Source organism: Nelumbo nucifera, chromosome 4 (assembly GCF_055504915.1).
Source record: "Nelumbo nucifera cultivar China Antique chromosome 4, China Antique-T2T, whole genome shotgun sequence".
Lineage (NCBI taxonomy): Eukaryota > Viridiplantae > Streptophyta > Magnoliopsida > Proteales > Nelumbonaceae > Nelumbo > Nelumbo nucifera.
The window spans coordinates 12,833,619-13,040,188 of record NC_142652.1 but is presented as its reverse complement, the minus strand read 5'-3'; the positions used below and the strand labels follow the sequence as shown (position 1 = coordinate 13,040,188).

The 206,570-nt window shown below is 37.3% G+C and overlaps 12 protein-coding genes, 1 long non-coding RNA gene and 1 pseudogene across 31 annotated transcripts; 8 read left to right on the top strand and 6 right to left on the bottom strand.

Annotated features, from left to right (window-relative positions):
* Positions 1-7,280: 7,280 nt before the first annotated feature.
* Positions 7,281-44,609, bottom strand: EMB3108 (DEA(D/H)-box RNA helicase family protein). 3 transcript variants are annotated; one of them, XM_019199539.2, is made up of 14 exons: positions 44,348-44,609; positions 44,104-44,255; positions 43,900-44,007; positions 43,749-43,805; positions 42,841-42,906; positions 42,638-42,698; positions 41,329-41,375; positions 25,529-25,816; positions 25,206-25,328; positions 24,677-25,101; positions 16,823-17,150; positions 9,798-9,950; positions 9,425-9,476; positions 7,281-7,487 (listed from the first exon to the last, which is right to left on the bottom strand). In XM_019199539.2, the coding sequence occupies exons 1-14, from the start codon at positions 44,481-44,483 to the stop codon at positions 7,435-7,437; spliced, it is 2,049 nt and encodes a 682-aa protein (XP_019055084.1). In that variant the 5' UTR covers positions 44,484-44,609; the 3' UTR covers positions 7,281-7,434. The 3 variants fall into 3 exon arrangements, with proteins under 3 accessions (XP_019055084.1, XP_019055085.1, XP_010272038.1); XM_019199540.2 differs by having other exon boundaries at positions 44,104-44,243; XM_010273736.3 differs by lacking the exons at positions 41,329-41,375; positions 42,638-42,698; positions 42,841-42,906; ... (2 more) ...; positions 44,104-44,255; positions 44,348-44,609 and adding an exon at positions 26,246-26,722.
* LOC104607944 (mitogen-activated protein kinase kinase kinase NPK1-like) lies at positions 26,939-33,210 on the top strand. The gene is made up of 17 exons (XM_010273737.3): positions 26,939-27,404; positions 27,492-27,533; positions 27,831-27,896; positions 28,034-28,144; positions 28,227-28,307; positions 28,400-28,477; positions 28,575-28,657; positions 30,495-30,576; positions 30,691-30,791; positions 31,172-31,211; positions 31,326-31,385; positions 31,477-31,526; positions 31,612-31,807; positions 31,902-32,156; positions 32,322-32,644; positions 32,734-32,801; positions 32,876-33,210. Exons 1-17 carry the CDS (start codon positions 27,108-27,110, stop codon positions 32,977-32,979), a joined length of 2,037 nt encoding a protein of 678 aa, XP_010272039.1. The 5' UTR covers positions 26,939-27,107; the 3' UTR covers positions 32,980-33,210.
* Positions 44,610-48,615: 4,006 nt separating the features above from the next.
* Positions 48,616-56,676, top strand: LOC104607942 (succinate dehydrogenase subunit 7A, mitochondrial-like). Its single transcript, XM_010273735.3, has 4 exons — positions 48,616-48,791; positions 48,896-48,964; positions 51,792-51,894; positions 56,182-56,676. The coding sequence occupies exons 1-4, from the start codon at positions 48,738-48,740 to the stop codon at positions 56,262-56,264; spliced, it is 309 nt and encodes a 102-aa protein (XP_010272037.1). The 5' UTR covers positions 48,616-48,737; the 3' UTR covers positions 56,265-56,676.
* A 2,457-nt stretch (positions 56,677-59,133) lies between these two features.
* LOC104607941 (LIM domain-containing protein WLIM1-like) lies at positions 59,134-67,190 on the top strand. Of its 2 annotated transcripts, XM_010273734.3 has the most exons (5): positions 59,134-59,475; positions 63,655-63,751; positions 63,853-63,893; positions 64,000-64,089; positions 66,522-67,190. In XM_010273734.3, exons 1-5 carry the CDS (start codon positions 59,338-59,340, stop codon positions 66,705-66,707), a joined length of 552 nt encoding a protein of 183 aa, XP_010272036.1. In that variant the 5' UTR covers positions 59,134-59,337; the 3' UTR covers positions 66,708-67,190. The 2 variants fall into 2 exon arrangements, with proteins under 2 accessions (XP_010272036.1, XP_088742500.1); XM_088886374.1 differs by lacking the exon at positions 64,000-64,089 and having other exon boundaries at positions 59,154-59,475.
* Positions 67,191-68,420: 1,230 nt separating this feature from the next.
* Positions 68,421-71,783, top strand: LOC104608066 (pentatricopeptide repeat-containing protein At5g66520 pseudogene; annotated as a pseudogene).
* A 1,187-nt stretch (positions 71,784-72,970) lies between these two features.
* On the top strand, positions 72,971-89,397 carry POL{LAMBDA} (DNA polymerase lambda (POLL)). Of its 7 annotated transcripts, none has more exons than XM_019199551.2 (15): positions 72,971-73,189; positions 73,752-73,889; positions 75,592-75,879; positions 76,116-76,209; positions 76,304-76,434; positions 81,311-81,373; positions 83,151-83,189; positions 83,778-83,957; positions 84,084-84,110; positions 85,206-85,294; positions 85,760-85,850; positions 87,028-87,108; positions 88,407-88,474; positions 89,039-89,099; positions 89,215-89,397. In XM_019199551.2, exons 1-15 carry the CDS (start codon positions 73,076-73,078, stop codon positions 89,311-89,313), a joined length of 1,563 nt encoding a protein of 520 aa, XP_019055096.1. In that variant the 5' UTR covers positions 72,971-73,075; the 3' UTR covers positions 89,314-89,397. The 7 variants fall into 7 exon arrangements, with proteins under 7 accessions (XP_019055096.1, XP_019055095.1, XP_088759775.1 ...); XM_019199550.2 differs by having other exon boundaries at positions 72,972-73,189; positions 84,057-84,110; XM_019199553.2 differs by having other exon boundaries at positions 73,045-73,189; positions 73,720-73,889; positions 84,057-84,110.
* Positions 89,398-89,548: 151 nt separating this feature from the next.
* PRIN2 (Serine/Threonine-kinase) lies at positions 89,549-92,845 on the top strand. The gene is made up of 3 exons (XM_010273731.2): positions 89,549-90,584; positions 90,833-90,928; positions 92,437-92,845. The coding sequence occupies exons 1-3, from the start codon at positions 90,270-90,272 to the stop codon at positions 92,626-92,628; spliced, it is 603 nt and encodes a 200-aa protein (XP_010272033.1). The 5' UTR covers positions 89,549-90,269; the 3' UTR covers positions 92,629-92,845.
* Positions 92,846-93,968: 1,123 nt separating this feature from the next.
* Positions 93,969-99,879, bottom strand: LOC104607938 (Putative thiol-disulfide oxidoreductase DCC). The gene is made up of 3 exons (XM_010273730.3): positions 99,121-99,879; positions 97,944-98,111; positions 93,969-94,547 (listed from the first exon to the last, which is right to left on the bottom strand). Exons 1-3 carry the CDS (start codon positions 99,389-99,391, stop codon positions 94,336-94,338), a joined length of 651 nt encoding a protein of 216 aa, XP_010272032.1. The 5' UTR covers positions 99,392-99,879; the 3' UTR covers positions 93,969-94,335.
* A 1,960-nt stretch (positions 99,880-101,839) lies between these two features.
* LOC104607937 (uncharacterized) lies at positions 101,840-106,307 on the bottom strand. The gene is made up of 5 exons (XM_010273729.3): positions 105,874-106,307; positions 104,677-104,730; positions 103,968-104,027; positions 102,601-102,748; positions 101,840-102,294 (listed from the first exon to the last, which is right to left on the bottom strand). The coding sequence occupies exons 1-4, from the start codon at positions 106,165-106,167 to the stop codon at positions 102,620-102,622; spliced, it is 537 nt and encodes a 178-aa protein (XP_010272031.1). The 5' UTR covers positions 106,168-106,307; the 3' UTR covers positions 101,840-102,294; positions 102,601-102,619.
* Positions 106,308-106,498: 191 nt separating this feature from the next.
* LOC104607936 (uncharacterized) lies at positions 106,499-107,799 on the top strand. The gene is made up of 3 exons (XR_737027.2): positions 106,499-106,697; positions 106,805-107,440; positions 107,522-107,799. It is a non-coding gene; the product is annotated as an uncharacterized LOC104607936 (long non-coding RNA).
* A 9,806-nt stretch (positions 107,800-117,605) lies between these two features.
* Positions 117,606-122,281, bottom strand: EMB506 (Ankyrin repeat family protein). 4 transcript variants are annotated; one of them, XM_010273725.3, is made up of 8 exons: positions 121,686-122,281; positions 120,113-120,192; positions 119,782-119,880; positions 119,578-119,688; positions 119,382-119,480; positions 119,185-119,283; positions 119,010-119,087; positions 117,606-118,366 (listed from the first exon to the last, which is right to left on the bottom strand). In XM_010273725.3, exons 1-8 carry the CDS (start codon positions 122,071-122,073, stop codon positions 118,262-118,264), a joined length of 1,059 nt encoding a protein of 352 aa, XP_010272027.1. In that variant the 5' UTR covers positions 122,074-122,281; the 3' UTR covers positions 117,606-118,261. The 4 variants fall into 4 exon arrangements, with proteins under 4 accessions (XP_010272027.1, XP_010272028.1, XP_010272029.1 ...); XM_010273726.3 differs by having other exon boundaries at positions 119,578-119,676; positions 121,686-122,206; XM_010273727.3 differs by lacking the exon at positions 119,010-119,087 and having other exon boundaries at positions 121,686-122,207.
* A 24,868-nt stretch (positions 122,282-147,149) lies between these two features.
* On the top strand, positions 147,150-150,860 carry LOC104607933 (cyclin-D1-1-like). 4 transcript variants are annotated; one of them, XM_010273724.2, is made up of 6 exons: positions 147,150-147,584; positions 148,023-148,109; positions 148,908-149,006; positions 149,102-149,303; positions 149,468-149,601; positions 149,695-150,860. In XM_010273724.2, the coding sequence occupies exons 1-6, from the start codon at positions 147,342-147,344 to the stop codon at positions 149,902-149,904; spliced, it is 975 nt and encodes a 324-aa protein (XP_010272026.1). In that variant the 5' UTR covers positions 147,150-147,341; the 3' UTR covers positions 149,905-150,860. The 4 variants fall into 4 exon arrangements, with proteins under 4 accessions (XP_010272026.1, XP_088742622.1, XP_010272024.1 ...); XM_088886496.1 differs by lacking the exon at positions 148,023-148,109 and having other exon boundaries at positions 147,152-147,584; XM_010273722.2 differs by having other exon boundaries at positions 147,152-147,584; positions 149,468-150,860.
* A 23,857-nt stretch (positions 150,861-174,717) lies between these two features.
* LOC104607932 (uncharacterized) lies at positions 174,718-176,764 on the bottom strand. 2 transcript variants are annotated; one of them, XM_010273721.3, is made up of 3 exons: positions 176,175-176,764; positions 175,860-176,014; positions 174,718-175,654 (listed from the first exon to the last, which is right to left on the bottom strand). In XM_010273721.3, the coding sequence occupies exons 1-3, from the start codon at positions 176,434-176,436 to the stop codon at positions 175,526-175,528; spliced, it is 546 nt and encodes a 181-aa protein (XP_010272023.1). In that variant the 5' UTR covers positions 176,437-176,764; the 3' UTR covers positions 174,718-175,525. The 2 variants fall into 2 exon arrangements, with proteins under 2 accessions (XP_010272023.1, XP_088758604.1); XM_088902478.1 differs by having other exon boundaries at positions 174,718-175,714; positions 176,175-176,679.
* A 12,994-nt stretch (positions 176,765-189,758) lies between these two features.
* Positions 189,759-195,411, bottom strand: LOC104607931 (nucleobase-ascorbate transporter 6). 3 transcript variants are annotated; one of them, XM_010273719.3, is made up of 15 exons: positions 195,108-195,411; positions 194,525-194,875; positions 193,853-193,950; positions 193,563-193,739; positions 193,368-193,468; positions 192,831-192,906; positions 192,474-192,533; positions 192,120-192,304; positions 191,729-191,825; positions 191,219-191,305; positions 191,062-191,120; positions 190,871-190,962; positions 190,695-190,772; positions 190,433-190,593; positions 189,759-190,325 (listed from the first exon to the last, which is right to left on the bottom strand). In XM_010273719.3, the coding sequence occupies exons 2-15, from the start codon at positions 194,640-194,642 to the stop codon at positions 190,107-190,109; spliced, it is 1,608 nt and encodes a 535-aa protein (XP_010272021.1). In that variant the 5' UTR covers positions 194,643-194,875; positions 195,108-195,411; the 3' UTR covers positions 189,759-190,106. The 3 variants fall into 3 exon arrangements, with proteins under 3 accessions (XP_010272021.1, XP_088758798.1, XP_010272020.1); XM_088902672.1 differs by having other exon boundaries at positions 194,525-194,669; positions 195,108-195,391; XM_010273718.3 differs by having other exon boundaries at positions 194,525-195,108.
* Between the last annotated feature and the right edge of the window lie 11,159 nt (positions 195,412-206,570).

Below are 206,570 nucleotides of genomic sequence, written 5' to 3'. Positions count from 1 at the left end.
GTTGGCTCACGAGCTTTGTACTCTCCGGTGACCTGGTTGACCATGAGCTGGGAGTCGTTGCAGATAACAATGTGCTTTGCTTTTACTTCTCTGACTAGGGCTAGTCTAGCTATCAATGCCTCGTACTCTGCTTCATTGTTAGATGCCGCGAACTCGAAGCGTAGCGCGTACTCCAGTTTCATGCCACTTGGGCTGTGTAGAACTATTCCGGCTCCGCTGCCCTGTTGGTTCGAGGAGCCATCTATGTGAAGGATCCAGGGCTCCTCATCCTAGCTCGCGATTGGCCGAGCTAGGAGAGATGCCACACTGGTTGCTACCTCACGGGGTTCGGACTCAACCGACCTGGGAGCTTCGGGCTCAACCGAGCTGGGAGCCTTGTGCTCAACCGGCCTGGGAACTTCGGAGCTGAAAGTGCATTCGACTATGAAATCTGCTAAGGCTTGGGCCTTGATGGCAGTTCGCGGCTTGTATTGGAGGTCGTACTCGCTGAGCTCAACGGCCCACTTCGTCAATCGACCAGAGACCTCGGGCTTAAGTAAGACTTGCCTCAGAGGCTTGTCGGTGAGAACGATAACAATGTGAGCCTGGAAGTACGGGCGGAGCTTCCGGGCTGCAATTACCAGTGCGTAAGTCAGCTTTTCTATCTCTAGGTATTTCATCTCTGCTCCCTGCAATACTTTACTAACATAATAGATGGGTCACTGAACCCGATCTACTTCTTTTATTAGTACCGAACTGACCACTTCGTCGCTTGTCGAGATGTACAGTTCTAAAATATCACCCTCCTCGGGCCGGGTTAAGATCAGCACACTAGCGAGATATTTCTTGAGCTCGTCAAACGCGAGCTGACAGTCTTGGGTCCATTCGAACCCTTTGCTTTTGATTGCCTTAAAGAACGGCTGACAACGGTCCACCGATTTGGACATGAAGTGACTTAGGGCGGCTATGCGACCATTCAACCTCTGAACCTCCTTCAACTTCTGGGGTGGTCTCATATCTATGATGGCCTTAATCTTGTCCGGGTTGGCCTCGATGCCGAGCCGGTTAACGATGTATCCTAGGAACTTGCCCGAGGTCACACCGAATACACACTTGTTTGGGTTCAGTCTCATATTAAACTTACGCAAAATTTCAAAAACAGAATGCAAGTCTTGTATTAATTCATGTGAAAATTGAGTTTTGACGACCATGTCGTCTACATAGCATTCTACTTTTCTGCCGATTAATGGCGCAAACAACTTATTTACAAGTCTTCGAAAGGTTTCCCCTGCGTTTTTCAACCCGAAGGGCATAACCTTGTAACAGTACAGACCGAACTCTGTGATGAAGGCGGTCTTTTTTCGTTCGCCGGGTCCATCTTGATTTGGTTATAGCCTGAATAGGCATCCAAGAAGCTTAGCAGCTCGTGCCCCGAGGTCGCGTCCACCAAGCGGTCAATTCTGGGGAGCGGGAAGCAGTCTTTTGGGCAGACCCGGTTTAGGTCGGTGTAGTCGACGCACGTGTGCCACTTGTCGTTGGCCTTTTTCACCAGGACGGGGTTGGCTACCCAGCTCGGGTAATGGACTTCTCTTATGAAGTCAGCTGCGAGGAGCTTCTCAACCTCCTCGTCGACCGCTTTCCACCGCTCTGGGGCTAGGTTGCGTTTCTTCTGTCTAACAGGCCTAACTACATGATCAGTATTCGGCTTGTGAGTTATAAGGTTGGGGTTTATACCGGGCATCTCTGCCGCAGACCATGTAAAAATATCCTTATTTTGAAGTAAGAAACTTACCAGTTCGGATCGTAGAGGTTACTGGACGAAAGCGCCGATTTGAAGCGTCCGAGCTGGGTCTGCTGCCGAGGTCGAGATTGTGACTGTCTCTTCCATGGGCACGGCTCGTTCTTCGCCTTGCTCCATAGGCCGCTCCAGTTTGAGGTCGTCGGCCATCTAACTATGCAGGGCCATGTGCCAACTTCCACAGGTACTGTTATTTTCCCAAGGGGCTGGACTTCTTCTCCGCTGAAGCCCACCAAAGGAGTGTCTGTAGGTTTCAAGTCGTTTTTTTGCAACTGAAGTTGGTTGAACGCAGCTTTGAAGAGGATATCTGTCGAGCTGCCCGAGTCAACGAGTACACGCCTGACCTCGAAGTCGTTGATCCTTAGCTTTATCACAAGTGCGTCATCGTGGGGGTAGTGGACCCCTTGTGTGTCATCTTCTGTGAAGAAAATAGGCTCTTCTGTCCTCGGCCGCTTCGGAGGATTCCGTCCTTCCTGGGCGGCTTTACGAACTGACGTCCGAGCTGCTGCTGAAGTGCAAGCCGCGATGATCGAACCTCTCACTATAACGTGGATGGTGCCCCAGACCAGCCTCTCTTCCGGAGGCTGCCTCTGTAACTGCTCAGCCGGCCTGCTGTTGGACTCAGGAGCATCCTTACCGTGCTCCCCTTGCCGACCTGCTTTATTATTATTATTGTTGTTTTGTACAAAGTTCCTTAAATATCCGCGATGGATGAGTTCTTCAATTTCGTTGCGGAGATTTTTACAATTTTCGGTACTATGACCGTGATCTTTGTGAAAGCTACAATATAGATTCTTATTTCTCTCATTGGGATTTCCCCTCAAACGGGGTGGCCATTTCACATACGGAGCGTCCTTGATCGCCATCAGGATTTTGTCCCGCTTCATGTTCAGTGGGGTGTAGTCAGTTCGGTCCGCTGCAGGAGTTCAGAACGACTGACCTGACTTTGCCTCCTAAGCGGCATCCTTTTTCTTTCGGCTGTCCCCTTGGCTGGAAGGCTCTCCTTCCCTCTTCCTCTTTTCGGGCGCGCTCTTGCCCTTCTGGTTGATCTCTTCTTCGGTGGCTATGAACTTGTCCGCGAGCTTAAGAAATTCAGTTATGGTCGCTGGTTGGTTGACGACCATGTGCCATTTGAACTCTTTGTGCGTCACGCCTTTCTTAGTTGCTGCGAGGCGCACGGCGGGGTCCAGGCATGGTATCTGCATGCAAGCACCGTTAAACCGCTTGATGTAGCTCCGGATGAACTCTCCCTCTCTTTGCACTATGCTAAGGATACTCTCTTCAGTTTGCGGACACCGCTTGCTGGTGATGAAGTGGGACGTGAAGGCTTGCGCAAACTGCGCCCAACTTCTTATCGACTCAGGGGCCAAGTTCCGGTACCACGTATGGGCTGCTCCTCTAAAAGTGGTGGAGAAGGCCACACACATGCACAACTCACTGGCTCTTTCTAGGTTCATCTGCGATTGGAAAGCATCTATGTGATCATTTGGGTCGAATGACCCGTCGTACTTATCAAGAGGGGGGAGCTTGAAATCTTTAGGCATTGGGACTGTTAGGAGATCGGGAGATAGGGGGGATTGAACTAAAAGGTTGGGTGCCTTGACCTTGCCCGAGCTTACCTCTTCTTTGCCTTCGAGCTTAGGTAGGTCGTGGGTGGCAGACCGGCGAGCTTGGTGGCGGCGTCTCTGCTTCTTGGCGGGCTCGACATTCGTGCTGCTTACTTCTGTACTGTCGGGGATGGTGTGTGCAGGTAGCAGCTCAGGCCGCTAGTGATGGCTACGAATAGAGGGCTCCTGCGGCCAGGATTTCGAATCGGTTTTCCAGGAATGGGGTACCAGGCCTTGAGGGTTGAGGCAACGTGGGCCTGACGAGTTGAGGTCCTCCCGACCTGGCTGCCCGTGGCGAGGTCGGAGCGACCGGTCTTTCTTGTCTGTCGCGGGAGGAGGCCTGGCTCCTTGGAGGGTTATGGGGGGCCTTTCCTTGGCGAGATGGGTGCTCTTCCTGACGGCGAGACCTAGCTCGCTGCGAGACTGGGTGCCGAGTTGGAAGCTGCTATTGCTGAAGCTGAGGTTGAGGTAATTGGGGAAACTGCTGCTGATACTGATACTGGGAGACCTGGTGCAGCACATGTTGTTGATAGAGCTGAAATTGTTGGAACCGTTGCATTTGGACTTGCATGGCCCGCATGCATTGCATCAAGTCCTCCAGTTGGTTCGGGCTGGCTGCTGGGGGCACAACCGAAGGTTCGGTGAAGGTCGCTCCGACTGTAGCAGGGAGCGACGCGACGATGGGTGCCATTGCAAGAGGCACATTCAAGCTAGGGATTCCGTCCACCGAGAGGGGGACAATGAACTGTCCAATGAGTAAAGAGGCGTGAAAGTTTGGAGAAAGGCTTTTCAAAGCGTTTCCCACAGACAACGCCAAATGATGGTGCACAATCCGGTCACTCCTAGCTAGCACTCACGTGGCTCCTGAGAGGTACCTGAGATGAGAAGAAAGAAGAAGAACTCCCGGGGGGTTTTCCTGGTGGGAACACTCCGATGATTAAGTCAGTATTCTGTGCGAGAAGCAAAGGGAAAACGAAGGCTAAGAGCGCAGATTGCGCAGGTGGTTCGAATATACCTTGTTCCTTGAAAATCAGCTTCTTATAACAGAATTCTGTTGCTTCAGGCCCTCTGGCTTCTGACAGGGCAGGTATAACCGCCACTGTCAGTTTGCCACAACCGTTACAAGCAAGGTTGAGGTGGCACGCGCGGGACCGTCGTTGCAGGGCACATGCCTGTCAGGTGTAAGGCACTTTCTAAAGGTAGCAGGCGTGACGCTGTCTGACAAGGGGCATGGTTGTTGTCCCCAGATTTTTCGGGTATGGTGGTCGGGCAGGAGACTGCCGAACTACCCTTTCGCGAGTTACCCTGTGCCGGGCTATCCCATAGGCGGCGAGCTGCCTGTGGCAAGCTATGCCGAGCTACCTGGCCCGAAGTGTTTTCACTCTAGGGTGTCTAAAGGTGGGTCGGTGAGCTCTCGTCGGGGAGTGGTCCGAAGTCCAGCGGGAGGAGCTCGGGTATAGAGAGAGGTCAGGGTCCCCCGACCTCGGGGTATCCCGAAGTGCCTTAACCTTGGGGAGGAGACACAGGCAAGACGGCTTCTGACGAGTAGTTTATCCGTCCAGTTGCCGAGCTCAACTCGATGGGACCCTCCCCTCGAGTCGTGGTCATGTCAGTTGCACTGTCACGCTGAGTCACTGTTTAAGCAAGGTCACACCCACGTGTACCCGTACTGCAAGTTCGGGCCAAATCACCCTCCATCATCATCCAACCCATATCCACCCTCTCAAAACTCTCCACCCAATTATGTAAATATACAGTATATTTATTAGGACAGGAATGTGGCCATGGGCATGATACAAATTAGGGTACAAGCCGCACAACAGCGACGGAAGCCTTTCTGGGGCTTTACTGGTAATGGTTGAAGTGGGTAAACTGAATGACGTTTTGCCGTGTTTTAGTGATAAAATATTTAAATAAATAAATAATTCAGTGGTGCAGTAAGCAATCCAACTTCAGCTTCAACCATTAAAAAACTAACAGCCTTATTCATAAAAAGACAACAGATGTTGCCTACTTCAGCTGTTTTGAAATGGCCCCTTGCTTCGGGGGGCACTGAATGCATGTAGATAAGTTGTCTACTTGTCAGAATATTGATGCCTACAGAATTTGGATTAATTGAACGCGATAGCTATGGAACCAATGATAATGCCCTCTGCCAGAGGGGCTTGACATGGAAAATTATCATTGATTCTACACCCTGCTGTTGCTTACAGAAATTTTGGTTGGAGGGCTCAAGTCTGAAAAAGGTGGACCTAGTCACCATAGGGGCCTGATGTAAGGAATGACAACCACCAGCCAGTTCGGATCTCACAACACATCCCGGCCTCATATCAAGAACATCTCCTGTATTTTGTATTATTATTCATGGGGAGATATTCCCAATACATGGTGGGATGGGACTGTGCAATGGGCTCTATGTGGAGCAAATCCCAATTTGCATTTACGGGACCTTAACTAACAAGAGAGCCTGAATCTCGAAAGCAAAAACTCTGCACAGAACATCCAGCCACAAATGGGGAATATCTCCCACATACATAAATATTGGATTGTATTTTGAGAAAATTAGTGGTCCACGTAGTTACTTGATACAAGAAAAGATATGTTTTCATGTCAATTGGCAAATCGAGTGAATTGCGGCATTGAAACAACTGGGGACATACAAATATTGATATGCACAAAGGGACAATACGTATAAATAGAAGTTGCTTTAGACTTTCAAGTTTCACGCTTGAACGAGGCTTCCCTGGGAAGGGTATTAACTGTCCTAGATCCTTGTATTTAACGCATATCGGTGACACTGAAAACCAATACGTATTGGTCAATTAAAATATGCTGCAATATTTTGAACCTTGATAATTACGTTCCTAGGTTGTTCAACCACAGTCATTCTAGATTCACAAGTATTATATAGTCCCAACTCCAAACTCCCAATGCAACCCATAACGTTATCATACCCACATCAGGGCGCTCTTGGCATATTCGCCAAGCAACTTAACAAAGGGACAAATCGACACTGATGCAATGGCGCAAACCCTGTTTTTTTTTTGACAGTGCATTACCTTAACATGGTTTCCTGAGCAAGTAGGAAAACGCTTGGTTGATAAAAAACGCAAGAGAATAGAAACTCAAATTCAATAAAGTAAAATTGAAAAATGTCCAAGACAGAAGGAAATTGAAAGAAATGAATGGATAAAAAATATCACCCAACTCCTGGATTCCATACAGGGTACGATTGAACTGATCATTCAAGTGCACGGAAGACCACCAAGTGGACCAATAAGGAGGATTTAATGCAAGGTGAAGATTTAAAAGCCCCAGGTCTTAGATACAACCAGCTAGAGGCTAGCTGGCACCTTCACTGACCCAACTAGCTAGGATAAGGCTTAATTGGGTTGAATTGTGCCCAGTTGCAGGCTATACATACCATGAAGGCATGAACAAAGAATGCAAGAACTCAGTTCCAGTATGCTTAAACAGTTCTAAGAATATTATTAGGCTGGCCATTCAGTAACTAACTGTAAATGCTTCCCTTAGTCAATTATATATATTCCCTTTGTCAATTATTGAGCATCTTATGCGACTGTGTTCCATTTGCTTCATGTGGTATTCAGGCAACTAATGCTATGGAGGTGATTCAGGAAATAAGAGTAACTATGACGATGGATAAGGGGATACTGAGAAGAGAACTATAGCTGTGAAAAAAGGAACTATTATGGTGAAAGATAAAGGCAAAGGATCAAGCAGAATGCCAGTAATGATTGGTGAACTACAGCCATTCTGCGCATGAAAAAATGGGATAGACGAAAACTTAACAGGCTTTTCTGTTTGTCAGGAGGTAAAGAGATGACATGTATTGCAGCCTTGGTGCCAATTTTCCCAACAATAAAGGGAATATCTGATGAAAAGACAAATTAATTTAATCATAGTGATAACAAATTATGAATATTTACAATATCATAAGGTTACAAGTTGATCATATTGGATTAACTATGTACCTCAGATTCCAGAACGTAATATTTTTACATCCAAGCTGCTTTGGTCATCATTGCATTATGCTAGGACACTGCCTTCAACATTTGATGCATTTCTTACTCCAACGGGACCTGCAGAAAATCAACAACAGAGAACTGAAACCTGAGTTTTCTGAGGACTTGCTACAGAACGGATCAAATGCAAGGTATCGGCAGCTGGACCTTCTAAGGAAAACATAGCAAAATTAAATAAATATGGCCACATAGGTTTATATGCACCTTTAACAGCCATTCAAATTACATCTGAACCTAATGAAAAGAGTAAATGAAGCCTAGGCATAAATAGAACCTTGATGGATAAAATAAGCTTTTTTTTTTACCAATTTGATGGATAAAATAATCTTTGGACAGTTACAAAACAGCATGTCCAAAGGAACCTAGGAGTAGCTCCAATAGGTGATAAAATGAGATAAAGTAGATTGAGATGGTTTTGGTCATGAGCATAGAAGACCATTTACAGCACCTGTAAGAAAAAGTAATATATTACAAGTTGAAGGGGCTAGAAGAGCTAGGAGCAAACTGAAAAGGACTTGGGTGGAAGAAATAAGAAATGATTTAAGCACCCATAATGGATATGACACTGAACAGAATGGAATGGTGAAACAGGATTCATGTAGCCAACCCCATATGGTTAGGACAAGGCTTGGATGATGAGGGTGATGATGGATAAAAGAATCTTAACAGCCTTACGTTAAATTCAATCACAGTGAAAGACATCTATTATTGTTCTCAATAGTGAACATGCCATATTAAATATCAGTAGTAGTAATACATCACTCTTCTATTATTCATCAAAAAAAATCATCAGTCTCCTATGGAAATCGGATACAATTTAGTAGGCTAGGATGTTGACATGTTGTAATCTTATCTCCATTTTGTAAGAAATATTAAGACTTTTATTTCAGATCAATGTTTTAAAACACAGAGGCGTGATATGAGGCATTCCACTACTTAGACACACGAGGCAAAATTCAAAACGTAAGAGGTGTAAGCCTCCCGAACACAAGGAGGCTTAAGAGGAGGGGGATGAGGAAGGAGGATATTTTTAATAAAGATGTTTTATATTAAGAAACTCTGCCAGTGTGAGCTTGTCTTACACTGCTGGTCCCAAGCCCGGATAAAGGAGGGTGTGTCAGGTTGGCAGCCGACACTAAAACTTTTGCCAAACTCTAATGACATGGTAGCCAACCCTAAATAGTTGGATAAGGCATGGAATGAATCAGTTGCTTGCCTCCACTTTGACAAGACCCCCCTGCACAAAAAAAAAAAGAGGTGCACTGGAAAGGGGTTGGGGGCAAAGCCCCCTTCCCGAACTTTCTTTCCCCTTCTCTTTCCTTCCCTTTCCTTTTCTTTTCTTTTTTTTCTTTTACTTTTACTTTTACTTTCCCTTTCCTCTCTTTTCTTTTTTTTTCTGTATTTTTGTGTGAGGCGCATGAGGCATACACCTCTAGAGCACCTCATGCAGAAGGTGTATGAGGTATATACCTCTTGCACCTGAGGTGTATGCCTCAGAGGCATCAACACCCCAGGGCATTCTGGGGGCACCTCGCCTGGAGGTGTGCGTCCAGGCATACACCTCCCACACCTTTTAAAACATTGTTTCAGATTAAATTGTTGAAAACCAATGCCTGTGTCTATACAGCAGGTAACATCACTTGGTGCAATTATAAAATCTCAGATTGAAAAGCATGAGAATGTAGGTTTGAGCCTTGAGATCAGCTCATCAGCCACTTCATGCAAGAAAATGCTGAAGGTATCCAGTCCACCCCACCCCACCAAAGGCCATGGATAGCTGGAACCAAAATTGGGCAATGGTCCCTTTTGTACGTCTATATGGTAAAACATATATTCAGATCTTAAAGCATTACGTCCATTTTTTATTAAAAAGAACCAACATTGGGCGATCACCATTTCAAATATTATCTTAGGGTATGCCTATATCTATTTAGAGAACCATATCAAGTATTCCAAAGTTAAAAAAAAAGAACAGAGAAATATAGAAGTTTTACCTCTTTTCTTAAGCTTATTGCGGAAGCTCCTTTTCCTACTGAATGCTTTCTCCTGCAGACATAAATGCAAATCAAATTCATCAGTGACTTCAGACTATACCATTTACTCAAGGATAAGAAGGGATTTAATTTATTCGGTGACTTTCTTTTGCAGAAACTCTGTGGACCAGTTTATTATCAGTGACAAGCAGCAAGTTGTTACATGATTACACATAGTAATGCACAGTTTCCATTATATCAATATGCCTTTTGAGGTTTGCCTGATTAAAAGGTTGAAAAGAAAAAACAACTTATACATGATTACAAAGAGAAATTCTGTAATCAGAAACTACAATAAAAACACAATGTCCTGAAAATAATTTTTGAGAATTACCACAGGTAAACCCAGATTTCCTGCTTGACGCACTGCTGCAACAAGATCCCGGTTGGACTCAGTATATAAACTTGTAACAAGTCCAAATTGACCAGCTCTTCCAGTACGGCCAATCCTATGCAAGAAATCTACAGCAGAAGTTGCAAATTCCGCCTTGTATTATGTAAAACACAAATAACATGAGTTAGAGTAGTACAATGCAATTGTAAAAAAGGAAACTAGATGATACTATCTCTTAAATCAATTTCACTGAAAGCAGATCATAGCCTAGGCTATAACAGAATCATATTCAGCCACATTGTCCATGGTCCCATGCTCTCTCATTAGACATGAAAAGTGTATCTGAATTTGATTGAGAAGTTATGCCTAGGTTACAATAATATAAGCCACCCTGAAACACAGTACAGGTAAGAAAGCCCTGACATGGGAGGTCTTAAGAGAGATGCAATATCAGAAAATACCAGAAAGTCTTAACGAAAACCATCAAGGACTTGTTAAAAATTATAAAAGAAAAACAGCAAGTTGCAGTCCCTGTTCTCCCTCATATTACCCATCAATCAGCTATCCTTCAACCATGGCTTCATTCCATATTGGGCCACACCAAGTACTCTACATTCTCTGGATAGAATTGGCATTTGATGTCCCGCTTGAACTCATCCCATGTGTCAATGTGACACTGCCCCTTCTCCATGTCTGCACAACACCACCTCCACCACAAGACAGCTATATCGGTTAAGTACCTAGTGGCAACACGTACCTTGGCCTACTCATCCCTTATGTGCATGGCTTCAAAGTACTGCTCCATGTGCCATAAGAAGTTGTCCAACGCCCGTGCATCCCTGGCACCATTGAAGTGAGGTGGCTCAGGTGCCCTTACCTTTGACATGTCCCGTAGAGTCCCCACCTCGTCCTGTGCTAGCAGCTTCTTGCAGAGCACCACATCTGCCTTCAGCTCGTCTACATTAGCATGGACCTTGGCCAGGCTTCCCATCAGCTTGGCTTCCAGCCCTTCTCGTTCTTTGTCTTCCCCATGCCAGGCAAGATCCATGACCTCTTCCATGGTTGCCTTGAGCTCCACCAGCCTGCCCTCCAGGCCGTCAACTTGGCTGCTCATGTCTGTGAACTTGTCTTGCATGTCTCCCATGGCAAGCTCCAACATCGCCATTCTGGCCTCCAAGGCATCAAGGACGTCTCTTGAACGCTTCCTTTGTCTTCTTTAAGTGGCCCTTCTCCCGCTCCTGTGTCTGGCTATTGTCGAGTCCATCTGTCATCCTGTCCATGCACAAGCTCCCACGCGCCCCTGGCAAAGTTGCTCTGATACCACTTGTCACGACCTGACTACTCCTGTTGGCTAAGCCGTGTGGTACTCACTTGGCCCTCCAAGAAAATCAACCAAACTGCACACTCAAGACCCTTCTTGCTAGGTTGCTTAAGTGATAAGGACACACACCAAGGCACACAAGAGCACACCAAGTATTATAGGAGGAAGAGATTGTATTGCACTAGAAGAAAGCTTACAACTCAAAGAATGCTCTTACAACTTGGATGCTTGTTGCAAATGAAGGAGGGGACCCCTATTTATACACTAGCCCCCTCAAGGAATCCTCTAGAACTATGTACACTTGGCATCATCTAGAAGCACCTCTAGAACATTCTACCTTCTACACTCTTCTAGGGGATGCCCATTCCATAAGATACAAGAACACTCTAGAGGAAGTCTAGATTACTCCTAACCCCTCTAGGGTGTTCCACACAAACCCAGATTGTTCCACAAGGTTCTAGAGAGTTCCACCAACATCTAGCCCCTTCTAAACACATGGAGAACACTCCAAAACACTCTAGAACAGCCCAGAACATGCAGAATTGGCTAGGAGCCTCAGGAAACACCTAGAAAACCTCTAGCCAAGCAACCTATTATGCCACCTCGTGATACTAGGGACACCCCACCAACTAAGGCCCCATACCGGATGACACCACCCAAGTTGGAAGAGTTGAGGAAATAATTGAAGGAATTGCTAGATGCAGGCTACATCCAACCCTCAAAAGCCCCATATGAAGCCTCTGTGTTGTTCCAACAGAAGAATGATGGATCCCTCAAGCTGTGCATAGTTGAAGGGGTACTACCATCGAGTACTGAACAAGGTGACAATTAAGAACAAGTATCCCATCCCACTCATTGTTGACCTATTCAACCAACTTGGGGGAGCCAAATACTTCTCCAAGTTGGACCTTTGTTCGAGGTACTACCAAGTCCACATAGTTGAAGGGGACAAGCCAAAGAGTACATGTCTAAGCAGGTATGGCTCCTATGAGTTCTTGGTAATGCCATTTGGCCTAACCAATGCTCTTGCCACATTTTGCACATTGATGAACAAGATATTCCACCCCTACTTGGATCAATTGGTGGTGGTCTATCTAGATGACATAGTGGTATATAGCAAGACTATGGAGGAGCACGTGGGCCACCTAAGAAAGGTTTTCCAATTGCTGAGGGAAAACCAACTCTATGTGAAGAGGAAGAAATATTCCTTCGCCCAGATGGATGTAGCATTCTTTAGCCACAAGATTAGCCAAGGGCAACTGAGCATGGACCAAGTAGTGATTTAAAAGGCGCGCCTAGGCGCACAGGTGAGGTGCATTTTAGGGTAGGCACCTCACCCAGGTCCTAGGTGCAGAGCCCTTTCAAAAGCACACGCCTGGTGTGCCTAGGTGTGCGCCTCAGCCCAGGCACGTGCCTTTTGAAAATTTGACGCTTTTTTACTTCAAGAACCCCCTCTTTGGTAATGTTGTTCATTCATTCATCCTAATAAAATATCTTCTTAAAAAGCAATTAAAACTATAAAATCATTATTTTTTGTATGAAACTAAGAATTTAAGACCCTAGCGTGGACTTGTTTGGGCTTGCCTCGAGGGGCGTGGCACAAAAGTGACTCGTAGAATCAGGAATGCAATATGTCACATTAGCTACATGAAGTAATGTACTTGAGAAAAAAAGAGATTGCGGGTTTTATATGCTTGAAAATGTTTTATATGTTTGATTTTATTTTTAAATTCTCATTTGAATATGCTTTACATAGTTATGTTTATGTATTCTAATTTTAGATAATAGGTTTTTTAAAACATCTATTTTAAAATTTAAGTTTATATTTTTATTAATATTATGTTTAATATTTTTTTTTTATTTTTTGCATTTTTTGGCTTTTTAATTTTTAATTTTTGATTTTTTTGGTTTTTTTTAATTTTTGCGCCTTGCACTTTTAAAACACCAGGACCAAGCCAAGGTCAAGGCCATCTTGGATTGGGAGCTAGACAGAGCTACAATCTTTCTTTTTTTCTTTTTTTTTCTTTTCTTTTTTTTTTTAAAGAGCTACAGTCTTTCCTTGGCTTAGCAAATTACTATAGGCGCTTTATCCAAGGATACTCAAGGATAGTCGCCCCATTCACTGACTTGCTGAAGAAGAATGCTAAGTTGCATTGGACTGAGTAGTGTCAACTTGCTTTTGAGAAACAGAAGAAGGTTGTGATAGAGGAGCCAGTGTTGCACTTGCCCGACCTTACCAAGATCTTTGAAGCAAGGTTCAAAAAATCTATACGATACGCCCCGTATCGGGCGTATTGTATCGTATCTTTTGGGTCTCTATATGCCTGTTTATAGGTATTTCGGAACCCCACTATTTTCTAATGAACAATATAGGTATTAAACTCCCCAAAAACCAAATTTTGAAAAAAAAAAATCATATTTTCGTGTGGTTCAAAGTACCGATATGCAGAGGCGTATCGATAATTTGAACCATGCTTTGGAGTACAAGCATATGCCTCAAACTATGCCATAGGTGGAGTACTTATCCAAGACAAGCATCCTATAGCATATTTGTGACGGAAGCTGAATGAGGCGGAACGACTGTACACAGTCTAGGAGAAAGATATGACAGTCATAGTCCATTGCCTTAGAACTTGGCGACACTACTTGCTTGGGGGTAGGTTCACAGTAAAGACAGACAACATTGCCACCAGCTACTTCCAAACCCAAAAGAAGCCAATTCCCAAGTAAGCCCGTTGGCAAGACTTCCTAGCCAAGTTTGACATAGAGTTTGCCTATAAGCCTGGGCAGACCAACCAAGTAGTTGATGCATTGAGTCAAAAGGCCAAGTTGGCCTCATTACAGGGATTAGCGACCATTAGTGGCCCTAAGAGCCCTCTCCTAGACCGCATACAGGAAGGGTTGGAGCAAGGTGTGCTAGCCAAAGAGCTACTCAAGGCAGCCCAAGAAGGCAAGACAAGGCGATTTTGAGTGCAAGATGGACTACTCTATACCAAGGGGAATAGGCCCTACGTGCCAAAATGGAAAACCTACAAAAAGAGATATTACGAGAGTGTCACGACACTCCATGGGTTGGACATCCCAGTCAGCGTCGCACCTTAGCCTTGGTCGAAGCAACTTACTATTGGCCTCACATGGCAGATGATGTAGAGGCTTATGTTTGAACATGCCTCGTATGCCAACAAGACAAGGTGGAACAGTAGGAACAAGGCGGATTATTGGAGCCTTTGCCCACGCCTGAGCGCCCATGAGAGAGTGAATCCATGAACTTTATCTCTATATTGCCCAAGTTAGAAGGGTGTGGGTCTGTCATGGTCGTGATGGACAAGTTTTCTAAGTATGCTACCTTTGTAGCTGTCTCGACCAATTGCATAGCAGAGGAGACTACCTGCCTATTCACGAGGAACATAATGAAGTATTGGGGTGTACCCAAGAGCATCATCAGTGACCGAGACCCCCCGATTCATAGGCAGGTTTTGGACGGAGTTGTTCAAACTCTTAGGTTCGGAGTTGCGCTTCTCCACCAACTTTCACCCTTAGATGGTCAGATTGAGTGGGTTAATGCCTTATTGGAGCTATACTTGGGACACTATGTAAGTGCCAACCAAAAGGATTGGGCTAAGAAGCTGGACGTTGAACAATTCTCTTACAACTTACAGAAGCACGGGTCGACCAACCAAAGCCCATTTGAGCTTGCTACAGGACAACAACTAATGACACCACAGGTGCTTGTGGTTGATTACACAGGAAGATGAAGTGGGCTGACTAAAAGAGGCGGTACGTGGAATTCAACATTGGGGACTTGGTGCTTGTCAAGCTACTCCCTCAACAATTCAAGTCCCCAAGGAAGGTGCACAAGGGGTTGATTAGAAGAAATGAAGGATCATTCCCCATTGTCAAGAAGGTGGGCAAGGTGTCATACCAAGTTCAACTACCCTTCAGGCTCAAGATACATTGTCTTCCATGTGAGCTACGCTACCTCAAGCCATATCATAGAGACATGGAGGATCCTAGCCGAAGTGTCTCTATGAGGGTGCCCACGGTCGTGGTTACATCCTTTAACAAAGAGGTTGAATGTATCCTAACAAATCGGACTGCGAGAAGACGTGGTGTGCCACCCTACAAGGAGTACTTCATCAAGTGGAAGGACTTGCCAATGCCGTCGACATCCATCTTCCTCATAATCTTTCTCAAGTAAATATTTCAAACCAGGTTTGTTTTCTCCATATTTGAAACCAAGTTTCAATCGTTTTTTTCTTTGCTTTTCAATCTGAGAATCGTTTCAATCATTCTTTGCCCACCAGTCCTCTCCAGCTGTCCAGAGCACCGTCGTCACTCTCACAACTCATAGGTATGGAACTCTTGATCCCAATAAATTTTAATGTTGCAAGTTGAAGGTGCATGGGCTGTTACAGATGTCATTTTTCTCTCTGTTTTATTCTTCTCCCCATTTTCTCTCTGTTTCGTTCTCTCTTGATCCCAATAACTTGATTGTTACTCATGAAGAGACCTTAGAATCATCACCAGAACCATGATACCAAAACCTCTAGAATGACGCCCAACAACCAATCCCTGTTTCGAATTTTCTGGCATGTTTTAGGGTAGAAAAAAATAAACCTGATAGAGTTTTCAATTAATTCATCTGCAACGATATCAAAGACCTTCAAATAATGCATACTCAAAATCAAGAATATCTTCCAAACGCAAAACCTCAAAAGCAAAAAAAAACTCCCAAAACACTCATGACAGATTCGTTCTTCTCCAAAAACAATAGCTTCCAAAAATCAACAAAAACCCAACAAAATCTATTGGGAAATAAATCTAGTGAGATATGCCACCCCATCATCAACCCAACTGAATTGACACTCACTTTTGTAGACTTTGTACAAGTTGTCCATATGCTTTCATAGGCTATGCCAAGTTTTCCACTCACCATGTTCTTAATCGTGTCCACATAATTTTAGAATATATAAGACAAGGGTATCTTTGGCACAACAATCTTGTCCACCACCATCTCAATGTTGTATCCAAATAATGGACAAACCTTACCGTGGGTGCTAGAGTTTCCTAATTAAATTCATAGGGAGGGTTTTGCAAAACAAATGCAATGACTATTTTATCTGATCCAGAGTTGAAGAAAGAAGGTAATTCACCTGTCACTCACAATGACTTTTCAGATGTTTGGATATATTCTGTTAAAACAAATGCAACTCGTCTCACAAGGGAGGTTTTGGATAAAACACTTGAGAGAGTTTCCGTGTGGACACAGGAACTGGTCTCTTTTCTTTTATATGTATTTGATAATGTTTTAAACAAATTAGAGTGCAATGTAATTTTATTTGAACTTATATTTATTAAAATAGAAATGGTTTTATCTATCAATAGGTCAGAGAATTGATTCCAAGAAATTGGTTGCTGCCAAACGTAATTCTATTTCTAAGAAATAGGAATCAAATGACTGTGCCAAACAAGACTGGTGATTCTCAGGATGAAAATTCTCAGAATCCATTCTTTTCTGAAAGGATTCTGAGAATGAGAATCCTCAGAATTGATGTCAAACAGGGCCTTATTTGCCTTTTTTTTATCAGTAACAAGAAACTTTATTAATGATATAGGGCCTTATTTGCCAATTGGCAAAGCATAGATAACAAAAGTACCAGAATGCAAGAAGGAACAATAATTTATTTTTGGAGAAAGCAAATACCTGAATGACATGTGAAACATTTGGAATATCAAGGCCACGTGCAGCAGCATCAGTGCAGACAAGTATGCCACCCCTTTCTCGGAAATCAATCAAATTTTTTGTGCGCTCCTCCAATGAGCTGTCACTGTGGTAACAGAAACATTTGATACCAACACTGAGCAATATCTTAGCCACTGATTCAACAGCATCAACAGTATTTGCAAAGACCATGGTCAGACTTACACCAGCATCAGAACTTGATACTTTAGACTTATGACCCCGTTTCACAGCATCTATAAGAACATCTACCTGTGTATCAACTGTAACCTCTATCCACCTCTGATCCAATCTGAAATAAAAACAGATGCAACCATGTCATCAACATGCATGAAGAAATAGATAAAATTCACAAAAAAATTGTACATGTCTACAAACAAAATCTGCACAAAGTCCAAGGATCACATGTCAAAAACAATACATTTGGAAGAAAATGACCAAGCTGTGTAGTTTTTTTTTTTTTTGATAAGTAGATCAAGTTGCAGAGTCACCCCATCTTTTGTGGTTTGCTTGTCCTTCTAGGTTCCAACTTGGGTAAGTTTTGCAGCATAGATTACAAAAATGCATGTTTTACAGCATAGCTTTCAAGGCACCGAGGTGAGGCTAAGTGAGGAACCTTGTTACCTAGGCACCTAGGCAACACCAAGCGATGGGATTTTTTTGAGTAAAAACCATGAATTCTAGGGTAACTCCCTAGGTTCCATGGCAAGCAGCAACCATCTTTCACTATTAATTGTCTATAATAAAATATATAGGCTTCATCTAAAACATAGAAAAGAAACATATTTTATTCATGAAAAAATGTAAGAAGAAAATAAACTTCAGAAAATAGAGAGATTGAGCCTGTATTTTTGTCTTAGGAAAATCAATATGTATTAATTTTTTTTATAATTGAATGAAATTTATTAATCAGCAAAGATAAATAGTACAAGGTCCCCAAGGAGAGACACAAGATGCAACCTCTCCAAGCTAATGAAGTACAGCTTTCCAATTTACTAGAACAAGTTACAATGTAGCACAAAAAAGACCTTCCATGGAAACCCCTTTTTTGGCCAAAGAGTGAGCATAGTATTAGCCAACCTGCTTACCCATTTAACCTCAACTCTCATATTACTAGTTAACCACTTTACTTTTTTGATGAGGTTTTTGTAGCCCCAAATGGCAGCATCCGGGTTTAGAAGCCACCATGTTACCACCTGAGAATCCCCTTCAACTAGGAGATGTTCCACCCCAAGCTGATTGGTAATCTGGATCCCTTGTACAGCAGCTAGTATTTCTGCCCTTGTTGAGTCCCCCACTCCCACCTGTCCTAAGAATAAAGAAATAACGTTGTTATCCTTATTCCTTAGAACACCCCCTATACCCGAAGGCCGAGGGTTACCGTGGCTGCTCCCATCAAAATTTAACTTGATGACACCTCTTGGAGGCGGATTCCATTCTAACAAACTTCTAATCTTCTTAGTGGAAGTATTAGCTATTACTGACCAATTCCTCCACAGGTCATCAAAAGAGAAATCAGCAAATATAGCCAAGGTTTTTAGCCAATGGATTGCTCTTGTTAAAATACGTCCTTCACTTCATCCAAGCTTCTTTCCTTCTCTAAGAAGACTCTTGCATTCCTTTCCTCCTAGAGAGTCCATAAGGTAGCTGCCCTACTACATTTCCACATGAACTTACCTCTTCTTGTGTGCCACACAACAATAGATGGGTTAAATAACAAACTCAAATCAGATGGCGGAGACCACCTACCTCCAAATAAACTAAGGCTCCAACTCCATAAGGCCATAGCAAAGGAACAGGAAATCAGCAAATGGAAACAGTCATCATTCTGGGCCTTACACAAGGAACACCAGTTTGGGGAAAGACAAAGAAAAGGTCCCTTTTTCTACAAGTTTTCTATTTCTCATAGTAAACCTCCCAGTAGAACACAACAATTTTTGGAGGAATAGGTCTCACCCAAACTTCTTTAACAGGGAACACTCGGGGACTAGGGTTGGAACTAAGGGATTTCAGAAAATAAGTAAAAGTAAAGGTACCTTTTGGAAGAAGAGTCCAAACTCTTCTATCAAAAGATGTGGGGTCCAAACAAACTAACTCAAGTAAATGAAGCAGCTTAGTGACATAAGTCAATTCACCATCCCTTAATCCCCTACGAAATTCAAAGTCCCAATTTAAAGACAAAGGAATAAATGGGTTCGAAAGAAACTTAGCAATTGACTCATTTTTGTAAAGGAAAAGAGAGTAAAGCAGAGGGGACCAATTGGGTTGATTACCCACCCAAAATCCTCCCAGAACCGAATAGAATCACCAGAGCAAGCATCATATCTGATAAACCTGAGGAAGCGAGGGAGAATGTACAAGCATCCAAGAGCACCATGTAGAAAAAAATCTTGACGATTAAGTGAGGCAATCCTCCATGAGTGCCTTATCACCAAGGCGTCACTCTAAATGTATTACCTGATTTTCATAGTAAGATAGTATATCCTAGAAGTAACCTCTATTCTATATGATAGCAGGTTGTCTTGCATCATTTCGTGTATGATTAGTAGACATTCCTTCATTGGCTTATTTGGTTTCTATTTGATTAATAGCAGCATGTTTGTGTTTTGTTGGATGGTCAGTTGTAAACATGGTTCAAAGTAATGATACACCCATGTGCATTGGCAGAGGTGTATCAGTACTTTAAGTGATGCACTTTTTTTTAATTTTTTTCAAAGATACAATATAATACACCCGATACAGGGATATCATATCGCTATTTTGAACCTTGGTTACAAGCATCCAAGGCGTCACCCAAGCATGTACTCACTAGGTGATTTGGTTTATCCTTTGACCTATAGCATTGTGTAAATTATTTTAGAGGCCAAAAGAAAGTGTAATGATTAGGTGAACTCACTCTACATGTTAGGCTATCGTTGTATTTCTTGATATTCCTAGTAAGGTATTGAATCCTAAAGGTAGTCTCCATTTTATCATATGTATCACTTGGGGTAGCAATAACATACATGCCTTAGTCCCTCACTGGGTAATTTCGTCTTTCATTAGATTGATAAGTTGTCTAGAAGGCTGCAAAAAAGATTGGATAGGCTGACTCTAGTAAACCACTTCAAATCTATTTTTAGAAAGCCTATGAATGGGAGAGTGTGGTTGGAGGGATTGGATAGGCCGACTCTAAGTGCAGAGAAGAGAGAGTGGTTAGAAAAAAGGTTTGATATGGAGGAGGTAAAGGAAGTAGTATTCTCAATGGATAGGACAAAAGCTTCGGGTCCAGATGGGTTCACAATGGCCTTTTACCAGGATTGTTGGGATATTTTGGAGAATGATCTTAGATCAGTTTTTGAGGAGTTCCACAAGAGGGGTGTAACAAACCCGAGCTTGAACTCAACTTTCATTGCTTTAGTCCCAAAGAAGAAAGATGGTTCTCAACCAAAGGATTTTAGACCTATTACTCTGGTGACTAGCTTGTACAAAATCATTGCAAAGGTGTTGTCTCTCAGGATAAAGAAGGTGTTCCCCTCTATTATTGCACTCAACCAAGGTGCTTTTGTGGAGGGAAGACAGATCACCGATCAGATTCTCATTGCAAATGAGAGCTTGGAGAGCTTTAGGAAGTCAAAGAAGAAGGGAGTGGTTTGCAAATTGGATTTGGAGAAGGCTTATGACTTGGTTGATTGGTCTTTCTTGATGGAGGTGTTGAGGAGTTTTGGTTTTGGAGATAGGTGGTGTAAGTGGATCTGGGGCTGTGTTAGGACTTGTCATTATTCTATCCTGGTGAACGAGACTATGGTTGACTTCTTTCTTGCGTTGAGAGGTCTAAGACAAGGAGATCCTCTTTCCCCATTTCTTTTCACCCTGATTGTTGATGTGCTTGGGAGATTGATCCATAGACCAGACTCAAGGAATTTGATAAGAGGGTGGAGAGTAGGAAGGGAGGAGGTTCCCTTAACACTTCTACAATTTGCAGATGATACTATCCTTTTCTGTGAAGGAGGGAACTTCAATTGGATCCGGAATCTAAAGTTGACAATACAACTCTTTGAGCAGATATCTAACCTCAAGGTAAACTTTGATAAGAGTTGTGTGGCGGGAGTGAATGTGAACGAAAAGGACCTAAGGGAATTTGCAGGTGAGCTAGATTGTGCAATTTCGGACTAGCCCCTGACATATTTGGGCCTCCCTTTAGGAGATAATCCTAAGAGTGTTAGCTTTTGGGCTCCGGTAGTAGAGAGGTTTGAGAAGAGGCTGGCGGCCTGGAAGAGAAATTATCTTTCTATAAGGTGGGAGAGTCACTCTCATTAGGTCTACCCTAGCTAACCTACCTGTCTACTATCTGTCAGTGTTTAAGATCCCCTCAAAGGTTTCAAATCTTTTGGAAAAATTAATAAGGAACTTTCTCTGGGAGCCTGGAGAGGAGAAGAGAGATCATAGGGTGAGTTGGGAGGTGGTCACTAGGTGTAAAAAACTAGGAGGTCTTGGGATTGGTAATTTCAAGAAAAGGAATATGGCTCTACTGGGGAAGTGGTTGTGGAGGTTTTCATTGGAAAGGGATAAATTGTGGACTAAGATTGTGGCTAGCATTCATGGGCTGGAAGACAATGGCTGAGATTCTGGAATCTTGGCAAGGGCTTCATCTGCTTCTCCTTGGAAATCCATTCACAATCTGCTTCTAGTTTTCTCCCCTTGGATCAGGTATGGTCTAAACTCTGGTAACCGAATAAAATTCTAGGAACAACTTTGGGTCGGGGATTCTCCTCTGAAGGACCAGTTTCCTTCCTTGTATGCTCTATCAGACTTGAAAAATGAACCCATATCTTCTTTCTTGATCCCTTCAGCCTCCACTTCTGACTTTGGATGGAACCTTGGCCTACGTAGGGCAATTAAGGATACAGACATGGATAGCTTAGTAACTTTGCTAGCCTCCCTTGAGATTGTCTTCCTAAACCCTGCTAAGGAAGACACCAGATTTTGGACCCTTTCTAGCCCTGGTACCTTTTCTTGTTCTTCTTTCTTTGAAACCTTAACTCAGCCTCCTATCCCCTTTGGGTTGTCCTTTCCAGTTAAGGAAATTTGGAGCAGGCCTATTCCTCCTCGGGTTGGTTTTTTTTGTTGGGAAGTATCTATGGCTGTTCCGAAAATGGTTGGGATGCAGGGGTATCCATATGGGCAACTCTTGCAACACCTTGGAAGGCAATTCATGGCATTTTCCCACAGTTCCTACGCTTTGTAAGATATGATGCTTGCTCTGGGACTCGTGTTCTTTTTTGGGAAGACACTTGGGTGGGAAATTTGCCCCTTAAGGATTTGTTCCCTTCTCTCTTCTCTATTTCCCTTTATAAAAAAGAACCTGTGTCTTCCTTTCTTTTGTCCTCGTATACACCTTTGTCGACAAATTGGGACCTTGGCTTCCGTAGACGGTTGAGGGATGATGAATCCTTATCAGTTTCCGAGCTCTTATTGTTACTTGATTCTGTTTGCTTGGACCCACTCATTTCTGATAGGAGGCTTTGGACTTTGACTCCGAAAGGGTCGTTTACTTGTGCATCTTTCTTTGTTTCCCTTTGCTCCCAGTTCCTCTCCTCGGGCTTTCCCAGTTAAGGAAGTTTGGTCTAGGCCTATTCCCCCAAAAATAGTTGTGTTTTGTCGGGAAGTTTACTATGGTAAAATCAATACGATAAATAACTTGCAGAAGAAAAGACCTTTCTTGTGTTTATCCCCTAATTGGTGTGTTTTGTGCAAAGCGTAGAATGAGGATTGTTACCACTTATTTCTTATCCTTTTGCTGCAGCCATTTGGAATTGGATATTTGATTTGTTTGAGTGAAGCTGGAACTTGCCAACTGAGGTAAATTTGCTGTTTTCCGCATCTACCTTTGTGTGGACCACAAGAAGAGGGAGAATCATGTTGAAGTGTATAAGAGCAGCTCTCTTTTGGACTATTTGGGAAGAGAGAAATTCCAGAGTTTTTCAGGATAAGGAAAGAAGCATTCTTGAGGTCAAAGAGTGTATTGTTACAAAGTCTATTTTGTGGCTGAAATCCTTAAAGCTCTTTGAAGATTATTCCTTTGAGGATTTAATGAGGAATTGGTCTGCAGTTGCCCTCACTTCCTCTAGGAAGCCTAGAGTTCAAGTAACTTGGACTCCGCTGATGGAGGGTTTTGTTTAGCTGAACTTTGACGGAAGTAGTCAGGGTAACCCAAGACCGTCTGGGATTGGTGGTGTATTGAGAGGTGAGAACAACAACATCATTGCCTTTTTTGCGGAACTGGTGGGAATAGGAGACTCTGTGAGGGCTGAACTCCTAGCTGCGGCACAGGGGGTACAGATTGCTTATCAACTTGGAGTGCAAAACTTAATAATTGAAGGAGACTCCAAGGTGGTAGTAGGATGGTTGGCGGACCCGGGTACTGTCACTTGGAACTTTAAGGATATTTTAAAAAAAGTCAAATGGCTATTGAGGGGCATGACAATTAGATTTCAGTGGTTGGGTAGATCGGCTAATGCCTTGGATGATTATCATGCTAAACAAGGGGCTACTCGGGTTTCCTTGTATTGGGCTTCTCTGTAATTTTCTTTATCCTTTGTTATGTTCTTTAACTAAAGGGTTGATGGTTTCTTCCATCTCGTGCCTCTCCCTAAATTGTACTATATTTGGCTTTAATTTAATAAATCTGACAATTCACTGATAAAAAAAACGTTTTATATGTTTGATTTTATTTTTAAATTTTCATTTGAATACGCTTTACATGTTATGTATGTTTATGTATTTTAATTTTAGATAATAGATTTTTTAAAACATTTATTTTAAAACTTAAGTTTATTTTTTTATTAATATAATGTTTAGTATTTTTTGCATTTTTTTTTTGAATTTTCTGACATTTTTATGATTTTTTAGCTTTTTTTTTGTATTTTTGCACCTTGCTTCAAAAAGGTGTGTGCCTCACCTTGCGCCTTGCGCTTTTAAAACACTGGCTTTGTCCTACAAGGGCCCACTACTCCAGACTTGAAAAACAAATAATAAAGTAGCAGATTAGGCTTATATTAAAGATAAGTTTGGGTTACTATCATGTTTACTCTCTTTCCTTGTAAGAATAATTTCACATTATGAAGCTTGGCTAAGCAACTGAATTAAGAATAGTTGAAGGGGAACATGGGGAAGGAAATAAAAAATCATTTAAACACGTGAAAAAATGAAGTAAACAAAGTTAATTATTTTCACTGGCAAACTAGACATTTTCACAGAAATGTTGACTCATTCTGTTATTTGCAAAATGAATAGTAGCTTGACACTGCCTCTTGATCAGCTAAGATTGAGTCAAGAATTGTTGAAGGGAACATGGAGAAGGAAATAAAGAATCAATTGTGTATATGTAAAGATAAAGTGACTAGAGTGTAATTTCACTGGAAAACTAGACACTTTCACATATTTGTAGACATATTGTGTTATTTGCAAAATAAGATAGCAGCTCCACACCCCCTCTGCAGGACAAAGTACTAAGCAAAAACAAAACAAACTACAACCCGGTACATTATGTCTGCAGACAAAACAGAAAGGACAGACACTCATTTAAACTCCTTTTATAACTGACACCCATGTAAAAATACTTCCTGTAACACATCTCAAAATCTCATCCTCAAAGGGAGCATAATATTTTTATTGACCACCTATTGTTTTTATACAATGAGGGCATTTCAGTTCAAGTATCATAAAATTATATCAAATAAAGAATATTAAAATTAGCATTAAGCAGCATCAAGCTACCAAATATTTTTATTGGAGCAAAGAACCAATAATCAAGAAAAAAGGAAGAAGGCATGGTACCTGGGGTTGTGACAATGGAGATAATTTCCATTGACCCATTTGGCATCTGGAAACATCCGTTTCAACACTCCACCTGCAGTTTTCTTGCCATTTACTGGAAGGGTGGCTGCAACAAAAACGTACTGCTTACTGCGCTCATAAACTTTCCTAACCCTCCTCCAGTACTTTCCCCTAGTAGGCTCAGCTTCAATCTCCTCTTTAAGGTCTTCAACATCAACACCATTCAAAGGTTCATCCTCTTCATGGATGAAGTTGGATTGCAGTTCCTCATCTTCTGGCACAAAATTAAGAGGGTCCACTTGACTCTCAAGCAGAGAACCTTTCATCTGTGACAGTTGCTTTTCTTCAAAGCGGAACATGTTTATAAGACGAATAACTTGATTCTGGAAACTTCCACAGAGCAGCATATCTGCTTCATCAAACACCTGCAATTGAATAAGGATATAAGTTCATAAAATTAATATCAAACGCAATAGGCTTGCAATTATCTGGAAGCTACAGCAAGCAAGATAGAACAAGTCAAAATTACCACATATTTTACACTGCGTAAGAAATCAGAACGGCGGCGCCTTTCTGGGTCAATAGCATAAAGATAATTCAGAAGAGCAGCTGGTGTTGAAACAATAATATCTGGATGAGAAACTGGCCACCCCTGAAGCCAAAACTTCTAAATGTAAGAACAGTATTATCACAAAAGTGGATCTCCAAAATAAGCAGTGTGTCATTCTTTCCAATCTCAATTAAGAAAACACAAAATCCACCTAAAGAAAACAGAAGACCTAACAAACTGGGTGAAATGCTGCATCGTAAATGTTAAAAATAATAAGAAGAATAAAGAAATAAGATCTCTACCTGCTGCCCACAGACAGCTGCAACTTTCAGAAGTTGTTGACCATTATTATCACGTATGCAATTAGCCATTCGAACCACTTGTTCACATAACATCACGTTAGGGCAAAGAACGAGAGAAAGTTTGTGAGGCTGGGTCAATCCATGGTCGCCATCAGTAGCTGCAGAAGTATCAGATGTAACAGATAACTTATCCATTAGAGGGACCAGGTAGCCATGTGTTTTACCACTACCAGTCTCTGCTGCCATTACCACATCATTTCCCGATAGTATAGATGGTATACAAGCAGCCTGCAAAGGCCAACAGATAAATCTTATATGCTACAGTAGATAATCCACTGAATTCCATTGCATTTTGGACTGAAATTTCCATAGTGTTTAAATAATAATTTTTTTAGAACAGGTGAAGTGTTTAAAGAATAATTTTACTTCCAATATTAGATGCATTAAGCAACTTCCAGTAACAATAATGGAATTTAACGGAAAATCCAAGGTTTTTTTATCAATAGGGAAAATCCAAGTTACTTATTGTATCCCTTTTGGGGTTACAAGCTTCAGCTGTTTATTTGGCCTTGTTTGTTAGAAATGATTTTCGCGTATTATATGTGCCCTAAGAACTAACTTCTGTAAACGTTCTTTTAGAGGACGAAAAAAACTAACCCTAGGTAGTGGGGCCTAAAGGTGTATCGATTCGAAAAACGGGAAGTTAAATTACAGCACCTGCACCAGAGAGGGTCTGTCAAGGCCGACATTAGAGAGAGCTCGAGAGAGCTGGTCTGAGACACCGAGTGACCTCCAAGAGACACCTTCATCGGCGAAGAAGGTATCACTTCCCTTTCCATCTTCCAGAGTCGCGGCAGCGGTTCCAAAAGCCCTGGCTCTCATTCGATGTTTTAATGATTTCTTAAGCCAAAACGAGATTCCTACTGCATTGTATGAAGAACAAGGAGGAGAAGAAGATAGTGGAGATGAATGAAAAGTTTTTAAGTGTAAAAAGGAAAGTCGATAAGGCGACGAAGATAGCCTGCAATAATGGAGTATTGAAGCGTGAAGGAACATTATCAACCTTATCTCTTTACTCTTTAGTCTAGGCTGACGATGATGATAACAGTGATGGTGTTTTATTCTGCTTTGTTCTTACGAGGTAGAGAAGGTGCACTTTAAAATGGCGCAAAACCCTCTGAAAACCCCTGTTGCAGCGCAAGGTGGAATTACTGATACCTCCTCCAGTCCTCCTGCTCCGGGTGAAATGGCCCAGGGCAGTGGCGCCATGATCGTTTCCTAGATCGGACCGTCGTTATTTTTTCGGGTTGGATTCGGTTCGGGTTAACCTAGTATCTTCGTTTCATTTTACCAAGGGCCCGACAGATCAACAACGGGTTAAGAACATAACATTACATTTTTAAATGGGTGGAAAGAGAGGGAAAAAAAAGAAGTTACGTTTCTTTGTTGGGGGTTGGGAGTTGGGACGGATGAACCGAAGAACCAAGCGGCAGAGAAGTGGCGAGTAAAAGAAGTATACGTTTTTAATTAATTAACACCATGCACCGAAACCGTGAGAGTTGAAGAACACTAACAGAAGATGTCGGACATTTTCGGATCAGTTCGTCGTTCTTTTGTTCTCCGACGCAGCACTAGCAACAGCAGTAGTTCCATCAAAGATGAAGGTGGAGAAGGAGGGATTGTTGAAAAGATCGGGTCCTACCTTAGGAAATCAAGGGAGGAGATCATCTCCAAATTGCAGAAGCCTCCAATGTTAGCAATGGAGAATGAGCCTCCGATCCGATGGCGGAAGGGCGAACTAATCGGGTGTGGCGCTTATGGTCGAGTTTACATGGGGATGAATCTGGATTCTGGGGAGCTGCTCGCTGTGAAACAGGTATACTCCTTGAATGCCAGATGCCATCTTCTATCTATTTTTGCCTTCCAACACTGTTTTTCATCTTCTCCGTACTGCTAATTGTAGGTCTCCATTATCAAAAGAAATACTCCAAGGGAGAAAACCCAAGTAAGGAATGGATTCTACTCATCATCTCCGATGTTCCTTTTTCTAGTTTTATTGCTTACTTTGATTAGATAAACTTCTTAGTCTGTTACATATCTTATTTTATTTGCATTATTCTGTTAATCTTCGCTATGTAATCAATAAGGAAGATATTGTCTGTAAATTTCAGAGTTACAACTTACAAGCACATCCAGAGGATTGACCCCCACCCCCCACCCCCTCAATAAAATTAAATAAAACGCCTAGTGGAATTAGATGAAACTAATGATAATATTTTTATTCTCGTTGTCCTTGGTGTAGGCTCATATTTTGGAGCTGGAGGAAGAAGTTAAGCTTCTTAAGAACCTCTCCCATCCCAATATAGTTGTAAGTATTCCCTGTTACACTCTCGAATTAGACACTAAGTGCTACCATTATTTCTGATGAAAGTGTCATGGTAAACTATCTTATCCAACATTCCAATTACTCTTTTCATTTTATTGTTCTCCCAATTTTATTTGCAGAGGTATTTAGGAACCGCAAGAGAGGAAGAAAGCTTAAATATTTTCTTGGAATTTGTCCCTGGTGGTTCAATTTCCTCATTGCTTGGGAAATTTGGTTCATTTCCGGAGCCTGTAAGTTTTTTTTTGTTCTCTGCATTTCACAAAGAATGTTCAAGCTCATTTTGGCTTTTGCATATTTTCTTACTTGAAAAAGGTCATAAGGATGTATACGAAGCAGCTGTTGAAGGGGCTAGAATATCTCCATAGGAACGGAATCATACATAGGGACATAAAGGCATGTAAACTTTATCTCTATTATCCTATCCATATCTCCTGGTTATTTTCTCAACCTAATCAAGAAAGGCCATTCAAATTTGCAAATGTTAGGGTGCAAACATCCTTGTTGATAACAAAGGCTGCATCAAGCTTGCCGACTTCGGTGCATCCAAGAAAGTTGTTGAGCTGGTAATATATTGTACTATTATATATACTTTACTTCTAAAGCAATTTTATAATCCATGCTAGAGTATCAAATGCTTAAACAACTAATGGACCATGATAGGCAAATATGTTGAGCACCAAGTCAATGAAGGGCACTCCATATTGGATGGCTCCAGAAGTCATTCTCCAAACAGGGCATACCTTGTAAGAGACAAATTTTGCTTCTGACCTTCTATATGCTACACATGGATATAGTTATTTGTCAACTTTGAATTTCTTAAACACAGCAAGTTTTGGATTTTTAGCACAGTTGCATTATTTCAAATACAGTGCTTTTGTTTGATCCATGCTCTCAATGAACAAAAGAACGTAGGCACATATGCTATTTTCACAATACAAGTTATCCTGTTATCGAGTCCTACCTAATGGTGCATAGAATTATTCGTTAGATGTATAGGATAAGAATCATGTTTAAGCTTCATTACCAGATTATAAATTTTCCTTAACTGATCATTTGGTTTTGTACACATAATCCTGATGATCAATTAAAGAAGAGAGGTTGATCTCTTGGTTGTCATTGCTGAGGGAGAGTTTTGCCATATCTTCCTGGTTCCTGTCCATTTTAAACTCTGAGCCTTTTCTGGCATATCAACATGACCAAGAAGGTATATAGTTTTGATAGGCAAGGAATAAATTGTATGTAAATTATATACATATGGAAGGTCCAGACCTCCCATACAAAAAGATACCAAGGTCGAATCAGATATATATATATATATTGAAAAAGGTAACGTATAATTGTATTAAAGTCAAAAAAAAAGTATACAAGGTCCTCTGTAGAAAGAGTTTCTGTACATTACACACATCCATTAAAAGCTCCCAGAAAAATCTATTTTCAAGAAAAATGATGAATAATCATCTCCTCTAAAACAACTAAGAATAGATAACCTACTGCGTCATCCTACCAGGCCCTTTAAGACCTCTTAGTATGCTGTTCAACTACTGCTATTAGTGATTCTCTAAAAATGTTTGATCATGCCAATGGAGTAATTTGTCTGCCCACACCAACCTTTCACTTCACAAAGGTGGCCTGCTTTTAGGCAAAGTTATAATGAATAGTTGAACAGAATAAGCCTCACTGTTGTGCTTAGTTGAAAGAAAAGACAAGCTGGTCTCTACTGCCTAGTAGGGGATGCATAAAATTTGTCAAGTGTATATCTTGCTTTGCATTTACTGAGCAATTTCCTCTTATACTTATAAGCTAAAGTTAATCACTATCATGGCTTTGAACAGTGCACTTATGGACTTTAAGGACATCATTAATCAGTAAAAATCTGACATAGAATTGTAGTATTTTCTTTCATTACCAAATTATGCCACTGGAAACAGCAATGAAGTGATTTGGGTTTGCATTCCATTTTTGTAATCTGCCTCAAAGTGATGTTCTCGCAATAGTATCTTCTATTGCACAATGTCGAGTCAATAAACCATCAGAGAGAGTTAATGGAGAAATTGTGTGGTAGTCTGAAATTTGACATTAAGAAGTCTTTTGACACATTACAAAACAGCACATAATCTTGTTAATTAACACTTCAGTTAATTTGGAGATTATGAATTTACAAATTCTTCACTCAGCATGCTGTTTTTTTCAATAATTTGTTGCAACTTTATGGTATAGTTTTCCTTACATTAGTTATCAGATATCTCACTGTGATCTATTTTATTAATACTTGTAAATTCAGTGTACGGGTTCTTGGTGTACACAGGCCTCCTGTATTTTCTTCCTGCTCTTTAATACAAATCTATAATTTATCCTTAACAGATGAATAAAAGTTAACACTTGTTTTCACACTTTGATAAACTGCCTTGTGATTGTTCAGAGAGTTCCCATCCCACAGAATCCTTTTTTTCATTATTTTTCCTATGAAAATAATGCTTTCTTTCTCCATGTCTTTCTAGTTTATATCCTCACAATCATCTTTTTCTTAATGGATGAGAAAGGGATTATTCCTGATTATTCCTAAATATACATTTCTTTTAGCTCTGCTGATATATGGAGTGTCGGGTGCACTGTCATAGAAATGGCCACTGGAAAACCTCCCTGGAGTGAACAGTACCAGGAGGTAGGCATAAATATCATACTTAGCTTTCTCAGTTTACTGCATTTCCTTTGGTGCTAGCATGCTGTGGCAATTTTTACCTTTGTTTTTAAATTAACATATTAGAATTGCTTTCAGGTTGCTGCCCTTTTCCATGTTGGGATGACAAAGTCACATCCACCCATCCCTGAGCATCTCTCTTTGGAGGCAAAGGATTTTCTTTTGAAATGTTTGCAGAAGTACACGATTCATTTTCCCCTTTCCCCCCTTTTCTCTGCCAAAGCATTTTTTTCCTGGAGGATTGCTCCTAGTGTAGATCAGCATATATCAACCCTAAGACCAAAGATTAAGTTCAAATGTAATATGCACTCGAACAATTTATTTACTTTCTACCGCTGTCTTCTCTGCTATTGGCTTTGAATACCAACCTATACTTCTAAATTTCAACTCCATTTTGCCAAAGGAAGGACACATATCCAAGCCTACACCATATATGAGTTAGTTTTCTTTTTTCTTTATTCTCATCTTTCTCAGGGAAAAGGTTTCATACTTTATCTGCTGCAGCTTTTGTCTTGTGCTCATTTCCTGGTCACATGGTACTGACTAAATATGTTGACAGGGAACCCGAGTTGAGGCTGTCTGCATCAGACTTGCTGCAGGTGATTCTAAACTTTGGATTTCTTTTTTTTTCCCACCTTGAGTTATAACTGAACTTCACATATTTGCAAAGTTGAGATTTTTATGAATAACTAATTTTTGGTAACTGAATGCAGCATTCCTTCATTAGAGAGGAATACAGGGATTCTCATTCAATATATGTCTCACCTTCTAAGGTTAGTTAATATTTTTTGGTTATTTCCATTGTGTTTGGTTATCCATTCCATCTGTTTCTCTAACTCATACTGATAAACTGACAACCATCAGGAACACTCTCAAGCCTTGATTTTTTCATCAGCAGTAGATTCAAAGAACTTGTAAGCTATTACTATTCACTTAGTTCTTTCTCTCAGTTATTACATTTTGACAATTTCCTTAACCAAAATGGGCATCCTCTTGCAGAACTCCTGGTGTAGTGGCCAAACCTAGGGCAACCTACCAAGGTTTTAGGGCAGGATGCAACATCCATAACGTGAGATGCCCAACTTCAGAAGCAAATAAAGATGAAAAAATGTGTCAGACCAGTACAGACAATGGTTTCAAGGCAGAAAAAAAGTTGAGAACTGATTCTTCCTTAACGCAAGATTCCTTTTACAAGGTAACGCTTTATGTACCTCTCAGATCTAATGATGGCTTGGAAGAATATGGAGCATTATATGCTAATTCGTGGCAGATTTATCTATTTACTTTAGACTTTTTACTCCATGTCTGAGTCCTTCAAGGATTGGAAATGCAAGTCCAAAGAATCTTCTGAGCCAAGAGGACTGAACTTGGAAGACTGTTGTGGATCAGATTATAGTACAGTCAGCAGTTATGAAGCACATGCAAAAAGGGAGGATGGTATCATATTTCCTTTGCAGATGCCTTTACATGGTGGTGGTGATGATGATGATGATGACGACGATGAAGTAACAGCATCGAAAATCAGAGCATGTCTGGATGATATGGTTGGGAGTTCCTCTTTAACTAAGCTCTGACATTTCTTTATCTTTATATGAATGATGAGTTGAACATAGTATTGGACTTTCAATTTGATAACTGAAAATATCAGGAGCTTCTTAATTTATCTGCAACATATAAATAAGAATGATGCATCATCTGTATGATGTCAGGCTTTGGATCTGAAGAAGTTGCAGACACCTCTATATGAAGAATTCTACAACTTGGAGTCTGGATGTAAGCACATAGTGGCGAATGACAAAGATGATAGAGAAGGTTCTAGGATATCTTCCACACCACTGAGCAAGTTAGCAAGTGGAACACTGTCTTCACTGGCAGATGCTGAGAGAACTGGCAGCCTTGGTAGTTGTGGAACGTGCATCTCAAGCAACAGGAGCAGCACTACTGATCAAGTCTTGAGAGAAATTCCTCCATCTCAGCTTAATGAATGGGAAGGGACTCTTCTGGAATCTCAGCTAGAGCCAAACAGCCCAAGGTTTGTAAAAGATTCATTTTGTATTAACTTGCATTTTCTAGTCTAAATCATTTTGCCTTCTTACTTGAACCGAACATAATCTGTCACAGTGGCAGCTGCTCAGAGAGGCAGAGGAAGTGGAAAGAAGAGTTGGACCAAGAGCTAGAGAGACACCGTGGTCAGTGATGTCAATCTATCTTGAGAATGTTCTTCCACCTTCACGGAATTCATTCCTGTAATTCTATTTTGCAGGGATGATGCGTCAGGTGGGCCTTAGCAGGAAGTCATCTTCCTCAAGAGATAGAGGTTTGAAGCGTAGAAGAGACCGATCATGGGATGTATCTCCATCCAAATGAAATTGTACACTGTAATTTCCACATATAATAAACTCATTTTCCCTCTTTCCCCCTCTAATTGAAGTATTAGAGTATCTGATTCTTCCTACAACCTCTCAGCCATTTTGCTGTGCCTCAACAAGGGCATCACGGGGTTTCATGTACATTGCTGTTTTATTGCATGGCTGTAAATCTAAACTTGATTCTGTATCTGTTTGTACAATTGTATGTGGAGAAATTTTGTTCAAGTGATACTTCTTTGCCCCGTTGCATTAAAACAACAATGTCAAAATTGAGCAACAAATGTTCCATAACTCATGTTAGAACAAGACTGAGACTTGTGGCATGCTATACCATGGCAAGCCTCTAGGATCTTGTGGCTATGTTCCTCTATACCCTTGTTGCAGAACAATTCAGCAACCCCCAGTGGATTGTGAACACATCACTGCTTCAAATAAAATAAAATAAAAACAAGTGATGTGATGTGTTGAATTTATTACAAACTGTGTTTTCATTTCACCTTTCACTGAAGGTAATGCGAGCTCTATTTAGTCGATAGAGTAATTCTTTCTTGGATGGGGCATTTCCCCAGACACTTCTAAAAAAATTTAAGACATTCTTTTAACTACCCCAACTAAAATTAAGTTGAAGTCCAGCAACGAAGATAGAGTGTCGGAAGATACACTGAACATGGGAAGGAAAATGGTATTTTCTGAAAATACAGGACAAATTTGAAATCTAATGGAATCAATTCCAACCTCCAATAGTTGGGAAAAGGTTGTCTGAATTGAAATAAAATCTTAAGTTTGACATTTTCCGGAGACAAATAATTATTCCTTAAACTTGGAGAGATGTTCAAGCAGATCTTTCAGAAAGGAGGGGGATATTTGGCATTTAAATAGGGCTTGAAACTTCTTAACTTTCATTCATTTAAAACTGATTGTCAGGTTTTCTTGTTGGGATTGTTGTTCGGTAGTAGTTGACATCTGTTTAGACTTCAGGTATACAATTAGCAAGAGTATGAAGAACATGGTCTTCTCATATGAACACATAAAGACAAGTCATTAATTTGCTCTTATTGTTCAAGAAACAAAGCCTTGTCACAAGCACATATTTTGATTATCAAAGTGCTTAAAATAAAATCACCAGATATCATAAAGTACAAACAAGAAAACCACCATTAATTTCCAAGTTTTATTTGAGTAGAATAGATTATTAACTTAAGAATATCAATTTTGAAATTCAAACTGATGAGCACCTCCTTTGACTTTTTTTTATCCGATATTGAGATGTTCATGGAGAACACCCAAGGTGCTCTGCATTTTCTTTGGATCTGATCTTTGTATCACTGTACAATACTCACAGATCTTGAATTCTGCCCAACCCTAGTTTTATATCCAACAAATGAAATGACAAATGGGCAATTTGTATATATCTACTTAATTAGTCAACTATTTGAAGACGTTCTACGAGAGCCATGTCTATCCAGAACATGTCATACTCAAGCATCTCTGTGCATGACATTCGAAATGGGAGATTACATTTTACAGGTCTTGCTATCATTGCATGTTACACCCTACATGTGAAATAAAAAACAACCATGTTAGCCCTATATTTTTTCATAATGTTAATATCAGGGCACCAATCAAATGGTTTATCTTGTCAAGAGAGGCTGCATAAGATATCATGCTTTGAATTGCTCATTACAGAAATAGTTCACAAGAAATGACACAGATAAGCAAGGAAAAGGATCTTCAGGGATGAGTTAAAGATTACTATGGCTTTATACATGAATTTTGTGATCACGAATCTAGTATTTATTACAAAAGTTCTTCCAAGAATAAAAGGGGCCCATGACTTGAAACTTCCAGGTAGTGGTAAGTTTCAATACCAAGTTTATCAGTTAGAACACCAACACTCTGGTACTATAGTTATCCTACAGTCCATTTAAGGGTCCAGGACAAGAGTCTATTGGAAGTCATAGGATCCCAAACCTCCAGTGTCAACTAGGAGTTCATTACTTGAGCCATGCTGAGGGACTGTTCTCCTTCCCCAATTGAGAGCTGACAAAAACAAGTTATGCAGTTGGACCCTTTTGCTTGTCATGCCAACTGTCAGTATGATTTAGAAATTTGGACATTGTACAAGTGATTGTTAAGCTGATCCTAGGCAAATGTGAAATGACCTTTTCATTACATTGTCTCCAGGAAAGCTCCCATACGTTAACTCTTATGCTCATTCTCCATTATGCCAGGTTACTGTTAGCATAGTAGAGTATGTGCTCATAATCTACCATGTGAGCAGTGTCTTAAACAATTATTTCTATGTATTTAACTTGGTATAAGGAAAATTTCTCAACTGGTCTTATGCTTTATTTGTGTTAGAGTTAGCCGAATAAGGGTAGATTAGTCAACTCACCTTGGTTAAGTTATGAGCTTATGTGGCAGTCTTATTAGAGGTTCTCTGTCCCATACTTAAGTAGGGGCAGTTTAGTCCTTGTACATTTAATTAGAAGCCTAATCACTATTAAGAGGTCGACTGATAGGGTTTAGCTATAAGGTTCGACAGTTCTTTCATCTTCTTCTTCTCCTGTAGCTACAGTAGAAACATGGTATCAAAGCGTGACAACTTCAGTTCGTGACCTGTTTCAGTTCGTGACAACTTCAGTTCGTGCTTCAGTTCTCTCCTTTTCTTCTCTGGGCTGTCAATGGAGAAAAGTGGTTCGTCCCAAGCCTGAAACATCACAACTCTTCTTTTTTCTGGTGCACAGAACCTCCTTTCCTAAGAAAACAACTTCAGCAGTGAATGGTTGGCTGAAGCTCTCAAACGAAGGTTGGTTATCTCTCCTCTGTGTGCTGTTGGTATTTCTGGGTTGAAAATCTTCAAGAACTTGAGAGGACTGATCAGAACCTAGAGAACTAGGTTGGTTGTTGCCCTGGTTCTTGGAAAAATTCCAAGAACAGGCTGTGTTTACAGTGACCAAATGGTGTAAGGGCTGCTATTGTAGGTGGCCGAATGGTGCAAGGTGTAATGCAATGGTACTAGTTGAGTTTTTGTTGGTCTTGTGGTGCCCTCTTAAATGCGTTAAAGCAGGTCTGTATTGTGTGTGACAGCTATGGCTGTGTGGTGGTGCTTGTGATGCACAAACTCTGTTGAGTAGTTGTAAGAGAGCTTGCATGTGGTTAGTAAGTGCTGAATTAATGTTGGTGTAGTCTGTGTTTGTTTTTGTGAAATCAGTAGTGATGTGGATAAGACCAAAGGCGTGTGTATCTATCATTGTGTTTAGGGACTGCTGTAGGTTCTGGAACATCAAACTCTTGACAGCAGCACTTAGTTGGTGATTGGGAATTCAGATTAGAGGCAGCATTGAAAGAGTATCATGGCAGCAATGGGAGATGGCTGTAGTGATCAGAAACCTAGTGTGGTGGTTTCCTCTGACTATCTAGGTGTACAGATGACCTCAATTAAACTGAATGGTGAGAACTATGTTCTATGGGCCAAGTCGGTGGAAGTTTTTCTCAAGGCAAAGAGAAAAGTGAAGCATGTGAAAGAAGATAAACCACCGGCTGACTCTCTAGAGTTTGATGATTGGGAACAGGAGGATGCTCAAATCATGACATGGCTATGGAACAGTATGGAACCCAAAATAAGTGCCAACTTCATGTTCTTAGATACAGCTAAGGACATATGGGAACATGCCAAGAAGCTATATTCTGGGCAAGATAATACTACAAGGGTATATCAGCTCTATCAGGAGTACTTTGGTCTGCAACAAGGAAATAAAACCCTAGAAGAGTACTATGCCAGTATGAAGAACCTCAGAAATGAACTCAATGTCTATCATCCTCTCACTCCAGATGTTAAGGTTCAGCAACAACAGAGGGAACAACTAGATGTCACAAGGTTCTTAGTGGGGTTGAAATCAGAGTATGAACCAGTTAGGGCCCAAATATTGGGGGGCTCTACCCTTCTTACACTTGAGGAAGTGTTTGCTCGGCTTCGCAGGATTTCTTTGGGATAGACAGAGAATCCCACACAGTCTGATAGATCAGCTTTTGTGACAGCCAGAGGAGGTGGACGTGGTACGAAAGGGGGAGGATATGCCTCCCGAGGAGGTCGTGGTGGTTCCATATTTGGCCGTGGTGGTGGTCGTGACTCAGGGGGAGGCCGTGGCAAAGAAAAAGGCAGCTCTACAAGGAAGTGTACCCACTGTGGCAGGGAAGGACATTCCGTAAATTTCTGTTATGATCTTCATGGCCGCCCTCCCTCTAAATGGGCCAATCATGCTGTTGCTGGTGGGGTTGATGTCAGTGATAATCAACAGGCAGACCTAACTCCTTCCACATCTACATCTGTTTCCGGAAGGGAGATGGTGAGTGTACCGCGTGATGAGTATGAGCGGTTCCTTCAGTCCACTTCACAGCACACTACTGCTACTCTTGCCCACTCAGGTATAGCTTGCCTGTCATCTAAAACCTCTCCTTGGATTATTGACTCTGGAGCCTCTGATCACATGACCGAGACTCCAGGTGTGTTCTCTTCTCTCTCTAAAACTTCCACATCTCAAACTGTTACCCTTGCCAATGGTTCCTCCTCTCCCATCTGTGGTGTTGGCAATGTTGACATGGCTTCTCTTTCTTTATCATTTGTTCTATATGTCCCTAAGTTTCCATTCAATCTTATGTCTGTTAGTAAATTAACCAAGACTCTTAACTGCTCTGTTACTTTTTTCCCTTCCTCTTGTGTTTTTCAAGATCTCAGGACGGGGAAGAAGATTGGTGGGGGGCATGAAGCTGATGGATTGTATTACCTTGACAGTGGTGGATCGTCAGTTGCACTTCAGACTTCACTCACTCCTCTACAGTGGCGTTGTCGAATGGGACATCCTTCTCTCAAGGCACTCAAGATACTAGTTCCGTCTTGAGTCATTTGTCAGTGTTACAGTGTGAGTCGTGTCAGTTTGGGAAACATCGTCGTGTTTCCTTTAGTCCTAGAGTTGAAAGTCGTATGTTGAGTCCTTTTGCTTTGGTTCATTCAGATGTTTGGGGCCCGATCAAAATAGAGTCTTATAATGGTTACAAGTATTTTGCCACTTTTATTGATGATTGTTCAAGAATGACATGGATTTATTTAATGAAAAAAATTATTTTCCATTTTTCAAAAATTCCATGCTGAAATACGTACACAATTTGGTGTTCCAATCAAAGTTCTTCGTTCAGATAATGGTCGTGAATATTTTCTAACTTCCTTTCAGCAGTATTTAGAACAGCATGGCATCATTCATCAAACTTCTTGTGCATCCACTCCTCAACAAAATGGGGTGGTTGAACGGAAGAACTGTCATCTCCTTGAAACAGCTCGGTCTATTCTTCATCATATGAGTGTTCCTAAACGGTTTTGGAGTGATGCTGTACTTATTGCGTGTTTCCTCATTAATCGGATGCCCTCCTTTATTCTTCATGGTTGGTCTCCCTTCTCTACCTTGTTCCCCACCTTGTCTCCATTTCCATTGACACCTCGTATCTTTGGTTGTGTGTGCTTTGTTCACAATCTGAGTCCTGGAATAGACAAGTTGGATGCACGCTCCATTAAGTGTGTCTTTCTTGGCTACTCTCGGACTCAAAAAGGGTACAAGTGTTACAATCCCATTACTTGGAAGTGCTATGTCAGTCCTGATGTCACCTTTTTTGAGTTTGTTCCCTTCTTCTCAGGAACTGAAGCATCTTCGTCTCCACCTTTACTTCCTCTTCCTCTTCCGATCAGTGATCCCGTTCCGGGTGTTCCTGTTGGAGTTGACTCGTCACCTCATCCAGTGCAGATCCCTACTGAACGACCACCAATTCGGCAAGTGTATACACGTCGAACGACACCGGCCCCTCCTCCAGCTTCTACCTTGTCCGCGGATCCTGTCGTTGCTCCTGTTGCTGGACCTTCAGGACTTGACCTACCCATTGCCTTACGGAAAGGTAAACGTAGTTCTACTCTCCATCCCATTTCCAATTTTATTTCAGTATCTCGCCTTTCCACCTCACATCGCCAATTTGTTTCACTATTGTCATCTATTTCCATACCTAACAATGTCCAAGAGGCTCTTAGTTCACCTGGGTGGAGGCAGGCAATGGAGGAGGAACTCTCTGCTCTTCAGCATACTCACACGTGGGAGCTCACTACTCTTCCTCCTAGTAAGCATGTTGTGGGTTGTAAATGGGTGTATATTGTTAAATACTTGCCAGATGGTAGTGTGGAGGGTCTAAAAGCCAGACTTGTTGCTAAAGGGTATTCACAGTTGTATGGAGTGGACTATATGGAGACCTTCTCTCCAGTGGCTAAGATTAGCTCTGTCCGTGTGTTAATTTCCCTGGCAGTTATGTATGTTTGGCCCTTATTTCAACTTGACATAAAAAATGCCTTCCTTCATGGTGACCTTATAGAGGAGGTATATATGGAGCAACCACCTGGGTTTGTTGCTCAGGGGGAGGCTGGTAAGGTGTGCAGACTGAAAAAGGCAATTTATGGGTTGAAACAATCGCCTTGTGCTTGGTTCGGGAAGTTTAGTGAAGTGGTGAAGAATTTTGGAATGAAACAATGCCAGGTTGATCACTCAGTGTTCAGCTATGACTCAGAAGCTAGAAAGATTTTATTAGTGGTCTATGTGGATGATATTGTCATAACTGGCAGTGACAAATTGGGGATCGACAAACTCAAGGTCTTTCTGCAAAATCATTTTCAAACAAAAGACCTTGGGACATTGAAGTATTTCTTGGGTATAGAAGTTGCTAGATCAACACAAGGTGTAAACCTGTGCCAAAGAAAATATGTTATCGATCTATTGGATGAAACAGGACTGTTAGGTGCAAAACTGGTTGAGACTCCTATGGAACCAAATGTTAAGTTGAGCAGTGATATAGGGGAAATATTTGATGATCCTGGAAGGTATAGACGACTAGTGGGGAAGCTGAACTATTTGACTATCACGAGACCAGACATCTCCTTTGCAGTCAATGTGGTGAGCCAATTTATGCAGAACCCTCGTATATCTCACTGGGATGCAGTTCTTAGAATTGTAAGATATTTGAAGGGAGCTCCGGGCTGTGAGCTATTGTATAAACCAGGAGGAAAACTTGAAGTAGTTGGGTACACGGATGCAGATTGGGCGGGCTCTGTGTCTGATAGAAGATCTACTACAGGTTACTGCACATTTCTTGGAGGAAATCTTGTGACGTGGAAGAGTAAAAAGCAGACGGTTGTGGCTAGAAGCAGTGCTGAAGCCGAGTACAAAGCCATGGCACACACTACATGTGAATTAGTGTGGTTGAGGAATCTCCTACAAGAAATCAGATTCCACATGGATAAACCTATGAAGTTGTACTGTGACAATCAAGCTGCGCTCCATATCTCATCCAACCCTGTTTTTCATGAGAGAACAAAGCACATAGAGATTGATTGCCACTTTGTGAGGGAGAAGGTTCTTACTGAAGAGATAAACACAGAACATGTAAGCTCAGGTGATCAGTGGGCAGATTTGTTTACAAAAGCCTTAAGCTCAGGGAGAGTGAACTATATATGTAACAAGCTGGGATTATATGACATATATTCTCCAGCTTGAGGGGGAGTGTTAGAGTTAGCCGAATAAGGGTAGATTAGTCAACTCACCTTGATTAAGTTATGAGCTTATGTGGCAGTCTTATTAGAGGTTCTCTATCCCATACTTAAGTAGGGGCAGTTTAGTCCTTGTACATTTAATTAGAAGCCTAATCACTATTAAGAGGTCGACTGATAGGGTTTAGCTATAAGGTTCGACAGTTCTTTCATCTTCTTCTTCTCTTCTTCTTCTTCTTCTCCTTCTCTTTCTTCTTCTCCTTACTGGTTCGGACTACTGTAGCTACAGTAGAAACAATTTGGAATAGCTGCTCCAATCACTATGGTATTAAAATAGACTCCAAAGTTTGGTCTAATTTATAGTATTCTTGTTGCTGAGTCCAAAGACCCAATGTTTCTATAGCGCAGGTTATCTGGTTTACTAATGTGGATTAGTTGGCATGTTCTATAACATGTTTTACATCAATGAATCTAAAATATGTATCAGCATTCAATTGTTTCCTTTCTAGTCCTGACTTTATGCATATCTCTAGAGACTTGTATTTTGTAATAAATAAATAACTTGATATTCTTCACCTGGTATCTTTGTTACGTATCCATATTACAAAATAGTGCATCAACAAAATAGTGACTGTAAGTTGTTTGATTTCTACCTTTTGTGTAGTGATACCTAAAATATGATGCTTGGTTAAACGCAGAAATGCAATTCAAGCACATTTATACATAAAATCTTCGGTCATTATATAATCATCTAGCCTAAATATTGCATACCTTGTTTTCCTTTCGTGCCTTCAAAATTTCTTCTAAAGCAGGCCGGCCTACAAACCAAGATGCTCATTGACATGAGAATCCATATAGGTTAGAGAAAGTGGTAAGTAATTGCAACATACATTGACTTTGAAAATCAAAATGGACGAGAAAAAGATTTACCACATGCTAGTGAACATATATCCTCATATATGGTTTGTAGATGTAGTATAGAAGGTGCATGGTTGGCTTAAGAATAATCAGGATCCTTTTCGTTACGTACCTTAGTAAAAAGTAAATATACTACAATTTACAAGGAAAATTATCTGAATGCAGAAAAATAAAAATTTAGACGTAAAAACATCATCGGTAGAAATATGATGCAATAATATGTTTCTTGCATGCATTTTTACTTATAAATGGCATCTTTTTATTTGGTTAAATCAGCTATGACAATTAGACCTTCCTAAATGAGAAGTCGAATCATTAATACTTAAAATCACATTAAAGGCCAAATTCTACAGATCAAATTGCATAATAGAATGCTTGAGAGTTGGTTTGTCGGTTTCATCATTTTCACTTATATACTGCTATTTCATTAAGAAAAAGGAAAAAAAGTGATATTCTGATTTATAAGCATACAAAACTCCAGGTTATAGGGAAATCTTCTACATTGGACCTCTTTTTTTTGAAAAAGAAGAAGAAGAAAAGGAACTTTCGTTTCAAAAGAAAAGGGGAAGGATGCAAATACACTGAACCCCAGGCCTTAAATAGAATTTATTCTTCAGTTTGATAGCCGCTGCAGGAGCCTCTCTGGCATCCTGGGTGCCACTGGTATTGGGGGTTTAATTCTCAAATACGATGATGATGATGATATGCTATGGGCTTTTAGTGGGCCAATGGAGAGGCTGATGCATCTGATGCTGAAGTTAGAGCTCTGTTAGTGGGCCCAAGGGTCTCTAAGTCCTTCCATAAGACATCGTTTCTGTTAAAGGAGACTCTAGAAATGCTATTGGGTGGGTGAATATTGCTGAGAATGGTTCCTTGGAGGTTTGCACATTTTCTTAATTAAATTAGAGAGATATCTGCGTCTTTGAATTGTGTTTTTCAGATGGACTCCAAGGGAACTGAATTATATGGATGATGATTTAGCTAAATCAGGTGTGAGAAGGAACTCTTTTGTATAGTGGAAATACTCTGCCTATATAAAACTCTTGGCTGGTTCCAGGATTTGTTTCTTTGTCCTGATAGTAATGTAAGACTTGACATTTATGCAAAGATATGTGAAATTACAACTTAAGCATTTTTCTCTAGAATGAAACACTGGACTCACCTGTAATTTGTAGACGATATTTTGCCCAAATTCCATAAATTGCATTTGCTAGGGTTGCAATCTGTGCATGATTGCTTTTTTTATTAACTATACAATACAAACAAGAACTATAACAATTTCCAGTTAAGACGAGTTACACATGGAGAAGAAAATACTGGAAGCACATTATTATTTGTTATGTTATCAGAAATGAAAGGACTTACAGGCTTGTATTTTGTGATTGCATAAACCCATCCAAGGCCAATTTCTTCATACAACCTTCTGAAAGCCTACAATACTTCTGATTAGGATAGAATCTTTATGCAATTTAGAAGGCAAGACAAAGTTGGAAGCCTATCATCAACCAAATGCAGACTGATCAACTTGAATTCAGATTATATTTTATATTTTGACAATGAGATTGTGCACAAAAAACTGCAGTTATCTTTTGCACATCCATTTGGTGAAGCTGAGGATTACCCGATGCAGGAGTTAGACCATGTCACTCATAAGGCAATAATGATTGAATACTTTATTTCATTTTTTTCTTTATTTTACATTTTCTATTCCTTGATTTATCTTTTAATTTTAGCATTTGTCTGCCTTTACAAGTCCTTACCTTGATATCATTTTGACACCTTAAAGAAGATTTAGGAACATGTGATGAATATAATACTAGACATGCTTTGAAATTCATGGTCTAGTAAAATCTTTGTTTATCTTGCTCCTGATTCATATAGGGCTTAATTTTGTTTTCTGATCAGACTCCTTGTACAGTCTTAAGGGTATTTGGAACGAACAAAAATTCAAGGTTTTAAATAGAACTTAAAAAAGGCCATTACCCAATGTTGGCTCCAGCTATTTGGGGTCTTGGGAGGTGTGGACTGGATACGGATATAAGAGGGCATGTTTTAAATAGAAGTCGCATCTTCTAATTGGATATGGTACATTGTAGTATAACAGGAGTACCTTAATTAAGAGAAGGCATGCACAGTACTTGGGTGGAAACGTGACAAAATTAAAAAAGAAAAACAGACGAGAATTAGCAATAGCTTTACACAGGACCTAGATTAGTAAGAAAGGTAAAAGTCATAGAAACAACTAAAATTACTAAGTTTTAAGAGAGCCATACTTCAACGTCTGTAACCACAGTTCCATCTGCCATGATTGCATGGATTCTCCCCATCACCTATAAATAAAATATAAAAAGATGGTCATGTTAGCAAAATATTTGAGTAATTTCACTTCCCTGAGCTTATGTCAAGAATGTCTTCACAGCATACAGTTTCGTAGTTGAGGCCTTGGTTCTCTTCCGGAGAGTAATCATCTGAACTTATGTCCACAAACTTGATAGCACCATACAGTTTATTCCTCTCTCTAAGCATGTTGACCTGTAAATACAGAAAATTCAATCATTTCATGAAAAGTTACTAAAATAAATCCAACCGTCAATATTAAAAAAAACAAATCAAAGATGCAGAACAGACCTCGCGCATGCAAAGCGGGCAATCTCCATCATAAAGCATTTTAATCTTCCAATTTTGAGATGACTGATTATCATCCTCTGTCGCAGAAGCCTTTGGTTCCGTTGCAACCTCTCGTATTGCATGAACCCGGTACTTGACAGCTGAAATTAGTCCTATGGCGTTGTGAAAACCGATGAATTGAGAGGAATGTGTGGATGAATTTCTATACAAAAATAATAGAACAGAGAAAGTGAGAACAAATTACCAATTTGTTTTCGGGAAGATGGAATTCTACGAAAGGAGGGAGCAACAGATGCAGGGTTGATTCTGAGTTGACGAGGAAGTGAAAGAAGAGCGGTTCTCCTTTCCCTTCCAACGAAAGTAGCAGCTCTCAATGCCATCACTTACGGCTTCTGTGCTCGCAGTTGAACCCAACGAAGTTAGTTGATCACAAAATATTTATTTATTTATTTATTGTGCATAAGAAAAGCTTAAAGCTTCAGCATAGGCGTGGCTGGACCACCTTCACCCAATTGTGTGTAGGCTTTGTGCACCAAATTTATGGCCTTCTCTTGACGGATTTGCTGGTCGGGTCGTTCTGTAAATTAGTCCAAACGACGTAGGATCATCTTGAGTTATTGACGTGGCATGATAGCTGTGGATAGAAGAACTCCACGTGTTCTTCTCATCAACCTCTATTAAAAGAGTCCAGATATGTGGTTTTTTTATGATATGCTATAAATTAGGAGACCGGATCTGCTCCTCACACCAATCTCGTAGGCACATCCCACCATGCATTGGGAACATCTCCCGTATAAGCATCAGTATTCATGGGAGATGTTTTCAATGCATTGTGAGATGTGCCTCTAATGCCGGTGTGAGGAGCAGATTCCAAGTCATAAATTGGTTGATCTAACAAACTGTGTAACACCAATGTGTTAGGACTTGCGTAAAGATCAAGATTCATGCAAAAAAAGGCATGTACTGGTGATGAAGTGGTAGAACGGGAACGGTTTATTTTTCATTACCGGTGAAAATGGTCTCCCGTGCATGATGGCTTTTTAGACGGAGATCTATGACACTTTCAATTATATGCTATTTTAAATAAATTTCATCTGTCATGAAGTTTGATATACTTAGATGCTCAACAAGTTGTTCAAGCTCTACAATAGAAAACTCCCCTACCCTTGTCCTGCCAATGGCTTTTATCTAGGATTAGTTCTCTTGTTTCAAAGTATAGACATGTGCCTTTTGTATATGTAAATAGAAAATATAATAGTCCAGCCCACAAGGTATCCCAATTAGCGAAACTCCATTATTTATCTTCTTTTAGTTTAAATGACTATCAGGAAGGGGTACCTAGAGTGGAAGACTTTGTTTTGTCATCTTTAGTTTAATATAATGACCGGTGATCTTTCATTCCCCTTCATTTGGTGGTTTTTGTTTGTTGTGCCATTCTTTACCTGATATAGAAATTTCTTCATAAAAAGCTAAGTATCATTTTAGTCTCTATTATGTGAGGGATATCAAGAAAATTGGAAAGAAGTCAGCATTGCAATTCTTTTTCATCATCCTATTTTGCTATTTATGTGAGTGAATGTTGAGGGTGAGTGGTGAAGGGGTGAGCATAGGTTGGTTTAGTTCGATTCCATGGCAGAACCTATAACTTACCTTATAGGGGGTCGATTCCAGGTTTTTGGGATGAAGGTCAGTTCCAAGGCCACTCTGGCCTTGATGGTTTCAAGGTCGATTCTAGGGTCTACTGGTGGAATATGTTCTTTCTTTACTCTCCCCCTTAAAAAAATGAAGCATGTCTTTTAAAATCTTGATTTACAATAATGATAATATATAATTTAAAACTTATATTATATTTATTGATTAAGTTGAGTAATTTAATATGTAGATTATCATAATATATTAATATATGTTTCAAAATGTGCAGTGGGCTGTGAAACCAATGATAATGCCCCATGCCAATGATAAATTACATAGGTCCAATAGTGAAAGGTTGAATGGTTGTAGGCCCCATATATTTTAGGACTGGTGTGGACGTTATTATTGGCCACAACCTACTTAATAGCTATTGCATTCAGCTAAATCTGTCTACTAATGTGTCATGCACATTAATATATATATATATATATATATATATATATATATATATATATATTTATTTATTTAAAAAAGGCAAAGCTGTTTTTCCAAACAACAACTTTTTGGAATCTTTTAACTCTTATATATTTTATTGCAAATGGAAGTTAGGGGTTGTATCACTAGTCAATGCCTATTTGTTTCCTCGTAACTCTTATATAAGATGAATCTTTTAACTTTAAGAGAAAATTGGTTGTTCGTTTCTTTTCATCTCTTAAAGTGTAACCATACAACTTTTTGTTTTTCAATGATACTCCCAAAAAGACAAACAAAAACTCTCATATATGGGATTGAAATAGATATTTGGTAATTTTTAGAATTCAAAATTTAGAACAACATTCTATGCATTCAAAGTTCAGAAGAAAAAAAAATTCACCAATGCCAATATACCTCATAATGTAATTGTTACACTTTCAGATGTCAGATTTCAGAGCAAATGAATAAGCCCTCATTATCTGAAAGCCCAAACTGGCAAACCCAAGTAATGGGTTAACAAATCACTCCTCATGCAAACCTCAATCCATGAAAATTGTGCACAGGAACATCTTCACATGAATGACACCATAAAGTATGGAAGATGCTCCCAATGCACAGTTGAAGATGATGTGAGGTTAGTGTGATGAGCACTATGGGAAGAGCATAAAATCCTCCCCTGAAGTTTCTAACAATCATAAAAACCTTTCTTTTAGTTTCACTTTAACAAAAACCTCCATTGAACTTTCAAAAAATTCGACAAAAACATCCCTTCTGTCACTAATTTAGATGGAAAAATTGGACGGATGATCAATTTTTCTAAATACCCATTTTATCCTTTTATAAATTAGTTTACATACATTTTTACTAAAATAACCTAGTACATGTAATCTTTCTTTTAACATGCGAACAGAGATTTTCACACAATATCTATCGCAAGTTGAACCGATAAATCATATTAAGCACTCGATATCTAAAATTGGTTCTCTGTTTTCTTTTCATTTTTCCCCAAGAACAATCAAATAAAACAATTGTATTCTATCTGATTCAATGGTAATTCATTGATCTTCCATGCCCATGCTCTACCATTTTTTTTCTGGGCATTGAATGGAACTGCCCTCAAATGATTTAATAAAACTTGATCATCTTATGGATTCAAGAGGAATGGTCACATGTAGAAAAAATAACCTATTCACGATCATCTTTTTTCCTTTTTTTTTCTTTCATTTTTTCTTTGTTCCCTGGCTCTCTACAACAGGATTATACTAAATAAAGAGAAGTTTGGTGACCAAGTCGAGGATTCCCAAGGCATACCTGTGTTCTCTCCCTCGATGAACCTGAAAGCTAAGGATTTTTCCATTCCAATACAACAAATCTCATTTGAGTCAGGAAATTTTTATAAGGGGGGTCAAAACCTAAATGAAGTATAAATGGATCCATAGGGGAGCCAACCGCTGAGGCAGAGAGTGGGGGGAGGGAAAAATTTACATAGGAACCCGCCCCTACACTTAAGGATTCCTTTCGTATGGAGTTTGGGTTTGTCTCCTCTGATTTCCTTCTCAACCCTTCACAACGAAGCTCCTTAAATTCGTCTCCGGAACTCAATGATAGAGAACAACCACCACAACATTCCCTTTGCCATTTTATTGGTGGTTGGCCCAAGAAATGCTTTGATTGTTCTGGTATTGGGCTGGCTTAAGGTAGAAGAAATCTAATCAGATCGGTCACAACTCTCTATTTCAATCCCTGTGACTTTCTTAGAGTTCTCGTTATCCTCATCTTCACCCACCCATGAGAAACTCACTCTATCGCGTGGAAATCACTGTTTGCATTTTACTTCAAGGAAGAGAAAGCTTGTGTACCGAGTTAGTTTAGTAAAAATGTATATAAACTAATTTATGATAGGTAAAATGTATATAAATTAATTTTAGTCTAACATTTTTTGTCCGGATTAATAATGGAAGGAAAGTTTTTGTCGAACTTTTTAAAAATTTAGAAGAGGTTTTTGTATTTTACCCTTATTTTATTATAAAGAGGTAACTGAAAAATTTATGATTCCATGCATGCTTGACCCTAAGAGACAAAAGTCACAAAACCTTGTTTTCTTCTCATTTCACATGAAACAAACGCAACAGTTGCGGGCGATGTAAAAATGTGAAAAAATAATGAATAACGTTTTTACCATAAAAATGTACAGGAAACTATTTTTCACCGTTGCACGCGATGGTGATAATTGACTTAGGGCAATTTTATCTTTTATGTGATTAATTGACTTAGGGTAAAATAGACATTTTATTCTTTTTATAACGATTTAACGAAGGCGGTAAGGGTCTAGAGATAGTTAAACAGAAGGGTATAACTAGTAAATTAGCTAAACCATAAGGATGGCTTAAGAAAATTTCCCAAAATATAATCATCGATGATGGGGACGGGGGGAGCCATTCGGCTTCGCTGCTGCTACTGTCGCCGCTGACAACTGAAAGGCCTCTCATCCTTGCGATCCTCCTCTCTCAAGCTCTGATATTACAGTGATGGCGTTCTTGAACAAAACCACTATGTTTTCACGCTTTCAGTCAAATATTGAGGTGTTTTCTTGTCTTTCTTTATTGAACCATTATTTTTCAAGATTATGCACACACGCAGTCTCTCTCTCTCTCTCTAATTGATTTTATATGTCTGTATCGAGCAGAAGACGGAGAATCAATTTGCTTTTGCACGCCGTTCTATGCACATAGAACCAGGAGCTCGCGAGAAAGCTGTGAGTATTTCTCATCTCTTCTCTCCCTTTTTGTTTTCCAATTTAACTCAGTTAGTTATTTGATTGATTTGATCGGCTTGCTCTGGTTTTCATTCTCTATTTTAAAATTTAAATGACTTTTATCTGACGCATTCAGGATATTGGACCATGTTGCTGCCAACTATATATTGGTTTTCGTTGTATTGGTGTGATCATGACTATTATCGTGGCGTATGAAACCGTAAAACTTAGCAGTAATAGACCATAAATCACGAACATTAAATGGAAATCCCTTCTTACAAGAAACAAAACAAAATTTTCTTATAGGAGGCACTGGAAAATCGCTTGGAAGACGATGGTTCCGTTTCTGAGTTCCTTTTCGTTATATCAAAAGTATTTATCCCGAACCAATTCTGCAGGAGGTCTAATTAGCTTTTTTACTTTGCTTGGTAAAATGATCTGTTGTAAATAGATTGGCGTCAGCTTGAAGAAACGCTAGTGCGACACTTTTTACAGATCTCCAACTTGTGCTATCATTTTTTTTTCTCAAAGCTCTCTTATTCACTATCACTGCTTTGTATTTCAAATATGTCTGTTAAAGCAATATGGTTTTATATCTATCGTGTCATTTTTTTCAAGTCTTCATAATAACCATTCTTTCCAAAACGGGGGAAAAAGTTCTGTTTGATGCATCACATTTTTGCTTAGGCTCAGTTTGGAAGGAGTACAAATGCAAATATGTAGAGTACAAAACCTTATATTTTATATTATGTTGTATGCATTTGCACTGTACACTTTGTATCTGTACTCTTTCCAAACTGAGCCTTAAGAATTTAATCATTGATGACACTGATGATGCCACCATTTCTTATCTAGTGATTGGTTGATAGTGGCGATGTTGCTGTTTATTTATTTAATTTTGTTATTATATTGTATGTGATTTAATTAATGTGTTCCTCTCTACTCTAGAATTGTAAAAGGATTATGATCCAATCTATTATACTGTGTGAAATAGAAGGCACTAACTGTAAACTTGTTGTGTTAATTTATTTCTTATATTATATTAAATTCATAAAAGAATAGAGCTAAGAAATTTCTTTTATTGTAACTTTTTTCTCTCTGCTAACATCTTTGTTGGCTTAGAGAAATGCCCTGTAGAGTATCCAGAGAGACAGTTCAGTGCATCTTGGGGAGCAAGGGAATTTTTTTTTTGATAGATTGGGGAGCAAGGGAATTTCAATTCTCAAGTGGTTGCTGATATGGTTAAGTGCATCTATGTGGCAACAACATGGCAAAAACTGGTGGAGAGATATGTAAATTTTCACTTACAGTGGTTGGCCTATCTTGATGGCCATGAGATATACCTTAAAACTGTTAAAGGACCATCTGAAGGAGTTACCTTTTTTAGAAAGGGTAGTGAAAGATTGAAAGAGATTTTTCCAGAATAGCTGGCTTGGTTATTTGCCCGGGTTCATGGTCTTAGACTGATATATTACTTGTGATTTTTATTGAGTGGAAGTGGAGGGGGTTAACAGGTTATCATGGAATGAATGTGAGAGGAATCAGAGGGCATTTGCAGTTGGTCCATTACATCAGAGAAGTTACCTCCAATCTCTAATCTGATTATCTTGTTCACATGGATCCCTTTATCAATGGGGGGTTGGGAGGAGCAAATATTGGGTATATGGATGCTAGCCTTACTAGAATCATTTGCTTATTGCCACTTGGTTATAATCAAACGATTCAAACCTTTTTTTTTGGAGGGCGGTTGCCATCTTGTAAGAATTTTGTATTGTGCCTTGTTATTGGGGTTTGATGATTATATCTTTTTCCCTCCATTCCTTCCTCTTTAATAAATTATTCATGCACGTGATGCCATCTGATAGAAATTATGAATATATTATTACATTGTGGTTCCACTATACTACCGGACTAAAGTGTCTGTGCTACATTGGAGCATATGAGGAAGTTGATTGATGTAACCTAGGGTTCTTTATTTTTCCCCTCTTCTAGTATTTGTACCTTGTTCTTTCTTTTCTTTTGAAAAGGTAAAGTATGTATTGAATTAGTATGTTAAAAAGAAAAGAGGTGTGCAGTTCAGCTCCTGTACATCAAGGGATTGTACTGGCTCATACACTTAAACCATATATAGATCTATCTATACAATGAATCAAAAAAAAAAAGAAACTTATGAGGAACCTCCCTAAACTCCTTTCTAATGACCAACCAAGAATGAATCATCCCTATCACTCTGCTTAATATGGCGTCTTGAGAAGATGACCTATTTTGGAATACAACTATGTTTTCTTTTTTATCAGTAACAAAGTAACCCCTATTTTGAAATACACTTGCTGCCCCCCATTTATATATAATTACAAATTGTTTAAATGTTATGTACTACATTCACCCCCCTTGGAGGGACCAAACCCTAGTACACACTACACAGTCTCCTTCCTGCCTCTTGCCTAGTCAACATCAACTAAGCTGTTGGCTGACCTTCAAACCCAGCTGAATCTAGCTTCTAAGTCATTTTCCATCTGTTTTATCCTGCTAAGAGTATACAATTATTAACCAACTGCAAAAGGGAAACATTGTCATAGTATATTTCCTTCCTATCCTGTTGTTCTTAATAAGTTCTCTTCCATCTTGTTTTTTTTTCCTTGAACAGAAATTATTTTTCATCTTGTTACCAATCATTTTCTTTTGAGGAACCATTTTTCCATTTAACTGTCTTGAGTCTTGACCACCCCCTTTCTAGAACAACTAAATGGATTTGTAGGCAACATCTGAGATTTCTTAGTTGTCATGTACTTCTGTATTGAAAAAGGCCAATTATTTCACATTACAGCTCTTGAAAGAAGATCCTGCATTAAAGTGGTTCAAATCACATAAGAAGAGTGTTTGGAGACTCAAACGAATTGGGGATGTGCTCACTATTGTTGTCGTTGCTGGTATGCCATTTCCCTCATTATAAATTGGATTTTCTGTTTACAGGGGTTAATATCCTTTCCATATTTAATAAGTGATTATTATTATTAATTAAAAATTGATTTACTGTTAATTTTTGCAACAATCAAATAAGAAGGGGGTGAACAAAGAAAGAAAAATAGGTTTATCTGCAAGATGTACTTCTGTGATAGTCCTAGAGTTGGTTGTTGTTATAGTTTTTGTTCCTGAGGTAATTTTAAAAAATTGCCTGATGATTTTATTAACATTCCAAATTGGTTGACAAGTTAATCAAATTCAATAATGCATTTTAAGGGCAATCATAAGTGATAATATTCTAAATTGGTTAATGACCTTTTTTTATGTGTAATGTTTAAAATGATAAACTTAGTATTCAATGCATGTAGTTTTGCTTTATTATAATTCTTTGCCTTTGCTACTTGAGATTCCATACCTGCATTCAAAGCTCCTATAACCAAACATCATTTGGATTGGTTCTTGGTAAAAATGTTAACTTTTTTCATCCTTAGCATCCTTATTCTTTTGCTTGTACGAGCAAAAGTCCACAATCTGAATGGAGCCATTTCTGGTTAGCAATACATATTAAAGAATAAGAACTGTTATTTTTGGGCTTTCAAGGAAATCAACTCATTTGTGTTTTTTCTTAACAACAGAAATGAACCATTTCACAGTGTTGAAATTTTACTTAAAACTAAAAGGGATCCGTTTCATGGTATACATGGATATCCTTTGTCATTTAATTCGGTCAAATATTACTTTTATAAGAGAAGATCGTGTGGCAATTTTGCTTCTTTCTATAGGTGGAAAAATTACCACTGTGACAGAGAACTCAAAGTGTAAGGTTTGATATTGATCAAATGTTATAGCTATTCAAGTGCATTGAGCATGATTATAATTGCTATTCACAACAGACATGTTACCAGTTAGTAGTCATTTGGTTATCTCTGATTGTAATACTAACTGCATTCGTGGAACCTCATTACAACATCTTTACCTATAGAAGAAGTATGACATTGCTGCTCCAACAACTGGTACAATTCTAAATAAGAACTTAACTGGAAGGTTCAGGATTTACCCTGCAATAGTGAGAACAAGATGAATTTAATAGGTTCCTGAGCTCTTTAGCCTGCTATGGGAGAAATATATACCTAAAAGCAGCACACATAAGATGATCGGTTGTTTGGGTATCATGATCCCCACCTCCAAAATGACCCCCCCCCCCCTAAAAAAAAAAAAAAGAAAAGATAAAAATGTAAGATAACTTTTTTAGTTATTCTTCAAATTCTTCTTGATTATTTTATGCATGGTAACATTTGAAGCCTCTAGTTGGACACCCACACATCAATTACTTGGACTGGGGTAGATATAAGGATTGTCATCATCATCATCATCTAAGCTTTATCCCAACCACATGGGGTTGGCTATATGAATCCTGCTTTTTTTGGTAAGTAACTGAATATATTTCAAAAATCCAGTTGCTCAAAATAGAGCAGCAGAGCAAAAACAAATTACAAAGGAGTATAATCACCACTATAAAACAACACCCAACAACAAAGAATTACAAATTACAACCTGGGCCTGGGTAGCCCCAAACTAAAAACTCTTTCCCCACCCCTGCTCTTGCTAAGGAATCTGCCAACACATTTGCAAACCTAGGAACCCAATCGAATGAGGCATTCACTGAAATCCCACTTGTTACTGCCCCCCTCACCAACTGCCTAAATTCTCAGGGTAGGTGATCTTGTGCTTTCATCCAACATATTACAGTTTTATGGTCCCCTTCCACAACCACATCTCTCCACCCCTGCTGCTGTATTAGTTTCAAGCCTTGAGTTAACACAAGCAATTCTGCCCTTAAAGAGTTAAGCTGTCCTGCTGGGCCTGTAAAACTGATATTACCATTGTGGTCTCTCACAGCACCCCCTACTCCTGAATGTCCTGGATTCCCAAGGTAACACCCATCAAAATTGAACTTGCTTAAACCTGCTGCAGGAGGCCGGACCAGCAAAGTTAGCTGTTTGCTCACTTGGAAACCCACTACTGTTTGCCATCCCCTTAAAACTCCTTTTCCTCTGTCACCAGCACCCAATGTGCCACCCTGATTAGAGTGAGCTCTAACTTCTTCGACTGATTTGTGAATTTCCTCAAAAAGTCAGCATTCCTTTCACACCACAGTCCCACAGAATTGCACCTCTCAAGCTTTTTTTTTTTTATCAGAAACACAGAAATGATTTCATTAATAAAAAATAGGCATGAGTACAACAAGAGGTTGTGAAAAGAGAATAAAAGCACAGCTATGGAAAAGCTGACCCCACTCAGATATTACAATTGAGTTCTGTGTACCCCTTGCATAGCTAGACCATCTGCCAAGTTGTTGGCAGTTCTTCTCACCCACTTAACTCTTATAGTCAAGTGAATGTTTTAAAACGCGGGGGTGTGACATGAGGCTTTCCACTACCTAGAGGCGTGAGGCGTAGTTCAGAACGTAAGAGGTGTAAGCCTCCCAAACACAAGGAGGCGTAAGCCTCCTTAAGAGGGGGGGGGGTCAGGAGGAAGAAGAGGAAGGGGGGATCTCATTTTTTATTTATTTTTAATAAAAATCTTTTATATTAAGAAGAATAAAGGGTCATAGCACTAGTTGAAATAAATGCCACAGTCTGCTGTATCCCCCAATGTTCTTTGCTATATCTGGGGGAATGTTTGGGGGATGATGGTGGTTCATTGAAGAGTTTATTGGGATTAGTTTGAGGTAAAATATAGCAACATTACTCTCTCTCTCTCACACACACACACAGAGATAGGGTGGAATTGGATTTAAATTCCTGTTATACTGGTTGCAACTGCACCAGGAAATTGACCTAAACAATCGAATCCAGAGATGCACAGAGTTGACAATTCCAGTGCTACTAAGACAGATACACCCTAATCCAAGTACAACCTGTAAATTTGGAGGAATAGGACATCTAATTTATATGTACTTTCAGGAGCAAAAATGAGGCTTTTTGGGAAAAGTACATTATTCTTGCTTGCAAAGTTGTGTGCTTGGCATTTTCCCCCTTTCTGGTGTCTCATCATTTTTCATCTTCTTTTCAGAATATAAAAATATTAACTTATTAATCAATATTATGGGGAACTGGTCATTTATGTGCTTTATCTAGTGGTAACTGTTATGTCTACAGAATTTGGTACTCCATATCATTTTATGATGCCATACTTGTGACACATTTGAGATTTGGTTGTCTGGTTGCAATGCAAATAAATTTGCACCAATGCAAAATCATGGCAGTGCAAATGATTTGAATGTAAATTCTGACCTATTTTTGTTTCAAATTTTAGCTTATTTTGTTTGATTACAGTACAAATGAAGTAAATTAAGACATGAAGCAGAATAAGGTAAAATCTAAAACAAAATTAAACAAGAATTTGCATTTTTTACATTTGCACTCCCATGCATTTATACTAGTACAAATAAATTTGTACTGCAACTAAACACAGCCTTAGGCTCAGTTTGGAAGGGTACAAATACAAATATGTAGAGTGCGAAACCTTATATTTTGTATATATTTGTACTCTTTCCAAACTAAGCCTTACTTTTCTCATCAAGCTAGGACTAGGAGCCTAAGACTAAAACTACTAGTCAGGTCATGATTTCAATGCAGAGCATGACTGTGCTTTGTGTTCACACCCAGCTAAGTGCATTCTAAATCAGAATGAAGAATTGAAGATCATACCTGCATATTTCACTGTTTAGGCAATATGGTGTGCCATGATTTTGATCCTTTATAATTATGAAATTTACATATTATCACTTATTAGCTCACTTTATTTTACTTCATTTGCAACTGTTCGTTGTTGGTGGTACATGCATTATTACATTATCACCATGGAATGAAATGCTGGAAAACATGCGATAGCTTTGTTGCCCTCCTACTCCTGAAGCACCCCCAAGTTGCTGGAAGTTAAAAAAAAAAAAAGAAATGGGGAAAAGCTTCTGAAATTATAAAAAAGAAGGGGAAAAAAGCGTGCGGATCATTCTTCTGGTTGTATAATGCAGTGCTTTTATTTGCTCCAGAAAAGAACCAAAGCTGCAAAAACTGACCTATATCGATATTTATCATTCTGAATTTCCGATGGTTGTGACGTGCTTCTGTTGACCATCAATCTACAGAACCAGAAGTATCCAATATATCAAGTCCCCCTCTCCCCCCTAAATTTCTTGATTTCGACCAATAGGTTTCTAAAGTGATTCTTATATTCCCTATTTTTTTTAGGCTGTTGTTATGAAATTTATGTGAAAGCAGTAATGCGGGAAGAAGATCGGAAACAGGCACGTGCGACAAGCGAGGGAGCATGATAAACAAGATATTCCCTTGTAAGAAATCATGTTTTCATTTTGGTAAAATCACCATCTCCTAGTGAAGGTTTTCCAGGAGTGTTATTAAGCTGTAGTTTCAAGCTGTCTGACTAAGTAGGAGCAAACTCGTTAGCTTCATTTAGTTGAATTAAACTTAGAAAGCAGTATCCTTAGAAAGTATGTTTTTGTTGACTTTGGAGTTGTGTGGAAATGTCTGAAAACAAATTTAACATAGTGTATTGATTCGCCTCAAGCGATTGATGATGAAAATGCCCTTGCGATGCGTAGAGTGGAGTTGTAGTATTGCATCCCTATTTGTGCAGTTGTGCTGAATGTTGATGGGTCATGGACTCATGGTGTAGGGATTGTATGGATTTTGTTTTCATTTTATAAAATGAAGCCAGCATTCTCTCTTTAGTGGGATTACATACCTTGCGATTGCCGGTTGGCTGCTGCTCATCAAGCCGCCAAGCCGGACTGCTCGAGGGGTTCATACTTTGACCGTCCCAACTACTAAACGTCTGCAATTTATTTATTTTTTCCTTTTTGACTGTTGACCTTTATTAAATTCTTTAATTTTTTAATACTTAGATCAGAACGCTATCATCCGTTGATCACGGATCAGTTCGCTTTCGGCGACGAAACGTGATTCACCCAATCAAGGGCTGGAAAGTGGAAACTTGGAATAGGATCACAATTTCAAAGATGGGGTGGCCCTCTTGTTTTAGTTTAGATAGAAAATGAGTCGCCTACAGGATCCGCGTGTCACCGATGACCAGCCTCTGTTGTCCTTTAACTCTGCGTTATTGTATTAATATAAAACAGTTAACAATGGTTCTAAAATTGAGTTCCGATCTGCTCCTCACGGAGCGCGCCTCACACCGATCACATGAAACGTTTAATCCGTGCATCGGGAACTTCTTTCCATAAATAAATATTTTCGAATACGGAGATGCTTCAGATTTACGGATAAACGTGCAGTGAGACCGGCGTGAGGCGCGCTCTGTGAGGAGCAGGTTTGATCATAGAATATAAAACTGTAGTTCGTATAGACGAACCAGAACATTCTGGTAGCATCCGAGTCAAACGACTGGGTCTAACCGTCTAACCTATTTTTTTGGTGGGATTCCACTCAGTCTCATCAAATGCACGACGAAAAGAATCGCAAATCTACACGAGTTGATATACGCTATTTTCATTTTACTCTGGGTTGGATGGTGACTCGGGAGAGCTGATAATGATATTCAAGTACTTCTTGCCACATTTCCCACTGTGTTTTTCTTTTTGGCTCGGTCTAGAGTTCAATAATTGGTTGATATGGCCCATTCACCTGGCTCATGACCCGATCTATGCTGGTTATTATAACGGTAGCCAGCGCTGTTTGCTCGGCATGTTTGATTCGGGTAGACTTAAATTAATTATTAAGAAACTAGCAAAAACCAATAGAGTATAAGACGCTTTGATGAAAAATCATGTGAACAGTGTATGGCATGTTATCCCAGTACCCTTATCATGACAACTCAGTCCTTTCAAATCGTGGGCCATTAATCCACGAACTAAGTGGGTGTTTGGCATTCGAGTATTTTACAAGTATTTCATTTTTGTTGATGTGTCATTCATGCTACACTAGTAATTAAATGGAATCGACAAGAAAATTGTATTTGAAAATCTTGTTTTTTCAGAAAAATGATTTTGAAATTGGGGAAAGAGGGATTTCTTGAATTGTCAAATTGAGTTTCTTGAATTACTTTGCTGATCTTGAATTGCCTTGCAGACATGGCACATTAAAATTAAAAAAAATCTACTTCTTTTCTGAGATGTTATATAGTTGTCATTATAAATTTATTATAATATTAAGTTAAATCACTTTAAATGTTCAATCGACCTACAGCTCATTTTTTTTTGTATTTAAAAAAATAAATTAAAAGATACTTATAAATCCAACCCACTTGTAAAACACTCGAGTGCCAAACACCCATTAAGTTGCATTGATCGTATTCACTACAACAATAGAAGACTGATGCTCATTGAGTAGATGTTCCGCTGACCATTTTCTCAATCCACTTGAGAAACCGGTTCGAGTCAATTGCAATCCTGAGCTCAATTGACACTTGGCGGAGATTGAACTGGCAGGGCACTTGCTGTCTTGCTGTCCACCACGCAGGTCCAGGGTGAGGAAAAACAAACAGAACTGAGAATCGAGTGGCAAAAGGTGATGAGCTGTGATCTGTGACAAAAAAAGAAAAGAATCCCCTAAACGACCCCCAGCCAAAAAAATTCTGCCGAAAGGGTAAACATAGTGCGCGTACGCCCACCTAACTAGCTTTAATGCTCTTTTTTTGTTTTCTGTCTGTCTCTCTCTCTCAAGACAATTTTCAAATCTGCTTCGGCTTTCCCTGTGATCAAATCTATGCTAAAAAGCGAAAAACAAACTCAAAATATAAAAATGAAAGCACATCTATGGTGGACCATCACATTGGAGGCTAATTAACTTTACAGACAGTCTATGCCATGCATGGTGGTTCACAGCAATGTGCTTTGGATTCTTTCCCCAGTAAAGTATTAAGAATAACAAGTATTGAGTGGCCTTCCACAACTCAAAAAACGAAAGCTTCGATGATTTTGTTCATCCACCGAAACCAGCAGTTATGAGCTGTCTTTGTATGACTTAAGCAGAGATGGTGATGTGTGGAAGCAAATTGGACCGTTCCTGTTCTACAACGTGTAAGCTTCCCCTACTGGAGTCCACGCCTTTATTGTTTCTTTTTGTTTTCTGCCGATAAAACAGCTAACGCATAATTTGCTTGTATGTAACTTCTTTCGTCACATGCTGTCTTATTTATTAACAGTGGCGGTTAGATAACAATCAAATATTTTTATATAATTCCGAATACTGCCGGTATTTCTTGAATGTCTGAGCTGGATTAAGAGAGGGAGGAGAGAGAGACCTCCTACAACACTTTCCTATTGGGTTTCTCGATTCCTTTCTTTTTATCGTTCAAAAATCCTTCAATCTGGTTGACAACCTATCTGGGTCTTTCTATCTGATTCAGAGAAGGAAAAACAGGGAGAAATGGCGACTTTTGCAGGGACAACTCAGAAATGTAAGGCTTGTGAGAAGACAGTTTACTTGGTAGAGCAGCTCACAGCTGATAACAAGGTCTATCACAAGGCTTGTTTCCGATGCCACCACTGCAAGGGTACCCTCAAGGTGTTTTAACTTTCTTCTTCTTCTTTTTCTTCCATTTATCTATTTGATTTTTATGCTTCCCTGCATATCTACTAAATTCCATTATCTATGATACTTAGTGTTGTGGTTATATATCTAAAAGCACGTAGTAGTCCCCTGTCAAGTTTTTTCCTGTTTTCCTGTTCTATTTGCTGTTATCGTCTGTGTTTCTCCTTTTATAATGATGCTGATGACCATACTTAATGGTTTCTGTTTGCAGTATGCCCATTGCTTTGTTTGTGGAGTTTCTTTTTCCTTGTCTTTATTTTTTCCTGCAATTGACTAATAAATTCTAATTTCTACAAACTCTTTTTTCCTCTTTTGTTCAAATTCATGATGTTGCTGATGATCTTTCCTTGTCTTCCCTCGTATGGACTTTTTTTTTTTATTTATTTGAAGATCAAATATTGGATTTGTTTGTTCTGTTTTATGATCTACACGTTTTCTAACTTTTCTTTTCACATCTGGAATTGGCTTTGTTTTTCCCGATGTTTTCTCTTGTTTTGGTAAGGGTTGGCTTCTCTTATGATGTATATCCTTTAGACCATTTCTTGGACATGAAGATCGATTTAAGTTTAGTACTTTCAGGATGTACCCTCCTACGCTAACTAAGGGACTTGTTGCTTTGTAATTACAGGGTTTTGATAGAGATACTAAGACATGATATTGGACGATTGGATAGGTCCCCTAAAAATCATGGTTGTCAATAGCTTCCTGTAACTTCCGATGTGTTTCTCTCTATTGCTTGATGGTATTTGTATTAAGTCAAACAATCATCATAACATACAACTTCACCAGGTATTCAATATAGGCTATAGGGACATGTTAATCCCCATAAAATTGCTTCTAGCACAAACTTCTTAAACATCTGGATGGTTTTTCTTGTCAAAATGTAGGCACAATCAGCTTGCTGAAGTGAGCAAGTTTATGCATCTGAGCTAAGCTCAGAATAAGTCTTTATGGGACTTGGAAATAAAAACTTATACATAATCTGACCATGGAACCTGGGAAGCATATTTATCGTATTTACTAATGAGTTCTCTGAATTTATTTTGATACCATGAGTAGAAGAAACAAATATTGATCAAAAGATGAGTAGAAGAAACAAGCATAAACTTGGTCAAGAAGCATCTAGCAAGCATTTGAAAGAAAATAAAGAACTAGTTTCAATTAATCATTCTAAAGCAATATTGCATGGAACCTCCTAAATAGATGAAGTGTCATTGCCAGACAAGCATCAGATTTTGGCACTCCTTGGATTCTCAAAGGACACTCCTATGCAACATATTTCTTTTTCTCTTTGCTTATTCAACATAAATGATCAGCTAATGTATACAATTAATGCCATTTTTCCTGCAAAATGTTATTAAGAAAGATAATCTTTTAAACTTTTTTATAATGTTAAAACTTAATTACATATGGACTATTTTAATAGTTTATACTTTTCTATAGATGTGTCCATGGTCCTTGCTTTTCTTTTGTCTTGGCAAGTTAGGCTCCCAGATATGTGTCAGGTTCTGATTCCCACATCTGTGTCCATGTAAAACTGTTCTAGAATTGGTTGCCTTTGTGAAATAACAGAAAAATTGAACTAGTTGCCTTGGTAGGAGCAAGTTCTGATTAATCACCACCAAAAATTCATCAAAAAAATTTTAGAATGGTGATATTTGTCTAGAATATAAAGTAGGAATATTAAGCCCTTGGTTTCCCAGTAGAGGCCAATCAACCAAAATGACTAGACGTCCTGTTTTCTGAATTTGAATAAGTATATTAAACATATTTGTTTTTGAAAAAGGTAAGGTAATGTATTATATTAAAGAACCACTTAAGGAGATTCAAAAAAGTCTATAGACAAAAAAGAACGGCAGAACTCTCTGCTGTAAATATTGCCAGTGCAGAGCTAGTCCCTAATCAAGCTAAAAGCTGAATTAATTACAATTCCACTGAGTTTTTATTGTCAAAAAGCCGAGAATTTCATTCCTTCCATGTAGCCCAGATTATTGCCAAAGGAATTACTGCCCAAGCTGATCTGCCTACTAATATTGTTTGAGAAATCTGACAGGAAGAAAAGGATTAAAATTAGTGGAACTAATTAGGATATTATGGATAATTAATTTTAAAAAGGATCACGGAGGAATAAAAATAATTGTAGTTCCCACTGTTGTCTTAAATCTGTGATTGTGTGTATTTGGCATGATAGAGCTTTGAAATATGCATTGTTTGTGTCACTAGTTCATTGCATCACTACCATGAAATAATATAATGTTATCTTCTCATTATCCATACGAGTCATCTTTGAGTTGATGGACAAATGTAACTTAAAAGACTTGGTAAGATCGTGAACCAGAACTGAAGCACATGAATCAACAAAAGCAGGAATGCCATCTGTAATTTTAAGCGGTGCACCTTAACAATTCCTTTTATTATTCAAAGCCTAAATAATTGTTTCATGATTTTTGAGTTAATTTTGGATGGTTATAGTCTTCTAAGTTGATGATATTAGCTGTTATATTTGGGTAAATTTGCAAAGTTAAATGGAAAACTCTTGATCCCCTTTCATTTGGGGGTAGCTCTCTCTGGGCTGGTATTTCTAAGTTCAGTACTCTTTTCATGAACGGGGTCCAGTTTAAAGTTGGAAAAGGGGATAGAATTAAGTTTTGGAAGGATTCCTGGTGTGAGGAAGGTCCCTTGGCTGATGCTTTTCCCCGGCTGTTCCAAATTGCAGTGAATCAAGATTCTTCAGTTGCTGATAACATTAGTACCTTTTGGGGCTCCTTTACTTGAACTCCCCTATGTAGGAGGAATTTGCTAGACTGGGAAGTGGAGGAGTATGTAGGTCTGTTGGGGCGGATTCAAAATCAGAGAATTGTCACGAGTATGGAAGATGAATGGACTTGGAAGTGGAATGCAGATGGTAGCTTCACAGTTAAATCCCTTTTCCTTAAGATGTGCAGCTCAGGTCTGGAGAACTTCCCAGATAGGCAGATTTGGAACCCCATCTGTCCCTCTAAGGTTAACTTCCTGGTTTGGACAATGGTTTTGAATAAATGTTTAACTAGGGTCAACTTGGAGAGAAGGGGTGTTCAGATTCTTGATCCCTCCTGTGTTTTATGCGGCATGGGTGCTGAATCTATAGATCATTTGTGCATTCACTGTCCGGTTTCCTTTTCAATCTGGGGACATTTCTTCAAGAAACTAGAGGTGTGTTGGGCTATGCCTAAGTCTGTGAAGGAGCTGTTTATGAGTTGGAGATTGGAGGGTCTTAGCAAGAAAGGCAGGCTTGTTTGGAATACTATTCCGCAGGCTGTTCTTTGGTCCATTTGGATGGAAAGAAACAATAGAATTTTCTGTAATCAATCAAAAAGTCCAGATGAGATTGTGCAGAAAGTGGTGGGGAAGATTTGCTCCTGGGTGTCGGTGAATGAGGAGTTTAAAAAAAGTCAGAATGTTTCTCTCCTACTTTGTACTAAATCATGGATGTTCTTGTAATCTGTTTTGGGCCCAGGAAGATCTAGTTGGCCTGAGTCTTGTTGTAATCTGCTTTTTCTCTGAATAAAATTACTTTACCTTTTTCCAAAAAAAAAAGGATCTTTACCTCATAAAGTATTAATAGAAAATTTCAAGATTTCTCAAGTTGGCTTAGTAAAATTTTGTCCAATAGCCTAACTATTACTTCATTGATTAAATTTTCTAAGTTTCTGCACTAACTTTACATTTTCTCACTACAATAAGAATCTTTTTCCTATTGGCTGTTTAGTAAGAATGAGATGCAGGATACCTTTTTCTGATAAAGATTCCTTTTTTCAATGATCTGATGATCAAGAGAGAGTACTTATTTGCAATGACTCTAGTTTTCTAGTAATGTCTGCAATCTTCTTCAATTACACTATTTCATACGAAATGAGTGTCCTTGCATTATGTTTATAGCATGCCTAGCTCTTCTGATTTTTGTGACACTCATGTAAGATGCTAGTGTCCTATGTTGTTTGATGTACTGATGATTCCCAGATTCCCAAATCCTACATCTGACACTGATGGATGGTTTATTAACATCTATTGCACTTCATCTTATATTATGTTTCAGCATTTCTGTGCAATGTGCATGTACTTTATTTGTTGTTTCTCACTTCATCTATTGGTGAATGGTGTTCTTTTTTCCAGCTTAGTAACTATTCTTCCTTTGAGGGTGTTTTGTATTGCAAACCTCACTTTGACCAACTCTTTAAGATGACTGGAAGTTTGGATAAAAGCTTTGAAGGTGACTACCAGTCGACAACTGGCTTCTGCCATATCCTTCTCCTATGCTCGTTTCTCACTAATATGAACTCTTCTTATGTTCCTTTTTCAATTTTATTCTAGGTGCTCCAAAAGTTGCCAGAACAGACAGATCTTCTGATCAGGTACTCACAATGTCAAGTTGGGAAATATTTTTCTATCCCCATGCATGCTCTATTGTGACATTACTATTTGTCATAGTAAATTTCTTTTACCATGGATAATCTACAGGGTAATGCCAACAGCAAGGTTTCGAGTTTGTTTTCTGGAACTCAAGAGAAATGTGTTGCTTGTAAGAAAACAGTCTACCCAATTGAGAAGGTACACTCCATCCTTTTTCCCTTTTTTTGGGCTAGACCATCCGGGAAAAAGTTTTATGAACTCCATGTTAAATGTTCCTTTAAACCCCAAAGATCTTCCCTATTATATCAATCCATTTGAATAGGAATGGCAACAGGGCGGGGACCATATTCCCCATCTCCGACCCCAATCCCCACCGGGGTTAAAAGTGACCCTCCATTCCCGATCCCCAATGGAGATGGGTTCTTTGTCGGGGACCCGAATCCCCAAAATTTTTAAATTAAAATGATTTAAAAAAATAGTTTTACTTAAAATAATGGAAACTTTTAAAACATAAAAAATATTTTAAATATATTTTGATATAAATAATACAAATAATGTTATATATGTATATATTAATATATTTAATCGGGGTTGGGGCGGGGAATTCACTCCCCATCCCTGCCAAGGCAATCTCCATCTCCGACCTGATGGGGTCGGGGAAGCCAGGTACCCAATGGAGATGGGGAAATTTTCTATCCCTACATTTGAACAGTTCATACAGTTGTAAAACTAAAACATTTATAGAGTTAAGAACAAATACATGCTGCCAAAACTTGTCTTCATGTGTCTTCAGTTGGCTGAGTTGTTGATGATTTCCACTTCATACCCTTGATCTCTATTCACATGCATATGGATTCAGTCTTCTCCTTTCTTCCAGTCTGAGTTTATGGGTGGTTTAGAGTTGCTCTGTGCAAGCTTAGACTGGCAAGAATGGGGGACTGATTTCTAGGAGACTATATTTTCAAGCTATGAAAAGTTTCCTCCCCTGGAGAGTTTTAATTGATATATAGTAATTGCTAACAAATCTCTCAGAAAACTTCTTCCTTAAAAATGTTTATATTTCTTGCCTCCAAGAACTCCAATCAACCTACGAGACTTTCTACACCGTAGAGGCCACATAAGTCTTACAGTTCAGAGAACAATCCATTATCTTGCTCATAAAAATCATATTGTAAAACATTTAACCTTATTGTATGTTTGAACCTGCTTATTTGCATGTGCTTTTTTGGTTAAAAGTGTAGACTCATCAATAAATTGTCTACAAAGATTTGGTTCATTTTTTAAAATGCTATTGCCTTAATAATTTTATCATCTTGGCATAATTTGTTGACTTTAGAAAGTTATGGTATCGAATTAGTGGAGGCATGGTTAGTTTCTATGGAAGTCAATTTCATTGAAGTATTGTATTAATATCAAACAGTATAAGGTCCTGTACAAAGAGAAGCTGTACAAGAAAGACCAGAATGAGCCCCCCAAAAAAGTCCACCCTCAAAAAAGAACCAGAACAAAAAACATCTCTAAAAACATCAGGCAAAGACAACCAACTCCTAAGCTCTTCCACTATAAAGTTAATTACCCCAGCCTCAGACTTGGCTTTCTGCTCAAAGACCCTATTGTTTCTTTCCAACCAGATAGCCCACATAACTGCAGAGGGAATAACAGACACTTGTTTTCCTTCTTTAGCATGCCTGGGACTCTCCACCAAGATAACAAGGAGGAGACTGACTCTAGCCAGCACTGGCTCAGATTAATTGCCATGAGAAAATGCTGCCGAACAACTGTTGTGAAATTACAATGAATGAACAGGTGATTTGACGACTCAATTTGCAAATTGCACAAAGGACAAAGCAAGTCTGGCAAGATAAAACCTCTTCTCAACAACTCCTTGGCTTCACTTAGTTTAACAATTTTTGTTGATGATCTGTCTAGGAAATCCAACACGTTCAAAATCTTGTATTAAGTAGCCATTTTTTTTGAGAAGCAATTAGATGTTGCATTTATGATTCAATAATAGCATGTACAAATAAGAACCATGTACAGTGAGAAATTATACACGTATGTCTGACTTGTCTCTTCTAGTCACCATTTGAGTACCCATCATTCACTCTATTCATAATCCATTTCCACTTTATAATTGCACAAATGTCCATCTGCAAGATAACGTCCTCATAGTGGTATCTATACTATTTATATCATGTGCAATTTATTCTACAAGCATCACTGTGGTACCCAATACGGGCATCCTAGAAACATATGCCATTTGGTATGTGGAGTATACCTGAAAAGATGTAATTCCATTCTTTACTGCCAATTGTATACACATTATTTCCTGCTGTATCTATTGGCTAGTTATTTGAGAAATTTGTTCCTGCTATTATATCCTCACCTAGGAATGGACTTCCCTTTATTCTTGAAGAATAATTGTATCATAACAAACTTGAAATGAAAACAAGGAATTATTTCAGTGTAGCATGTTTTTTTAGTAAAGAAAAGCTCTGCAGATGTGGGTGAAACATTTGACTTTGGAACCTCGGGCTCCAGTTGACCTTATCATTAATTAGTTGTCTGATCCAATGAAATATTCTTTCTCCTTTGGAGGTAAAAAAATTTCAACTCGTATTGTCTCTCAGGTAGCAGTTGATGGCACCTCATACCATAGAGCATGTTTCAAGTGCAGCCATGGGGGATGTGTGATCAGCCCATCAAACTACGTTGCTCATGAACAAAGAATCTACTGTAGGCACCACCATTCTCAGCTCTTCAAGGAGAAGGGGAACTTCAGTCAACTTGATAAGCATGAACAAATGAAGGGGTGACTGAGAACACAATCTGAGTGATGGATTCAGAATCTGCAAATTCTTCTGTTGGTGCAGTGGTTTATGTTCCCATTGTAGCCATTGGGTGTGACACTGTAAGATCGCATTCAATGTTTGGTAAACATGAGTTGGTAACAGTCATGGAAGTATATAAATTGAGGTATGGACCTAGTTTTATATTTTCAGGTCTAAGTTCAACATCGGGAGCTTCAGTTGTTATTCTTTGAGTGTGAAGGTTTGAGTGAACAATAATTATAGGAGGTTCTATTCTTATAATAAATCGTGGTAATGGAAGGTCTTGCCTACTTGGGCCTTGTGAGTTTTAATAGGATTTTGTCATCCCTGGCAGTGAGTTTTATTACTATAAATATGAAGTATAAACTTGGTACTTTTATTTTCTTCTTCCATTAACATTGATGTAATGCTGCCTGTTTTTATTGTATGTTGTCATATTAGTTGGCGGTAGCTCACGTCTTGACCCTACAGTTGGCTCATCAATGCACATTGCTCATTTCAAATTTATCTTGTATTTAAAAAAGAAAAAAGCTTTCTGATTGATCTACCAGAGACACAGGACGTGTACAGATGCTACCAATACAGATTCCAACAGTTTGTCCTCTCAAAAGTATGATCTATCAATGACAACATACAAGTACAAATATGTTTGAGATGTCCATACAGAAATCTATGAAGACTTGCACCAGCATGAACGACCTTATGAACGAAGAGTTGCCATCCTTTAACATAAAACGAAGTCCAATTCCGTAGCGTTTCTATTTGTTAATGGTAAATGGAAATGGCATCTTACCCCAAAAATAAAAATAATGGCAATGAAACCTGACCAAAACTGCAAGTGGATCAGATTTGGGATCAAATAGGATCCATTAATATTTGGACTCCTTTTGAATCTTTCTATTTCTATCGGTTTTAGATTGGATTCGGATGATATAGAAGCCTCATTCATTTTTTGGTACCTGGGCTCAAGGTTCTAAATATCGACACATCTGATATGCTGGTAGGGGTGTATCGGTCTTTTTTTCTTTTTTTTCAAACGGTTCAGGGGGGCCGGTTTAAGGCTCCTCCACCCCCGAACTGGTAAGAACCCCGATACATCCTCTGTAGGGGCATATCGGGGGTGCTCTCAATACGATACGTATCGGCCAATACGGGCCATTACTTTCAACCTTGCCTGGATTACGTGTTTATCGGGCAAGTAATTCTCGAGCAAGAGTTGTCCGAGTAAATTTCAGTGCCAGTGTGCAGTGTCATTTCCACTTACTCAGGTAAAGATGGAGGTGGAAGATGATTAAAGTTTTTGGCAGGTGGGTAAACAACTTATCCACCCTCCGAAAAATTCGCTTTATGCAGAACCCATTATAATGGTGCTTGAACGCCAGATCTTGTTGGCTGTTTGGAAAAAACAGCCTGGACTGTTTTGGGAGTCCCTCTACATGACACCTTAGCTAATTCAAATCCCCATTTGCCTTTTTAATTAAAAATGTATTGAGTGTAAATATAATTTTATCCACTCATTACGAGATGTCATTCATAACAGGCTCCCAAAACAGCTGACTGTTTTTTACAAACAGCCAGACCTAGCACAACCACTATTACTGAAACGTTTTGATTTATGTGCATATTACATTTGGGGAAATGTTAAATTCATATTTTCCTCAACGTTTGCATTTTTTGAAATTAAATACTGATGTGGCACACTTTATTTGAGGTGGAAAGCAATTTCATGGAGTGTTATTTGAAATGCCCACAAAACATCCAACTAAATTAAAAAAAAAAAGCAAAAAACGGTTAAAAGGGCGTTTTTCAAATAAATACATTTACCTAAAAAAACGCCTATCATGAAGCTCCCACAGAAACCAAACATACGCTCAATCTCAACAAGGAATGGGCCAAAATTTTGGTGGTAAGCAGCGAACCAAAGGCTCGGCTTGTAACCACTAGAGAGTAGAGAGTGGTCAGTGGATACCCGGAATAAAAGGACTGATCACTTCTATTCTGATCGAGTTTCGAAGCATACAAAAAACTGTGTATCGTTTTTCCCCCATTGGCCATTCACCATTGCAATTGTAAATGCTTGTAGTCTCTTGTTTTAAAACCAAAGGCTTCCTCAGAATAAAGCCCTTCAACATCCAAACTCCTCTCCTTTTCTGTTCATCAACTACCTTTCCCGCCATCTCCAAAGAATCTAATCCAGTTTCATTTCTCCAACCAAACCGCACAACACTCTTCCGACAACTAAAACAGCGACCGACACTCTCTCAACTCAAAGAGACTCACGCCCAAATCATCACCCAAGCCTTCTCTCAGGACATTTCTTTTGTTGGCTCCTTAATTCGTTCTTATACCTCCTCCAACGACCTCGGCTACGCTCGTGTCTTATTCAATCGGTATCCTTTTACTTCACCACCTACTCTCCTATGGAATCTCATGATCCAAGCTTACTCCAAGACACTCAATTCTCAAGAATCACTTCATCTCTTCCGTCGGATGCTCTCGCTCGATGGACCCATTGTGCCAGTCCCCGACAGCTACACTTTCACTTTTGTGATTACGTCGTGTTCCCATCAACCGTCGGCTGTGGAGGGACAAAACACTCATGGGCGGGTGATAAAGAGTGGCTTTGAATCCGATCTGTTTGTGGGGAATTCATTGGTTAATATGTACTCAGCCTTTATGAAAATGGAGGATGCCCAGAAAGTCTTCAATGAAATGCCCCAGCGAGACGTCTTCACATGGACTAGTCTCGTGAGTGGGTATGCAAAGAGTGGAGAGATGGGCGCAGCCAGTGAATTGTTTGCGAGGATGCCTGAACGGAATGATGTTTCTTGGGCTGCTATGATTGCGGGGTTTGTTGGAGGCGCGAAATATAATGAAGCACTTAAATATTTCCATGACATGTTGTTTGATGCTAAGATGAAGCCTAATGAGGCGGTTCTCGTCTCTGTTTTGTCAGCTTGTGCTCATCTTGGGGCTTTAGATCAAGGGAAGTGGATTCATGTTTATATCGACAAGACTGGAGTGCCACAGAGTTCAAACATTTCTACTGCTCTCATTGATATGTATGCCAAGTGTGGAAGGATAGATTGTGCCAACCAAGTTTTTAGTGGAATTTCTAAAAGAGACGTGCTTACATGGACAAGCATGATTTCAGGTTTATCGATTCATGGGCTTGGTAAGGTTGCTCTTAGGATGTTCTCTCAAATGTTGGGGGAAGGCATCAGACCTAATAACATTACTCTACTGGGAGTTTTAAATGGATGCAGCCATTCAGGTCTAATAGATGAGGGCTGTAAAATCTTTTACAGCATGGAAAGCCTGTGGGGAATTGCTCCAACGATTGAGCACTATGGATGTCTGGTTGACCTTCTCGGTCGGGCGGGACAATTGGAGCGTGCATTTAAAATTGCCAGAGATATGCCTATGAATCCTGACATTGTTATTTGGAGGGCCCTACTTAGTGCTTGCAGAATCCACGGTAATGCTAGTCTTGGGGAACAAATTATAGATTACATATCCAAAATGGATCCTATTGGTCATGGTGGTGGTCATGTCCTTCTGTCAAATTTGTATTCATCTCTAGGTCAATGGGAAAGAGTTGATAGAATGAGGAAGCTAATGAGTGAAATCAGGAGTGATTATAACCCGGGTTGTAGCTGGATTGAAAATGTGGATAGAGATACATCAGAAGTTGGAGGAAGTTTTGAGAAGGGCAAGTGCAGAAGGTGGATATATTCCCAGCACTAAGCCAGTTTCATTTGATTTGAGTGATGAGGAGAAAGAGCAAGCAGTGTCGTGGCATAGTGAGAAATTGGCCATTGCCTTTGGGCTGATGAATACCATGGCAGGGAGCATCATTCAGATAGTGAAAAACCTAAGGACATGCGAAGATTGCCATTCAGCAATGAAGGCCATTTCCTGGGTTTTTGGTAGAGAAATTGTTATGAGAGATCGATCTCGATTCCACATTTTCAAAGAAGGAAAATGTTCTTGCAAGGATTATTGGTAGGGATTCAGATCATGCTGAACACCTGATGCATGAAGCTGCAATTGAATATCCTTGGTAGGATTGGAGATCATCTATACACACAAGTGCAAGAAATTACAGATGAAGGGAAGTTTTTCCAGCCAAGAGATGGCTACTTTAGCTGTTGGGGAAGGACTTTTTTTTGTCTCTGAAGGTCAAAGCTCTTAAATAGCAAAATTTGGAAATAAAATCAGGCATAATCAGGAATAACTGCATGTTTTAGTTGGAAGCATCTAAACGTAATTGCACTTTACCGGTTCAAAATTTGCATAAAGAAAATGCACTGGTGCAAGGTGCTGGCATCCATCTCATCATGGGACAGTTAAGTCGGCTACTTCTGGTTTATGACTGGCTGACCTATGTGAATATATACTCCCTTTTTTGTTGAATAAATAGACTATTGCCTTGTAGTTGTGAGGTCTCTCCCCATAATTTGTCTCTTGTTACATTACTCAAGAGATCTGACAGATGTTATCTTGAATTTTAACACACCCAAAGAAGAAAAAGGAAAGGGAAAAAAAACAGGAGGAAAAAGACCATGTTATCTTTGTCTTGTTTACCTTATTGTACACTGCAGTACATGTTTGGCTCATTATAGAGTATGCAAGTAAAAGTGTAAAACTGTCAAACGATCTTTAATCATCCAATGCACACAATTGGAAGGATGGGATAACTGGATGATTTTGCAGGACCCCAGCAAAACTTATTGTGAATAAATAGTCTCTACCTAGCCATCAAATAAATAAAGAGTCTCTAGACTCCCTACCTTTAATGACTAGAGGTGCATGTGCAAGCAGCGCTGGGTTAGGTCGGGTTGAGATCAAGCCTAATCCAATTACTTGTTGAACCCAATCCAACTCAATCTTTTCAGGTTGGGTTTGAGTTGGCCCGGTTTTTATACTTTGTTTTGCTAGGATGTTGTTATTTCTTAGACTTAGAATCAATGGATTAAGATTCACTGATTTTAGCATTATTACATGTACGAAGACAAGCCTACAATGCTTTGAGACTACCATATTTAATTATGTCTCAGGAGAATTTTTTCTACTACAAACTTAAAAATGCTGATGCTTAGGCTATCTTTGGAAAGATTATAAATACAAATACGCAGAGTGTAAATACAAAAATACACGGTTTAGAAATACCATATTCATGGTTAATATATCAATATGCTCAATATCTGAAGTGTGGGTATTGGTGCAGATCGGTAATGATGATATTTTATGTTTTGTTTATTATTATTGTTATTTTATAATGATTAGAGGGATCAGCTGATCAGGGATGTCTACTCAAGGTTTTAAAAGTTGGAAAACATGTCTATATCTGCGTATTTATGTGCGTCTGGATGCATGAAACAGATACAATATCTCAAGTTTAAATCAGCCCCCACAATGTCCCACAGTACATCCCCGCCGTGTATTAAGTTATGGAGTCGAATCTATATTTTAACATGCTGAAAGCTGAATTAGTTATGGAGTCGAATCTGATACAACTTGCGAGTTGGATTTATATTTTTTAATCCTGACTCTAACCGAATCAATCCAACCTGACATTTTTTGTTTTCAGAAGACAGGGTTAATTAAAAGCAAAGCTCATGCAAACACATAGGAGATCTGGACCCTGTTTCCGGTCCATTCCCTCTTAAGACCTGACCTAATAGCAGAGATCAATGTCTAGCTGAGATCAACCCAACCTAAGTACCTAACTGACCCAACATGAGTTTTTGTATGGATTGGGCCTGAATTTTCAAGCTACGGACTGAGCTTGGGCCAGAAAACTCGCCTTGACCTAAAGTGGGGTTGAGCTTGGGTTGAGGCCTCAAGTAGCCTGAGTATGATTCAAGCCCGGCCCGACTCAATCCAAATTTCTTTTTTTTTTCTAATTATGGATATATGTTTGCATATATAATTTTATAAATGAAATTTGTAAATATTTTCAATTAATTTCACTCTTAAATTGGATCATAAAATCCATTAAAATATGAATATATAAAAATATATATACAAATTATTTCAAACCCGATCAACCTATCAAGCTCGATTATAATGACTCGATTCAGCCCGAACCTGACACCAACCTGAATTATGCTTTTTTTTTTTAAACATCAACTTAAATGGATTAAGCTCAGATTGGGCTTAGGTTGATGAATTTGGACTTAACCTCGGGTTCGACCAAGGCACCGAGCCCGAGACTTGAGTACATATATAACACGGACATGCTCTTTGAGCTTGCCTTCTGTCTTTGGGTTTGATTAATTCGTTTTGAATTCGGTATTGTATTCTAGCTTGTCTTGCAAGTTGCAACGCTGATAAAGACAAAGAACCAAATGGCGCCAAAGACGAAGAAGAAGGAGCTCCCGCATTCATCCGATCAACCGGGAATGTTTGATGGAATGGTGGTCTTCTTGGTCGAAAAGGGAGTACAAGCACGAAGGCTACAGGTAGTTCTGCAACCTTCTTTAATCTATTTCTGCTTCTACGTTGTGAGAGCAGAACCATCTGACATTCGATACTCCTCATTATTTTTGTTTTCTGTTGTCATCTACTCTGACTTCACTTAGGATCGCTGGCAATAAAAACGAAAACCCATGTGTCCGTTTTGCGAAATTCTTAGTTTGTAGCTTCCTGACTCCGCCTTTTATTATCTACTTCCCAATATATCTTGAACAAACTATTGTTGTTTTATTATCTAATTCCCAATTTCTACACTGTTGTTTACTTGTGATGAAACTTCCATGTTTTTTTCCTACTTAGGTAGTCTGTTTCTTAACGGTCGATAAATGTAATTAGAGAGCAAGGTGCCTAGTTTAAGTACGTTTCACTTTGAAGTCTCATTTTCTTATGATGGGCTCTTATTTCGATAAATAAATGTTCAAGGAAAGGCTTTCCTATTTCAATAAATTTGTGCTTATCTTGTTCTCATTTTCTTTTTCTTTGTTTCTTATGTCAAGGACATAATATATTTTTTTAGTTTATTATTTCCGAACCGATATTTCTCTCTAGATTTGGAAGCAGAAATTGGTGCAAATGGGAGCTACTATTGAGGATCGCCTTTCAAAGAAGGTTACCCATATTTTTGCAATGAACTCAAAAGACCTTCTCCAACAAGTGGACAGCGAACACTTAAAACGCTTTAAAGGAGTGAGTTCATGTCTTTATTGTCCCAGCAATTTCTTGGTTATAGAACTGCTTAATTATTTGATTGTTTTTTTTTGGTACCTATGTGCATTTTCAGGTTTTGATTATGATGCAAACTAGAATGGTGAATACTAACAGTGGTATTGACTCCAATAATCTATTCTAACAGTAATGCACTTCTTTTTGATATTTTCTCAGGAATGGTTTGATGTGATTTTGAATTATTATATCATTTATCAAAATAGATTATTATATCAGTCACTTATATTGAAGTCTACTTATTAACAGTTGAGAGACGGGCTTACTTTTTAGACTCAACTACCTATGCTTGAGATTTACAAATTTCTGGAGAATGCTGAACATCTCTGGCCTTGAGGGAGCCTTTTACCATTTGATGCTTAAACACAAATTCATAAGAACCTTCTTCCGTTTTCAAATTGGAACATTTGCAGCATGCAGCATCAGCACCTAGTTCGTTCAGTATTCTCAAACACAACCCATATCTGTGACGTACTTGAGTCTATACATTGAAATTAGGGATTCTTTTTAAGATCCAATCTATTTATAATGATGATATTATTCTATATAATAGCATAAGTATTTTCATTTAATTGTTATTCTATGCTGTATGCTTGTTTAGTTACTTGTAAAGGCCAATATCCAATATTGGTCTCAACCATCTGAGGTCTTGGGAGAGGTGGATATGGACCTAACCTCTGACTTCAGGTGATACCAATTTGGTTGCTGCAAATAAAATCTATTATTACATGACTCTTATAGTAGTGAAGCTTGCTATACAAGGTAAGTAGCAAACGAATAGTCAACCTACTGAAACTAATAATATTCCTTCCACCACCAATGAACCTAGGAAGCCTTTTCTATATATCCTTTTTTAGTTGTAGACATAGTTATCAAAATCTTATGGTTTATGATATGATTCATGATTTGAATCATGAGTCCCAAGGGTTTTGGCTCAAATCTTATGTCTGAATTCTGAACCCTTTTGTTCAAAAGTCTTATGGTTGTTGTTTGAATCCTATAACTCAACTCATGGATCTTATAATATATACAGTTCATGTGATTTGGATCAATTCAATTAAGACTTAGTTCTCTACTTTGTCATTTCTTTCTTTTATTTTTTTCAAGAGACTCTTGTTTTGAAGTCCTTTACAGAAAATGATTTTTAGGTTATTTAAGACATTTTAGAGACACACTGAATTCATTTTCCATCATTTGTAGGTTAAAGAGTCATTGTATGTGGAGTAGTTGACTTTCAAGTCAGACTTGATCATACATCTTAGGCTTCCAGTGTACAAGTAGTAAGCTCTAATACTTTATCGTTTTAAGTACATATATGGTAGACATGGATTAAAAATAGGGTAAATCACTTATATATATATATCATTTTTAAGTAATATCTAATTTCATTTTTGGTAAGTTTTTATAATGCAGAAATAGTCTTATGGTTTACAATACGGTTCATGATTCAATTTGATTCTACTTTCTCTAGAATTTACAATATGACAACAATTTTCAGAACATTGTTATGGGCATTTTATGAGATAATCACCCACAGAGGGATCCACTTCAACATTTTTCATTCCTTCTATGATTTGTCTATCTTAATGCTTACTATTGAGTATTAGTTTTTTCTCAAGTAATTCATCCAAAGGAATTGAGGTCATATAGTTACTGTCCTGTGTAGAATGTACTCCTCTACCAGTGGCTTGAGGACAGCTTGAGATCTGGAGAAAAGGTGGCAGAGGATTCATACAATCTAAATTTGGATTCAGAAGAAGGTAATGATCCTGAAAAATCTTTAGAAGGTATCTGTTCAAAACCAACCAAGGAAAACAATTACAGTGATGAGAAGTTGCCACATTGCAAAAGGATCAGATTCCTTTCAGATGATTTAAAAGTTGTAAATGAGCAAGATAGTAGTACAAGTCCAGTATCTTCTAATCCACATGCCCCTGTTGCTTCAAATAAAGATGTAAGATTTCCTTCTGGTTCTATACACCTTTATGTGCTTTTCCTACATTTAAAGTTCTTTTATAATTTTATTGGTTCATTCATTTATTTTTTCTTTGGGGGTGCAGGGTTGTTAAAAGAATTGTATTCTTGCACAATGGGTTATTCTACATGAATTCTGTTTGAAAATCATTATAGCTGTAGATTGCATTGATTTTTCAGTTATACTAAATTAAGTGCTAAAAATTTTATGATTAGGTCAATACTTCAGAGCTAGCCTTGTGCTATAATCCACCTGATTTAAACAGGAACATCACTGAAATATTTGGAAAGCTTATAGACATATACAGAGGTAAGAATAAGTTGAATTATCTTTGCCATTTATCTGTCTTTCAGTTCTAATATCCGGGGATTCAATACATTGCGGCTATTTTTCCTGCAAAAAGCGCTAGGTGATGAACGGAGGTCATTTAGCTATTACAAGGCTATTCCGGTGATTGAGAAGTTGCCTTTCAAAATTGAAAGTGTGGAGCAAGTAAAACATTTGCCAGCAATTGGGAAATCACTGCAAGATCATGTATGTGGAAATGTTCTGGTTCAAATTTATACTTTCCAATGTGCTTTACCTTCATTGTGGTCAGCTGCAACTGGTATTTTTATTTGCTTTCTTATAAAAAAATGATTCTATTTGGAGAAAAGTAAAATTCTAGTTTTTTGTATATTCCCATTGTACTGATCCTTGGTGTACATGGTGCTAATATGATCACATATTCTCATATCAATACAGTACTGTACCATTTCAGGAAAAAAAAAAGAAAGGTTCTATATATTGTTTACTATGATGTATGGACATGGATAGCAATTGCATGGACACATCATATTTGTACATATATATTCATATAAATGGCAAAATCTTGGCTCTGGGGCTCGGGGAACAGAAGGCCTCAGACTGGTCTCTGATCCCATGAGTTTATTGTCTGTACTCATCAAAGATGATCAGGATCCACTATTCAGTGGTTCTTGCCTTGAGGATTAATGGATCCAAAAATCAGCTTAAACTCTTATCCAAAATACGCATTTTTGGACCAAATATTTGGATTGTGGTCAAACATTCTATTTTATACTCTTAGAATGTTCTGGAAATGATGCATGACTCAAATATATAAATACATCTGTAATGCTGATTCTTGGTATATGCTCTCCTAGGTGGGACCCGTCCAATGATAGGTCCTCATCTTCTGAGTATCTGCCAACTGGTAAGTTATGAGGGCCCCAGGCTCTCCAATTGCAACCTGCAAACCTCTGTCTCCAGACCTGAGCCATTCTTCATGTAAATATACACACATGTATATTAGTATATATGTACCAAAAAAAGTATATTAGTATACAGAGACATATTCACATACACATAAACACACTTACACAACATCATGCATACAGTGCATAATATGTATATATATTGATAAAGTAAAAAAGTAAAATTCATTAAAAAAGAAAACAAACGTTTACAACCTAGGACGGTGTTGAGAGAACACCTCCAAAGGAGCTAAAAGAAACATTAAGCAGCCAAAGGCCCTCAAACAAACAGACCCTCAAAGATCAAGCACCCCCACCAGCCCAAGATCAAATAAAAAAACAGCAAAAACCCTCGACCAGAACAAAAAGCAGCTTCAACAACAAGCCAGCTGAGCCCAACCCAAAACATAGCACAGCCACGAACCTCCAAACCTCACCCTCTCAACCACATCACAACCCACCTCATCCTTTCCTTCACCCTTCTCTTGTTCATTTCCTGCCTTCTATTTTGTTCAAATTGCTTGATTGCCTTCCTCACCACTGATTCTCCCCATAAAAAGAAAAGACCAAGAGATTTCCCAACTGCCACCTGTCTATCTACTAGCTTCTCAATATCGATTTTTCCTTTCTCAGTGCTAACATTCTCAAAATCAGCTTTATTCCCTCCTATCTCCTTCTCCCCCTCTCTGATTTCCTCTCCTGTCAATTCCTGGTCACTTCCGTTTCTCTCACCCTTCCCCCCACTTTCAAAAGGTTTCTCCTTCAATACCTCCATCCCTTCCTCTCTCTATTCCTCCTATTTTCTTACAGGAAAACTCATCCTCTTCCTTTCCTCCCTCTCCCCTAAGGAAGCTTCCTTATCTTGATTACTACACCTGATGTCCTGAGTCTTCCTACCTGCATCAGCTTCTAAACTATTTGCAACAATCCTTTCCTTTTGTAAATTCTCTTAAATCTGCAGCGTGGACCATTCCCGATCAGTCCTTCCTTGAGACAATTAAAGACCTTGGTGATGGATAGGAATTAAAGAGGTGAAGAAAAGTAAGAAAAGGTGAAGAAAAGGATAGAAGAAAGAAACAGAAGAAGACAGGAAGAGAAAGAGAAGGGAAAGAGAAGAAAAGAGGGAAGACTAGAAAGGAGAAATCTGTTCTCTTCTCCTTACTGTCGACCCAGGTTGTATTAGCATTCTACTAAAGCTGAAATGACTACAATACTCTTAGGAAAGTTACAGCAGATATAAGAGAGAAAGAATAATGTGAAAAAGACAATACTGCCCCTGTTAACTACTTCTAACAATTCTAACAGTAACCATTAAGGATGGGAGATTATAATCATTATATGTTGTGTCATGCCTATAAATTGGTTTATATTTATTTTCACATATGTTCTTTATTCTCATTGAAGAGTAAGATGAGGCAAAGGATTACTTTGAGATATATGTAGATCAGTTTTTGAGTCTTAAAATGCAATTATGTGAACTTGGGGAAGAGATTAAATTCTGGATTCTGAGGTTCCTATAAGACAAAAATATTGGAATCATATTCACAGAATTGGTCTTGTTTAGTGTTAGAATGCTCGAGTCAGGGGTATTTTGGTCATTCTGGTGTATCTTATTGAAAGTGAAATGTCTATTGTATCTGAGTTTAAGTTATGTGTCCCATCTTCTATGAGGGACAAAATTGTTTTTCTTGTAACTCAAGTTTTTCATGAATAAAAGTCAAGTGGGTCGGCTAGGAGAGTGACTTTTTTGAATATCCTCTCTTCTAGTTTGGCTGAACACTCTTCTCCTCTCCTTCTTCTTCTTCTTTTTCTTTCTTTCTTCTTTCTTCTTCTCTACTTTGACCTAGAAACAACTAGGGTTTATTCACATGGTATCAGAGCATTAAGGTCTGGTGTTTGTTTTCTTGCTGCTGTCTTCTTCCTGGGTTCGCCGCCAGCTTCACAGTAGGTTTCATCATCCTACAGCTGATCTGATTGAAGACTCGATAAAGGGCTGAAAAAGAGTTGTCGTTTTGAGGGCCCAGAGGTGAGAATGCCTCTGGCCAGTGCTGTGGTGGTTGTTGAAGTGGTATACTAGACCCTCTATTCAGTGTATGAAGAGGGCTGGTCGTATACAGGTATGAACACTGCTGTCGTGTGTTCAGAAATGGACTGTGAATGCTGATTTTTTTTGTGTGCTTTGAAAGTTAGTTGTTGTGGTGCTGGGTGAAACTGATACACATATCAGTCATGTTTTTTTTTTTTTGTGTTTTCTTGCTCACATGTGTGCTGAAAGAAGAGTGGTAGACTGCTGATGTCCATGACAGCAGTGGTGTGGTGTTGATTGTGTTGTGGTGGCTGACATATCTATGTTTTTAAATGCTTAAAAGTGAACCCCTAGACCTTGTGTGTAATCAGTTCTGCAGTATGCAGAACAAGTGTTCGATGAAATGACAGTAATTTCAGTAGTGGTGTGTTGGTGGTAAATGGTCCTGCAGTGTGCAGTCCAAGTGTTTGATGTGTTGACTGAATGATTTCAGCTTTAGAGTGTAGTGTGTAATGTGCAGTTGAAGATAGTGGGTTGGTGGTATTGTAAGTGAGATAAGTCTTGTGACAAGTGTGAGATTGTGGTGTATATTCAGAGGAGACATAATTGAGATGGCTTCAACTGTAGTTGGGAATGACAACAAAACAGGCATCATGCTCTCTTCAGATTATCTAAGTGTTCAAATGACACCCATCAAGTTGAATGGTGAGAACTATGTACCATGGGCAAAATCTGTGGAGGTGTTCTTGAAGGCCAAGAGGAAAGTAAAACATGTGAGGGAGGAGAAACCTTCCTCTGATTCTCCTGGGTTCAGTGATTGGGAACAAGATGATGCACAGATAATGACATGGCTTTGGAACAGCATGGAACCAAAGATTAGTGTGAACTTCATGTTCCTAGATACAACCAAAGAGATCTGGGATCATGCTAAAAAGTTGCGAGGTCAAAACAGGGGATCAACCTATGTCAGAGGAAATATGTTCTTGATCTACTTGAAGAAACATGGTTGTTAGGTGCTAAACCAGCAGAGACTCCTATGGAACTCAATGCCAAGTTAAGTGTGGATGCAGGTGAAGAGTTTGATAATCCTGGAAGATACAGAAGGTTGGTGGGAAAGTTGAACTACCTGACCACCCGACCAGATATATCATTTGCTATGAGTGTGGTGAGTCAATTTATGCAACATCCCCGGGTTTCTCACTGGAAAGTTGTTCTGAGAATTGTTAGGTACCTAAAGGGTGCTCCAGGTCGTGATTTGTTATACCAAAAAGGAGGACCTCTTGAGATAGTAGGGTACACAGATGCTGATTGGGCTGGCTCTATATCAGACAGGAGGTCAACCACAGGGTATTGTACCTTCCTGGGTGGCAATCTTGTAACTTGGAAGAGCAAGAAGCAAACAGTGGTGGCAAGAAGTAGTGCGGAAGCAGAGTACAGGGCTATGGCCCATACCACATGTGAACTAGTATGGCTGAAGAACCTACTACAGGAGATGGGTTTCTCAATTGACAAACCCATAGAACTATACTATGGTAACCAAGCTGTTGTTCACATCTCATTCAATCCTGTCTTCCATGAAAGAACTAAACATATTGAGGTGGATTGTCACTTTGTGAGAGAGAAAGTGATAAGTGGGGTAATAACTACATCTCATGTGAGCTCAGGAAATTAGTGGGCAAATATCTTCACAAAAGGATTGTCTCGGGGAAGAATAGATTACATTTGTAACAAGCTGAGACTATATGATATATACTCTCTAGCTTGAGGGGGAGTGTTAGAATGCTCGAGTCAGGGGTATTTTGGTCATTCTGGTGTATCTTATTGAAAGTGAAATGTCTATTGTATCTGAGTTTAAGTTATGTGTCCCATTTTCTATGAGGGACAAAATTGTCTTTCTTGTAACTCAAGTTTTTCATGAATAAAAGTCAAGTGGGTCGGCTAGGAGAGTGACTTTTTTGAATATCCTCTCTTCTAGTCTGGCCGAACACTCGTCTCCTCTCCTTCTTCTTCTTCTTCTTCTTCTTTTTCTTTTCTTTCTTCTTTCTTCTTCTCTACTTTGACCTAGAAACAACTAGGGTTTATTCACATTTAGCACCACAAGAACAGTTATGCTAGTTGTGTTTGCTTGCAGATTCATGAAATAATTACTACTGGGAAGTTATCAAAATTGGAGCACTTTGAGACAGATGAGAAGGTATTGCAGACTTTGGATTTCTATGATTTTTTTATGCAGTATTCCTTATTAAATTTAACTTTTTAGTTTTTCATGCCTATTGGCTGCTATTGGATTACCATCTTTCTGCACATTTATTATTGATGTTTGTCTCCATATTGTGGAAATGGCTGAAGTACTTTCCGATTGCAATAGAGTTTAAGTTTTGTATATTTAGACCAAGAAATTTGAAACTATGTGAGCTCATGTGCATGGATGGGTGGAGATTGATTTGGTTGAACTAAGCCTGCTTGACATATGATTTGCTTGCAGTGAGAGTGATAAGAATCCCTCCTACTAAGACCCAGTCAATGCTGTTATAAACTTACGTTTCTGAATATATATATTTATATTCAGATTTTGAAGGGGCACCTTTCTTTGCAAGTTTCTACATTGCATAAAACCTCATTCCAGTTTGGTAAAGATTAGTCAGAGCTTTTAGTCCTGATTTGTGTCTGTTGATTGCTGAATTACTAGTGAGCTTAGTTCACACTAGAACTAAAGTCAACTCAGTTCCCTAATAACCATAAATGCCTCTAGTTACAATCTTGGATTATCTACTCTAAATCATATGGGCATGCTACTTTGCACATTCCATATCATTCAGGGATGTGATATTTACTTTTCTATTTTCATAGGACTGTATTTTTATTGTTTCAATTTATGGTTTCTGCAATAAGGGGTTCCTAAGGTGAACTTAATATAGTTTTCTTTCATGTAATTATTACCTCCGATGTAACACATGAAACTCAAATTAGGGTGTTTTGTCATGATTCATAGAGCTATTTGGAAAATCATTTGCATCTTGTCTATGTTTAGAACCATAAGAGAAAGAAAATTGTTAATGAAAACATGCATTCTTGGATAAACTTGATATGGTTCTTGTCAACTTTGTGAGCTCATGGGTATGCCAACAGATTCAGCATCGATGTGAATGAGTTAACCTCTTTAGATCAAGAAGCAGTCCTCTGATCCTTTCCCATCTATCATAACTGGCTAATTTAAAGTGAAATGAAATAATAGAAAATTTAAAAAGAATATTTAAAATATACACCAAATTCTAGCAAATCTGACCAAGATGCTGTTGAGATACTTGAAATTTTTCAAAACTGCTTTGTTTTAATCATGAAGAGTTAAAAATTTATATAGTTGCTTGAATTTAAAAAGAAGTCTGATGGGACTCCAACCTAGGCTACTATTGGATGGGTTTGGGTTTTATCAAAATGAAGTCCTTCATATGTCATAAAATAATTGACCTGAGACAGAACCACCCTCACCCTGTCCTTTGCACTCAATTTCATTCCTTTTTTTTCTCCTTTAGTTTTAGGGTGAATCTATTAATTCCAATTAATAAGCAGTGTCTACTTATTGACCCAACTGGACCCCCATTCACTAGATGCTTGAGAACCCAGTCCTACCTAGTAAAAGCTACCAGGCTTTATGCAAATCCAGAGATCTCTAAATGGATTGGTCGATTCAATAACTAGATCCATTTATTTAGGGCCTGAATTGGAGTAGTTTGTATCTGTATACTATGATGCCATTATTAGTGAGTTAGTTCTGGATCAACCTTGAGCTGGTTTATTTATTAGCAGTATTGAATCCTAATCTCTGTTACTTTTTGAATTAAAAATTGAATCTGTAAAAATTACTCTAAATTAACTTCAGATCCTGTTTAAATTCAAATTTTGCTTGTGCTTTTGACAGACCCGGATTTGTTTTGTTGACTTAGAATGTTGATCTGTTGCTATTTCTGCAGGCCCAGAGATTGACTATTACAGTGATAATTTCAGACATGGTCTGGGCCTACTCCTGATTTTAAGGCTTAATACATGGACCCAACTAATATATTCTACTAAAATAGAAATTCCTCAAGTGCCATATGACTGGAGTGTAGAAAGACGCTAATGTTTAGAAGATCAATAATGGTGGCTTTTCTCCGTTGTTTTTGTAATATTCACTTTTCTTTGGTCTAATGACCTCCAAAGCAAAGTGTAACAGCATACGTATTTGTATTGCTATAGACTTCAATAGATGTGTAAAATGTGGAGTTTGATGGATGTGAATGATCTTCTAATGGCTTTTCTGTTGTGGCTTCCTAGTTTCACTTTTAGCTTTCCAAACTTCGTACTTCTAACTTTCACACTTTCTGTTGTTTTTCAAATGATTTTGCTCCCGGATTTATTGGTCATATGCATTTCACCAATAGCCTGTCCCAAATAGTTGGGATCAAGGCTGTGTTCAGTCAGACTGAGATATTTGTTTCGCCAATGAGATTTTTTTCTTTTTAAATTTTGTCAAGGTATTCTTTACATGTATTCCAATTGTGTTTTTCAATGTCAACACACTATAATTTATTTTTTCTGGGTTCTTCAAAACTGTGAAGGTGCGGACAATTACTCTGTTTGGGGATGTTTGGGGTATTGGTCCAGCCACTGCTCTAAAATTATATGAAAAAGGATACCGTACACTAGATGATCTGAAGAATGAGGAATCGCTAACAAATGCACAGAAGTTGGGATTGAAATATTTTGATGATATCAAGAAGAGGATTCCACGCAATGAGGTTTACTTTTAGTGCTCTTCAATGGAATTTTATTGGATCTTAGTTCATATTCTCTATAATCATTTTCCATTGCTAGTATTTTATACTTTGTTTTCCTAGGTTCAAGATATGGAACTTATTTTACAGAAAGCTGGAGAAGATGTTTTACCTGGGGTGAGCACCATAAGCATTTGCCTTAACTGGTATTCTGCATTTTTTGGTTTGTTTGCTTCCATGAGTTAAGTTGTTTGGTGTAAATTTTTTTATGCCTTTACCTCTTTTGCTTTCAACAACATGGACATGGATATAGGAAGCAGAGGTACATGCTTCTTCTATATCAATTTTTAATATGTCATTTCACAGTACTCGTATCTTGCCAAATTAATTGAACTTTTAACATATTCAGATTTTATGATTTGTTATAAGGTAGCAATTTACATATTCTAAAAGTGTAAGTGCAAAGTATAGAAGTTAGGGATGTCAGCAGGGCGGGTTAAGTGGTAAACACCCTTGATATGACCCGTTCTAATTGGATTTGGGTTGAGGGTGGCCTGCACTAAACCTGACTCATTGACGCATTGACATTAAGAAAATGTAAATATAACATTCACTAACAACCATGGTACTTTTACTTATCCAAAAAAAAAAAAACAACCATGGTACTTTTCATGAAATGGTGTTGGGGTAAAATCAACATTCCTATTTCAAATTAATTGGTTGGGCTCTCGACTGGAGTTACTTCAGAGTTCGGGTCGGGTTCAGTTTGAGCCAAACTGTTAACATCCCTAACAGAAATTCCTATATGGTCTCCAATATGATATCAGATGTATATCGTGACTGACTTCAGTATACCAGTCATATACATGTATCCAGGGATCACTGAATATATGTTTTCCACTTTTCCCTGTTCAAAGGTATATAAAAAAGATAAACAATTTTGCAAGCTGGTTTGTCCTATTTAAATCTTCATAATGTGAATGGTAGGTCCCGATCCCCTGAACACCAGGCATGTGGTGTGTTTCAAGCCCCATTACCATTTTATGGGTTCTGTAACCCCAGTCCCAAGATATATCCCATTTAAAAAGATGAGACGAATATAACTAGATCCAAATGGAGGACAAAGGATTAGCCTCACCCAAGATTTTTCTTTTCTTATTTCTTCCTTTTTGTCCCTTTCTTTTCCTTCTTTTGGCAGCACGAAAAACATAACAAGGAGGGTTAAAAATTCATGTGTTTCCATAGTGAATATAATCTCTCTTTGTTTTGAAGGTAGTTATTATATGTGGAGGATCATTCAGGCGTGGGAAAGCTACTTGTGGGGACTTGGACATTATAATTACCCATCCTGATGGGAAAAGGTACAAATTCCATAAATACTGAGCCATGATCCATTCTTTGCAGTTTGCTACACTTAATTATTCTGGTGCTACTTACAGCAATCCAAAGGACAAAGTTTTTACATACATGTGTTTGGACTTCTTACTTTAGAAATATTTTCCTTTATTCATTTTATCTTATTTATGTTGCTGCAAAGTTTTTTAGTTCAACTTATTATGATTTTTTTCTATAAATACCTTCAATCCTGTTCTTCCCTGTTGATTTCAGTACAATTCCTAATACCTGTTTCAAACCATGTGGAGAGTCATGCCCTCTCTTCTATCTTGAAAGATGTATTCATCTATCATCATTTTCATCTGTTCTACAAGTTGTTCATTGACTTCGTTCTTTTCAAGCTTGAGATAATCTTTTGGACTGTTCTATATTAGTTATGTTTTTTCACATTAATCTTGGATGCCTGACACCTGCCTGCTCTATGCCTCTAGTCATAAAGGATTCCTCCCAAAGTATGTAAAGCATCTGAAAGACATGAGGTTTTTAAGAGAAGATCTGGTATTTAGTACTCACAGTGAGGAGGTAATGACATCTTTATCTTTTTGGAGGACTCTTACTCTGTACACTTATTCCTACTTCTGTAGTATCTTTATTTGAGAGCACCAAAAACATTGTTTTAGAAATAACTACCTGTATGAAAACTAATCCTCACTCATGCATAGACTTAAATAGAGAATAACCATTTTCGGTTTTTCTGCATTGGATTGGTGGGAAAACAGAAGATTAGCTTAAATGTTTTGACATTATTACAAATTTGTTGATCTGCCCAATTTTCTTGGTGTTTACTCTACCAGATGATCATTTGAAAACATTCTTTTCAGCCAGTTGGAAGTTTTAATTTTTCAGAACATGGGTTATGAACCTCGACTGTTATTGTGGTTGTGTGAAGTATGAAAGAGCTTTTAAAATTCAAGTCCTGAGGCCTGAGAAGCCTGGGTTTGTTTATGTGAAGTGTGTTACTCTGGTTATACACTACGCCCAGATAAGAATACCACAGACATGGACATGGGAATGGAAACACCACTCTTCATTTCCTAAGATCCTGAGCATGGATATGGGTATGATATCCCATTAGAAATGCGTATGTCACTTTTATATCTAGTTTTTGAAGCTCAGTGTTATTTCTCAATACTTGTATATTTCCAAAATTTACGCTTATAAAAAAATATATATTTTCAAATTTAGTTAAACCTGTAAGTTATAATATATACTTGTTACAGCATGCCATTTACATATTGTATCAGCATTATGATATAAAGTATACTCAAGTGTCGTGGGTGACGCCTCATCACCTTTTGGTGTAATCTTTATTTTTTAATAAATTTATTTATTTTTTATTTTTCTTCAAAAAAGAAGTATACTTTAGAAGTATCCATGCAGTATCTGGTGTTGTATTGGGTACATATCATGCCCAACAGCAGTAAGCTCGGGATTTACAGGTACCTAGGTATCATAAGCTATATGCCAATAATTCGCAACTTCCTTTTTTCTGGACTAGAGACATTTATTTTGAGATCAGATTTTCTGTGGATAATATGCAAACTATTGTTTTCTACCTTGTCTCCTTAGATGGTTTATTTACGTTTGCCTTTTTGTGAATATTATATTATGCTTTTTGTCTTATATGATGTTTTCCACTTTATGTTCAATTTTCTGTTATACATTTTTTTTTTTAATTTTTATGCATTATTACATACAGGGTACTAATTCAGGGGTTGATACATACTTTGGTCTTTGTACATATCCTGGTCGAGAACAGCGGCATCGCATAGATCTGAAGGTACCATGGTGATTTCCTATAGAGCTCCAAATCAAGTGATACAAAATTTCACCGTCTATTTCTAGAATTAAAAATGCATTTAGAATACGATGCCTTATACATAGTATAAAGGGAACTCTTGACAAACCCAATCGCTTGCAGTATTGCCATTACAATTAAAGCAAATGAAAGGTGCAGTAGTAAGATTTTCATTTTAGATTTATATAAATGTATCATTAAGTTACATTATTGTGCTGATGTTGGTACTCACTGCCTATTTAGATACTCTTGAATACTTGCACTATTTCTACAATCTCCAATGCATGAGGTTGTACTGCTATTACATCCTGATATGTCCTATGACATATTGGTCTGACGGTTTCTGTTGGTGTCCAACAATTTCCTTATTTGTTTCTTCGTTTTACTGTTGGATTTTGTTATATGGAAATCATCAATGCTAACTCTAAATTTTATACATCAGAAAATTTGTTTGCATAAGTTGTTCTAAAATTGGCAGAAGTGATTATTTAATTGTAAATGGACATTAGGGGTTGCCGCTTGGTGCAATAGTAAAATCCTGGAACTAACAAGTGAACTCTCTCTCTCTCTCTCTCTCTCTCTCTCGTGCAGTTGTGCCTCTTCCTTTTTCATTTTTTCCCTTCCTTTCACTTTTCTTTTTATTCTGAGCTTGTGCACAACCCATACAAATCTACTTTTTAAGCACCACTGGTCAATCTTGAGAACAGGGAACTATACATCCTAACCTAAGTCATAGTCTCATAGGTCAATGATTAGGACCTCAACCCAAGCAAAAGATAAGTCTGTCCCAAGTTTGAGCCTGAAGAACCATACATTCTAACCTACCTGATTTGAGAGACAGTTAATGCTCAAAGTCGTAGGTTAATGGCTTGCCAACTTAAAAAGTTGTTTATATTTATTTTATACTGTATTAACTTCTAAAGGACAGGAAGATTAATAGAACAGATATTCTTTCACTTGTTTATTGTTTCTTAACGTTTAAGGTTTCCTAAAAAAAAACAATTCTTTTTTTTTTTTTTTGTAGCCAACCTGTGGTGGAATACTTCAGTTCCACTACAATGTCACTAGATTTGGTTATTTATGTATTGAGGTTGTTTTATCATCATCATCACAGAAGCCCAAGAGATGCTATTGTAATATACCAAGGGAAAAAGTTTACATGAGAAGAGGCGTTCACTTGACCCTAGGAATTAACTCTATTTATTATTGGATAATGGAAATATTTTGAATAACAAAGCATATTACTAGAATCTTCTACTAAGCTGTGTATATTTTCACAGGTCTACCCAAGGGATATATCTGCATTTGGACTGATAGCATGGACAGGAAATGATGTATTAAATAGGAGGTCTGTTGATTTTCCATACTAATTGTTAATTTGACGATTCTGAGTATTGTTTTCCTTCATGCATCTTTTTTACCATGAAAGCTTCCTTCATGCGAATGATAAAGGTAAATTGGTTGCCATGTGTAATAGCGTGTATACTTACGGTTGCACTTTGTGGTAAACCTGCACACATCCAAGCAAAACTTGTATAGGGCTGAATTGGTAACAAGGCAACCTCATATTGTATGTTTGCATTTCAGACACGAGTAGGTGTAGTTTTCTTTTGGTTATGAAGAGGAACAGTTACATATTTGTTATATTTGGTTTATGCTTCACAGCCTTCACTAGAATTTTCATTGCTTAGTGCTGGGTAGTTGACTTATTGAAGTTTCTAATCAGTTATAGGAAATGCTTGAATGGATATAGTTGGGTTTTTGTTGCGATGCATTTGTCCCACATTGGTAGTATGGGATGCTTGGTTCCCTCCCTCTAACAGCTAGCTTTTAGGGGCTGAGTTCTCTAGGCATGTAAAAGTTTTATTTTATTTGGGGATACTTAATGTATTTGACTGGTCTCTGGGTACAGGTTGAGGTTACTTGCTGAATCGAAAGGGTACCGGCTTGATGATACAGGTCTTTTTTTACGGGTAATTGAAAATTGGAAATTTGGAATTGCAATCTGTCTTGTCTTCTCATGTTAAGTTATTCCCTTACATTACTCGTCTATTTTTGGAGTATCACATCTAAATTATATTATTGCAGAGTACAAAAGGTAGTCCGAGATTGACTTTGAAGACAGAGATGGAAGTATTTGATTTCCTGGGGTTTCCTTGGCTTGAACCTCATGAGAGGAATTTGTGACTCGGTAGAATTTTATATTTTGTATATATGTAATGTGACACTTGTAAAGTAGGCAGGCAACATATCCGATCTTTACTTGATTCAGTGGACTGTTGTTTTGTTGCTGAACCTTAGCTTGTTGACATTCTAGTCGCAACTAACCCTACTATTAGCTAGTGGAAATGGTTCAATACCCACGCACATGGTTTGTTCCTGGGTGTGGCTGCTGGCTTGATTACAAATTGAAGAACATAACTCCTCAGAACTCAGAAGCTCCGCGATCCCATGCAAGAAATTTAAGTGGAATTTGGTAACGTTCCACTGGAACGTTTCTGGTGCCCCCCGAGAAGAAAGGCGTCATTTTTTTGTTTCTACCAGGAACACCTGACACCACCAGAAACATTCCCGTGGAATGTTACAAGCGCAGGTGGCCCATCCCCGAAGAAGCATCACGGAGGATGAGAGAGGCCACAGCAGGAAGTTAAACACTCGGCAGTGAGGCTCCCAAGTCCAACATTGAGCTGTTTGTTTACAATTAAACGGTTGTTTGGGAACTTTAACTGATACTCATGCACTTAACAGCACATCTCTCAAAATATTCAAACCATGGTGGTAGAGATGTCCAAATGCAGCTGTAACAACTGGTCTGGTCTGGTGAGTGGTGACTAGTGGTCACTGGTCAGGTACTGGGTATTTGGGTAGTCAATCAATGATAAATTTCTTTGTTTTATTTTGCCAATGATCTGCCTGTATCCAGACTAGAGAAGACTCAAAACTTGGCTTGAATTTGGTGGGTGGTGAGGGGGGCAGGGAGCCGCTCGAGCCGGTAAGGGAACCGCCAATGTCATCATGACCCATATGGCCATGTCCGGTTCGTCAGGTTGCTTATCCTTAATTAATTGAATTAGCCGCCTCCCGGTTCACTTTGGTCGACCGTCCGGGTTTAAATACAGTAGCTGAGAGTCAGGCAGACAGAGATGGCTTGGAGTAAAGCGCTAGCTCTATCCATTATGCCTCCCAGCATCAATGAGTCTCCCCTCTCGTTTAGTTGTTTCCCTTCTTCCTCTTCGCTGCGCTTTCTTTCATTTCTTTGTGTTTCTGGTAATTGTTATAGCAGTCAGTCGACTCAGTCCTGCTCTTCCGGAATCAACCACTCCTCTTCTTTCCCTTCAGTGGTTAAGAGAGCAACACCACTATCACCTTCTCCTCTCTTCCCCTTCTCCTCCACCAGGCACATTTGCAGGGCAGCCGAGTACAAATTTCCCGACCCCATTCCAGAATTCGCGGAAGCCGTGAGTACCCATTCTCTCCCTCACAATTTTTCCTTTTCTATTTTTTTTTTCTTTATATTGTTTTTAGTCATTTCTGGTGCCTTAGAGTTTTCTCCTGTGACCTATTACTTGATGAAATTTGTTTGAATCTCTGTTACCCATTAGTACTGCTATTCTGGTGTTTATTGATTTGATGCGGGGAAAACTCTTTACTGTACTCTATCTTTTCCTTCTTTTGCTCAGCTGGGTTTATGTGTTTCTTTGTTTAGGAGACAGAGAAGTTCAAGACTCATCTTCTTAAAAAGCTCTCGAAGAAAGATATCTATGGAGATTCTCTCGAAGAAGTTGTAGGAATCTGTACAGAGGTACTTGCTTTTCTTGATTGACTTTTCTGTAGTGTCTGCACAATTTGTTGTTGTATCATTGATAGACGCTTTCTATTGATGAACTACTTGTTGAGAGACGTACAAAGCAAATACACCAAAGTATAGAAAAGATGTGTTTCGAAATCTAACTAATAATTGCAGGCTCATAATTTATACACGTATGGCTTTATGCATAATTTATTTGATAATTTATATACGTATGAACTTTATGGATGACTGTATTTCTGTTCTTTTAAAGGACTAGGAGACATGAATCCAGCCTTGTGTGCTTTTATTAACTTAGTTTGTTAAGGAGGAGGGGCCAAGTCTAGCTTCCCTAGTAGCCATTAGATATTGAGAATATTTTTGAGTTTCAAACTTTCAGTAGTCTGATGGGATATTGGGATGGCATCATTATAGCTGTATAGACGTAGTACAAGAGATGTATTGGTAGTAAAAAAAACTATGAAATCATTTGTTTTACTGAGTGTTTGATACAAATGCAAAGATAAGCCTAAGTTTATACTAGTTTAGAAACACCTAAATCTCTTGGGTTGGGGAAAACTGCAAGAGGTCCATCCATCTTCAAATTTCAAACTATCATCTCATCACTGTTAAACATCCATTTTGCAGCCTTTCATAATCTGTTGTGAACAGAATCATTGAGGGCTAAGAGGTAAAGCCCAAATCTCAAAATCATGAGATTAAATACATAGAAAAAACATCTTTTTGGTAGTTATCCATCAAAATAGTTCTTTGAGTTTCTTTCCGTGGTAGTGTTTGTAATGTCAGACAGATGAATAAAATTTTCTGAAATCAGATTAATGTCAACATATTAAACTAATAAATAGGCCAAGGTTCCAGAGTGATCCAACAAGAGCATCAGAAGAGGTGCCAATCGTGTAACACAAAACATGCATACAGAAATGGGACGTAAGTGGTGAAACCGAAACACTTATTTTTCTCATCCCATACCCCTCTTTCCCTCAAAAACAAATATGAGAAAAGGGAATATTTCCTCATCCCCATCCTACAAACCAAACGGAGCTTAACAGAATGAAACACTTATTTTTTGACAAAAGATTACATGAACTAAATTAAAAAGAAAACTAAGCTCAGTGTGGAAGAGCGGAGATACAAATGTGCACAGTGCAAATAAAAGGTCTAGAAATACCGTATACAAGGTTTTGCACAGTACATATTTGTATTTACACTTCCTAAAAAGTCTAAAAAGAAAAGCTTTTTGGATGTGGAGGCAATAATGTTACATCTGATGCTGGAATACATTTTCGTGACATGGGTTCTTCATGCAATCACCCTTTTAGGCTTTTACAGACGGGAATCAAATCTAAGAAACCGGTGCGCTTGGAGGCTAACTTTGTGCCTCTTGTGGTGTTCAATTAATGTTCTAGGTTTTCTATTCCCAATTGATGATACAGTTTTTGCATAGATGATTAAGTCTAGTCTTCTAGACGCTGATGTTTTATGTCTGGTAACATTTTCAACAGATCTTCAGTACCTTCTTGTACACTGAATATGGAGGACCAGGTACTCTCTTGGTTATCCCATTCATTGACATGGCTGATACGCTGAATGAAAGGGGGCTTCCTGGAGGTCCACAGGCTGCGCGTGCTGCAGTAGTATGGGCTCAAAATCATGTTGATAAGGACTGGAAAGAGTGGACAGGCAATGATGATTGATGTCAACTAATTATAAAAACAAAAATGCTTCCTTTGACAGACAAATTGACTCGGGACTATTTTATACTGGAGGGTGGCTAGAAGCATTCGTGTATGGACTTTGGAGAAAGAGTTCATTGAGCAAAAATTTTGAAATGGGCATTGCATTTTGAGAAGGTTCTGAATTAACAGGATATTCAGAAGTTTATGGAAATTATTATCAAGGTCATTCATGTTACTTGTGCTTTGTTTGAGTTTTGAGGAAAGCCCGTCATCATCATCAATTCATCAACCAAACCTTGGATTTCTGGTAACATAATGACAACCTCCAGACTGCGACCTTAAATGGGTTTCTGTTTTCCACTTTATATCTTGCATCGGTGTTTCTTGAACCAAGGCTTGAACTGGAGTCTTTCAATATTATCAACTCCCAATCATATTCCTTCCAAGCCAAAATCCTGTTATAGTTCATTTGATTGCTAGTTTCATGGTAAATAACCAGTATTTTTGGCAGTAAATTAAGATCTACAGGGGACAAACATGCTGAGAGAGAGAGGATTGGGAGACAAACATGCTAAGAGTCCCATCTAAGAGTTCCATTTCCATATGCGAAAATTCAAGAAATCTGTTTGGAAGCCTCCATGACTTCACAAGTTTATTCTTAACGGGTCTCTTCAGTCTTCACTTGTTTATTTACAAGTGCAGCACTGTGATGCCAATTCAGCGTAAACATTTAGGAGGCGTTCGTCAATATCAATGATTTTGGCCAACACTTCCTTAATCTCCTCTATGAATTTAGAACAGGCCTGCATTTGAATTTACCATTTAGGAAGTAAAAGGGGTAAAAAAACAAGGTTTGGACCATGAAAATGTAAAGTATAACCGAAATGCTGGAGAGAAAAATTTGCCAACGGGAAATACTTTTATGTATGAGATTTCAAGTTTCTAACCTGAAATTATGACCTTAGATAATGGGCCACTATTTTAATAGTTCTTTTCCGTCTGAAGAGGTGAACTTAGATAAAGAAAATCCTCACATAAATTCCCATTCCAAAAGGAAAGAGGCAACGCAAAACAATGAAATTTCATAGGGAGATGTGAAAACAAAGGCGGATTAATCTGCAGTCAGTTGCGGATCAAATATCAATTCAAGTAGTTCAATGGCTCACATATCAAATTATTCAAATCCAATCAACGATGGACATGGCCCACTTTACGCTTGTTAAGATTAAAGAAAGACCAAAGTAGGGCTGCATCAGTGACGGGGTCCACAAATAATACACAAGTTGTGAACTGTGAATCTGTGATAGGCGCCCATACAGTATAGATGAAAGACTTATTCAGCCTCGTATCCAAACACAGCACGGAAGATTTAGCTCTTGCATGCCAAAAATTGTAGCTAGACTGACAGAATGGTAGATTGCTTTTAGGTGCCAAAAATCAAAACTTGCAGTTGAGGTTCAACACTCAACACTACCTGTTTCTTCATAGCCCATAGTATGAATGTGAAATATGTATACACGGGACTATTTCTCTACCTCAAATGAAGTACATTTTTTAGTAAACTCCAGAAAGTGCACGTTCTCTTATATTTAGTAGCAAAGAACAGCAAAATCATGTCTCGAAAACTTAGAGAACACTAAAATGTTACTGTAACAACTATATGATTTCTATACATCATTTCCTCCTTGCGGATGAAACACCACCTGATTCTCTTTGCAAATGTGGTTAATTCCTATCCATCAGTTCTTCCCTGTCAATGAAACGCTCCAGCATCTCCTTCTCTTGCAAAACTATGCATTCTTCTTCCTTCCCAAACCAGTCATAACGCTGCTTGGCAACATAGTCATAGACAATGTCCCTCAGTGGGGTCGGAATTATCAACAATGCACTTAAAGCGGAGTAGGGCAATGGCAGGTAAGATGCAACTTTTAGTGCAGCTGCATAATTGTATCAAACACAAAAGTGTGAGGTTTAGTGCAGCTGCATAATTCTCTCTCTCTCTCTCTCTCTCTCTAAAACTGTAACCATTTGACTCACATTTTTTATAGTCATTTACACACTAATTATGCCTAAGAATCTAAATGACTACAAAGAAATATTAATCCCAATTCAGATGAACACCATCAACACTTTCTCCATTGTTGATCTTGTTAATGGGTGGAAAAAAATAATTAAAAATAAGTTAGAAGACAAACAAGAAAGACAGAGAAACAGGAAAAGAGTGCAAAGATGAATTTACAGTGCTCTGGTAATCTATTGTTCTATCAAAACTCAAGAAAATCGAAAGAGGGTAGGTTCTTAGACATCAAGATAATAACAAAACTGGATCCATGTGAGACTTCTTTTCCATCAATTATGGATAGAGGCATTAGAAAGGTCTTATATTTTACGTAGGGAGGAATGCTAAGGTATGAGAAAGTTTTTTCCTACAGCTACTACAAATGCCCCATCTACCACATATCGATAACATATGTGGGGCCTGATATTGATTTTATAATACACTGGAACCCACACAAATATTCTGGATGCATGGTCGATGGTGCATTTTTTAGCAGTTAAAAGAAAGAAAGATTTAACTAGAACAAACATTTCAATAATCAATTCTAGTTCCTGCAGTTCATTATACCCTTCACTGCTCGTTTGCCAGATCTAACATTTCATATGCCCACTGGCAGCCAGTTACCTTCTGCCCTTAAGAAGATCAAATAATCCCAACTACTATATTCTTTAAAAGCTGTCTATACTTGATATCATTCCAACAAGTCATGAAATTGCATGACCATGAGCTTAGGGATCATGAACAAAGGAATGAAGACAGAGCAAAATGGATTGCAAACAGTAGCACAACAAGCAGATACAGGAAAGGATTTTTAGTGCTCAAATAATAGAGTTTCATCAGATATAAGTTCAGGTTTATATTGATTTTAGAGATAACAAATTTTGTGTTCTTTTCTCTCTCAGGTGACCACTTACCACCTTTTTGGTACTCTTTTATTTTAATGAAGTGCTGCTTGGAAAATTTCACCATTACATTTTCCTCAATGGTTTCAAAGGAACCACTATCACAACTTAATGTCAGGAAATTTCCAACAGGTTATGTAAGGTCCCAAGAGAGGACAGCATATACTCATCAAAGAAGGTGGTCTGTACAAGAATGGACTGCCCAGGGCAGTGAGGTACTTGAATTTAATTTTGATGGATGTGCTTTGGGCAACCCTGGGCCCTCAGGTATTGATGGAGTTTTTAGAGAGCATGAGGGCACTTTACTTTTGAGCTTCTCACTGTCAAATCATGATTCAGCGGATGTCTTTGGCAGTTAAGGGCCCATGCTCTGTTAGATTCCTGATTAGAGAGGCAAAGGTATTAGCTTCTATCTTGAATCTTGAAGAGCTTCTTCAATTGGATACCTAGATAGGCTAATGATTAGCAGACTTGCTTGCTAGAGGAGAGGTTGGAGGATCCAATCAGGTATGGGGGACACCAGGCCCAAGGATACAACAACAAGGACAGTTATCTGGGGTCTAGGGAGAGTGGACTGCATACAGACCTAACCTTTACCATTTTACCAAGCAATGGCCTCATTGCACCAACAGCAGGATGCAACATTAAGTCACTCACGGAATCTTTACAGCTTGAGCCATCTAGTATTTCATGATGCCAATAAAGAAAAATGTGCTTCTGTACCACAAAATTGCTCTTTATTAAATGTTTGCAATAAAAAGATAGTTTGACTAACAATCATAGAAAACTTTTAGCCTGTGTGGTTCAAATCCAACTTAACTGTGAGTGGGCCTTTGGATTTCAAGGAGAAAAGAAGAAGTATCGAATCAATTAACTTAAATTGAGAGGAAAAAATCTAGTTGGCAAAAATAGCTTAAAAATACAGTAGTAATGTATTTTTAATGTCACCTTTGCATGTTATAGTTGTTGATCTAAATACCAAGTCTTTTATATAAAACCTGAGCTTTCTCCTCCGTGAACTAGTTTCTGTCAGACTGAGCAAGTCCTGTGGACCCCTCTCTCAAGATGCTTTCTTTCTTTCCTTTCCTTTTTTTTGTCCCCTCTTCTTCTTGCCTAAGACATGATCTGTATGGTCTGATTAGGGTGATATATCACTTGGTATTAGCTACTAATCACTGTCTAATAAAAAATGAAACAAGGGAAAAATAAGACTGAAACAGAAAAAAGGAAAACAGAATTATATGTTTGTGGCTCCGTCTAATCCCTTAAGAGCAAAATAAATAGGTAAATAACAAGCAACACTCTAAAAACAGAAAATGAAAAGGATTTTAGTTTTTGGTTTCAAAGAAATACTTTTTTCAATAAAAGTAAAAGCGTTTCAATGGCTGTACATCAATTCTGGGCAACAAAATGAACAGAAACATTGTTTAACCATGTTGAGACTTGAGAATATACATCCTTGGCAAACCTATTATTAGGAGTAAAAGATGAATGAAATAGAGAACTCCAAAACTAATGTCATCACAATAAGATGACGTTACAATAGATATAAGATTAAAATCCTGAATGCTTGTTTGAAAGCTTGTTTATCAAGTTCCAGGGTAACAGCTTCACATAAACTACACCAGGAAAACCATCCTCTTTTGAGATGAGTAGAAACTTCAATGAGATGTGAGTTCTTCCAACTCAAAGATAATAATCATTTAACAGTGTATGCATCATTTCCAGTTCTATAGATTAGACAGAACTATGCCATTGGGATCTTGGTTTTTCCAATAGTTGAATTTTACTGTCGGTCTTGAAAAATGCTGCCTGATGTACGAGGCATTATACTCCAGTTGTTCTTTTCCAGAGAGAAAACTTCATGCTAAGTAGACAGCATGTTTTTCGTGCATAGGGGGTGCAGGGAGCAGGAAAAGGCATCCTGCCTTACTCGGCTCAACTTGACTTGATTACACCACTAATCATGATTCATGCACATGCACAGTGCGAGATAGTTAAATAATGAAATTTTTGCCAAGGGAGTGAAGAGCAGAAAAAGGGATCCTGCCTTCATCATTACTAACTATTACCAGGTGATCAGTGATTAATTTCTCAAGACCACCCATGAAAGGAGGGGAATTTGAGTCTGGCATATTAGCAAGCGAATTTTCTCTATAATAGTTGCTACAGATGAAGCTAACTTCAAAAGAAACTTCATGCATATAACTAACAAAATGTCAAAATGATTCTATTATTAACATTTCAAATGAAGAAAACTAATGTAAACTTGTAAAGGAGAGAAAACCGATGTTCATACCAATGTTCATTCAAAAGAAAATGCAAACTGTAAATTTGGACATGTAATAGAAATAAAACGTAGATGTGCTAACCAGTTGAGGCATGATGGTATAAACCCGGGCCTTCAATGAACAAAAATCGACGGAGAACATCTTCTCGATCAACACCACAAAGCCTCAAATAAGGTTCAGCAGCCTTGGACTGAAGGCAACAAAACTTGATCTTCCTATACTTATCTGCTCTGATCACCCACTTCACCCCTACAAAAGAACAAGATTTGAATGAGGGAAATTTAAGCTTTCAAGGCCACTAGGTTATGATCAAGAGCAGAACTCTTGGAGGAGGAACATTACATGTTATACAACAGAATATAAATATAAGTTTCTAACCACTAGAACATGACAAACCAAACACGGGATTCTAAATTTATGGTTCCAAATACAACCTGAGAAAGGAAAAAAGCAAATCAAATAACATCGGGTAAAGAAGATGTGGTAATCCAAACTTCCAAAGTAAACATGTTGGAACACACAAAGAAACACAAATTGGGGTTCTGGATAAAGACCTTAAAATGAGCATTGGGAAAATAACATGAAAGATAAAGGTGAAGTTGCTCATGGAGCTGCATTTGATTACACAAGGGCATTTCCATGAAACAACGTGAAAAAAATAAATTTGAAGGGTAAAAATAAGGAAGGAAAGAAAGAGAAGGGAATTGAATTTTACCAGGAAGGAAAGTAAGAGAAGAGAATTAAATTTCTCCAGTTCAAAAGTTCGTTTCTAAATTATATACGAATTAATGCTCAATGATATTCTCATCTCCACCTTAGAAAAAAGGAAAAAAAAAAAAAAGAGGAAAAAAAACGAGAAAGCCGATGGCGTCTCGCCACTCCCTCTGTTTGTTTCTTAGTGAATGATGTTGCCGTTTCTACCCTAAAAAATGAAATGATATTTCGTCATGTACTAAAATCTGTGAGAAATGATGTTTTCCCATTCCTTTTTACTTGGTTTCTAATTCCATGATACTCTTGTTTCTTCCAAGAAAAAATGACACGAGTTAAACATGAAAGAACTTTGAAGATGGAAAATCGAATACCAGCATAAGACAGAATAAAACAAAAAATGAAATGCAAAACAAAAAAGTCTTTCAATGTCAGAGAGTATAAACGGAATCGAGAGCATTTCACTTTAATACTAAAGAGTAGCTTATTAGAACAGAACAGGGAAACAAAGAGGAAGAAAACGGTGGAATACAAAGCAATAATATACCCCTGTGACAGAGATGACAGACCCCATCATAAACCACGACTCGTGGCTGAAGTAGAGATGGAACCAGAGTCTTAGGCGGTGGAGGTGAGTCTGCAAATAGAAGTCCTTCGCTTGCAACACTACGAGCAGTAGCAGCAGCTGCAGAAGCACTGCCAGCTATGGCAGAATAGGAAGAAGACGAGAGGCAATACAGCAAAGAAGAAGCTCTTCTAATTGTGATTGAGGTTGTAGAGGCCGTACTCCAAACGCCTCTCCCGAACATCATAATCATCACTGCATCTCTCCTCTCCTCTGTATTCTTTAAATCCTGTTTCAGATCACCCAGATGCCGGATGCTAGAACAAGAGCATTTCGCGTATTTTCTTTCCTCTTCTTTGAATTTGATGTCGCTGTTGCTCCTCAAAAAGGGTCGCCATGCAAGAGAGATGGGACCCGATACGACCGGGTCCTACTTCGATGATCAATCACACCGACAGACTTGTTTTAAGATAGGATCTTGGTCTTAGGTGGGCTCCATCGACAATGCACAGGATGAATGATTAATCTGCGTGTTACTAAAAATATTATTAAAGGTTTAATCAGAGATCTTCATTAGATTCAATGCTCCTTGCAGACAGTTGCACAATATCATTATTGTCCTCTTTGACAGAGAGACTCTGAGGTGTGACCTGAGGGAGAGATCCTTTCCTTCCCTGTACTGTACAAACCTTTGATCCATATCTTTTCCTCATCAAAGATTTTTCCTTTTTTTTCTAGGATAAAAACAAAAACCTCTCCTATAATTTTATTTTAACAAATACCTCTCTTAAACCTTTTAGGAATTCAACAAAAAATCTCCCTTCCCTTACTGTCACATCGTTAGATTGATACATCAGTTTTTTTCTAAATACCTATTCTACTCTTTTATAAATTATTTTATATACAAAATTATTGAAATAACCATTTAACTCAACCAATAATTTTACATATAAATTACTAAAATATGTTTTTTTTATTAAGTTAAAATAAAATTATTTCAGTAATTTTGTATATAAAAAAAATTATAAAAGGGTAGAATGGATATTTTAAAAAAATGAGTGTATTAATCTAACAATGACGAAAGGACGGTTTTTGTTGAATACTTCAAAATTTCAGAAGAAGTATTTGTTAAAATAAAACTATAGGATAAGTTTTTATGATTGTCAGAAATTTTAAGAAATTTTTTTGTATTTTACTTTTTTTATAGATTGATTTGATCCATTAAACTATTTGATCTAATATAATAGAGGGCTTTCTAGGCGGATGGCCCGGATATGGTGGGCCCAATCCGTGGAAGTCAACGGACATGTTAGAGTTGGAGTCGGGCCATGTGTATTTCTAGACACGGATCTTATTAAATACATTGCTTTTGGGTCTTTTGGATCTGGACCCGATCTGATATTTCAGACCTGAACCATTCCATATACATTTGATCAGATATGTATAAATTGGCAAAGTATTGTTGAAAATAGTAAAATACACTTTTTTATTGCATGGTCGTGGATACTTTTACTTTATTCTTATAAATTGTTATGCTCGTGGTCATGGATACTTTTAGGTTTAGAACCCAAATTGAATCCAATTATGATCAGGTCCGAAGTTTTAGGCCCAGTCCCAGACCCTGTTGATGAAGGCTAGATGTCAAATACTCGTATTTCCTTATTTGATTTGCTCATAGATGGAACCCATGATGTAACCAATCAGACGGTGGGCCTTCATGCTACATATGCAATATGTATGTATATCAGTGTATCTCTGCATGTTTTACTTCTGTTCACCCAAAATTTTAGACTTTTTATTAGGCTTCCTTTTGAAGATTTCCAAGTTCCAACATCATAAATCAACCAAACCGGATATTTTCAAACCAACAATAAGGCAATAAGATTCTTTCTTGGATAACCAAAAATTTTTGTTTCAATTCATTATTTCAGTCCATTTACATGAAAATATGAAATTTATTGTTTTCAAAATAGGAAAATGTGACCTTTATTAATTTTACATACCATTTTGAAGGTATATAATGATGAAAAAAAAAGAAAATATACCATTTTGTAGGTATGTAGACAAACCATTAGTTGACAAGAATAAAGATGAAAATAGAAGAAAAAAGGGAAATATATTTCATCTTCATTAAAAAGTACAATAACAAAAAAATACTTCATATTTGGTAAAGTTCTCCTAAAAATAATAACAATCAATTAAAGCCAAGGACTGTAAAACGTGTAAGAAGCCATTTTACAATAATTACGCAGAAATTGAATATAAAAGAGGAGTTAGTGGGCATAAGTGCCACTGGAGGAAAACTTTTTCAGAGATTTTTTTTCCCACTTTCCCCAATTGTAAAGTGAAAATTCAGAAGTGCCATCATCTACAAGTGTAGCTGTCCATTTTATGGGTGAACCAAAGTAAAGTAGCTTACTATGGTCAATGGTCTAGAGGATCCAAATTCTACAAAAATTACTATATGACTATTAATTACGGCTCTACCTCATTTATATGAAATCAGATGTTCCTAAATCACCACCCACCTTTTACTCATGAAAGAAATGTTCAAGCCAATGAAAGGTAACACAAATGAGCTTATGAGCGTTTACATCCTTACCCAATCACCTCGCTTGAAAATGCATTTTCTTTTATAAATAAAAAAATAAAAAAATCAGCCCAACCTCTATCAGCACTAAACAGTTGGGGTAGTTAAAACTTAAAACAAATTAAATTTGCTCACAACCGAGCACAACTTAGATTTAACCTGTCAGATCCAAAAATTGTAATCTTACAGATTGATGGGCTAACAACCATCCTTTGCGTTTCTGTAGACAGCTTGGGCCTAGGAGATGACAATGAGTTTATTTTCATGCTGAAAAATAATTTAAGAAGCATTTAACTATTGTCCTAATGCATGTGTTTTCAATTCAACCTTGATTGATTTCAGAATGGAGTATCAGATTTTGTGAAGTTACAGCAATCCAACTAGATAAGTTTTTGTGGCATGAATGCATGATCATGGGAAAAGATGAACCCGCTTGTTCAGTGTTTCCTAATTGTGTGCACCCCATTGAACCAGAATGTGGGCAAGTATGAGAATATCATATTGCAGTACAGACTGAGCCACTTCTCCAACCTCTTCAGATTCACATGCTTGTCAAGAAGGCCTATCTGAAGCACCAAAGTAACAAACAAAATCAGACGGAGCTCTTACATGTAATATCCTAACTGTAGGATGATAGCCAAATAAAGACTTATCTCCTAATATTATTATAAAAAATAAACAAAAATATCAGATGCTGACAGAAAATGAAAGAAATACACAAACTCATGAAAAATTAAAGAACCTAAACAAATAGAAACCAGATGCTGACACTAAACTTCCCTTGACCAGTTCATGCAAAATTTTATCCAGCTTCAGCCACCATCAGAAAATGGGAGTCATGGAGAAAAAGACAAAAGCTCAGAGGTACTTACACAGTTTATTGCACAAACTCTAGTTAGCACTGTCCTCTTCATCCTCAAAACTCAAATTTAATGTCTGTAACTTGAACCCAGATCCTTGTATGATCTCAACCAAATTGGAAGCCACACCTGTAGCCTGTACCGTTGTCTGCTTTGTTAACTGCACATGGAAAGATAAGTTGCAATTAGCTGTTACTGATTAAAAAGAAGAAAAATAATTGATGTATCTAATTATTCCACTATCATTCTACAAATAGAACGTTGTATCATTTTTGGGTTTCCCAAGTCCTACTCTTTTGTGGCTACACTTCCAAGGAAAATATTAACTGGTTTTTGTTTCTTTGAATTGAACGAAGTTATGGATTCAGGACTGCCATAGTCTAGTGAGGATAGAGGTTGAATGCAACTTCTGAGGTGGTGCCATCCTTGGGGTTATTCAAGTTCCAAAGGTAACTGTTGAAATCAAAAGGATGACCTTCAGTTGCTAATAACCTTAGGTAAATTATGAGTGCTTCTGTACATGGAAATTCCTTAGTACGTGTTTGGTATAGCTTCCGTTTATTAAATAAACATTTGTACTTTATTTGTCTTCAAAACCGAGAAAAGTACTTGATAAACCTAGGTGCCACATCAGCGGTTGAGTGAATAAATGCTCAACCATTGGGGGAAGTGTTAAAATGAAGCTTCCCCCAATGGTTGGTGAGCACATAAATCAAAACCCACTTTTGTGAATACCAATGCATACGGATGAACATGATGAGAAAAATGTTGATTTGGCAATGACATGGCGGCGTTATGATAAACACCAATCACAAAACGTCCACGGAACAAAACACACGCTTAATTGCCTTCCTATTTTTTCATATGCAACATTAGAAATTGTGGTTCTCTTCAACTGCATTCTGTTTTCAATTGTAAAAGAATTTAGAGATGGTGAATGCTGCAATTGTAGTGCATATCCACCACTAACTTGGCAAATGTCATTTCTGATGTTTGAGACCATGTATAATATGATTAAGTCCCGTACTTTGAATTTTGTTTTTGAATGACAATAATTGGCTGAACGCTTCTATTGTGAAAATTTCAGTCTGATCATAATTTTTTTTTTTTATCTTTTTTGTGAAGTTAAGGATGCCAAAGAGAGAAAACAAAAGAAAATATCTTGTCTCTGATAAAGTAGATGCTACAGACAGTTGATATTTATATCAGAATACAAAAAATCATGCCATCTAAAGGCCAGTAACTTCTGCAGGTATTGGTAATATCAGACAAATCTCTACAGAGCTAACCATTTTTCTACTTTGTATTTATGAATGCAAGTGCCCAACAAAATCCATCAAAAAAATGTAAGCGTTCAACAAAAGAGTTAGTAAACATACCTCAACACTTGCAATACCTTCAAGGATTTTAACTTTTAAATCACTGACACCCTCTATTTCCTACATAATCAAAGGAAATTAGTTAGTTGTGTGGGACCTGTGGGTGTGTGTGTTAAAGTAGAGGAGCATTCCAACTCTCCAATAAAAAACCAAGTTTTTGATGTTTTTTTTTTTGATAGATACCAAGTTCTTGAAATATTATGCACAAATGTATGTTCTTTTTATTTTTATTTTTTGAAAGGTAAAGCATAATTGTATTGATCAAAAAGGGGGAACACCCCAGAGATTACAATATCCGCCCCTTTGAGGGAAAAGGGCCACTGTGAACTATGCACATCATTTACAATCAAGAAGAGACTGAAATGAAAACCCATTAACTCCTTTCAATCGCATAAACCAATGATTTGCTGCCAATCATGTAGATATATGTACAGAAATTCACAGACACACATACTTAAAGGAGCATGAATAACTGCTATTAATTTATGCACTTCCAACCCTTTGCCCACCGCCACCAGAACCATAAGATTCCATTCCCTGCCTATAAATTCTTAAAATTTCATCAGTCCGATTATCATTTTGAAACCCCCTCCCTACCTCCCTGGGGAGAAAGAATTGGAAGAAGACGTAATATTGTTACAGAAGCACACACACACACATACAGACACTGTAGAGAGAAGATAGAGATGACAGGGTTAAACGATTAAACCTCCAAGGCTTTGGCCACAGTAGGGATGGCCGATTCATCCATTATTCCTTCTGCCTGCACATTTCAACAAAGAGCAGTATAAGTGATTCCATATCTAGTTTATTGCATGATGGAAGTTATTATCTCTTCTTAATGATGTGTTTTTCTATTACCATAATGGCCATGTCATTGAGGCAGAAATATAGATAATTCTCATTTGTCTGTTTTTGTTTTTTTGGGTAAGTCAGGCATGTAGATAAACGAAGCATGCTAAGGCCAAAAAAAGGAAAAATCTTAACTACTCATTAGGCATAGGCACATAAGTCCCCCAGCTGCCCCCTATTTTCATTCGCACCGATGCAACTCCATACCTTGGCAACCCAGGGCTATGGGAATATAACTTGATAAATTGAAGATTTGTAATCACTTATTTTTTATAAATACGAATTGTCATCACATCAGTAAACATTCCCATGTTTCAGAAACAATTTTAGTCATACAGAATGAAATTCAGGGAGCGTTTGCATTAGAAACCACCTGAAGATAAGTCAGGCATGTAGATAAACGAAGCATGCTAAGGCCAAAAAAAGGAAAAATCATAACTACTCATTAGGCATAGGCACATAAGTCCCCCAGCTGCCCCCTATTTTCATTCGCACCGATGCAACTCCATACCTTGGCTACCCAGGGCTATGGGAATATAACTTGATAAATTGAAGATTTGTAATCACTTCTTTTTTATAAATACGAATTGTCATCACATCAGTAAACATTCCCATGTTTCAGAAACAATTTTAGTCATACAGAATGAAATTCAGGGAGCGTTTACATTAGAAACCACCTGAAGATGAGACCAGTATACTCAGGTTCTGAGACAATTCGAAACGAGTCCTTCCACGGACAACTTTGCAATAAATTGGATTCCATCGTATGTCTTTTTTAATCTATTTGAACATACGCCATTTTAGTTGAATTTGGGAAGTTTCGGATGCTATAGAAACCGAGACGAAATGATTTCATTTCGAAGTAAACATGTGCACATATGATAAAAAATTAAGATAAACAATGAATAAAATAAAATTAAAAACAGGATAAAAACAACTAGATGGCAATAACCAAGTCAACATGTAAATGAAACAAAGACATAAAATAGAAGAAGTTGGAAAAGGAAGCAAGAAAATTCACACACTCACAAACACAGAAGTTGAGTGTGAGCACCTGGAAGAACATAGAAAGCATGTCGGATGGCGAGACCGGGATCGAAACTGGCTGATCAACAGGAGTTTCTTCCTTCTGCTCTTCCGGAACTAGGGTTTCCTCTGTAACTGACCTAATTCTCCTGAATTCTGTGTTCTTCTTCCTTGTGAAGTGCAGAGAACGACTGGAGACGCGGTTTGTTCCAAGACGAAGACAATGGACTGAAGTAGTCAAAGAAGTGGAATTAGAAATGAGAAAACAATTGTTGGTTCTGCAAAAGGAATACAGTGAAGGGAATGCTTCGACGGAGGCCATTGCTCTTCAACAGTCAATCTTCTTCCCGGTTTATCGTCACTCTTCCTTAACCTACAGCTGAGAGGCAGTGTGCTTGTTCTAGATTCGACTTCCACCCTCCACTTCCCTCCCTATCCACTCCACTGTCATAGCTTTTGGGCAAATCTCAAGGTACCCGTTCTAAAAAAAGGGTAAATCTCTTCAATTCACGAAATTGATAATCTGTATTCTTACCGTTTATTTATTATATTAGCTTGTTCTTATGAGTAAATGTACGTTTATGATTCTGACAATTGACCAAGTGTACCCGTAACCATTAACTATGAACAAAAAAAAGTTGAAAATGCCTATTATACCCCTATATAAAATTACATTTTTATCCTTGTTTTTGAATTAACTCAATTCCTCTCAGACGAGTCTCACCCTATCTGTCGAAGGGAAGAGAAGACAGGAGCGCCATCCAGATGGCTTGCCATCGCCATCTCCATCAACGGCGATCACTGCAAATAATGAACGGCGGAGGTTCGGGGGAAATCCGACAGAGGTCGACGGTGGGTTTTTTATCCTTGTTCTTAACACCCCTTTTTGTTTAAACCTTAAACAAAACGGATATGAGTTTTTTTTATTAGAATACAGTGTTATTTTTTTGCTTTTGCAGGAGGGATAATCGTTTGGTCAAGAGGTGAATAAAGGGAGAAGGAAGGTTGAGGGGGAGGGAAGGAGGTCTTGTGCAAAGAGGTGAACAGAGGTAAACAATATAGTTATTTTGTGAAGTAGGAAGAAAGGAGGAAGTGGACTTGTAGATGTTCAACGAAATGCCAAAGCGATCCTAGCGTAGCTACACCAGCGCACGCCTAGCGCATGCCCGTGCACACCAATGCACGCCTAGCGCATGCTCGCTCACACCAGCGCACGCCCAGTGCATGCCCGCGCACACCCCCGCTCACCCGAGCACCCTTCTAATACCACAAAGGTTTTTTACCCATGTGGTGGTGGGGAGTGTGTACTTGTCGTGGCGTGGAATGGGAAGGCTGAGAATGCTAGGCGGGAATTCTATGGTTGTCACTACTACATAGGTTATACAAAACCTTAGTTATTGTTGTAGTTTGTTAACGTTTCATGTAACACAATTTTTTTGTTATTGTTGTATTTTGACGGTGATAGAAGATGTAATTTCTTTTGTTGGAATGATGAGATACGGTGTTGTCCATGTGGAAATGGGGTTTGCGGGATCTTCACATCTAAATGGCCCGGTATACAAGGGAGACGATTTTGGGTTTGCACAAAGCCCCAAGTAAGATTATTCAATCTTAGTTATTTGTCTGTGCAAAGTTTGTTAAATATTCAATCGCTTAAAGCATATTATTTTTTGTAGGATGCAGATGGGTGTAAGTTCTTTGCATGGATACCAAGGAAACCACAAGTCCAATAGAGTGTAACCATCAAAGGAGATGTGGCAAGACCTTCTAAAGACCCACTAGATGAGGTTGAAGCAGTTGTCCGGTCAAAGAAGGATAAATTCGATAAAATGTCTGAATTTTGTGATAAGTTGTTGGGTCGTATAAAAAATCTGAGAATCAAAAATGTATAATCTGATTTTGGCCTGATTGTGACTTAATTTGCATACCTTTCGTCTCAAGATTTTCAAATCAAGGGGAAGAAATAATCAATGTTCAAAATCGATAATAGAATTATATAAAATAAAAATAGTAAAAGCATTAGTAAATTATATATAGACAGAGCACATATATTCTTAAGAAAATATCTAACTATAATTCATCCTATATAACCAATTACAAAAGCGGCATTAAGCATGCCTCTACACTCTTTGTACAAAGAATGGCAATGACCCAACAAGTTCAGTCACCATCACCCCTGTGTTTGAGGAGGCGGTAGAGATTTCAACTTTCAACTTTGAACCTATGGAATGAAGGGCAGCCTCCCTTTACAGTTGCAAATTCCATTCCAACAAGAAATCTTGGATTAGAAAAATCAAAATCAAGTGGACCAACTCCCCCTCTCTCCAGATTGTCATTGTCACTCAATGGCTCATAATCTGACAAATCAACTGCTTCCTTAACTGATGATACACCAAGACCATCATGCCCGGTTGATGGTACACCAAAACCACCCGATTGTTCTGAATCGGAGTCACCAATACCACCTCCTAGCCAATCATCATCACCACCTAGCCCATCTCCACAATTCTGATCTTCATCAAATTCACCATCAGCACCCTCCATTCCATGACCACACTCATGCTCAGATGCATCATCATCGGACACAAAATCAATAATGCAACAATCACCTTCACTTTCAACTATATACTTTCTTTTTCCATGGTCACTACTTTGTCCACTTCTTTCAACACACGTGTCATCAATCGATACACATTTAGCATATGTAGTAGTGACATATAAGATAATCTCACGCATATAACTATGCATGGCAAATATCTGCACCATGCCACTCTCACTACCCAACAAACCCAATTGCTCCTCTAGTTCATGATTAGGTACCTTGTAGTTTAATGGTTACTGTATTGCCAGGAGGTATCCAACACAAATTACAAAAGTCCTCCATGATGTCTAGGTAGCAAATCCTATTACTGTCAATATTATCCACATGTCCCACGTTACCACCGACATATGACAGCTTCCCATTAATTATCTTCCATTGGCCACCATGGTTGACAACAAACGTATATCTCCCTTCCTCCATTCCTAAACATGATAAAAACAAGATTTTAGCCAATAAAACAAGTTGTAACTAAAGTTGGTTAACCTAATGCTAATTCTACACAATAGAAACATTAAAAAAGTGAATGAAATAGGCAATTTAGAACACCACTCAACTCAAAGCCATTTTGTGAGTGGATGAATCTAATATTTTTAACCATCTATTACATCATTTTGTCTCTTAACTGTTAATATGAAACATGATGATCTGTTAACAAAAGCAGTCAAAAAATTCAATGGGAAAATTGGAAGAAAATAGGTGAGTGTGCTTCTATGTATTAACTGGTTTGCCAATTATTCACTAATTTGCAAAGAGTTTCATAACATTTGACTCTAAAGATCAATCTGTTTAATTGTTTTATATATTGTATTGCTAATATTTGAAAGTTAAAGTTGGATTTATTTAGCCTTCCAAGTACCTATTAGTTGGACTGCAATTTAGCTTGTTTTCTTATCTTACCTTACTCTTTTGCCTTTAGCATTTGAAGGCCCAAAATACCCTGTCATATTTATTAATCTTCTACATTTACTCTAGGACATTTTTAATGGGAATTCAATAGCTTCTTGATTTCCTATTGGAAATTAATATGAGTAGTTAGATGCAAGCTATATTAATGGGAATTCATGAATTATGTTTTTGGTAGTCCTGTTTCATTGTTAAATGTAAGCTATATGAGGAAGCTCAATCCAAAAGAAGTAAGCACTTTATGGAGTTTCTTCCTTCTGATTTCTTTCTTATTTTTTATGTTCTTTGTTTTTTCTTAATTTGTTCCATCTTTGTTGTTTCATTTTTTGTGTTCCTTACTACTATTTTTGTGATTTTATGAACTTTCTGATCTCTTGCAGCTGAATGGTTCCCTGGTCGGTTAGATTTGTAGTGTTTGCATTGATGGCAGAAGGTTCTCAATCCTGAACTCATTAAAGGACCATGGACAAAGGAGGTCAGGATATGTTCACTCTTTTTATTTGTTTATTATCAACTCTATGTGTATATATTATGCATCCATGATTATTTTGTTTCTCCTTTGGTGCTTTCAGGAAGATGATCTTATTATTGACCTCATTTCATTGGCAACACAACCCTTTCTAGGTTGTTCAGGCATTTAGTTGAACACATGGGTTGTATTGGCAACACAACCCTTTCTTTCTGAAGTAGACACGTGTGGATCCAATGTTTGCACTGTAGCAAACATATGGGTCCCAAAACCGCCATTTGATTCAGTCTAAGAGCCGACATGAATGCGATCATAGGCCATGAATCTCAAAGTATGGTTGTACACACACAAATTACAAAGAGATGGTCTCCTACCACAGACAAGGCATTTGTACATACCTCATAAACTACAAGTTTCAATATTCGTCCGTATAACTCACTGCAAAATCGAAAAAACCCTGCAAAAGCGAAAAAATAACATTGTATTCTAATTAGACACTAAAGATTCCTTCGGTGAAAAAAAAAAACCTTTAGTAAAAAACAAAAAAACTCATCTTCGTTTTGTTTAGGGTTTAAACAAAAAGGGGTGTTAAGAGCAGGGATAAAAAACCCACCACTAACCTCCGTCGGATTTCCGCCAGACCTCCACTGTTTGTTATTTGCAGCGATCACCATTGACGGAGATGGCGATGGCGAGCCATCGGGATGGCTTTCTTGTCTTCTCTTCCCTTCGACAGATAGGGCGAGTGTCTGAGAGGGATTGAGTTAATTTAAAAACAATGATAAAAATGTAATTTTGTATAGGGGTATAACGGGCATTTTTAGCTTTTCCTTTCATGGTAAACAGTTAGGGGTATAATTAGTCAATTGTAAGGGTACACTTAATCAATATTCAAACAATAAGGATAGAGTTAGTCAATCAGCTAAACCATAAGGGTAGTTTAAGAAATTTACCTTATTCACATATAATATCACATGAGTGATAATTATTTTAAAATTCTTAAAATATCCTTATTATTTACACCGCTTTAGAAGTTGTAGCGGTGATAACAGTGATTTTGATATCGTCATCGTCGTTAATTGCAACTTCCAAACAACAAAAGTTTAATAAGAAAAAGGTGAAGAAAGTCAGAGGAACTAGTCTCGATATCGGCCACTGGTTTCTTGGGTGAGAAAACATTCGCACACCGCCCTGGGGTACAATTACTGAAGCAATTGGTTGCAACGACGTTCGTGATCGGATGGAATATAGTATCGACGACCCTTATTCTTTTAGGGATAAAGATATTCATGCCCGAATGTTGGAGGAAGAGCTGATGATTGGAAACGATGCAGTTCATGGGGCGTTTATTGTGTTCTCCTCCAAAGGTAGCAGTTGATGTATTGGCGTCTTTATCTCTACCAGCACCCCCACCAATCTGGAATAATTGATGTTGCTGTTGGGGGCTTAAAGACGACAGACTGAATCCCTGTAGCAAAGCCAGATTAGAACTGCCGAACTCCCTGGAGACGTTCATGGGCTGATTGAATGATTGAAGTGCTGCTAACAAAGACGGAAACCCTCCACCTGGATAGTAAATAGAAGGTGGGTTGGGTGCTACCGGAGGAATGGGAGAAGGTGGGATCATCAAATCTACTTCTTTGGTCCTCAGAGTAGGATTACCACCACCACTGGTGGTTATGACTGTAGAGGTGGAGGTTGTGGATGATGTTGTGATAGATGGGGAACTGATGGCAGTTGGTTCTTGATGTAGCGCGATCCGGTCACTCCTAGCTAGCGGTGGCCTGGCTCCTAGCTGGCGACGGGCAGCACCTGAGATGAAAAAGACAGTGAAGGATTCCCGTGGAGCTCACTCGGCGGGAATACTATGACGGTCAAGTTAGAACTCTGAGAGAGAATTGCAGAGAATACAAAGAGAGCTAAGAGTGCAGATAGCGCGAAATCAATTACCTTTTTCCCTTGGGGATCGGGGCCTTTTTATATTGATGCCCTGTCAAATTGGATGTAACCACCTCTGATTCTTTGCCACAACCGTTATTCGCCAGGCTGATTCGATTGGTGCAAGCATCCGTCGTAGAGTACAGTCCTGTCAGTTGAGAGACGTTATGCAAAACCGGCGTGTACCACGCTGCCTGACGTGAGACGTGGGCGCAATCCTCTGGACTGGCAGGTGCTACGCCATCAGACAAGAGACGTGGAAGTAGTCTTGACAGGCACGGTCTTGTCGGATGAGAAGTTTCCTGAAGACTCTGGGTTGCTTGATAGCGAGCTCCTTTGTAGAGAGCTCCCTTGTAGCGAGCTCCAATAGCGAGCTGCCTTGTAGCAAGTCATTCTGTAGCGAGCCGTAGCAAGCTGTAGCGAGCTATCTCGTGGCGAGTTATTCTATTGTGGTTTCAGCAAGCCCATTACGCCGAGTTGCGGCCAAGCTGTCATGCTGAGTTGTCATTTACGTTGAGCCATACCCACGTATCCCTTAGTTAGGAGGTTGGGTCAAATCACCCTCCATCAGTTCTGTAGATTATCGGCGGTATAGGATGTTTTCGGTCGCTTTCCCTTCCTGCAACCACCGCCCACGGGACGTTCCGTTCGGTTCCCCCTTGAGTCCAGTACATTCTACAAGTCTTGCAAAAGTAACGCGGCTACAAGAGGTTATAACTGTTGTAATAAAAGAACTTGGTATTTAGAGAGTCACAACGCGGGCATTTCTGAGGCTGTTGTTGCTGCTGCTTTTGATTCTCCGATGATGGCGCTTTCACCCGCCGATCATGTTATTGCAAGCCCTTCATCTGGTCTATTCTTCTTCCTCCTGCACCTGCTATTCCTCCTCCACCACCTCTATCTTGTTGCATCTCTCTCTCTCTCTCTCTTCAGATCGCTATATTTCTCTAGTTCTTCTTGTAGAGGGATGGCGAGACGGGCGGGGAGGCGAGTTAATTCAAAACGAGATGCTACACATAGCTTTTGCACCCTAATTCAACAGTTCCTTCCCAATCAGGTCTCTAAATAAATCGAGATAAAATTCCTTGCAGGCAGAAGATGGGCATAAAAGAGGAAATGTATATTAGGTGGATATATGTTTTCAAAACTGAATGTGAAACAAATGGGAATTGGAACCAGCAACATTTGGGGCACAGTCATCGGAAATCACAGCAAGGTGCTCTATTGGTTCCCTGTCAAGGAGCACAGGCCCGCACCTAGCTAAGGATTCCAATTCAAATCTCCATCTTCAACAGTAGCAGAGCTTAGGGTTCCGATTCATTCTTTGCGAATTTCACCGATGGTAGTGGCGTTGGTGTTGAAGAAGGATGTGAAGGTCTCCTCCATCATCGACCTTCAAGGCCGGAGGCAGAAAGCATGTTTGCAAAGTTCACGTCTTCTTAGGAGGAGGCAGTGGCACCGGTGGTGAACCTACTCTTCCTCATCCCTAAGAGATCGGAGAGAGACCTTCAGAGTTTTTTTCTTCTCCCTGTTTTTGTTTTTCTTTCTCTTTCCCTCGATATGATTTTAGGTTTATTTGTTCATCAGTTGGGTTTTATTTTGAAAATTTGATAAATGGTGAAGGGAAAATTCGACATTTTGTTTCCTGTTGTACGATATCTAAACATTAAGGATATAGTTTGTCAATTTTGTGAACAGTAGGGGTAGTTTAAGAGATTTACCCTTTAAAAAAAAAAGAAATTGTCTAAAACTCACCATAATTTAAAGCATTCCTCTAAGGGTAAATTTCTTAAACTACCCTTATGGTTTAGCTAATTAACTAAGTATACCTTTACTACGATTTAGCTAATTGATTAAGTGTACCCTTACTGTTTGAAAATTAACTAACATTACCCCTATTGTTTTTGAGAACTGACTAATCCTTCTTAATCATTAACATGTGTCAGGAGATATGAAAAAGACTATTTTACCCTCCACTATAGATTATTTGGATCTCTCCCTCTTCCTCCCATTCTCTTCGCTAGAACTGTTGGAACGACGGATGATGACTAGATTTGGGTTCCTTGCAGATCTAAGAGATACTCAAATATGGGTTCCTTACTCCTCGGATCTTTCCCTCTCCCACTCATTCTCTTTGCCAGAATTGCTAAAACGACGGATGATGACTTGATCTCAGATCTGGGTTCCTTACTTGGATCTCTCCCTCTCCCTCTCATTCTTTTCGTTTGAATTATCGAAATGGCAAATGATGACCGGATCTCAAATCTAAGTATCTCTCAGATCTGGGTTCCTTACTCGGATCTCTCCCTCTCCCTCTCACTTCGCTGAAATTGCAGGAACGGCGGATGATGACCGGATCTATCTTCTTTTAGGTTAGGTCACAAAACCATGTAAAACGAGATGAACAAAGCTTTGCAAGTAGCTTGCGGGATGAACAAAGCTTTACAGCAAGTGGAAAAACGAAGACGGAATTTAGACTGTTAACCTTTGCATTTGCGGCAGTTCTAGAGAAGAGAATAAGAGGGGCGCCAACCTCTACAGTTGTAGAGGTTCTAGAGAAGAGAACGAGAGGGGCGCCGACCTCTACAGTTGTAGAGGTTCTAGAGAAGAGAACGAGAGGGGCGCTAACCTTTGCAGTTTTGGAGAAGAGTAGTGGTTCCAGAGAAGAGCACTAGAGAAGAGTGGCGGTTCCAGAACTCTGTAGTTCCGATGAAGGTTAGACCTCTGTAGTTCTAGAGAAGAGAACAAGAGGGAGAAGGAAGAGGAGAAAGGTTGTAACTGTAATTCCCCTATAGCATTCGACCTCTACAGTTTTGGTGGTTCCAATGGTTCCAGAGAAGAGAACGAGAGGGAAAAGGAAGAGGGGGAAGGTCATAATTGTGATTCCCCTATAGCATTCGACCTCTGCGATTCTGGCAGTTCTTGAGAAGAGAATGAGAACGAAAGGGAAGGATCATAGATCTACAGTAAAAGAGGGGGAGGTCGGAGGTGGAGGGTAAATTTGGGTTTTTAAAAAATTATGTCATGTGCTTATGAGTTTTGACGGAATATTAACATAACTTAACAGTAAGGGTAGAGTTAGTCAATTGTTAGGAACAGTAGGGGTAGTGTTAGTTAATTTTCAAACATTAAGGGTACACTTAGTCAATTAGCTAAACCATAAGGGTAATTTAAGAAATTTACCCTTTCTCTAATCCTCTTAAACCCACCATAACTTTTTAAAACATTTAGGGAACCTTTACATTAAATAGACTAATAGATGTTGGTAGATTACTATTTTACCCTTCTATTCTAAATGGAAAATAAAGCAAAACTTTAATAAAAACAATAAAAATCACTTTATCCATTGTAATTCCAAATGCACCAAGGACCAAAATCAAGAAAAGATTTATAGTTAAGAAGAGGACACGTGGCACTATAGGACCCAACGTCCACTTCTATCGGATGTCAATTAGAATAAAGGTGTATTGAATAAAAATTATGCTGACATAAAAATATGTTTAATAAGGCTGATATGTCATTGAGGGGCAGTTTGGTCATAAAAATTGCATTTATGCTGATGTGGATAATTTCTGTCAATGAACACTAACGGTGCTCTAATTGATGATGAGTTTTCGAAAACAAAAAGTCATTGACATGGGGTTCTATGGACGTTTTACAAAGTTATAACAAGTTTAAGAGAAATGCTTAAAAGTCACAGTGAGTTTTAGACAATTTCCCTTTAAAAAAAATTGCTTACTGTCTAGAAATTGCTTTCAACTACTCAAGTTCTGTGGCAATTAAATCCTTCTTGAGGTTAATACTAGTTAATGGAAAATTGGAAAAGACATTCTTACCTATCATTTTTCTTTAAGTTTTCAAAATTAAACATTTGAAAAAAGACTTAGGGTCCATTTGGTTCACAGTCGGAATCAGAATCAAAATCGGAATAGTCTATTCTCATAGTCTATTTGGTTTAGACAAGAATGGGAATAGGAATTGGAACCAGTAGGAAAGAGATTTCATTCCCAAGGGAGAGGCAAGGAATGGCCATTCCATCAGAAATGGAAATGGGAATCCAATTCCGCCCAACCAAACAGTTGGAATTGAAATAGCCCATTTTGATTCTGATTCCAGACCCCTATTCTTGCAAACCAAACGGAGCCTGATAACATTTAAATAAACCTACAACATTTGAACAATCCAAGTATCTTTTGCTTATGTCATGCTTGAACGTTGATTGTTGATTATATTCATGGATTCTCAACAACCAATTGTGACTTTGTTCAAGAACTCCTTTGTTTGTGATGAGCCAGAGAGCCAGGGATTTAGTTATGCCGCCTAGTAGACCTGTGATGGTTTCACCGGAAAGTTTGACACCCATATGGAAAGGAAGGTGCAATAACTATCGGAGATAATTATGACTTTGCTTGAGTGTTGATTGTTGATTATATTCATGGAATTTCAACAACCAGTTGTGTCTTTATTCAAGAACTCCTTTATTTGTGATGAGCCAGAGAGCCAGGGATTCAATTATTCTCCTAAACCTGTGATGGTTTCATCGGAATGTTTGACACCCATGGAAAGGAAGGCACAATAGCTATCGGAGATGATGTATAGATAGAAGCGTTTTTGAAAATTTGGATATGTTAAGATTTATTTTAAAATTTGAAGGATATGGGAGGGAAAGTTGACCATAAAAAGGGCAATATTAGAATTTAAAAAATAAAAAATTCTATATATCCCATGTGATACATGTGAAGAGATTATGATGGAACACTATCGGTGGGGGTTGATTTAGTCAATTGTCAAAAAAACTTAGAGTCTTTTTGGTTTACAATTGGAATTGGAATCAAACTCCTTCGGATCAGAATCGAAATGATCCATTCCCATTGTCTGTTTGATTCAGACAGGAATAGAAATGGGAATTGGAATCAACAGGAATGGGATTTCATTCTCAAGGAAGGGAGAGGGAATGACTATTCCCACTAATGGGGGAATGCCATTTCAATGAGAATGGGATTCCCATCCCGCCCAACCGAACAGTTGGAATCGGAATAGCCCATTCTAATTCCAATTCCAGACCTTTATTCCTGCAAACCAAACGAGGCCTTAGGAATACTTTAAGACAATTTCTAAATGGCAGGGGTAGAACAATCAATTTCTTAACTAAAACTTGAGGACAATTTGTACATTTTTTGTGGGCATGATCTTGACCATTCAAATTAGCTGGTGAATCTGCATTGCACAAAAAGCTATTATTGGTGGATGATTCCACTTCCAAGCGTGTATACAAATCATCAAAAGTAAAGTTGTCACGTAGGCTGCAATTGAAAGCGATGTAAAACGTCATCAACATAAGAGTATATGAAATATCAATGGGGTTTTACAACGAATTGTACAAAATGTTACCGTCGAGCTTCGAAAAGCGTTGAATTTTTACATTGATTTTATTGATATAGTCTTGTAATATTTACATCAATAATCAAATGACATTTTACATGCAGCCCTAAGTGTCAATAATTAAACGAGTAAATGCCTTAAACTACCCAAAGTTTAAAAAATGAATAAAACTTTCTGTACTGTGTGAAAAATCCCTTAAACTAGATTTTCTAACAAGTGACTAATTCTACCCCTATCGTTAATATACTGTCACATTTCATCCACATGGTCAAGTGAGCGGTGTCTAGCTGGTTCGTTCCAGCAGAGACAAAGGAATTCGAATCCCACTACCACCATATTTGACGGAGGGGCTATATGGTGTGGTGCTGGCGTGCTGCTCTTACCAAATACCAAAAAAAAGAGGTTAAAAACTAACAGCCCTGAAAAACATCAAGGCTGAATAAGCAATAAAAGGCAGCAGTATACGTTTCTGGCAATAGGAATTCCAACCGTGCAGACTCCATTAACGAATTTCAATTCCATTAGAATGACAATAGGAAAAAAAGTTAAAAACTAACAGCCTTGAAAAATATAAAGGCTTAAGTTTAAGCAATTAAACAGCAACAGTATAAATGTCCCTCATCCTCCGTCAACGTAACACTGTAAAAAATGCCTCTTCACCCGTTCTGGTTTTTCAATGGTGAGTAGCAGCCAAAGCTAATGTGCGTGGTGCACCAAATAACACAATTTGCCCACTAATTTGCCACTAGATCCAGCATGGCAGGGTTATCAAGCTGTCCACAAAACGAGAATAAAGATTTTCTTTCCACTCCAAAATTTGTCTTTTTCCTTTTAATACCAATCTATCATCTATATCAAGACTCCCTTGAACTTGCTGCTCCAGCATCATTTCAACATTTCCTTCCTAGAGACTTCAGTGTTAAACATGAACTCATCATCTTGGCGGGAAGGTTTCAGAATAAGGCTTGGATCTCTTAATCTTTGATCAGGTGAATTCACAATGGAATATGGGCTCCTGACCTCCTTACCATTAAAATGCAGAGGCTTGAAGAACATCACAATAACCAAGTCATATGAATTGGCTTGAAAACCAGTAGCTTTCTACTTTGATATATGCACTACTCAAAAATCTCCGTCAGCTGGTACAAGCTTTAGTAACTTTGCAAGGTCATAAGACTTGAAATCTTTTCCGTAACATAAACTTAGATCCAGTGGTGTCTTCCCATCCTGAACATAATAAACAAAGAAGCAAAACTGTTATGCTCAATGAGAACCTGATAAATTTTTGGATTGATAGGTATTTAAGAGAAGTTATTAGAACTATTACCTAAAGCACATTTCCTTCCAAGAACTTATACTAAACTCAGAAGGTTCAGAAATGTGTAGTAGTTTTCCTTTTCCTCCTATTTTGTATCTAAATTTATGGAGAAAAAGAGAAATGGAATAAAGCAGGTTTTCGGTGAAAAGGTAAAGAAGAATTTATCAATTCCTAAAGCACAGTTCAGCCAGGAGAGGAGACCAACCATGTAACTGAAAATGTTTATCCTAATTTCCGGTGTAATGACCTTCTATCTGACCATGACTATCAACATATGGGCAAAATGGAGGGGTGCATCCAGAGTCTAATGTGATGGGTAAATATCACTTAGGTTAAAAGGAAAATTCTATAAGACAGTTTTAAGGCAAGCAATACTTTATAGAGCAGTGTTGGGCAGTTAAGAAACATGTCCAAAAAAATGAGTGTGGTAGAAATGTGTATGCTGAGTGGAAAAACAAGAAAGGGTCAGAAATGAAGTCATTCAAAGGAAACATAGGAGTAGCCCCAGTAGGTGATAAAATGAGAGAAGGTAGATTAAGATGGTTTGCTCACATGCATAGAAGACCATTGTATGGGCAAAAGGTCAATCCTTAAGGTAAGAACTTGTATGGATAACCATGCTGAAAGAACCTGAGAATATGGGCTCAAAATCAGGTACATCATTTTTGATGAATAAAATCAGGTACATCTTCCCATCAGAAAAACTGAAGACTTAATGTATACTTGCCTTGTTTCTTCGGTTCTTATCAGCACCATTGACTAAAAGAACTTTTGCTATATCCCGACATCGACTTTGTATTGCAACATGCAATGGGGTCCAACCTTCCTGAAGAGTAAATGAAAATAAATGGATGGGAAGGGAAAGGAGGAATAAAAGAAGTTATTTGGGAAAACTATAAAAAATGAAGAGGAAAGGACCCTTACATTATCTGCAACATTTACATCAACCTTGTATTTGATTAATAACTTTACAGTTTGCATTGCACCAACTTGAACTGCATAATGAAGTGGGGTAGCACCATTCTGTCACAAGGAAGAAATCAGGCAATCAAACATCTGGTCTCTCCAGAATCAAATAGAAAGAACCATGCAAATTAGGATACGGGAAGCACTTTCTCACCCTATCTCTGATGTGTGGATTTGCACCTTTCCTCAAAAGATGACTAATAACAACTTCCTTTTTACCAATAACTGCCTTATGAAGAGCAGTGAAACCATCCTGTTCACCAAACTGACTCAAGCTCCAATGATAATGGCGAGCGAGGACAAATTGAATGTTGAAGCATTGATTGAAAAAATAAAAGGGAAAAAATATTAAACATACCCTGTCAACTGCATCAATGTCAACACCCTGCTCAAGTAGTTTATCCATGAAATTTATCTGTCCTGATAGTGCAAGAGTATGAAGTGGACTCCATTTTTCCTGTGTGAGAATTACAATTTTTTTAGTTGAAAAGCTTAGTTAACAAAAAAAATGCAGATAGATAGCTTACAATTAAATTGCTTAAGAAATGACAGTTAATGAACTACACAAGGTCAAGCCTATGATACAAAATAAAAAGCAGATAAGGTGCAGCAAGAAAGACTGAAGAACACCTAGAAAGAAATCAAATAAGGGGAAAAGAAAGGACTTCTTCATGCTTTGGAAACTTAACAGTTGATATTTTCCTCAGAACAGGAGCTTCATTCTGTTGCAAAATTGCTTTCTCTTCTGATCCCAAAAGCTGTTCAACTTCTGGAATTATTAAAAGAGAAGTCAATATTTAACACTGTCACATTTATAGATGGAAGAAATGCAAAACTGGCATGTCTGTGAAATTAAAAACAGTAAGTTCCATATTATGTTTACTATAGGTAAAGAACAAGAATAAAATCTGCAATGTACCAGAAACTATGTGGAGAAAACCTTGACTAATGTCAATCTAAAGTAAAAGTGAGATTCACATTAGATTTATTTATATGTAGAATTCTCTATATGCAGAAGCAACATAAATAAACAAAATCTAAATGTTGTCTAACCATATATTAATTTGTCATCTTTGAACTAGTAATAGTTTGTCAAAAGGATGAGCCTAAACATAAAGGAATTAGCATATGAAATCTTAATATCTAATGTGAAATTTTCTCCCGTTGTCAAGGATTAAATATTTACCAGAACTTTGAAAGTTTCAATATTTTGTTCAGGTTTGAGGATGACCAGAGCGGAATCTTCAGAGAATTATACAAAACTCTGGTTTCAGCCCATAATGGGGGAAATAGAAAATAATTTACATGACTAGATAAAACAGAATCACAAAGGATAAAAGATAAATACGATAAGAGAGAAAAAAAAAAAAGAGGGTAAACAGAAAAGACATCATGATGTACAAAAATTTAACTTCAAGCATACTGATTTTTTTTTATATTTCATACCCTTTACAAAATTCAGCCGAAATATAAGATTTTTTTTCATGCTATATGGAAATGGAATCAAGATTTAAATCATTGTCCACTGCATACTTAACTAGTACAATGATAAGACATACATGGGCACTGAATTGTCACTATATTAACTTTTAATTTGGAAAAAAGGAACGTATAAAGAACAATTTGATCACTCGCATTCTTGCAATAATTAAAACTCTAATTTGGAAGGCAGAATGATAGGCAATAACTCATGCACTTAAAGTTGACAGGCATTCTCTAGTATAATGGATAACTAATCAAGAATTTTGTGAAATAAAAGTAGATAAAGACGCTGATTCAAATTTGAGTTATAGACAAAAAAAAAAAGAGATACAGAAATAAAAATCATTTGTGCTTCGACTTGATTCACTGTAATGACGTTTTCTTAGCTTTCCAACTGCTTAAACTGCAATCAAAAGCCTCTTCTGAACATGGATTGCAATTCCCATTGTCTTTTTTCTTTTCTTTTCTTTTTTTTTCGAGAGAGAGATAATAAAAGTTTAACCCTAGAAATATTTCTTCCTCTCCGCCCTCCCAAAGAGAGCACGAGTAGTGAAGACGGTTTTAATTCTACACGTTCTTGCAGTAAGGAATAATGCAGAAAGTATCTAGACATTGGTATTATTCCTAAATCCAAAAAGCCGAAACTCGGCAAAAGTTCATACGGGAAAATAGAAACCAAAAACAAGACTTCCATACATGAGGATAATCAACAAAACGAATAAAGCCCAGAAGTAGTTCGAAGAAAAACGAAAAAGCTACAAAAGAAAATGAATAAAATACCGTTCAAGAGGTCCTCCTCGTACTGAGTACTTGGGAATTTGAATTTAGTAACACTTGCAACAGCAACAGCAACAGCAGGAAGTCCTTCTTCTTCCCAATCGCTCTCGAAGTCCAAATCATTTTCTTGTTCTTGTTCTTCGTCTTCGTAATCACTGCCACTACCGTCGTCAGGTTCTTCCCAAGTGCCCCGCGGGGCTTCAAATGAAGAAGCCCCTTTCGACTGGAGGGCACAAATTCTTGATTTCGTGGTCGAACCTGTAGTAGGAGCTAAAACCCTAATTCCCCATGGATTCCAGTCCTTGGGGGTTTCATAGCTTCTGCTGTTATTTGGGGCAATACAGAGTGAAGGAAGCAAACGATTGGAAGAAAATCCGCACAGCACCAACATCTTTTAATGGAAGAACGCGCGAATGCTTTAACCAAACTATATGATTTTGTTTTCGCGGAGGAGAAGCAGTTTATACGATAGACCCGGTGAGTAGATTCAAAGAAGGCAAATTTCTTTAGATAAATTTCTTAAACTACCCTTATAATTTAGTTATTTTACTAAATATATTTTTACTGTTTAAAATTTATTAACGTTATTTTTACTGTTTTTTACAATTGACTAATCCTTTCCTTACGGTTAATATTCCGTCATAAACCATTTAAATATGCATCACATTACTATTATAACTTTCAAACATACTCTTACCCTTGTTATAACTTCAGCACCGGCATCTGCATCAATGTTGTGACTCTCCCTCCCCTTCCTTCGTATTTGAATCCTTCTGAAGGTTTTCAATGGCAAGAGAAGACTTTTGTTCAATTGGTTTATCGTCTTCATGGACTTGGCCTGAATTTCCGGCTATGAACTTTATAGCTAACAGAGTACCCTATAGGTAGGAGAGATGGAAGAGTGCCTTCAGTTTCTATTGTGACACAGGCTGGTGGACTCCATTCACATTCCCTCTTCTGCCTCTCCTTCCACTTGACATCGGTGATGTTCGCTGATTTCTCACTATTTTCTTGGCGGTGTTCTGCCACCGCCGCTGTATCAATAAACATCAAAACCCACCGTTCTGCAAATGGAGAGAGAGAGGTGGAACAAGGGAGAGAAAGTACAGGTCGAGAGAGGGCGGTGGAACAGGTGAGAGCGGAGGTAGGGAGCGAGAGAGAGAGAGAGAGAGAGAGGGCGGTGGAATAGGGGAGAGCGGAGGCAGGGAGAGAGAGAGAGAGTAAAAACCATTACCGTTCATGGAGATTCATGCGGTTGTAAACTTGTAATTCGCATGAGATTTCTCTCATGGCCGGCATTGAACCGAGAAATCTCTCTCTCTCCCCCCTCTCTCTCTTTGACGAGATCAATCGGATCGAATTCAAAAGCTCCGCGAGTTCAGAATTCAGGATAAGTGAATAACTGATAGATCGATTTATTGGTTGTGATTTAGTTTGTTTTAATCTAGAAACAAGGGTCTTGAATACGCCAACGCAGTCTGGAGATTGACGAATTGGTTTTTTGGTGTTGAAGATATGATTATATCGGTTGGTAAAATTTTGAGATATCAGGTGCTCTTTTATCCTTTTCTTTGCTCTTGCTGATATTACTAGCTGTGATTCAGTTTCTTTTAATCTAGAAACAAGGGTCTTGAATGTGCCAACGCAGTCTGGAGATTGACGAATTGGTTTTCTGGTGTTGAAGATTCGATTATATCGGTTGGTAAAATTCTGGCAGGTGCTCTTTTATCCTTTTCTTTGCTCTTGCTGATATTCTCGTCTTTCAATTGATTCCGAACTCTCTGATCTGGAGATCTGTCAGTGGAAATTGTTCGTATTGAGTTGGTAATCCCAAAACCGTGGAGATCTGTCGATGGCGACAACAGGGAGAGAAATGGATTGTGCACCAGGTCGAGAGAGATAGGGGAGCTATCGCCGCTGCGTGTAATCCCAACACTGATTGCTATAGCCGGAACGATTGCTCCAATTGACAAAAGAGTCCTTTGGAAAATCAACCGATTAGTGTAGCTGGAATTATATCCGATTTTTGAAAATTTAAAGAAGAAAGATGGATAAAATAGTCTTTTAATCCTTCTGTTAACTAAATCATAAGGATACACTTAGTCAAATCACTAAATCATAAGGATAGTTTAAGAAATTTACCCATTTCTTAAACTACCCAACTATTTAGTTAATTACTAATTGTCTTAAACCACCTTAATCTTTCTGACAATTGTCATCATGTTAAACATTGACCAAAAAAAAAGTAAAAAGTCATATTTATCCTCCAATCCCAAATGCCGATCCTTGCTAGTAATTAAAGACCGGTAATCGAGCAACAATTGTAGACACCTCAAGCCACGCAGGAGTAGATAAAGTACAGAGAACTCTCCATTTTATTCTCGAATCAAAATTCTGCATTTTCGATCAGAAATCGAAAGAGATGTAGGGCTTGTTCGTTTCCTCTTAACTTTTATCTCTTAAGAGGAATCTTTTAACTTTAAGGGAAAAATGGTTGTTTGTTTTCTCTTATCTTTTATCTCTTAAAGTGCAATCATACAACCTTTTGTTTTCCAATGACGCCCCCCCCAAAAGACAAACAAAAACTCTCATATATGGGGTCAAAATGGATATTTGATAATTCAGAATTCAAAGCAACATTCTCTACATTCAGAGTTTAGAGGAAAGAAAAATTCACTAATACCAATACACCTCTTAATGTAATTATTGTACTTTCAGATGTCAGACTTCAAAGCAAACAAACAAGCCCATAGTCTACTCGAGACCAAGACGATCACGGTACCCACACGCAAGCCTTCTCAGATATACTCCCAACACGACTTGTGGGATGGTGACAAGGGCTCATATAGCCACATATAAGGTTTGTTGGAGCATAGGTTGTTTCGGTTCAGACATACTTGCCAAAATGGATCGGTCCATTGCTGACGTTGTGGATGTGCTATCACTCTCTCTCTCCTGCTTTCTATCTGTTGTTGTCATCGCTGCTACAACTTCAAGTGGCGGTGGTCTCTCTCTCTTTCTCTCGACTCTTTGTCTCTCTCCCCCTTTCGCTCTTTCTATCCACGGCCACCATCTTCGTTGCAACTTCAAGCGGCAGTGGTAGTGGTTTGTGTGTGTGTGTGTGTTCTCCATCTCTCTCCCGCTTTCTATTTGTTGTTGCCATCGCCGTTGCAACTTCAAGCAGCAATGGCAGTGGTCTCTCTCTGCTCTTCGTCTCTCTCCCGCTTTTTGTCCGTCGCAACCATCGCCGTTGCAACTTCAAGTGGTAGTAGTGGTCTCTCTCTTTGCTCTCTGTCTTTCTCCCCCTTTCGCTCTTTTCTGTCCATTGCTGCCATCGTGGCTGCAACTTCAAGTAGTGGCATTTTTTTTGCTTGCTCCCTTAATCTCTCTCTCTCTCTCTCTCTCTATCTATCTATCTATCTATCTATCTATCTCTCTCTCTCTCTCTATATATATATATATATCCAGTCTCTACTCTATGTCTCTCTCCCCTTTCATTCTCTACGACATTTTCATGGACAATCGGCCATGCCATCGACAAAGGACAAAGAGAGGTTTCCACCAATCAATCGGTCGTGCCAAAACCAAGACACAAGAAACCAAAGCATTCTGCTCATCTTTTGAAACCCTGATCCTCCTCTCTTACTTCTCTTCAAGTCTGTCATTTTCTTTCTTCTTCCACTATAAGACTGGAAACCAAGAAAAAGATACCCCCAACAAAGCTGATCTCTCTCTCTCTCCACACAAGTCCAATCAATTGTTGGTCGAAGCATATAGCCAACCGATCAACCTTTTCTCTTGCTTGATCTGGCATTTTAAGGATTGTAGGGGTTTCAATTCCGATGTAATCTCCGATCCATCAAGTCTGCGGGATTTGCAACAAAACCCCACCGATATCTCTCCCATAAAAATAAAGAAGGTTGTATTGGGTTTTAAAAAATTTTTATCGGTCACATGATGTCACATGTTACGGATTTTGATGGAACATTAATAAATGCTAACAACAAGGGTAAAGCTAGTCAATTGTCAGAAACAGTAAGGGTGGTTTAAGACAACAATTAAACAGTAAGGGTACCATGAACATCCAATTTGAAATTGAGTTTGGGGTTCACTCCATGGATGAAATGGTATGGAGCCGCCACCCATCGATACAAGGAACATGGGAGTGATGGGCCTCCCAAGTTCGAGAATCAAAACAAGACTCTCATGTGATCCCAAAAGAGGCTATTCTAGGTACTTTATAGGGGAGAGAGGGAAGGTGTTAGGCACCCCTCTCTCATACTCAACATGTAGTACCATTCCCCTACTTCGGTAAAGAAAGAATAAGAACAAAAGAAAACAAAAAGCTACAAGATTTCTAGCAACCTTGCCCATTAAAAATGATAGTCATGGTGAGCTTGTTTCCCAAGTGATTTAACCCTCTCATTCTCTTTTTGGATGAGAGAAACCCTTAAAGGAGCAAAGGATTAGGTAACTGCATGCATCCTCCTTCTTTATCCAAGGTTCCCCTCATTCCTACTAGGCTAATGAGAAAAAATCAAAGCACAAGGGAATCAATCCCCTATTAACCACCTCACTTAGGGCTCACTAAGCACAATCTACACACGATTTAAAAAAAAAAAAGGAAACAAAACAAACTGATAAACAAGATAGAAAAACTAACTTGAACTAGAGTTTAACATGGAGCCGAGATACTATTAAACATGTATTCTAACATTCAAATAAAAAAGATCCAATATGTATATTCATTTAACTAGACAAATCTGAAGTTAAATACAATAAGAGAAGAAATTTCAGCAATGATATATATTCTAATTATGTTAAATAACTAATAAATGACATAGAATGTTATCCAAACCAGACAACAAAGTGTTTTAATAATTTATACTCCAAGTCACCAAGAAATTAACTAAAAAGAATAACAAACATCATCCAATAAAAAAAAATCAATGCTGAAATGAAATAAATAAAAAAAAACACCTAGAGCATTACGAAGATTCAAGAAAACAAAAAAAATACTAAAATAAAACAAAAACAAAAAATAAAAAATGATGAGGTGAGGGGCTCACCTCTTTGTGGCCTTTTGACATACACACAAGATAACTGATTGAAAATGTTGACGTCTCTTTTTGAGGTTGAGCTTTGCCTGAATCGAATGGGTAGAGGGGTTACTTCTCCAACGTTTCTTTGAGACTTTCTTTTTTTATTCTTGGATTGAATGATGATGGAGGATAGGTTCAGCTGGACTCTTGGAAGGGAGAAGGTTCAAGGAAGAAAAAGGGTTCTGTTTTGGGGTTAACAAAATTAGGGTTTTGATGGAGCTAGATTTCAGTTTGGGGTTGAGAAGTATGAAGAAGAGGGTGATGGGTAAGTTAGTGAATTTCAGTTAGGGGAAATAGAAGGGTAAAGAGGGATATCAGAGAGAGAAAGAGAGGGATTTCGGTGAGAGAGAGATAGAGGGAAATGGATTCTTTACCTTAGCCAAAAATAGTGAATGGACGTGCTCCTTTCCTTTTCCTCTTTCCTCTTCTCATCTTCATCTTCTTCTTCCTTCTTTTTTGCCGGCCAAATGGAGATCCCTTTTTATTTTTCTTTTTCCTTTCTTTCTTTTGTTTTTGGTTGGGGCATGAAGATTTGATGGTGGCGTTTTCAGTTGGGGTTTAGTTGAAAGGAGAGGTGAAAGAAGACGATGAGAGGGAGAGTTCAGTGGTGCTGTGTTGGTAGAGGTTGAAGGAGATGGAGATGGGTAGATTCAATGGTGGAGGAAGAAGGCGGAGAGGAGAGGAGGAAGGTAGAGTTTGGTGGTGAGAACTTGAGGGAGTGAGGGAGGGAGGAGGAAAGTCTGAGAAAGAATCCCCAAAAAAAAAACAGGGAGAAGTACAAATCAGCCTAGCTCAGAATTTACTAGGCCCAAAGTACAGGGGGAATGCATCCTGACCATGAATTGATGCCAAATTCACGGGCAGGATGTGGTTTATAGGGGGGGACAGGGCTAGTTGTAGGGGCGGGGGGCTGGAATTCAGAATTCTGCATCGTGTGTCTCTGTACTTTTCCCAAAAAAAAAACCCCTTCTCTTGGCTGGTTCATTTTTATAGTATAGGTTTTTTCTTCTTTTTTTTTAATTATTTTTTATTGTTAAACCGAATGGGATAGGGCCGGTTTGGTTTGGTTAAGTTGGGATGGTTTAGTCTCATTAGAACTAAATTAGTTATAGTTTGATTAGGCTTGAACTAAAAAGGAGAGGGTTAGTTAAGGTTTCTCTTAGGATTTCTTTAAGGTTTGGAAAGGATGGAGGGTTGAGATGTTTTGTTGCTAATCTAAGGGTGGAAAGGTTCCTAGAGTTTCCTCATTCTTTTTCCGTTTTTTCTCATTGGCTCCTCCTCCTAAACCAAATTTAATAGACTAGGGGACAACTCCCCTTGATTTGCTTGCTCTCCCTTGTCTCCTTTCCTTTAATGCCTAGAACGAGGGGAGTTTTAAATTTAAAATTTGAATTTGAGGGGATAGGTGGTGGCTAGGGTTTTAGAATTTAGGCTTTTGGGGTGTGGAAGTGAGGGTTAGGCCGATCCTAGGAGAATTAAGGGGGGGGGGGGGGGGGCTCAAATCTAGGGATAGGATTGATTCTAGGTTTAGTGGGGGCTTTAGGTGATTTTCCAAAATGTGTAGGGTCCTAATTGAAGATGTGTAGGGGTTTTTTGTAATGAAAGGGCAAGTCTAAGGGGTATGGTGTGAAGGATTCAAGGGTTGAGATTAAAACTCAAGATATTAGGGTTTTTCTCAACCAACGAGATCGCATGAATTGGAATCTTCGTAGATGGAGGGATAAAATGGGGAATTTTGTAATGAAATTTTCCAAGAGGGTTCTAAGGTGTTTGAAAAGGGCAATGATGGGGTTTGATGGCCTCGAGGAGTGTGCCCGAGTAAGAAATCATGATTTGGAGTGTGTTGAGCACTAGGGTCGTCGAATCAGGATTTTTCTTAATAGAAGGGTAAAATGGTAATTTTGGGTCTAAAAAAAGGAGGAGGATTTATTCTGGTGTCTAGGAAGGTGATGACGGGGTCTTGGATGGAGTATCTCAATGAAGATATCAGATTAGGAGAGCGGTGGCTAATGAGGATCATCGATTTGGAATCTTTGCGTACAAAGGGTAAAATGGGTATTTTGTAGTATGAAATTGGATGGACGGTTGATCAAGAAGTTGGTGGTGGTTTTAGTATAGTTTGGGGCCTTAGATGAAGTGTTTCGATGAAGATCTTGGATTTTGAGAATAACGACCAATGAGGATCCGTTGGTTTGAAATCTTTGCATACAAAGGGCAAAATGGATATTTTGAGGTCTGAAATTGGATGGATGGTTGATCAAGAAGCTGATGGTGGTTTTAGTATAGTTTGAGCATCTTAGGGGACTTATCATGATGGGGATCTAATATTTTGAGAGTGGTAGCTAATGAGGATCGTCGATTTAGAATCTTTTTGGATAAAGAGCAAAATGGACATTTTGAGGTCTAAAATTTGGTGGGTGTTCAATCAAGTGGTTGTTGAAGATTTTGTGAAGGTTTAAATGTCTCGGGAGAGGTGTCATGATCGAAACCTAAGATTTTGAGTGTAATGAGCAACGTGAGTAGTCAATTTAGAATCTTTGTGTATGAAGGGTAAAATGGACATTTTGAGGTCTAAAATTTGATGGGTGTTCAATCAAGTGGTTGTTGAAGATTTTGGAAAGGTTTGAGTGTCTTGGGAGATGTGTCATGGTCGAAATCTAAGATTTTGAATGTAATGAGCAACGAGAGTGGTCGATTTAGAATCTTTGTGTACGAAGGGTAAAACAGACATTTTGAGGTCTGAGATTTGATGAGTGATCAATCAAGTGGTTGTTGAAGATTTTGGGAAGGTTTGAATGTCTTGGGAGAGGTGTCATGATCAAAATCTTAGATTTTGAGTGTAATGAGCAACAAGAGTGGTTGATTCAAAATCTTTGTATATGAAGGGCGAAATGGGGATTTTTGGGTCCGAAATTTGGGTGGTGGATATCTTGGAATATGTGGAGTTTAATGGGGGTGTCTGGTGATTTTAAAGGTGTTGGAATTTATGGAATCTATGTCGTGGGTGTTTTAACTAATAAGGGGGCTTGAAATGGAATCTTGGGTTGATGGATTGGTAATTAAGGGAATTTTTAAGTTTGACTTTAGTGGAGTGGCATGGATTTGAATTATGAGGTTGTTGTGAGGGTTTTATCGTATTGGGGACTTGTGGATCGTAGGTTTTTCATTTGAGAAGTGTTGTAGTGTAAGATGTGTTGAAATGGAATCTCTAATGGATGAATGGTAAAATGAAGGAATTTAGAGCTAAAATTTGGTGTGATTGGATGATAAACAAGTTTGCTTCATATGATGGAGTCTGATCGGGTAAAAGGTGTGTTGGTGTGGCACAATTGGGACCATCAAAAGGGAATCTTGTGGATTTGATGGTGGACTTGAAGCTATTTGAGTTGAAATTTAGTTTCTTAGGGTTTTGGCATATTCTAAAAATGTTGGTTAGGTATGATCGGGCATTTGGAGTATGAGAAGTGGGTTAGAGATAGGACCGAGCAAAAATTGGGTGCTTACAGGTACAATTTGTCAATTAGTTAAATAATAGGGGTAGTTTAAGAAATTTGCCCTTTAAAGAATGGTTCAGCCTAGTCGAGCTTGACTGCATAAAGTGATGAAATTAAATGATTAAATCTGTGTAAAATTAAATTTAAAAAATGTAACTTCATATTTAAAATAAATTTTGATGGATAATTTATATTGAAAATTATATAAAATATATTATAAAATGAATCGGGGCATATAAATAAGTATATTAACAGTTCAGCATAGGGTCAGAATTTTTAGGCCCAAAGTACAATTGGAGTTGGTGCCTACTCGGAATTGATGCCAATTCACAGGTGGGCATTGGTGTATAGAGTAGGGGTTTTTGATATTTGAATGCTTATAGATGTGTAGTGGAATTCAGAAATTTGCATTGGGCCTATCCGTACTTTTCTGTAAGTATATTGGTACAAGTAAGGATGGGTCGGGCTAGTGCCCAGGTGCTAGAATTTCCAGATGGAACCGACTGGGCAATGAGGGTCTAGACATATTGGATCATCCTCAGTTTTGGATGGACCGGATCACCCAGATGTTATCTATATGCTTTAATTTTTTTTTTTCGCGCTGCATCTACATGATGACTACATACTGTAACAGAAAAAAGTAGGGAGAACGATGGTTCAGCCCAGGGTCAGAATTTATAGGTACAAGGTACAGTTAGGGTAGGTGCTAGCTCGGAATTGATGCTAATTCACGGGCACACATTGGTGCATAAGGTGGGGGTAATTGTCCTTTTCAAATGTTGTAGATCTGCAGTGGAAATCCGAATTCTGCAATAGGCCTGTCCATACTTCTCCAAAACAAGTACAGGCATTGGACAAAAATAGTCAAAAACAGTTTTTTTTTTCTATTTTTCTTCAATTTCTCTCTTAATTTAAAATTTTAATTGCTAAGAGGGCCCTGGGTTTTGGTTTAGGGTTTTAGCAAAAAAGAAAAGTGGGAAGGGGATAAACAAATGGTTAGGAAATTGATTCTGGAACCCATTAGGGATGATATGTACGCCTTATTAGGGAAGGAGAAGCAAACCCATTTATAGGTATTTGGATTTTGGAATCATCATCATGATCACAGGATAGAAGGAAAAGTGTAAAAACCGCACTGTTATTTTATTTTATTTTATTTTTTTACTGCACTGGGTTGGTCATCCATATTTCCATCAATACCGATCAGGTATATCATAACGAACTGGATTAGACCTTTTCACGCATGCATGCTCTCAAAGTATGTCTGATGCAAACAGATAGGATTGGATTTAAATTAGGGCATATTTGAATATGATTCAACATTGTTTATATTGAATTAGATCTTGGATCATACAGGACTTGATTTGAATTTGAATTTTATTGGTAAGTTGGATCTTCGGATCTGATCTGATTCGACTTGTTTTTTTTAATAAGTAAATTATTAACAGAAAAATAAAATATAGTAATTTAAATAAAGTAAAAACAAAAAATACAAGTAGTTTTTAATTATTTTCATAATATATATACATGCTTTTTATAAAAATAAATAATATAACAATTTTATAAAAATATATTTATAAATAAATAAATAATATATTATATATATATATTTATAAATATATAATATATATTGGACCGGATAGGAGAGTGGTTTGAATCCAATCCAATTTCTGATTGAATTCTATTATCCGATCCAAAGATCCGAACAGGGGTGATCCAAATTTGACCAAATAAAATTGGATCTCGAATTGAACCGGATCATGATCCAATCCATTTGCATCCTAGGTGTCCATTTCACGCTTCCCATCAAGCCCAAGTCCCTCAGGCCCACCTCTAAAGTGTATATTCCAGGAAAAAAACGAAAGATCCTATTTAATCTATATACGTCCAACTTTAAGTCATAAAGCAATTCTTCTTCATCTTCATCTCCCTTCTTCTTGAGTGCTCTCTTACTAGGAATAGGAATTAGGTCATGGCTGGCTGATCCAGAGGGTCCCGTCCCTTATTCAATGAATAATTTGGATTAATTACTTGTATAAGTTTTAAGAGGTGGTGGTGTTGATTACCAAGTCTTTTTCTATTTGTTTTGCGATAGAAAAACAATTTTCAATTAAAGGGGTTAATGTCAAAGTTTTAAAATATTAGAGTGGTAGAGTTGAGGTGTAATACTGTAATGTAATGGCATCGAGAGAAAGCCAATAAAAATTAAAACAAAATCATTAAATCTTACAAAATGATAGAAAAGAACATGAAAAAAAAAATCAACTAACAACAACAAACCTTCTACGACTCAAGTTTCAAAATCTAAAATTTCTAAATTGTTCAACTCTCAACATAGAAATATATAGACACACTGGAACTACAAATAAAATGCATGAGACTGAAAAATGTAATAGAAAAAAGTAGAAGCGTGAAAATATATCACAAAACATAATTTGAAAAATGCATAGATACAAATTGAATAAACTTGTAAACTGCTCGTAGAGAGATCATAGTTTATAAGGAAAAATTCATTTGAAGTGTTGATATTTCTTTATACGTTAAAATTGTTTTTTTTTTTTTTTTTGGGTGCTACAACACGTTAAAACTGGTTACTGTGACCAATTGCGGAGGTTTAATTAATAGGTACAGAATCACAGTAATCTGTCTTTTGAGTTTCAATTAGAAGATAATAAAAGTCCAAAGAAAATCATTTTGGCCCAACTTCTTCTACAGAGATCGTTCCTTGATAAGGGAAGCCGATTTGAATCAAGGAGCAAGGAAACCCAAACAATTCTAACCTGTGCTAACAAAACTTGGGTTTGATCTGATCCCAAAGTATGAAAGTAAGGACCAGTTGCGCTGGGCCGGCCCATGAGTTTGACCGGATTTAGGAATACCCAAAGGCACTCCTAAAGCCCAGATTATTGTGCTAGCCAGAAGGACTAGACTATTTAGTAACAGACTAAACAGTAAACAGATAAAAAGAAACCCGGCTCCAGGGGGCCCAAAGGGGGGCAGGGAGGGCTGTTGGTTTGTTACGTAGCTTTCTCCTTGAGCCTATACTAAGGCTATAACTTGATGGTATAGGAAGGACTAATGTCTTGTGTGAAATAGTTAAAAGAAAAGGAAAGGTCATTGTGTCATCCCTATCAAACCTAAAAAAACAGTAACAACCCAGATATGTTTATAGAACTTGTCTCATCTACGAGATTCATAGATCTGAAAGCCACAAATCATCAAAAATCTGTAGAAATATAAATGCGTGCACACCAATTGTAAAATGGGTGGTTTTGTTCATTGAATGTTCATCCAATTCAGGTGTCATGTGTGGTCATCTTGTGCTTGTAGTTGTAGATGGGCCATTGAAAGGCAGAAGGTAGTCTCGTATACTAACTTGTATAGGTCAAAAATCGCAAGACTAGAGGTGTAAAGTGGGCCGTGCCGTATTGGCCCGTGGGCCATCATAGGCTGTCGTATTCCCCGTGAAAATTTTGGGGTCGGCCCGGTATGGCCCATAGCCCAAGCCCAAGTGGGCCCATGCCATGCAGTGTTGGCACGCTGGCTTGGGCCGAGCCGGGCTGGGTCACATGGCGGGCCTTGGGCTTAGGCCGAACCGGGTTGCACAGTTTTTTTTTTTTTTTGAGAATTTTGATTTCTTTTCTAAGTAAAATTGTAAAACTAAAATATTTAACTTTCCTATGAACTTTAGGAATTAGGAACTATTTAAAAAATTAAGAAATGAGAAATCTAAGTTATTTAATACATAAATGAAAAAAAAAATACTTAACCAAATTGAAATAAGAATGATGGAATAACAAATTTGAAGAAAAATAAGAATTTTATTTCATTTAAATTTGAATTGTACAAATTAGTGATTTGCAAATACAATGATTGGATCAATGCATACTTGGATGAATGAAATGTAAAAATGGAATAAATTAATAAAATATAAAAAATACAATATGGTTATAAATTGAAAATACAAAATTACATTGTTAAAAAATTAAAAAAATATATATCAAATAAATTAAATAAAATTTAAAAATTTTAGAATAATTTGAAAAAATGAAAAATTCTACAAGTAGTCAAATTCATGAATCATCATTCATGACTTTCATCATTTGCTTCGGGTGAAATGTCTGGTGTTGTATCATGCCCTCTCTTGTCTTGTAATTTATCTTTTACATCTAGCCAATCCTTGAACCAAATGCACATCTCTATGCTCATCGTTCATGTTGCTTCTTTTGTCATCCAACACCCTGGTACTTGCACTAAAACAAGACTGATGGAATTGTAGACACCAGAGGGGTTAGTAGATCATGTGCCATGGCGGTGATAATCGGATAATTTTTCGAGTGTTCACTCCACCAAGCTAAAATATCAAAATTATTTGGTAATTCACCTAAATTAGAAAAATTTGCTTGTAAATAAAAATTAAGTTCAGTAAACAAACTTGTTGTAGAACTGGCAGATTTATACCTTCTACTTATTAAATAAAAAAGCTTTTATCTTCTACTACTGGGCTCAAAGTTAGAAGGAGAAAAAGAAGAAGATGAACAAGTTGTAGGAATATTTCCTACAACTTCATATTCATACAAAATGTACATTTCAAATAATAAATTATTAATTTCTTCTTTTTTATTTCCTATATCAATATTCATATTTTCATAATATGTTTCAAGTAAAATATCTAAACCATCTTTCCTAATCCGAGGGTCTAAATATTGTAGCTAAACAATAAAGAGGAGAAATGTTATCCTAATATTTTTTAAATTTATTTTCCATAATTTCAACAATACATTGAAATTGTGGATTATTTCTATATTTGAAAAAACAATCACTAATTACCATTAATTGATATAGTAAATTACAATTAGTTGGATAATAAATCCAGATAATTCATTTGTTGCATCATAAAAATGTTTTAAAAAATCTCTTATACAGATAGCCATTTCCCAGTCTTCCTCAAATATCATATCATTAGGCATTTTTAAATTCCACCTATGCTTTACATATAATATAAAAAGTTTATATTTTAAATCATAATTTTGGCATAAATATTTAAATTCTTGTTTTCTTGCCCCTGAACTTTTTATATATATAATACAATTTCTAATTTTTGAAGTATGATTTGAAATAATATTCAAGGCATATTGAATACATAAATTTAAGATGTGACATGCACATCTAATATGAAAAAATTTACCATTTAAGCATAGTTTTAATTGAGATTTTAAAATATTTATTGCAGAATCATTATTTCTAGCATTATCAAAACTAATAGAAAACAATAGCTGGGCCACTATGTGGCCATTCAAGCCTAGTAAAACTTAAAATTCTTTTATTCAAAAGCTAATTTTCATCAATGAAATGATCGGTAAAACAAATATAACTAATATTAAATTTGGATGTCCAAACATCTGAAGTAATTGCAACTTTAGAATTAAGATTTGCTAACAAAGAAATTAAATTTTGTCCATATGAATAAAAAAATTTTAAAGCATCAGTTCTTATAGTATTCCTAGAAACTTTTTTATATTGTGGGTTTACAAAACTACACAACCATTTTTCTAGCTTTGGATCTTCAGCTAACATAAATGGTTGTTTTGCATGTACAATATACTTAACAAGTTCTTGTCTCATTTTTTCTTATGAATATCTAAAAGTACCAAAACTAGTCCCCCTCTCAATCCGTGTTTGGGTTGTTTCTCTCCCTTCATCTTCCTCTCACTCATGTGTGAGTAGATGTCTGCTCAAATGACCCGTACCACCCTTGCTACAATAACTAAAGTATTTCCTACATTTTTGGCAAATGACTCTTTTCCCCTTCCCCTCAATATCCTCTACTTTGAAAAACTTTCCAAACCGGGCTACTCAGCTTAGAAGCCCTCCTTTTTCCCCTAGTATCACTACTACCGGGGGTGAAAGTTCCACTTCCATCGACATCAAACGCATTGGCATCAGTGCTAACACTAATACTATCGTGATGCGATTGAATGTCATCCATGGTGAACATGTTGGGGAATCGGTTTTGAGAAGGGTTGGCCGTTTTTTTAATTCTAAAAATATAAAAAATTAATCTAATTTGACTTACCCGGATTGTCGGTTCAAAATCCCAACTTGATTTCAACGGTTGAAGCCTTTCAACGTCTAAGTCTCTCGAATTGAGATACTTGAGTTGGTTGAGCAAGCCTTCTTCTTGTTGAAAGTCGAAACTTCGATAAAGTTGAGACTTGAGAATTGGAGAATGCAGAATCAAACAATCAGCTAATTAGAATTTCTCAGATTGTAGATAATTGAAAATGTATGTGTATGAGAGAGAGAGAATTAAAAGAATTATTGAATTGGTGTGATGAGAATGGTGGAGGATAGGGCTATTTATAAGAATTGAACATAATTCAATTGCCCAAAATACCCAAAAAGCTGTTATTTAGTTGTTGGAAGGGGTATTTTGGTCATTATAAAGTTATTTATAACTGTACAAAAAATGCCTCCTTAAACTAAACTAGTTATTATATAACTGTTGGGGGGACATTTATGTCATTTTTTCAATCCCCCATAAGCAAAATACAGAAATACCCCCCTAATATAGCTGGCACGGCCGTTAGCCATCGTGCCATGCCATGCCAAATCGGTCCAAAATCGTGCGATGCCACGCGTGGCCCAGCCCAATTTACACATCTACGCAAACCCATCTCCTTTGATTTGATTTGACTGTTTGGATTGTTCAAAATAACCTATACTTTGCAATGTGGAAGGTGAGATCCATATTTCAGAAAAAGGCAAATGGCAGACTCTACAAAGCATTGGGCCCACCATTTATATTGACATTAGGTAACAAGAGCTTTCACAACAGTCCAAATCTTTCCGCCACAAACAAGAGAGCTTTTCACTACTTTGATTCAATTTCAATTCCAGAAATAATCTAGAATCTACCATCTTCTTCTTCATTATTGTGAAGCTTAATTTTAGAATTCTTTTTTTTTTTTTAAAAAAAAAGAGAAGAATCATAAAACGTTGGTAGTTAGGTGATTGGCCTTATTGGAATTCTGGCCTATTAGTCATTTATACATGTGTGGAGACGTGGAGGTGTCATATTTATGGTTAAATATGCCATTCATAGTGGTTGTTGGTTTGTTGCTTGTTTTGAATTTTTTTTTTAAGTACATGAATGTGATGTCTGTCTAAAGCTCTGAATAATTAATAAATTGGGTCATACAGAATAATAGGCAATTGAAGAGTTGTCAAGCTCATGGTGGACACAGGCCGGTTTGTCAGTTATAAGAAGAACATGAGACCAAATCCCCAAAGTAATCGATGCTCATCTAATTAATTGAGCCCCTGCCCAGTGCCCAGCCATATTTTTATGTGTAAGGGTCACTCAATCAAGTCAAATGAGTTATATGGATATTAATTAGCTTCTGGACAGCTCAATTAAGTCATGGAATCTTGGATTAACAACAAAATGTTTCCTCACTCTTCCTTAATTACGTTTAAATTAATTTAATTTGATTCCAGCCGATCATCTAGCTGCAAAATCTCAAGTGATGCTTCGTGCTTGGGGGGGGAACCACTTCAAGCTAACTACTTCACTAAATCACAATATATCAATCTACTAGTGAGTTATCTTTATTCGTTTATTTACTTGTCTCAGTTAGAACTAATGGCATTAATCTATTACATTGGAAAATCGTAGAATGATATTATGAATATCATCAGATGCAAGCGGTAAAAGAAACTCTCCAAAGTGGAATTCTAAAATTCTAATAACCCTGAATCGATCTCTGGTATGCGTAGTAGTACTGATGATGATGAAGAAGTCTACTGATTCTCTAGATAATGGTGAGGCCGCAGGCCGCTTAATTATTGAGAGTCATCCACGGAAGACAGAATATTAAAGAAAAGGTTGATATTATAAATATGTCATATTTGTCGAGTCTACTTTTCTTTAGCGAGGGTCGAGGGAGAACCCCAAACTAACAATCCATCTACCTACTTCTATGCATGCATTCTTGGGTAATGGGTCTATTTTTTACTTACAGAAACGACAAATACCTACAGAAGATTAGTCTTGTCTTTTATTTATGGGTGTCGATTAGATCGGATTTGGTCCAATCCGATCCAATTTAATGTGAATCCATTACAAACGAATTTGGTTCAATTCAATCTAATAATTATTTTAGACCATTTCGGATTGGTCTGAACCATTCACTCAGTTTAAAATTGTTTTCATTTAGATTGATTTTAATCCAATATACTTCATTGACACCAATGTCATGTCTTATTGGTCTATCCAATCCATCCAAATTGATTTTGATTTGAACGGATCCAATCCAAAACCGATCCATTGACATCCCAATTATTATCTATGTTTATATATAAAGGCATGAGTATGCATATTGTGAATTTGTGATGGAGAGTCCATATTAACTCAATTCTATACGTTAATTGTTACGTGAAGTGCTACTTTTTTTTTCGCATATGAATCCACCCGCCACTCTAGGGGTGTTCAAATTAGGTTATCAAATCGAAACTCGAACCAAATCAAAACAAATAATAAGTGAATTCCGTTTGATTACTTTGGTTTTTGGTTTGAAAAAAAATCAACTGAACTGAATTAATAAAAATAAATATATATATCTATATCATAAATATCAACATTAATATATATTAATATTATTTTTTATACTAATAATAATATAGAATATGTATTTTACTTATAAATTGATATATTTTAATAATAATAGTAAATATTAATATAAATATAACATACATTTATATTTTAATAACCAAGCCAATTTGAATTTGGTTCAATTGGTTTTCAAGCCTAATTCAAATTGGTTTGATTTATAAAAATGACCTAACCGAAAATATATCAATTACAATTAGGTTATACTTGTAAATTAAAGCAAAGCAAACCAACCAAATGAAGATCCCTACTACACTCGTCAACCTCAACTGGATTCATTTCATCCAATTGGGTTAATTTAATTTTATTCTCAAGGAAATTTACAATGATCTCGCTTCATTAATTGTATTTTGTAAGGAATCAGCAAATGAGTTGAGGCAACGGGCCCTGTGTGTGAAGTGTGAACCCACCCTCAAGTGGGAATATTATATAATACACGCCCTACACGGGTGTGGCTTGTGGGCTTAGCATCAAGCCTAGCTAGGTAGTCAGTGACTCAGTGTGAGCCCCATATCATATATACCCACCAAAAACATGGTGGCCTACCGGGGGCTTATCCCTGCTAAGTGCTATCTCACCTTCTCCCCTAGTTAGTAACTACAGGCCAGACGACCTGGTTGGGCTTTGAGCCTAAAATATTGGGACCACTAAAAAGGAAAAAAAATATGGAAAAAAGAAATAAATAAACTAAAAGGATTGACATTTGGAAAACATCATCAGAGATTTTCACTTTAATATAAAACATGGGTTTATTTAATTGAAGTTGTAGGCTTGTAGCCCATAGTTCAATGATGTCCCAACTTTGGAGCGGGGGAAGAAGAGGAAGAGGAAAGTTTGTTGTTGTTGCTCTGTTTGTGTCTCAATCTAGTTCACCAACCAAAGAGTGGCCACGGAAAAAAGATTGGTGAGCAAAAGGCGATCCAATCAACCACAAAACATCCTCCTTTTCTTTTGGTTTTGTTTTGAAGGTAGTGTATATATGTCAAATGTTGGAACTGGTGCCACAATGTAATGTATTTGTGATTTCTGATGGTCCCGAAATAAGACTGTGTTTTGGTTTCTTTCTGCACCAAAGAATCCATCAAATCCCATTTCATTTCTACTTTTGCCATTAATGTCCATTAACAATATTGAAATTGAGAATATAAAGTAAATAAAAGGGGTGGGGAATTCAGGCTGAAAATGATGTTACTTTAGGAGAAAAAGAGAATAAACTTAGTTAAAAGAGCAACAAATGGATGCAAATTGACAAAAGTCACAACCCTAGCTAGTAGCCATTACTATTAGGGGGCCACGGAGAGTGCAGAAATGAAGAAAGAATCCAATTAATCCTTCTTTTCCACATAATTTCTCATCGCCTCTTACCTCTTAAGATAATATATAAACCGGAAGATGGTTCACAATGCCAGTACTTGCTTTGAATCAGACTGACTCTATTTTGCATTCTTCTAATTTTATTTATGCCTTTCACTGATAAGATAAAACATTAATAAAAAAATATATAAAAAGGAATGAGGTTTAGATCATTTTATTTATTGGTAATAAGAAGGCAGGATGACCATATAATTTTTTTGTTTTGTTTTTTTTCAAGTCATAAAGAATATTTTGATTAAATTGACCACACTTTGCTCCTTCTTTCGTTAATGGGGCAAAATTTGAACCCCTCACCCCCACCCAAAAAAATTCTTGCCACGTGGTTAAAGTAAAGCCATCTTAGCGAAATTAGAACTAAACTCTGACAAAGACGTTTAATATCGTGTAAAATCAATCAAAAAGTGGCTTTGGTTGAAAAGTATTACTGAAAGTAACTTTATTAATAAATACACAACAAAATTAAATATCCAAAACGTAATCTACCGTTTTCTATAGGTTTCGAGTATGATACCAGATAGACATGATCACCCCACCCCTCTCCCTGAAAATACAAATTTCCAATATTGAAAGCTTCAATTCGTATGATAAAATGGATAGAGATTGATTTATAAGTTGTAGCGCAAACTATGTGGGGGAGAATGGTGATGATGTCAATAACCATACGCATATTTACTTCTTCTTCGTGGAGCTATGCAAACCCCTCAATCAACTAGTCAGAGAATTTATCAATTACGCCATCATATTAATCAATTAGGCCTACAAAATTTTATAATAGAAGGGGATACTTTAAATGTTATTAAAGCCTTGTTGGAGGAAAGCTCTAGTCTTTTTCCTGTGTGCTAGAGTTTTTGTGGCCAACTGCAAGGCGAAATTAAAGTCTTTTTCCTGATTCTCAGTGCAATTTACTCCAAGAACAGGATTGAATGGCTAAGTATGCTCTCTCGATTTCAATTACTTTCACCTTTTCTAATATATACCCTTGTTCCTTTTAAACGTAATTTCTTCTGAAAAGTTTTCTGAGCAGGACTAATGAAGCTTTTGCTTTTAACTTTAAAGAAAAAAAACTTTCTGGTCCTTGGGTAGCTAGGTTAGTCCAAAAACAACTTTATTAGCCATAATATGGTTTTAGCCCGGCACTAAGGATGCATTAGTGTGACCCCCACCTTGGATTGAGTCTGGATAAAACACGTTACAACTATCTACCAACATAATATCACACCACACATCTCATATATATAGTGAGTGGACCCCAGTCTCAAGTTGATAGAGGGTTAGAATTATGGTTTTAGCCTCCACCCTAAAACCATGTCGTTATCCAAAAATGAGTTTGTTCAGAAATCTTACTTTGACACTAGTGCCAGGTGCGAAATCCTCAATTCACCCAATTTCCATTAGATAAATTTTAGCCAAGTAGCCCTTCTGAAAGATTATGCATCTGATTATTTTAAAATCAAATCAAAAAGCAAATTTGAACACTAGCTAGCTAGTAACTACCATTGATACATTGATGGGGAAAAGTGCAATAAAAAGTAAAAAGTAATGTAACTATATGCTGTGTAGGTAGGGTTATCATTTTAGGGGGTGTTCTTTTTTTTTGGATTTTGAGAGGGGAGAAAGTTGGCCAATGAGATTTTGGTTCTCATTGACCAAGAATCCTATATTTTGTTTTTCAGATTTATGTAAGGATCAGGGAAAGTTTATTTTTTTGGGTACCATCTCTTAGGTGGATAAATAACTTTCCCACTTAGGGGGGAATTATCAACACTTAAATGAAACAAAAATACCCTTTATAATAATGGATTTTTGTGACTAAAATATAGTCTTTACCTTATTTACATTAAAAATTAAAGAACATAAATAAGTGTTTCCCAATAAAAATTTACTCAATTAACTACATTTACCTAGATAATTAAGTAACCATTTGAAAGAGCCTTAATGAGGCATCAAGATTTGATGAACCAGGCAACTAGGCAATAGGCATGCACCAGTTCATCCAAATGGGTGGTCGTTCTCTCCACCTAAACTCTCCACATGGCGGAAAATAAATGTCGTTGGCTCGTATCCGGCTTATTATGATATAAGCCCATAGGCCATGGCGACAAAAAATGAGTACCTTCGGCCACGCCTCAGACGCATGTGTCATGTGTTTTAGTTTTAGAAAGAATCATCCAAGGCTCAGTTAAGTCTCTGGAGCTACAGGACATGCTCGAATGGGCTATAAGGCTCCCTAACTCCCTACATGTTTAGATCATCAGGACCCACTCTGGAACCACTGGGCTGTCTGGCTCCCACTCTTGATAAAAGAGTTGCTCCGCCAAACTCTGTGTGATAAGATGGCCAAACACAAACATTACTTTACTCCCTCCATCTGTGCAATATTATATGTTAATCCCTTTTCGATATTTATTCTTTAATACCTTTATGGACTCACGGACCCTACAAACCAATTTTGGGATGACGTAAAAACTAATCACGTGGACACGACCTTCATTTTAAATTTTGTGATGATCAATTAATGCTACGAATCTCACTCAATTGAGGACTGACCCGGCTCTCAAATGGTAGAACTCTTTAATTGGATCGGCCCGATCCAAACGGATAATGCTATTTACTGGAATCGGATTCGCTTACGCTCCTCCAAAGTCCAAAGTAGTTAATGCAGTAAAGATGCGTGAAGGCTTTTAAGCACGTTACTACACCAAGCTTTAAGTGCACCACCCAAGATTTACTTTGTTATAAAGTTGAAATGGTTTCAACTTTTCTCTGTAAAAGATTTTATCGTGAGTTGTAGTTTTCCTTGTTACACCCCTTTCAGAGAGAGAGAGAGAGTCTATGGGCGACCAACTCTTAAACTCCTTTATTGAACCATGGATGGCGTAACAACGATCAAAATGATACGTAGTGTTACGGGTAATTATATGTTTGGAACTGGTTTACCCCTTGAATTAGACCAAACCCCTTTATTGAACCATTCGGTTTAAGGCCGGTTTACTCTTTGAATTAGATCAAACACCGAAACAGCCCCTGTAGAGTGTATCGAAAAGCGCTTGATACAATATATATATTGGCGGATATGCTCCAATATGTTGTGATTTTTTTTTATCCTTGTTTCAGATGAACTGGAAACTGAACACGGGCAATGTAAGACACAAGGGCAGAGTCTATTTTTTCTTTTTCAGGGAGGGGGCTAAATATAAATGGCATACAAGTGGGGACTTTTAAGGCATAGGGGGGATATGGCTCCCCTCCACTCCACCCTGCAATGAAATGAAACCAATGTTTCCAACCTGTTGCCCTGGATGGTTAAATCACTGACCTATTGACTCAGAGGGAATTAAACGGTTCAACAACCAGGCTAGGTTTTAAATAAAGCACCGTATGCGACCGTTTTTATTATTGGTTGGTTTTAACTTTTAACAAAATTGGAGGAACATGAGATGATGAGAAGCCTTCAAATTGAAAATTTTTCAATACCGGACCTTTTGGCTTATTATTTTACGGCACAAGGTCACGGCTTGTTCTTTAGAATTTTATACATCTTTGGTTGCATATGAAATGGAGTATGAATAGCTTCCTGATCAGTAATGGTTTTCAATAGGGAACGACCTGTAGATATAATTACAAGGATTGTCCTTTTCCTCTATAACTACGTACTATTCACCTCAGTGGAAAAGTTTATATGTGCAATCAAAGTAGTATTCCTGCGGAAATTAATGGTAGGGAAGATATAGAAGCAGGGGGGGGGCATAACCTTCTGTCCTACCTTTCACCTTTGATAGGGTCATAGCTAGGGAATTAAACAAAGTTATATATATATATGTTTTTTCCTAACAAGTGGAATGCTGAAAACATTCCCAACTTAAAAATTTGCAAAAAAATATGATTAAAATCTTAAAGGTTGTAATAATCATTGCAATGCCTATGCTTCATCGTTCAGCAATTAAGTGCCTGAACTGAAATGACTTGTTGCTATGTCTTTTAGTTATTCCTTAATGTCTGAAATTGAATCTGGGGTTGTTTAATATGCATTTAATTAAAATAATTATTTTATCCACTGAGGTTGCGTCTGGAAATGATGCAAATGGAGTCTAAATTTCGGTGTAAGGTAAATTTGCACTCTGATTCATTTTTGCCTTTATATATTTATGAATTGACAAATGACAGACCAATGCATATTAATTTATATTGATAATAAGATGTAAAAGTACATCAATAAAATGAAGTAAATTTGTATTTAAATGGGCTTTCGATTAAAAAAAAACATATGCTTTATTGAAATTCATGTTTGAATCCATTACAGCTTAGTCTGTTTGGTAAGAAGATAAATTTGTTAATGCAAAACTAACTCAACTTTGCAATTTATATGAACTGTTTTACACTACATATTTGCATTATTTCCAAACGTAACCTAAGAAATAAAGTGATGATCAATTTATTCAGTTCAACAAGTTCAACTGTTATCAATAAGCCCTCCAGTTGCTGAAAATAGTAAGTGTGCGTTATTTTTCTGGATTTTGAGAGGGAGAAAGTTGGTCAATGGGATTTTGGTTCCCATTGACCAAATTCCCATTGACCAAGAATCCCATGTTAATTTAACTGAGCGTTCCATCTTCAGATGTATTTAATTACCAAATGCATGCTAAGTTAGAGGCGACGCCATGGGTTCAAATGTCATGGAAAATTAAAATAAAATGATTTCATTTCACGTGACATCTTGGCATAGTAAGAGGACACTGAGATTCTTGTACTAAAGAGGCTATTTGAGGTTAGTCCAAACTAGTCCCGGCAAAGAAAGCCCTATGATTTGGTGCAAGAGTCCTAACCTTTTCATGACTGACCCTGCTACCTAGCTGTAGCCTATGGTGACATCTTGTTTTAGTCTTTAGCTCCTCAGAGATAGCTTCTCACATCGATCTCACAGCATATTTTGACTGTAGATCAGGAATATCTCTTGTACTTATATTTATTATCTATGAGGAGATGTTCCCAATAAAGAATGGAATGTGATTATGAGGTCGATGTGAGGAGCAGATCTCAATACTCCAACCTTCCATCACCTAGCTAAGTTGCGGTGAAAAGTGAAAATTATTGTGGTTGTCAAAAATTAAAATGGTAAATATACTTATCCGGGGTAAAATGGTACATTTACCCATTTTAATAATGGATTTTTATGATTAAAATGGTAATTACCTTATTTACCTAGGAAATAAAAGAACAAAGATAAATGTACTTATCCGGAAAAGAACAAAGGTAAATGTACTTATCTGGATAAGTGTTTTTCAAGAAAAACTTACCCAAATAATTACATTTACCCGAATAAATAACTTATTGAAAAACAAACAAAGTCTAAGATTTATTAGAATAATTCAAATAGAAAATGGAATCCAGGTCTCATCCCCCAGTTTGATAGCCTTTATCTATTAGTATTTTACAGGATAAATTGGTCAATTAAGTAATTAATCAATTTCTCGGCATTCGAATGCTGGTATAATAGGTCCCATGAAAAGATTATTTTTTTGGAGAGTATTGTTCCTTGCATAACTGGTACCCTCATATATGAGGTGGATAAATTGTTTATCTATAAAAAACATTAAAAATTTCACACCACGGTATTTATCCAAGCATCTATACGTCTGAACATTGACACCACAATTTGCCTGAATAACTCTTGCTTAGATAAACACATCACCCAAATACTGAAAAACGAACAAGGCCCTACAGTAGAGATTAATTCCGAAGAGAAACGGTCTCCTCCGAAGTATATTTGGTTAAGGTCCATCCCTCCGGATAAGGTCCGAGGACCCGGGATGAATTATCAAATGTAGAAGGAATCAAGACCGCTAAAGCCCACTTAATATTTAATAATCAGGCCTATCTGAACATTACTGCCCACTAAAGCCCAAACGTATACTAGGAAGTGAAATATTGAGGGCATTATGTAAATGGTACGATACTTTATACATATGTATATGGTACCTTTCTCAAGTGTATCAGAGTCAGAGAAGTTGCTTTTTGTACATTTTCCAACCTTAACTAAAGCTTAGTCCACGAAGTTATCCGTCTGAATGGATTTACTGAATACTGGTAGCCTGGTACTCTACCTTCCACCTTTTGCAAAACCCCAAGTCACGTCAGCTAGGGAAATCTCACCCAGTTCCTAAGAAATAATCTCCAAATCGAACGGTAAAGATCGTTTTGAATGTCTAAGTCTGGCCACTCCAAAAAGGTGTATGGTCCACCAATGGAACAGTTCCCATGGAAAAATCAGTCAACCACGTGTATGAAGTAAGTGCAGAGTCCTTAAATTAAAGCCTCTAATCTCTCTCAGTCTCTCTGACACACGCACACTCACACTCAAAGATGTGAAAGGAATGCAACCAAGCTCATCCCTCCAACGTCATACCCACTGGCCACAGCACAGCAACTAAATTTAGCGGGAAAAAGATATCAATCTCTCGTTTCTCTCTGCCTTGTCTGTTCCTAAATTAAACAGAGATTATTATCAAAAACGACACAAGTATTTAGTGGATACCTCCATAAATCCATAAAATTTATCAAAATCGCGATTAATTGCGAGATATTGAGAAAAACATTTTGAAAATAATCCTAAGTCTGTATATCATCTCGCTCCAAACAAAATTTAACAGTAGGCACTAAGCCAGTACGTAGTAGCTGTAGTCTGTATGGGAGAAAATAAATCAAAGGAAAATACTTTACACCAACTCTTTTTTTTTTTTTTTTTCCATGCCTCTGACATTTTACAGAATTACCAATTTACCACCGGATAGGCTGATAGTTATATATATAATATATATCAAGAGAAAGAGAGAGAAGTTTCAGAGCACAGCCCAAGCCTCTGTATTCTAGCATTATCAATAGGACTAGGCATTAGGATCTTGAGGCCACTTTTCCACGATTTTCTTCCTTTCTCCTCACGCTGACCATTATCACGTCTCATTTACCGGCATCTCGGATTCGTTGGGGATGGCAACAAGAGAATGAGGATTTGTCTACGATTATGTCTTTATCTTACTCGGATTGCTCCTCCGACCTCCTCTGTTGTGAGGATGCCGGAGTCTTGGATGGAGATTTGTCGGACTACTCCCAGGATATTGAATATCCGGCGGATACGGAGGAGTCTATCGCCGGATTTATAGAAGATGAAAGAGACTACATGACGGGTTGCGATTATACCGCCAGGTTTCAGTCTCGATCGCTGGATGCTTCAGCGAGGCAGGAGTCCGTAGAGTGGATTCTCAAGGTACAGTGGAATCCGATGAACCATCTTTTATTTTTATTTTTAATATCATTCTTTTCCTTCACCGGCGTGCGCATGTGCGTCTTTGGGCAAGGAGGCTCAAGTCCAGAATAATAATGAAATGCCATCAGGTGCCGGTTTTACGCGGGAAATCGGCACGCGCATTTTAGATTATACTATTGGAGCTGCTAACTTGCGCTCGTAGCCCTTAGCACGCAACCGGAGTTGGAGATCTGATTCATTGATATCCGAGTCCAGCTCTACGCCGCGATGCCCGGTGATTAACCGGAGTCCGGTGATTTCATCCGTCTGATCCACGGCGGCCGATCGTGGTGGGCCCATAGAGAGGTAGAGAGAGAGTCGAAGCAGATATTGCTTCTCGTGTATCGTACGTTGAGTTAATCTGTAAATAGAAGCGATAATCAGCTACTGTTAATGCAGGTACAAGCGTTCTACCATTTCCAGCCGTTGACGGCGTATCTTTCCGTTAATTACCTGGATCGGTTTCTATCTTCTAGCCGCCTGCCGGTAAGCTTTCCGTCACTGTCAGTTAAGACAGTGGTTCACTAAGAACGTCGTCGTCCTTCGATTTTAAATTTAATAAATAAATGACGTATTATTGGCTTTTCAATAAAATACAAAAAGTAACCAACCAAACTACGTTCCTCTTTTTCTGGGACAACGTATACGTAGAATAGAAGTAGTATACATCGTAGAACTAGAAAGGTTCTATCTATACTCCATTGGTGTTACAATGACATCATCTGAACGATCAACGATGCAATTTGATCCCAATGAGGGTGAAAGTTGAAGCCGTTAATTCAATCTTACGACAAACTACCCACGGAAGGGTTTAATTGATTGGACGGTTAGGATCGTCTAATGATAGTCTGACCCACCCAGGTAGGTAGTGCGGGGTTTGTGCTTTAATGCCATTGTTTTTTATAACATTCTCCGTACTTTGAAAAATTTCCCCTCTTTTGCTCCTTTTTAAAGGACACACAGAACGGCCTTTTTGGGAAATCCCGTTCGAAAAATCATTTAGTATTTTTTTTTTGTTTTACCATTATTGTTTTCATTGCAACTGTGAATCTTTGATATGTAGGTTACATAGTATGTAGTGGTTGGATATAAAAGCATTATTAGCTGAGCCCTGAGCGCTTCTTCTATCTAACTTTATTTGTTTTGGGTCCCTACTCACTGCGTGCTGTGCTGCTCTTGATACATGCATTGTAACCTTCATCTGTTTCAAGCCACACAACTGGGATGAACATTATTAATTATCAACATTATTAATATATATTATATTCATCTTTTGATCTTCAGCAAGCAAAAGGGTGGCCATTACAACTTTTATCTGCTGCCTGCTTGTCATTGGCTGCTAAAATGGAGGAACCCCTTGTTCCTTCTCTTTTGGATCTTCAGGTACTTAACCTTGTTTAGTCACTTAAGAGATGGACTTTGGAGCCCTTTTTTCATTTGTTTTGTCCAATGGATTTTTATTTTATTTTTTTCTGTAGGTTGAAGCTACAAAATTCATCTTTGAACCAAGGACAATTCAAAGAATGGAGCTCCTTGTCCTTAGCGCCTTGGACTGGAGGCTACGGTCCATTACACCCTTCAACTTTGTTAATTACTTCGCCTACAAAGTTGACTCAAGTGGAACCCTAATTGGTTTCCTTGTTTCACGAGCCACAGAAATTATTCTAGCTATCATCCGAGGTAAATATTCGTATATATATATATTTGTACGTACCTACAAGTACAAACATACAACTATATTTAAATCTACATACATACATATAAATATATATATATAAAATGTGTAATATTAATTTTTGTATGATATAATTAAAGTAGATTTTACCATGTTGAATACGATGCAGAGATAAATTTTCTAAAGTATCGTCCGTCGTCGGTAGCTGCGGGAGCCATACTCTGTGCGGCCAAGGAAAACCCAAATCTATCTCTTGTTGTTAACCCAGGAAATGCTGTATCGTGGTGCGACGGACTATGCAAAGTAAGGATGCATTATGATTATGGTTGGGCTTTTGGGCATGTGTTTACACCAAAGAATAACTATGCCAACTCGAGAAAGTACCAATTTTTGCAGGATAGGATTGTCAGTTGCTACAGGTTAATGCAACAACTTGTGCTTGACAATCGCCAGAGAAAGCCCCCAAGAGTCCTGCAACAGCTCCGAGTAACCACTCCCGCGGGAATCGCTTCCGGTGATTCATCTTCTTCATCATCTTCATCTTGCAACAAAAGGAGAAAGCTGAACAACTGTTTATGGGCAGATGATGACAAGGATAGACTTTGAGATGAAATATTGGAATGGATATGGGTTAGGGTTCGAGTCCGAGAGAGCAAGAGAAAGGAAATGTTTGGTGGTGGTCCACGTTGGTCTGAAATCCTCGTTATTTTTGGGAGGATTTGGAGATTACTTTGACTTTAGAAAATGTAGCCTAGATTATGTATGAGAGTACTTTTTTTTTTTTTTCATATTTTGTTTGTGTGTGAGTGTTTCAGTTGCCATTAGTTAATGGCTTTGTGCAGATTCCCGGGGGAAGGGAATTTGTTATATTTGTTATACTTTTGTGTGAGAAGGTCAGAGAGAGAGAGAAGTTTACGACTGGAGTCAAGAGTGTGAAAGAAGTGGAGACTGAATTCAAGTAACAAAATTGCTTGTTGAATGAGAGGGAGGAGATGGTGGGGGCCATTCAAGGGTTTTCGTTTTTTGGTTTTTTGGGAGGGGGGTCGTTTGTTTGAGAAGAAAAGGGACGTTAAGTGGGTGGCATTTGGGAGAATAATTAAGGGATTGAAGTTGGAGGTGTTCATGGGCGATAAGTCAGGTTTCTCATTCAGAGCATCATCATTGCTTCGACTTCCGTGTCTTTAGCGTAGAAAGGAGGGAAACGAAATAAAGCCAAGGAAAATAAAAAAGAAAAGGCTCCACATGAACTTCTGGAGTGGTATTTTGCTTGTGTATGGTTGTTTATTTGGCCGGAATGGTGGCCTAACCGTAGCCTAACTATAGCAGGCTTGCGTGCTAGCTACATGAGTCTGTAGTTCCACTTGTTTATTCACTTGTTTTTTTTTTTCCTTCTTCTTTTGAAAGGGCCGAGGGGGGATCGGTCCTCTTCAAAGGCAAAAGTTCGGCTACACAGACACAAAAGGTCTTTGGGGCCTTTTAAGTGGTGTTGTATTTGTTAATATATCAACAATAGAAATCTATTTTATATATTTATTGAGATTCTCAATCTCTCTAGCTTCTTACTCCGTGTATCGTATTGACATTGCATGGCATGTGAGTCACAACAGTACTATTTGTAAGTTAGCCAATTGTTTTATTATGACTGTGTGTTGAATGGAAAGAGCAATATTTGAATTATGCCAGAAGAAACCAGGAGCAAAGTGACGTCCTGGTCCTTGCTTCTGCTGTTCATTAGACAAGACCTCTCCCTGCACTCTTCAGCAGATGGAGAGGGAAATGATGAGAATGGTTCTCTCGCCTCTCTTCTCACGTATCCGATTCCCCCCTCCCATGTCATGCCATGCAACTCTACTCATCCCGAATCACAACAATATGACAGCGAGTGATGAAAAGACAGAATTCCAGCCGTCCGATCAGATCGTAACTTTTTTATACACCACATGGACCACCATCCTCACTGCTCTATTCAACTATCAAAGTATGCACCAAGACGCGTACGTGCTGGAATCTTGGGGGAAAAAAAAAGTTTTATGCTTTAAATATCCGTTTTAAGAGGCCCATAAAGAAAGCCCATTTAAAGTGATAAGAGATTAAGAGGGAGAGGTGTATGTATTACAGTATTAGTAATGCAGATTGACTGCTACCGAGGAGGCCCACCAATAAATTGTCCTATTGCCCAAGATTCCCCGACACATAGTCTATTGTCCACTCCACTCCAGTCTCCAGCCATTTGTTATTTGTTTCCATAATCCTTTTAAACGCTTCGATATAATTGAACACATGCATTTAAGAAAACTTGTTAGTATACATTCCAATAAAACCAAGGCAGCAAGTAATTGCGCTGCAAACAACTTACAGCCGAGTGTAGCAACTAGCAACGAATAGGTGTGCAAACGAAACACGTGACGTAGGTATTAGCTGTCGGTGTTAATGTTAATATATAGGATATCATCTACCCTTCATCCAAACCCCCACCCAGGTAACAATCAACGGTCTCCATTCGTTCTACAATGCTCGGTTTCTGGACTCCATTTAAGGAAGATGGCGACTTTGTCCCCCTTCCATCACTACATTTTTGTACAATTATATTTATTTGCTGTACTTACCTTTTCAATTCAATGCACATGGCCATCAGCCCATCACCCACAAACACCACATCTACAATAGTCCAATTCTATGGATGATGGATCCCACCTCCATGATCTACGAACCGAAACAACAAAGCCACGACACTCTCCCTCTCTCTCTCTCTCTCTCTCAACTCTCAACAATCAATTTGCACTCTCTGCAGCTTACATGATCTCAATCTTGATAACAGAGCAATGTTATGTTGTTACATGTGTTCTATGGTTGGCGATTGGCATCCACATCATCAAGCCTAACAGCCAATAAAAGGGTATCTTGGTCATTTTGTGCAGTGCCAATTTCCACTAGTGTCTAGTGTAGACCCTATCACTGTCGCTGCATATCTTGAATTCTTCATGGCATTGGATTGAGGAAATGGAGGGCTAGCTGGTCTTTTCAAAGATGATCTTATGTGTACTTTTTTCGTTACAAACATGGGAGTGACCCTGAGCCAGTTTCAACATCCTGGACCCCCACCCACCACATACGGTACTTCGTTAATAACCCATTAGATCCTCATCCTCATTATCATTTAGCAATACGGATGTGTGGCTGGACAACCTGCCAGCTTCTCATTGGGCCACAATAAAAAGAAGATGTGGGACATGGATCTTTTTTTGTTACGAGTTGGGCCTCCAGCAATTTAACCCACTCCGTAAGAGGACAATGTACAGTGGGATGTTCAAACTTTTAGAGTGGCGACTGGCGATAAATACGAGGAGAGTAATAAAATAGAAATGACAGAAAGCTTTTGGCTTTTGGATTAGTTAAAAACTTGAAAAAGGACAAACAAATAGGAGGGGGACGTGGAACTCAAGATAAGTGAGTGAGTTGCCCACGAACTTGCTCTTCTGTGTTGGCGTGCATGTAATGTATATATGAATATGATGCAGCAGCAGCAGCACCCAGCACTAGTACAGACTTTTATCTCTTTCTCTCTTCTTAGCTTATTAATTTATTTGAGTCTGCAAAATGCAAATTAAAGGGCTTTTGCAAAGTAGCACCGTGGGTTCCAATTTCCCAAGCCTGGCTCCCACCATCAAATTAAACTGTATCGAACTAGTTATTAATACTCGTGACTCGTGTGTGAGTTTGCAAATCAGGCATATCCCTGGCCTTTCTCATTGGATAACATTTCTGGGACCCATCAAATCCTTTATCAGCATTAATTAATGGTGTCTAAGTATCATCCCCATCCCTCCTCCAACCCACGGACGAGAGAGATGGATAATTAAAACATAAGGTTGGTGATCAACAACCCGTATAGTTGGCTTATAATTGATTATATATAGCTCTAAAGAAAGCTTGTAATTAATTAATGACATTAATTTAACAGTAAATTAAAACTAGAAAAAGGAAAAAAAAAACATGTTGAGAGATAAGACAGAGGACCCAATTATGTATATACTGGAATTAAAAAAAAAGAAAAGAAAAATTAGTTGAAGAAATATTAGAATGGCATCTTTTTGGTATGTTGAAGTTGGGGTGATCCCCACTGAGAAGTGATCATGAGCTTTTTTTTTTTCATGAAAGTGCTGTTCAAAGTGAGGAATCCTAAGAATAAACCCAAAAGCCAAAGACACTTTTGCTATATGGCAATGAAAGGAAGGAGGAAGGGAGCAGAATCTGAGCTCTTTACCAACATCTCTCTCTATCTCTCTTTTCTTTCTGGGGGGAGAATTTCAGCTTTAAGTGGGCATGGGAAAGTGCGTGCGAGAAGAGAGAGAGGACCCCTGGATTTCAACTTTTCAACTTGTCTTTTGGTTGTAAAACAAGCTCGTGGGGTTGATGGATTGCAATGCAGAGGTGATAGCAGGTCCCTAAAAGGAGTCAAAAGTGGGAATGATTCCCAATCGATTTTATGAGGAATGCAAGACAGCACCGCTCTCTACTCTGTGTGGGCACTACCCCCATGCCTTTCCCAGGTCATATTTGTTCAGAAAACTATGCATATTATAAAGAAGGAAACAAAGCAAAAGAGCTATCATTGATAGACTGGATGAGTTTCATGAAATGGCAACTACCCCAAGTTTGGCTTCTTCTGACTTTACCTTTGTAATTGTTGCCTGCCTATAAGCTCTGACCCAACCTAATCGCATTTAACCTTTACGTTGGAATTACTCTGAGATTTCTTAGTACTGATTAATGCATTATGCACATTTGGTGTGTCCACGTTAGACTGGTTCAAGAGTCTGTACTGTTGGAATCTGATCCGATAATCACGAGACTATTCGTAGATTTGACAATATATATTGTAATTGGTTTAGTACTATGTAGCAATAAGGCTTATAAATGGCACACATTAACACATAATGTGTGTCTCAGATCAGAGAGTGTCAAAAGTCCTTGCTGTGACTATTGTATATTTAATTTTTGGCATGAATCAGAGGTTTTAGATCCGTGAGGCTAACGTACGTAGGATATATAAATCGAGAGGGAATTGAAGGATTTATGGAGGGAGGGAATGAAAACCCAAATTAATTAATGAAAGTCTATAAGCATTAATAACTACTGGAATCTAGCTTACAGCAGAAGTGGACTAGATACCTGACCTGTTCGTGTTTGGAGGGAGACTGTGCAATGCATCATGTACTACTACTGAGTCAGAGTGTCCTTATACGACTCACTGAGTAGACCTGGGGCCATCTAAAATTTCGAATCGATTCACATAGGTGATTAGGCCTTGGTAGGCTATTATATGTTAAGTTGGTTTTTGTTTTAGTAGTCTTCTGATTTGAGGGTACGTCCATGTAATCTTCTGAGAGGGGTGGACGTGGATGACCCAATTCTCTACTTTCCAACTCACATTAGCCTCTGGGGATATATGCCACCAAATTAAAGGGCTTTCCTGGAGGGAGCGTGAATGTCGTGTTGTTCTTTCCTGGAGGGAGTGCCCCCACTCCCTCTCCATTCAATTCATGGAGTACTGGAGACAAAAGCCTCATTTGCTCTATCATTTGTTTTTAGTTTTTACCACCACCTCTCTTAGCTTAGCTTCTTCATCATACCCATGACTTTCTATCTCCTTTTTCTTTTCTCATGGCATTTATAGCCAATAACAACAAACACACAACACTTTTAATTAGCTGGAGAGCTGTGCAAGTTGAAGAGCGCGACTGAAAAAGTGGTGCAATCTAGCCGCGCTCCATCGGTTAATACGGTACACCCACTCACCGATAAACTTGCAAAGACCAATTACATTAGCTTCTCTGTTTGCTTCAGGCTTTCAGCTTCAAGTGAAAACTATCATTTTACCCAGATGAAGCCGTAGGAGGTACATTAATTCTTGATACTAAAATTTCAGCCCAGTCTTTATTGAGTCTGTTTTTACCGTGCTTGCTGTTTTTGTTTGTACCATTCAAAATAAGTGGGTAAAACGTAGACTGTGCATTCAGGAAGTAGAAACATACACTGAGACCTGAGAGAGAGAGAGAGAGAGAGTGAGAGGCACCTAATTAGGTTACGGAGGACAATTGGGCACACCTCATTTAGACAAGCCCAGTACAACTACAACCCCGGCCCTTAGCAGGAAAGAAACACCTTTATTTCCATCCTCTTAACAAAATTAATGCACAAGAGTGCTTTTTAAAAGAATTGCTTTTTTGCCATTAATATAATGCTGCTGTGTGCCCAGATCGCCACATTTGTCGAAATCATCATCCCCTATAACTTGTCCAAGATCACCTCCTTTGTTGAAATTAATCATGATTTATTATTATCATGATATTCATTTTCTCATTATATATATAATCATCAACTTTAGAAGAATTTTGAGGCGTCAATATAAGCTAATATTGGTTTGTGTCGTTGCCAAAACTTGCAACAAGAGTGAAATTGAAAATTTGCCGAAGGCTTTGGCTCAACAAATGGAATGTCACATTATCCTTGAAATGTAACCTTGGCTGAGAGGGTCTCACCTCCTTTACGGAGACTTCAGCTGCTGGAGGCTCACCTATATAATTATAGAGTAACATGAGAGGCCCTGGGGTGGTATCTTAGGGTGTGGATTCTGATGGTCAAGTTAGTAATGTAAAAAATATAGAAAATGAGCTGAAACACTTGATGGTATGATGTGTAGTGAGATGTAATGAAGTGTTTGGCATGTTGGTTTTTTGAGTATAGCCTATAAAAATCTGGTTAACTGAATCAATCAATTTAATTAATATTTCAAAAACCTAAGGACTGTGATGATTTTCAGTTAACCTAGTATATATCATATACTATTTATATATTATACACAAATATGCATTATATATAATATATTATGTTTATAAGCATTTATTTATAATATATTATAAATGTAAAAATTCAAAAATAAAAAACTGAAACCAATCAACCGATTGATTTGGTTTGGTTTCGATTTGGAGATATTAGAAAATTGGTAATACCAATTCAATTTCAAAACATACCCCACGGTTCGATTACCAAATTGTGAGCACCCTTGTCCAGTGTAATGTGTTGAAACAATGAGGAACTCTTCTATTTATAGGAGTATCATCTAAGAATGGGCATCTCACTACACATGGATAGAGTTGGGTTGACACATTATATGCACATGATAAACATTGACTGTATTGGCTATTATTGATGAACTCGGCTAGGTCAATTTAATCAGATCAACACTAGACCTGTTCATGAGTTGGGCTTGACACAACATGAAGCTTTAGACCGACAAAGAATAAATTAAAGCAAGCCCAAAGGTCGGCCTGTGAACAAGACTAATTGACACTTCAACTTAGTGAGTTCGCTAGTTAAGCCTTCCTATAAGGTAACTGGTAAGTTAGTTCAACCGAATGAGGTGGCGATGGGTGGTTGCTCCATAGGTCATTCGTTTCATGTTATCCCTGGATGGTAGGTCGATTTAGGTCAATAGGTTGGTTCCTTGAGTGAAATGGGCTTATTTTTTTTTTCAATTCTTCATAGAAGGCGTCCTTTATTTATACCCAAATTTGCAACAAGGCCGAAATTTGACATTTGCTGAAGTCCTTGGCTGGGTGACTGGACCTTGGAATATTACCTTGTTTAGAGAGATGTCAACTGTTAATAAAGAGTTGCCTATAATCATAGTGGAACGTTGATGGCCCCAGGATGATGTCCTATATAAACTCCGAGACGTTAAAGTCAGTAATGGCGATATGAATGATGGATTCAAATCAAATTAATTTAAATCATATGACATACTCAAGATTCAAAATATCGTTATGTTTGATATGTCGGTATGGGCGTATTGGGTGAATTGATATTCTTTTTATATGTTTATTTATTTTTTGCAATAGGTTTAGGTCTCTTCCATCCCCTGGAGTAGTTAGACCCACGATATACTCACTGTAGGGGAATATCAGAGGGGTGGCGGAATGATACGTATCAGTTGATATGTATCGATACTTTAAACCTTGGGCATAGCTTCAAATTTCCAAAGTATCACGGTATTTAACATTCACTAATTAAGCATGTTTGATAGCAATTCAAGTATTCGGCCTGTTTGACTCGTCTTTTTGAGAAGATCTTCTTGTATCTCTGACAGTCAAAAGACGCATCAAGCTTTTGACATAAGATTTGGGCAGCCCGAAGACCACTTGACAGACACATCTTTCCGTACAAGATTAAAACGCAAAAAGCTTCATTTCGAGCTTCCCGTGTCTTTTTGATGCCCCATCTTTTGGCAGCAAGGTATTTTGTGTACTAAACGGGAATAGACCAATTTTCAATCTTCTCTATTTATAAACAGCCGAATGACCACACAGAAAAAAGGAAAAATGCACCAAACGGAACTGAAATAACTGCCGGTGTCCAAATAGTTTAATTAAAAACTGAATCTCAATGATGTGAGCACTACTACTGTTGGAGTCAAAGCTACTGTTAAGGGTATTTCAATGGACATGGGCTTTTAACTTATTTAGATCTTATTAGTCATTTCTAGAGTCTAGTCGTGTTCGAATGAGACTAGAATATTATAAAACAGGACGGAGAACCCTGTCCGGTGCGTTTGTCTGATATGATAGCAGACGACTTCCACAAACACATAACACGGACGATAAGTCTTGGTGATGGTGGTGTGACGAGTCTTACGACTTACGACGACGGAGCTAGTCTTAGCCAGAAGCTAGGGACGGACGTATGACGTATCCCATTCTCAGACCGGCAACATGCACACAGCAGAAGCCAGAAGGGGACCTATGTGCTGTCACTTAGCGGACCGCTTTTCAAAAACAGGACCTTGGATTACAACGTAGAACCCACATCGGTCCCATTGGACGCTAAAAAGCCGCATTCCTATCACCACAGGCACAGGATAAAGCTCAACAAGCAAAGAAAAGAAGAGGATCGATAATACCGGCTTCTCTCCCTCAAGTCTCAACTGGTCAAATTTTCCTCTGAATATTTCAGGATGTACCAATCTATTCTGTCTCTTACCCGTTTGGTGTACATTCAACCGGACTCAGGAGTTGAGGACATGTCCCCCGTGAGTTCAGAAGGATTACAGCTTTTTCTTTTTCTTTTCTTTAGTTTTTCTTCGGGGAGTGTTACTGCTGTCATTGATACTTATATAGTTTTCTGTCGTGTCGGCGAAATTTTTACTCCCTGCTTTTCTTTTTTTATGTTCTTTTCTAGATTATGAATTCCAATAACAAATAACGGAGTGTGTGTGTGTATAAGGAAGGGAATTAGGAAGCGACGCAACCGACTAGAATTATTGGATGAAACGAAAATGCTACCCCTCTGCCTTATATAAAGACAACTTCACATTCTAATCATCAAGCCATATGTCCAAGCCACTGATATTCGTTGAGTGGCACGTGCTAATACACGTGTAAGATGTCACTGAAAGGACAACCTGGAGATGGGATATAATGGATAAACATACAATAAAAAAAATTTGTATAAACAATAGGAATATTATGGGTATGTAAAAAAGGGAAATTGCAAAAATTTATTAGGGGTGTTCTCGGCATATGAAAGTTTGAATATCAAAATAATTAGATATGTTTACAAACAAATTAGCGGAAAAAACAGTTAATTTTTATGGACAAAACTATCCTCTCCAATTTTGATTTTTCTCATCTATTTCTTCTTCTTCCCCACCAGAGCCATCAAACATGGTGACCACAGAACCAGTCCGGATGTTGCCCCTTCGTCTAACTCTCCCCCACCCCCTTCTTCAGAATTTTGAACTAGCACCTTGACTCCACCAAAATTTTTACCATTTAATACGGTGACCACCAAACCAGGTATTATGTTACTAAGTGTATTTATATATATATATATATATATATATATATATATGTATTGTAGGTCTTCGTTATACGACAATCTGGGTGCTATGAGGATATGAGAGTGGATTACATACCATGCTTGGTTATTCAGATTAATTTCACATTTAGCCTATGTTTGTTTTGAAGAAAAAGGTAGAGAAAGGAAGGGAAACATAAAAATTCCCTTTTTTTTCTTACTTTTTCTTTCAAACCAAACACAGCCTTAGTATTTAATGATATGAAAAAGTGGTACGAGAGAGAGGTGAATGCAGCACTAGAGCCATAGATAGGTGTAAGCTGGGGAAGCAACTGTCCATGACATGAGGGCTCAACTGCTCAAGTAGAGTTTGACAAGTACTATTATAACCAGTTCGTGTGGTGGTGAATGAACATTGGTTGCACCGGTTCATGATTAGAATATATATTTCAGAAACGGGAACACATTTGAATCAGTATTGAAGGAATTTCCAATTATACCCAGTCCACGACTTGGCAAAATCCCATGCATGTGAAGTATGCTCTGTTTTAATGATTCGACACAGGATTGTTCGCCTCTCAATTCTCAAATTCAAAACAAATTTGCTCATATGAAAAGATTTAATTTCCCCATGAAAAGATTCAAAACCACCGGACTGGTTTGGTGGTCACCATGTTTGACGGTGCCGATGGGAAAGAAGAAGAAATAAAAAGAGAGAAAAATCGAAATTGGGAAGGGTAATTTGGTCTATAAAAAGTTTTTTTTTTCGTTCTCTGTTTTTTGTAATTTGTTTCTATTTTGTTGATTCAATTAATTTTATTATTATTATTCTTTTTTTTTGTAAAAAGCCCTAATAAATATAACCACAAAATATACTAAAATCTAAGTTGAGCAAAAGATAAGAATAGCATGGAAAATTGTATAACTAAGAAAGGCACTTTAGGTATGTAAAAATTTGAACATGCACTTAAAAAGTTAATGGACTAAAGTTAGTACCTGAAACTGTCTCTATTTTATGCAGGTTACATTATATAAAAGATATATATATAACAGATACACATACAGAATACAAGACAGGTTTGGATAGGTTCGGGCTATCCAAGCCTAAATTTGAATACAGAACGACCTGGGGATGGGTTTTGATTTTTCAGGCCTGGGTCCAGCATGGTTGCCCATAAATTCTAGGCCAACCGAACTTGGGCTAGAATGGTCTAATCTAGGAATGGCCCACCCAATTTGCAAACCAAAAGAAATGGCGTATGCGTTGTTAAATGATGTTTTTTCTTTTGCTCGGCTCATCTTACATACCATCCTAGGTTTTGGAATTAAACGGATCTGACTCGTCTAATCTAGGCTTATTCAAGCCCCAAATTCAATGCAGTAAAGTTTTGACAAAATAAATGATTAAGTGCCCGTTTAGGAGCGCTTTCACTCAGTGGCTTTGGCTTTGCAAGCAGGCTTTACACAAAGCCTAGAAGCTATGTTTGGTGAAAAACTTCAAATGCCAGAATACGTTTCAATTCAATTAGTGAAGTTACTTTTAGGCCCTATCTATTTTTTTAAGAATTTATTTTTTTGGGTAAGTGCATTTATCTATGTTTTTTTGTTTAATTTATTTTGATAAATATATCTTGTGGGGGTATTTTTTTATTATTTGTTTTTTTTTTACCCTCTACTTGGAAAACTTAATTTACCCAAGTCGATAAGTGATACTTGGAAAAATCAACTTTAACTAAGAATATGGGTAAGTTGCTCAATGGGAACTATAATCCCATTAACCAATTTTCTCCCTTCAAAATCCCAAAAACAAACAGGGCCTTAAGAGCTTCTTCTATGTGGCTTAGTCAACGTAACTCAATCAAAGCTGAAGCCAACCAATCGAGGGCTGGCTCGTTGGTGTGTTAGCTGGTTTATTTCATCATTGATGTAGAATCTAATCCCACAACCACCACTTTGGGGAAAAAAATATAGGGAGAATTATTAATGGTGCATAACACGGAATACCCAAAAAAAATCAAAGCTAAAGCCCTTTTGGGAAGGCTTTTAAACCCAGAATGTTGTAAAGCCTGCCCCATTTGCTAAAAATCCAGAAAGCCAAAACTAGGCTTACATGAGCCTGAAAGTAGACTTTCCGGTAAAGCTATGACAGATAACTTCTCAGTTCTCAGAAGCAATTTAGTCAACACAGCTCAACCATCACATAAGCCATTCCAAATGGGCTCCAAGCTTTATGGGCTTTCACGGCTTTCATAATGTAGAAGCAGAAAAGTGGTATTTGGCAAAAAAACCGGTGAATGACCACTTGCCAAATAACCCAAATTTCCTGCTCACCTTTTTAACCACACTCTATCCGCCATCAATTGCAACCACACATCTCACAATTCAAGATGGCAATGTGTGACTGCAATTCACAGCAGGTGGAGTGGAGACTGAATCAGCCCCCCACAATGTCTCACACCACATCCCCACCGTGTATTGGGAGCATCTCCCGGTGATAACATTAACATTCTTGGTATTATCATCGGGAGATGTTCCCAATACACGGCGAAAATGTACTGTAGGACGTTGTGGGGGCAGTCTTGTAGGGGGCTGATTTGAACTCGGTGCAGTGTGGGCAGGAAATCCAATTTGGTTGCCAAACTGCTAGCATACGCAGCACTGGAAGAAGGTTTTAAGTGGTAGATGTAGTAGTGTTCTGGTCCATTCTATGAGGTTTAACATATTCGGACCATTCGGGCACTTGATTGGCAAGGTTTATCGACTTTGCTACCTACCGTTGTTATGTAAGATCTACCTTACAACTCTTGTAATCTTTAATTAAGGTACCTGCATTAAGAAACAACACCGAATTTCTTGGGCTCTCTAATTAATTAAGAAACAATTAGAGTGGTTAAAAGATACACATGGAGTTGGTTTTTTGGCCCCAGTTAATGTTGCCACAAAGAAGTTTCTAGGGTTCTTCAGATTTCTTTTCCATGCCTTAATTACTCCTGGAGTTTCAGACTCAGTTTACAGTTTACCTAATAACTCATACCTTTTGGACGTGATGCAGTTTGAAATCATGATCTGAGAAACACCAAATTATTCTTCGAGGATAAAACAAGTAGTAACACATTTAAACTCAGTAACATTTTGATCAATGGATTTCTAATAGTTAATGTGTCAGTGGGCTTATGGTAGGTAATTTGTTAATGGGCTTCTTTTAAGTCAAACTATAAGGGCTGAGTTAATATGTATATATAACATTATTGGATCTGCTGTTGGTTGCATCGAAAACAAATTCAAAGCAACAATTTTCATGGAAAATGATTTTCTTAGTTTTCGTGATGGTTCTCTTCACTTGGAAAAACCTGAATGGTTGAGGAATATACATATTGGCGCAGAACCACATTTGTTTCTAAAACGATTTGTGTTTGGGAGAGCTTTTTGGACTAAAGGGCTCCTAAAAAACACTTTTTAAAATGTTTTTTTTTTTCAAAAAAGTGTTTATTAGTGTTTGTCTGATCACTGATTCTTTTTTTTTTTACAAAATAGCTTCTTGTAAACACTTCTTTTTTAAACGGCCTTTTGAACCTTTTTACCAAAGGATTTTTTTAATGGTTTTTGTTTTCTCTAAGCAAAAAGCAAAAGGCACAAAATGCAGATAGATAGAAGTCTGTTAAAAAAATGCGGATAGAAGATAAAGAGTGTTATCATTATTCAGCGAATCTGCAATTAGTACTTATTTTAGGAAAATGTTCATTTTCTAAAGCCATTTTACACTCAACCGAACATTGTACAAATAACATTTTCTCGGGAAGGATTTGTTTTCCTTGGGGCCCATTCGTTTGTTTCATATTTTGAGAGGGGGAAAAGTAACAGAGATATCCATGTTCTTTTTTAAGATTTATGTGAGACACACTGAAAATTCATTTTCATTGGGTATTAATTGCCTGGGTAAGTGATACTCATTTTCACTTGGATAAATAACTTTTCCAATATTGGGAGAAAGTTGTCAATATGGACAAAATTGCCCCTTTTAATAATGATTTTTGTGACTAAAATAATCATTATCTTATTTACCTAAAAAAAGAAAAACATGAATAAATGCACTCACCCCGATAACATGAAGCTTAGATGAAAATCCATATGGATACTCAACACCTGGTTAAATACAAAGAAAATTGATAATTTGATATAACCTCCTTCAAGTGGAAAAAAAGACTGACTACAATACCACCAGCAACAAAAACTGAAAATTTACAACATACAATATTCCAAATGTGAATAAATTATGTTATTCCTCCACAAAGAGCCTCGTGTATCCAAAAATTCCCCTTCTAGACAAGATATTAATGCTTAAGCTACATATAAAAAAGAGTAGAAGAGAAGAACGCTTCATTTTCTTCAGTTCTTCCATTCCCTTTTCCTCTCACGTTATCCATAGCCTACGCTTGTATGATGCTTCCCCATTCAAATCTTTCTAATGAACCTCAAGGTTTAGCATCACAGATGCTCTCTTTATTGGGGAAAGCGTAAACCATCTTATTTGTAAATCTAATCACCTGAGCTCCATGTGGTAAGATTAAAAATGAGAAGAGCAAATTTTTCAAAGCATCCCTATGGTTTAAGAAATTGACTAACTGTATACCCTTATTGTTTATATATTGTCTTAAAGTACATTTAAGTTTTCTGACAATAGTCTTAAACCTCCCCTGCCAAGTTTGGACACGAGGCCCAAACTGCTTCAACAGCCCAAAGTGGATGTTATTTTCTACCACAACTAGAATTGCTAATAATCAAGAGAGATTAAGAGAGAGTGTTATGCTAAGAGGGAGAAATGTTCTCAGTAGTTCAAGTGCACTCCTCAATATTTTGGGTTCTATTTATAGACCTTTTTATGACTGTTGGGTTTGTTCCAATGGATAAGAACTACCCACAAATCTCTCTAAACAGTTGGGATCGGCCTCCAGTGGAATGAGATACTTGTCCCTGGTTGTTGAGACATTTTCTTAACCAACAACTACTCTAGTGGACTAAGTTTAAAAGCAACAAGTCAAAACAAATTTTATTTTATAGGAAAATAATAATAATTGAAAAGAGGTGTTGATTGTGTGTGCATGTTGGTCCACATAGAGCAAATACTCCATCGATCGTGTGATTATTCCTGTTGACCTATGGATAGTCCTACACGTTGAGGATGATAAATATCAAGGGCCATAGGCCACTCAATCCAACATCTCCTGCTTGGCCGTATTGGCTCTAGATGTACTAGTTGCCCAGTAGTCCAGTTGACCTCACGTGCCATTTAAAATTGCTCATCAATTAAATTGGGCTTGGTCAACGGTTTGGCAACTATTTCACATACTGATACCCACTCGGTCCAACTATTTTATGTACATCAAGAACATAATGATGTTGTGGTAGCATACACTTTTCAATCAACCCAATCTCTTTATCTTTGATGATCTGGATTGTGGCCTGATCAACATTTTTGTTCATGATTGGTCTTGTAGGTGTATGATGTACCTTCCACCTTGACATTTTCAACAAACTTGTGGATCCATGTTGCTTCATTGCTTCAATTGTAGTTTTATTGCAATAAACTCCATATTCATTGTGTGTTTTGTTACACACACTTTCTTTCTAGGAGACTGCTCCTCCTCCAAGAGGAAAATAGCAAAATAAAATTTGCATCACAATATTTTATCAATTTCAAATCATTGCATTGCTAGGTTAATTTATAATACTATTATTATTATGTTTTTTACTCCTTTGATAATTCTTAGTATCCCTCTAATCACCTTTCAATGCAATTTCCAAGGTTACTTTAATATTAACTAGCAATACCTTTTGCATATGCTCAATTATATCAATATATCATATATAATTTTTTTTGCTTTAATATATATAATGCATTTAAGCATATGTATTTGTTTTCATTTTCTCTTGATTCCCTTTTTCATGGAGTCTTTTCCTTGCATAATTTTGTTCCCTTCTAAGTTGGAGTTCTTACCAGATTAAATATTTTCAATCAAAATAATTTTATCCAAGTAGGATTATTGTGAAAGAGAGGAATTCTTCCCTTTTATTTAATACCTGGTAAAAGAAATTAACTTTACACATAATATCTTTCTTTTCAAATCTAGAAGCTAACCATAATTTGATTTTTCTTATGTAAGAACTCCCACTATTCTTATGTATATACATAATATCATGTGAGAACTCCCACTAATGATTATAAGTTTTCATATCCATAACTCATTGTGAAAAGTGCAAGACCACTTTCTAGAGGCTCATTTTAATTCATATAATGCTTATTTTAATTTATGCATTACATACTCCTTTTTTTTATCCTCTAGAATTTGTTTTTTTTAATCACTTTTGTACCATGTGTAACCCTTGGAATCTTCTAGGTACACCTTACCCTTTTATTATCTAGCTCTTTTTTTTTTCTTTTTTTTATAAATAGGTTCTAACATATAAATATTTTGAACCCTATATTTTTATACGTGATATGTCTTACTTTCTACCATTCCACATTTCATAAAGTCTTAGTGGGTATTCTATTTATTATGTAAATTTCAATACTTAGGACTTCCCCAATATATTTCCCACTAAGGAGTGATTTAACATATGATATCCTTTGTTTCATTTTCTCCTTTATTTTTCTTCCTTTTACAATTCCCTACAAATGTACTTAGTATGGTCCAATTTTCCACAATGGTAACATTGAAACCTTTTCTCGAAGTTTTTATTTGAATTCTTTCTCCATTTATTCTCTCCCTCATATTTTCTCTTGATTTTTTTTTTATTTTGTTGAGGGACATCTTCATTTTCGTTTTAGCCTTATTATTATTTGACGTTGCCATCATTGCTTGTTATATTTTCCTTTTGTTTTCCCTCTTAGCTTTTAGGGCAAATAAAGTAGGGAGGTTTTTCATATTTAGTGTTGTATCAAATATAGGTTTAATGTTATCCCTACAAGTTCTCAAGATTCTGATGGCTATATAATATGGTGGATATTTGCATTTTCTCAGGCATGGGATTTTTGGCAACAGCTAATTCCTTGGTTATACATTCATATAATTAATATGGTGGATATAACCATCTTACTTGTGTAATACTTTTCAATTAAAAGTTCTACATTGGATTCAATAACTATAAAGGATAGTAATTTCTCTATTAGTTTTTATTATTTTAAACTTTAGGAGTATATTTTCTACTCCTAATTTTACAATCCTGAGGGAGTATATGTATAAATTAGGAATTGAAGTGTGATATTTTAGAGAGGACTAAAAAATAAATGTTTCAACAATTCAAAGACTATAATGCAATTATAAGAGGATTGAGGATCACATAATAATTGTTCAAATATTATGTAGTAATCAAAATATTTTTTACAAAGATATATGATTTTCCAGCAATTTAATGTAGTGACCTATATACAATTCTCAAAATCCCATCATCTAAGAGAGTGCATCACACAAATCATGATAAATAGGCAATTTAACAAGACCTATTAATTCAAGAAGCAATAAAAGAGATAAGGAGTCATTCGACCTCTAGTACATGGTGTCCAAAAATTAATTTATTTAAAAGTTTAGTTGATGTGCTAATTGTTGCTCTTGAAATTCAAATGAGATTTAATAGGATAAGATGTTATCTTAAAGAGATAAAGGTAGACAAAAGATATGCTAGACTCCTATTAGAGACAAATCAATTCTAATGTAAATAGGGAAGTCCAAAAAATTCTAATGATCTTTTCTAGGAAATTAAATAGGAGAGTAGGCAGTGGACTAGTGGTTAACTATCCAACAACTGAATCATTTAGGTGCAATAATCTTAAAAGAACATCTTGCAAAAAACAATTTAGCTTCAAAATGGAAAATGGTCACAAGAGTTTTTAGGAGAGTAGTCTACCAAAAACAAAGAGATTTGAAATATATATCAAATGGCCCAATAAAGAACTCTAGCAAATAGCTATGAGATAGTTCCATTTTTTAACAAGTTTTGATCACTAAAATCCAGAAATATTATGAGAAAAAGGTTTCATTACTCCAATGTGAATCAAATACTAATGCAACGGTTCAATGAAAAAGAGATGCAAATCCAAAATTTTCTCATTTGAAACTTTAATCAAATGGTATCATTTTTTTTTTGAACTTCAATATAATATTAATTCTTGCAATTCTTTTTTTTAGCCAACAATTTGAACAAAACTAAATAACAAAAGGGTAGATTTAATAATAGGAATTTAGAACCCAAAATGTTCAAATGGCTATAATGATCATAAAAGTTAATAAAACATGCCACTATAATTTGGAGAATAATTTCCCAAAATAAGAAGAGATTTAAATAATTCACTAAATCATCACTTTTATAAATGGCTATTTGTGCCTTATTAACAATCCAACAACTAAATGGTAGGGTTCATATGCAACATTTTTTTTAGTTATCTAAAGGAAATTTTATTTTCCAACCGTGAATCAAATGAGTAACAAAGGACAATTTACTTTGAGGAAAATAATTAGGGATGATATAAAAAAAAAAAGAAAATGAAAAGACTAAACACTCTCAGTCATTTGAGTAATCAAAGTTTTAGCTATTACTTTAGAAAGTCAAAAGGAGACTATTTTAGGAGATAAAATAGGACACTAAATAGAATATTAAATAATAGGTAATTAATGGCCTAATCAATCAAAATGTTCAAAAGAAACTTAGCAATTTCAAAGGCTATTCCAAAAACAGTCCAAAAAACCGCCACTTTATTTGAGATAGTGGTTTCTCCAAAATAAAAGGAAAATTAGAAGAACCACTAAATCAATATAATGGCATATCAAAAACTACAATCTCAATCACGAAGAACAGGGTTAATATGCAATCTTTTTTTTTTTTGTTGGGGAGCATTTTGTTCGCGATCCTAACATTTCAGTAATTCAATATTTAGTTTAAAAAAATGGGAGCATTGAGATTTTATGATAAATTAAAGGAATCCCAACACCAAACCACTAAATATAAACCGTGCTTAGAAGAAAGAGATTCAGGTTCATAAACAAGAATGGTTAAATTTCTGGTTTAATCGGTACCTCTCATAAACAAATTTAGCTTTAATATTGACAGGTGCCTAGCAATGATTTAATCTTACAACTAATAGATTAAACACAACAAGGCTAGTCAAACTTAAGAAAAATTAACACCTGTCATTAACTTGTTATCAAATCAAATGATCAAGTTAACATATACATCACAATTCCCAAAGGAGACAGCCAAAAAACAAAAAAACAAACAAATAACAGAACAACAAAGAAAACTTCAAAATTGAATTCGTTGAATGTATATTTGTGGAATCAAATAAAATAGATTAAACATATATATGACAAAGCAATCACTTTAAGGTCAGAATTTAATGACAAAGCAATTAATTCAATTCAGAATAAAAGTTTTAAATAAAATAAAGGGATTAAGGAACGAATACACCTATTCGTTCAAATCTGTAGAAAGTGCCCTTGTGCACCAGACCCAATACGGTATGAGATGGAGGCCCTTTTCACTCCTTTTCAGAAAATGTTGATTGAAGAGAAAAGGAGAATACTTGTTCTTATCGAGAGTAGCTTTTAAGATTGATACATTATGATGCTTTTACTTCAATAAATTTGGCTCTGATATCACTGAAGATTGTGATGATACAATGTGAAAATTCAGGAACTCTTGCCAAGTTTGGCTAGGGGGCCTCAACTTCTTCAACAGTCCAAAGTGAAGGTTATTTTCTACCACAACTAGAATTGTTAATAATTAGGGCTGTTTATAAGAAGGCCCAACCTGACCAATCCAGACCAATTCAACCCGAGTCGGCCGGGTTATCTTCAGCACCGATCAGTTTCAGGTTGTAAAACATCATAAACCGATGGTTCGGGTCGATTTCGGTTTTCTTGTGTGAAAACTGAAACCGACCCGAACTGAACCGACTTAATAGTTAGTAGTTAGTAGTTCCAACCTACTTAGTTCCTACTTAACTAAGTTGTCTCTATCCTAATTACAACCTAACTTAATTTCTAGTCTTCTAGTTAGGAATAACATTAATGGCAAGTATTGTAAGACAACTGGATAAAGAATTTTTTTTGGAAAAGTTTAAAGAAAAGAATCAAAAGATCCTAGTTTCTATGGTCTTTTACACCAAATAGGCAACCAATTACAATTAGAATTAGGTGTCATTTTTTACTTTGATTAAAAGGTTTCTTGAAATATACAAATTTCAGTCTTCTTTCTCTAATATAGTTTGACTTTCTATTTTCTTGATAACTTCTATTCTAAGTTTCTAACTTGGTCCGCCCCCATTATTGTAGTTGAGTTTTTGTCAAGCATGGTTGAACTTAGAGCCGAAACCGATCCAACCCGACTCAAACCGACCATGTCGGTTTTGTTTAACACTGGGTCGGTTTCGGTTTCAAGTTCAAGTAACCTGACCAGGTCGGGTCAGTTGGAAAAACCTCAGTAAACCGACCCAACCCAACCCGTGAACAACCCTACTAATAATCAAGAGAGGTTAATAGAGAATGTTATGATGAGAAAGAGAAATGTTCTCAGTAGTTCAAGTGCCTCCATTGGGTCGGTTGTTGAGACACTTGGATGCTAAGAACTACCCACAAATCTCTCTAAACAGTTGGAATTAGCCTCCACTGGGATGAAACACTTGTCCCTGGTTGTTGAGACATTTTCTCAACCAACAACTACTCTAGTGGACCAAGTTTAAAAGAAATAAGTCAAAACAAATTTTATTTTATAGGAAAATAATAAATAATAAATAATAATAATAATTGAAAAGAGGTAATGATTGTGTGTGCATGTTGGTCCACATAGAGCAAATATTCCATCGATCGTGTGGTTATTCCCGTTGGCCTACGGATAGTCCTACACATCGAAGATGATAAATATCGAGAGCCATAGGCCACTCGGTCCAACAATTTTCCATTAGACTCCATCACATGTAACATAACGTGACTAATAATATATAAACAATAAGGATAGAGTTAGTCAATTTGAAAATCTACATGTAAATTATAGTGGTGAATGGTAATGGTGGTGTTAGCCATTTTGATCTTCACTCTGTTATCATTAAGGCTTCTCAAACGCAAACTCAAGTACTTACATATTACTGATCGAAGGAAACAATGAGCCTACACTACATATATCTTCACTCTTAGTCTTGGAGCGTCAGGCTCCCACTAACCTAGGTGCAAAATTTGCATCTGGTGCAGATTTGCACTGTACTACAAACAAACATAGCCTTTGTGCTATCAAAATTTGGTGGCCAAGATGAATAAAATCATACTAAAGCATGTGGCTACATGGATTGGTTTTCGTTCTTAGAGACTATCAGCCTTAATTTTGCTAATCAACCTCCACTAAATTAAGCAATCATCATGAAGCAAATTCAGCACATCATGCAGTACCCAGGAGACATCTTTAGATGTATTAACCCAAATTCACCCTCAAGATACGCTTCTCTTGCCCATCCCTACTCCAAATAATGAATTACAGAATTATTTTTAAAGCTAAATTATTCCTCTGTTTGCAATGTAATTTCATTTGCACTGTTAAAAATGCATAGAAATACAAATTAAAAAAGTGTTCATTCTGGTTCAATTTTGTTTCAGATTTTACTTTTCTTTTCTTTTAAGTTTTATTTTATTTCACTTACACTAAAAATAAACAAAACAAAATAAAACTTTTTAATGAAATTAAATCAGAAATTACATTCAACTCATTTATACTCTTGTATTTTTGCACCAGTGTAAAAGAAATTTTATTGGAAACAAATAAGGCCTTAGGAGCAAAATATATTGTGCTGAGGCGTATTAGTGTGACGGTTTTTGTGATCTTCAATTCCCATGTATCGTTTGTTCTTGATTGTAGATTAAAATCATGACTTATGAAAATCACCTGTTGAGGCAATCCAACAATAATTAAGTCTATTTTACAATCTTAGGGTATGTTTAAGTCTTTTACCCTATTACTTAATTGTTTAGCACTCCATTTGGATGGATGGAAAATAAGAGAGAAACAGGAAATTTTATTAAAAAAAAAAGAAAATTCCTTCTGTTTTTTTGGTAGATATTCCATGTATAAGTCTTTTACCCTATTCGTTCTGTTGATGATCCATGCACCTGTCTTGGGCGAATGGGAGGGGTGGACTAGATACTCCAAATCCTATGCATTTTTTGAACAAGGTGATTGCTCTCAGAATTGAGACCATATATCTGTGATCTTGAATATAATTTATGTGTGTTAAAAAAAAATTATACAAAAGTTGACTATGAATTTCTGTTAAGCTATCATTCATTAACAATGTCACTGAGAAAAGGTACGTTGATTGCTAATGAGCTGATCAATTCTAGATATTAAGTACTACATTTCTTTTCATATTTCATTTGATGCTCCCACCTGAACAACTTTTAATTAAACATTTACCATTGAGCTCGCTTATTTTAATATTTTTATCTTTTAAGGCTCATTGAAATGAGTACAAATGCAAATATGTACAGCGTAAATACATACAAAATATAAGGTTTTGTACTCTATATATTTGCATTTGTACTCCTTCCATACTCAGTCTAAAGCATGTTGTCGTTGCTCGAATTCTATGATCGGTAGTTTTAGACATTTTGAAAAGTTGTGGTGAGTTTAAGAGAAATGTTGAAAACTGATGGTGAGTTTTAGACAATTTCGTTATTTTTAATAATTACTGTATTATTAATTAATTAAAAATATTTATTGAAATACTGAATTTATTAATTAATATAGTACTTTTAATAATTACAGTATTTTGATCAATTAACAGTATTTTTAATAATTAACCATATTTTACAATATTTTCAATAATTGTAGCATTATTAATTAATAGTGTTTTATTAAAATACTGTATTTATTAAAAACTATTAATATTTTGTATTAATTCATTAACTAACAGTTTTTTAAATTGTTAATTAATGTAAGTTATAATTTAAAATATTATTTAAATATAATTTAAGTTATAAATTGCAGAAAATTACATTTAATGAATAGAAATTAGCCAAGAAGATAACCAAAAATAAAGTACCAATAATTTTGTCATAATTACCAAAAATAGATTAACATGATTTCCAATAAATATGATAAATTACGAAAAATTAAAAAATATAACCATTAAAATTACTTTTTGAAAATATGTATTAATTATCAATAATATTCAAGAAGTAAATGTAATTAGTTCATATTGTATTTAAAAAACATTTATTTTTTTTTAAATAAATTAAATATTATAATCCTTGCCTATAATGATATTAATTCATAGTGTTACAATGAAAAATAGAAAAAATGTATTTACTTTTATATATTTCCATTATTTCACCTTCACTCAATAAAGCACGGGTCCCACTAATATAATAAAAAATTGGGTAGTGCCTCTGGACCGATTCACACACCACAAACACTGAAAGCGTACGATCAGGAAAAATTTTGCATTTTGTTATATTGGGGGAGGAGGTTTTATCAAGAAAAAAGAATTCGGATTACCCAAACCACCACTGCAGATATTAGGGGGTTATTAAGGTTTTGGGAGGAGAGGAGGTTTTAGAATTTCTCGCCGAACACGCATTGAAAGAATTGGATGCAACTGGGTGTGGTGTGGGTGAATGGTTCAATTCAACGTGGTGTAGTGGGAGTGGGACATAAATGATATATACTGGTACATTGTTCTTTGGGAAATTTCATCAAACATGATTGATTACATGGAGAAAATCAACAAATTGTCAGACTATGGACGGGACGGGTCTCTGACCAGCATAAAGGTAAGCGTAGCGCCGATTGACGTTTGAAATTCAAAGTGGACGTACGTCAAATTAGTCGGTGTGACATGAGAGTCCAATCCATTTATATACATTATTGGATGGAGGGTTGGATTGGATGTCCTGAGTCAACCCTAGAGTGATTAGTAGGTGGTTATCCAATGTCCACCATCACACGTCACAACTCCAGTTCAGACCCTTCAACTGACCGTTCATTTGGTAATATTCAATCAAGCATGTACGTCAAGTGGCATACTGGCATTTAGTTAGAGGTCCAGATTTTGTCAAACTTATAATCCATTCACTCCACCTCGCTTTTCACATATTGAGCCACCCACTTCTTGATTCTACACTTTTGGTAAAAAAAAAAAAATCTAATTAAAGTTTAGATTCATGAAGTGGGTCGCTCACTAAACCTTGTTCCAGCCCAGCCCATTGAAAGTGTAAATAAAGGAGTTTGTAATTAATTATAGGGAAAATTCTCCATTAGTACTCTGTATTTTTTTACTAGTGTTACTTTGGTCTTTGAATTTTAAAATGTGATAATTTAGTATTCAAATTTTTAAAATGTGTCAATTTAATACATACCGTTAACTAGTTATTAACCAGCTATTAAGTGACATTTGAAAAAGAGATAATTGTCCTTGAATGTTATCTAATTTTATTTATCAACCATTCAAACATTGACAAAAAAATTAATAATCCCAAATCATTACCTCTTCTATTTAAAAAAGTTGGGGTGAGCAGAATGTCCATTGACATATGACCTCAACTTTCTTGAATAGAAGAGGCAAGGATTTTAGACCGTTAATTTTTTGTCAACGTTTAGATGATTTATAAAAAAAAATTAGATGACACTTGAAGGGTATTTATGTCTTTTTCAAATGCCACTTAACGGCAAATACTGGATTAACATATTTTAAAAGTTTGGATAATGAATTATCACAATTTAAAGTTCCGAGGACCAAAATGACACTAGTCCCAAAATGCAGGTACTAATCAGAAATTTTGGAATTTTCGACTGAGTGCAGAGCTGTGGTTCGTAATACTTGGAAGTCCAAATTGCGCCTGACCTTATCACTGTGTGATTATTTGTCCTTCTAAAGCAATTATATTGAAGTGAAGTGAAGGAAGTGCAGAGAAAAAAAACTGAAACCGTAGAATGTCAAATAGTGCAGTACCCAGAAAGATGACTTGAGTTAAAGAAAAAATTTTCAGATGTTAATTGTAGAATGTCAAATCTGCTATTCTTCTTACCCGTTTGAGTTGAGTAAAACATTGGGTGGTTAGAGGTCAATTAATTGAGAGAAATAACTAGAGAAACAAAAATTTTCAGATGTTAATTGTATAGTCTACACAAATGGCACTTAAAAGTCATACTTGGACAACTAGGCATTCTCACATATCTAGGAGCCCAATATTTTTTAAATCTTTTGAATGGTTTAAATAGATTGACTAGAACATTCCAGTCGGCCACTTGAATTAGATCATTGTGCTTCTGATACAGATGTGTCTATGTACCACTGTTCAGTGCAGGTCAGTCTGCATGCACACTAGCTCACAAATCCTAACCAAGCTAGAGGAGATGATGCTAGCTAGCTATGCAGCGAGGAATTGCTTATATCATGCTGAATGTAAAGGCCCAATTTTACAAACAGCCAAACAGAGATACTTGTGAGTTGTGACAAACAAACAATCAACCAACCTCCACTAAAAATCATATCCTACCTTTTCTGCCAAGAATTCACTTCACTAATTCTTCTTCCGAAAGACTCAAAATTTTGTTATTTCTTTCCTTTTTCTTCTACCAGAATACTGTTGAAAGATTTGCACATTGAAAAAAAAAAAAAAGAAGAAAAACGATTGACTTCATAGTAACTAACACTGTTGATCCATCACTGGCTTTCACTTCTGTTGCTTTGCTTGGACAAACACTTCCAAGCTCTTGGATTTTGCACATACAAGGTTACAACAATTGATACTCAAAACTTCAAACCTTTTCTACAGGATCGTATATTAGATTAAGCATGTCAAAAAGAGTCTCTGCCACCAACTATCTGGGTGTGGGTTTGAGATGCAGATATTGATTAATTCTCTAGGCTCGAACGTTGATAGTTAAGTGCACTCCAGGAGAAGAAGCTGCCAGGGGCACCTTTATGCAGCTCTTCTCCAGGCTCAAACGTTGATAATTGCTGGGAACTCTTGAACTTCTGTGCACCCATGATTATATTTCCGATTCAGATAAGTTTCATACATGCAGATCTAATTTCCTTCCAAAAACATAGTGAATACATCAAAGTTGGAATGCATCGGCTCTTTTCTTGGCTTGGCTATACAAGGGCTGTAGCTGTATTACTCTGATACAGTGAAAAACTGGGATCTGTGCTTGAGGGTAGTTTTGGGATCACCCAGCAAACACACGGCACTCCCACCTTTAAAGACATAAATACTAATTATTTTTTCCCATGTTTGAGAAGTCCGTTCTGGATGCATTTATATCTGGTTGAGAAGCCTATTTTAATCCGTTTTCTGGTTGTTCCGACTATTGTAATGGACTGAAAGCATCATCAGCTACCGGCTTCGGCTATGCTCTGTAAGGAGGGCCTCCATGGTCTTGACTTTGCACTTGCAGAAGTGGAAGTGGATGGCGTAGATGCTGTCCCTGTTCTTGGTCGGTGTCTTTCATGTCTGGCTGCCTGAAATGTTTTAGCATGATTGTATAATGAGTACTCATGGGCAGGACTGAACACCTTCATCTGAAATTTGTTTTAGCGGATAGTCCATCGGAAACAGGGAAATGATTTCTATAGAAATGAGTGTGATGTATGAATTACTACATATATAAATGCGTCCAACACACAGGCTAAATCTTGAAAAGGGGGGTGGCTGAATGATAATCACCTGACTACTATTCTGTAAATCGCTCTTCCTTTCTCTTATTTCAGATCCTAATCCGTGCAAGTTTGAGTTTGTCGTTCTTGGTTGCCTTTGGACGGATTCCGTCTGGCTCTTCTTCATGTTTGCATACCTTTTAGCCCAGAGCCCTTTCATAACCTCTGCACCCCCCACAAAAAAAAAAAAGAATAAACAAATTAATCTTCAAGAAAAGTTAACTGTTCACAGGCCATACGATTAATAAGAACGATGGAATGAGAAAATATAGAGAGAAAGAGAGAGAGAGAGAGAGAGACGGTGGGGGTGGGGGGAAGCAGAAACCTTCAGAGGTGATGAGTCTATAGGCTTGACCAAGAACAAGAGTATCAGTAGGGCGGAGTACTTTAACACGCGTAATACGGACGGCGTCGTCACGCTTCTCCTCCTTCTCCGGGAGACACAGTGTGACTATGAGAGCAACGTAGTGACCCGGGTTCATTCTCATGACCTCACTGGCGGTCACCGGCCAATACAATCTCTCTACTCTCCCACCAGGATGCTGTATAACCAATGTTGCTGCATCTATGGCCTGGCAATTCCCCATCTCCCTCTATCTCTAAACCTTCCAAACACACAAACTCGAACAGAAGAATAAGAAGAAGAGGAGGAAGAAAGAAGATAGGCGGGGAGGGTAAGGCTGAGAGTGGAAAAAAGGAAGGAGGGAGAGAGAGCAACAGTGTTCTTTATTTAGGAGTAGGGACTAGGGGGGGTCACTGGGTCAGCATCCACCGCATCATCCGATTAGGTGTCGTTTGGCTCTGAGTTGCAGGCAGGCACAGGCACCGGGCTTCCAACTTCCAAAGTTACCCAACTTTGGTCGGTCTACTTATAGTCAGTCGCAGTAAGTTTTAATTTTGAGAATAGACCCATCACCCTTGCATTAAGTTACGGCCACCATCTATGATATATACATAAAATTGCACAATCACCAATGAGGAGGCATCACCGTTGCTCCATCCCTGTTCTCATTCCCACGTTTCAGCACATCTTTGGGCTATTGTTGACGTGGCCGTGGCCGTGGCCGTGGCCCAGGCCCAGCGAGAGATTCGGAGACTTTCCTCGTTGCCACCCGTAGCGTGAGATTCCATGAGTCTCGGTGTGAGGAGCTTCCACCCGTGACCCGACAGTCCGTCCACACTAATTCGACTCTGTGTGCCATGCGTGTAATGTGGCTGGCCATTAAAAAGAAAAAAAAAAATGTAATAATAAAAGGCTTGTATTGTAAAGCTGCATTGCTGAAGATTTTATTCTCCTTATGTTATTTGTGGCAAATATGATATATTAATAAACTGATGGCCTTCTTGTACTTTCATGTATTTGATATGAATTCCATTAATCTGGGTCGTCCACAGTCGACTGGTGTTCTTCAAGGGGTTTCCCAATTTTAAATAACCAGAAAACAAGCCACCTATGATTGAATCGTCTTGACCATCTAATAAATTGCATTTTTTTTTTCGGGTATTGAGAATGTATGTATGATACTGCGATTTATCCAAGATCAGATCAAATCCTGAATTCCGATTTTTACTTGAACCCTTGGGTTGGTGGTAGATGGCACCGTTGGCCCCCGCCGCAACATAAGGGCTTAATTTAAAGCAATGTTTTAAAAATCGGCCTCCAATCAGAATTACTTTCGCCATTAGTTTCTGGGTCAGCTAATGAATGGTTCATTTAAATTTTAAAAATTTTAAAAAAAATATTAAAATAAAAAATGACCAAAAATTATTGTTCAAGTCAAACGAATCAACGGTTCAATTGCCCAAATCAAGAATCACTAATCAAATCAATAGTTTTTTTGTCAAAAAATGAATTAAGAGTAAAATAAAACTGATTTTCTAAAAAATTCCCAAACCAAACAGTCAGACAATCCTGGTTCAAAACCATTTTTCTTTTTTCACTACAGATATAGATTGGAAGAATAAGATAAAAGCGGCAGCACATCAGGTAGAAGTATGTATGTATTATTGAGGGGGACCATTCCATTTGTGTATGGAGGAGTATAGACTTGACAATATCACAACTCACAAGGTTGTTGGGTTTGTGGACAGCTCGTGAACACCAATCAACTGGTCTAGTGATGGGCATCTCACCACTAGCTAGCTTATATATATTTATCGGATCCGACGATTGCTCATTGGCAAGTAATGAACGTGGTCTTGAATTGATTCCTCCTTTTTTTTTTTAATCTTTTAAAATGTCACAACACGCTGTAGAAAGCAATTAACAGGTAAGGAGCTCAATTATAAAATAGCACCACAAATTCATAAACAATGGAAGTTGGATGCTTTTAAGTCACGCTGTAATCGGATCGAATCCACTATCCAGCTGCATCTGCACCCGATCCAAAATTCGATATGCAAGCTCAGATTGGATTTCTATTTCTTCGTATCTGTCTTACTGTAAAATGACAAAAAATTAAAAAAATTAATTATTGTTGAGTTATATATATAATAAATATATATAAATATTAAATATTATATTTATTAATTATAAATTTGTATAATAATAATAATAATAATAATAATAATAATAATAATAATAATTTTTAATCAGATTTGGATTTTAATAGAATCAAATAGGGTTAAATCCTCATCCCATCCAATTATTCAGATCAAAGGTAGAATCATGTTAGGATAGAAAATGGATCGTTTTGAATTGGATATAAGTAAATCCAAATTTGATTCATTTATATTGGGATTTGAATTGGATCATGTCTATTGGGTATCTAGCAGATTTGAATTGAATTCGAATTATAATCAGTTATTAAATAGCGTAAATAAATTAAACTGAAAATGACCAAAACATTATATATTAATAATAAAATGAAGTAAAAATGACTTTAATATTATATTTTAAGAACAAAATGAATTGAAAATTACTTGTATAAAACTTGAACCAAGGACAATTTATTGAAAATAAAACATTCAGGCCAGCTTTACTGAGATATAATATGAATCTCAAGTATATATGAGATATATAATATATGAATCTTAAGTATATATGAGCAATGATATTTAAATTGAACCTTATCGGATTATATTGGATCGGATAGAGGTGGATCCATATTCAATAAAATTATAAACTGATTGAATTGAAATCAGCCTTAATAAGATAGAATTTGAATTCAAAGTCGAACAATGAGATACTGTTTTCAGCCCTAAATCGAGTGCTGGACCTTTCAAAGTCCATTGAAATCCGTATTCCTCTCCATGTATATTTTTCCTCCACCCCCCCCCCCCCCCCCCCCAAAAAAAAAAAAGGGCTGATTGGGAGTCAAAATCACAACAAACAGACTTGTGTAATACAGGCTACAAAACCCGCTGAGGAAATGTTTCCAATAAGCACCTGCAGTGTCCAGTGGGTTGGGATGTGAAAAAATTTTGTGGATAGGAAATCCAGAAGTGGAATTCAGATTAGCTGACCGCTTTAACTGTTTAACAGGCCGTGGAACTAATGATGAGGTTCCACTCTAGATGCGGGTGGGGTGTAAGCTGAATTTTAAATCAGCCATGATCCAGTTGCGGGTCAGGTTTGATTTCAATTATACATCCAACCCGGCCGGTTTACAAGATACATTAACATTTTGAAAGCAGGGCTGGCCGAGTAGAATTAATTGGGTTGTATCAGGTTTCTTTGTATTTTTATTGTATTGGATCAAGTTGGAGTAGTGACTCCATCTCTACCCGCCAGCCACATTGTTCATGTTGTCTCAAAAGAACTCTTGTTTTCTAAAGATTCCCACAATATTGAGTTCTGTTTATATATATATATATATATATATATATATATACCTCATACATTTTTTTCTATCTAAAAGAAAATTTTGAAGACCCCTTTCTTCCCGATCTTAAAGCAAAAGGCACTAGAGCTATATTAAACTATATGTCTTGGCATGTACTTTTTAAAATGCATGTAAGCATCTGGGTTTCTTTGTATTTTTATTTTTGGGTAAAGGCTTCTCACTTCACACTTCAAAGCCCAATGCAGTTGAAGTGAACTCAAACTATCAATCTGGCATGTATTAAAAAAAAAAAAAAAAAAAGAATTAAGATTTTACAAAGATGCTTCCATAAAATATAAGCAACCGAACTAAGCAAGATATTATAAAAATTGATATAGGGTGCTCTTGGGTTGGTGTACATCGAGTGGAGTGATGTGGAACAGATAATGGGAATCTCCTCTCTGCAACCAAGATAACCTAGACATATAAAAAGTTAGAGAAAAGGAAGACCAGATTACTATAATTATGGCTAGTTGATGATGATTTAGTGGGTGTTTTGGCGACAAACGGACTGTCACGGCAGATCAGATCAGCTCTGGTCGCCAAGACAAAGCAGGCAGTTGCCGGCCGGATTGTCTGCAGCAGCCTCAGAGAAATGCTAGACAATTGGATTTTTCTTTGTTCATCTCCCTTTTCTTTATATATTTTTCTTGTTGGATTATGGGTTAATTGAGTACAAAAAAGCTATATAATCCCAAAGATATTTGACTCTTGTAAATCCGTGCTTCTCCCAGTGCAGTTTGCCTGCAATTTTTTTTTTCTTTTATTTTAAATCGTATTCACGTGTAAGACTAATGAGAGTCTATGTAGCCATGTGAAGTGTTGGGGATGTTGGGTCAACAAAGTTGAATGATGAACGGAGACTTGTTGAAATATGAAGGTAGGGAAGATGACAGGCATTCATATTAAATGAATATGTGGATTAACTTGTTATGGTTAGGGAAAGGCACATCCAACAACATCAACTGGAGGAACTTATTTTTCTAGGGTTGCAGAGACCAGATTTGAATATACACAATTGGCTAATATTTTAACTCCCTTTATTCATTAATTGTAGCCTGTGGGGCCAACATTTCTTGGTCTCAAATGTCAACTTTAAGCTTTTAACATTCTCATCAAACCTTCCCACCAAACAACATAGAATTTTCCCCCTCTTTTTGTGTGTTCGCTAGGGAGTGGGGAGGAGGTGGGTTTGGTGTATTCTTGTGAGGGAGATAACATTCCTCCCTTATCACTGAAGACATGACCTTAAACCTTTAGTCCTTTACTGCATATTCCACATTCTACCCCATGCATTTGCAGAGAGAGAGAGAGAGAGTTATGGTGAGGATGATGATAGGCAACCCCCTAACGAATTTGAATTGACCACAAATTGATGAACACTGAAGCACCGGCCACAAAATAACTTTTATATTAATGAGGGTAATTATGCTGATAATCTATGCATACATTGACCCAACCCAAAGCCTCCTGCTTGCAATTAGCCACTTGGTGCACAATCAAGCTTCCACAAGTACCACAATCACCACCTGGTGCATAATCTATATATATCCATTCATTAAAACGCTTTCAATGCTGAATTGTTGACCAAGTCAGCAGCTTAATCTGGTATTCTTATTGTTGACTAAGTAGCTAATTCACAAATCCTTGTATGGTTAAGATTGAATGGTACATAACTTTTGCAGTCTAGGATGGTTGATATGACTGCTGACTGGTCTATAATTTAATTTCAACAGCTGGCCGGGTCCCTACTCTGTAACTTCTTCCATTCGGTTCACCAAACAAGTGTTCCAGCCTTGAATGGTCCCAAGGATATGGATATGGATTTTTGTGAAGGGGTAGCCATTTGGGCACACCACACATTAATCTAACTTATAAAAAAAACAAAAAAAAAATGAATGGCAGATAATATGTCCTCTTCTTTATGCAATGGGGAATGGAAGGGCCCTACCCTCTTCATTTTATTGTTTATCTGATTATGGCAGACAGAGCAGCTCCTCCAACCTCCAATTTTTCATTTATGTAGCTTCCAAGAACCATCCTCAGCAGTTAAAAATGAAGACGATGATTACTTGACTTGTAAACAAGGCTATTCTGTTTTCATTTCTGGGAAAATCCCAAATCTGACAGAGTTTTATGCATCATATAGTCTTAAATTAAATTATCTTACTCCTTGATTTGCATAATCTTTTGCCTTGATTATGATCAAAAAAATGTTTTATCATTTATACATCATAGTCAATAGTGAAACCTTGAATAAATCCCAAATTTCTTGAAAAAGCCCTAGTTGAATTACTGAATTTAAGTCTCACAAGATGACTTATATATATTTATATTTATATATATATATATATATATATATATATATATATATATATATAAATATTATGTGAGGCATACTTAAACTAATGGGGTACATTTGGGAAGCATTGAAAAATTATAGGATGAGAGTTTAATGGAGGAAACTAATGGTAAGTTAATGAGAGGATAGAGGGTAGGAATTACCGAGAGATTACAGCAATTAATCTGAGTTAATATAAAAAATGAATTTAAATAAAATGAAAATAAAAAAAAGGCAATGCCATGCAATACACCCACCATATCGGCTCATAACATTGAATATCACATAAAACACAAGATGAGAAAAAAGACTCTACAATCAGGGTTTTACAATGCAATACCTTATTAAACATCTATACCAAGGTTTAAGTTCATTGAGCATTATTCTTCTTACTTTACTTCTGAATTTGAGTTCCTATAACCAGTTCAAGAAATCTGGAATTTCCTTTTTATGCTGTAAACATTGTTGGAACAAGAAAATGTTGCAAGTATAAATATGCTCTTCTGATGCGTCTGGCAAAACTTGTTGGGAATACAGTAAGCGAGCAGGGAATCTATATTAGAGATAGCATATAAGCACATTAGGAAACAGTTAGGTGATAACTGTTATTCACTCCATTATATAGATAGGCCAAGATATTTCATAATCCCCAATGAATGTGACATGATGCATGAAATCTAGGGCTTATTAACAAGGACAGCTCTCCACCCAAAATGAATTATTGGCCAGGCAAGGCAGTCCAACTTCCAATCACAACCAGTAATTAATTACCAAGATTAAATCCCATTAATTCAATTACAGTAGAACTGTGCTTCTCTTTGTTGCTTTGGACTAATGTGTGGTAGATCATAGATATATAGCTACATGCATTGGACCTTTTTTTTATCTATATATAATCAAAATGAGCCCACGACCGCCCATCCCATTTTGATTTGGATCTCATACTCTCATAGCTTTTGTTATGTTATTCATAACCATACCAGCCCACCCTCTCATTTATTTATTTGGCCTTAATTTGATTGAAAGTAGTCCAGCTCTTAGTGTAATGTCCTGTCCACATCAGTTCACCGCCCAAATCTGATTAACCCGCTTGTACTCTGAGACAATTGTACAGAGAGTCAAAGGCTAGAGCTCAATATGATCCTGCACAGTTAAAGCTTTGCATAGCAGTATTGTAATCTATTAAGTGTTAAAAAACTGAATGAGTGTAAACTCCAAAATAGAGAGGTGAGAGGTGGGTCTTGTCACCGACTCTAATCACACAACTCACAAGCATCCATCTCAGACCACCCCATTATTATTTACAGGAGGTGGACCTCATGGCCTACACATGGATATATAATGTCTAGAGCAGATATTTAGGATGGTGTGACATCCATGAAAACTACACTACAGGGAGTTGGGACGTTCTACTAAGAATTAATGGTAAGACAGGACAGAGAAGAAGAGGCCGAGCCAGCAATAACTAAGTCTCAGTAAAGAGTAAAAGTTTAGAGGAAAGGTGTCCCATTCGCTTAGATCAAGTCGTACTGAGGAGGACAAGGCAGAGAACAACAATCGTCAGAAGTGACAAAACAATATCGACTTTCTTCATTAGAAAAGCTTCTACTTTTCAAAGAAGTGGACGACTGTAAAACACCAACTAGGGATGAGGTTATTACATTTTATGGAGAAGAGAGTGAGCTGAGACACAGAATATGATGTCATGACGCGACCCACCCAAGTGGAAGTAACACACTGGCAAACACTCTTTAAGATTGAGCTAGGCAGCTAGCTAGCTCTCTACTCGGCCCTCCGACTATGGTCCCTTTGGATACAACCATGGAAGCTGGGTTGTATACGTCAATCGCTATCTCATTTCCATTCCATCACAGTCCTCCACACGCATTTCTGTGCCACGAGAAACTTCGATTCCTATAATTGCACACTTTTAAAACTTAAAACCATTCTCTCTCGCTGGGCTGAACTGACTGTTATCTAGAGATGGTTACCAATAGTCGTAAGTTCGGTCCGTCTGGCCCAGCCCAGTCTCAGGTTTATGATAGACCTTACGCCTATGTGGCTATACCTATGCTGCATCTCAGAGCACTGACAATCGGGAAAGGCCCATCCAGAACTAGTGGTTAAAGGATGGGCCAGCTTGGATATCTACCTAAAATATTTCATAAATCTAAGGATAAAAGACTTAAATATACCCTGGGCTTTCATAAACTGACTTAGACATACCCTCAGCTTTTCAAAAAGACTCTAATATACCCTGTGTGCTGACTCCACTGGACTTAAATACCATCCATCAATGAAAAGGTACCTGTTAAGTTATTTAAAATTTCTATTTTGCCTTTTGGTAGGAAAAAGAAGAAAGAACATGGAAAGGGGGAGGAGAGAAAAGATGACCAATGGACTGATTTGGTTAACAGAGAAAGAAAGAACATGAATGTGATTTTAACTTGGCTTGGTAAGCTTAAATGTGTACAATAAGCAAATGGGTTTTGAATTTTTTATGGATGACAATGTGGCATCCTAATCCTAATTAGACAAAGCGGGTTGTTGCATTTAGACCTAAATGATGAGTTCGTAACCACTGTTACTGTCTTGGGATTGAGTGAATTCTGTCTTCACCTTCCCCACCCCCATCTCCAAGTTAAAAATAACATGTCCTGTAATTCCTTTTATCTCCTCTATAAAGTATAAACCCCTTCATTAAGGTGAATATTCAATAAAAAAAAAAAACTCATAAGGTAAAAGAACCAGTCCATTGGCCAGGGTATGCTTTGAAAATTTGAAAGAAAATGAAAATAAAAGAGTCACAAGGTATATTTAATTATATAAAAATAAATTATAGATATTGAGTAAGTAGGTCTACTAATCAGAATCGAAATTAAAGAGGAAATCAATGCTGCATTCTCGGAAATTAAAGAGAAAATCAAAGTCGAAATTATGGATATGGAATAAGCCTTTTGCCGGCTAGTGTTACCCTAGAACAAAATGCTGCACTTTCTAGGCTCAGTTTGGAAGGAGTACAGATACAAAAATGTACAGTGCAGATATATACAAAATACAAGGTTTTGCATTCTACATATTTGCATTTGTACTTTTTTCAAACTGAGCCCTATTCTCTATTAGGGCCCTTCAAGGCTCCCAGCCCCAATGAAGTATGCCTTCACTTTTTATCAGAAGTGTTGGGATGACATTTACCCTATCATAACTGAATTTGTTCAGAATGCATTTGGTGGTCTCTGGTTGATTAAAGAAGTGAATGCCACTGACAGTGTTGGTTCCAAAAGAAGCATATGGTGGAAAGGGTAACCCACTTCCATCCAATTGGGCTCTCAAATGTTTCCTATAAAGTAAATACCAAAATTATTTCATCTAGATTACAGCCTTTTTGGACAGATTTAGTTACACGACTCCAAAATGCATTGGGTAAATTGCTGAAATCTCCACTAAAGTTTTTGACCGTTGCTGAAACCTTCCCTGAAGTTTAGTAGTTGCAATCACTTCCCTTGAACTTTCTAATGCAGTTGCAAGTAGACCCCCTCTTGTAGAATCTTCTATAAAAAAAAAGAAGAGCATGAAAATGTCCAAAATACCCATGCAGTTACTATTGAGACTGATTTTTAGGAGAAAAAAACAATACAAACTTTATGAGCAACAAAAACAAAGAAAATTTAAAGTTGCAATTTTTATTATCTTTGAGTGATTTTTATGAAGGAAAACTTTGGAAAATAAATCAATTTCAGAAAAGAGATTGGGGGGGGGGGGGGTTGGGGTAGTGATTAATATAAGACAAAATTTGAAAAACAAACATTTTTTTTTGTTAAAAGTAATTGCATGGGTATTTTAGACATTTTCATGCCTTTTTTTTTATAGAAGATTATGTCAAAAAGTTCAGGAGAGATGATTACAATTACCAAAATTCAGGAGAAGTTTCAACAACAACTAGAAACGTCAAAAGAGGTTTCAGCAATTTTTGTACTGGGTCACCAAATAGTAGATAATCATGCATAGAGTTAAGGGACATAACAGAAACTTCTTGATTAAGGTTGATTTAAATAAAGCTTATGAGAAGGTTGAATGGACTTTTCTCATTCACACTTAAATTGTGAGGTTTTGCTCTTGTAAGACCTTATCCTTGCATGTGTTTCCTTGGACCACTACAAAATCATCATTAATGGAGAAAGAGGTGATGCAATTTTTCCATCCCGAGGGCTTCATCAAGGCTGCTTGTTGACAACTTATTGGTATTCGCTTTGGACAAGGTACGTTTACTCTAAACCATATTTTATTTGTTGATACCTCCATATTTTTGGGCAAAGTTGTAAGTGAGAGCTTTGTATTATTAGAGATATTCTTCTCTAGGGATGCAAATCCAATCCGACAATATAAAGTTATAATCCATCGTGGTGCATCTCTTCTGTTGTGGATGACCGCAGAAGTTTTATGACTTCCTTTGCTATTGCGCACTTTCCTTCGCCCACAGAGAATCAAATCAAATTGTAGACAGAATTGCAAAGTTTGCTTGCTCTATACAAAGCATTTATACTTGGTGTTATGACCCTTTATATTTCTCCATGATCTCCTAGTGAATGATGTTTCTTAATGCAATAAATTAGATGCCCAGTGCCCACCACCATCAGATCCCATCTTTCCAATTTGGATGCTAATTCAATAATATTGGGTGACAACTTCAGATGACATTCTATAATTAATTAAGCACCTCGAATCTTCTCCAGGGATCATTGCTCAACAAGCTTTATGCTTGATGGCAACACATTTGGTTTACATTTAGAAAAACTAAGGCTCCGTTTGGTACATCTTTTCATGTGGTCAAGTCTAATAATCCGTGATTTGATCTTTTCCCATTTGGTTCGTGATAGATTTAATCACTAAAAGCCAATGCATTGAAAAAATGCAAGAAATCTAAAATAAGCAATTTTGAGAGTTTTAAATAGAGCTTTTGCATTTATTTTTTTCTATTTATCTTCATATAAAAAAGACGAGACTAACCAAATAAACTTCAGACTGTTCAGATCTTAATACAAAAGCTTAATACTGTCACAAAAGATCTTTCCAAAAAGATTTGGCCCCTAATAAAACATGCTATAAAATTCTAAAAAAAGTAATAAAACTCATCAATAATACCGACCTGATCTTTGTTGTATACTAATATGGATACCTCCTTGGCAAGAAAAGGTTTCTTGGCCATTAAGTTACACACAAGACCCAAGACGTCGTTTGTTGAAAAGAGATTCCTAGTTCGTCATTGCCATTGGGGTGCATGCTTAAAGCCTTCTCGTCAATAACTAAAGACTTGTTACCTAAATCCAATTTCTAGTTAATAAAAAAAAAAAGAAAATTGTTGGATTAACCCTCTCCTCTAGAGACTAGTCAAGATTAAGAAGTCTAAATAGATATAAAATACATCAATTATCAACAAACATGGAGACGTGGCCTCCCATGAATAGAAAGAAAGGAGGAGGGACACCTTGGCTTGGAGCCATGCTTCATCATCATTCAGGAGTTCCGTCTACGAAATTACAACAAGGATTAAGATTGTTATTCAATATTCATACATAACTATCAATCTGGCAGAGCAGTTGAATGATATGGACCATTTGATATACGATTTTTTGGTCCTTTTCTATTTTCATCATCTTTCAGCTTTCTCAGACCGTAATTCTCAATAATATGAAACCATAATTACTGAAAATTTCGTAATCCTTATTCATGACTTTTCTTGTTTTTTAGGGTAAATTATAAAGGCCCCCTTCGTACTATGGGTCTGTGACAAAGACCCCCTGTATTTTAATTTACAACAGACCTCCCTAAATTTTTACATTACAACAAATACCCTCTCGGCCATTAAATCAGGTGACAAAAGCCGTTAAATTACCAAAATATCCTACTAAATTTTCTCTATTTTTTTTTCTTGTCATCTCACCAAACTTAATTATTTGTCCACAAAGGATCGTTTACAAGAAAGCAACATATATCTTATGCATGTCTCCGAAGAATTTGCAACCTGCTTTATGAAACTGCAAGGGTGAAGCTGAATCAAATAAGTTCAATCAGGTTGTGCCCATGCCCACAAGTCCATATATAACAGCAGTGGAATTGACCAGATTGATTTCGAAACATTGGGACATTTTGATATATATATATATATATATATCGTTGGTTGTACTCAAATCGACCTAGCTGTTGAACACTTGAACTCAAGTACATACTGAACTAAACTAGCATGGCCCCGTTTCTCAGTTCAGCATCCATGTCTATTTTCATATTTATTGATGGTTTTACTCAAGTACGTACTGAACTAAACTAGCTGTCGAATTAACAAATGCAATTTCGGGTTCACACAAGTAGTTATCTATGGTTATGAACCAGTTCCATCAAAGGAGCAATTACATGAAACCTTTCGGATTGTCAGATTTCAATTGGAGGGTCAAGTCGTTCTTTCTTGCTGGAGGTATCGTCGTTCCTTTCTCTTTTGTCTTCCAGATCATCACTCTCTATTTTTATGTCCATGGATTCGAATGCTGCATTTTTAGTTATACAACCAGAATCTCTCTATGGTCGTTGTAGAGAAGTCCGTGATCAATCTATAAGATATCCTCTGACAACATTTGCAAGATTGCTTTCGGATTTGACCCAAAATACTTGTCTCCCTCGTTTCCATCTCCAGAATTCACCACCGCACTTGAATTTGAGCAACGAAAGGATATGGTTTACAATCATGCGTCGCTCTGCAAGAGCATGAGACTATACTTGCCTTTTTTTGGGGATGCCAAGGAGGCAACGAGGACGATATATTACTCCAAGGAATAGTGGTGTAGATGATTTCATAAATTTAAAATAATAATAATAATAATAATTTAATTATAAAAGGGTAATTCGGGCATTTAAAAAATTTTAAACACTCAAATGAAAATAATATTTTTTTAAATTAACTGACGGAACGTTAACGGAGAGGGGTCTCGTCTAACAGCCAAAGCTCAGAGGGATCTTTGTTGCAAAACAAAAAAAATACAGGGGGTCTTTGTCACAGACCCCATAGTAGAAGGGGGTTTTTGTAATTTACCCTTTTTTTTGCTAACAACTTTTTACCCCGAGTGAATACCGGGGATTAATTAGTAGGGTTGGTATAGTAGTAGGAAAAATAACAAAGTCATGATAATGAAAGTCCTAACTCCAGGCCTCCGTCTCAAATCAGACTATCAGAGAGGTGGTGATCGCAACAACCTCGATCTCCTATAACTATGTATGGCCTATGGGTAAATGAATCCTTCCCCATTTTCATTTAATGTTTGATCCTGTGAATCTCCTAATTGACAAACATTCGCTTATTTTCATTTACACTCACGTCCCAGTCACTGCCTGCTCGCTAGTCGGTAGTCGCTACCCTCTCTTGCGGTTAGTATTTCAAGCATTTGAGGGAGAGAAGCAACCGAACGAACGAGTGTCAACTAGAGAAAAATAATGCGCAGATCTCGGGAGGGCACGTCATACTACTCTAGACCACAATCAAAATTCAATTAATATGTAGTTCTTTATTCTTTACATTTACCCCAAAGCCTTTTTTTTCCAGTTTTTAAACACCTCCTAAAAGCGGTAGCTGCAGGGAGAATAAAAGTGAAAACTTGCCAAATGGCAAATGTTGCCGTTACCTACCTACCTATAACCACAAACCATTCAACACCTATCTGAAATTGAAACCTCTTCAACGCCACAAGTACACAAAAGCTCAAATAAAAGTAGAGAGAATCAATTACAAGATTACAAGTACTAAATTTGTTTCTTTACCCACTTCAAATCCATTTTAAACTATTTGGATTTACAAGAAATAAAAATAAATATAATAATTCAAAGAAAAGAAGGAAACAAAATGTCCGTAGTCGTAGGCATCGTGTAATTAATTGGCTTAAGATTCGAATATACCATCCGGGTTTCCATCATCAGAATAGAGTGGAGAAGACAAACGAGGCAGAGGGAGGGAGTAGAAATGTAGAATTCCCCCCACCCCCAAAAGACATTTATGGAGGGGAGCATGACTTCATTACAGACCTGCGAACGCATCCCACAGAAGAGAAGATCACACTGAAGGGAAGAACTTGTTGAGGTTGAAGGGCAGAGAGTAGAATTCCTCACTCCTGGTGTCTGTCTTGAAGGACCGGAACTTGACCCACCAGTGCATGCCACTATCTTTCCTAGTTGCACTGTCCTTCCTATGCAACGTGATGTCCAAGAACAGTGCCAAGATGCCGGCTACAAACGCCTCCGAGGAGAAGGGTACATTGATGATGTCATTGAACTGCATGCAAGACGACAAGCCACGAATTAGGTGCAATCTACTTGATTCAAGATTGAGAAAACATTAGATAAGGGTTTTTTTTTCTTTTATTATTTTATTTATTATACCCATCTCGCTCGTGTGTGAACTGGCCCATAGCCATTTACTGCTGTATACTCGTTGAAGTATTGTGGCACGGATAAGCCCATGAAAAACGAGAAGCCTAATATGAACTTTGTTCTGAAGCTATTGAGGTTGCAGAACTGAAGGAAGCTTAGACCTGCCGAGCCTGTTTGTCATGGACAAAGGAAGAGAACCTTAATGTTAACCTGATTCAAACATAATAAAATAACCTAGGATTACAAGGGCTGCAAGTTTATCAAAACATACCAACATAAGCAAAGAACAAGCAATAGAAGGCAGCAATGATTGGGGCAGGAATAGATGCAAATACTGCTCCAAATTTTCCTATATAGCCATGGAACATAAGATATGGTCAGAATTTAACAATGCCAGTAAAAAACAGAACAAGATTATTATTTTCAAAGTGCATAGGAGCAACTTACCCAGGACAGAAAAGAATATCATAAATCCAGCTGATATTTGGACAACCCTTCGGCTGCCAACACGTGTCAAAGCCAATAAACCAGCATTCTCGCTGCAGGACAATATTGTTGAATTCTCACGTCAGTCAGAAAAAATTGGTAAAAGCATAACTCTCATGAAGCACAAAGTTTTTCCTAATAAAGAGTCTTACACAGATACAGATGATCCATTTACAGTTCCAAATATACCAGAAAACAGAATTCCAACACCCTGAAATCATAAACAAACAAACTTATTGCCATCAGAAGTTCAAGAGAATGAATGGTATCTGTCTGCAAGGCATGACAACTATGTATTATCATCATTACCTGCCAACCAACTCCACGGCTTAGAATAGAAGGTGGCAAGGGAGTTGCACTTGCATACCTTGATACCGCAATGAAAGCACCAGTGGACTGTATTGGGCACAATCAATTTATAAGGAACTAGAACTAGTAACTATAAAACATTATATTCATATCATACATTATTATGTATAAAATGTTAAAATATCTACATTGGAGCACATCCCAACTAGCTCAATATGCAATTGGGAACTTTCTCTTTAAAAATAGAATATTCAAGTGGAGGGAGCCGTTGAAGTGAGATTATGAAAGAAACTTCAAAAATGTGAGGAACAGTGAACTTAATATAGAAGGAAAGATATCGTTTTATGTTGCATAATTTTAGAGAGATATCATAACAATGCCAACAAATCATCATAATAATATAGACAATTAAAGTGATAATTCAATGAAAGAGTTCCAACCAAAATAAAAGGCATGAGACAAATTCATGCACCCAGGGCACAAATTATGAAGATATACAAGTAACCAAACCTCAACAAGGGCAACAAATGAGGCGGCCATCATAGCGAAGGCTTCACCTGCATCAAATGTTGGTGCCCCCCACTGAAATGGATAAGGAACTCTTATCCTGCATGTACACATCACATAAATCACAACCAAATAATAATTAATACCCATCTATGAGAATGTCATCTATGGCTACAATGAGACCAGCTTTTTTATGTAAATATAACTGACTAGTAACTTGCACCCACTCAGAATCGAAAAAAACCAAGCATTTGTTTATAGATTTCACATAAAAGAAAAAAAAAAAAAGAAAAAGAAAAACATGATTTTCTGCAATATAGCAACAACAATTGTAATTGGTACAGTAGCAATAATTGATGGTCATGCATCATGATGATACTACCAAAAGTCTTACCATGGAGCGGCTTCCACGAGACCAGAACGATCGGTGCGGCAAGTTTGTTGAGTATTGTGCCCTGCATTCTTATAGGCCCCACCTACAGTGAGGAGGTGAGCATAAACCCACACAATTATGACTGAGAAGAAAACAGCAAATCGATCAAAGACATGCCTCTCTGTTCGAATCACATGGGGAATATACTGCAAACAAGCATTTACCATCAGTGCCACTTAGAAGAATCCCCAAGAAGAAAATAGAGTGTTGATAACAAGTCTCAATTTTACACCACGTAAGTAAAAGTTGATATTTTATAACAATTTCTATTGCAACAAGATTATTGGTTGTATATCACATATCCCAAAGCATTACCTGTGAGAAAATTACAAGCAGGATGAGCTGTGGCAGTCCAATTTCCACACATTTAGCGACCTAAAAATTGAGGCAATAATGCTCAGATAAGTTTTACCAAGGATAGTGGGTTCAGTTTTGAAAAAAAAAACTACTAAAAATTCATCCTTTTGAAGAATATTATTTGAGAAAGTTACTGATAAAAAAATATCATTTGAAAAGGTTACTGATAAAAAAATATATATCATTTGAAAAGACTAGGCACCATAGTTTTAAAAGAATGGTGATAATACAAGGACATTACGAAAAAATCAGTATAGAAGAGATCTTTCCCCACATCTTTTTACTGCAGTTGTAAAGCTATTTCTAGATACTTACCCCAGGAAAACCAAGCTCATATAGTCCAAACCCAGCTAGAGCTACCAAGGGTACGGCTGAAAGTGGACTTAAGAACCTGGACAGACAAAATCAGGCAGGATTATAAGATGAACAAACACAATTCAGAAGATTCAATGGAACTGTGCATTGAAAGTCAAGCTTTAAAATTCTAGTGTTAAACGCAAATATTTGGAGCTTATTTTCAGTTAATTATCACAGATCATCTCAGGCAAATCAAGTACAATACAGGCCAGTTAACAGGACCGACGTCAACCTCAAGCAGCAGTATAATGCATCACTCAACCATAACAAATCATGGCTTCGTTGATAATGCATCACCAAACAGGAACAGGACTGATGTCAACCTCAAGAAGTATAATGCATCACTCAGCCAGAACAAAGCATGGCTTCATTGATACATTTTTCACCTTCTAATTCAGTGCAATGCACCATTAACACATACAACCATACAAGTCCTGATTAAGTCCTGGGCTCAGCAAGGTCTGAGATTTTCATCTTCAAATATCCTAGACTAACCTTGTGATGTTGCGCCAAAGACCGCTGAAACCAATGACAATCTGAAGAGTTGATGCAACAATAAGGGACCCCTGGATTGCTCGCATAATGCGCTCAAATTTCTGTTAAGGCATTGGAGAATAGATTTCATATTACAACACTAGCATGAAAAACAACACAAAATAACTTAGGATTATGGTGTTGAGATGACAATACTGCATGGGGGTCCACAGTATCATTGTGTCGTCCAGCCAAAATTATTGAAATGGTGGGTGCCACGAAGGTATAAGACCCTCCAATAACTGCAGGTAATCGGGTTCCAAACAATGTTTGGAACAGTGTGTTCAATCCAGCAACAAATAGCAGTGTCTGGATCACCTTTGCTTTCTCCTCCTGTGGTTAAACACAGAAGACGATGGTAATGCAGATAAGAAACATTAGAAAAATAAGGTGAAGAATAAACGATAGCAATAAACTTTTAATATCCATGTGTTACTAATTCTTACATTTCCCCCACCCATCTGGGGAACAAGAGCAGTGGGAATAATAACTGTTGTGCCCAGCATAACAAGGTAATGTTGGAAACCAAGCAGGATGGCCTCCGCTGCATTACAAATAACCAAAGCATGTAAACAGTAAGAAGAACTACTCTGGCATTGCTACAAATACGGGAAGCAGTAGAATTCGGTGGGGGAAAAACAGAATTCAACCAAAATGGAATCCATTTGAATCAATCCAAAACCCTGAACACATGGAAACTACATCCGAGATATGCAAAATACAAGATGGGGATTCCGATACAAATCAGAGGATGGCGGAGAAGAGGCTTCACCGGTAAAAGGAAAAGGAACACGTAGTCCTTGTAGGTAGTCAATAATAGTAAGTAAAGAGAACAAAATGGTCAACCAATAGTAAAAGGAATATCATCAGATTACCAACCCCAGAAACAAATAAATATGAATATATGACAATATGAGTTCCAGGTTACAAGCAATAAAATACATTACCAAGAAAAATCAGAATCAAAGGGATACCTTAACATAAAATGGAAAAAAAAAAAAAAAGTGCATGAATATGAATGAAGGAAAATACCAGAAGTAATTTTACGCCTCGAACAGTACAGAAAAAACTCGAAAGCTATAATGAAAAAGAAGAAATAACAGAAGGGAGAGACTCACGCCACGGAGGAGGACTTGTAATGCAGTAAGCAATATTGGGCAACTGATCCTTGACCGGATGTGGTTGCAACTCGTCCTGTTTCGGCGGCGGCGCCGCTCCACCACCACCACCCGCCATGGTTTCTCTTCTTCTCCTCCTCTTACTCTAAAAGCAACAACAAATTAACCTCTACGCACAACAAAAGCGAAATATCCGCACAACGCAAAGTCCAAATCCCTCAGATCACCGCAAGCAAAAACAGATAGAAAACACCCGGATAGATGTTTAGTGTGATAAGGAGAGGTAGGGAGAGACTCAAACTGCGACAGAAAACACAGAAACCCAGAAGCAAAAAGGAGCCAGAGAACAATCTGGAGAAGAAAATCAAATGGCAAGCATTAGAGTGAAGAAAAACCCTGCAACACCACCCTTTTGAAGTTCACTAAAAGAGAGAAATGAAATGAATAGACCCAGAAGTTTAAAAGCCCAAAACCCACTTCAGAAACCAAGAGACGAGTGAGAGACAGAGAGAAGTTGAAGAAAGAAGAAAAATAAAAAAAAAGGCGACCGAAATGACCAAAAGCGAGAAAGAAACCAAAATACCTCTCTGCAACCAAGGAATCTGCAATTAATAATTGTTTATTTCCTCTTCATTCACCCCGCGTAAAGATAAAGGTAAAAAGCATTTGCTAAGCAACCTATATTTTTCTTAAAAAAGAACAAATAAACAAAATAAGACTAAAAAGCATAATAAGAAGTTAAGAACTCCCTTTCTTCTCATACATAGTAGACTCTCTAATAACGCAAGCACAGAGTCACAGAGAAGAAAGAAGGTAATTTTCACACTTCTTTTGGCACCGTAAGCACACAGCAAGGTACCCAACTCTGTGCGGAGAAAAAAACAAAAGCAATAAAAAGAAAAGAAAGTGAAGAAAATAAATGAAAAATGAAAAATGAAACAGAAAAAGGACAACCGACACAGTCTTTTTTTCTCGCTACTTCCTTGCTGTCTCCCAAAAATTTCAGTTAGGAGTGTTTTTATTGCTGAAGAACAATCTTCAACAATAATAAAAAGGCATTGTGATCCGTGTGGATGTGTTGTTTTGTTGGGTGGTGTGACTGATTAGTCCTTTTTCTTTTCTGTCAATTACAAACATGCTCCCAAAACTAATTACTGTGTTGCTAATAAATACAACACCCAGGAGCCAGGACCACGGCCAGCCCACCTCTCTCTGGTTTCTGGTAAGAGGAGGAAGAGGATTGGATTAAGTTCTACTTGACATTTGGGTGTAGCCAGACGCGAGTGTTGTAATTCTGACTCGAGTCACATCTCAAAAACCAGGGTTTTGTCTTTTCCTTTAGAATTATCCGAAAATTAAAAAAGTGATAGAGGCTCCGAGCTAGTGAGCGCTCTCTCTCTCAAATTCTCAATCTCAAAATCAAAATCATGCTAACTCATGCAATCAACGTGTTCACTTTATATTGCATCCACAGCGTCTGCCGTGCCGACCATTTTTTTAGGGTTTCAACTTTCAAACATCCTGCCCCTCACAGAGTTGGCACTTGCCAATTGTGTGTGGATGTGTGATTGAAGAAAGACCAATGTATTTGAGCCCAATAGACGGAGTGAATAGCGATGGATCAAGGACATGGGCCATGGGTGGTGGGGTCGTACGTGGTAGGAATATACGTAAACATTCTTGAAAGGCCCAAAGCAAAGCTCCAGAGGGTGTGTTGTGTTTAAAGCTAAATACATCACAAACACAAATAAATGGGGGATTAAGCCTTTAATTTATTATTTTTAAATAATTAATTTAGCTGATTAGGCACGTGGGTTGGTTGCTGACTTGGAAAATCAGCACAATTCATGTAACTAAAAACGCATATTATATAGTAATCGAGTTTGCACTCCTACTCCATTAATTACAACATGAGGAATGGAAAATAAAAAGATAGGTTGACAACTTGACATTGATATAACAAGAGAACATGCTCATCAAGTTTGGACTTTGGAATGCCACTTGGCACATTTAGATTAATCAAAATAATGCAGAGTTGACATGTTGATTAGGAGAAGAGAACGGAGCACCCCTTCCCAATTTCCCAACCCATGAGAGAGCATTCTATTCTTTGAAAATGTTGAGAGCTAAGTTAAGTTCATTTTCTATTTCTTAACACCCCAAAGTGCCACCTTTAGAATTTACATGTACCTAATATAATTATAAAAAGACATTTTATTTTATTCCTACTTTTACTTTTTTTTTTTTTTCTAATGCAACAAACTGATACTATATAATATAATATATAGAGAGAGAGAGAGAGCCAATGGTTCATCATGCTTTTTAAAGTTTAATGGGCCCACTTCACATTGCTTTAATTTCAATTCCTTTGGCTGGGTTTGGGGACGGCTATCCACTTTGCATGGCGTAGAATAAAAAGATTAAATCAAATTATTAACAAAATTAATTAATTAAAAATAGTACATAAAAAAGAAAGAAATACAGGGCAGTACTGTAAACATACCCATAGATCCGGGTGATAAAGGTATGTGGCGGCAGGGGCCAGCCAAGGAGCCAAGGGGGGATCAAAAACCGTGCAATTAATTGCAATTGCATTATTAATAGTCACAAGCTTAATCAATCAATTGCCACCGACAAACTTTACGGTCTGCGGCGGTTCATTGAGAATGATATAGCCAAACGTGTTTCTTTTCTCTCCTTCTTTGTTTTCTTTTATTCATTTTTAGCTTAATTAGCTGGGTTCATCTGGAGAGTGTCATATATGGATGTAGCTATCACAAGTTAAAACACAACGGGTCACACAGAAAAGAAAACAAGTCTGTTATGATCTAAATCACAACCAACCATTCGATCTTCCACCCATACAATTTTGTATGTGTGGTTGTAGATGGTCGTGTTGAAAGCTTTGTTATCACCAAAAACAAAAGAAAAGATTTCACTGTGACTGATGTAACCCTGGATTGGGAATTTATGATTGTTGCTTTTCAACATCATCTTCAGTTCAATATTGTAGTTGTTCAATAGCTAGTTAATTTCGTCCATATTCATTACTGAAATTGATGTAAGGTGGTCACGAAATTGTTGTAGCTATTTTATCAGTTTAAGCTCAGTTTGGAAGGAGTACAAATGCAAATATGTATGAGTGAGCCTTAAGAATTATGGGTGATAAGAGATGAGGAGCGCTCCCAGTACTGAAAGATGTGTATGACTCTAACATGCTTATTATTCAATGGCTTCAATTCAATACCAAGACAGATAGATATGAATGAAGGTCATTGTTCTCTTTAAAATGAATTGTTCTTTTCACTCCATGGGGTGCCTAGGGGTGTCAATTGGCCGATATGAGTTTATTATAGATATAGATTAGATCCAATCCAATCTGATGAATACTTAAAGAAGAACATTTCAAATCAGTCCAATTTAATGTTTAGACCATCTAATTTGTTTAAATTGTATTTTATTTAGATTGGTTCCAACCCAAACTTGGTCCATTGACACATGTGTATCTTTATCTTCTATCAATAGATTGGATATTGGTTTAATCCAATATAAATCAATTACAAATAGACCAGGTCAAATCCAATCCCATAAATACTTTGGACCATTTAGTCTGGACTGGTCCAATTATTGGTCTGTCCAAATCTCTAACCCGAAACTGATCCATTGGATATGGTTAAAATAAAAACAAATTTTACATAACATAAAAAATATATTGACCATGATCATGTAATGGGTATTGCTTCAGTTTATTATTTTGGCAGCGTGTGTTAAAACAAGTAAAGCTGCTGTTACTTGAGAGGCTTAAACCCAAACTACTTTGTCAACTTTGAAAGCAATAAATCAATGGCCAAGTGACGTGTTTCATCCTACACAAATAATCTTTTTGAACGATTATTGCTACGTACAGATCTGAATATGACTTTTATCTTGTTTTGTTTTCGCTGCAAATTAATTAAAACAGGATAGTGAGAGATGATGAGAGGTCCATCATATCACAATTAAAACATTTTACACTTTTTTACCTGCGCCGGGGGACCTGATCCATCCATCCATCAGTAGTTACAGACTTACAATGCTGTCTGTTTCGTTAATGAAAGCACGTTCATTGGTTCCTGCATCAGTGTCCAACTTCAAGGGACCATTAAATTGCACAATTTACCTTATTTTACCTGCATTACCTTTTTTTTTTATAAATACTAAATATATATATATATATATATAATTGCTTGAAAAGGAGAACATATTGAATGATTTGTAAGTACATAGTAAATAGGTTCAACACGTGTTCTCTGTTCTGTTGTTGTATCATTATTAATTGTGTATGGAGCAGGTGTGTCAGCAGCTTCATTAAAATTTTAAAATCAAGCCATCCAAATCCAAACCCATTACAGCCAATTAAAGACGGGATCCGTTGGCAACTTTTCATTTTCAAAAACTGAAAGCGTCGACATTAAGGGTTTTCGACAACATGTATGATTTTGTGTTGTTTTTTCAAAAACAAAACGAATCATGATGTGAAACTTGGAATTCAAACCTGCTGAAACGTCTGGACTGGAGTATGTTAAGTTGTTGAACTGATCGAGTTCATCAAATGTTTGGAGGTGGATCACGTTATATAATTTGGGGGCCAGGCCCAGGTGTGTATGTACGTGTAGGCAATACATGATCAAACAAACCAAGCTGCTTCTCGTTTGGCATTTGCACAAAGAGAAGGAGAGATTGATTAGAACAAGGGGCCGCCCGCCCGCCCTTGGCAGATAGAGGAGCCACTTTTTTGACGTCAAACGGGAATCTGATTAATTAATACACATATCTTTAGCTTTATTAGCTTTAGGCTTTACTTTAGCTCTGGATTTCATGTATGCATCGCAGCTCACTGGTGAAAGGCTGAAAGTGCGTCTCCCTTCCCTCCTCTCCTCTCCCCCTTTCTTTTTCTTCCATCCTTTCTTTATTATTACTTTGGGAAACTCTCCAAATTATATCAAACATGAGTGGCAAGGTTGATGATGATCTATAGACATGAAAATGACCCAATTATTAAAACTTTTTTAATTTTTATAAACTGATTAAAATCCAAGTGCTTTAATAATATAAATATATAGATAATTATTAATCTCATATTTTGATTTAATTGGTATTATCATTATGAACGACCCATAAGTCTGCACTACTGATCTTGTAACAGATTTACAAGTTCGCAAGGGGAGCATAAATGATAAAACCCGACTGGTTCACCTTTTTCTCTTTTGATTTGTAATCTAAATAACCTGCAGGGAAGTACTTCAACGTTGTTGCAGGGAGAGAGAGAGAGATGTGGGGTCATGTTACAATACCTTACTCGCTCTCAACTGTAAAACTTCTATATGTCAGATGAGGAACTTTCAGTAAAGTTTGTACTGGTCGTCTAAGCATGAGAAAGTGGTGGAAAATCTGTCAAACAGAGAAGCACAAGTAAGGAAAATGGTAAAACCAGCTTTTAACTTTAAGACCGAGAGCAAGGAAAAAGAAAAAAGCATCAGCTTGACTCGAGGTCTGTAAAATAAATCAGTTTCCCAAGAATAATAGGAACAGCACCCTTGTTTTCACCACTCATTTGGTTTGTTTCGGGTATATAGATCCGGATATGAGGATTTCCAAGTCTTAAATTAAAACATCCCCAGTTCATGCGCTTGTCAAAACCAGAGCCCATTTATTACCCACTCCACTTGGGTTTTATTTATTTTCTAGGGATCCACGACACAAGTTTGAATACCTCCTTCTGAAATTCATATTGAAGTTTTCAACAAGAAACCATCTCCAAACATAATAATTTCAAGAAACCTTAGTTTAGAGGCAAAGTCACCTTCTAGGCTTCTACAGAGTTGAAAATTTCCTTCTTTTTTTTTTTTTAACTACTAGTTGTTGTCATGCAAAACAAAACATGGATTTGACTTCAATTTGGTGTAACAAAGTATAAAATCAGAAACATCTCTAAGGTAACTAATTAAGTCCATAATCAAAAAAAAACTACAATCTACCCTGGCTAGGACAAAGAAAGCTAAAACGAAGAAAATTTAATAAAAAGGAACCACTTGATTGGTTACCGTTTCTATGATACCATTGATTGGTTACAAAGATTTTGCGATATCATAGGTGGAGTTAAAGATATCCTCCTCACCAAATTGGTTCTCACACCTACCTCGCTGAGTCGCTGCAAGCTGCCAGGGATATGAGGTGGGTGTGAGGACCAATTTCGTGAGAGGATATCTAAAGTCTAAACTCTGCTAGGTGAAAATAAAACAAAATGAAAGGCAAACTATTTTAGCAATTATTTTCTTTCATTTTTTAGAAATTTCTGTATGGCAAGAAAATTAAACGCAAAAAAAATTAAGGTTAGGTCTACATTCAATCAAGGGCTTTGTCCATTCAAGTGAAAAGGCCTGTATCCATTCACCGGGTCCTGGGCTTTCAAGGAGAAAGAAAGGATCTGTTTGGTTGATAATTGGAATCAGAATTGAAATCAAAATCCCTCAAAATCAAAATTACAATGGTCTATTCCCATAACCTGTTTAGTTCATATGCGAATCGAAATTTAAATTGGAATCGGTTAGAATGGGATCTCTTTCCAAGGGAGAGGATGAAATGGATATTCCCTCAAATGGGAGAATATCATTCCACCAGGAATGAGAATGATATTCCGATTCCACCAAACCAAACAGTTGGAATTAAAATAGATGATTCCAATTCCAAACCACTATTCCTACTAACCAAAACCATACAATAGTTAACCTGATCTTGAATCTTGATTGATTTGTTCACTTTTTTTAACGTAGTATAATTATGATGTGGGACCTTGCACAAAAGACACGCACCAGCCGATTGATTTGAAGAACCGTCTACTGCAGCATTCTTCAATAGTTTGTGATTTGAACCTTGAAGGCCAACCACAAATCACCATTGGTAAGGAACCAAGGACTATTTCTTTTCCTACCCAAAAATTACTTTTTTTTTTCTTTGTACATGCATGGACTTTGATAAGTATAGAAGAGTTTCGACTTGGGCCGATATAGCCGGTTGTCACACAAACCCCATTAAACCTACTGATCTATGTTCATGAAAAACAAAGAAGAGAGAGAGGGGGGGTTGGATAAGGTGACTCATGCGATATATTTTCGTTGATTTTCATGAGGCATTCCAAACAACAATTGTTTGGAACATCCTCAAATGCTTCTATATCCATTAATTACCGAGTGCCACACTATTTGTATATTATACTGCTGCTGCTGCCTTAGGTTTATCCATACCACAAACTGTACTGAGATTGGGTTCTCTGAAATTTGGCTCAACATGGACATACACCCCAGTATGATCACTTTCGATAACAGTCTATCTCCTAAATGGGTAAATAACTTTCCCACATGAGGGGAAAGTTGCCAACACTTCAATAGGACAAAAATACCTCTTTTAATAATGGATTTTTATGGCTAAAATGGTCATTGCCTTATTTACCTGGGAAATAAAAGAACATAGATAAATGCACTTACCTGGGTAAGTCTTTCTCGGGAAACACTTACCCGGATAAGTAACTTATTGAAAAGTGAATGGGGCATAAAATTAAAATGGAAAAAAGAGGAAAACTATTAGGGCCTGTTCTTTTTTTTTTTTTTTTTTTTTTGAGAGGGAGGAAAGTTAATCAATAGGATTTTGGTTCCCAATCCATATTCTTTTTTTTAGGTTTGTATGGGGTTCATAGAAAAATTATTTTCCCTGGGTATCATTTACCAAGATAAATGACACCCACTCCCAGGTGGGTATGGATGGGAAAAAATTTTCCATGAACAAAATTTATTTTCCCAACTGAGGGCAAAGTTACCAACACTTGGATGATACAAAATTGCCCCTTTTAATATGGTTTCTTATGGTTGAAACAACCATTATCTTATTTACATGAGAAATAAAAGAATATGGGTAATACATAGGTAAATAACTTCCCAAAAAGCGAATGAGGCCTTTAAAAAACCTCCTCCAATTAACTAAATTTTTAGTGTTGTAAATGGATCCAATCATATGAGATATACCTAAGACCTAAATTTGAATCATTAATTTTCAGACTCAAATCAAATCTCATTTACCATATTTAGATTGGATTAGGACATTGAATACCCAAAAAAATACCATTATATCAAACCAAAAATGATCAAAATATTTTATAGTACTAGTACTAATAAAATGAACTCAAAATATCTTTCATATTGCATATCATGAATAGTGATTTGAAAATTACTTCCATGAGATGACTTATGTACATAAAAGCATATTTTAAACATATACTAGCGGGGATACGTGCGATGCACGGGATTTATTAAGCAAAAGCTAAATAATAGAAATGATCATTTACTAAAGCACCTCCTATAGTTTCATGGATTTACTAAAATCTACCCTATAATTAGCATTTTACTAAAACACTACATATAATTTTCAATGGATTTAATCAATCTTCCATTAGATGACAGTGAAAAATGACAGTATTGACCCTAATGCTCATTTAAATAAATTTAATAAAAATAAAAATATTATTTCCGCCCTTATAAGACACAAACAACCATTTTATTGGCTATATTTGGTCAATTTTGTTTCGTATACAAAAAAAGTGTTAAGGGTATTTTTAGAATAAAAAATCATGGGTCTAATGGCAAAATAAACACTCCTTAGTGAAAGGTTGATTAAGTAAATAAGATGTAAAATATATGGGATGTTTTAGTAAAATGAAAACTATAAGGGAGGTTTAAGTAAATATGTAAAGTTATAAGGTGTGTAAGAATGGCAATGGGGCGGGGATCATATTCCCCGTCCCCGACCCCGATTTTGAAATTAACCCCTATCCCCGATCCCCAACAGGGAAGAGTTCCCTGTGGGGACCCAAATCCCTAGAATGTTTTCAGATAATAGTATTTTTTTAAAATAAATAAAAATTTTAAAGTATAAATAATGTTTTAAATATGTTTTGATATATATATATATATATATATAATATAAATAATATAAAAGTATATTTAATATAAATAACATTTAATATATATAATCGGGGTTGGGGCGGGGCGGGGACCTCAATCCCCAACCCAGACCCCGACCCCGACTGGGGATTCCTATTAATCCCCGTCCCCGCCCAACCCACCAAAACAATCCCCATCCACAGCCTCATCGGGTCAAGGAAGTCAGGTCGCCGTCGGGGATGGGGAAATTGCCATCCCTAAAGGTGTGTTTTAGTAAATGACCCTAATAGAAACACATAAGAGTATACAATTATTTTATATTTTCAACTTTTTAAATAATTAATAATTGCATATCTTATATACTACTTTTAATAAATTTTTATAATACAAAAATAACAATAATTAATTTTAGTTAGGTTTATTCATCAAACTGATGAAACCGATCAACCCGATCAACTCGACTTAAGTTGCTCGGTTTTCTAGTATTTTAGGTCGGTTTTAGTTCAAAAAGTTCCCAATTCGACCAATCTGGATCAGTTTCACTTTAGCCATTTGTAAACTGACCAAAATTGAACGACCTAACCATGGATATATATTAATATTTTATATTTTAAATATAATTTTTAATATTGAAAAATGGAAATTTTCCCATATTTCTTATCCCCGACCCCGATTTTGAAATTAACCCCTATCCCCGATCCCCGACGAGGATGGGTTCCCCGTGGGGACCCGAATCCCTAGAATGTTTTCAGATAATAGTATTTTTTTTAAATAAATAAAAATTATAAATTATAAATAATGTTTTAAATATGTTTTGATATATATATAATATAAATAATATAATAATATATTTAATATAAATAACATTTAATATATATATATAATCGGGGTTGGGGCGGGGTGGGGACCTCAATCCCCAACCCAGACCCTGACTGGGGATTCCTATTAATCCCCGTCCCCGCCCGCCCCGCCAAAACAATCCCCATCCCCGGCCCCATTGGGTCAGGGAAGTCAGGTCGCCATCAGGGTTGGGGAAATTGTCATCCCTAAAGGTGTGTTTTAGTAAATGACCCGAATAGAAACACATAAGAGTATATAATTATTTTATATTTTCAACTTTTTAAATAATTAATAATTACATATCTTATATACTACTTTTAATAAATTTTTTATAATACAAAAATAACAATAATTAATTTTAGTTAGTTTTATTCATCAAACTGATGAAACCGACCAACCCGATCAACTCGACTTGAGTTGCTCAGTTTTCTAAAATTTTAGGTCGATTTTGGTTCAAAAAGTTCCCAATTCATCCAAGCAGGATCAGTTTCACTTTGGCCATTTGTAAACCGACCAAAATTGAACGACCTAACCATGGATATATATTAATATTTTATATTTTAAATATGATTTTTAATATTGAAAAGTGGAAAATTTTTCATGTTTCTTAGTCTAAAATCTTTTATCATAAATCTAATTTTTAAATCTATTTTTTAATAATTGCACTGTAATTTTTAAAATTTAATTTAATTTTTAAGTTTAAATCTTTTGAACCGACTAACCAAACCAAAAAAATCGACCCAAACCGATACAACTTAAGTGGGTTGGATTTCACAAAAGGACAATCAGTTTCAGCTAACCAACTCCCCAACCTAACCAAGTTAATTTGGTTGGCCAAATAGCCTACCACCAAACCAAACCAACCCACGAACACTCATAATTTCAACTAAATTAATAATCTCATCTCTAATAAATAAGAATAGTTTAATCTCCAATAATTATTGAAACTTTATAGCAAAAATACATAATTATTGAAAATATATTGATAATGAAAAAAATACAATTATTACAAAAATACAATAAGTACTAAAAATATATTAACTTAGTCAATAAATAGTATAATCTCAAATAATAGTTTAATCTCTAATAAAAAATAATCAATAAGTTATAACAAAAATATAATAAATACAATAAGTACAATAAATTAAATTTAAAATTTTCAATAATGGTAGTTTAATCTCCAATAATTATTAAATGTTTTTTGTTAAATAGAAAAACAAAATAAATTTATACATAATCATTAAAAATACATTTATCACAAAAAACAATAAATAATTACTGAAATACAATAAATATTAATTTTAGTATATATAATTATATAATAAATACAGATTAAGAGTTTAAAATTATTACAAATAAATATTGTGTTTTGAAAGTTATTTTTTTGAATTATTACTTGATATAATTGAAATTAGTTATTTACAATATTATGTAAAAATATTAAATTATTGTTAATTTCAATATTATGTTATAATTATTTTTCTAATTTTTAGGTTTTTTAATTTATTACATAATTTCTTTATTTTAGCTATTTAAAATCTAGTTATGCTAAATATTTTGTTATTTAAAATATTTATTTATTTAAATACTTAAATAATATGTAAAATATTTAAAATTTAAAATATGAATTATTTATTAAATTTAATTATCCATAAAATCATAATTTATACTATTATTACATAATTTCATTTTTTACTTTGTAATATATTAAATATGAATTATTTATGTTATAAATACTTTTCTACTTTGAAGAAATTTTTTAAATTTATTACCTATTTTCGTTATTTTAACTATTTAAAATCTAATTATAATAAATATTTAATTATTTAAATATTTAAATAATCTATAAAATATTTAAAATCTTTTTTATTTAAAGCTATTACATATTATTAAATATTTAAAAAACATATAAATTAATAATCTAGAAAAACATAATTCAAATTGTTAGTACATAATCTCGTGATATATTTTGTAAAAATATAAAATTATTTTTTATGATTTTAATAAATATTTTAAAGTTATTATATAATTTTGTTAGAATATTTAAATAATTTTTAAATTTCTTGATCTAAACTTTATTTAGATAGATATAGATAAAAAGTAGGAGAGAGAATAAATAGGAATTAGAGATAATTTAGAAGAAAAACTCTCTACTAAATTAAAGATAACTTTGGAGATAAATAAAAATTAGAGATAATTTATAAAATAAATAAAAATTTGAGATAATTTATAAA

Coding starts and splice junctions, on each gene's coding strand:
- LOC104607944 (XM_010273737.3), top strand. CDS start 27,108: ATGTCGGACATTTTCGGATCAGTTCGTCGTTCTTTTGTTCTCCGACGC. Junction 28,145..28,226: donor TTGGTTCATTTCCGGAGCCT/GTAAGTTTTTTT, acceptor TACTTGAAAAAG/GTCATAAGGATGTATACGAA. Junction 31,808..31,901: donor CGCAAGATTCCTTTTACAAG/GTAACGCTTTAT, acceptor TATTTACTTTAG/ACTTTTTACTCCATGTCTGA.
- EMB3108 (XM_019199539.2), bottom strand. CDS start 44,483: ATGGCATTGAGAGCTGCTACTTTCGTTGGAAGGGAAAGGAGAACCGCT. Junction 44,008..44,103: donor GCCCGCTTTGCATGCGCGAG/GTCTGTTCTGCA, acceptor CTGTATTTACAG/GTCAACATGCTTAGAGAGAG. Junction 17,151..24,676: donor CTCCATTGTCACAACCCCAG/GTACCATGCCTT, acceptor TTTTTATTTCAG/ATTGGATCAGAGGTGGATAG.
- LOC104607942 (XM_010273735.3), top strand. CDS start 48,738: ATGGCGTTCTTGAACAAAACCACTATGTTTTCACGCTTTCAGTCAAAT. Junction 48,792..48,895: donor GCTTTCAGTCAAATATTGAG/GTGTTTTCTTGT, acceptor TGTATCGAGCAG/AAGACGGAGAATCAATTTGC. Junction 48,965..51,791: donor CAGGAGCTCGCGAGAAAGCT/GTGAGTATTTCT, acceptor TTCACATTACAG/CTCTTGAAAGAAGATCCTGC.
- LOC104607941 (XM_010273734.3), top strand. CDS start 59,338: ATGGCGACTTTTGCAGGGACAACTCAGAAATGTAAGGCTTGTGAGAAG. Junction 59,476..63,654: donor ACTGCAAGGGTACCCTCAAG/GTGTTTTAACTT, acceptor TCTTTTTTCCAG/CTTAGTAACTATTCTTCCTT. Junction 63,894..63,999: donor CAGACAGATCTTCTGATCAG/GTACTCACAATG, acceptor GATAATCTACAG/GGTAATGCCAACAGCAAGGT.
- PRIN2 (XM_010273731.2), top strand. CDS start 90,270: ATGGCTTGGAGTAAAGCGCTAGCTCTATCCATTATGCCTCCCAGCATC. Junction 90,585..90,832: donor TTCCAGAATTCGCGGAAGCC/GTGAGTACCCAT, acceptor TTCTTTGTTTAG/GAGACAGAGAAGTTCAAGAC. Junction 90,929..92,436: donor TTGTAGGAATCTGTACAGAG/GTACTTGCTTTT, acceptor CATTTTCAACAG/ATCTTCAGTACCTTCTTGTA.
- LOC104607938 (XM_010273730.3), bottom strand. CDS start 99,391: ATGATTATGATGTTCGGGAGAGGCGTTTGGAGTACGGCCTCTACAACC. Junction 98,112..99,120: donor CTGTCATCTCTGTCACAGGG/GTATATTATTGC, acceptor GTTCTTTTGTAG/GGGTGAAGTGGGTGATCAGA. Junction 94,548..97,943: donor ATACCATCATGCCTCAACTG/GTTAGCACATCT, acceptor ACAATTATGCAG/CTGCACTAAAAGTTGCATCT.
- LOC104607937 (XM_010273729.3), bottom strand. CDS start 106,167: ATGGCCTCCGTCGAAGCATTCCCTTCACTGTATTCCTTTTGCAGAACC. Junction 104,731..105,873: donor TGCTTTCTATGTTCTTCCAG/GTGCTCACACTC, acceptor TGAAATGTGCAG/GCAGAAGGAATAATGGATGA. Junction 102,749..103,967: donor AAGGTATTGCAAGTGTTGAG/GTATGTTTACTA, acceptor TTCCATGTGCAG/TTAACAAAGCAGACAACGGT.
- EMB506 (XM_010273725.3), bottom strand. CDS start 122,073: ATGTTGGTGCTGTGCGGATTTTCTTCCAATCGTTTGCTTCCTTCACTC. Junction 119,881..120,112: donor TTCTGAGGAAAATATCAACT/GTTAAGTTTCCA, acceptor ATTCTCACACAG/GAAAAATGGAGTCCACTTCA. Junction 119,689..119,781: donor ACATTGATGCAGTTGACAGG/GTATGTTTAATA, acceptor AGCTTGAGTCAG/TTTGGTGAACAGGATGGTTT.
- LOC104607933 (XM_010273722.2), top strand. CDS start 147,342: ATGTCTTTATCTTACTCGGATTGCTCCTCCGACCTCCTCTGTTGTGAG. Junction 148,110..148,907: donor TATCTTCTAGCCGCCTGCCG/GTAAGCTTTCCG, acceptor TTTGATCTTCAG/CAAGCAAAAGGGTGGCCATT. Junction 149,007..149,101: donor CTTCTCTTTTGGATCTTCAG/GTACTTAACCTT, acceptor TTTTTTCTGTAG/GTTGAAGCTACAAAATTCAT.
- LOC104607932 (XM_088902478.1), bottom strand. CDS start 176,436: ATGGGGAATTGCCAGGCCATAGATGCAGCAACATTGGTTATACAGCAT. Junction 176,015..176,174: donor TAGACTCATCACCTCTGAAG/GTTTCTGCTTCC, acceptor TGGGGGGTGCAG/AGGTTATGAAAGGGCTCTGG. Junction 175,715..175,859: donor ATTTACAGAATAGTAGTCAG/GTGATTATCATT, acceptor AACAAATTTCAG/ATGAAGGTGTTCAGTCCTGC.
- LOC104607931 (XM_010273719.3), bottom strand. CDS start 194,642: ATGGCGGGTGGTGGTGGTGGAGCGGCGCCGCCGCCGAAACAGGACGAG. Junction 193,951..194,524: donor TACAAGTCCTCCTCCGTGGC/GTGAGTCTCTCC, acceptor TTTGTAATGCAG/CGGAGGCCATCCTGCTTGGT. Junction 191,826..192,119: donor CTCGTGGAAGCCGCTCCATG/GTAAGACTTTTG, acceptor GTGTACATGCAG/GATAAGAGTTCCTTATCCAT.